Source organism: Natator depressus, chromosome 23 (assembly GCF_965152275.1).
Source record: "Natator depressus isolate rNatDep1 chromosome 23, rNatDep2.hap1, whole genome shotgun sequence".
Classification (NCBI taxonomy): Eukaryota; Metazoa; Chordata; order Testudines; family Cheloniidae; genus Natator; species Natator depressus.
In genome coordinates, this window is record NC_134256.1 from 11,832,967 (window position 1) to 12,118,506 (window position 285,540).

Below are 285,540 nucleotides of genomic sequence, written 5' to 3' on the forward strand. Positions count from 1 at the left end.
AACCTAACAACAAATATACTACCTGTGCAACCTACTTCTCTTTTGACAACCAACCTCCCCCGATTACTCAGGCTCCATAAAAACACACTTCACACTGTCATTTTCAACTGACATTTTATTTAAAGCACTTGGGGTTTTTTTAATTTTATTTTTACAACACTCCCTTTTTTGTTCCCAAACTGTGCTCTAAGTTTTAGTGTTTTTTCTCAGCAGGATTTGTAATTTGCTGAGCAAAGAAGACGTTCAACCTTCCGCATTAAACATTTTCCATAGATTTGATTATTTCATCTAATGCTTTATTTGGGTCCTCTGCCTCTGTCATTTCGTCCACCAGCTCTGCCTCTTGATCTAAATGTTCCTGGTTAAACAGAGGCATTGCAGTGCATATCCCAAGGTAATGAAATTTAACACACTCTCCATACACAAACTAGCACTAAATTTCTTTAATTTTACACTTCACATAATCTGTGGTGAAAGAGCAGGTTAAGGACTATTTAGAAATCCCAAAACCCCCGATTGCGGGAGGTCCTGGATAATTGGAAAAAGGCAAATCATAGAATCATAGAATATCAGGGTTGGAAGGGACCCCAGAAGGTCATCTAGTCCAACCCCCTGCTCAAAACAGGACCAATCCCAATCAAATCATCCCAGCCAGGGCTTTGTCAAGCCTGACCTTAAAAACTTCTAAGGAAGGAGATTCCACCACCTCCCTAGGTAACACATTCCAGTGTTTCACCACCCTCCTAGTGAAAAAGTTTTTCCTAATATCCAACCTAAACCTCCCCCACTGCAACTTGAGGCCATTACTCCTTGTTCTGTCATCTGCTACCACTGAGAACAGTCTAGAGCCATCCTCTTTGGAACCCCCTTTCAGCTAGTTGAAAGCAGCTATCAAATCCCCCCTCATTCTTCTCTTCTGCAGACTAAACAATCCCAGTTCCCTCAGTTTCTCCTCATAAGTCATGTGTTCCAGTCCCCTAATCATTTTTGTTGCCCTCCGCTGGACTCTTTGCAATTTTTCCACATCCTTCTTGTAGTGTGGGGCCCAAACTGGACACAGTACTCCAGATGAGGCCTCACCAATGTCGAATAGAGGGGAACGATCACGTCCCTCGATCTGCTGGCAATGCCCCTACTTATACATCCCAAAATGCCATTGGCCTTCTTGGCAACAAGGGCACACTGTTGACTCATATCCAGCTTCTGGTCCACTGTAACCCCTAGGTCCTTTTCTGCAGAACTTCTGCCTAGCCATTCGGTCCCTAGTCTGTAGCGGTGCATGGGATTCTTCCGTCCTAAGTGCAGGACTCTGCACTTGTCCTTGTTGAATCTCATCAGATTTCTTTTGGCCCAATCCTCCCATTTGTCTAGGTCCCTCTGTATCCTATCCCTACCCTCCAGCGTATCTACCTCTCCTCCCAGTTTAGTGTCGTCTGCAAACTTGCTGAGGGTGCAATCCACACCTTCCTCCAGATCATTTATGAAGATATTGAAAAAAACCGGTCCCAGGACCGACCCTTGGGGCACTCCACTTGATACCGGCTGCCAACTAGACATGGAGCCATTGATTACTACCCGTTGAGACCGACAATCTAGCCCATCTTTAAATATAGTGCCCATCTTTAAAAAGAGAGAAGAAGAGGAACCTAGGGATGTGGATAAATTGGAGAGAGTCCAGCGAAGGGCAACAAAAATGATTAGGGGTCTAGAGCACATGACTTATGAAGAGAGGCTGAGGGAGCTGGGATTGTTTAGTCTGCAGAAGAGAAGAATGAGGGGGGATTTGATAGCTGCTTTCAACTACCTGAAAGGGGATCTACCTGAAAGTTCCAAAGAGGATGGCTCTAGACTGTTCTCAATGGTAGCAGATGACAGAACGAGGAGTAATGGTCTCAAGTTGCAATGGGGGAGGTTTAGATTGGATATTAGGAAAAACTTTTTCACTAAGAGGGTGGTGAAACACTGGAATGCGTTACCTAGGCAGGTGGTAGAATCTCCTTCCTTAGAGGTTTTTAAGGTCAGGCTTGACAAAGCCCTGGCTGGGATGATTTAACTGGGAATTGGTCCTGCTTCGAGCAGGGGGTTGGACTAGATGACCTTCTGGGGTCCCTTCCAACCCTGATATTCTATGATTCTATGATTCTATGATTCTAACTACAGAGCGGTCAAGCTCACCTCAGTCCCTGGAAAAATCATGGAGCAGGTCCTCAAGGAATCCATTTTAAGCACTTGGAGGAAAGGACAGTGATCAGGAACAGTCAACATGGATTCACCAAGGGCAAGTCATGCCTGACCAACCTGATTACCTTCTCTGACGAGATAACTGGCTCTGTGGATATGGGGAAAGCAATGGATGAGATATATCTTGATTTTAGCAATGCTTTTGATACAGTCTCCCACAGTATTCCTGCCAGCAAGTTAAAAAATTGGATGAATGGACTATAAGGTGGATAGAAAGCTGGGTAGATCGTCAGGCTCAATGGATAGTGATCAACAGCTCAATGGCTAGTTGGCAGCCGGTATCAAGCAGAATGCCCCAGGGGTTGGTCCTGGGGATGGTTTTGTTCAACGTCTTCATTAATTATCTGGATGATGGGATGGATTGCACCCTCAGCAAGTTTGCAGCTGACACGAAGCTGGGGGGAGAGGTAGATACACTTGAGGGTAGGGATAGGGTCCAGAGTGACCTAGACAAATTGGAGGATTGGGCTAAAGGAAATCTGATGAGGTTGAACAAGGACAAATGCAGAGTCCTGCACTTAGGACGGAAGAATCCCATGCACTGCTACAGGCTGGGGACCGACTGGCTAAGCAGCAGTTCTGCAGAAAAGGACCTGAGGTTTACAGTGGACGAGAAGCTGGATATGAGTCAACAGTGTGCCCTTGTTGCCAAGAAGGTTAACAGCATATTGGGCTGTATTAGTAGGAGCATTGCCAGCAGATTGAGGGAAGCGATTATTCCCCTCTACTTGGCACTAGTGAGGCCACATCTGGAGTACTGTGTCCAGTTTTGGGCCCCCCACTACAGAAAGGATGTGTACAAATTGGAGAGAGTCCAGCGGAGGGCAATGAAAATGATTAGAGGGCTGGGGTACATGACTTATGAGGAGAGGCTGAGGGAACTGCGTTTATTTAATCTGCAGAAGAGTGAGGTGGGATTTCATAGCAGCCTTCAACTAGCTGAAGGGGGGGGGGGGTTCCAAAAAGGATGGAGCAAGGCTGTCTCAGTGGTGACAGATGACAGAACAAGAAGCAATGGTCTCAAGTTGCAGTGAGGGAGGTCTAGGCTGTATATTAGGAAACACTATTTCACTAGGAGGGTCGTGAAGCACTGGAATGGGTTACCTAGGGAGGTGCTGGAATCTCCATCCTTAGAGGTTTTTAAGGCCCATATCGATAAAGCCCTGGCTGGGATGATTTAGTTGGTGTTGGTCCTGCTTTGAGCAGGGGGTTGGACTAGGTGACCTGCTGAGGTCTCTTCCAACCCTAATCTTCTATGATTCTATGATCTATGGACCAGTTCATGCAGTATTAGTGTATTGCTCAGCGTTTCCACTTCCTTCCTTGTCTCACTGTAACGTCTGATTCTGTGTCTCACAGCGAAGTGAAAGGCCTCTCAGAAGAAATGCTCTAAAAAGGAGGCTCTGTTAGAGCAAGAGACCTACCAAGATTTATCTTTTGCTATATCGTTTGAGATGTGTGAGCTCTGTGACTGCTTGGTATTATCTGTGGGCTCAATGCTATGAAGGGGATGGAGCCAGGAGGTCTCTGCCTAGTGATCCCCCACCATCACGATGTGTAGAAAGAATAGTAAATATGGCAGGCGACTAGCTTGGCTTAACAGTGAAATCCTTGCTGATCTTAAACACAAAAAAGAAGCTTACAAGAAGTGGAAGATTGGACAAATGACCCAGGAGTATAAAAATATTGCTCAGGCATGCAGGAGTGAAATCAGAAAGGCCAAATCACAATTGTAATTGCACCTAACAAGGGATGTTAAGAGTAACAAGAAGGGTTTCTACAGGTATGTTAGCAACAAGAAGGTGGTCAAGGAAAGTGTGGGCCCCTTACTGAATGAGGGAGGCAACCTAGTGACAGAGGATGTGGAAAAAGCTAATGCACTCAATGCTTTTTTTGCCTCTGTCTTCACGAACAAGGTCAGCTCCCAGACTACTGCACTGGGCAGCACAGTATGGGGAGGAGGCGACCAGCCCTCTGTGGAGAATGAAGTGATTCAGGACTATTTAGAAAAGCTGGACGAGCACAAGCCCATGGGGCCAGATGCACTACATCCGAGGGTGCTAAAGGAGTTGGAGGGTGTCAGGGGAGGTCCCAGATGACTGGAAAAAGGCTAATGTAGTGCCCATCTTTAACAAAAGGAAGAAGGAGGATCCAGGGAACTACAGGCCAGTCAGCCTCACCTCAGTCCCTGGAAAAATCATGGAGCAGGTCCTCAAGGAATCAATTCTGAAGCACTTAAAGGAGAAGAAAGTGATCAGGAACGGTCAGCATAGATTCACCAAGGGCCATGCCTGACGAACCTAAATGCCTTCTGTGATGGGATAACTGGCTCTGTGGATGAGGGGAAAGCAGTGGATGTGTTATTCCTTGACTTTAGCAAAGCTTTTGATATGATCTTCCACAGTATTCTTGCCTGCAATTTAAAGAAGTATGGGCTGGATGAATGGACTATAAGGTGGATAGAAAGCTGGCTATATCGTCGGTCTCAACGGGTAGTGACCAATTGCTCCATGTCTAGTTGGCAGCCGGTATCAAGCAGAGTGCCCCAAGGGTCAGTCCTGGGGCCAGTTTTGTTCAATATCTTCATTAATGATCTGGAGGATGGTGTGGATTGCACCCTCAGCAAGTCTGCAGATGACACTAAACTGGGAGGAGTGGTAGATATGCTGGAGAATAGGGATAGGATACAGAGGGACCTAGACAAATGGGAGGATTGGGCCAAAAGAAATCTGATGAGGTTCAACAAGGACAAGTGCAGAGTCCTGCACTTAGGATGGAAGAATCCCATGCACTGCTACAGACTAGGGACTGAGTGGCTAGGCAGCAGTTCTGCAGAAAAGGACCTAGAGGTTACAGTGGATGAGAAGCTGGATATGAATCAACAGTGTGCCCTTGTTGCCAAGAAGGCCAATGGCATATTGGGCTGTATTAGTAGGAGCATTGCCAGCAGATCGAGGGACGTGATTATTCCCCTCTATTTTGCTTTGGTGAGGCCTCATCTGGAGTACTGTATCCGGTTTTGGGTCCCACACTACAAGAAGGATGTGGAGAAATTGCAGAGTCCAGAAGATGGGAATCAAAAATGATTAGGGGGCTGGAGCACATGACTTATGAGGAGAGGCTGAGGGAACTGGGATTATTTAGTCTGCAGAAGAGAAGAATGAGGGGGTATTTTATAGCTGCTTTCAACTACCTGAAAGGGGGTTCCAAAGAAGATGGATCTAGGCTGTTCTCAGTGGTAGCAAATGACAGCACAAGGAGTAGTGGTCTCAAGTTGCAGTGGGGGTGGTTTAGGTTGGATATTAGGAAAAACGTTTTCATTAGGAGGGTGGTGAAGCACTGGAATGGGTTACCTAGGGAGGTGGTGGGATCTTCTTCCTTTGAAGTTTTTAAGGTCAGGCTTGACAAAGCCCTGGCTGGGATGATTTAGTTGGGGATTGGTCCTGCTTTGAGCAGGGGGTTGGACTAGAAGATCTCCTGAGGTCCCCTCCAACCCTGATATTCTATGATTCTATGACCTTCCCACATTCTCAGACACTCTGATGATAACAGTTTGGCAAATGTGTATTTTGCAGCAGATGCCCAAGGCTCGAGCTTGTGAGATTCTCTTCATGTGAGTGCAGCAGGGAGACAGGCTTGCCATGACAAATCTGGGTCAGATTCTGTCTCCCTTACCTGGGGCAATTGTTTGGTGGCTGTGTTCTTAAAGGAAATGACACTGCAAGGTCAATGATGCTCTGTGAGATGATTCCATCCCTGGGACTGTTGAATGCACAGGACACAGAGAGGGGGTTTAACCCCTGGCACAAGCTCCCCAGGGCAGCAGTGAATTCTCCACTCTTGATGGCTTCAGATCCAGACTGGTCACCTTTCTGGAAGATGCTGTAGCCAAGCCCGAGTAACTGGGCTCAGTGCAGGGGGAACCCAGTGAGATTCTCTGGCCTGTGATATTCAGGTCAGAGTAGATGATCTAATGGTCCCTTCTGTCCTGAAACTCTATGAATCTGTGACATTCACTCTCTTGAGATGTCCCAATAGATGCAGCAGCATCTAATTAAGTCCACAGATCTAATTTATTCCACTGTGAATTTTTCAATATTTAAGAACATTATAGATTTGCATTGTGATGGTGCTAAGTGGTGCTGGCCTGTTCTGCTGGGCACTGCACACACATGCAGGGAAATACAGATGAAAGGGAGAGAGAATGGATAAAACATGCCAGCACAGTGACTGGGGTTCTCACAACAGGGACAACCCAAAAAAGCCCTGAGGATCCCCCTCTTTCATCTCTTTTTCCCTCTGCCATGTTCCCTTGTGGTCACCATTCCTCCAGCTGAGGAAGGCTGGATGGGGCTCCCTCAGAAATCAGTGATGTTCTGTAACTAGCCACAGGAGGCACTGTGGAGTAACTGACCCCACCCCATGGTTCTACTAGCCCTGCTGCACCAGCGCAAAGCCTGCTCTACATGCAGCCCTGCCCCAGTTTAACTCAAGGCGTGTTTTGAAACCTAATTAGTTAAACCGGTGCAAGAATGTGTGTAGATGTAAGCAGAGTCAGGATGAGCTCCACCCTGACATCTGGTGGTGAGGTGTGGCAAGTTGTGGAAAAGAACTTCAGGGGCTGATCTCATTTGCATAGGCACACCCACCCCACCTAGAATGAGGCCATAGCTGCCCAAATGGTCACTTTGGCTGCTGTGGGATCCCCAGTGTCTCTGTTATTGGGGCAGGAAGAATAAATTGTTATTACCCTGATTATGGGAATCAAGGACAGTGGAACTGCACTTGGCCTTTTGTTATGATGGAGGGACTCGCCATCAACTAAGTAGCACTCACTAGGCAAGGGACATGGGTTCCAAAACTCTGTGAATTGAGAGAGGTTGGGAACAGGTATTAATACTTGGTGGTATGGGCCCCCTGGTGGGGGCCTTACATGCTAATTGCACTTCCTCCTCTCTCCACTGTGGAATATCAGAGCTAATTTTGATTCCATTAGGAGTCTAGTTACAGGCTGCTGAGCTGAATTCACTTTGGGCTAATGATGCACCAGTACTGAGGCTCCCCTACTACAAGCTGTAATCACTGAGTGTTGTGTTAAGTAGTGGGGGAGCCTGAAGCTATATGGTAGAGCAGTTTGCGGGACGGCGAGCGGAGCAGCTGGCGGAGCAGTTTGCGAGACGGTGAGTGGAGCGGCTGGCAGAGCAGAGCAGTTTGCGGGACGGCGAGCAGAGCGGAACGGCTGGTGGAGCAGAGCGCCATGGAGAGATGGGGCCATCAGTGTTGGACCACGTAAGGTGCCCCTTAACCTCCCCCCCTCAATCTCCACCCAGGTTGGGAGGTAAAACTCTGCAGATAAACTTTTGAACTCTGGGGCTGCCCTGACCAAGGACAGAGACTTTTGGGTCGTTGGACTTTTGGGACTTTGGGTGATTTTGGGTTGCTGGACTCAAGAACCAAAGGGAAAGGGCATGCCCCAATTTGCTTGGGGTGGGTTTTTGCTCATGGGTTGTGTTATGAATCCTGTTGGTGGTGTTTCCCCAACATAATACCACATTGTTTCTCTCTGTTATTAAAAGGCTTTTTGCTACACTCAGACTATGTGCTTGCGAGAGGGGAAGTATTGCCTCTTGGAGGCGCCCAGCGGGGGGTGGTATATATTTGTCCCAGGTCACTGGGTGGGGGCTCGAGCCGGTTTTGCATTGTGTTATTGGAATGGAACCCCTAAATACTGAACCCGGCCCTTGTTGCTGCCAGCTCTGACGGGCAGAAGGGTTACATTATTGGGGGCTCGTCTGGGATCCCTGGGTCAGTACCCCTCGCAAGCACCTGTTGAGTGATCCACTACATTGGGAAACAATTTATATTTTGTTTGTTTGTGCTTATATTTTGAAGAAATTACTGTTTGTATAATGGCTAATATGTCAGGTTTGTTGGGCCCCGGCTCAGCAGCTTCTAGCTCAGAGGCTGCAGCCTCGGTCGATGATTGGACAAAAGCTCTGGGGCGAACATTGGAAAAGGTTGTGCTGTCCCATGCTGCATCAAACTCTTGTCACAAGTTAAGGTTATTTGCTGGGGAGGAGGATTTTGAACCCTGGTTGGAGCATACCACTGAAATGCTGCAAGAGTGGGCCGTACCAGATGCAGAAAAGCAAAGATGCCTCATAGAGAGCCTTGGTGGCCCAGCATTAGATGTGATTCGCACCCTGAAGCTCATTGACCCTGGAGTCAGTGTGAAGGACTGCCTAGAGGCCCTTGAACTTTGGGAGAGTAGAGGGCCCTGAAGAAAGCTACTGTAAGTTCCTTAATTCCCGACAGCAAAAGGGCGAGAAGGCTTCAGCCTACATCCAGAGACTGGAAAGACTGCTTCAGAGAGCTGTCATGAGGGGAGCAGTGACTGCTGAGCAGATGGATCAGACCAGACTGGCTCAAATTGTAAGAGGAACTCCGTATCAGAACCCGATTCTACTTCATCTCCAGATAAGAGAACGACACGAACATCCCCCAAGTTACTCCCAGCTGATAAAAGAGGTCAGAGAGGAGGAAGAAAGGCAGGCTGCCAGTGAGTTTTGGGAAGCCCAAACATCGGAGCCAGCCAGCACAACACCACTGCAAACAGCCAGTGTACTGATGGTGAGCGCCAGAGAGGAACTTGCCCAACAAATGCAGGTCCTGACGGAATGGATAGCTGAGCTGCAAAGCACCGTCGACCGAGTTAAGACTTCCAGGAATAAGGAGCCTCAAACTGTGGTAATTGAGAAGCCCGCACTTAGAGCCACCATCCCACCCAGGTGAAGGGGGAAAGGTCAATTCTTCTGCTACCGATGTGGTCAGGATGGACACAGTGCTGCCAAGTGCCGTAATGAAGAAAACCCCTCCTTAGCGTATGGAAAGCTGAGGATCAGTTGGGAGAGATCCGGTAGCTGCCAGAGGGTCTGGGGGCAGGGACCCCCCAGGTCTGCACAATTTGAAGATTCCCCCAGAAAAGACTGTCCAGCTGGGATCCCCGCAGGACTGATAGGGCCTCGAGCAGAGGTCACGGTGAGGATTGAAGGGGTGGAGTGTAAAGCAGTGCTTGACACTGGATCTCAAGTGACTATTATATTTCAGTCATTCTACCAACAGATGCTGAGGCACCTGCCTATACAGCCACTGACTGGCCTTGGCCTGTGTGGCCTCAGCATGGATGAATACCCCTACCAAGGGTATGTCATAGTGCACCTGGAATTTCCAGAGGAGGTTTCTGGGGTAAGAGAAGAGGTAGATACAGCTGCCTTAATATGCCCTGACCCTAAAGGGACCTCTGATGTGTCTGTGCTGATAGGGACCAACTCCAGTCTCTTCAAGGTACTCGCAGATTATTGCAGAAGGCGGGCTGGGGACCAGTACCTGAATACCCTAATGGTCCATACGCTTTGTGCTGAAGCCTACAGGAAAATTGAGAGCGCTAAAAGGGACACATCTGAGCTACCGCTTGGGGCACTGAAATACGCGGGCATGACCCCCTTAGTAGTGCCTGCAAGGACGGAGCAAGAAGTGCTTGTCAGGAGTACCTGGCTGAAAGGCAGTAAAGGGACGTTAGCAATGATAGAGCAACCGATGGGAGGAGAGCTCCCTGAAGGAGTGCTGGTCCCCAGTGGAGTCATAACCCTACCTGCTGAAGCCCAGGAAAGGGTGACTATATTGATTGCTAATGAAACGAGTTGTGATGTTGTTGAGAAGCAAGGACAAAAGATAGCAGACCTCTTTGAGCCTGAGTCGATTGTAAAACCCCAGTGTGAAACTCAAGTTCCGACAATAGACCCAGCAAAGTTTGACTTTGGAGATTCACCAGTGTCCGAGGAGTGGAAAGATCGCCTGAGGAAGAAACTTTGTGAAAGATCCAAGCTGTTCTCACTTCATGAGTGGGATGTGGGATGTGCAAAAGGAGTAGAGCACAATATCCGACTACATGACTCTCAACCTTTCAGGGAGACATCTAGGAAGATTGATCTCTCTGAGATGGAAGATCATAGAATCATAGAATATCAGGGTTGGAAGGGGCCTCAGGAGGTCATCTAGTCCAACCCCCTGCTCAAAGCAGGACCAATCCCCAATTAAATCATCCCAGCCAGGGCTTTGTCAAGCCTGACCTTAAACTTCTAAGGAAGGAGATTCTACCACCTCCATAGGTAACACATTCCAGTGTTTCACCACCCTCTTGGTGAAAAAGATTTTCCTAATATCCAACCTAAACCTCCCCCACTGCAACTTGAGACCATTACTCCTTGTCCTGTCCTCTTCTACCACTGAGAATAGTCTAGAACCATCCTCTCTGGAACCACCTCTCAGGTAGTTGAAAGTAGCTATCAAATCCCCCCTCATTCTTCTCTTCTGCAGACTAAACAATCCCAGTTCCCTCAGCCTCTCCTCATAAGTCATGTGTTCCAGACCCCTAATCATTTTTGTTGCCCTTCGCTGGACTCTCTCCAATTTATCCACATCCTTCTTGTAGTGTGGGGCCCAAACTGGACACAGTACTCCAGATGAGGCCTCGCCAATGTCGAATAGAGGGGAACGATCACGTCCCTCGATCTGCTCGCTATGCCCCTACTTATACGTCCCAAAATGCCATTGGCCTTCTTGGCAACAAGGGCACACTGCTGACTCATATCCAGCTTCTCGTCCACTGTCCCCCTAGGTCCTTTTCCGCAGAACTGCTGCCTAGCCATTCGGTCCCTAGTCTGTAGCGGTGCATTGGGTTCTTCCGTCCTAAGTGCAGGACCCTGCACTTATCCTTATTGAACCTCATCAGGGTTCTTTTGGCCCAATCCTCCAATTTGTCTACGTCCCTCTGTATCCTATCCGTGCCCTCCAGAGTATCTACCACTCCTCCTAGTTTAGTATCATCCGTAAATTTGCTGAGGGTGCAATCCACACCTTCCTCCAGATCATTTATGAAGATATTGAACAAAACCGGCCCCAGGACCGACCCCTGGGGCACTCCACTTGACACCGGCTGCCAACTAGACATGGAGCCATTGATCACTACCCATTGAGCCCGACAATCTAGCCAACTTTCTACCCACCTTATAGTATATTCATCCAGCCCATACTTCTTTAACTTGCTGACAAGAATACTGTGGGAGACCGTGTCAAAAGCTTTGCTAAAGTCAAGAAACAATACATCCACTGCTTTCCCTTCATCCACAGAACCAGTAATCTCATCATAGAAGGCGATTAGATTAGTCAGGCATGACCTTCCCTTGGTGAATCCATGCTGACTGTTCCTGATCACTTTCCTCTCATGTAAGTGCTTCAGGATTGATTCTTTGAGGACCTGCTCCATGATTTTTCCAGGGACTGAGGTGAGGCTGACTGGCCTGTAGTTCCCAGGATCCTCCTTCTTCCCTATTTTAAAGATTGGCACTACATTAGCCTTTTTCCAGTCTTCCGGGACTTCCCCGGTTCGCCACGAGTTTTCAAAGATAATGGCCAATGGCTCTGCAATCACAGCCGCCCATTCCTTTAGCACTCTCGGATGCAACTCATCCGGCCCCATAGACTTGTGCACATCCAGCTTTTCTAAATAGTCCCTAACCACCTCTTTCTCCACTGAGGGCTGGCCATCTACTCCCCATGTTGTGATGCCCAGTGCAGCAGTCTGGGAGCTGACCTTGTTAGTGAAGACAGAGGCAAAAAAAGCATTGAGTACATTAGCTTTTTCCACATCCTCTGTCACTAGGTTGCCTCCCTCATTCAGTAAGGGGCCCACACTTTCCTTGGCTTTCTTCTTGTTGCCAACATACCTGAAGAAACCCTTAATGTTGTGCGACATCATCTTCAGGAGTTGGCTGCGAATGGCATCATTACAGAGTCCCGTAGCCCATACGCCTCACCCATTGTGGTAGTCCGTAAAAAGAACGGGAAACAGCCATACTGTGGTTGACCAGTACACTATGCCTCGAGTCCAAGATGCCTTAGACTGTTTACTGGGAAGCCAGTGGTTCTCTGTGTTGGATCTTCGAAGTGGATACTACCAGATCCCTCTGGGAGAAGAAGATACGGAGAAGACAGCCTTCATCTGCCCATTAGGGTTTTATCAGTTCAAACGCATGCCCCAAGGGATTTCTGGAGCACCTGGCACCTTTCAACATCTCATGGAGAAAGTTGTGGGAGACATGAATTTACTGCAAGTGTTAGTTTATTTGGATGACCTGATTGTGTTTGGAAGAATCTTAGAGGAGCATGAAGAAAGACTTCTTAAAGTGCTTGATGGGTTGGAGGATTATGGTCTGAAGCTTTCAATTGACAAATGCCAGTTCTGCAGAACCTCAGTGAAGTATGTGGGTCACATCGTGTCCCAAGAGGGTGTGAGTACTGATCCCGATAAAATAGAAGCACTCACTACATGGCCATGTCCAAGTAACTACAGAGAACTCAAGACCTTTCTTGGATTTAGTGGCTACTACCGCAGATTTGTGAAAAACTATGCTATGATTGTAAAGCCTCTGAATGATCTTACCAGGGGACACCAGTCCAGCAAGAACAAATCTAAGACCAAGAATAAGGGGAGGTCCCCAAAGCCTCCTGTGCAGAGACACTATGGCCCCTTCGAACCATTTGGGCCATGGTGGGATGAGAGATGTGAAAGGGCTTTTTGAGAAATCATTACTTGCCTAACTCATGCTGCAGTCCTAGTTTTTGCTGACCCAAGCAAACCATTTATCCTGCATACTGATGCCAGTTTGGAGGGTCTGGGAGCAGTCCTGTACCAGGAAGTGGAAGGCAAACGTAAACCTGTAGCCTTTGCCAGCCGAGGATTGTCTGATAGTGAAACTCGCTATGCCACCCACAAGCTGGAATTCTTGGCCTTGAAATGGGCCATCACTGAGAAATTTCGAGACTACTTGTATGGTGCTCAGTTCCAGGTGTGGACAGACAACAATCCACTGACTTATGTGTTAACAAGTGCTAAGCTGGATGCTACAGGGTAGAGATGGGTGTCCGCCTTGGCTAGCTATGAGTTCAGCATTCAATACCGATCAGGGAGAAGCAATGTAGATGCAGATGCCTTGTCCAGGTGTCTGCAGGCACCAGAAGTTGCTGTGATGGAGTGAGAGCTATTTGCAGTGTGAGTCACCGAGAGCCAGAGGCCCGTGAGAGTCTTCAGGGATGTGTTGCAGAAGCTTTGGGCCTGCCCCCTGAATGCATGCCTTCTGCTTCAGTGAACTATATTGCATTAGACCAATCTCCCTTGCCCATGCTCAATGCAGCTGACTGGCAAGAAGCCCAGCGGCAAGATATTGACATTCGTGATACACTACTTGCCAAAAGGGAGGGGCGAAGCCCAGCTGCGGTTGTCCCACCTAACCCGGAGGGTAAACTACTATTGAGAGAATGGACCAAACTAAAACTGATTCAGGGAGTGCTACACCGAATGACCACCGACCCTTTACAAAAGCAATGAACACAACTAGTACTGCCAAAAGAGTACAGAGCCCTGGCCATGAGGGCCCTGCATGATGACTTTGGACATTTAGGGATGGAGAGGACCCTGGAATTTATTCGAAGTAGGTTCTATTGGCCCCGGATGGCTGAAGATGTTCGCAGGAAATGTGAGACTTGCGCTCAATGTGTTCAAAGGAAAACTCTGCCCACGAGGGCTGCATATCTCAAGAACATCACCAGCACCAAACCTTTGGAACTGGTATGCATTGATTTCTTGTCTGTAGAGGTAGACAAGAGGAATGTTGGGAACATTCTAGTAGTGACTGACCATTTTACATGGTATGCACAGGCATATCCCACACGTGATCAGAGGGCCACCACAGTCGCTTGAGTATTGTGGGACAAATATTTCTCAGTCTATGGATTCCCGGCTCAGATACACTCTGATCAGGGGCGGGATTTTGAGAGTCACCTTCTGAAGGAGGTGCTGAAGATAGCAGGAATTAAAAAGTCTAGGACAAAGCCTTATCACCCCCAAGGTGATCCTCAGCCAGAGAAGTTCAACCAAACCCTACTGGATATGTTGGGAACTTTGCAACCAGAGCAGAAGAAAACCTGGAGCCAGCATGTCACGTTTCTGGTGCATGCCTACAATGCCACAAAGAACGATGCTATGGGAGTCACCCCATATCTCTTGATGTTTGGGAGAGAACCAAGATTACCCATAGACTTGTGCTTTGGTGTATCAGAGGATGGAGATAGCTATGAAACTCATCAGCAATATGTATCCCGACTAAGAGAAAAGCTGCGGGATGCTTATCACTTAGCTACCGCTGCGGCTCCGAAGAACGCAGACCGCAACAAACATCGATATGATGCTAGAGTGCGTTCACAGGAGCTCCAGCCGGGGGACAGAGTCCTGCTGCGAAATTTGGGTATTGCTGGCAAACACAAGATAGCTGACAGATGGAAGGCAATACCTTACCTGGTGATGGAAAAGCTGGGAGACCTGCCGGTCTACAAGATCAAACCTGAAGAGGGTCCAGGGCAAATAAAGACAGTGCATAGAAACCTTTTGCTCCCTGTGGGGGAATTAGTAAGTACCCCTTATCAGATGGGCTGTAACAGGGCAACCGGGCAGGATAAAGGTGCTAGACCAAAGCCACCATCCAACATGGACAGCCGGCCCCCTGCAGCTAACCTACCCCCATGCAGCACATATGAGAATGAGTCTGAGGAGGAAGACACAACCCTGGTATATCCTGGAATGGAGACAAGATTTCAGTCTCGATCAGCTGAACCAAACGAGAGTTCCCCCTTTTCCACCCTAAACCCCATGGCGCAATTATTTAGGCCCATTTATGACACCCCCGTGCTGCTGATTGGACCCCAGTGTGATGACACACACAGGTTATTGGACAGTGGAGACACACAGGTAGAGGATGTCCGAGGCATCTTGGACCCTTCAGTGTTAGAACTAGAAGTGCAGGGGCCTATGCCAGTAGTCGAGGGACCCTCGAAGGAAACCTCTCCGTCCGTCACTCAAGAGGATGTCCCCCCTACCACGGCAACAGAGATTCTCAATAGACGAGACAGGGTGATAAGACCAGTAAAATGGTTAACTTATGATGCATCTGGGGTAACTAGTGAGGAGCCAATACATTTAGCACACAGGATTGTGGAAGCTAAAGTGGGCTTCCTGAGGTCCTTTGGAGGAAACCAATGAGTTGGTATAAAGGGAGTGTGATTTGTCAGGACGACAAATTCTCGGCTGGGGGGAGGATGTAAGCAGAGTCAGGATGAGTTCCACCCTGACATCTGGTGGTGAGGTATGGCAAATTGTGGAAAAGAACTTCAGGGGCTGATCTCATTTGCATAGGCACACCCACCCCACCTAGAATGAGGCCATAGCTGCCCAAATGGTCACTTTGGCTGCTGTGGGATCCCCAGTGTCTCTGTTATTGGGGCAGGAAGAATAAATTGTTATTACCCTGATTATGGGAATCAAGGACAGTGGAACTGCACTTGGCCTTTTGTTATGATGGAGGGACTCGCCATCAACTAAGTAGCACTCGCTAGGCAAAGGACATGGGTTCCAAAACTCTGTGAATTGAGAGAGGCTGGGAACAGGTATTAATACTTGGTGGTATGGGCCCCCTGGTGGGGGCCTTACATGCTAATTGCACTTCCTCCTCTCTCCACTGTGGAATATCAGAGCTAATTTTGATTCCATTAGGAGTCTAGTTACAGGCTGCTGAGCTGAATTCACTTTGGGCTAATGATGCACCAGTACTGAGGCTCCCCTACTACAAGCTGAAATCACAAAAGAGCTGAAATCACTGAGTGTTGTATTAAGTAGTGGGGGAGCCTGAAGCTATATGGTAGAGCAGTTTGTGGGACGGCGAGCGGAGCGGCTGGCAGAGCAGTTTGTGGGACGGCAAGCGGAGCGGCTGGCGGAGCAGAGCAGTTTGCGGGATGGCGAGCGGAGCGGAGCGGCTGGTGGAACGGAGCGCCATGGAGAGGTGGGGCCATCAGTGTTGGACCATGTAAGGTGCCCCTTAACCCCCCCCCCCCCAATCTCGACCCAGGTTGGGAGGTAAAACTCTGCAGATAAACTTTTGAACTCTGGGGCTGCCCTGACCAAGGACAGAGACTTTTGGGTCTTTGGACTTTTGGGTCTTTGGGTGATTTTGGGTTGCTGGACTCAAGAACCAAAGAGAAAGGACGTGCCCCAATTTGCTTGGGGTGGGTTTTGCTCATGGGTTGTGTTATGAATATGTGTAATGAAGTTTTGTTTCATGGTCTCTGTGTGTATATAATGTCTTCTGCAGTTTCCACGATATGCTATGCATCCGATGAAGTGAGCTGTAGCTCACGAAAGCTCATGCTCAAATAAATTGGTTAGTCTCTAAGGTGCCACAAGTACTTCTTTTCTTTTTTCTTTTTACGAATACAGACTAACACGGCTGTTACTCTGAAACCTGTTATGAATCCTGTTGGTGGTGTTTCCCCAACATAATGCCACATTGCTTCTCTCTGTTATTAAAAGGCTTTTTGCTACACTCAGACTATGTGCTTGCGAGAGGGGAAGTATTGCCTCTTGGAGGCGCCCAGCGGGGGGTGGTATATATTTGTCCCAGGTCACTGGGTGGGGGCTCGAGCCAGTTTTGCATTGTGTTATTGGAATGGAACCCCTAAATACTGAACCTGGCCCTTGTTGCTGCCAACTCTGACATGCAGAAGGGTTACATAGACAAGGACTAAGGAGTGAGAAACTCCTCCAGGTCCCCTGTGTATTTCACACAAAGAAAAAACAATGAGAATTTCTTCAATTAACAAAGAGGAATAAATTTAAAATGGTAGTGGCATTCAGTTTTGTTGGCAAAACTAAGCCTAAGACTCTGATGTGTCATGGCACTTTTGACCAAACTGAACCAAAGTAACAGAATGCATTACAGGCAGAAGAAAGATGATCTGGAACAACATTGCATCTGAAATTTTGGTTACATACATTGCTAATGCTACAGAGGTGGCTCCCCATATAAGGAATGGAACTTTACTGGAATCCATAAAACTGAGCTCTCACAAACAGAGCTATTAACTAGGAATGTTTTTGTTTTTTCACTTCTAACTACTAATTTATCTGTATAAAAGGTATATTAGCAGCTAAGAGTAAGCAAATAATATACTATATTATACCAAACTTTCTGTACTAAATTGCATAACCAATCTTCAAGTCAGGTATAAATACAGGTGGAGCGTGCACACAATCTTGAGAAAATTTGACCAGCTACACTGCTGTCTTCAGGATGGGCTGACAACAAATTGACTTTTCCTGTCTCTGTTATGCTGTGTTAATATTTGCTTAATATTTTTATTAATAAAAGTTAATTAAGCCTAGTTATTTGATATCTCATATTATGCATTTATATGAAACCTGGAACAATTGGTACAGATGTATGTTTAGGGGGGAAAAAGAAGATTTTAGCTGTGTTCTATATGTGGTGACATCTTATCTGTATATTTTCCATAAAAAAAGTTTTCAGCCTCTTGGTGATTACTGATATCTGTGTAGCCTTTTAAGGACATGAAGTTTCTGATGCACAATGTGAGGATTTTACTGAGGAAAACACAGCACTGTTTCATAACGTTATTGGTTGGCATCGGCCTTGGAAACAAAATAACACCAAGCTTATTACTAATTTAATTTCATCATATTTCTGTACAATAAATGGACCAGATTGATGTCTGACTAATAACTGTAATCTGGGTCTATATTCAACTGAATTAGTCTCTTTGTGTATGCCCATCCCCCTGCCATCAGGGATCACTGGAGCTCAGCTACTGCCAGCACCAGCCAGGAGCCTTTAAAAGCACTTTCACCCTTCACAGGTAAATGTAGTATAGAGGAGATGGGTAGCCATCCTGTTCCCATCTGATATAGAAGATTTCCCACCTATGGATGCGTCTACACCACACCCTTCTTTCCACAGCATGTAGTGTACATACACATGTGGTCCCCTTAGGACGGCTATAAATAGCAGTGTAGATAGTGAGGCACAGCTTAGGCAAGTGGAATAATGACACACTTGAAGGATGCAGGTATAAATCCGAGTACATACCCTACACAGCTCTCTACTTGCCCAAGCCATGCCGGAGCCTTTGATTGAGACGTGTAGCTACCCACCACAGTGTGGACGTGGTGATCTTTTCACTGCAATGCGTAGCTACACGTCCACTCTATGCTGCTGCTAGCAGTGTGTAGTGTAATGTAGCCTAAGAAAGAAACATGGGAAGGTAACCACAGGATCGATGGGGTAAAGGTAACGAGACTCGTAGTCGTGTATAGACCTCCAAAAGGAAACACTGTCAACCCTGCAGCAACTCACAGGGCTGCATAACACTGGAATCCCCCATATTCCTTCTCTTCAGAGACATCCAGCATTTTCACAATTCAAATGGTATCATAGTATGTGATCTCATGGTCCACATGGGACTCTCCCAGACAGTATCTAGACCTACACATTCCAACGGACGTATGTTCAATCCTATCTTCAGTCTAGGACTGGAAATGTGAGTTGTCCCCAATATACCACACTCCTGATTGATCACCTTCGCATCAAGGCAGAGGTAAGAGCCTTTCCTTTTTCCCACCTGGGTAGCTGTCAGGGTTCCCCCACAACTCTGAACTATGGGGTACAGATGTGGGGACCCCCATGAAAGACCCCCTAAGCTTATATTCTACCAGCTTAGGTTAAAAACTTCCCCAAGGCACAAATTCCTTTCCTTCTCCTTGGACGTATTGCTGCTACCACCAAGTGATTTAAACAAAAATTCAGGGGAGGGTCACTTGGAATCCCTATCCCCCCAAAATATCCCGCCAAGCCCCTTCACCCCCTTTCCTGGGGAGGCTTGAGAATAATATTCCAACTAATTGCCTTAGCAATGTGAGTACAGACCAGACCCTTTATCTTTAGGACACTAAATTCAATCAGGTTCTTAAAAGAAGAACTTTATTATAAAGAAAAAAGTAAAAGAATCACACTTGCAAAATCAGGATGGAAGGTAACTTTACAGGGTAATAAAAAGATTTAAAACACAGGACTCCCCTCTGGACTCAGCTTCACAGTTAGAAAAACAGGAATAAAACTACCTTTGTAGTATAGCAAAATTCACAAGCCAAAACAAAATATAACCTAATGCATTTCCTTGTCTTACTTACAATTTCTGTAATTTATATGGATCATTCTAGGTATGTTTTCAAGAGATGTTGTACCTGCTTGGTCTCTCCCTCCGTCCAGAGAGGGAACAAACAAAGAGAGCCCCAAACAAATCCCCCACTCCCAGATTTGAAAGTATCTTCTTTCCTCATTGGTCCTTCTGGTCAGGTGCCAACTAGGTGATTTGAGCTACTTAACCCCTTACAGGTAAAGTGATTCAGTACAGCTGCCAAGGAGGGATTTCATGCTACTCTTTCCTTCATATTTATGACAGTCGCAAACAATCAAAGCAGGCCAGCGCGGAAGACTTCTGAGCTCTCTAGGTTTTCAACTCACCCTAAGGGGAAAAGCCCCATAATTACAAAGCCAAGGCACTTATGACTTAGTACAATCATCTGATGACCACTACTAGATGCCTTGGTCACAAGCTGCCCACTCCCCTCACACCAACCAGTAAGACCACCATGATTCACAGATGAACTGCAGCAGATGAAGGGCACAGACAGAAAGTTAGAACTCGGTGCAAAAAAACATTCCAGCCCAAATAACACGTACAGAACTAGGCTTCTGCAGCAAAGGAGGAGAAATAACCCTTCTACTCCCTTGCAGTGAAGTCAGGAGGTGAACGGCAAGCAGATCTATTCTGCCAAGAAACTTGGCTAATGAAACCAGAATGCATAGCCTAGACACCTGATTCAGGCATCAAAAACTATGAAAAGCTGTTAGCTTCCTTCACTGATGAGATGAACTGAATCTGTGAAGTGCTTCCAATTCAATGTGCAGGGCTAGAAAGACAGAATGAACTGCAGGGTCTCAATGTGTGGATGGGATGTTGGTGTTGGGAGCAAGAATTTAGGTTTATTAGGAACTGGGAAACCCTTGGGGAAAGGAGGAGCCTATACAGGAAGGATGGGCTCCACCTAATCCAAAATTGAACCAGATGGCTGGCCATAAAATTAAAAAAGGTTTGTAGAAGAATTTTTAAACTAAGGGCTGGGGGAAAGTTGATAGATGTGGAAGAGCACACAGTTCAGACAGAGACATCCCTTAGGAGAGGTTTTTTTAAAGCTGATACTCTATATCCCAGAGAAGAGGAGAGAATAGAAGTTGATAAAGTACATGTAGGAACTGAACTGAAACAGACTAATGAAAAAGAGTCCAATTCAATTGCATCATGTGAAGGCAGATTACTAAATATTAATACATTTTATAAGTACTTGTATACAAATGTTAGAAGTTTAAATACTGTATTAAGATGGGTGAACTGGAGTGCCTGGTATTAAATGAGGCTATTGATATAAAGGAGAATCACATAAATTTGGTGGAATTATTATAATTAATGGGACACAGTAGTACCAGGGTACCAAGTATACAGGAATCAAAGAGTAGGTCATGCGGGTGTGGGTGTAGCACTATATGTGAAAGAAAGCATACAGTCAAATATAATACAAATCTTAAATAAATCAAGCTGTACCATAGGATCTCTGTGGATAGAAATTCCATGCTTGAATAATAAGACTATAGCATCATCAGACCAGGGCATCAATATGGATTGTGAAATGCTCAGGGGGATTAGAGAGGCTACAAAAACAAAAACCCCAATAATAATGAAGGATTTCAACTATTTCTGTATTGACTGGGAACATGTCATCTCAGGCTGGGAAAAGGAGATGAAATTTCTTAACACTTCTAATGACTGCTTCTTGGAGCAGTTTGTCCTGGAACTCACAAGAGGAGAGGCAATTATTCACTTAGTCCTAAGGGGAACTCATGATCTGGTCCAAGAGATGACTATAGGTGAACCACTCATTTAAAGCCACCATAATGTAATTTAACATAATTGTAGGGGGCAAAATGCCAAAGAAACCCACCATGGTAGCATTTATCTTGAAGAATGGGAACTACATGAAAATGAGGAAGCTACTTAAATGGAAATTAAAGGAAGAGTCACAAATGTGAAATGACTGCATGCTGCATGAAAACTATTTAAAATCACCATAATAGAGTCTAAAAATAAACTATTACCCCAAATTAAAAAAAGAGTAAGAGGACCAAAAGAAAGTCACTATGGCTAAACAAAAGAGTAGAAGAAGCAGTGTGACACAAAAAAAGCATGCTTTAAGAATTGGAAGTCAAATCCTACTGAGGAAAATAGAAAGGTGCATAAATGCTAACAAGTCAAATGTACAACCATAATTAGGTGGGCCAAAAAAGAATTTAAAGAGAAACTAGCAAAAGACAGAAAAACTAAAAACACATTTATTTGTAAGTACATCTGAAGCAGAAAGACTGGCAAACAATCAGTGGGCCTGTCATAAATATAAAGGGAAGGGTACACACCTTTAAAATCCCTCCTGGCCAGAGGAAAAATCCTTTCACCTGTAAAGGGTTAAGAAGCTAGAATAACCTCACTGGCACCTGACCAAAATGACCAATGAGGAGACAAGATACTTTCAAAAGCTGGAAAGAGGGAGAACATCAAAGGGGTCTGTGTCTGTCTGGGTGAGGCTTTTGCCGGGGACAGACCAGGAATGGAGTCTTAGAACTTAGTAAGTAATCTAGCTAGCTATGCGTTAGATTATGATTTCTTTAAATGGCTGAGAAAATAAGTTGTGCTGAATAGAATGAATATTCCTGTCTGTGTGTCTTTTTGTAACCTAAGGTTTTGCCTAGAGGGATTCTCTATGTTTTGAATCTAATTACCCTGTAAGGTATTTACCATCCTGATCTTACAGAGGTGATCCTGGTCTTTTTACTGTTTCTTCGATTAAAATGTTTCTTTTCAAGAACTGAATGCTTTTTTCATTGTTTTGAGATCCAAGGGCTTGGGTCTGTGGTCACCTATGCAAACTGATGAGGATTTTTACCAAACCTTTCCCAGGAAGTGGGGTGCAAGGGTTGGGAGGATTTTGGGGGGGAAAGAAGTTTCCAAACCACGTTTTCCCAGTAAGCCCAGATAAACATTTGGTGGTGGCAGTGGAAGTCCAAGGGCAAAGGGTAAAATGTTTGTACCTTGGGGAAGTTTTAACGTAAGCTGGTAAAAGTAAGCTTAGGAGGGTTTCATGCAGGTCCCCACATCTGTACCTAGAGTTCAAAGTGGGGAAGGAACCTTGACATGGTGGCAGAGCGGTGGGATGAATTTGAAACCATTTTGAGATCAATTTGAGATTTTTTTTTGAACCAGAAACACAGATTTTAAAAGGAAATATTTGTTTTCCTTTGGGCTGCTAGAAAGCAGATTTCCAATTGGAAATAGTTGGAGGCTTTTTGCTTTGCTTTGGGGCCAGAGCAGAGACAAAAGAGGATTATCTTTGTGAATGGCAGGTTTTCTTTGCCTGGAAGGAGAGTAGTTAACCTCCTGCAGGGAAATTCAAAGTCTTCACAAACCTGAGGTTTTTTTTTTCCCCCTAAAAGTAAATAGGGGGGTGTTCTACCCATTTGCCTGGAGACAAAAGTGGTAGGTTTTTGGGTTTTTTTAGGATTTTGATTTTTTTTTTTTTTTAAGGAGCACAGATTTGAAAAGGAAATTTTTTTCCTTTGGGCTGCTGGAAAGCAGGTTTCCAAGTAGTTGGAGGTTTTTAGCTTTGATTTGGGGCCAGAGAAGAGACAAAAGGGAATTGTCTTTTTCTGTAGGCTGACAATCACTATCAGAGAATAGGTATCCTATTCCAGCACAACAAAATTTTACAAGCCAAGTTTTGTTTGTTTTATTTCTAAACCTCGGGTGTAAAGTTAGTTAAAAACAGAGAGGTTAGGATGACAGACTCCACAGCTCAACAAAAGCTGGAATTAGCCAGATTTGAGGCTGATGAAAAACAAAAGGAACATGAAAGACAGATAGAACTCATGCGGATGGAGAAGGATGTACAGGAGGCTGCCCACAGGAGGGAAATGGAGACAAGGAAGCATGTGGAGGAGGAGAAGGAAAAAGAGAGGAAGCATGTGGAGGAGGAGAAGGAAAAAGAGAGGAAGCATGCCCTGGAAATGGAGAAGGTAAAGGCTCAGCAGAATATACCAACAAACCCTGCAATCCTTCTCCAGGTACCACTTCCCATCCCAGAAAGTTCCCCACCTACAAGGCAGGCGATGATACTGAGGCCTTCTTAGAAAACTTCAAAAGGGCCTGCCTTAGGTAGAGCATCCCTACCGACCAATACATGGTAGAGCTGAGGCCGCAGCTCAGTGGACCCTTAGCTGAGGTGGCAGCTGAAATGCCTAAAGAACACATGAACAAGTATGAACTGTTTAAATCCAAGGCGAGAATCAGAATGGGGATAACACGCGAGCAGTCTCGTCGGAGGTTCAGAGCCCTAAGGTGGAAACCAGATGTGTCATTTACCCGACATGCCTACCACATTGTGAAACATTGGGATGCCTGGATATCAGGAGCAAGTGTTGAATCTCCAGTAAATTTGCCCTTCCTAATGCAAATGGAACAATTCTTAGAGGGTGTTCCTGAGGAAATAGAAAGATACATCCTAGATGGGAAGCCCAAAACTGTAATCGAGGCAGGAGAGATTGGAGCCAGATGGGTGGAGATGGCAGAGAAGAAGAAAACTGGTTGCAGTTGGAGCGGAAACCAGAAGGGACAACCCCAGACCACACCCTATTACCAGGGGCCGCCCAAGGCCCCACCTACCCCCCAAAGAACCCTCCAGACACCTTATCATCCCGCCACACCATTCTCCAGCAACCCACCTCATCCCAGTGACCCGTCAGCTGGACGATGTTTTAAATGTAATGAGCTGGGGCATGTAAAGGCCAACTGTCCCAAGAACCGCAACAGATTACAGTTCATTGCACCAGAATCACACCAGAGGTCCGCAGGCCCAGATACCTCCCAGATACCCTTGGAGCGGAGGGAAACTGTGAGTGTCAGCAGGCAGAAGGTCACCGCGTGGAGGGACACTGGAGCACAGGTGTCGGCTATCCATCCTTCCTTAGTGGACCCCAATTTAATCAACCCAGAGATCCAAGTGACGATTCAACCCTTCAAGTCCAACTCTTTCAATTTGCCTTCAGCCAAGTTGCCTGTCCATTACAAGGGCTGGTCAGAAACATGGACTTTTGCAGTCTATGATGATTATCGCATCCCCATGCTGTTGGGGGAAGACTTGGCCAATCATGTGAAGCGGGCCAAGAGGGTGGGAATGGTCACCCGCAGCCAGGCTAAACAAGCCGCGAGGCCTAGCTCTGTTCCGGAAACTTCTATCAGGACCCGGTCAGAGGTGATGGACCCGGACCCCAGGCCAATGTCTGCAACAGCAGTGGTGGATCCAGTCCCAGAGACCCAGACTGAACCAGCCCCGAAACCGGCGGAACAACCAGCACCAGACCCATTGCCAGCACTGAATCCAGTACTTGCAACCCCAACACCAGAGGGCCCCACTGAACCTGAACCGGCAGTAGTCCATAACCCTACACAAGAAGCTCAGCCAGAGCTTGAACGCCAACATAGTGCACCAGCGGAGAGCGGTTCACAGTCAACGAAAACAGCCCCATCCCCTACATCGCTCCCAGAGGGACCAAGCCTAGGTCCACAATCCAATGAGGAACTGATGTCTCCAGCATCAAGGGAACAGTTCCAGATCGAACAGGAAGCAGATGAAAGCCTCCAGAGAGCTTGGACGGCGGCACGGAGCAACCCACCGTCTCTCAGCTCTTCTAATTGATCCAAGTTTGTTGTAGAAAGAGGACTTCTATACAAGGAAACTCTTTCTGGTGGAGACCAGGAAGACTGGCATCCTCAGAGACAGTTGGTAGTTCCAACTAAATACCGGGCCAAGCTCTTGAGCTTAGCCCACGATCATCCTAGTGGCCATGCTGGGGTAAACAGGACCAACGACCATTTGGGGGGGTCATTCCACTGGGAGGGAATGGGCAAGGATGTTTCTACCTATGTCCGGTCTTGTGAAGTATGCCAAAGACTGGGAAAACCCCAAGACGAGGTCAAAGCCCATCTCCAGCCACTCCCCATCATTGAAGTTCCTTTTCACCGAGTAGCTGTGGATATTCTGGGTCCTTTTCCGAAAAAGACACCCAGAAGAAAGCAGTACATACTGACTTTCATGGATTTTGCCACCCGATGGCCAGAAGCAGTAGCTCTAAGCAACACCAGGGCTAAGAGTGTGTGCCAAGCACTAGCAGATATTTTTGCCAGGGTAGGTTGGCCCTCCGACATCCTCACAGATGCAGGAACTAATTTTCTGGCAGGAACTATGAAAAACCTTTGGGAAGCTCATGGGGTAAATCACTTGGTTGCCACTCCTTACCACCATCAAACAAATGGCATGGTGGAGAAGTTTAATGGGACTTTGGGGGCCATGATATGTAAATTCATAAATGAGCACTCCAATGATTGGGACCTAGTGTTGCAGCAGTTGCTCTTTGCCTACAGAGCTGTACCACACCCCAGTTTAGGGTTTTCCCCATTTGAACTTGTATATGGCTGTGAGGTTAAGGGGCCATTGCAGTTGGTGAAGCAGCAATGGGAGGGATTTACACCTTCGCCAGGAACTAACCTTCTGGACTTTGTAACCAACCTACAAAACACCCTCCGAACCTCTTTAGCCCTTGCTAAAGAAAACCTACAGGATGCTCAAAAGGCGCAAAAAGCCTGGTATGATAAACATGCCAGAGAGCGCTCCTTCAAAGTAGGGGACCAGGTCATGGTCTTAAAGGTGCTCCAGGCCCGTAAAATGGAAGCATTGTGGGAAGGACCATTCACGGTCCAGGAGCGCCTGGGAGCTGTTAATTATCTCATAGCATTCCCCACCTCCAACCAAAAGCCTAAGGTGTACCATATTAATTCTCTCAAGCACTTTTATTCCAGAGAATTAAAGGTTTGTCAGTTTACAGCCCAGGGAGGAGACGACTCTGAGTGGCCTGAAGGTGTCTACTATGAAGGGGAAAGTGCTGGTGGTGTGGAAGAGGTGAACGTCTCCATGACCCTTGGGCGTATGCAGCGACAGCAGATCAAGGAGCTGTGCACTAGCTATGCACCAACGTTCTCAGCCACCCCAGGACTGACTGAACGGGCATACCACTCCATTGACACAGGTAATGCTCACCCAATTAAAGTCCAACCTTACCGGGTGTCTCCTCAAGCTAAAACTGCTATAGAACGGGAGATCCAGGATATGATACAGATGGGGGTAATCTGCCCCTCTGGCAGTGCATGGGCATCTCCAGTAGTTCTAGTTCCCAAACCAGATGGGGAGATACTTTTTTGCGTGGACTACCGTAAGCTAAATGCTGTAACTCGCCCAGACAACTATCCAGTGCCATGCACAGATGAACTATTAGAGAAACTGGGACGGGCCCAGTTCATCTCTACCTTGGACTTAACCAAGGGGTACTGGCAGGTACCGCTAGATGAATCCGCCAAGGAAAAGGGAGCCTTCACCACACATGTCGGGCTGTATGAATTTAATGTACTCCCTTTCGGGCTGCGAAATGCACCCGCCACCTTCCAAAGACTTGTAGATGGTCTCCTAGCGGGATTAGGAGAATATGCAGTCGCCTACCTGGACGATGTAGCCATCTTTTCGGATTCCTGGGCAGAACACCTGGAACATCTACAAAAAGTCTTCGAGTGCATAAGGGAGGCAGGACTAACTGTTAAGGCTAAGAAGTGTCAAATAGGCCTAAACAGAGTGACTTACCTTGGACACCAGGTGGGTCAAGGAACTATCAACCCCCTACAGGCCAAAGTGGATGCTATCCAAAAGTGGCCTGTCCCAAAGTCAAAGAAACAGGTTCAATCCTTCTTAGGCTTGGCCAGTTATTACAAATGATTTGTACCGCAATACAGCCAAATCACCGCCTCACTGACAGACCTAACCAAAAAGAAACAGCCAAATGCCGTTCAGTGGACGGAAGAGTGTCAGAAGGCCTTTAACAAGCTTAAAGCGACACTCATGTCTGACCCTGTACTAAGGGCCCCAGACTTTGACAAACCGTTCCTAGTAACCACAGATGTGTCCGAGTGTGGTGTGGGAGCAGTTTTAATGCAGAAAGGACCTGATCAAGAATTCCACCCTGTAGTGTTTCTCAGCAAAAAACTGTCTGAGAGGGAAAGCAACTGGTCAGTCAGCGAAAAAGAATGTTACGCCATTTTCTATGCCCTGGAAAAGCTACGCCCATACGTTTGGGGACGGCGTTTCTGTTAGGATATAGATATTCAGGCCGGTCTGCAAAGGCCTGTACTTTAAGAATTTAGGTGTATTCTTATCACTTGGCTAGTTCTAGAGGTATAAAAGAGAGAATCAAAATCACTGTCTGCTGGTGTAAGGGTCTTCTCTTACTGTGACAGTCTGAGGCCCTGTGCTTAGGCTAAGGCCTTTGGCTAAGCAGCAGAGGCAGCCATAAGCTAGGAAGCGACAGGTCACATCCTCACATTCCAAATTAGTCACATTGAAAGAAGGTGCTATTGGGCTGTTAGGAATACAATCCTGTCCTGATAATTCCTATCACCTCCAGAGAAAGGGAAGTGCCTAGAAAATGTAAAAGGAAACAGCATCCTGTCTGGCAAGAACTCACTTATCAATACTGGGATGTGAAATCCTCACTTCTGTATTGTTTTGTCATTCTAGTTCCCACTTTGCTATTGTTTGTCTGTATAATCTCTGTCTGGTTCTGTGATTGTTCCTGTCTGCTGTATAATTAATTTTGCTGGGTGTAAACTAATTAAGGTGGTGGAATATAATTGGTTACATAATCATGTTACAATATGTTAGGATTGGTTAGTTAAATTTCAGGAAAGTGATTGGTTAAGGTATAGCTAAGCAGAACTCAAATTTTACTATATAATCTGTAGTCAATGAGGAAGTGAGTGGGTGTGGGTGGGAGGGGGTGTGTGGGCGTGGGGGAGATGGGAACAGGGAATGGGGGTAAGGAAATTGGAATAATGTTTTGCTAAAGGGGGAGATGGGAACAGGGAATGGGAGTAAGGAAATTGGAATCATGTTTGGCTAAGGGCAGGAATGGGATCAGGGACACAGGTGTAAGGCTCTGTGCTGTCAGAGCTGGGAAGGAGGATACTAAGGAAGGAAACTGGAATCATGCTTGCTGGAAGTTCACCCCAATAAACATCGAATTGTTTGCACCTTTGGACTTCGGGTATTGTTGCTCTCTGTTCATGCGAGAAGGACCAGGGAAGTAAGTGGGTGAAGGAATAAGCCCCCTAACAGTTTCCACCTGCAAACCGACCATGCTGCGCTACAGTGGCTTCATACCGCCACGGAAAGTAACAAAAAACTTATTCGATGGAGTTTAGCTCTCCAAGATTTTGATTTCGACATCCAACACATCTCAGGAGCTTCTAACAAAGTGGCTGATGCACTCTCCCGTGAAAGTTTCCCAGAATCAACTGGTTAAAATCGTCCTTGAGATGTGGAAAATATTGTTAGTCTTTATGTACTTGGTAGTATATTTAGAGGTGCATGTGTCTTATTAACTCTGTTTTCCTAGAGCTCCAGGAAGAAATCCCAGCCAGCGTTTCACCCTAGCTGAGATTTGGGGGGCGTGTCATAAATATAAAGAAAGGGTACACACCTTTAAAATCCCTCCTGGTCAGAGGAAAAATCCTTTTACCTGTAAAGGGTTAAGAAGCTAGGATAACCTCACTGGCACCTGACCAAATGTTTATCTGGCTTACTGGGAAAACATGGTTTGGAAACCTCTTTCCCCCCAAAATCCTCCCAACCCTTGCACCCCACTTCCTGGGAAAGGTTTGGTAAAAATCCTCAACAATTTGCATAGGTGACCACAGACCCAAGCCCTTGGATCTTAGAACAATGAAAAAAGCATTCAGTTCTTGAAAAGAAACATTTCAATCGAAGAAACAGTAAAAAGAACAGAATCACCTCTGTAAGATCAGGATGGTAAATACCTTACAGGGTAATTAGATTCAAAACATAGAGAATCCCTCTAGGCAAAACCTTAGGTTACAAAAAGACACACGGACAGGAATATTCATTCTATTTATCACAACTTATTTTCTCAGCCATTTAAAGAAATCATAATCTAACGCATATCTAGCTAGATTACTTACTAAGTTCTAAGACTCCATTCCTGGTCTGTCCCCGGCAAAAGCCTCACCCAGACAGACACAAACCCCTTTGATGTTCTCCCTCTTTCCAGCTTTTGAAAGTATCTTGTCTCCTCATTGGTCATTTTGGTCAGGTGCCAGTGAGGTTATTCTAGCTTCTTAACCCTTTACAGGTGAAAGGATTTTTCCTCTGGCCAGGAGGGATTTTAAAGGTGTGTACCCTTCCCTTTATATTTATGAGAGGCCTACTGTATGATCCAGGTGTTAAAAGAGAACTCAAAGAAGACAGGGTAGTTGCAGTGAAGCAAAAGGGATTCTTAGCATCGGTGTGGGAGATTCCCCAGCTGAGCCATACTTTTTAGGTAAAAAATCTGAGGAACTGTCCCAGTCTGATGTGTCAGTGCAGGAGGTTTTGGAACAAACTGATAAATTTAACAGTAATAAGTCACCAGGACTGGATGGTATTCTCCCAAATGTTCTGAAGGAACTCAGCTATGAAATTTCAGAACTACTAAGTATGGTATGTAACCTACTGCTTAAATCCTCCTCTGTACCATATGATTGGAGGATGGCTAATGTAACGTCAATTTTAAAAAAATGGCTCCTGATATGATCTTGGCTATTACAGGCTGGCAAGATTAACTTCAGTACCAGGCAAACTGGTTGAAACTATAGTAAAGAATAGAATTATCAGACACATAGATGAACATGACAAGTTGGGGAAGAGTCAGCATGCCTTTTGTAATAGTAAATCATGTCTCACCAATTTATTAGAATTTGTTGATGGAGTCAGCAAGCACGTGGATAAGGGTGATCCAGTTGATGTCATATACTGAGGCTTTCAGAAAGCTTTTGACAAGGTCCCACAGTAAAGGCTCTTAAGCAAAGTAAGCAGTCATGGGATAAGAGGAAAAGTCCTTTCATGAATCATAGAATCATAGAATATCAGGGTTGGAAGGGACCTCAGGAGGTCATCTAGTCCAACCCCCTGCTCAAAGCAGGACCAATCCCCAATCAAATCATCCCAGCCAAGGCTTTGTCAAGCCTGACCTTAAAAACTTCTAAGGAAGGAGATTCTACCACCTCCCTAGGTAACGCATTCCAATGTTTCACCACCCTCCTAGTGAAAAAGTTTTTCCTAATATCCAACCTAAACCTCCCCCACTGCAACTTGAGACCATTACTCCTTGTCCTGTCCTCTTCTACCACTGAGAATAGCCTAGAACCATCCTCTCTGGAACCACCTCTCAGGTAGTTGAAAGCAGCTATCAAATCCCCCCTCATTCTTCTCTTCTGCAGACTAAACAATCCCAGTTCCCTCAGCCTCTCCTCATAAGTCATGTGTTCCAGACCCCTAACCATTTTTGTTGCCCTTCGCTGGACTCTCTCCAATTTATCCACATCCTTCTTGTAGTGTGGGGCCCAAAACTGGACACAGTACTCCAGATGAGGCCTCACCAATGTCGAATAGAGGGGAACGATCACGTCCCTCGATCTGCTGGCAATGCTCCTACTTATACACCCCAAAATGCCATTGGCCTTCTTGGCAACAAGAGCACACTATTGACTCATATCCAGCTTCTTGTCCACTATAACCCCTAGGTCCTTTTCTGCAGAACTGCTGCCTTGCCACTCGGTCCCTAGTCTGTAGCAGTGCATGGGATTCTTCCATCCTAAGTGCAGGACTCTGCACTTGTCCTTGTTGAACCTCATCAGATTTCTTTTGGCCCAGTCCTCTAATTTGTCTAGGTCCCTCTGTATCCTATCCCTACCCGCCAGCTTATCTACCACTCCTCCCAGTGTAGTGTCATCTTCAAACTTGCTGAGGGTGCAATCCACACCATCCTCCAGATCATTCATGAAGATATTGAACAAAACCGGCCCCAGGACCGACCCCTGGGGCACTCCACTTGACACCGGCTGCCAACTAGACATGGAGCCATTGATCACTACCCATTGAGCCCGACAATCTAGCCAACTTTCTACGCACCTTATAGTACATTCATCCAGCCCATACTTCTTTAACTTGCTGACAAGAATACTGTGGGAGACCGTGTCAAAAGCTTTGCTAAAGTCAAGAAACAATACATCCACTGCTTTCCCTTCATCCACAGAATCAGTAATCTCATCATAGAAGGCGATTAGATTAGTCAGGCATGACCTTCCCTTGGTGAATCCATGCTGACTGTTCCTGATCACTTTCCTCTCGTTTAAGTGCTTCAGGATTGATTCCTTGAGGACCTGCTCCATGATTTTTCCAGGGACTGAGGTGAGGCTGACTGGCCTGTAGTTCCCAGGATCCTCCTCCTTCCCTTTTTTAAAGATTGGCACTACATTAGCCTTTTTCCAGTCATCCGGGACTTCCCCCGTTCGCCACGAGTTTTCAAAGATAATGGCCAATGGCTCTGCAATCACAGCCGCCAATTCCTTTAGCACTCTCGGATGCAACTCGTCCGGCCCCATGGACTTGTGCACATCCAGCTTTTCTAAATAGTCCCTAACCACCTCTTTCTCCACAGAGGGCTGGCCATCTACTGCCCATCTTGCGATGCCCAGCGCAGCAGTCTGGGAGCTGTCCTTGTTAGTGAAGACAGAGGCAAAAAAAGCATTGAGCACATTAGCTTTTTCCACATCCTCTGTCACTAGGTTGCCTCCCTCATTCAGTAAGGGGCCCACACTTTCCTTGGCTTTCTTCTTGTTGCCAACATACCTGAAGAAACCCTTCTTGTTACTCTTGACATCTCTTGCTAGCTGCAGCTCCAGGTGCGGTTTGGCCCTCCTGATTTCATTCCTACATGCCTGAGCAATATTTTTATACTCTTCCCTGGTCATATGTCCAACCTTCCACTTCTTGTAAGCTTCTTTTTTATGTTTAAGATCCGCTAGGATTTCACCATTAAGCCAAGCTGGTCGCCTGCCATATTTACTATTCTTTCGACTCATCGGGATGGTTTGTCCCTGTAACCTCAACAGGGATTCCTTGAAATACAGCCAGCTCTCCTGGACTCCTTTCCCCTTCATGTTAGTCCCCCAGGGGATGCTACCCATCCGCTCCCTGAAGGAGTCGAAGTCCGCTTTCCTGAAGTCCAGGGTCCGTATCCTGCTGCTTACCTTTCTTCCCTGTGTCAGGATCCTGAACTCGACCATCTCATGGTCACTGCCTCCCAGGTTCCCATCCACTTTTGCTTCCCCCACTAATTCTTCCCTGTTTGTGAGCAGCAGGTCAAGAAAAGCTCCCCCCCTAGTTGGCTCCTCTAGCACTTGCACCAGGAAATTGTCCCCTACGCTTTCCAAAAACTTCCTGGATTGTCTATGCACCGCTGTATTGCTCTCCCAGCAAATATCAGGAAAATTAAAGTCACCCATGAGAACCAGGGTGTGCGATCTAGTAGCTTCTGCGAGTTGCCGGAAGAAAGCCTCATCCACCTCATCCCCCTGGTCCGGTGGTCTATAGCAGACTCCCACCACTACATCACTCTTATTACTCACACTTCTAAACTTAATCCAGAGACACTCAGGTTTTTCTGCAGTTTCGTACCGGAGCTCTGAGCAGTCATACTGCTCCCTTACATACAGTGCTACTCCCCCACCTTTTCTGCCCTGCGTGTCCTTCCTGAACAGTTTATAACCATCCATGACAGTACTCCAGTCATGTGAGTTATCCCACCAAGTCTCTGTTATTCCAATCACGTCATAATTCCCTGACATCACCAGGACCTCCAGTTCTCCCTGCTTGTTTCCAAGGCTTTGTGCATTCGAATATAAGCACTTGAGAGAACCTGCTGATCGCCCCTCATTCTCAGTATGAGGCAGGAGCCCTCCCATCACAGACGTTCCTGCCTGTGCTTCCTCCCGGTATCCCGTTTTCCCACTTACCATCTAGCCAGGTATCCTGTCTTCTGATAGTGACCAATGCCAGATGCTTCAGAGGGAATGAACAGAACAGGCAATCATCGAATGATCCATCCCATGTCGTCCACTCCCAGTTTCTGGCAAACAGAGATTTAGGGACACTGAGAGCATAGGGTTATGTGTCTGACCATCTTGACTAATAGCCACTGATGGACCTATCCAATTCTTTTTTGAAACCGGTTTATCCTTTTGACCTTCACAACATCCCCTGGCAATGAATTCCACAGATTGACTGGGCATTGTGTGAAGAATTTGTTTTAAATTTTCTGCCTATTAATTTCATTGGGTGACCTCTGGTGTGATGTGAATGGGTAAATAACACTTCCCTATTCACTTTCTCCACACCTTTCATGATTTTATAGCCCTCTATGATATTCCCCCTGAATTGTCTCTTTTCTTAGATGAACAGTACCAGTCTTTTAAATCTCTCCTCGTACAGAGGATGTTCCATATTACTAATAATTCTTGTTGCACTTTTCGGTACCTTTTCCAACTCTAATATATCATTTTTGAGATGGGGCAATCAGAACTGCACACAATATTCTAATTGTGGGTGTACCATGGATATATATAGTAGCATTATAATATTTTCTGTCTTAATATCTATCCCTTTCCTAATGGTTTAGAACATTCTGTTAGATTTTTTGACTGCTGCTTCACATTGAGCAGATGTTTTCAGAGAACTAGCCACAATGACTCCAAGATTTCTTTCCTGAGTGGTAGCTGCTAATTTAGACTCCATCATTCTGTATGTGTATTTGGGATTATATTTTGCAATGTGCATTACTTTGCATTAATCAACATTGAATTTCATTTGCCATTTTGTTGCCAAATAATTCAGTGTAGTGAGATTCCTTTATAATTCTTTGCAGTCAGCTTTGGTCTTAACTATCTTGAGTAATTTAGTAGGGCCTGCAAATTTTGCCACCTCACTGTTCACCCCTGTTCCAGATAATTTATGAATATGTAGAATTGCACAGGTCACAGTAAAGATCCTTAGGGGTCTCTGCTATTTACGTCTTTCCATTGTGAAAACTGACCATTTATTCCTAGTGTTTTTTAACCCATTATTGATCCATGAGAGGACCTTCACTGTTATCCCAATACCACTTAGTTGGCTTAACAGCCTTTGGTGTGGGACCTTGTCAAAGGTTTTCTGAAAGTTTCAATATATGACAGCAACTGGATCACCCTTAATCATGTTTTCAGACCCCGCCAATAGATTCTAATAGATTTGTAAAAGGAAATCATGCCTCACTAAAGCCATGTTGACTCTTCCCCAACATGCCATGTTCATCTATGTGTCTGAAAATTCTCTTCTGTACTACAGTTTCAATCAGTTTCCCTGGTGCTGAAGTTAGGCTTCCTGGACTGTAACTGACAAAGTTGCCTCTGAAGTCTTTATTTATTTATTTTTAAAATCAGTGTTACATTAGCCCTCCTCCAATCACCTGGTACAGAGGCTGATTTAAGCAATAGGTTACATACCACAGTTCATAGTTCTGCAATTTCAGATTTGAGGTTCTTTGAAACTCTTGGGTGAATACTTTCTGATCCTGGTGACTTATTACTGTTTAATTTATCAGTTTGTTCCAAAACCTCCTCTACTGACACCTTAGTCTGGGACAGTTACTCAGATTTGTCACCACAAAAGAATGGCTAAGGTCTGGGAATCTCCGTCATATCCTCTGCAGTGAAGACTGATGCAAAGAATTCATTTAGCTTCTCTGCAACAGTCTTGTCTTCCTTGAGTTCTCTGTTAACAGATGGATCATGTAGTGGCCTCACTGATTGTTTGGCAGGCTTCCTGCTTCTGATGTACTTAAAATAAATTTGCTGTTATTTTTTCTGTCTTTTGCTAGTGACTCTTCAAATTCCTTTTTGATCTACTGATTGATATTTTTACACTTGACTTGCCATCGTTTATTCTCCTTTCTATTTTCCTCAGTAGGATTTGACTTCCAAATTTTAAAGGCTGCTTTTTTGCCTCAAACCATCTCTTTTACTCTGTTATCTAACCATAAAGGCTTTTTCCCCCCCTTTGGTCCTCCCACTGTTTGTTTATTTGTGGTAATAATTTAGCGTGGCACTCCATTATGGTGTTTTTAAATAGTTTCCATGCAGAGTGAAGGTATGTCACTCTTGTGACTCTTCCTTTAATTTCCATTTAAATAGCTTCCTCGTATTTGTGTAGTTCCTGCTCTTGAAGTTAAAAACTACTGTGGTGAATTTCTTTGGTATTTTATGGAAAATATACTGATAGGATAGCACCACAAACAGTACATAACTAACCATCTTTTTTTCCTCAAAGATAGATCACTACATATTGTTATGGGTTTGATGTAAATTAATAATAGATATCAAATAACAAGGGTCCACCAAGTTTTATTAATCAAAAATGATCAATCAAAGCATAATACAGAAGGGAAAAGTCATGTGTTACCCACCCATCCTGAAGACAGCAGTGCAGCTGGTCAAACTTTCTCAAGATTATGTTTATACTCCACCTGTGTTTATACCTGACTTGAAGATTGGTAATGCAATTTAGCACAGAAAGCATGGTATAATATAGGATACTATTTGCTTACTGTTAACTGCTAATAAAACTTATTGAGATAAACTAGTAGTCAGCAATGATAAAATACATTCCTAATAAATAGATCTCTGAGAGAGCTCAGCTTTATGGATTTCAATAAAGTTCCATTCCTTATATGGGGAGCCACCTCTGCAACATTAGCAATGCATGTAATTATAATTTCACAGGCAATGCTGTTCCACTTTGCCTTCCTTCTAACTGCAAAGAATTCTGTTACTTTGGTTCAGTTTCGTCAGTGTCACGATGCATCAGGGAGCTTTGGCTTAGTTTGGTCAACAAAACTGAGCATCACAGCCATTTTCAATTTATTCTTTTTGTTTAAATGAACAAATGCTCATGGTTGTTTCTTTGTGTGAATTTTTAAAGAATGGATAAACCTCTCCTGAGAATGAACAATCATTAAATGTGAACAACACAGACATGTCAGTTACACTGAAAAAGGTCACCCGCCTCTCTTGGTAACTAAGGTAAACTCCAATTTTCTTGGTCTTTTTCTGCACCATGACCCGGGTCCATGGATCTGTTTTTGCCCAATAATCTCTGCCATTCAGACCCAGAGCCCAGAATCCCTCTTTAGGGGATAAGGAAAGTTTTCCTTTTCTCTTTGTGGATTTTCTGGCCACTCCCAGGTCCCAGTCACTGCTCTTCTCAACATCCACCTCCCAGTAGTGCTTTCCAGAGGAGAAGCCTTGAGAGCCCAACACACAGACAGTCGAATCAAACCTCTCTGGATTTGATGGAACTTTTTGAGGTTGAGCTTCATGTTTAAAACTCTTCTCATCCTCATCAATGCAGAGGTTGGGGTGGGCGGTGTTTGCATCGAGAGTGATGTTATCTGCAAAGAGACATTGGGTTGTCAAAAGCACTGGTCTAATGTCAGTCTGAGCTGGGATAAGGGGAAGTTTACATGGTGGGCCCCATCTTGCAGTCCCTTCTCAGCTGGGAGTTTTACCTGATTGAAGCCTGCTTGACAATGTTTTTGTTGTATTGAATTACTTCAGATAAGAGTTGTCTGAGGTTCACATAGAACTGAAAGTGATTCTGAATAATTTGGGTGGCATTCACAAGAGGGACGCAGCCAAATAAAATCAACATTTAAGGTGCCATTGTATTCACAAAATGCTGCCTTTCTCTGCAGGCACATAAATTCCCTAGGCACCCTGGTGTCCACCATTAAATTTCCCAAGGTGCCTAAACTGTGACAGCTTGGAACGCACACTGCCACCTGAGTCCTGACATTGTCCAGCAGCGTGGCACGTAACTCATGCCTAAGCCCCAGCAGGATTCAGAAACTAGGTGCTCCCCTGCCTAGCCTGTCTTAGGGGCCTGATCCAGTTGACGTGAGAGACACGTGGGTGAGGTAATATCTTTTACTGAACCAACTTCTGTTGGTGAGAGAAACAAGCTTTGAAGCTACACAGAGCTCTTCTTCTCACCAACAATTTGGTCCAATAAAAGATATTTCCTCACCCACATTCTCTCTAATATCCTGGAATTGACATGAGTGCAGCACTACTGTATACATCAGTAGATGTGCTCAGATGAGGAGGTGTCACCCAAAAAACCATCAATCTCCAACCAGCCTGTCAAGGTTCCATCCCCACTCTGAATTCTAGGGTACCGATGTGGGGACCTGCATGAAAACCTCCTAAGCTTACTTTTACCAGCTTAGGTTAAAACTTCCCCAAGGTACAAACTATTTTACCCTTTGCCCTTGGACTTCCACTGCCACCACCAAACGTTTATCTGGGTTACCGGGAAAGTGTTGTTTTGAAACGTCTTTCCCCCCAAAATCCTCCCAACCCTTGCACCCCACTTTCTGGGGAAGGTTTGGTAAAAGTCCTCAACAATTTGCATAGGTGACCACAGACCCAAACCCTTGGATCTTAGAACAATGAAAAAAGCATTCAGTTCTTGAAAAGACGAATTTTAATAGAAGAAACAGTAAAAAAAGAATCACCTCTGTAAAATCAGGATAGTGAATACCTTACAGGGTAATTAGATTCAAAACATAGAGAATCCCTCTAGGCAAAACCTTAAGTTACAAAAAAGACACACAGACAGGAATATCCATTCTATTCAGCACAGAATATTTTCTCAGCCATTTAAAGAAATCATAATCTAACGCATATCTAGCTAGATTACTTACTAAGTTCTAAGACTCCATGCCTGGTCAGTCCCTGGCAAAAGCATCACACAGAGAGACAGCTTTGTTTTCTCCCTCCCCCCAGCTTTTGAAAGTATCTTGTCTCCTCATTGGTCATTTTGGTCAGGTGCCAGCGAGGTTATCCTAGCTTTTTAACCCTTTACAGGTGAAAGGATTTTTCCTCTGGCCAGGAAGGATTTTAAAGGTGTTTACCCTTCCCTTTATATTTATGACACAGCCAATCAGATTGTTAAGAAAATTATTGCACTTATTACGTTGGATTGCAGAACTTCCCTATTTCCTTCATTATTGCACTATGAATGTTATAATGGGCTATCTTAGTAATGAAAATAATGTTTTGTCTAGAAGTTAGAGGTGGGGACTGAGAATCAGTTCTTCTCCCTTCTTTGACACTGACTCATTGTGATCTTGTTCAAATATCCTAAGCAGTATCTGTGAACTGCATATAATACCAACTTCTCTGAGGAACAGATCCAGCTGGACTAATATTTGCAAAGAGATTAGAAGAAAATTGCAATACAATGCAATTACTGTCACAACTTTCACATCCATATGTGCCATAAATCACCATGATTACAGCTGTCTTCCATTATCCCCTTAATGATCATCACTTAGTATCATTCATTTAACACTATCACCATAACCAGCATCAATCTCTAATCAACACCACCACTGCCAGAGCTAACTTTTCACCACTTTCTTCATCGGTATTAAATGCCATCACGATCCCACACATTTTACTCTTGGACACAACTACACAGCATCATAACCCCTGTCATCATTACTCATATTACTATGAGTAATTGTATCACCATCACCGCCACCACCTCATCTGTGATTTTACCCTGCTCCAAATACAGAGTCCCTGATTCTGTGTTTCCTCAGATAAAACTCTTATTTAGAGCTAATTCTGATCTCACATCAATGTAAATAAGGAGTGACCGCACATAAATCCAAGAAATTACACTGGTGTGAAATTGTATTAAGTCAGAATCAGATCCTGATATAAATGTGATTTTTGCATAAGGAAACACTGTGGAAAAACAGAACATGGCTCTCAGGATTTGTTCTCAGGATAACATTTTATGGTATGTTCCTAGTTTGGTTGCTGTATTCACATCAGGGGTGTAGCCACTGGTGTGCCTCCTGGGCTGCCGCCCACGCACTTAGCATCCAGGCCCATCCCCCCCATCCCTGGCTCTGCTCCGACCCCAGCGCTTGCCCCACTCCATCTGCCCTCGCCACGCTCTAGCCGGGGAGCGGGGTCCAGGCATGGGCGTTTCCACTCCCGCAGGCCCCTGCGCCTCGACCCCGCTCCCCAGGTGCATGCCACAGTGTCAATCGGCCCCCACAAGGCCAGCTGGAGGGGGTGGGGAGAGAGAGCGCTATCCTTCCTGCCCCACCCCCTGTCATTGCCCACCCACCCTAAATTGGGGCCCTCTCAAGTGTCCCCTCCTGGCTACGCCACTGATTCACATAATTATTTCTTAATCCTAGAAGAAATGTGTTTTCTGTTACCTGTTTCATCATGAGCCCTTCTCCAGTCTGAAATCAGAGTGAGAAATAACAAACATTGAATTTAAAAAGGCCCATACTAAAGATTTTCCTGCTTCTGGCAATGGTATGTTCTAGACTGAGGCAGCATGGAAGGACTATTTAATTGTTCAGCAGAAAAGGGTGTAGATATTAATATGCACAAAAATATTCCTAGACTGCAAACACAGACATATGTAGTACACCTTACCTACATATGGGCTCCTCTAAACTCCAATCATTAGAACCTGAGCAGGGTCATCATCTGCCTAAGAACTGCTTTGTCTGTCTTGACCTCAAGCCAATGCCTCATTTCATCATGTAACCTGTTTTTTGGGGGGCATGGTATGTTTTCTGCTTTTTCTTATGTAAACCAAACTCCCTCATGTTTCCCCCTCATCCATAAACGCTCTGTCAGACTACTGGAGACTCTGTTAACCACAATTCAGAACCCACTATTAGTATTTACTTTGGTAGTTTGGCTGTAGCATTACACCCCAAATGAGATAGAAAATAGTGTCCAAAGCCACAAAGGAACTTGGGTATTGCAATAAGCAGCAGGTCCACATCTTTTAGGCACCTAGCCACTCAGTGGAATTCACAAGGCCTGAGTTAGGTGCCCGGGCTCCCTATTCACTGCATGGCATAGCTTGTAATTAATAAATGAATATATTATAAGAGCTGGATATAACAGGCTATTATCTGATGGGTAGTAGGTTAAAAAAATAGCTTAAAGGTTAAAGCTGAAATGCCAGAAACCAACAGGTTTAGGCCTGTAAAATATTTATTTTAGCCAAATTAGGATTTAGGATAAATTGACCATATTATAAAGATTGCTTACTTGTGCTAACTTAATAATAAATCTCCTGAGTTTGTGTCTGTTTGTATGCCGATATTTTGAAAAATAAATGCTGAGATTGGATATTGTCTATAGAAGGTAGAAACTACAAGATGACGATTGCTGAACAGGGTGAAACATTAGATACTTCCTTAAGATAACTGTATGTTACTATGGTGATAAAGTGATGCAAATATTAATAAGTTAAAAGAAGAACTATTAGGTGAAGAGTCTCAAGTGGGTTATCAGGTGAAGAGTCCCCCGATAATTCTGGGTGCTCGCAAATGGACATGTGCATTAATGAGGTTTGCAAGCATATGCATAACTTATTATAAATTGAGTCTAACAGATGGCTGGAGATCACTGCTCCCTGGAGGTCATTGTTTCTTTACCCTCAACAGGAGCTGGACACCTTCACTCTCCTTCAGGATTCCATATATATGAGTATGAAAGAATTGGAAATACTGGTGCAGGACATTTTTTTTTCTAACCCTGTGATTTGTGAGTTATGTTAATTGGGGTTTTCTATGTGAGAACTTTTAGAAAAGGCACAGCTGATTAAATGTGATAATTGTTTCTTGCATGCGCTTCAAGTCTCCAACAATGACACTAGCCCACATGGTGGAGAGACAAGCGCCTAGCAATAGGCTCCACAAAAGCCACAGCATGGGGCAGGGTGCCATCTAATTTAGCCAATGGGAGCTGCTAACCTCTACCCCCATGGGAGTTCAGCATCTAAATCTGGGCTGGAGGGAAGTCTCTATCTCTGCTTGGGATTCTCAGCCATGAACTGTCTCCTGGGGTCAGGTGCCTTAGCCATATCTTACAAGAAAAGCAGCCGTGTGTGCCTATCTCCACACAAAATGGCTGGAGAGGAGGACAACCTCCCTTTTAACCTTTAGCTCAGTGGTTACAGCAACCACCCATGATGTGGAAGACCCATATCATCCTGTACCTGAGGTGGAGCTGGGATTTGAACTTGGGTTTCCCACCTCAGTGCCCTAATAACTGGGCTGAAGGTTATATGGGAGGCCTGGAGCTATAGATAAAGAATATACAAATGACAGTTGGGGTGGGTGGTGAGAAGAGGAATAATGAAAGGTTATGTTTGCATCCTACCCTCCAAATCTGTACTGTCTTTGCAGTGTGTTGTTCCCATTGCGCAGGATACTGCTGCTTGAAAGATGCTCTAGAAAGTTCTGGTTACTTACAGATCCCATGGCGAATGCACAAGGCAGGCAGTATGGATGCAGAGCCATGCCCCCTTTCTGTGGGCCACATCCTTGCACTAGGCTAGAAGGAGGTGATATAGAAGTATATATAGTGGCTGTAGAACGTACAAAGTTTGCCACCTAGTGCAAGGGGAAACCACTAGAGCTCAGATTAATTGTATTCTGGGGAAGTTTGTGCAGTAAGAACAGCATGAAGAAGCTGCAATATGGCTGAGAATCAGAAAACTTTTTTTTTCATTCCAACAGCTAATATTCCACAGCAGTGTACAACATCAACTCAAAATGATTTTCCCACTTACTAATACACCTACCATAAAAAAAAATTACATCATGAAAAAATTAACCCCATAGTAATTTTATGCCAGCCTCCTACACACACTCAAAGATTAAATGAACAAAGGGGGGGCTCAGAATTATGTAATGTTCATACTGTGAAGAAATTCTGAAAATTAGTCCTTCAGTTTTAAACCAGAGAGAAAATAAATACAAATATTCTAGGTGATGAATCAACTTTGTGTGAGAGAAAGTTATCACAGTTCTGTTATGAGGTTAAAAAGAAATCTGCTGAGTAATTTGTTCTCCTTGGTTTGAGAAAGGCAATGAAATGAAGAAATATCTGTTTTCTTTTAAAAACATTCTTCTCAAGGATAGTCGCAGTTGAGAAACCTAAGAGAACTTACCAAGTTCATTGTGGAGTAGGTCTGCAAAAGAATGGTGTGTTTTCAATTAGAAATTGGGTGAACAGGTATTACCTTACCTCGCTGATGAAGCTGCCCTGCAAACTTCGCCAGTCATCAGCTGCCAGTTCTCATTCATCCCCTTTTTTATACACTACACCTGACACATCACCCAGATTCCATAACAGCTCATAGAATCATAGAATCATAGACTTTAAGGTCAGAAGGGACCATTACGATTGTCTAGTCCGATCTCCTGCACAACGCAGGCCACAGAATCTCACACACCCACTGCTGTAACAAACCCCTAACCTATGTCTGAGCTATTGAAGACCTCAAATCATGGTTTAAAGACTTCAAGGTGCAGAGAATCCTCCAGCAAGTAACCTGTGCCCCATGCTGCAGAGGAAGGCGAAAACCCCCCAGGGCCTCTGCCAATCTGCCCTGGAGGAAAATTCCTTCCTGACCCCAAATATAGTGATCAGCTAAACCCTGAGCATGTGGGCACGACTCACCAGCCAGATAACCAGGAAAGAATTCTCTGTAGTAAATCAGATCCCACCCCATCTAACATCCCATCACAGGCCATTGGGCATATTTACTGCTAATAGTCAAAGATCAATTAATTGCCAAAATTAAGCTATCCCATCATACCATCCCCTCCATAAACTTGTCAAGCTTAGTCTTGAAGCCAGATATGTCTTTTGCCCCCACTGCTCCCCTTGGAAGGCTGTTCCAGAACTTCACTCCTCTGATGGTTAGAAACCTTCATTTAATTTCAAGTCTAAACTTCCCGATGGCCAGTTTATATCCATTTGTTCTTGTGTCCACATTGGTACTAAGCTTAAATAATTCCTCTCCCTCCCATAATCTTGCATTCCAAGGAAAAGGAGCTGTGCTCTCACAAAACTGGAGACCCAGATCACACCCTTCCTGTTTACAAATCCCCTTCCCCCAGCCACCCATTATCACAGACACCTTATTGACAATGGCTTGAACCCTCAGCCTGTTGAATGAACTATAGTGATAGCCACAATCTACAAATATGCTCAATCTGATTCAAACTAAAAATTCAAAGTAACCGTAATGTTCTGTTTTTCAAGTTTGCATAAAAAAATAAACATAACATTTGGTTTAAAATAATGCAATCTTTCAATATGTGCTGTAGAACCCTAATTTAAAGCTATCAGTCCAAGTACATACCCAAGGAGTTGGGCAGCATTGTACTTAGGTGGCTAGCCCGACCCATCGTCTCTGCCACTGTGTCCACACTGCTATTTTTAGCACGCTAACTCAAGCAAGGAAAATAACTAGATACATGAATTCCCTTCCTGTGAGTTTGTGAGTTTTTATTCCACAAATATAAAGAGAGAGAGACACCCTAAGCAAAGATTATTTTTTTTAAGGACAGTGAGATGAATACATTCATGCTTTCAGCACATCTGTGTGAGCGAAATTGTTCACAAGACAAGTCCAACTTACTCAATTTCTCCTGAAGATCACCTATAGGGCAAGAACAAATGTTAGAGTCAAAGCAGCCATTATTTCAAAATTAATCTGAAAGTAACTAAACACAACTTTTCGGTGGACCATGAATATGGTTACTGAGAAGCTGAAACTGAAGTTTGAGAAGCTCAACCCAAATTTATCATGATGTAACTTGCTCTGTAGCAGTGAAATCTAACATTAAGGCCTGGTCTACCCCCAAAAAATTAGTCCTGCATAACTACTTCGTTCAGGGGTGTGAAAAATTGAGGTCCCTAAGTGACGTACAGTAACTCCTCGCTTAATGTTCTAATTATGTTCCTGAAAAATGCTACTTTAAGCAAAATGATGTTAAACGAACCCAATTTCCCCATAAGAATTAATGTAAATGGGGGGGTTAGGTTCCAGGGGAAAAAAAATTAACCAGATAAAAGACTATATATATATATATATATATATATATATATATATATATATATATATACACACACACAGAGTATAAGTTTTAAACAAACGATTTAATATTGTACACAGCAGTGTTGATTGTGAAGCTTGGTTGAGGTGGTGAAGGCAGAGGGTGGAAGAGGGTGGGATATTTCCCAGGGAATGCCTTACTGCTAAATGATGAACTAGCACATGGCTGAGCCCTCAAGGGTTAACACATTGTTGTTAATATAGCCTCACACTCTACAAGGCAGCAGGAATGGAGGGAGGGGAGACGGCATGGCAGAGAGAGACAGAGACACACAGTGTGTGTGAGAGAGAGATGCGCACTGCCCCTTTAAGTATGCTGACCCCATTCTAGGTACACTTGGCTAGATCAGCAAGTTGAGACAGCAGCTGCTGCCAGCAAGCTCCCTCTGTCCTGAGCCCTGTTGTTACTGAGCAGTTAAAAGTGAGGTGTCAGAAGATAAAAGCCCAAATTTAACTTGATGTAACTTGCTCTGCAGAACTATGAAATCCAACATGAAGGCAAGTGTTTGAGGTATGAGACAGGACAGGCTAAACTAATGTTCTGACATGGTATGAGCAGGTGATGAATAGATATATCTTAAAAATGAAAAGATAGAATCTGTTTTCAAGGCTATCTAGATTATTACACTACACTCACCACTATATGATGAGAAATGGGAGGACAAAAACAGCGATGGGAGAGTGAGAACATGGCACAAAGCAAGATTAAAGGGGAAAATTGCAGAGAATGTTAGAATGTGAGAAAAAGTTGAAACATGTTCTGTGGGAAAAAAAACAAATATTAAAACTAAGTAAAATGGTCTATTCAAAGTCTAAGCTCAGTTCCCTTTTGCTGTTGCACATCTTGCAGTTGAATTTGGAATAGTGGCCACTGATTTGCAGAGGTAGTTTTGAGACCACATGTGTCCACAGAACATGTATTTCCTATTGACTTAATTTGGAGTTCTGCATGCTCAACAACTCTGAAAATAAGGCCAACACTGTGTGAAGTTGGAAATGCAACTTTGATTTCTTTGATTTTTTTGGGGGGGAGGGGGGGAGCAGGGGCAGGCAAACCACTAGACAATCACATAAATACTTAAGATTATTTTTCTGCAGTTTTCCTGAAACAGAAAATCAGTATTTAAGCATTCACAAAAGGGTTATATGCTGCCTTGGATATGTACATATTGGTCATATGAAAATCAGTGGAGATACACACAGGATTTGTAGTAACAGAATTGTTCTTGTCTTCAAAAATGGACAAATGATGTAACTGCTGTTCTGAGCTCAACATCATCCTACAAAGACACAGAAGCCATCTCTAACCAGGGCCAGTGGTTACAGCGCTCATTCGAGGTGTGAGACACCAAGTTCTCTCCCTCTGCCTGAGGTGGATCAAGGATTTGAATTTGGGTTTCGCACCTGTAAAGCGAGTGCCCTAATCACTGGGCTGAAGGTTATTAAAGATGCCCAGAGCTGTAGCTAAAGAACACTCAATGAAACTTTGTGGGTTCTGTTTGAATCCTATCCTCTAATTCTGAACTGGCTCAGGAGTGGGATGTTCCCCCCTGTGCAGAATACAGCAGCTTGAAGGATGCTATAAACAGTTATCATTACCAACAGATACTGTCCATATTGCAGAAGGCAGGTAGTGTGAACAGTGAGCTGTGCCCCTTACAATAATGAACTAACTTGCTGTGAGAAAGTCATCCCCAGTTCTGTTACTGGGGATAAAAATAAACCTGCTGGGTAATGAACTCTCCTTGGATTGAGGAAAGACTATGAAATGAAGAAATATTTGTTTTTATTTAAGAACATTCTTCTGAAGTATAGCAGCAGTTGAACAGTCAAAGAGAATTTATATTTTTCCTTCTTGAGTTGGTCTGCAAAAAACAGTGTGATTTCAATTAGAAATTGGGTGAAAAGGTATTACCTTACCTCACTAAAGGAGCTTTCCCTGAAGACATCCCCAATCATCAGCTGCCAGTTTACTTATTCACCCTTTTCCTACACACCACACATGATCCATCATCCAGATTCAGTAATCTTGCTCACAATCTTGCATTCCATAACTAAATAAAATCAAGTCCCTGTGCTCTCACAAAATTGGAGACCCAGCCCACACCCCACTGACTCTTGTTCACAAGTGCCCTTCTCTCAGCCACACATCACAGACACATTATTGACAATCGCTTGAACCCTCATTCTCTTGTAGGAACTATAGTGACAATCACAATCTACAAATAATTTGTGCTCAGTTTGATTAACATTAACTCCAAAATTAAAGAAAACCTACCATTCTCTTTCTCAAGTTTGTCTGAAAAATAATTTTTTAGAAATAAATTTAGAAATATGAAAATATGAAAATAAAATTTATTGCAAAATAATAGAAGTGTTTCAATATGTAGGGTAGTATCCTAGTTTAAAGAAATTGACAGATTCCCTGCTTTGCTGCACTTCCTTTGTGACACTGAGGGTATGTCTACTCAGCAGTTGGGAGGTATGATTCCCAGCTTGGACACATGTACACGTGAAAGCCCTATTTCAGCCAGCGCTTAAAAACAGCAGTATGACCCCAGTGGCTGAAGCGGAGACTTTGGCTAGCTGCCCAACTATATACCCAGATGGTCAGGCAGTATTGTACTTGGATGCGTAGCCTGAACTGACATCTTTGCCACTATCTACGCACTACTGTTTTCACTGTGCCCGCCTTGCTATTTTTAGTTTCAGCACAGAGCCTGCTTCTATATGAGTGAAGTTGTTCACAAACAAATCCAAACTTACTTATTTTCTGCTGGAGATCATCTATGGGACAAGAAAAAAGATTAGAATCAAGGAAGTCTTTTTTTCAGAATTCAACTGAAAGTGACTAACACCACTATTATGTTGAGTGTGGATATAGTTACCAAGCTGTTAATAATGAGGTGTAAGAAGCTCAAAGCCCAAATTTAGCTTGATCTATCTTGCTCTGCAGCACTATGAAATCCAATACTTAAGCAAGTGTTTGAGACATGACACAGGACAAAGCACACCAGTGATATGCCATGGGGCAGGAGGCAGATATGTATATAATCTCTTAATAAAGAAAATATGAGATTGAAAAGATATTATATTTTTATACTGCCTTCATTGTTTTATTGTATCATAGGCTGAGAAATGAGAGAACTAAAAGAGAAGAAGAGAGAGAACATGGCACGTAGCTAGGAGGATTAAAGGGGAATGATAGGAATAGGCAACATAGTGACAGATGATGTGGAAAAAGCTGAAGTACTCAATGCATTTTTCGCCTCGGTCTTCAGAGACAAGGTCAGCTCCCAGATTGCTGCACTGGGCAACACCTTATGGGGAGGAGGTGAGCAGCCCTCAGTGGTGAAAGTACAGGTTAAGGACTATTTAGAAAAGCTGGACATGCACAAGTCCATGGGTCCAGATGTAATGCATCCAAGGATGCTGAGGGAGTTGGCTGATGTGATTGCAGAGCCATTGGCCATTATCTTTGAAAATTCGTGGCTATCAGGGGAGGTCCTGGGCTATTGGAAAAAGGCAAATATAGTGCCCATATTTTAAAAAGGGAAGAGAGAGAACCCAGGGAACTACAGACCGGTCAGGCTCACTTCAGTCCCTGGCAAAATCATAGAGCAGCCCCTCAAGGACTCCATTTTGAAGCACTTGGAGGAGAGGAAGGTGATCAGGAACAGTCAACATGGATTCACCAAGGGCAAGTCATGCCTGACCAACCTGATTGCCTTCTATGATGAGATAACTGGCTTTGTGGATTTGGGGAAAATAGTGGATGTGATATATCTTGACTTTAGCAAAGCTTTTGATACAGTCTCCCACAATATTCTTGCCAGCAAATTAAAGAAGTATGGATTGGAAGAATGGACTATAAGGTGTATAGAAAGCTGGCTAGATTGTCGGGTTCAATGGGTAGTGATCAACAACTCGATGTCTAGTTGGTAGCCAGTATCAAGTGGAGTGCCCCAGGGGTCAGTCCTGGGGCCAGTTTTGTTCGACATCTTTATTAATGATCTGGATGATGGGATGAATTGCACCCTCAGCAAGTTTGCAGATGACACTAAGCTGGGGGGAGAGGTAGATATGCTTGAGGGTAGGGATGGGGTCCAGAGTGACCTAGACAAATTGGAGGATTGGGCCATAAGAAATTGGATGAGGTTCAACAAGGACAAGTGCAGAGTCCTGCACTTAGGACAGAAGAATCCTGTGCACCGCTACAGCCTGGGGACCAATTGGCTAAGCAGCAGTTCTGCAGAAAAGGACCTGGGGATTACAGTGGACGAGAAGCTGGATATGAGTCAGCAGTGTGCCCGTGTTGCCAAGAAGGCCAATGGCATATTGAGCAGGGGGTTGGACTAAATGACCTCCTGAGGTCCCTTCAAACCCTGATATTCTATGATTCTATGACACAGTATCTCAGGAGATGGAGCCTTAAAATGTATCTTCCCTGAGCAGAGGTTTTGTCTTGATCAGACACATTGTAACAAACAATAAAGACTGAAAATATTTCCCAAGGAACGGCAACATCAATATCCCTCTGGTTGTAGAGCTGTTCTCAGATTTTTCAGAAGCAAACACACTTACCATTTTCCCCCAGGAGTGGTCCTGCAAAACAAATAAACAAACCAACCAACCAGTTAAAATCACCTAGAGATGATGTTACAAAATTCTCTGATACAAAAGCATGAAACAGATTACAGATTTGATTCTGGGACGGTGCCTTGGGAGATGCAGAACTAGATACAGCCACTAGACATGACCCAGAGCCAGTTGGCTTGTGACCCCGTGGGACCAAGAAAACGTGTCAGGAATCAGGGCCCAAGTGAAGCTGGCCTGTAGTGGGCTGTCTGATTCGCTACACTGCCTGAATGGTTGCAAGGGTCAGCAGACCAGCTCTTAAACATTGGCAGCACTTCAGAGTCTGCTCAAATCATTCACCCATAACTGTGATAGCTCCTGCACCTACTTGTTCCATGCCCTGCTCTGGCCTTGCCTTGCTCTAGGTAACCTGATTCTGACTCCAGCTCCCATTGAAATCAAGGGGATTTAGGCACCTAAATACTTTTGTGAATCTGTGCCTTAGTCTTTACATGGCCTGCCTGCTTTTCCATGCAGTGGAACAGCAGCAATTCCACTGCTTCTTATGACTTATGGTCGTGCATGTATAAGGTTTTCAAAAGATTTTTATTTCAAAACAAGTGAATCTTCCATTTAAACCTCTGTGCTGGGGGAGGGTAAGTAATCAGAATTCAACGGTAACTTACTGTTTTCCTCAGTGTTTTGGCCTGCAAAATAAAAAATATATTTTATACATATTACTTTTTTTAATTTGGAAAACTAATAATAGAAATTGATTAGCTAAATATATTACTCAGGAATTCCCTATATAATTAAAAACTTCTCTCAAAGTTCAGAAACTTAGGTCAGGTTATGTTTTTAGTTACACAAGTTTAAACACACAGTAAGTCCACTGGCTTCCACAGAATTATCTTCACAATGATTTTTCTGAAATAAACATTAACACTTGGGCCCTTTATTTAATCTAACTGGGTCATGTTTTCGATAGAGGCAAAAGGACAGAATCTTCTCTCAATTGGAATTGTGTGAATCCAGAAAAAAAGACTTGCAGTCAGTGGAATAACTCTCAGAGGGGTAACCGCGTTAGTCTGTATCCACAAAAGCAATGAGGAGTCCTCGTTGTTTTTGTGGAATAACTCTGTATCTGAATTTATGTAACTGAGCTCAGAGGCTGGTCCAAGATTTTGGATTCTGAGTGATTTATTTCTGGTTATATATATGAAATAGTCCATGGGAGTTTTCCTTGTGTGAGTATAGCAGAGTCAGCCTCTTACTGCAGAAGTAAATATTACTCCTATTCCATTATTATTATTGGGATTTTAGTGTCAAAAATTAGGGAAAACTTCAGAGTAGAGGTTTTCACAGAAAGTATACCTCTACACCTTGTTCATATACATTAGAAAATATTATTATAGAGGGAGCTGGCAGGAACCCTTATATTTAGGTTGCCTAAATCTATTATAAAATATGTTGTGATCTTTTTCAAGATGCTCTCACAACTCAGTTATTTGCATTAGCCCTTAATATTCAGTGGGGGAAAACCCTTAGGCTGTGGCTGTACCTTTTCTTTCTCCCACGAAATTCTTTAAGATATTGTTGAGATATAAACTGTGAGTAGATACTAAACCCCTACAATTCATAGATAGATAGATGGATATAGATAAACAAAAATCCTTTTTATGTATAACCCAAAGTGGTGGTATATCTAGAGATCTAGTACTCTGTACCTATCAGACTAAACAATTTTTTTTAGTTAAAGCTTTGTGAATAACCAAAAGTCGGAATATATAAAATCAATATTGGACTGTGTGCAATTCCTTGCTCTGATGATCTGTAGTAATTAGGTCTGATGGGGCTACTGATAATTGACAAGGGATATTTGTTATCAGAGTTGTGTTCTATGACTGAGACACTAGTAATTGAGAAGGGATGTCTGTTATGTATTCTGTGATTAATGAAATAATAAACCATTTGTTCGGAGATATTTTGACAAACAAGTAAATTGCCTAAGCGATTCTTGCTTATTGCTAAAAGTAGCCAAGTCAGCAGGTCGTAAATTGGTCATGCAGTGGCCTCAGCGTAACCAAGACAGGAGGGGAGGGGGTTTTGGGTGCCACAGACAGGGCAGCTTGACCCTGCCCCCTTCCTGCCAAGGGTGTTGAAATTGCTGATGCATGTATTTTAGGAAAACAAGAAGTCTGTTTATACGTGCCCCGAGAATGTTTGTCAGAGCTCACAGGCATGGACACTCTAAAAAAAAAAATATGTCTGGTTAATTGATGATCATAAAGTGTTTAACCTTTTAACCCTGCTTGCTTTGCAAGTTTTCTTTAAGGGATATGTTAATGTATAAATAAGGGGGGAAAGTTTGAGGGGATTGGACTTCTCAGGAGGGGCTCTTCAGAGACGCTCCCTCTGGATGCATCTTCAGGTCTCCAATGGCAGATGGAAGCCTGGCCAGCTGAAGCCTGTCACGGTGCCACTCAAAAGCCACGCTCAGCTTCGGTAATTATCAAGGGTTGGGGGTGTTTTACTAACCTATTGCAGACGTGTGTAGTGCTTGAGACTCAGTAAAGTTTAGCTTTAAATGAAAGCACTCTTGTGTTGTCCTGTTTGTGCCAGCCATGTATTGGACGGCCGTGTCTCCCTTGATTTATTTCCAGACACCACCTTGCACAGAGTAAAAGTTACGGAGACCTTTGGGTTGAAAGAACCCCGGGTAACACATTGATTGTTGCTCAGATCAATAAGAATTAGGTCAATAAGAATTACTCATTGTCATAGATGGTTTCTGTAATAATGTCTCAATGGCTGAGGCTTTAGCTTATTGTTTAGATAAATTGGGGTCTCTGGGACAGAACTCACAGGAAATCATATGTACAAAACCTCTGCATTTAAATACTGTTATTTAAGTGCCAAAGTTAAACAGCTGAAAGATGGAAAATGCCAGATTTTCAGCTGCCTGTGCATACATAAATGCATCAATTCCAAGACTAGAAGGGACTATTGTGATAATCTAGTCTGACCTCTTATATAATACAGGCCAGAGAGCTGTCGTAAGTAATTCATAGAGCAGACCATTTTTTGAAAATAATCCAATCTTTATTTTAAAATGATCAGTGATGGAGGATCCACCAAGACCCTTGGTAACTGTTCCAATGGTTAATTACAATGTTTTTATTCTGTTTTATTATTGGTTAATTATCCTCACTGGTAAAAATATACACCTTAATTCCAGTCTGAATTTCTCTAGCTTCAACTTCCAGCCATTGGACTGTGTTATAGTTTCTTTGCTACATTGAAGAGCCCAGTCTTAAATATTTATTCCCCATATTGTCATAAATATAAAGGGAAGGGTAACCACCTTTCTGTATACAGTGCTATAAAATCCCTCTTGGTCAGAGGCAAAGTCCTTTTACCTGTAAAGGGTTAATAAGCTCAGGTAACTTGGCTGGCACCTGACCCAAAATGACCAATGAGGGGACAAGGTACTTTCAAATCTGGATGGGGGGGGAAAGGTTTTTGTCTGTCTGTGTGATACCTTTGCTGGGAACAGATCAAGGATGCAAGCCCTCCAACTCCTGTAAAGTTAGTAAGTAATCTAGCTAGAAAATGCATTAGGTTTTCTTTGTTTTGGCTTGTGAAATTTGCTGTGCTGGAGGAAATGTGTATTCCTGTTTCTGTGTCTTTTTGTAACTTAAGGTTTTGCCTAGAGGGATTCTCTATGTTTTGAATCTGACTGCCTGTAAGGTTATCTTCCATCCTGATCTTACAGAGTTGTTCTCTTATCTTTTTTTTTTAAAGAAAAGGAGTACTTGTGGCACCTTAGAGACTAACAAATTTATTTGAGCATAAGCTTTCGTGAGCTATAGCTCACTTCATCGGATGCATTCGATGCATCCGATGAAGTGAGCTGTAGCTCACGAAAGCTTATGCTCAAACAAATTTGTTAGTCTCTAAGGTGCCACATGTACTCCTTTTCTTTTTGCGAATACAGACTAACACGGCTGCTACTCTGAAACCTATCTTTTTTTGTTCTTCTAATAAAGTTCTGTTTAAGAATCTGATTGGGTTTTTTGGGTGTTAAAAATCCAAGGCTGGTCTGTGTGCATCTTGTTTATTCTCAAGCCTCCCCAGGAAAGGGGGTGTATGTGCTTGGGGGGATATTTTAGGGAAATGGGAACTCCAAGTCGTCCTTTCCCTGTTCTTTGTCTAAATCACTTGGTGGTGGCAGCATACTGTTAAAAGACAAGGTGAAGTTTGTGCCTTGGGAAAGTTTTTAACCTAAGTTGGGAAAAAGAAGCTTAGGGGGTCTTTCATGTGGGTCCCCACTTCTGCACCCTAGAGTTCAGAGTGGGGAAGGAACCCTGACAAATATAGATATCTATAGACTGTGATGAAGTCATCCCTTAGTCTTCTCTTTGTAAAGCTAAATAGATTGTGCTCTTTGAGTCTATCACTTTCATGTATTATGATACAGTCTTTAACTTTATGATCACATACTAATTTTTCCACAGGACTCCTGTTTCATTCAGAGCACAGGATGGATACACAAATGGATAGAATTTATGTTTCCCTAGTAACTGTATATCTGGCATTGTCTAACTTTCAAGGGCTTGATGTTGCAACCTAAACAACTTTGTTTAACATAGCCTTTTATATGTACTTTCCAGTATTGTTTAAATACATTTAATACCTTTGCATCACCTGTCCAACCAAAGTTCAAGGGTGTTTAGACTGAGGACCCCAATTTCAGCAAGGTATTTAAGCACAGGCCAAACATTAAGGATATGAATAGTCCCATTGACTTCAATGTTTATGTATAAATTCTCCCCTGACTTACTCCCTGTGCAAACCAATTGATCTCAATATATATAAATTCAGTTATATTGCAGGGGATGTGAATCTAGGCAGACTTCGGATAATGTATGGCACTAACACTGTGTGATCAAACAAAAATATTTCACATAGAATTATAGTTAAAATTTGCTACTATTTTAGCTTAGTCTACAATATTTCTTACCTGTTCCAAGATCACATAGTTCCCCACAATTTCCTGAAATAAAAAACAGATATAAGGTATTTAATCTAGGTGTGCAGATAATTTTCCAGTTACTGATCGCATATGAACCATATAGGATCTTTTTATCCAATTTATGACACACAAGATGCAAGGAAAAAGAATAATCTGCCAGTCAGTCAAGGTAACCTTTTTTCTTCAGCCTAAAATAATTTCTACAGTCCTTAACAAGAATCCACCACATTTTATGGCAATGCAATCCTGCTCTTAAAAAAGGAACTTTGTTACTGCCAAATTGATAGTTTCGGTGTTCTTTGGAATGTCATGCAGGTCAATAAGAACTCAATTTTTCAAGACACTGAGCACTAGAAGCTGGGAATGAGCGACAGGGGATGGATCACTTGATGATTGCCTGTTCTGTTCATTCCCTCTGGGGCACCTGGCATTGGCCACTGCCTGAAGACAGGATACTAGCCTAGATAGCTTCAGAGGGGTAGCCGTGTTAGTCTGGATCTGTAAAAGCAGCAAAGAGTCCTGTGGCACCTGATAGACTAACAGACGTATTGGAGCATAAGCTTTCGTGGGTGAATACCCACTTCGTCGGATGCATGGAGTGGAGATTTCCAGAGGCAGGTATAAATATGAAAGCAAGAATCAGGCTAGGGATAATTAGGTTAATTCAATCAGGGGTGATGACACCCTCTTCTGGCAGTTGGGGTGTGAACACCAAGGGAGGAGAGACTGCTTTTGTCCTTGGTGAGCCAGTCACAGTCTTTGTTAAATCCTGAGCTGATGGTGTCAAATTTGCAAATGAACTGAAGCTCAGCAGTTTCTCTTTGAAGTCTGGTCCTGAAGTTTTTTTGCTGCAGGATGGCTATCTTTAAATCTGCTATTGTGTGTCCATCATCCAAACTGGACAGTCCCTACGTAAAAGGATAAATGGACACAAATCAGATATTAGGAATGGCAATATACAAAAACCTGTAGGAGAACACTTCAATCTCGCTGGACACACAATAGCAGATTTAAAGGTAGCCATCCTGCAGCAAAAAAACTTCAGGACCAGACTTCAAAGAGAAACTGCTGAGCTTCAGTTCATTTGCAAATTTGACACCATCAACTCAGGATTAAACAAAGACTGTGAATGGCTGGCCAACTACAAAAGCAGTTTCCGTGCAACCGACGAAGTGGGTATTCACCCACGAAAGCTCATGCTCCAATACGTCTCTTAGTCTATAAGGTGCCACAGGACTCTTTGCCGCTTAGGCTAGATAGATCATTGGTCTGACCCAGTATGGTTGTTGTAACAGAAACTTGGTGGGGCAGTTCACATGACTGGAGCACTGTCATGGATGGGTATAAGCTGTTCAGAAAGGACAGGCATGGGAGAAAAGGTGGGGGAGTTGCATTGTATGTAAGAGAGCAGTATGATTGCTCAGAGCTCCAGTATGAAACTGGAAAAAAGCCTGTTGAGAGTCTTTGGGTTAAGTTTAGAGGCAAGAGCAACAAGGGTGATGTTGGTGGGTGTCTGCTACAGACCACCGGACCAGAAGGATGAGGTAGACGAGGCTTTCTTCAGACAACTAACTGAAGTTTCCAGATCACAGGCCCTGATTCTAATGGGGGACTTCAATCACCCTAGCATCTGCTGGGAGAGCAATACAGCAATACAAAGACAATCCAGAAAGTTTTTGGAGAGTGTTGGGGACAACTTCCTGGTACAAGTGTTGGAGGAACAAACTAGGGGGCGTGCTCCTCTTGACCTGCTGCTTACAAACAGGGAAGAATTGGTAGGGGAAGTAGAAGTGGGTGGCAACCTAGGCAGCAGTGACCATGAGATGGTTCAGTTCAGGATCCTCACAAAAGGAAGAAAGGAGAGTAGCAAAATATGGATCCTGGACTTCAGAAAAGCAGACTCCATCCTTCAAGGTTTTTAAGGCCAGGCTTGACAAAGCCCTGGCTGGAATGATTTATTTGGCGTTGGTCCTGCTTTGAGAAGGGGATTGGGCTAGATGATCTCCTGAAGTCTCTTCCAACCCTAATCTTCTATGACTCTATGATTCTTATGTTCTATTATCTTGCCTCAATAAACCACTTTGGGCCAAGTAGAGTGGGACAATTGCATCACATGTTTTACATCTGACATATTATAGGTATGCATATGCAGTCCAATACTTTCTACTTGTCTTTAATGAATATACATCCTTCTTTACTCAGCATTTTGCCCACTTTTCCCAAAGTGAAACTGACAATATCTGGCAAGATGTCTCCTCCTCCCTTTTCCTTTAATCTCCAAACCCACCTTCACGCTGTCCCACCCATCCACTCCAATGAAACAGAATAAAGGCCACATTGTGCCTCACCCTTATGTGCTCATAGAGGGTGCAACAAACAATCTCCCTCTTCTGGCACTCCCCATGTAAGCACTGGACACATCTTCAGGCTCTGGGCGATCTCCCCTCCTACCTGACCCCTCACCAGCCTGTGAATGGAACTGGGGGAGTGTACTGAACCCCACGGACTGGTGTTGCATTCTTCCTGCAGCCCAAGGACTGCAAAGAGCAATGTAGCAAAGTTGCACTGTTTAATCATCACTCAAGTTGTTAAACCGGAGTACATTGAAATGAGCCACTGCATATTCACACTCATGAAGGCATGCGCATCACATGACCTCCTCATTAACAAACTAAGGAAGTACAACCTAGATGGAGCTACTATAAGGTGGGTGCATAACTGGTTGGACAACAGTTCCCAAAGAGTAGTTATCAATGGTTCACAGTCATGCTGGAAGGGGATATCAAGTGGAGTTCCAGAGGGATCAGTTCTGGGTCCAGTTCTGTTTAAATCTCCATCAGTGATTTAGATAATGGCATAGAGAGTAAACTTATAAAGTTTGTGGATGATACCAAGCTGGGAGGGGTTGCAAGTGCTTTGCAGGATAGGATGAAAATTCAAAATGATCTGGACAAACTTGAGAAATGGTCTGAGGTAAATAGGATGAAATTCAATAAGGACAAATGCAAAGTACTCCACGTAGGAAGGAGCAATCACTTGCACACATACAAAATGGGAAATGACTGCCTACAAAGGAGTACTACGGAAAGGGATCTAGGGGTCATAGTGGACCACAAGCTAAATATGAGTCAACAGTGTAACACTGTTGCAAAAAAATCAAACATCATTCTGGGATGTATTAGCAGGAATGTTGTAAGCAAGACACGAGAAGTAATTCTTCCATTTTACTCCGCACTGATTAGGCCTCAACTGAAGTATTGCGTTTAGTTCTAGGTGCCGCATTTCAGGAAAGATGTGGACAAATTTGAAAAAGTCAAGAGAAGAGCAACAAAAAGGATTAAATGTCTAGAAAACATGACCTATGAGGGAAGATTGAAAGAACTGGGTTTGTTTAGTCTGGAAAAGAGAAGACTGAGAGGGGACATGATAACAGTTTCCAAGTACCTAAAAGGTTGTTACAAGGAAGAGGGAGGGAAAAATATTCTCTTTAACCTCTGACGATAGGACAAGAAGCAATGGGCTTAAATTGCAGCAAGGGAGGTTTAGGTTGAACATTAGGAAAAAATTCCTAACTGTCAGGGTGGTTAAGCACTGGAATAAATTGCCTAGTGAGGTTGTGGAATCTCCATCATTTGAGATTTTTAAAAGCAGGTGAGACAAATACCTGTCAGGGATGGTCTAGATGGTGCTTGGTCCTGCCATGAGTGCAGGGGACTGGACTAGATGACCTCTCGAGGTTCCTTCCAGTTCTACGATTCTATGATCATGAGCCACCAGGATGTTCTAGGGAGCAGTGTCCAGTGGAGCTCCTCACCCTCATCTCTTCCTCCCATCCTGGAAGGTTCTCAGGGTATCAAAAAGCAAGTGGCCCCAACCACCTCTCAGCTCCTTCCCCTAATTTGAGAATTCATAACATGAGACTCCAAAGAAGTAGGGAAGTTGGGTGGGGAGTGTGACTATGCAGAGGCTTTTCTTGGAGAACAACAGTTATGGGTAAGTAATCTGTATTTCCTCTTCAAGGGACTAAATGAGGGTATACTTATGGTGGAGGTCTCCAGTCTGGGATTCCAGTCAGAGGTGTGTACAGAGAGGCAGATCTATATATGAAAACCATTGCTTTTCAAGATGGCCTCATTGTACTTGCTGCTTGTAGTTTTGAGGCACCCATGGCACAGAAAGGAAAGCACCTCAGGAACACTTCTGAAAATGAAAAAGCTCTGGACCCCAGAGCTGAACAGAACATCCCTCGGGCTGTTAGCCCAACCACACAGCCTTTTGTCCCATGCCAGCTAGCCCTATTGCCCACTCTGGCAAACCTAATTTGTACGTAGCCAGGAAGCAAACCTCACACACCAGTAAATGTAGGTGATGGATATCTCAACCCTTAAGTGTGGCTGCAAAAGCTCCAGCTTAGTTAGTTATTTTTGAAAGACTTGATACAGGCCTCTCATTCCCTTGTAAGATGGGAGGAATTGAAGCTGGGTTCAAGGCACTGTCAGATGCTGGGCCTGACTGTTCCACTGGACCAGATTATCCAGGTTTGGTAAAGCAAAGGATGGTTTTCCCTAGATGTTTCTACCACCCTTTATGTGCAGCACTGATCTAAAGCAGACCTACAGCACTCAGTTTCTTCTCTGCAGATACATGGTCATGCACCTTTCATTTCTTGTAGAAGAAGATGGTTCCAGGCACCTCTTGTTTTCCTTGCAAAGAGGTTTTGAAACCACTAAGCAGTCCTTTTGGGGGCCATCAGTCACATCCTCTGACATCAGAATGGGCCTGCTTCTCCTACAGACACTGTGGAGCTGGAAAAAACTATGGATTCATGAGACATCTTGGAATCAATAGGACTGAGTGAGGGAAAGAGATGACAGCAACCTCACACTCTAAAAGAGCTTTTGAAGAAGGCATCAATTCTTAGCTTGTCAGATCTTCAGCAGCTGCATTCTTGTAAACCCGACTCTGGGCAACTGAATTTCTGCTGAAAATATTAGGGACAGATTTTCAAAAGGTTTAGATGCCTAAAGATGCATATAAGCACTTCTTGGGATTTTCAAAAATGTTTGTGCCCCATATTCCAGGAGTTAGGTTCATGGGCACTTCTGAAAGTCCCACTAGGTGCTTATCTGCATTGTTAGGCACCTAAACCTTTGAAAATCTGGTCCTAAGTCCTGAGGGATAGGCTGGATAACCTTCTAGAATCCAGGGAACTGAAAGATCTAGAAATGAATAAATGGTCTGGGAAGATGCTGAGAAGAAGAGAATCTAAGAATGGATTTGTCTCTCTCCTTTCACTTTCAGGATGAGGGTCTGTTGGGTGGAACATCAGAAGTTAAACCATCTGCTTAGCAAGCAAGACACCTACAAGTGTATGTATCTGGAAATGGCCAGACAGGAAGCACCAGGTAAAGACACCATCTTATAACTGAGTGATCCCCTAGCCACATCTGATCTGAAGCTTGTAATGCATTCCCCCCTTCCAGTGTTGTGAGGACCTGCACACTAGACTGTTTGTTCACACCACTAAAGAGTGGAGACTGCGGTATCAGAGTCCGATCACCTGGGAAGATTCAGGGGCTTCACTGTTCCAGAGCCACTGGACAAGGGACTTGCCCATATCCAGGTTGTTGGATCATCATGCTGGCTGAATCCCAGGCCACTGGATACCTCCTTGGGAGTCATGCACTAGCAGTCCCTCATGCCTGGCTGCCTGATCAAAGCTTTGCGGCTGCAGCTCCATGGTCTGCTGCAGGATTTGGGTTTTGTGGCCCCAGATCCAGATCTAGCTGCCAGATCCAAGTTTTGCAGCCCTGCATCCTCTGGGAAAGGGATCCAAAGGCCAGAGCAAATTCAGACACATGGCCAGGCCTGCTAGGTCAACCTGGACCAATTCAGGGACCTTGATAGTGAATGGATACTTAAATGGATGCTGGCCTTACAGATGACCAAATTTAAATGGACTGGATCTGAGGGGTGTGTGAGGTAGCCCTCCCACTTTCAAGAGTCCAGACAAAGCCCGCGCTGTGTGGGCATCTGCTTTTCTTTTCTTTCTCTATAGGAAATCAGACTAAGTGACAATCTATCTACTATAAACAGCATTTGACTCTGAATGGCAGAGAGAAAGAACAACAATGAAAGCAGCACGGAGGGTTCTGTGTGAGATCGATCAGAGCTCTCTGCACTTTCCATGGTAGGAAGGAGCTCAAGGGCAGCTGGGGCTGCTCCCCTTTTACACCCTCTGAACACTCTGGGGTGTGGGAGGGAAGAGAAGGGTGAGTGACCCCTGCAGACACTGCCTTCCAGAACTTTACGGTAGCTTCCAGCACTGGTGATTTGATCCTACAGTGGGAATATGCAGGGGCCATTCAAAGAATGACTGATAAAGTGATGTCTTTGACATTTAATACACCAATTCCATTTGCCATCACAGGAAGGTGTGAACTCAGCAATAGTAACAATTATAGAACAAAATTGCTGCTAGTTTCCCAAATATATTCAAAATATATTATAACAATCAATAGTGTTTAAGGTGCGTACTCTTACCACAAAGTTCCCGCCTACATTTGTTCAACAGGATGGTGATAGCGATGATGAAAGCAAGGCCAACTACTACCAAAATTGGTATATCCATCCAAACTGTGGCAAAGAATTATATAAGAATTATTACAAATTTCAGTTACTGTATTATATTGTCAGAAATATATTTCCCTTTCAGATATATATAAAAAAATGCTCAAAGAGTTCCCATTAGTTTTATTTCTGTGATTTTATTTGCTGCAAAATAGAAAAACAATATGGATAGATTTTGTTCTTTTTTGGAGAAAAAGGAAATAATTCCTAGTGAACACCAAGGCTTAGTCCTGATTCACAGAAGACCAGAAGCTGTAACATCACCTTATACAGCAGCACAAACCTTTTAAGAAACTATTTCATCTGTCTAAGAGCCCAATCCTGCAAACACTTATGTGTGTGCTTAACTTCACTTTATTACCAGTAGTCCCACTGAAATTAATTAAAACACGTGCTTGCAGAACTGGGAGCTTGACTTAGGTGCCTAAGTCCCATTTTAGATGACACTGCGACCCACGAAGCTCCTGTTTGGCTGCTGCCAAACCATGAAGGCACCTAAATTTGCTCAGCATCCACATTATTGCAGTAAAAGTTCCCTAACTGCTTATGTTTGTGGCCTGGGCATGCGCAAGGCTGCCTCACCTAAAGCACCCAGATGCCCTCCTCCTGCCTAAACCCCAGAGCCATCCACAAGCCTGGCGTTCCTCTGCCTGATGTGCTGTGGGGCCTGATGGAGTAGGTGCGCTCAAAGGCTGCCTAATTCCACACAAAATAGGGGAGGAAGATGACCTGCCCTGTACTAACTGGCTGTTCATTCTAAGCCCTCCTGTTCCCTCCCTCACAAACTCTGCCCCTCACTGAACCCCTTTACCCTCCTCAATTCTGCTGGTCTCCCTCGCCCATCTCCTTTCAACATCCCCCATCCCTTTACTTTTTGCTTATCCCCTCCTAACAAGAAAGAAAGAAAGAAAGAAAGAAAGAAAGAAAGAAAGAAAGAAAGAAAGAAAGAAAGAAAGAAAGAAAGAAAGAAAGAAAGAAAGAAAGAAAGAAAGATAACAGTGGCACTAACATGCCATTTTCTGCCATCCCACTGTTTCACTATGTTGGTTGTAATATTCCTTCCCCCACCATGTCTCTGTCTGGACTAGTTAGATTGTAGGCTCTTTGGGGCAGAGACCATCTGTTACTCTGTGTTTGTGTAGTTCCAAGCACAGAGAGGCCCCACTCTTGGCTGGCCCTTAGGCATGACGACAATAAACATGATTAATGTTAAATAATGATAATGTCAACTCTGGTCTCCCTGGTGTTGCTAATGGATTTGCTGGGGTCTCGGAGGATGCATTTTATGCCCTTCTAAACCTTTTAACTAAGGTTTCTTTTTTCCAAAATATTACCCAGTCCCTGAAGTTAAACAGGTGTTAAAAGACAACAACAACACAATTTTAAACATTCTAAATAAAAAAATGTCTTTCCCTCTCAACAGTCCATTTTCTCTCTTAGCTCTTGTGATGTACCTATTCCACTAGTTCTCTATACACCACTGAGTCTTCCAGCCAAGACAGAACATAGTTTGAATGTAAAAAACATAAGCAGAAGAAAGGAAAAGAAAGAAAAGTTTGTTTTAAACCTACTTTCTCCATCATGAAAAAGCTAAAAAGGGAACAAGCTTTGTCCCTTTGCAGGTCATTTTTAACAGGCAGTCCTTTTTCTATGATACTGACACTACAAAGAATCCCACATGTGGCAAGGCCAGATTTGGAACAGATGGAGAGAGTTCTCAGCAGGCTGAGGACAGGAATAAAAAAACTTCTCTCTGTCCTTAAGCACACCCTCTTCTTCCTCCAGGGCCCATCCATACCCCTAGAGGGCATCTTCCTCGCTCTCATCACACAGCTGTGGGTGCATGGCAGAGAATACATGCTCCCGAAGAGATCTCTGCTGGACACACCCCCCTGCCTCTGCTTCTCCTGGGGGAGGTGCTGATGTTTGCCATCTCCACCCCAATACAGAGCCTGTCATTGCTCCTTCTTCAGCAGAGGACGGCCTCTCTCCCCTACTTAGGCAGGGTGTTCAGGGTGTTATTATATCATGTGGTAGCTGCACATTGCATATAATCCATCATCAGAACCTCTGCAGATCTCCATATGGAAAAGGTTTCAGGTAAGGAAACAATTGCATATGCCACCTCCATGAATTGGAGTAAAGCAATGCAGTAACATCTCCTTTTCTTCCTTCTTCTTACATCCTCCCCCTTTTCATCCTCCTCCAAATACTAACCCACCTTCTCCCTGTCCCTTCCTGAGATGCTATTTCCCCTTGCCTCAGTAGGCCACCTCTCCCCCACTCCAATCTCTACCACCATCAGAATTTTAAAATACCTTGCTCTATGTTCCTGTTTCCATTCCAGAATATAATTTGCTCATTCTGGAATGGAAAATCAATTCTAATTGTGGGGGGAGGGGATGAAAAATGAGACACTAGACAGGTATGAACAATAAAGACTTCCAGTTTTTCCAAATATTTCAGTAGTCGTTTTTCCGTGTGTCTACAGTGTATTAATTTATATGGATTCTAATAGGAAATGTATTAATTATATCTATCTAGACCATCCAAGTTCTAATATTGGTGGCACAAACCACAGATTATAGTTTTACTTACAAGTAATACTGCAATTTTCATTTATAGGATTTGGAACAGGATCTGGAAAACAAATGGAGAAGAAGGTTGGCAAAATATAGATGAAGTGCACATATTTTCACTGGTATAGTACAGTTGATGGTAATGATGGATTCTCCTGTCACTTTGATGGGTGAGTGATATTACTGTTGATAAATTATAATCTACTGTGATATAAATTTAAATAGAGAGTGTATGGGTTTACAATACAAATTTCACATCAATATCTAGCATTCACATGAATGGATATCACAGATGCACAGAATTTACAACATATCTAGAGGAGAGTTCTCTCTTTTCCAGGGCTGCTGTCATGCCAGTAGCACCACACTGTTGTCATACATTGTGTCTGGTACAGCTGAGGACCACAAACCAGAAATGAGGTCTAGGCCTACCTCCATCATGCCACATTGGTTACAGCTCTGTCGTAGAAATGCATGTTCAGTGCATAGGCCCTTACTTCATCTGGGACTTTGCTGCATTCAGTGCACATCCAGGCCCCGCAAATTTATTTTATTCCTGCTTCCTTTTTATTTTAGTAATATCAGATTAACAGGAATATCAACTCTGGGTCTCCTTAGTTGTCGAGAATAGCGGTTCTCAAAGCCGGTCCGCCGTTTGTTCAGGGAAAGCCCCTGCCGGGTCAGACCGGTTTGTTTACCTGCTGCTTCCGCAGTTTTGGCCGATCGCGGCTCCCACTGGCCACAATTCACCGCTCCAGGCCAATGGGGGCTGCGGGAAGGGCAGCCAGCACGTCCCTTGGCCGCACCGCTTCCTGCAGCCCCCATTGGCCTGGAGCGGTGAACCGCAGCCAGTGGGAGCCGCGATCGGCCGAATCTGCGGATGCGGCAGGTAAACAAACCGGCCCGGCCCGCCAGGGGCTTTCCCTGAACAAGCAGCGGACCAGCTTTGAGAACCGTTGGTCTAGAAGATATGTTAAGGCTCTAAGATGATGCATGTGATTAACTGCACATGCTATAATCAAGGGAATTAGGGTACTAACTCTTTAAAAGAGTCCTTTCTCCAAAATGTTAGTCATTGAAGTTAAATAAGTATCAAAACCAATTTTTTTTAAACTGAATAAAAAAATCCCTTTCTTTTTGAATTGCTGACATTCACAATATTGGCTCTTTTCATTTAATAACTATTCTACTTCATCAGTTACCATACAATCTTCCAGACTAAACAGCATTGGAATTTGTCATGTAAAAAAAAAAGCATAAGATTAAATAAATAAAAATGCTGGCCTACTTAATTCATCATACAGATGCTAAAAGGGGCAGAAAAGCCAGTCCACCCCACCATTTTTAGATCACTTTTAAGAAGACGTCTCTTTCCTAGGATATTAAAACCACAAAATATCCTGCATGTGGTAAGGCCGGAGTTGGAACAAAGAAACACAGGTAACAGGAGGCTCTGACAAAGAAATACAAAATCTCTTTCCTTGAGAACCCATCTCCAGGGCTTTCTGTCCCCCAAGAGGGCATCCCACTCTCCTCCATCACTCAGATTTGGATAGAGGCATAGACCCTGTGGTTCTGTATGGCAGAAAATAGGTGCTAGTCAAGAGGTCACTACTGCCTCTGCTTCTTCTGTGGGAGTCACTGCATCTCTGAATGCTAGTATTTCCCTTACTATTATTTGTTTGTGTTATTACAGTAGATAGGAACCCTGCTCACAGAGTAGGACCCCATTTTGCTAGGTGCTGTTCAATCCAGCCCATTCCAGAACTTGCCATTGCCCCTGCTCTGGTAGAGGATGGCCTCTCTCTCCCCCAAGCAGGTGCACTGCTCGTGGTGTTGCTGTATCACGTGGCAGCCGCATATTGCATAGGGTCCATTCATCACTACATCTGCAGACCTCAACATCAAAGAGGAGTCAGGATAGGAATCACTTGCACCTGCAACCTCCCTCATCTGGAGTCAGGCAATACAATGACATCTTCTTTCCCTGCAGTGCCAGCGATTCCTCATATTCCCTGATCTCCCCGACCCTCCATTTATTAGTGGATGAACATTCCTCTTTTTTTTTTTGGTCCATTTCTAATCAGTGGTTGTCAGCACTTGCCCTCCCATTTTAGAAATGACGACCTGAATACTCAAGTGGATAGGACTTCCGTGTACATGCTGTTGATTATACTTGGGGTGTATTGGTTTGTTAGAATATGTTGCATTTACACTATATTTACTCCAACATTACACTTTTTGATTCATTTTGGATAGGTGTGTATATTTCAAAATAACACTACAAAGTAACTATAGTGTGATTTTTTTTAAAGACCTGGAAATCTAAATGAAATTTATGAATTACTGCCTTGATTCTGACCCTCCAGGATCTGATATTTGTCCCACAAACCATGATATAGTCACAGATTAAAGTTTCACCTACCAATAACATTGGAATTTGCAGTTGTAGGATTTAGAATGGGATCTGGAAAACAAAGGGATAAGAAGGTGGGCAAAATGTACATGAAGTGCACAGATTTTTCACGAATGTAGTACAGTTGATGGTGATGATGGATTTTACTGTCACCTTGACAGATGAGTGATATTAAAGTTGAGAATTTACCATACAAATTTCACATCAATATCTAGAATGCACAGGGATGGACACCACAGATTCACAGAATTTAAAATGTATCTAGAGGAGGGTTGTCTCTTTTCACCAGGGTGCTGCAATGCCAGCAGTAGCTCACTGTTGCAACACAAGCCTGGATTGTGTCTGGCCCACCTCAGGATCACAAAGCAGAAGTGTGGAACAGCCCTACGTCTGTCATGCCCTATTGGCTCCAGCTCTGTGAATAAATGCAAGTTCCACACAAAGGCCTTTACGCCATTTGGGACTTTATTGCATGCAGTGCTGCATGCCCCTCAGAACACAGAAATGGAGGAAGCCACACGCTCCATAGCCAATGAGGTGGAAGAGGCATTAGGCACAGACAGGGCCAGCAACACATATGGACTTGGAGAAATCCCCTAACATCAGCCCAAGGAGGAGAGGGCTGGAGAAAGCGATGCTGCGTGTGTTGTGTGACAGCTCCTGTAAATGCAGCACTCTCAGGCTCCCCAACTAACCAGGGACAAAACATAGGTAGGGACACACAGGGCTGGACCCTGCACATTGCCCCAAGAAGCCATCTTAACTTGTATTTTTATTATTCTTTTAAAGAGAGCAGATTCAGGAGGGGAAAAGGGCAGCCTTAACTCCCTTTTCTGCCTGAAGAAGGGAGATGAGATGTTAGGTCCTTCTCCTGCTGGGTCATCTCACCCTCCCTCTCCTCTAGGACGACACATTGATCACTAGAGGACCTTCTAACCTCCTTGCCCTTCTCAGCTCCTCTGATGTCCACACTCACAGAGAACTCCAGCACTAGCAGCATTTGGTCTTGTTCTTTGGAAAAGGAGCCAGGGTTCGTTGGTGGCAATTGCAGCTTCTGCTGTTCCTATTTTCCTGCTGCTGCATTGGCCTGAGATCGATGTCCCTACCCCAAACACCTTGGAAGCTGAGGCTGCTGGTGTACCCAACCCACAACTACAGCACGGGCCACATCCTTGGCCATTAACTTGTGCATCCGTTGCTTCTAAGAGGCCGAAGTGCCTGCTTAGGCTTCCTGCCAACTCCCCAGGTACCACCACATGCCAAACCAACTCCTGAGTGCATATTACTTCCTCCCTTCAGACAGTGGGAGAAACTTGTGTTCCCTGCCTTCCACCTCTTTCCTTACTTCCTTTGGAGCTCCCTGCAGAAGCTGTCCTCCTTCGAGGGGACCAACCCTCCTCTGACAAAGCAGCCGTGATACACCCTTCATTATTTACTTTCTTCTCTTCCCCACCTTACAAAATGGCTGAAAACTTGTTTCCTATTCCTGATATTTTTAGAAATGAACATTTATCCAAAACCCAAAAAGTGTTCAGAAAAAATGTGAACATTTTGGAGGAAAATGCTCATTTTTCTAAACCAGTGGTATGAAAATGATTGCAACCGTTTTTGAAAATATTCATGACTTTTTTTTGCCATCTCTAATCTATTATATATTTCAAATATCAGTTTAATAAATGTTTGGTATTTTTAAGAACTGAATTAAAAGGTATTCAAATAAAATAACTGACTACAAACCAATACACTTCTATCAAAGTTTAAAGCTTTATAAAATACTATACCTACAGAGAGCTACTGGGGAGAGAAATGACGAAACTTACAGGTGACCTTGAAATGACTTTGGAAAAGAAACACCCTCCCATCCCCCCGCCCAACACACACACATTCATGCTGAATATACAGGGCCTCAAATTTTATTTTATTTTATTTTATTTGGCTTGCTTTTTATCTTAGAAATATCAAGTTAACAGGAATATCAACTCCAATGTTCTTAGTTTTCTAGAAGATTTGTCTTAAAAGATGCACATGGTTAGGGTGACCAGACAGCAAGTGGGGACTGGGGGGGGTAATAGTAGCCTATATAAGACAAAGCCCCAAATATTGGGACTGTCCCTATAAAATCTGGACATCTGGTCACCCTATAACTACACATGTTGTAATCAAGGGGATTAGCATAGTGGCTCTTTGAGAAAGTGAGTCTTTTCTCCCAAAATGTTAGTCACTGAAGTTAAATAGGTATCAACAATTACAAACAAAACCCAGTGTATTTTAAACTGTCTGAATAAAAATCCCTTTCTTTCACAACTGCTTGACGTTCACAATCTTGGCTTATTTGTCATAATTATTCTACTTCATCAATTACCATAGAATCTTCCAGCTTAGACAGCACTGGAATTTGTCATGTAAAAAAACAAGCATAAACAAAAAAAAGGCCTACTTAATTTATCATACAGATGCTAAAAAGGGCAGAAAAGTTAGTCCCCCACCCTTTCAGGTCATCTTTAAGTCCCTTTCCTAGATATTAAAACCACAAAATAAACTGCATGTGGCAAGGTCAGAGCTGAAACAGAGAGAGAGACAGCTAACAAGGGATTCTGATCAAGAAATACAAAATCTTTTTTCCTTGAGAAACCCCTCTCCCCTACCCAAAGCCTTCTGTTCCCTGCCTCTCTCTCCTGCATCACTCAGCTTTGGACAAAGGCATAGACCATGTGGTTCTGTATGGCAGAAAATAGGTGCCTGTCTAAAGGGATGGGATCTCTGGGAGTCATGCTCACTCCTGCCTCTGATTCTCCTCAGGAAGATTCTGAGTCTCTGAATGCTCTTATTTCCCTTATTATTTGTTTGTGTTATTACAATAGATAGGAACCCTGCTCACAGAGTAGGACCCCATTTTGCTAGGTGCTGTTCAATCCAGCCCATTCCAGAACTTGCCATTGCCCCTGCTCTGGTAGAGGACGGCCTCTCTCTCCCCCAAGCAGGTGCACTGCTCACGGTGTTGCTGCATCACGTGGTAGCTGCATGTTGCAGAGGGTCCATCATCAGAACCTCTACAGACCTCCACATCAAAGAGGAGTCAGGAGAGAAATCACTTTCATCTGACACCTCCTCTAACTGGAGTCAAGCAATGCAGTGACATCTTCTTTCCCTGCAGAGCCAGCCCTTCCCCTTCTTCCCTTCTCTCAGCTATCCTCCATTTTGTAATGGATGAATATTCTTTTTGGGAGGGGACGGTGGGATTTCTAATTAGCGGTTCTCATCACGCCCCCTCCCATTTTAGAAACTGTGGGGGCCTGACTCTATCAGACATCAGCTCTGTCTGGTGAACTGCTGGCAGAAAGTGCATAACAGGAAACCCCAAAACCCTGAGCTTGCAAGTGTTTCACTGACAGAAAATTGCCAAGTACTTAAAAACAACCCCTTTAAGACAGCAGTAGGTCATGGCAGTGATAAACAATAAGCAAGGGTGGAGAATTTAGCAGGATAATTAGAGGATAATTATTGGGCCAAGACCAAGGACCAGAACTGCCCATCTGAGTAGGGGAGGGCTAATGCTTACAGTAAAGAGGAATTGCAAACAAACATCTGGGCTCACTCCTCAGGGTTAGGGAGGAGGGGAACATGTGGTACAGTAACTTGCAAGCTTGTAAACACTCTGATGCAATAAATGGTGATCTAGACTGAACAATCCAGCCTCTGGAGTCGATCCTTCCCTCTCTCTCAATTTCTACCCCCAACAGAAACAACGCCCTGAACACTGAGGTGGATACGACTTCCATATACATGCTGTTGATTAGACTTGGGGTGTTTTGGTTTGTTAGAATCCAAATAAATGAATTATATTGCGTTTGCACTATATTTATTCCAACATGACACTTTTTGATTCATTTTGTGGTAGGTGTGTATTTTTCAAAATAACACTACAAAGTAACTATGGTGTGAAAATTTTTTTAAAGACCTTGAAATCCAAAATGAAATGTATGAATTAGTGTCTTGATTCTGACCCTCCAGGATCTGATATTTGTCCCACAAACCATGATATATTCACAAATTAAAGTTTTACCTACCAATAACACTGGAATTTGCATTTGTAGCATTTGGAACAGGATCTGGAAAACAAATGAATAAGAAGGTGGCAAAATGTAGATGAAGTGCAGAGACTGCAATTGATGGTGATGATGGATTTTACTGTCGCCTTGACGGGTGAGTGTTATTAAAGTTGAGAATTTTTATCACAGAAGATTACACATCTGTTAAGATAATAAGGATTTAGAACACAAATTTTACATCAATATATAGAATTTACATAGTTGGATACCACAGATGCACAGAATTTACAATGTATCTAAAATAGGACTGCTTCCATGCCAGTAGAAGTTCACAAGTCTGGATTGTGTCTGGCCCAGCTCAGGACCACAAAGCAGAAGTGAGGATCAGGCCTACCTCTGGCATGCCCTTTTGGCTCTAGCTCTGACTTATAAATGAATGTTCCACACAAAGGCTTGTACTTAATTTGGGACTTTGCTGCATGCCCCTCAGAACACAGAAATGGAGGAAGCCACACGCTCCATGGCCAATGAGGTGGAAGAGGCATTTGGCACAGACAGGGCCAGTAACACAGGTGGACTTGGAGAAAGCCCCCCAACAGCAGCCCAAGGAGGAGAGGGCTGGTGAAAGTGTCGCTGTGTGTGAGTTGTGTGAGAATGCCCATAAATGCAGCGCTCTCAGGCTCCCCAACTAACCATGGACATAACATGGGCAGGGAGACACAGGGTTGGACAGATCCCTCCCCCTGCACCCTGCCCCGAGAACTGATCAACTTAATTTTTTATTATATTTTAAACAGAACAGGTTCGGGGTGGAAGGGGCAGCCTTAACTCCCTTTATCCAGCTGAAGAAGTCCTGCTCATGAGAAGTTAGGTCCTTCTCCAGCTGGGTCACCTCCCTCTCTCACTCCCCAAGGGCCACACGTTGATCTCAAGAGGCCCTTCTCTCCTCCTTGCTGTTCTCAGCTCCTCAGTTGTCCACACTCACAGAAAACTCCAGCACTAGCAGCACTTGATCTTGTTCTTTGGAAAAGGAGCCAAAGGTCATTGGTGGTGATTCCTGCTTCTGCTCTTTCTTCATTTTCTGTTGCTGGGTTGGCCTGAGGCTGAGGTCCCCATCTCCAAAATCTTGGATGCTAGGGCTGCTGGTGTAACCAGCTCACAACTGCAGCATGAGCCACATCCTTGGCCATTAACTTGTGCATCCATTGCTTCTAAGAGGCCAAAGTGCCTGCTTAGGTTTCCACCCAACTCCCCACTATCACCACATGTCAAACCTGCTCCTGAGTGCATCTTACTCCCTCCCTTCAGACAGTGGAAAAAACCTCTGTTCCCCACCCCTCTACCTCCTTGCTCAAATCCTCTGCAGCTCCCTGCAGAAGCTGCCCTCTCTCCAGGGGACCTACCTCCTCTGACTTTGCAGCCATGATGCACCTAAATTTCTTCACCATCTACTCTTCACCACCTCACAAAATGGCTGAAAACTTGTTTCCTACTCCTGCCATTTTTAGAAATGAATATTTATCCAAAACATGAAAAGTGTTCAGAAAAAAAAATGTGAAAATTTTGAAAAAAAGCCTTATTTTTCTAAAGCTGTGTGATGAAAAAAGTAATGACTAATTTCAAAAATGGTTGCATTCGTATTTTTTTTACCATTTTTAATAAATATATTATATATTTCAAATAGCAGGTTAATAAACGTTTAGTATTTTTATAATCTAAATTTAAAGACATTCAAATAAAATAACTGTCAATGATCAAGTGAAATTCTATAGAAGTTTAAAGCGTCAGAAAGTTCTTTAGCTATAGAGAGCTACTGCAGTGCAAAATGACAGAACTTAGGGGTGACTTTGAAAGTACTTTGGAAAGAAAATTGTTTTCCCCCACACAAATTTATGCTGTATATACAGGGCCTAAAATTTTATTTATTTCATTTTATTTTATTCCTGCTTACTTTTTATCTTAGAAATATCAGGCTAAGAGGAATATCTCTTCCAGTCTCCATAGTTTTTTAGAAAATTTGTTAAGGGTATTAAAAGAAGCAAATGGTTAACTACACATGCTGTAATCAAGGGAATTAGAGTATTGGCTCTCTGAGAAAGAAAGTCTTTCCCCCAAAATTTTAGTCATAAAAGTTAAATAGGTATCAACGATAACCAAATACCACCACCGCAAAGAAAACAAAACCAATGTATTTTAAACTGTCGGAATAAAAATTCCTTTCTTTCTCAGCTGCTTGACATTCACAGTCTTGGCTCTTTTGATGTCATAATTACACGACTTCATTAGTTACCACAGAATCTTTCAGCCTAGATAGCACTAGAATTTGTCATGGAAAAAAAGCAAGCATAAGAATAAATAAATAAAAAGCAGACCTACTTAACTGATCCTACAGATGCAAAAAACGGGGCAGAAAAAGCCCCCTCTCCTCCTTTTAAGGTCACCTTTAAGACGACATCCCGTTCCTAGGATATTGAAATATCCTGCATATGGCAAGACCAGAGTTGTAACAGAGAGAGACAGCTAACAGGGGGATCTGATGAAGAAATATAGAATATTTGTCATTGAGTAATCCCTCTCCCCTCTCCAGCACTGTCTATTCCCCGAGAGGGCACGCCTCTCTCGTCCATATCTCAGCTTTGGACAGAGGCACACAGCCTGTGGTTCTGTATGGCAGAAAGTAGGGCAACAAAAATGATTAGGGGTCTGGAACACATGACTTATGAGGAGAGGCTGAGGGAACTGGGATTGTTTAGTCTGCAGAAGAGAAGAGTGAGGGGGGATTTGATAGCTGCTTTCAACTACCTGAGAGGTGGTTCCAAAGAGGATGGTTCTAGACTATTCTCAGTGGTAGAAGATGACAGGACAAGGAGTAATGGTCTCAAGTTGCAGTGGGGGAGGTTTAGGTTGGATATTAGGAAAAACTTTTTCACTAGGAGGGTGGTGAAACACTGGAATGCATTACCTAGGGAAGTGGTAGAATCTCCTTCTTTAGAAGTTTTTAAGGTCAGGCTTGACAAAGCCCTGGCTGGGATGATTTAATTGGGGATTGGTCCTGCTTTGAGTAGGGGGTTGGACTAGATGACCTCCTGAGGTCCTTTCCAACCCTGATATTCTATGATTCTATGAAAATAGGTGCCAGTCAAAAGACAAGGGATCTCTCTGGATCACGCTCACTCCTTCCTCTGCTTCTCCTCAGGAAGATTCTGCGTCTCTGAATGTCAGTATTTTCATTATTAATTATTATTATTATTATTTGGTTTATGTACTATAGTAGATAGGAGCTCTAGTCACAGACAAGGACCCCATTGTGCTAAGTGGACTAGGGACCGAATGGCTAGGCAGCAGTTCTGCGGAAAAGGACCTAGGGGTGACAGTGGACGAGAAGCTGGATATGAGTCAGCAGTGTGCCCTTGTTGCCAAGAAGGCCAATGGCATTTTGGGATGTATAAGTAGGGGCATAGCGAGCAGATCGAGGGACGTGATCGTTCCCCTCTATTCGACACTGGTGAGGCCTCATCTGGAGTACTGTGTCCAGTTTTGGGCCCCACACTACAAGAAGGATGTGGATAAATTGGAGAGAGTCCAGCGAAGGGCAACAAAAATGATTAGGGTGCTGTTCAATCCAGCCCATTCCAGAGCCAGCCGTTGCCCCTGCTCTGTTAGAGGATGGCCTCTCTTTCCCCAAAGCAGGTGCAGTGCTCAGGGTGATGCTGCATCATGTGGTAATTGTATTTTGCAAAGGGACCATTCTCACAACAGACCTCCATATCAAAGAAGTATCAGGTGAGGAATCACTTGCACCTGCCACCTCCTTGAACTGGAGTCATGCAGTGCGGTGACATCTCCTTTCCCTGCAGAGCCAGCCCTTCCCCTTCTTCCCTCCTATCCCCTGCCCTCTATTTATTAGTGGATGAACGTTCCTCTTTTTTCTCTGGTCCATTTCTAATCAGTGGTTGTCATCACAGCCCCACCCATTTTGGAAATGGCACCCTGAGGACTCAAGGTGCATAGGACTTACACGTGAAAGCTGTTGATTAGACTGGGGTGTGTTTTGGTTTGTTAGAATCCAGATTAATTATGTTGCATTTACACAACATTTCCTCCAACGTTACACTTTGATACATTTTGTGGTAGGTGTGTATATTTCAAAACAACATTACAAAGTAATTATTGTTGTCATAAATATAAAGGGAAGGGTAAACCCCTTTAAAATCCTTTTTGGCCAGAGGAAAAATCCTCTCATCGGTAAAGGGTTAAGAAGCTAAAGGTAACCTCGCTGGCACCTGACCAAAATGACCAATGAGGAGACAAGATACTTTCAAAAGCTGGGAGGAGGGAGAAAAACAAAGGGTCTGTGTCTGTCTGTGTGATGCTTTTGCCAGGGACAGAACAGGAATGGAGTCTTAGAACTTAGTAAGTAATCTAGCTAGGTATGTGTTAGATTAGGATTTCTTTAAATGGCTGAGAAAATAGCTGTGCTGAATAGAATGAATATTCCTGTCTGTGTGTCTTTTTTGTAACTTAAGGTTTCGCCTAGAGGGATTTTCTATGTTTTGAATCTAATTACCCTGTAAGGTATCTACCATCCTGATTTTACAGAGGTGATTCCTTTTTTACTTCTATTAAAAGTCTTCTTGTAAGAAAACTGAATGCTTTTTCATTGTTCTAAGATCAAGGGTTTGGGTCTGTGGTCACCTATGCAAATTGGTGAGGATTTTTACCAAACCTTCCCCAGAAAGTGGGGTGCAAGGGTTGGGAGGATTTGGGGGGGGAAAGATGTGTCCAAACTACATTTTTTCAGGAACCCAGATAAAGTTTGGTGGTGGCAGTGGAAGTCCAGGGGCAAAGGGTAAAATAGTTTGTACCTTGGGGAAGTTTTAACCTAAGCTGGTAAAAGTAAGCTTAGGAGGTTTTCATGCAGGTCCCCACATCTGTACCCTAGAGTTCAGAGTGGGTGTGACGGGTTCAGTCGGTCCTCCGAGCCCCTAGGGGCAATGGAGAGCTATGGTCCCACTGGCATGCCTTAGTCACACCTTTCGGGCACTGGGGAATTAGCAGGGAAGGTGTGCCGGCTGGAGTCTGCAGCGCACCCCTCAGGCAGGGGAGCGCTGGCACGCGTCTGCGGCGCACAGTTCTGCTACCCAAGGCAGGTTGGCCGGGTTAGGGGAACGCAGGCCCTCCCAACTCCACTGCGTTCCAGCCCAGGGCCCCGACAGTGGCGGGAGGCAAAGGTCCCACCGCTAGGTCAGCGGGGGGCCATCCGCGCCCACTGACCAAACACATCCTCCCCACAGTGCAGTTCTGCCCCTGGGCTACTTCCTACCCAGTCTCTCAATCAGGTCTCTCCGGTCCCTCCAGCTCGTCCGGGTATTCCGCTGCTGGCAGCTCCAGCTCCCCCTCTGTGTCGGGCCCACGCTGGCCCGGACTACAGCCGGGCCCCTCCAGGTCCTCCGGGTACTCAGTGGCTGGCAGTCCTGGTCGCCACAGGCCTTCCTCCCGGTCAGGTTCCTCCTGGCCCCGGGCCTCCCCTGGGTCGGTAGCAGGATCGCAAGGGAGCAGCCTGTGTCCATCTCCCTCCCTGGTGCTCTCCTCACTGGGCAAAGGGCCTCGCCCTTTGTACTTCCTGTCCCACCCTTCCCCTTCCGGTGATTGGCGTAAACTTGGTCTGGCCCCGCCCACTCAGGCTGAGAGGGTGGCTCTTTAGGTCTGGCCCCGCCCACTCAGGTGGTCTGGCCCCGCCCACTCAGGTGGTCTGGCCCCGCCCACTCAGGCTCTGAGAGGGTGGTTCGGAGGGAAGCCACCCTGGCTCCCTACAGTGGGGAAGGAACCTTGACAATTGTGTGGAAAATACAATAGATTTAAAGTACTTGGACTCTAAAATGAAATGTATGAATTATTGTCTTTGTTCTGACACTCCAGCTTCTGATATTTGTCCCACAAACCATGATATAGTCCCAGATAAAAGTTTCATTTACCAGTAACATTGGAACTAGCGCTTATAGGATTTGGAACAGGATGTGGAATTCAGATTCATAACAATGAGGGCAAAATGTAGATGAAGTACGTAGATTTTCCATGAATGTCGTATAGTTGATGGTGATGATGGATTTTACTGTCACCTTGACAGATGAGTGATATTAAAGTTGATAATATACATCACAGTAGATTATAAATGTATACAGATTTACCATACAAATTTCACATCAATATCTAGAACCTACAGGGACGGAAACCACAGATGGCCAGAATTTACAATGTATCTTGAGGAGGGTTGTCTCTTTCCACTGGGGTACTGGAATGCCAGCAGCAGCTCACTGTTGCAACACAAGCCTGGGTTGTGTCTGGCCCAGCAGAAGGGAGGATCAGGCCTACCTCTGGCATGCCCTTTTGGCTCCAGCTCTGACTAATAAATGCAAGTTCCGCACAAAGGCCATTACTCCATTTGGAACTTTGTTTGCATTTGGTGCTGTGTGCCCCTCAGAACACAGAAATGGAGGAAGCCACATGCTCCATGGCCAATGAGGTGGAAGAGGCATTTGGCACAGACAGGTCCAGCGACACAGATGGACTTGGAAAAAGCCCCCCAACAGCAGCCCAAGGAGGAGAGGGCCTGGGAAAGTGTAGCTGTGTGTTTGTTGTGTGAGAGCGCCCATAAATGCGGTGCTCTCAGGTTCCCCAGCTAACCACGTACAAAACATGGATAGGAACACACAGAGTTGGACAAATCCCTCCCCTTCACATTGCCCCAAGAACCGATCTAAACTTATATTTTTATTATTCTTTTAAAGAGAGCAGGTTCATGATGGGGAAAGTGCAGCCTTAACTACCTTTATCTGCCTGAAGAAGGCCTGCTTATGAGACTTTAGGTCGTTCTCCGGCTGGGTCATCTCACCCTCCCTCTCCTCTAGGACCACTCGTTGATCTCTAGAGGTCCTTCTCTCCTCCTTGCCCTTCTCAGCTCCTCTGGTGTCCACATTCACAGAAAACTCCAGCACTAGCAGCACTTGGTCTTGTTCTTTGGAAAAGGAGCCAAGGCTTATTGGTGGCAATTGCAGCTTCTGCTGTTCCTTTTTTCCTGCGGCTAGGTTGCCCTGGGGCTGAGATCGCCACCCCAAACCCCTTGGAAGCTGGGGCTGCTGGTGTACCCAACTCACAACTGCAACACAGGCTGCATCCTTAGCCATTAACTTATGTATCAGTTGGTCCCAAGAGGCTGAAATGCCTGCTTATGCTTCCTCCCAACTCCTCAGCTGCCACCACATGTCAAACCAGCTTCTGAGTGCATATTATGCCCTCCCTTCACAGAATGGGACAAACCTCTGTACCCCACCTCCACCTCCTTCCTCACTTCCTCTGCAGCTCCCTGCAGAACCTGCCCTCCCCTCCATGGGACACACCTCCTCTGAAAAAGCACCCACCCTTCTTCATCTTCTGCTCTTCCCCACCTCAGAAAATGGTTCATAAATTGTTTCCTATTCTTGCCATTTTTAGAAATCAACATTTATCCCAAAACAGAACAAATGTTCAGAAAAAAATGTGAAATTTTTGAAAAAAAAAACAACCCCACAAACCCACCCTTATTTTTCTAAACCAGTGGGATGGAAATGAAGGCAACCATTCTTGAAATTAATCATGACTTTTTTTTTCTTTTTTTGCCATCACAAATATATATTTGAAATATCAGTTTAAAATTAATTCCTAAAATATTACTGTTTAGTAAAGTCATTAAAATAAAGTAACTGACAACAATCCAATACTATTTTTTTGAAGTTTAAAGCACCATAAAATACTTTAGCTATAGAGAGCTACTGGTGTGACAAATGAAAGAACTTACAGGTGACCTTGAAAGGAGATTGCAAAAAAAACCTCATCTTTTTCCCCCCACATTTCATTCCTTGTATACAGGGCTGGAAATTTTATTTTATTTTATTTTATTTTATTCCTGCTTGGTTTTTTATCTTAGAATTATCAGGCTGACAGGAATATCAATTCTGGTTTCCTTAGTTTTCTAAAAGATTTGTTAAATGTCTTAGAAGATTCACATTGTTAACAAAACATGCTGTAATCCTGGGAAAAAGGGATTGGATTTTAGAGAAATAGAGTCTTTTCTCCAAAATGTTAGTCACTGAAGTTAAAAAAATACAACAGTGTATTTTAAACTGTCTGAATAAAAATCCCTTTATTTCACAACTGCTTGACATTCACAATCTTGATTCTTTTAATGTCATAACTACACTACTTCATTAGTTACCACAGAATCTTCCAGGGTAGACAGCACTGGAATTTCTCATGTAAAAAAGCAAGCATAAGAATAAATAAATAAAAAGACAGGCTTACTTAATTCATCATACAGATGCTAAAAGGGGCAGAAAGGGCTAGTCCCCCCACTCCCCGCCACACCCTATAGGTCACCTTTAAAAAACCCCGACCCTTTCCTAGGGTATTAAAACCACAAACTATCCCGCATGTGGAACGGTCAGAGTTGTAACAGAGAGAGACAGCTAACAGTGAGTATGATCAAGAAATACAAAATCTCTTTCCTTCAGAAACCACTCTCCCCAAACCAGGGCCTTTCTGTCCCCCAAGAGGCCATCCCGCTCTCCTCAATCATTCAGCTTTAGACAGAGGCATAGACCCCCGTGGTTCTCTATGGCAGAAAATAGGTGCTAGTCAAAAGAGATGGGATCTTTTTGGGTCCCGCTCACTCCTGCCTCTGCATCTTCTTGGGGAGACACTGCATCTCTGAATGCTAGTATTTCATTTATTATTATTTATTTCTGTTATTACAGTAGATAGGAGCCCTAGTTACAGACCAGTATCCCATTTTGCTAGGTGCTGGTAGAGGATGGCCTCTTTCGCCTCCAAGCAGGTGCACTGCTCAGGGTATGGCTGCATCATATGGTAGCTGCATGTTGCGTAGGATCCATCATCACAACCTCTGCAGGCCTCCACATCAAAGAAGTGTCAGGTGAGGAATGACTTGCACCTGCCATCTCCTTGAACTGGGGTCATGCAGTGCTGTAATACCTTTCCCTGCAGAGCCAGCCCTTCCCCTTCTTCCCTCCTCTCCCCGACCCTCCATGTATTAGTGGATGAAAGTTCGTCTTTTTTTGGTCTATTTCTAATCAGTGGTTGTCATCACAGCCCCACCCATTTTCGAAATGAAGCCCTGAATACTCAGCTGGATAGGACTTCCGTCTGCATGCTGTTGATTAGACTGGGGGTGTTTTGGTTTGTTAGAATCCAAATAAATTAATTATGTTGCATTTACACTATATTTATTCCAAAATTATATTTTTAATATGTTTTGTGGTAGGTGGGTATATTTCAAAATAACAGTATTAAGTAGCTATGGTGTAAAAAACAATAGATTTAATGTACGTTGACTCTAAAATGATATGTCTGAATTACTGTCTTGGCTCTGATACTCCAGCTTCTGATATTTGTCCCACAAACCATGATATATTCACACATTAAAATTTCACTTACCAGGAGCCCTGGAACTTGCATTTGTAGGATTTGGAACAGGATCTGGAAAGTAAATGGATAAGAAGCTGGGCAAAATGTTGATGAAGTGCATAATTTTTTCATGAATATCACTGATTATCTCTCTTGTTTATTTTAGGGGAGATTATCAAACACACTAACAACATTTACACTCACAATTCCCATTGGAAGTCAATAACATTTGGGTGCTTAACTCCCATTTGTGTTTTTTGAATTTCCCTGCAATATGTATGCTGTTGATTAGACTGGGGATAGTTTGGGTTTGTTACAATCCAAATAAATTAATTATGTTGCATTTACACTATATTTACTCCAACATTACACTTTTTGATACATTTTGTGGTGGGTGTGCATATTTCAAAATAACACTACGAAGTAACTATGATGGAAAAAAACCACCAATAGATTTAAATTACTTGGACTTTAAAATGAAATATATGAATTACTGTCTTGATTCTGACTCTCCAGCTTCTGATATATGTCCCATTAACCATGATATACTTCACAGATTAAAGTTTCATTTACCAGGAATTATCAAGTTTGTAGTTACACTGTTCTCTGTGGGTGAAATTCAATCCAGAGCAGATTTAATTCTCCAACGTAAATGTGTCTGTGTGTGATAATAAAGTGCACATAATACACCTTTTGCACACCGGAAATTGTGAGATTACTTACCAGAGTAATCCCTGATCCCAGTTGGAGCAGCCCGAGCTTAAAAATATAACCAGAAGGTAGATTATGTACATTTTAGTAATTTTTCAGGTTCACAAGTTAATTACACTGCGTTCCTGAAATATTAAGGTAATTAGAATGGAGCCGCATAGTGTTAAATTCTGGCTCACTCTCACAGAGGTACACACTGAGGAGAGAGTGCTAAGAAACTTCCCTCTGCCTGGTAAAGGGCTTAGAAGGATTAAAATCTTCATGTTCACACCATAGTCCTTGCACTCTTCTGTCTACTACCCAGGGGTGAATAGTGCCCAAGAGGGTTGGGGAGAGACAGGGAGTGAGCAAAGCTCTGATTCCACCCATGTGCCGGTGGGTGGAGGAGAAAGAGAGACTATGTGTCATTCCTTAAAGGGATGTTGCAGTGTCTGTACTTAATCCATTCATCTGAGGATTCTGTGAGGTTATGCACCTGGGCGGTCACTGCCCTTTCCCACAGGCTACATCCTATGGGTTACAGCTGATAGTGTGGAGAAAAGTTATTTGCCACCTGTGACTTCTGTCACACAAGCCTTAGAGATTTTTTTTCTGCAGATTCATTGTTTCCTTTCTTGTTAGAGTCTGACTCCCCATCCCAATATTACTTTGTGTAGTCATATGGCTGCATTGGGACAGATCACTAATTAAGGAGTCTGAGCATATGCAGCCATTATGTTTCTGCAGCTGGAGTTATCATTTATGGTCCTGTCTATCTGCCTAATTTGGTGTCACTTATTTTCCACATAGATTTTTCACTTGAGAGGACTTTTCTGAAGTTTTCCATTTTCACAGCACTCTAAAGTGCTATAGTATGTTTGTGTAAAGAGACTATAAGAAGTTATATTGTAACTTTCATAAACATCTTTTGTTAATTTTAAAATTTACTTCTTCTAATTATGATAAAAATAAACAGTAAAAAAGCTAACCTGGAAGAAAACATAAGACCAAAAATAAAACCTGGAAAGGTACAGTTAATTTAAAACAGAGTCCTATTTTAACAGGATACACAGAACGCATGTTATTCTCCTTCTGTTTTGTGCAATTTATATTTCTCATCCATGTATGACCTGAAAAATAAAGAGTAAGATACAGTAAGTAATTTTAAAAATATAAAATAATGTTAACTGATTCAGGGTCAGAACTTGCTCAGGGCTCTTGTGAACTTTTAAATCCTTTTTATTTACTGCTTTTTTGTAGTTTCTAAAACCCTTTTCTCACAGGTTCTGACTCCCCCATCCAAGTCCCACCCCCGCCCCCACCATCCACATAAACACTATCTTTATCTTGTGTTTTTATGGCATCTGAACCATTCTGCCCTTTTACCTGGTGAATTTCTAGTTTTCCTCACACAAGATGCCAAGCACTATGCTCCAGCAAAGCATTTAAATACAAGATTAGCCTGAAGCACATGAGTAGCCCCAAGGAAGTCAGTTAACCTAATTAAATTTAAGCATGCACTGAAATACTGTGCAGTATTAGGGAACTTTGCAGGATCATTACTATTATTTTTATTATCATAGAGCCTAGGAGCCTATAGTATGGACCAGGATTCCATTGTGCAAGGCGCTGTACAAAAATAGAGCAAAAAAGACAGTCCTTGCCCCAAAGAGTTTACAATCTAAATATAAGACAGAAGACAGAGACAGACAGATGAGGAAATACAAGGAAACAAGACAAGCCCTTAATCACCATTGCACTGGCTATCACTGAACAATCCTAAAACACCTTAATGTTTAGAATTAAACATTCTGAACTAACTCACACACTTAGTCCCTTTAAAGTCAGGGAGCAGGCCTGGATCTACAGAAGCAATAATTAATGCTAAGGTTTGTTATTTATTAGTATGACATTCTGTACCTCGTGGGAACACCCTATACCCCATGTTCATCCTTATAAAATGATTGCGTGGTATCCAATGCAAAGTTTGTCATGGTGGGTGTCTTCGGAAGGATCATGATGCACTGAGTATTGTTGTTATAGTGATGTTATAGGTTATAATTTCATATATATAATTATGAGGCTGAAAATGTATCCTCATGGCTTAAAATAAGACCAGGCGAAAAGTCTCCAAGAGCAGAGAGGCTGTTCACACCTCATCAGGGCATGTATGGGACAAACACAGCCCAGCCTCCCAGGAACAAAGGACACTGGCCTAGGCAGCAACAAAGGGATCTGTTGGACTCTCGAGTGAGTCACTCCCTTTCCTTTGATCAGTTTGGGACTGCGATGAGGTAATGGTCACCTGACTCTGAAGGGTGGGGGGGAGACAAAGCCAAGAGGGAGGAAAGGACATGATAAAAGGGAGAGATGTTTGCCCTGCTCTTCCTCTTTCTTCCACCTCCATCTACAGACATCACCACCAAGTGACTGCATTGCTGATCAAAAGGGAGAGCCTGACTGAAGGGCAACCACCCAGCCTGTGGTGCGAAGCATCTCAGTTTGTAAGGGCATTGAAAATGTTAAGATCAGCTTGGAATGTGTTTTGCTTTTATTTCATTTGACCAAATCTGACTTGTTATGCTTTCACTTACAATCACTTAAAATTTATCTTTGTAGTTAATAAGTCTATTTGTTTATCCTACCTGAAGCAGTGCATTTGGTTTGAAGCATGTCAGAGACTCCCTTTGGGACAGCAAGCCTGGTACATATCAATTTCTTTGTGAAATTGATGAACTCATATCAGCTTGCAGCATCCAGCGGGCATAACTGGACACTGCAAGACAGAGGTTCCTAGGGTTGTGACTGGGACTGGAGATATTGGCTTGTGTCATTCGGTTGCACAATCCAAGGAGGAGCTTACATGCCAGAGGCTGTGCGTGAACAGCCCAGAAATGCAGGTTCTCACAGCAGAGCAGGGTAAGGCTGGCTCCCAGAGTCAAGGATTGGAGTGTCCTGGCAGATCACCAGTCCAGATAATACCAGAGGGGAACATCACAATTAATATCTCAGGCCCAGGCCTACAAAGGGACTTAGGTATTGCTGACTGTTTCATTTTTCTGTGGGTGAAACTGGAAAGTTGTTTTTGACTTTTTGTAACTTGTCTCAAAAAGGTCACCATTGGTTCTGTTACCACAGGTAAAATCTTTTGCAATATCTGGTTAGCCTTAAAGAGCCAGGATAAAAGAAAGTGTCCTTTCGCTTCCCCACTACTCCCAAAAGGAGTGATTGCAAAAGGGCTTTTAGCACAGTAGAACCTCAGAGTTACGAACACCTCGAGAATGGAGGTTGTTTGTAACTCTGAAATGTTCGTAACTCTGAACAAAATGTTATGGTTCTTTCAAAAGTTTACAGCTGAACATTGACTTAATATAGCTTTGAAACTTTACTATGCAGAAGAAAAATGCTGCTTTTAACCATCTGAATTTAAATTAAACAAGCACAGTAACCATTTCCTTCCCTTGTCAAATCTTTTTTAATCTTTCCCTTTATATTTTTTAACAGTTTACATTTAATACGGTACTGTGCTGCATTTGCTTTTTTATTCTATTTTATTTTATTTTATTTTATTTGTCTCTGCTGCTTCCTGATTGTGTACTTCCAGTTCCAAATGAGGTGTGTGGTTGACCGGTCAGTTTGTGACACTGTTGTTCATAGCACTGAGGTTCCACAGTATATCAAAGATCTATATTCCTGCTTCTAACTTCCCATCCCATGGGTCTCTCCCTAGGAATGAATTATCTGGGCCAAAGATACTAAGTTTAGGAAGTTAGCCACTAATTAATATCTTCTAAAGCCATCTATTGACAAAAAGCAATTGAGAGAATAACCAGATAGATTGAATGGCTGGTTCAGGAAACTGACTTTCATTTTTGAAAAACTGGAGAGGTCCCAGTAAATTGACAAAAGGAAAAGATGATACGTCTGAGGGAAGGGAGCAGAAGGAGACTCCGCCGATTGGAAGGTATGGGATGCACTGTCCTGGGGTTGGGGGTTCCACGACCACCGCTCCCAAGAGAAGGAGGCGGGTGGTGGTGGTCGGGGACTCTCTCCTCAGGGGGACTGAGTCATCTATCTGCCGCCCCGACCGGGAAAACCGAGAAGGCTGCTGCTTGCCAGGAGCTAAGATTCGCGATGTGACGGAGAGACTGCCGAGACTCATCAAGCCCTCAGATCGCTACCCCTTCCTGCTTCTTCACGTGGGCACGAATGATACTGCCAAGAATGACCTTGAGGGGATCACTGCGGACTACGTGGCTCTGGGAAGAAGGATAAAGGAGTTTGAGGTGCAAGTGGTGTTCTCATCCATCCTCCCCGTGGAAGGAAAAGGCCTAGGTAGAGACCGTCGAATCGTGGAAGTCAATGAATGGCTACGCAGGTGGTGTCGGAGAGAAGGCTTTGGATTCTTTGACCATGGGATGGTGTTCCAAGAAGGAGTGCTAGGCAGAGTGGGGCTCCACCTAACGAAGAGAGGGAAGAGCATCTTCGCAAGCAGGCTGGCTAACCTAGTGAGGAGGGCTTTAAACTAGGTTCACCAGGGCAAGAAGACCAAAGCCCTGAGGTAAGTGGGGAAGTGGGATACCGGGAGGAGGCACGAGCAGGAGCGCGTGAGAGGGGAGGGCTCCTGCCTCATACTGAGAAAGAGGGGCGATCAGCAGGTTACCTCAAGTGCCTATACACAAATGCACGAAGCCTGGGAAACAAGCAGGGAGAACTGGAAGTCCTGGCACAGTCAAGGAATTATGATGTGATTGGAATAACAGAGACTTGGTGGGATAACTCACATGACTGGAGTACTGTCATTGATGGATATAAGCTGTTCAGGAAGGACAGGAAGGGCAGAAAATGTGGGGGAGTTGCACTGTATGTAAGAGAGCAGTATGACTGCTCAGAGCTCAAGTATGAAACTGCAGAAAAACCTGAGAGTCTCTGGATTAAGTTTAGAAGCGTGAGCAACAAGGGTGATGTCGTGGTGGGAGTCTACTATAGACCACCAGAGCAGGGGGATGAAGTGGACGAGGCTTTCTTCCGGCAACTCGCAGAAGTTTCTAGATCGCAGGCCCTGGTTCTCATGGGAGACTTCAATCACCCTGATATCTGCTGGGAGAGCAATACAGTGGAGCACAGGCAATCCAGGAAGTTTTTGAAAAATGTAGGGGACAATTTCCTTGTGCAAGTGCTGGAGGAACCAACAAGGGGCAGAGTTCTTCTTGACCTGCTGCTCACAAACCGGGAAGAATTAGTAAGGGAAGCAAAAGTGGATGGGTTCCTGGGAGGCAGTGACCATGAAATGGTCGAGTTCAGGATCCTGACACAAGGAAGAAAGGAGAGCAGCATAATACAGACCCTGGACTTCAGAAAAGCAGACTTTGACTCCCTTTGGGAACTGATGGCCAAGATCCCCTGGGAGAATAACATGAGGGGGAAAGGAGTCCAGGAGAGCTGGCTGTATTTTATAGAATCCTTACTGAGGTTACAGGGACAAACCATCCCGATGTGTAGAAAGAATAGTAAATATGGCAGGCGATCACCTTGGCTTAACAGTGAAATCATTGCTGCTCTTAAATACAAAAAAGAAGCTTACAAGAAGTGGAAGATTGGACAAATGACCAAGGATGAGTATAAAAATATTGCTTGGGCTTGCAGGAGTGAAATCAGGAAGGCCAAATCACACCTGGAGTTGCAGCTAGCAAGAGATGTTAAGAGTAACAAGAAGGGTTTCTTCAGGTATGTTTGCAACAAGAAGAAAGTCAAGGAAAGTGTGGGCCCCTTACTGAATGAGGGAGGCAACCTAGTGACAGAGGATGTGGAAAAAGCTAATGTACTCAATGCTTTTTTTGCCTCTGACTTCACGAACAAGGTCAGCTCCCAGACTACTGCACGGGGCAGCACAGCATGGGGAGGAGGTGACCAGCCCTCTGTGGAGAAAGAAGTGCTTCGGGACTATTTAGAAAAGCTGGACGACCACAAGTCCATGGGGCCGGATGCGCTGCATCCGAGAGTGCTAAAGGAGTTGGCAGATGTGATTGCAGAGCCATTGGCCATTATCTTTGAAAACTCATGGCGATCGGAGGAGGTCCCAGATGACTGGAAAAAGGCTAATGTAGTGCCCATCTTTAAAAAAGGGTAGAAGGAGGATCCTGGGAACTACAGGCCAGTCAGCCTCAGCTCAGTCCCTGGAAAAATCATGGAACAGGTCCTCAAGGAATCAATTCTGAAGCATTTAGAGGAGAGGAAAGTGATCAGGAACAGTCAGCATGGATTCACCAAGGGGAAGTCATGCCTGACTAATCTAATTGCCTTCTATGATGAGATAACTGGCTCTGTGGATGAGGGGAAAGCAGTGGACGTGTTGTTCCTTGACTTTACAAAGCTTTTGACACGGTCTCCCACAGTATTCTTCCAGCAAGTTAAAGAAGTATGGGCTGGATGAATGGACTATAAGGTGGATAGAAAGCTGGCTAGATTGTCCGGCTCAACGGATAGTTATCAATGGCTCCATGTCTAGTTGGCAGCCGGTGTCAAGTGGAGTGCCCCAGGGGTCGGTCCTGGGGCCGGTTTTGTTCAATATCTTCATAAATGATCTGGAGGATGGTGTGGATTGCACCCTCAGCAAGTTCGCAGAGGACACTAAACTGGGAGGAGTGGTAGATATACGCTGGAGGGTAGGGATAGGATACAGAGGGACCTAGACAAATTGGAGGATTGGGCCAAAAGAAATCTGATGAGGTTCAACAAGGACAAGTGCAGAGTCCTGCACTTAGGACGGAAGAATCCAATGCACATCTACAGACTAGGGACCGAATGGCTCGGCAGCAGTTCTGCAGAAAAGGACCTAGGGGTTACAGTGGACGAGAAGCTGGATATGAGTCAACAGTGTGCCCTGGTTGCCAAGAAGGCCAATGGCATTTTGGGATGTATAAGTAGGGGCATTGCCAGCAGATCGAGGGACGTGATCGTTCCCCTCTATTCGACATTGGTGAGGCCTCATCTGGAGTACTGTGTCCAGTTTTGGGCCCCACACTACAAGAAGGATGTGGAAAAATTGGAAAGAGTCCAGTGGAGGGCAACAGAAGTGATTAGGGGACTGGAACACATGACTTATGAGGAGAGGCTGAGGGAACTGGGGACGTTTAGTCAGCGGAAGAGAAGAATGAGGGGGGATTTGATAGCTGCTTTCAACTACCTGAAAGGGGGTTCCAAAGAGGATGGCTCTAGACTGTTCTCAGTGGTAGCAGATGACAGAACAAGGAGTGATGGTCTCAAGTTGCAGTGGGGGAGATTTAGGTTGGATATTAGGAAAAACTTTTTCACTAGGAGGGTGGTGAAACACTGGAATGTGTTACCTAGGGAGGTGGTGGAATCTCCTTCCCTAGAAGTTTTTAAGGTCAGGCTTGACAAAGCCCTGGCTGGGATGATTTAGTCGGGGATCGGTCCTGCTTTGAGCAGGGGGTTGGACTAGATGACCTCCTGAGGTCCCTTCCAACCCTGATATTCTATGATTCTATGATTTTAATACTGTATTTAGGCTCAGAAAGTTTAGATTTTTTTCTGTAAATGTTGGTAAACATAGATTTCAGCAGACACACAGAAACCAATGAAAAAATAATTTCTTTCATAATAATAAAAATGTACAGATAGGCCAGGTAAGAAAAATGCTATTAGACTTTGACAATTCATTGGACTTTGATTTAAGGATACTTACTTTGTATTTTTTGACATGTTGTCAAGGTTCCTCCCCCACTCTGAACTCTAGGGTACAGATGTGGGGACCTGCATGAAAACCTCCTAAGCTTACTTTTAACAGCTTAGGTTAAAACTTCCCCAAGGTACATATTAATTTTACCCTTTGTCCTTGGAATTTCCACTGCTACCACCAAACTTTAACTGGGTTTACTGGGAAATGTAGTTTGGACACGTCTTTCCCACCAAAATCCTCCCAACCCTTGCACCCCACTTCCTGGGGAAGGTTTGGTAAAAATCCTCACCAATTTGCATAGGTGACCACAGACCCAAACCTTTGAATCTTCGAACAATGAAAAAGCATTCAGTTTTCTTACAAGAAGACTTTTAATAGAAGTAAAGGAATCACCTCTGTAAAATCAGGATGGTAGATACCTTACAGGGGAATTAGATTCAAAACATACAGAATCCCTCTAGGCAAAACCTTAAGTTACAAAAAAGACACACACACAGGGATAGTCATTCTATTCAGCACAGTTCTTTTCTCAGCCATTTAAAGAAATCATAATCTAACACATACCTAGCTAGATTACTTACTAAAAGTTCTAAGACTCCATTCCTGTTCTGTCCCTGGCAAAAGCAGCATACAGACAGACACAGACCCTTTGTTTCTCTCCCTCCTCCCAGCTTTTGAAAGTATCTTGTCTCCTCATTGGTCATTTTGGTCAGGTGCCAGCGAGGTTACCTTTAGCTTCTTAACCCTTTACAGGTGAGAGGATTTTTCCTCTGGCCAGGAGGGATTTTAAAGGGGTTTACCCTTCCCTTTATATTTATGACACATGTGATGTGGACAATTTGTGTTTTAATGGTTATAAAGCATTAATGTTTTGAATCTCAGTGTCTACTGTCATTAAATAATTATTGTCTACCCCCTACTATTGTCTGACCCCCCCATTATCTCCCACAACTCTGAAAATTTAAATTGGAAAAATAAAAAATGCTTAAAAATAATTAAAATCATAAATAAATAAAATTCAAATTGTGTCAAGCCTAACCATACTTACTTTTAATAATAGGAACATATGCTAGAAATGAGGTGTTAAATATAATGGCGCTTTTGAACCTTAATTATAAAACATTCCTGCTGATGATGCTATAAAGTAAACAAAACTGTAGTCCTAGCTATCTGTCTAAGGATTTTTTACTGGCAGACATCACTTGAATATCTGAGTGGCCCTTGCATATAAAATCAGTAACAATAGCGAACTCCTTAGTGGATTTCATTGAGACTCTGGTACTTTTCCCTTTCTGTGATAAAGACTATCTAGCAAGGAGGAGATGGAATAAGGAATTTGTATATATTGATGCTACCTGGTCATCCAAGTTTAATGAGAAATAAAACAAGACGCCAATGTTATGTACCACTTTGATGAATGGGGGCTGCACCCAGGAAGGTGGAAACTAAGTCCAAGCTATTTCTTCCTCTTTCCGAGCAGTATTGCTTCAGGCTTCTCCAGCTGTTCTTCTTCCCAGAATTGATCTCTCATAGATGTTCTGACTTCTTAGCAGTGGCAGTGGTTGCATCAGTTGAGAAATGAGATGTATAGATGAGAGCCATCAGCATACCATTGGCAGCTAAGACCATGGTGTCCGACTTTCTCTCCCATTGGTCTCATGTAGACATTGGAGAGAAGAGGAGATAGTTTGGATCATGAGGGACCCTGTAGGTGAGGGCCTTCCGATAAGAGGAGCAGTTCCCTTTCCCACTCTCTGATGTTCTGCTGGAGAGGAACGACTGGAGCCATTGTAGTGTTTGGCCATCTATCCCTGCTATGTCATGTAGGCAGGTTAGCATTATGCTTTGGTCTGCTGTGTCAAAAAACTGCAGAGATGCCCTGCAGTTTGAGCAGACAGATTTTGCCTCTGACATAAGAAGATCAGTCTTTTTGAGCCACCAGAGCTGTCTGTGCTGCACCCCAGTCTGAACTGTAACAGTGAGACATCCGGAGTGTTGGCTGATATCACGTGTTGTTGGAGCTTGGTGTTTAATTCTCTCTCATTATTGGGGAGACAGGACTATGTTTGCAGAGGTTGAATAGTGACTTCTTGAAGACTGAGCAAACTACTGTGTTTTTTTTAACAAGTTAGGGGAGAATTGCATTCCTATTTCCTATTTGGATATATTAGTCAGGATCAGGTCCATTATATTAACTACAGTAGGTTGTTCTTTCCAAGTTAATCAAACAAGACACCTGATACTATTATGACAACAGGAAATATTTAGAATGTAATGCACCTCAGTCGCAGCCAACTCTCAACCTGGTTTCCAAAACTGAAGGAGAAATTTTATTTCCATCATCAAATGAGTGTTCAAAAACACCCAGAATTCAGGTAGTCTGGCACCCTGATTGGTGTAATTTCCAGGGCAAACAACTATTGACCCAATTTCACACCTGAGATTATATAATGTGGCTGGTCTATAGAAGATTACAACCTATTCCTTCTGCTACCTATTACAGTTAATCCTCTAGCTAAATTTCTAGAGGTCTGTGCTGAAATTCTGAAGACCCAGGGTTCAAAGGCTGATGATGTAGACGTGAGGGGATTACAGTTGCTCAGAACATATTTTACTTTTTAAAAAAAAGTTTGAAAAATATACTAAAAACTCTGTTAAAATATTCTTGTTACATCTCAATAGTTAAGCACTCAAAAAGTAGGAAAAGCCAGAATTCAAGTTGCCTGTGTATTTTGAATATGTTGGTTGTAACAATCAATATTATTTTATGTTGAAATTCTTAGTGAACCATTTCCCTCTACGTCAGATGAAAATGACGATGATGGAAGTAAGAACTAGCATAAAATACAACAATGGCATCCATTCTGCAACAGAAAAATTATTTATGTATTCTTGAAAATTCCATTTACTGTACTGTGTATTATCGTTAGATATATATTTCCATTTTAAAAATGAAATAAAAAAGTGAAATCTTGCTTGAAAATAGTTAATATTATTTGTTATTATAATATATCTATGTTATCATAGCACCTTGTCGTTGGTTGATTTGATTTTATATGATGAGTAAAGAAACACCACAGAGAATCTTTAGTTGTTCTGGGAGTTTATGAAACTCCCATCTTTATTCTCTAGTTCACTCCATATCTGAGCTGTTAGATGGATATTTTTAAAAGAACCCTCAGGGAGTTAACATGGACATCAAATTCCCTTTGGCTCATTGAAGAAATGGCTGCAGTGGTTAAACAGTCTTATGGAGCACAGACAATTTCAAGCAGGAAACCATTTCACCTGTCCAAGAATTACACCCATAAACTGTGAATTTGATTAATAAATAATAGGGCTGTCAAACTATTAAAAATTAATTGTGATTAATTGTGTGATTAATTGCACTAACAATAGAATACCATTTATTTAAACATTTTTGTATGTTTCCTACATTTTCAAATACATTGATTTCAATTACAACACAGAATACAAAGTGTACACTGCTCACTTCATATTTATTTTGGTTACGAATATTTGCACTGTAAAAAAACAAAAAAAATAGTATTTTTCAATTCACTTCATACAAGTACTGTAGTGCAATCTCTTTGTCATGAAAGTTGAACTTACAAATGTAGAAGTATGTACAAAAAAAACGAGCATTCAAAAATAAAACAATGTAAAACTTTAGAGCCTACAAGTCCATTCAGTCGTACCTCTTGTTCAGCCAATCGCTCAGACAAACAAGTTTGTTTACGCTTACAGGAGAAAATGCTGCCCACTTCCTGTTCACAATGACACCTGAAAGTGAAAACAGGCGTTCACATGGCACTGCTGTAGCTGGCGTTGCAAGATATTTACATGCCAGATGCGCTACAGATTCATATGTCCCTTGATGCTTCAACCACCATTCCAGAAGACATGCATCCATGCTGATGACAGTTTCTGCTCAATAACAATCCAAAGCAGTGCGGATTGACAAATGTTCATTTTCATCGTATTAGTCAGATCCCACCAGCAGAAGGTTGATTTTCTTTTTTGGTGGTTCAGGTTCTGTAGTTTCCACATTGGAGTCTTGCTCTTTTAATACTTCTGAAAGCATGTTCCACACCTCGTCCCTCTCAAACTTTGGAAGGAACTTCAGATTCTTAAACCTTGGTCAAGTGCTGTAGCTATCTTTAGAAATCTTACATTGGTACCTTCTCTGCGTTTTGTCAAATCTGCAGCAAAAGTGTTCTTAAAATGAGCAACAGGTTGAATCGTCATCTGAGACTACTGTAACATGAAATATATGGCAGAATGCAGGTAAAACAGAGCCGGAAACATACAATTCTCCCCCAAAGAGATCAGTCAAAAAGTTAATGAATGCATTTTTTTCAGTGAGCATCATCAGCATGGAAGCATGTCCTCTGGAAGGGTGGCCAAAGCATGAAGGGGCATATGAATGTTTAGCGTATCTGCAATGCAATGCAATGCTTGCAATGCCAGCTACAAAAGTCCCATGTGAACGCCTGTTATCACTTTCTGGTGACATTGTAAATAAGAAGTGGGCAGCATTATCTCCTGTAAATTTAAACAAACTTGTTTGTCTTAGTGATTGGCTGAACAAGAAGTAGGACTGAGTGGACTTGTAGGCGCTACAGTTTTGCATTGTTTTGTTTTTGAGTGCAGCTATGTAACAAACAAAAATCTACATTTGTAAGTTGCACTTTCACCATAAAGAGTTTGCACTACTGTACTTGTATGAGGAATTGAAAAATACGATTCCTTTTGTTTATCATTTTTACAGTACAAATATTTGTATTAAAATAATAATAGAAAGTGAGCAGTGTACACTTTGTATTCTGTATTGTAATTGAAATCAATATATTTGAAAAAGTAGAAAAACTTCCAAAAATATTTAATACATTACAATTGGTATTCTATTGTTTAACTGTGATTAAAACTGTGATTAATCGTGATTAATTTTTTTGATTTAATCACATGAGTTAACTGTGATTAACTGACAGCCCTAATAAATAATAGTCAAGAAATGTGATATTAAAGGAGATTGCACAGAACCCTGATACAGTAAATTACAAAAATGTAGCTGTGTAGTTTCCATTAGGTTCTAAAAAACAAAAAAAGAGAAGAAGAAAAAATAGGAGAGAACCCATTTCATTGTTTTTCATTAGAATTGCTTGGACAATGGTAATTTTTTTTCTGGTGGAATTTTCCAGTGGGAAAAAATCCTTTCAAAATTTCTCTGTTGATTTTTTAAAAATTTCCTATGAGAGTTTCCAAAATGTTCATTTTTATCATGAATTTTATTTTTCACGGTTCTCTCACCCCTTTTCCCCCCCTTCCCCTTTTGTATAGACTCATCGGCTTTCAGGCAAGAACAGACCATTAAGATAGCCTAGTCTGACCTACATAAGAGCAGCCAGAGAATTTCATCAACTGATTCCTCCATAAAGCCCATAACTTCTGGGTGAACTAGAGCACGTCATTCAGAAAGACATACAATCTTGATTTAAAAACCTCAAGTGATGGAGAACACATCACATCCCAAGCTAAGCTGTTGCAATCATTAGTTACCTTCACTGTACTTTTTGTTTTATTTCTATTCTGAATTTGTCTAACTTCAGTTTCCAGTTATTGACTCTTGTTATAATTTTGCATTGTTATAATGAAAGTGCTGCTCTTATTTAATATGTTCATTAATGACCTTGGCACAAAAAGTGGACAAGAGCTAATGAAATTTGCTGATGCTACAAAGTTCGGAGGCACCATGAGTACAGAGGAGGATCAGACCATTGTACAAGAAGAAATGGGTGACCTTGAGAACTGGAGTAATAGAAATGGGATGAAATTTAATTATACAAAGTGCAAGATCATGCACTTAGGGACTAACAACAAGAATTTCTGCCATAAGCTGAAAGAAAAGGAGTACTTGTGGCACCTTAGAGACTAACCAATTTATTTGAGCATAAGCTTTCGTGAGCTACAGCTCACTTCATCGGATGCATTCAGTGGAAAATAGAGTGGGGAGATTTATATACACACAGAACATGAAAAAATGGATGTTATCATACACACTGTAAGGAGAGTGATCACTTAAGATGAGCTATTACCAGCAGGAGAGTGTGGGGGGGGGAGAGAAAACCTTTTGTAGTGATAATCAAGGTGGGCCATTTCCAGCAGTTAACAAGAACGTCTGAGGAACAGTGGGGGTGGGGGGTGGGGGAATAAACATGGGGAAATAGTTTTACTTTGTGTAATGACCCATCCACTCCCAGTCTCTATTCAAGCCTAAGTTAATTGTATCCAGTTTGCAAATTAATTCCAATTCAGCAGTCTCTCGTTGGAGTCTGTTTTTGAAGTCTTTTTGTTGTAATATTGCGACTTTTAGGTTTGTAATCGAGTGATCAGAGAGATTGAAGTGTTCTCCGACTGGTTTATGAATGTTATAATTCTTGACATCTGATTTGTGTCCATTTATTCTTTTACGTAGAGACTGTCCAGTTTGACCTATGTACATGGCAGAAGGGCATTGCTGGCACATGATGGCATATATCACATTGGTAGATGTGCAGGTGAACGAGCCTCTGATAGTGTGGCTGATGTGATTAGGCCCTATGATGGTGTCCCCTGAATAGATATGTGGACACAGTTGGCAACGGGCTTTGTTGCAAGGATAGGTTCCTGGGTTAGTGGTTCTGTTGTGTGGTGTGTGGTTGCTGGTGAGTATTTGCTTCAGGTTGGGGGGCTGTCTGTAGGCAAGGACTGGCCTGTCTCCCAAGATTTGTGAGAGTGATGGGTCGTCCTTCAGGATAGGTTGTAGATCCTTGATGATGCGTTGGAGAGGTTTTAGTTGGGGGCTGAAGGTGATGGCTAGTGGCGTCCAGCTTTCCAAGGGTTAGCTATAGGCAAAGGAATTGTAAGGACCTCTTTAATGTGCCAAGGGGGTCCTGCACCAAATGGCCTTCTTGAAAACTGCCTTAGCATATTGTATACATTTTGAGCAATAAAAAATTATCCCATAAATGCTAAGAAGAATATAATGCAGAAATTTATCATGTGTTAATTTCCCATTAAAATTACATCAGCTCAAATTACCATAATATTCTGATATCAATCCAGTCCTTAAACCTTATAGAAAGAGCAATTAAGCCTGTGAGTTAACCTTTCTTCTCTAATTAATTTTCACACCCAACACTGTGGGCTCCAAATACCTCTTTTCTACCTAGAACAGTCTGGGTATGTGGGGGAATCAATCAAGGTCCCAATAATATGGAATATAAAATTTGGTGAAAATATTTTAAATCAATGAATACTTACTTAATGGCATCTTGGTTTTTTTCTGAAAGAGAAAAAATCAATACCCATTGTCAAATTCATGACTAGAAAGTGTATCTTAGCAACAATAAGATATGATAATGTATTACAGGAAGAGTGGCCATACTACATACACCTTAATGTGCTTCTTTTTTTTTTAATTTGGAGGTTAGAGGCATGCATAAATCTCAAACATGCTTGACTGTTAGATGAATATATTATGTATTGAAAATACGTTAAAAATGTTAAGGTACCAAACCCAAACACTCAAAAGTTAGGAAATGTATGAATTAAGGTTGCCCATACAACCTTAACACACACACACTCCTTATGAATTGTGATATCATCTTTTGTTACATGATCTCATACTATTTTTTGCCCACAGAACCCCTGCCTCATTCAGTGCACAGAATGGACCATGCTCTGGCTATGAATCAGGCTTGTGTAGTAAAGAAGGCTGTTGTCTATACGGCCCTACTTCATTTGTTGCAGAAGTTAGAGGACATATAGTGAATGAGGGAGGGGATTTCCAGAAAATAAAGGAAGGTCATAGAGTCATAGAAGATTAGGTTTGGAAGAGACCTCAGGAGGTCATCTAGTCCAACCCCCTGCTCAAAGAATGACCAACACCAACTAAATCATCTCATGGTGTCTTCATCTTTAGCTCATCTTTAGGTTTCATGCTTAGGGCAGCTGATTGCTGCCCGGGAGAACTGAATTCTATCTCTGTCTCTGCCACGGAGTTCCTATTTGATGCTGGGCAAACTTTTCACCATGAACTAACCAACTGGTCTGGTTTTCTGCTCAGCAGGTTGCTTCTATTTTCAGGGCTGCTACCAAGGCTCCTTCAGGGATTTGAGTCCCCTCAGGTTCACCTGCCCCTACAGATTGGAATCATTTAGCCCATCCACAAACTGCTGCAGCACCCTCTCCTCGAACATTTCCCCAGAAGCCATAAATAAGCCACTCACACCAGCTGCTGCAACCCCCCAGGAACACTTCGGAGCTTCTCTGCTGTGTCCCTCCATCATAACCAGACTTGGATGTGGACATGTCCGTCTGCTTCTCCACCCCAAACCGGACAGCAAGGGACTCCTGTGGGGCCTGGTAATTGTCACATTCCTCCATTCCTAAAGACCTAAGAACTGGTAGGTCTTCTCCAGTCAGGCCTGTGGCCAAATAGATTCTTTTCTCCTTCTCTGACCAGCAGTTTAGCTTACTTGTGAGTTTAAAGTGCATCAGCTATGCTTCCCAGCTCATTTTGCTATCAGATTTGTGTGCTTTCTGCTCCTGGTGTTCCCCATCATCTTATCTGAAGAAGGCAGTATCCCTGTCCCTGTTTTTCCCTGGCCCTGTCAGTTGGTTGGAGATCTCTGGAACTTCTCCATCCATCTGTGTCTCATCTTCTTTGATTTACAGCCCGCCTGTGGCCCAGCCTGCTCCATCTTGGCTCCTCCTGATCATACCTGTTGCAGTGGCTTGGTATGGCCTGCTTCTGTTTGCCAGCATGGGTTCATTTCATCACCATCCCACAGTTTTAATACCAATATGACATCATGGGAAACCAAAGAAACGAGGCGAGAAAATGTCTAAAATCCAATAAATGTTAATGCAGCCACAGCCTAGCACAGTAGGCTGATACAGGCTGCTCCGTCCAGGGCTTTGTAAAGGAAAGTTAAACAATGTTAATTAAAGTGCCATTGCCAGCTCTTCCTGTACTTAAGACTAAGTAGGTACATTGCAAAATTTGCTCCATTACACATATTCTCATGTGATAAGGAGATGAGAAGCTTTAAATTAACACTGACTGCAGGTTAGGGTATAAAGTTTCAGCATACCCTTTCCCCTAACAGCTTATACAGTTGAGAAACAAGGTAGGTGAGATCTGATCTGTCAGTCCTCATCCTCCAAGGAAACCTGCATAACATTTTCAAAAGATGTGCTGGGAAGCTTAAATTCATAACATTGCTAGACACTAAAAAACATGAACTGACTAGAGACACTGGATCTATGGCTTATTACAACAATCTGTAACCCACTGACACCCCCTACCCCACCTCCAGCTGCCTTTCCCACCTGTTCCTTCCTTTCCCCCTTGTATTTAGCAGTGACACTCTGAGTTACTTTCCCAGAACTGAAGAAGAGCTCTCTGTAATATCGAAAGCTTGTCTCTCTCACCAACAGAAGTTGGTCTAACAAAAGATATTACCTCACCCAATTTCGCTTGCTAATTTCCTGGGACACACAAGGGTCCATAGCTAATACAGTTGTCACACAACACTGTAGAAAAATTAAGCTGGGATTTTCAAAGGGCCTAACTGAAAATCGGTGGAACATGGGTGCCCAACTCCCTTAGCCTCATTTGAAAAATCCTGGATGTAAAACAGGATGATTCTGTAGTTAAACATTAAACACTGCCACACAGCATTTCTGGATGATAAGAGCACAGTGCAGGTGGAATTAAAAAGCCAGTGTTCACAGGATAAGTGACAAATCATCCAGGCATGGCAGTGGTCCCTCAGGGATAAAACCTGTCTGATCTCCTTTGGGAATGGAAACTGGTCCCTGCAGAAGCACTTGTTGGGTTCCACTGTGTTAGGCAGAGGTGGCCAAAACTCAGGATTTCTGGTTCATTCAGTTTCACTCTCCAGCTTATGGGACTCCCAAGGGCTGCACCTCCAGCTCACCCAGAAGCCCTGGGTCTCCAGCCCCAGGTCAGCCCGCATGGCTGGCTGTCCCAGAGTTGCAGACCTTGGGAGCCTATCCCAGGACCTCGAGACTCCCAGACTTGCAGCAATGAACTTGGAAAACTTGAGAGCCCCCTGTATTTCCAGGCTCCCTGCTGCAGAGTTGGGAGCCTAGACTCTGAGAGTCCTAGAGTTTCTGCTATTTCCAGAGCAGCTCAATCTATAAATATGAACTTTTCCTCTTAAATTTAAAGGCAACATGTCAGAACACAGAGCAACACCAAGTGGGAGGGCAAGATCTATCTCTGTGATGCTGTCATTGAACAGAGGGAGAGCTTTCTCACGCTAAAGCCTATTCCCCTACAAATAACCATGATTCCACTAACATGCTGTAGGTATCAGCAGGGAGAAATGTGGTAGAAACCAACTTAAGAACATAGGAATAACCAAAGATTTTTTTTCAAAATAATATTTTTCATGGAAATATTGATTTAGTTGAAACTATTTTGTTGTTTAAATATTGCTTTGATCAAAAAGATTCAACTTGTCTTAAAAGAAAAGGAGTACTTGTGGCACCTTAGAGACTAACCAATTCATTTGGGTATAAGCTTTCATGAGCTACAGTTCACTTCATCTTGCGCTATATTGATGACATCTTCATCATCTGGACCCATGGAAAAGAAGCCCTTGAGGAATTCCACCATGATTTCAACAATTTCCATCCCACCATCAACCTCAGCCTGGTCCAGTCCACACAAGAGATCCACTTCCTAGACACTATAGTGCTAATAAACAATGGTCACATAAACACCACCCTATACCGGAAACCTACTGACCGCTATTCCTACCTACATGCCTCCAGATTTCACCCTGACCACACCACGCGATCCATTGTCTACAGCCAAGCTCTGCGATACAACCGCATTTGCTCCAACCCCTGAGACAGAGACAAACACCTACAAGATCTCTATCAAGCATTCTTGGCAAATTTAAGGTCAGGCTTGACAAAGCCCTGGCTGGGATGATTTAACTGGGAATTGGTCCTGCTTCGAGCAGGGGGTTGGACTAGATGACCTTCTGGGGTCCCTTCCAACCCTGATATTCTATGATTCTATGATTCTATGATTCTTACAACTACAATACCCACCTGCGGAAGTGAAGAAACAGATTGATAGAGCCAGAAGAGTACCCAGAAGTCACCTACTACAGGACAGGCCCAACAAAGAAAATAACAGAACGCCACTAGCCGTCACCTTCAGCCCCCAACTAAAACCCCTCCAACGCATTATCAAGGATCTACAACCTATCCTGAAGGACGACCCATCAATCTCATAAATCTTGGGAGACAGGCCAGTCCTTGCCTACAGACAGCCCCCCAACCTGAAGCGAATACTCACCAGCAACCACATACCGCACAACAGAACCACTAACCCAGGAACCTATCCTTGCAACAAAGCCCGTTGCCAACTGTGCCCACAAATCTATTCAGGGGACACCATCACAGGGCCTAATAACATCAGCCACACTATTAGAGGCTCGTTCACCTGCACATCTACCAATGTGATATATGCCATCATGTGCCAGTAATGCCCCTCTGCCATGTACATTGGGCAAACTGGACAGTCTCTACGTAAAAGAATAAATGGACACAAATCAGATGTCAAGAATTATAACATTCATAAACCAGTCGGAGAACACTTCAATCTCTCTGGTCACTCGATTTCTGATCTCAAAGTGACTATCCTTCAACAAAAAAAAACTTCGAAAACAGACTCCAACGAGAGACTGCTGAATTGGAATTAATTTGCAAATTGGATACAATTAACTTAGGCTTGAATAGAGACTGGGAATGGTTGATTCATTATTAAAAGTAACCTATTTCCCCTTGTTTATTCCTTTCCCCCCCCCAGTGTTCCTCAGATGTTCTTGTTAAACCCTGGATTTGTGCTGGAAATGGCCCACCTTGATTATCATACACATTGTAAGGAGAGTGATCACTTTAGATAAGCTATTACCAACAGGAGAGTGGGGTGGGGGGAGAGAAAACCTTTTGTAGTGATAAACACCCATTTTTTTCATGGTCTGTGTGTATAAAAACATCTTCTGTATTTTCCACAGTATGCAGCCGATGAAGTGAGCTGTAGCTCACGAAAGCTTATGCTCAAATAAATTGGTTAGTCGCTAAGGTGCCACAAGTACTCCTTTTCTTTTTGCGAATACAGACTAACACGGCTGTTACTCTGAAACCTGTCAACTTGTCCTGTTACTCAGCAGGAACACTGTGATGCAAAAATCATGAGTCAAGGCACTAATATATTAATTATAGTGTATTATAATCCCAAGTATCAAATACTGAAAGACTCTGGAACATCCCCTTATCAGTGACCATCTATAATTCCACAACTGCAGGCACAGACAATAGTGCTTCAGATGCACCGAGTGTGCCTCTGGACAGGACAGACAGAAACTAGACAAACAACAGGAAAACTGAGAGGAAGCTGCTACTGAAAATACATCGTAACAGCTCCTGCTAGTCTCAAATAGAGCAGAAACAGATTAATAATATGAAGAGTATCGCTAATATTCAGACTCACATTTGTCTGGAATTTCAGTCTGCCTATTGGCCTTATAGAATCTCCGTGAGTGTAACAGACCCAAGCAAATCTCTCTATTCTGTCTGATTCTATCTCATAGAAAATGGTTTTCAGTTTTATTGCAATATTTGGTTGATGAATAACTATAGTCTGGATGATGAATCGCTCTGCAAAGGTGCCCAAGGGCTTAAGGTTTATAAGCCTCCCCTTCCGCATATGCTCCTGCAAACCCTCCTGAACTTTGGATCTGGGTGTGCAGGTTTAAGCTGCTGCTGTACACCTGCTATTCCTGTCTGAGGGGGAGTGGGCAGACCTTTGGCACTGACAAGCGCATCTGAGCCAGTAACAAGATTAGGGTAGTACTTTGCTATTGGTAAAAGACCAATCACCAGTTATTAGTGTTATGTTCATAGCACACACACACACAGAGAAAGTAGATAAAAACATAAAATATTATTGTTGGAAAGTTGCAACATAACACTGTTTATTGCTCAGAATCCAGAACACTACCATACAAGAACCGCAAAACAGAGAGAGACAGAGCAGGCTGCTCTGTAAAAGAGAGAGGCAGAACTCACCCCACCTTGCTCTAGGTTGGCTCTCTGTAGACTGCATGCTGAAAGACCCAGATTGCACAACTTTCTGCAGAACCACCTAGCAAACAATCAGGAACAGGAAACACTTTGCAAACTGAAAGTGATAGCTTGTAATTTAAACACAGTTTTCAACACACTACAATTAATCCCTGGAGGAAGTGGGGCAGGGATAATGTTGCTCCTTTGTCACGATTTCTTCCATACGCTGATTCCATGGAGCAGATCGTTAAACCACAAACTCACACTAGATAAATACAGAAGAGTAAAGAACAAAGTTCAATAGGCATAAAAGGTATCTGTAACAGGAGAAAGCTTCGTCTCAGCCCTAATCCCTGTACAGTTTGTAATGGCTGCCCCGGATTCTGCTATTGAGGTAAGAAATGACATTTTAGCTAAAACAGAAATAAAACTCATTATGTTTACAGGGATATTCAGATGGATGTTGGCCTCGTGATCTGGTGAAAACAAGCCTCACTGGCTGATTGAATTTGAGAATTAAAATTAGATTCTTCCAGGTCTGAAACTGCATGACAGAGAAACATTACTGTCATTTGCAGGTAAGAAGAAATTTGCTCAGAATAGTATGTTTCATTTTATTTCAGGCATTAATCTCAGGAATAAAATGAACTAGCAAACAGACGTGAAGAAAGATGAGGAATTTGAGGTTGTTTCTGTATGGGAGAGTTTTCTGACAGCTCCTTATATTAATAGCGGGGTGTGATCATTGTGCTTTTTTTATAAACCAGTAACGATGCTTAAAAGAGCTGTGTTGTCAAATCAGCCAAGACAAAGAAGATTGTGTTCTCCCCTGCAATGCATTGGTTTTGCCACAAGCGCACACAAAAAGATTGTCTATAAACGCTGTCCTTTTGTATTGAAAAATTAAATATGTCCGGTGTTTTCCAGGCAGTTTATACATAACATTATGGATGTCCAGCCTTTTTGTGTATGTATCTGTATCAGTCTGTGGATGCAATTTTAAATAAGGTCTACGGGTGCTAAGCACCCAAATGCCATTGAAAGTTAATAAGCATTTATTTTTTAGCATTTTGTCTGTGTGTGAGTAATCCCCTTTCTGGTTTATGTGGCAAAGGGGACCTGGAGATAATAATAGTTTCTGATTTCTTTTTTAAAAGGGAATAAAATATTTTGAAAGTTAAGACAGAAACATTTGACCCTCTTTTAAAACATATTGGATTCTGCTTTCACACAGGTGTAAATCTGGAGTAACTATGGATTATGTGAACAGAGAATCAGGCCTATCTATTCCCTCCCCCTCTTTTAAATCTTTTTTCCCTTTACTTCCTTCCAAACCTAGTGAAAAGCACACTCTGATCTTAACTTCTCTGTGCCTAGACAGTGTATAGACCAATCGACAGAAAGATGCATCGATAGGATTGAGAAGTACAGTAATGGGAGTGGATATGTAGTTCCATTTTGTTCTGCAGGAGAGCTGGCCTCCATTTGAGCTCTGATCTTTCATTTTCCTTTGTTGGGAGAACTCTGGAGTGCATATACTCACCCTTACAGAGGACTCAGTGCCTAGCGTGCTTTGCAGGGTGCCCTTGTGTCTATCCAGGAGCATTGCTGGACTCCAAAGAGAATCCAGTCCCATTCCAACCTGTGTGTGTGTGTGTTGTGATCACTTCATAGGTGGTATAGAGATGTTACTTTTCTCACGTTAAGTACCTGTCTAGTTAGCTCAAGCAGTAACAGTTTATGATTTCAGTTCTGTAAATCCTCACTTCAGTTCCCAATGTCAGTCAAGATGGCGGTTGTTCCACAATAATCTTTTAGTGCCAAGAACTTGCATACAGGTTTTTAATTATATATATATATATATGACAAAATCCCTTTTTTTAACCCCCGGGGCATTTCCCAAGGGCCCTGGTCAGCACTACCTATTCCTTCCTTCCTGTGCGAAAATTATCAATAAAGATAATAAAAGTTCTGCACACATTAGAAAGTCTAAGTAGGGTCTGTAAGGAGTATATTCCTTCAGCACAGCTCAGCGTACATAGCAACATTGGTCCCAGTCCTGCTTCAATTAATAGCAGGATCAGGTCCTTTGTCTATAAGTTTCTTTTCATTTTTCCTACAATATTGAGCTATTTCTACCCTCACTGCTGTCGTTTTGTGTTCTGCATCTGAAGAGACTGGAAGACTCATAAGGATTTCCCTTGGATGTTTCATCACTGTCCTATTGATGTCTTGAAAGCCTGCACAGCGATGGGGTCTGTATTTCACTGGGTGACAGTTGTTCACATACTGTCTTTTCTACAGATGCCACATGTGATTACAGGTAAATAGGGTTCTGTGTTAAACATATGCAAAGAAACAATTAATCATTTCCATTACTATGGAAAACCATAGATTCCAAAAATGATGTATTCATGTGTCATCCTTTACTTTAAAAGGTATAAGGTTTCATTTAAAAAACCTGTCTAGTATTTTTATTTTCCAGGTACATTCCCATAAAACCAGTCCCCTCTGTCCTGTTCAACCTCACATGCGGAGACCTGACTCAAATGAAAGCCAATCACATTATGTACTATTCTAATACAGCTTATCCATACAGACAAATGTATTCCCTTTGGGAGAGCAATTCACTTCTCTGCATCACTTAAGTCATACTCAATCCCTCACCATAGAGTTAATGTAGGATTTACTTTGTTCTTTGGCCTACGATAATTTACCAGGCAGGTTCTCATATAAATTTCCAGGGCTATTCTTCGGGTTCCTTTCATGATCACTAAAATTCACAGAGCAGATTATATGGGCCCACATCATTGAAGCCCCCAGTTATAGAAGAGCCATGCAAAACATATAAGGACAAAATCCAGTGGGCACACCTTTCGATATGCAAAGTGAGATACTTACTGATGTTAGGTAGTACCTATTTCCAGTGATAGCTCCACTTGAAGTCAGTGCTACAAGTCACAGAGTTAGTCATTGTGAAAAAGGACAGCAGAATATGGCATCTGTGACTAAAATACTAAATGTGTGATAGTATTTCAGACTGTTCAGATATAAATGTTTAATGGTGAGAGTAACTAATCAATTTTCCAAGGGCCATGGTGAATTCTCTATCACTGATAATTTCTAAATTAAGATTGGAGGTTTTTTTCTAAAAGATCTGATCTAGGAATTATTTTAGGGAACTTCTTTGTTCTGTGTGATACAGGTCAGGCTGGGTGACCACAATGGTCCCTTCTGGCCTCAGAATTTATGGATCTATGTATATGCATAAGTGTGCCCATGCATTGTTGTGCAATTACCATCCCAGCTGGTGGTTCTTCCCATGTAGGAGGCTTTGTTGCTTTGGCTATTCATTACCAGTTCCATTTTTTCCTGTATAAAAGTGCAGCTAGAGTCTGCTGAAATATTTCAGCCAAATAGTTTATTCAATGAAAATTGCAGTTTCAGTTGACCCAAAACTATTTGCCAATTTGACTAATAGTTTTGGTGATCGACAAAACAGCAGGAGAATGTGGTGGTGGTACTGCCGTAGCCCTTTTCTTCTTATAACATGGCTCCTTTCTTCTTACAACATTTATCCTCCTGGTTAGGGCTCTCCCCGGGGATATGAAGGATCCAGGTTTGAATGACCGCTCTGGAACAAAGCCCAAAGTGACTTTACTGAGTCACCAAAAATTCAAAAAACTTTAGATTCACTTTGACCCAAATCAAATTCTTTCTTCAATTTTTCCAAATTGCTACTAAACCAGAAAATTTGTTATTTTCCCAGCTCTGTGAAACATGGAGAGCTGTAGAAGCTTTTATGAAATCAAGCAAGCTTTTCCTCTCTGCCTGCAGTGATCACTGTAAACAGTAATTCCATTTACCAGATAATAAATGGTGGAAAAAGCATTGGTAGCCTGTGAATATCTGTCCCTGTTCAATACTGTTAAATGAGAGATCAAAGTCTCTTTGCCCCCCTTGGGAGGGTGGGGGAATCTCTATTGCATGCAGTGTGATATGTGAAGAGCAGGCCCTTCCTGGAATGGTGGGAAATTAACTGGAGCCATTTTTGCACCTTCTGATTTAAATTTCATATCTGTCTCTTAAGTGGAAGTGGAAACTGATCATCCTGGGCCAGATTCTGACATGGGTTGTGTGCCTCTGCAGGAGAGTAAGGGAAAGTGACAACCCACTTATACCTCTGTGCAGGCCACCCAGACCTTGGGACCTGGCATAGTGGCATAAGCAGGAGCTACACTCATGCAGCCAACTCCCAGAGCAGCTGGATCATGAGTGACGGGGCCTTAGCTCCTCCCCCTATACATCCGTCAGCACAGCTGAATCAGCACAGGTATTTTAATTTGCTGCTAGTATAACATATCGGCAAGTGGCTACCCCCTCTGCTCCAGAGCAACCAGGAAGCAAGGAGGGAATTGTGTTTCCTCTCTGTGATGTTCCAAGGATAACACAGCTACACACAGCTTCATCCACAGGGCTTGAGGCAGATCCACACTCTAGCCTCACATAGTTTCCTATAGAATCCACAAATGAGGGCATCTGCAATGGATACAACCTCTGTTTCTGTCCACACACAGGTCAGTTTAAAATCATCCCTCCTCAGAATCCTGTCATTGCTATCGTTGGAGAATCGGTTGTCCTGCCTTGCCAGCTGACAGGTCAGAATAACCCTGAGACAATTACTGTCCAGTGGATACTTTCTAGACACTCGGAAAAAGTAGATGTGAGCTCCTATGATGGAGTAACAAAAGAGGAGAGACAGGATGAGAGATACCACGGCAGAATGCAGTTCTTCCACACTGAATTTCAAGCAGGAAACGTGTCTCTAAACCTGAAGGATGTCATTGTCTCCGACAAAGGGAAATACACCTGCAGTGTCTCTTTGGAGACCTGGTACGATGAGGTGGTGGTTGAATTGGATGTGACAGGTAAGTGGAATGGCTCTCTGTCTTCACTCTAAGGTAATATAGTATCTAACCAGGTGGGAGAACAAAGAGTGAAGGGACGTGGGGGAGGGAGCTTCCTGGGCTTCCAGGTCCAATGTCCTTCCTTTACCCCTTCTTCTCACCTAGTCAACAGTATTCAGGGGAATCTGTCAGCTACTGCTCGCAGGCCAGGGTTTGATCCCTTGTTCCTCCCTCCCCTTTGCAAGAGGGGGAAGATTTGGCTGGAACAAGGACCAGTTTCTCAGGCAGCCCCTAAGAGGATCATCTCTAAGGGCTCAGTCTCACAAAGACTGTTGCCCCTTTATGTGGTTTACTTTCCACCCCTCTTCCTGGGGTGTATTGATTTGCCCTCGATCAGGGTGGTTTGGGGGCAGTGTGTCCTGTAGCTGTATCCTCCTTGGCTGGATTCCCTCTGCTGCCAGCAGTCCCTGGGTGGAGCAACCTTCTTCCTGTTCACTGCCCCTTCCTGTGGTAAGCTTGCACTTTTAAGCTCCTTCCCCTCCATAGAACATTAGGGTTGGAAGAGACATCAGGAGGTCATCTAGTCCAACCTCCTGCTCAAAGCAGGACCAACACCAACTAAATCATCTCAGCCAGGGCTTTGTCAAGCGGGCCTTAAAAACCTCTAAAGATGGAGATTCCGCCACCTCCCGAGGTAACACATTCCACTGCTTCACCAACCTGCTAGTGAAATAGTTTTTCCTAATATCCAACCTAGATCTCCCCAACTGCAACTTGAGACCATTGCTCCTTGTTCTGTCATCTGCCACCACTGAGAATAGCCTAGTTTCATCCTCTTTGGAACCTACCTTCAGGTAATTGAAGGCTGCTATCAAATCCTCCCTCACTCTTCTCTTCTGCAGACTAAATAAGCCCAGTTCCCTCAGCTTCTCCTCATAAGTCATGTGCCTCAGCCCCCTAATCATTTCCGTTGGCCTGTGCTGGACTTTCTCCAATTCATCCGCATCCTTTCTGAAGTGGGGGGCCCCAAACGGGATGCAATACTCCAGATAGAAAAGGAGTACTTGTGGCACCTTCGAGACTAACAAATTTATTTGAGCATAAGCTTTTGTGAGCTACAGCTCACTTCATCGGATGCACGAAAGCTTATGCTCAAATAAATTTGTTAGTCTCGAAGGTGCCACAAGTACTCCTTTTCTTTTTGCGAATACAGACTAACATGCCTGCTACTCTGAATACTGCAGATGTGACCTCACCAGTGCCAAATAGAGGGGAATAATCACTTCCCTCAATCTGCTGGCAATGCTCCTACTAATGCAGCCCAATATGCTATTAGCCTTTTTGGCAATAAGGGCGCACTGTTGACTCATATCCAGCTTCTTGTCCACTGTAATCCCCAGGTCCTTTTCTACAGAACTGCTGCTTAGCTAGTTGGTCCCCAGCCTGTAGCAGTGCATGGGATTCTTCCATCCTAAGTGCAGGACTCTGCACTTGTCCTTGTTGAACCTCATCAGATTTCTTTTGGCCCAATCCTGCCATTTGTCTAGGTCACTCTGGACCCTATCCCTACCCTCCAGCATATCTATCTACTTCTCCCTGCAGCTTAGTGTCATCCACAAACTTGCTGAGGGTGCAATCCATCTCATCATCCAGATCATTAATAAAGATGTTGAATAAAACTGGCCCCAGGACAGACCCCTGGAGCACTCCACTTGATACCGGCTGCCAATTAGACATCAAGCCATTGATCACTACCCGTTGAGTCCAACGATCTAACCAGCTTTCTATCCACCTTATAGTCCATTCATCCAGTCCATACTGTCGGAGATCATATCAAAAGCTTTGATAAAGTCAAGATATATCACGTCAACCACTTTTCACATATCCCCAGAGCCAGTTATCTCACCATAGAAGGCAATCAGGTTGGTCAGGTATGACAGGTCCCGCCAACTCCCTCAGCACCCTCGGATACATTAGATCTGGTCTCATGGGGTTGTGCATGTCCAGCTTTTCTAAATAGTCCTTAACTTGTTCTTTCACCACTGAGGGCTGCTCACTTCCTCCTCATACTGTGCTGCTCAGTGCAGTAGTCTGGGAGCTAACCTGTGAAGACTGAGGCAAAACAAGCATTAAGTACTTCAGCTTTTTCCACATCCTCTGTCACTAGGTTGCCTCCCCCATTCATTAAGACTCCCACACTTTCCCTGACCTTCTTCTTCTTGCTAACATACTGGTAGTAACCCTTCTAGTTACCCTTCACATCCCTTGGTAGCTGCAACTCCAATTGTACTTTGGTCTTCCTGATTACACCCTCGAGCAATATTTTTATAGTCCTCCCTTGTCATCTGTCCAAGTTTCCACTTCTTGTAAGCTTCCTTTTTGTGTTTAAGCTCACTGAAGATTTCTCTGTTAAGCCAAGTTAGTCACCTGACATATTTGTTATTCTTTCTGCACATCAGGATGGTTTGATCCTGCACCCTCAGGAAGGCTTCTTTGAAATACAGTCAGCTCTTCTGGACTCCTTTTCCCATATTAGCCTGCCAGAGGACCCTGCCCATCAGATCCCTGAGGGAGTCAAAGTTTGCTTTTCTGAAGTCCAGGGTCCGTGTTCTGCTGCTCTCCTTTTTTCCTATTGTCGGGTCCTGAACTAGACCATCTCATGGTCACTGCTGCCCAGGTTGCCACCGACTTCTACTTGCCCTACTTCTGAGGTGAGCAAATCCACAAATAAGTGCAGGACCCACCAAGGTAGAGGAGGAACTTTGTCACAACTGTCATCAGGCTTTTCTCCAGTTTCATATTGTAGATCTGAACAATCATAGTGCTCCCTTTTATACAATGCAATTCCTCCACCTTTTCTCCCCTGCCTGTCCTTGAACAGTTTATACCAATCCATGACAGTGCTCCAGTCATGTGAGTTACCACACCAAGTCCAGGCTGAGCAAACCTTGCAGGTGTTTCTTGTCAGCATGGAAAAGGCTAAGAGGAGCTCTTTAGTTTCCCTCATACCAGGGTAAGAGGGTATCCCTTCACAGGACTTAATGTAATTCTGTTGAACTCAATTAAATTCTATGGAGGATGAGTTTTATATAGGGAGGGCAGGTGTTTATGTTAGAAGATTTCTCTACAGCACTAAGCCCCTATGTAAAATGTTACCTGACACATCTAGGTCATACCATGGTGCAGTCCACTTAACTTCCAAATATTGTGTTCATGGCATACAAACACAGAAGTTAGACAAAAGCCATAAAATGCTCTTTCAGGGAGGTTGCAATATAACATTACCTAATTTCTTAGAATCGAAAACCCTAACACAAAATAACCAAAAAACAGAGAGAGAAAAAGCAGGCTCCTTATACCAGAGAGGCCCAATTTACCCCACATTGCTCTAGGCTTCCTCTTTGCAGACTGACTGCTGCTAAACCCAGATTCACACTTCTCTACAGAGCACAGCAAAAGGGACCAGAAAAAACCCTGAAATGTAAAGTGACAGCTTACAATTTGAACTGAGTTTTCACCACATCTGCACACCAAGATATCTGAATTAATAGGAGTATGTCCATAGAGGCTTTTTGACAGATTCTGAACTGCTATGGGCAAAGAGAAACAGCTCCAATGTATAAGTTTCTTAAGATACAATGTCACTATTTTAACTTAACATGGGAGGGGTTCTTGCCCTGTAATTTCATATGAAAGGAGTCACAAATTCTGTCAGAATTCTCAGGCAGCATGTGTACAAGGCCGTGGGAAATCCCCCAAACGCTGCACTGTTTGGAGAGGAGACGGTAATAACAACTTTTCTTCTTTCTTTGTAGCTAGAGGTGGCGAGTCTTCCATTTTCATGGAGGACTATGCAGACCAGGGGATCGGCCTCACCTGCAGGTCGGAGGGATGGTTCCCTGAGCCCCAGGTGCTCTGGTTAGACAGTAAGGGACAAAAACGAACAGAAAACCCTACGACTAGTAACACAAAGACACCTGCTGGAATCTACAATATTGAAAGTGCCATTAACATAGAACCCGGCTCGGACAATGAAGTCTCCTGCAAAATAATCAACAACATACTAAAGACAGCGAGCGAGTCCAGAGTCCTAATTTCAGGTGAGTGCACATGGGGATCAATGACTGTAAGAATCAATAAAGAGGCTGCTTGGTTAATGAGATGTGTCCCGTTTTTCTCTCCCCCTTTGTTGTTAGAAATAGATGCCCAGAGTTTGTCTGGTCTAGCAGATGGAGCACTGGGTTAAGATTTAGGAGGCCTGAGTGCTATTCCTGAATATGTTGCTGACCTGATGAGTGACACTGGGCAAACCACTTCCCCTCTCTGTGCCTCAGTTTGCCCAAAACTGGGGATAATAATATTGACCTCCTTTGTAAAATGCTTTGAGATCTACTGTTGAAATGCCCAATATAAGAGCTAGGTCTTATTATCTTTTAAATACGTGCCTGTCAGTTTCCATCAAAAAACCCATTTTGATTAGGCTGAGTTAAAAAATGTTTAAAAATCATAATTTGCACAAGTACATTATTAATTGTTTTCTTTCTACATCATGATCCAGCTTTCATTGCACATGAATATGTAACAAAGTTGCATGGCATTTTCAATATTACTAAAAGATATGGAAAATTCTGTCTCATTCAATGTACTGGTGCATCATTGAAAAAGAGGGTAAAGTTAAGGTGGTGTGTATGACCTTCATTTTGGCCTCTCCTGATTCTTGTGTGCTTAATTTTTCAGCATTAACATTACTTTAAGTTTTCATTATTATTGAGTGGTTATTGGGCAGATTCCATAGCCCTTACTCGTACTTTCAAGTACTCACCCCTGTGAGTTGTCCCGTTTATATCTGTTGAGTACAGAGATCCTGTATTGAGTTCAAACCTTGCTACTGACTTGCCTTATGGCCTCAGAGAAGTTGCTTAACTTCTCTCACTTTCCCCACCTCAGTAGGGAGGGAATGATATTTATCCCACTTACATCATAGCATGTTGACAGGGTTAATTAATTTTAGTGCATACAGAGAAATGGTTTCTATCATTAACCTGAGTAACTCCGCCAAAGATACTACTTTTAGATTCTCTACCTCCCTTCCTCAGTAGAGGATCTTTCTGCCTTTCTTTTTATTTTATACTATTTCTGGTGGGAATGCTCTGGCAAAGAGAGGCATCTTGCATTTTGCCCAGTAAGCAGCAGGGGTTATGCCCATGAGGTATCTTGGATATGACTTTCACCATTTCATGGACTGATGGAGAACAAGTTATAATTTATATATGTGCAGATGAAAACCTTTTATTAAATATGCATACAACTTCTGTATGAATAGTAGCGTTGAAAGGGTATTTGAGGTAAATCCTGCAAACCCTACTCATGTGAGATATGCCAATGTCTGAGGTGTTTCTATCTGCATGAGTAAGGTGAGCTGGGTGTGGCTGAAGGTGTGTGCTTTTCCAGAATGCACTGGAGGAGCCCACAGCTCTGTTCGCCATGATATCCTTGAAGATGTGTAGAATCTTTAAATCTAAATTCATCTAGACTTTGTTCTGCCAGAAGGAAACAGCAGACTTTAAATTCAAGTGAAATCTGAATTCACCAAGTTCTCAGATAGACTCCATTTGGTTGGCCTTATAATTTTCATGATGTTCCTTAAGAATTATTGGACTGTAACTGACATTTTCTCATATTTTTCAGATGTTTTCTTCCCAACCACCTCCCCTTGGATGACTGCTTTCCTCATCATTTTATTTCTTAGCATAGCCCTTATTGCTGCTGTAGGGTATAAACTGAAAAGTAAGTATTTCTTTGTATGTTTTTTTCAATAACTATATGAAAATGTTTAAACAAATGATATGGAATTCTTTACCTATACTAAAACCAAACAAAAACTGAAATGCGTTTTCTAGGGGCAGATTCAGAAAATGAAATATAAGGGTCTGTAAATTATAATTCCTTACCAGATAAGTCCCTTGTTCTGACAAGACAATTTTTTAATTCCTCACCTATAAATATATTCAAGACCAGAATAGACACCAATGGATGGTTCGGGATTACAGACTTCGCATTCATGCCAGTGACTGTTTCCATCAAAACTATTGTAGGATGCTATGAAAAGTGTCTCATTTTCAAAAGGCATTTTAATTTTTTTCAGATAATAATGACACAACATCTCGCTCAGGTAAGTAAGCAGGCAGGTGAATGCAAATTAATATGAACATATTTTATATTTTGATTTTGACACAGTCCCAGGGAGCCTGTGGAATCTGCATCACTGGAGAGTTTTCGGAACAGGTTCGACAAACACTTGTCAGAGATGGTCTAGTAGGGTGACCAGATGTCCCGATTTTGTAGGGACAGTCCCAGTATTTGGGGCTTGTTTTGATATGGGCTCCTAATACCCCCCACCCCCTGTCCTGATTTTTTCACACTTGCTATCTGGTCACCCTATGGTCTAGGTTTAGTTGGTCCTGCCTCAGCACAGAGAGTCCGACTGGATGACTTCTCGAGGTCCCTTTCAGACCCTACATTTCTCTGATTTTAGAACAAAAGCTTAACGTAGCAGTTGCTGTTCTGATCTGAGAAGTTGTTTATAAGTTACAGGAGATGGGTGGATTTATTCTGTCTTAATTGTGGTCAACAGCTGTGTGCTTTTAACGTTTGCAGTTTGCATCCAATGATTTCATAGGAGACGGGGTCTATGTTCAGGCATTGAGCAACAGGGAGTATTGCCATTGGTGACTCATCAGGAAAGTTTGTTTCCTTCTGTTATAAACAGAGCTTGTCATTAAAATAGATCACATTCAGGCTAGCCTTCTGCCATTCATTGTTAGGTGAGCTTGACATTGTTCCAGAATCATTAACAGTTGTAGAAAGGGGTTGCTTATGTACATGAAGAATCACTTATATCCTCCAATATAGACTGGGTAAAGTATAAAATTTGAGGCCTTTTATAACATAGGCACTGGAAACAGAAGTGATTGTCTCCTGCTGGTTGCCTGCCTGGGAATTATGTTTGCCCATAGTGGATTTGCTCTTGGTCCACAAGATTCATTCAGGACTAGGGCAAGACCTGGCCTTTTTTAACTAGCTGGGTGAGAATCTAGCTCCTCTGATCACTCATTTCCCTTGTGGGTGTTCATGGGGTATCCTAGAAATTTCAGCATCCCATAATATTTCTCTGGTAAAAAAATCTTCTTCCTCCATTAAAGTTTCAATTTAGTCTTCTTCAGCAGATTGTAGGGCTCATGATCAGTCCCATTTATTTCACTTCACCTACACTTAATTGTTTTGGACTCCTTCCTTTATTTTTCAGCTCTTCCAAAACTTCTGTCTGATGCCCCTCTTTTCCCACCCCAATCATTGTACCAGTTGGTATCTGATCCTGTTCACTGATGGTTTTATCTGGCTCACTCAGAAGCTTCCCTGCCAAGTCAGAGGATGTGGGTGGGGGGGATGTGCTGAGGCAAGGGGCCTCCAGAAGCATCCTAACATTTTCCCAGATGACAGACCATCCGCTGCTTTATGTGGGCAGAATCTCTGCATAATCAGTGAACTGGCAGAAACCATCTTCCAATATAGTGAATGAGGAGATTATCTTCAAGTGAAACAATCCATTTCCGGTCTCCTAAAGCAGGTTTTTCCGACATGGAGAGAATCTCGTCCAGTATTTTAAAGTTGTTTTGTGGTTGAAATAAGGCTTTGGGAAACTTATAAGAGTAATTAACGATGCAATGTGATTCCATGTATTTGCAGTAAATGAGAAGAAAACAATGGAAGAAGGTAAATATATATTTTGATGTGATATAAGCTGCTAGGAGTATTTCCATGAGTCAGATTCATGGAGACAGTATTACATTGCATGCTGAAATTTTCCAAGACAGTAACCACAGAGGTATCAGTCTTTACCCAGGTAAAAGAATCACTGAGGACTGGGACTTTTGTTAATATAAGAATCTCTGAATCTATCTGTCAACAAGGGATTACACCAGGGCTATTCACCACGAAAGAACCACAGATGCCCTCGAAACAAGGCTTAAATGAGATTTAGGCTATGTACACACTACAGCTTAGGTAGGTAAGTTATCATAGAATCATAGAATATCAGGGTTGGAAGAGACTTTGGAGGTCATCTAGTCCAACCGCCTGCTCAAAGCAGGACCAACCCCAACTAAACCAAAAGTTATGTCACTCAGGGGGTTGAATAAGCCCCCCTCCCTCCAAGTAACGTAAGTTACACCGACCAAAGTGCTGGTGTGGACAGCGCTATGTCAGTGGGAGAGCTTCTCCTGCTGACAAAGTTACGGCCACTTGTACGAAGATTAATTAAATGAACTGGAGAGCTCTCTCCCATCAGCTTAGAATGGCTACACTAGAGAACGTACAGTGGCGCAGCTGAACCGATACAGCTGCACCACTGTAAGCTCTCTAGTGTAGCCAGAGCCTTATAGAGACAACACTAGTTTTGTGCACAAGTTACGTCTCTCTTAAGTCTTAGTCTGAGGTCTGAAATAGGAATTAAGGTATTCACTCTGCACCAGGGGGAATTTTGCTGTGAGTGAGGTTTGCTATCAAGCATGCGAACTACTCTCCATAGGGAATGTAGCGCACATAATAATTAGAAAGCCAGTAAGTATGGGTAATTATGAGTAAATCTAGACCTGGTGCTGATCTGTCTTTCAGAAGGTAAGAACATTTAAAATAAAATTTCATATTGGGGGTGGAAAAAAAGGAAAGGAAAGGAAAGAAGAAATTACAGTAAAGTCATTTCCCAATCTAATGAGCTTCCATATTTCAGTCCCCCCAGTACTCTCAAAAGAAACGTAAAACTACAGGACCATTAATTAGATCACTGATGCATTTAAGTGAAACAAGCCTAGGCTGAAATCCAACATAATCCTTAACCATTTGCTCAATTTTAAACACACAAGTAGTCTCACTGAACTCTAAACTCAGGTGCTAATCTCCTATCAAATCAAAACTAACATCGGCTTCTGTATGTCACCACAAACAACCAAAGTAAAATCAATCAAAAGTGGATATGAACTACTACGAAAAACTTAAAAAGTGAATCTTAATCCACTACAAAAAATAAGAAAGAAATGAACCAACAGAGTAAATCACACTAAGTGTAATTTAAAAGAAGTACAATTTATGTAATGACTGAATAACTGTATATGATAGATTAAACAAGACTAATCTTTAGACTGTCATATAACATCAGAAAACCTTCATATGGAAATACAATCTAAGCATGAAAATGTATTATATAATTTACTCCAAAAAAGTACTTATAGATTTTGATTCATGAATGCGGGGGATCTCTTTGATACTGGTTGGTTATATAGTTTCATTGGGATGTAGATAGGCAGGTAAGGCTATTCATCATAGACTCTTCCTGTTCCTGGAAGCTGTAAAGATTGATTTAAAATATATTGTGTTAATATATTATGTTGGCCGAGATAAACCTTTTGTGCTCTGTCAGTGAAATATATTCTAATGTCTAAGACTGTTTGTAAGTGATAGATCAAAAGCACAGGAATACTGCATTTTTCAACAAGGTCCAAAGGTTGGCCTGGTCAAAATTTTCGGGGGGGGGGTTCACTATTTTTTTGTCCAGAAAGTGTTTATGTTCTGTGGAAAACCTACAGTATTCGTACAAATACTGAGTATTTCTAAAACAAAAATGTTTGGTTTTTGCCTGAATATTTTAAAATTTTGACTTTTTGACAAACAAGGCCCATTTTCAGTTACTCCTAAAATGTATTGAACTATACAAATATTCAAATAAAGTAAAAAACATTGTGATATGCTCATGGGTTAAATCAGTGAGTTTACATTGGATTTGCACCAGTGTAACTGAGAGCAGAATTTGACCCATATAGTATGAATCATTGTATTTTAAAATAAATTATGGTTATAGGTGTAAAGTGTAAAGCATATTTCATAAATGCCATAAAATATACTAAACAACATTTCCCTTCTATCTTACAATGATATTTAAATATAATTTCTTTCAGACAAAGAACGTCTGAGCTCCCAACTAGGTGAGAATACAAATGCTCGTATGGTTCACCATTTTTCTTGTGTGTGTTTGTGGGCAAGTACAGAAGAAAGGCCAACATCCACAAGTATTTTTGTCTGGTTGATAGGCCCAATCAAGTTCTTATATGAGTTTAGATTTTCAAGATAAAATATGGAAAATCGAATGCAGATCATTTCCAAGTGAAATGCTCTTTCTTGGATGTGTGTGGGGACATTTAGATTCTTTTTTTTTTTTTTTTAGTTTTATGGGTTATTTATTATTTTAGAAATTGTTTTCATATCCATTTTGCAAAGACTTGATTCCAGCTTAACAATGGAATAATAAGGAATAAAGTGTCACAGGCCACCTCACAGCTTTTCACCCAGCACCCCAGGAATTATTTGGGAGCAGTTTTCTGGCTTATGTTAAAAAGGAGGTCAGGCTAGACGATCACAATGGCCCTTTCTGCCCTTAGAATCTAGGAACTCTCTCAATTAAAGCCAATCACTACCTCAGTAACATGCATTTGTTCTTGTTTTTCATTCATTTACTCTTTTAGAGACAAACAAAAGCACAAATCACATAGGTAAGTCTCATTTTATTAAAATGCTCAGTGTAGACAGACAGAACTTTGCCATAAATGAAAAGAAGCTGCTTTATAAAAATGAACAGCAGCACATTCGTTATTTGAATGACTATTATATGTATTTTATTTTCAATAGATGATCAGAGATTATTAATAAATGTGGCTGAACATTAGAAAAGGCGATCATATATAGCTGCCTACTTAACGACATCATAATCATTTCTCCCATACTAGGGACTGGATAGAGATTGCCACTGGTGTCTCTATGCCTTTGACCCTCTCCTATGCTCTCTCTCCCTGTGGGACATCATTTGGACATACAGCTTCCACTAGCTCTTCTAAAACAAAGACTTATAGATCATCTTCTTCACCTCTTATCTCTTCCCTCCATTCAGTCACACATCTCTGATTGCAGAGCCCTTGGCCATTATCTTTGAAAACTCGTGGCGAACGGGGGAAGTCCCGGATGACTGGAAAAAGGCTAATGTAGTGCCAATCTTTAAAAAAGGGAAGAAGGAGGATCTTGGGAACTACAGGCCAGTCAGCCTCACCTCAGTCCCTGGAAAAATCATGGAGCAGGTCCTCAAAGAATCAATCCTGAAGCACTTACATGAGAGGAAAGTGATCAGGAACAGTCAGCATGGATTCACCAAGGGAAGGTCATGCCTGACTAATCTAATCGCCTTTTATGATGAGATTACTGGTTCTGTGGATGAAGGGAAAGCAGTGGGTGTATTGTTTCTTGACTTTAGCAAAGCTTTTGACACGGTCTCCCACAGTATTCTTGTCAGCAAGTTAAGGAAGTATGGGCTGGATGAATGCACTATAAGGTGGGTAGAAAGCTGGCTAGATTGTCGGGCTCAACGGGTAGTGGTCAATGGCTCCATGTCTAGTTGGCAGCCGGTGTCAAGTGGAGTGCCCCAGGGGTCGGTCCTGGGGCCGGTTTTGTTCAATATCTTCATAAATGATCTGGAGGATGGTGTGGATTGCACTCTCAGCAAATTTGCAGATGATACTAAACTGGGAGGAGTGGTAGATACGCTGGAGGGGAGGGATAGGATACAGAAGGACCTAGACAAATTGGAGGATTGGGCCAAAAGAAATCTGATGAGGTTCAATAAGGATAAGTGCAGGGTCCTGCACTTAGGATGGAAGAATCCAATGCACCGCTACAGACTAGGGACCGAATGGCTAGGCAGCAGTTCTGCGGAAAAGGACCTAGGGGTGACAGTGGACGAGAAGCTGGATATGAGTCAACAGTGTGCCCTTGTTGCCAAGAAGGCCAATGGCATTTTGGGATGTATAAGTAGGGGCATAGCGAGCAGATCGAGGGACGTGATCGTTCCCCTCTATTCGACACTGGTGAGGCCTCATCTGGAGTACTGTGTCCAGTTTTGGGCCCCACACTACAAGAAGGATGTGGATAAATTGGAGAGAGTGCAGCGAAGGGTAACAAAAATGATTAGGGGTCTAGAGCACATGACTTATGAAGAGAGGCTGAGGGAGCTGGGATTGTTTAGTCTGCAGAAGAGAAGAATGAGGGGGGATTTGATAGCTGCTTTCAACTACCTGAAAGGGGGTTCCAAAGAGGATGGCTCTAGACTGTTCTCAATGGTAGCAGATGACAGAACGAGGAGTAATGGTCTCAAGTTGCAATAGGGGAGGTTTAGATTGGATATTAGGAAAAACTTTTTCACTAAGAGGGTGGTGAAACACTGGAATGCGTTACCTAGGGAGGTGGTAGAATCTCCTTCCTTAGAGGTTTTTAAGGTCAGGCTTGACAAAGCCCTGGCTGGGATGATTTAACTGGGAATTGGTCCTGCTTCAAGCAGGGGGTTGGACTAGATGACCTTCTGGGGTCCCTTCCAACCCTGATATTCTATGATTCTATGATTCTATGACTGCCTTTCAGATACCACTCCCAGGCTCTCTTGCCACTAGCAACTGCAAAATGAATTTATTTTCCTCAAAATCTCTGCTCTCTTCTTCCCTTCTCTATCACCCTTGACATGCAGATTTGTCATCATTTCCCTCTCCTCTCTCTCCATTTTCCCACAGGTTGATGGAGTGGGCAGGATTTGACTATTTTGTGTTCTTCCACAATGACATTGGCTCATTCTACTTTATTTCCATCACCAAAAGCCTGCTCCAGCTTTCAGCTTGACCACCGCAACATCCACCTTTACAAACTGTTAGACCCTCACCGCATCCCCTCCCACTTCCATTGACCCAAATTCTGCTTGAAAAGTCACCTAATTTCTCCCCTCATCTAAGTCCACCCTTCTCTTAATATTCTTTCACTGGTTTTCCCTTGCGATCTACAACAATGTTGGGGTGGTTGTCCCAGCCTTCATCTCCTGTCTGACCCCTCCAGCAGAGATTCTCTTCTCTCCTCCAGCACCTTCTTTGCTCCACCGGCAACTGCAACTTTTATGTCCACTTTTCATCCATGATTTCCTCCCGTGTGTCCCCTGTGCTTTAAACTTCACAGACCAGTCATGACCCAAAGTGCCTCTACACTACATAACTGCAAGTCTCTTATTAAAACACATTTCACTTCTAATGCCTATAAACCCGAGCTCCACAAAGTAGAGCTGCTTGGAAAAATGGAAACAATTTTCACAAACATTTTTTTCAATTTTCCCCTTTTTCGATTCATAATTTCTTCACAGTTCTGAAATAAACAAAAAAAATCTGATCTGCTCCATCATATAATGAGATACAATAAATATTAAACAAACATACCAGCATTTAAAGAATAATTGTGGAACTAACTAAGAGGAAGCTGCTAAACAGCTCGGCCAATCACTCTTTTTGCATAGCATCCTTCCTCTCTACAGGAAATTGTCAGCGTATATTGCCTGCTCTTAGTGGCAGGAGCCTCATTGAGTTAAATGTCTTAAAGCACGTAGCATGCTATTGGCACGCTACAAATAATAAAAATAATGTTTTGCACTCTATTGTTTGAAATAAATGGGCCACAGACTGAGTCGTAAGAACAGATGGCTATTAAATATGGAGTGAGAATTTAGCAGCATCCCTGCCATGCATGTGTAATAGCAGAATTCTCTATGAATAGTTTTCACAATGTTCTCCACGGATCACTATCTCTTTGCTCACACTCTCAGTTCTTATTCTCTCTCTCTGCTGTTCATTGCACTAATTGTAATTACTATTTTGCAGCAATTCAAGAGATACAAGAAAATATTGGTAAGAAAACTTGTCTATGTTGTTACTTGTCTTAGAATAAAAGAGGTGAGTGTTCTGGTGAGTCTGTCTATGGCACCTTGAAGGTGAAGCCCAATAAATGTGGTCAAATACCAGCCTGAGAGACTCTGCTTCTACTTCAGGAACATAAGATCTGCCATACTGGGTCATAGCAAAGGTTCATCTAGCCCACGATCCTGTCTCCTACAGTGGCCAGTACCTGAGCTTCGGGGGCAGTGTACAGAGCAGCCAGTTCTGAGGAGATCCATCCGAACCTTCCCCTCCTGGCTTCTGGCTGTCCGAGATTTAGGGTCACCTCCAGCACGAGGTTGCATCCCCAACCATCTTGGCTAATAGCCGTTGATAGACCTATCCTCCGTAAACATATCTAGTCCTTTTTGAACCCATTTATACAATTGGCCACCACAACATACCGGGTTGACTGGGTGTTGGGTGAAAACAGTGCTTCCTTCTGTTTGTATTGAACCTGCCTATTAGTTTCATGGTGTGACCCCCTGCTTTTTGTATTTTGAAAGCAAAGCATGTGGCCCATTGTCACTGCTCTTTTGGGATTGAGAAATATTCTCCTTCAATCATGAGTCTATCTTGCTTAATACATTGTAACAAATCTGTGGGCGCAAATTAATTATTATTATTATTATTATTTTATTTATTATTACCATAACACCTAGCCAAACTCCACTGTGCTAGGAGCTGTACAACATGTATTGGATGAATTACAGTAGCATCTAGGATCCCAGTCACGGCACTTGCTAGGTGGTGTATATTATTTATTAGGTGAGTTACAGTAGCACCTAGTATCCGCAGGCATAACCCAAGACCACATAGTGTTAGGTGCTGTACATTATTTATTAGGTGTAATATGGTAGTGCCTATGAACCCCAGTCATGGAGCAGGACCCCGTTGGTATAGGTGCTGTACAAACACAGAACAAAAAGACAGCCCTTGCCTCAAGGGGATTACAGTCCAAGTAGGACTACAGATGTTAATATTCTACACATCCTGGCCACTTGGGCCTCCATGACAACAGCACAGATAGAACCCAGATCTCTCCTATTTCTATAACACAAGCCCCTATTGCTTCAGCTAAACAAATGTCTCCAATAGCTGAAAGATGTATAGGGTTTGTGAAAGGCAATTGAACAGATATGATTCCATCCAGCTGACGGCACTGGTGATACACACACTTGCAAAATCATTAAAATATTCTGTCTCTGTCTCCCTTAGGATTATAGCCTAGACGCTAAGGGTAATGAGATCTTTATACTTGCACAGATTCAGGTATATAGTGATTGTATGTGCACTAACCATAGTGCTGAGATTACCAACATTAGTGCTCATGAGTTTTATTTTTTTTAAAGAAATTATCTTTGTTTGAACTCTACGGCAGTCGTTGAAACTGCAACAGGGATGAATTTGGCTCATTTAGTTTTTGCAACAGTGCTAGGAGGGAGACAACAATGATATAAGCTAACACATTCTACACTGTACTTCAGTATCACACAAAAATTGTGAGGCAGGACTCAATAGTGCTAGACAATAGCACTGGCAAATGATGGTGTTTCAGATAAGAACTCAAACCATTGATTTCTGGTGCCTGTTTGTATGATACAGGTACAATAATTTACGTAAGAGTTATGAGGTTACAACTACAAAAACAGCCCCCGGTAATCACTTTTGGTTAGAGGCACTTTGAACGGCTGAGTTAATGGGGGCCTGCACTGCAGACCGTTGAATATAAAGATGTTGGGGAAGTATTTATATAATGGAATGAACCAATATTACTCTCTGCTTTGTGTCTCTGATAGTCACGGTACAGAGATTGTAATATAGCATTGCCGATAACATTTATGTCTAGCATTTTCAAAGGAGCTTAAGGAAAAAGGTGACTAGCTCTCATAAATCTCAGCCTCAGTGGTCATGTTATTCCCACTCTTCCTGTAAACAAGCCCGGAAACTAAGAGCCCAGCTCTTACTTAGGTGAGTAGTTCCATTAACTGTAATAGGACTGTTAGCGTGGTTAAAGAACTACGAGCACAAATAAGAATTGCATGACTGAGCCCCATTGTCTGAGCATTGTTTGTACACAGTTCTCAGAATTTTAAAAACATTCGCAGAAAAGAACTAGTTAGGGTCAGTGACTGGAGTATCCTTTCATTTCAGATCGACTCTCAGCAGAGCTGGGTAAGTTGAGTTGTTTTAATTATCCGTTTATTCTTTAAATGAAAATTATAATTATCACTCTAGTATTAACTAGATTAAAACAGCATGGAAATGAGTGTGCTATAAACACATGGGTAGGCAGATAGAAGACATTTTAAACTCCACTGTATTTCACTATTCACTATGCCATAGATTGTCAAGGCAGTAATTGTTTTTTCCCTCTGCAGAATTCAGAAGAGCTCAGAGCTATGCAGGTAAGTTGCAGTGCATACAGTAAACCTGTTATCTAGAAATTATGAGATATTTTCTTTCACAGATTAATAGTTGAATTGAAAATCATTCCTTGTGCATTGACTGCATATATACAGATGATATAAAGATAGGTTATATGTCTCAATCCATCTGTACCTTAAATTCTATTGTATTTACCAGTTTTCCAATAGCAATAATTATTTGTTAAGCACTAACTACGAGCTCAGTGCTGTACAGGTTGCAGAAACAAACCATCCTGATGCATAGAAAGAATAGTAAATATGGCAGGCAACCAGCTTGGCTTAACAGTGAAATCCTTACTGATCTTCAACACAAAAAAGAAGCTTAGACGAAGTGGAAGCTTGGACAAATGACCAGGGAGGAGTATCAAAATATTGCTCAGGCATGCAGGAGTAAAATCAGGAAGGCCAAATCACACTTGGAGTTGCAGCTAGCAAGGGAAGTTAAGAGTAACAAGAAGGGTTTCTTCAGGTATGTGAGCAACAACAAGAAGGTCAGGGAAAGTGTGGGCCCCTTACTGAATGGAGGAGGCAACCTAGTGACAGAGGATGTGGAAAAAGCTAGTGTACTCAATACCTTTTTTACCTCTGTCTTCACAAACAAAGTCAGGTCCCAGAGTAGACAGAGACAGAGCAGATGAGGATCCTGACTTGACCTGTTGTGGCTTAAATGAAAGTTGGGATGTGAGGTGCAAGCTGGGGAGGTGAGACAGGAGGAAGCTGTGGGAGATGTGGAAGCATGAGATGACCAAGGACTTTAGGATCATTTTAGTCATAGGGATAGGCAGGGAGAGGTGGATTATTGAGACCTTGTGGAGAAAGAACAGACAAGGTTTCTCAGCAGGGAGACAAGGTGAAGATAACACCAGGGTTGTGAGTCTGTGCACCAGGGTTAAGACAGAGCTGTCACCAGCAGTGGAGAAAGGCAGGAGAGTGAAGGTCTTGGGAAGAAGACTGAGTTCAGTGTTAGCCATATGGCGTTTAAGCTGACAGCAGGACAGACAGGGGCTGATGTGAGCATTCCCAGAGCTCTCCAGGCAGAGTAGGGGACCGACTGCACCATCTTAAGTGACTGTGCTGCTTGACGCTCCCCTTCATGCTGGGAGCCTCTGGAAGATCAAGCCTGAAATTAGCCTCCTATTTAAAGACAAATAAAGCAATTCCAGAATAGAGCTTCACTCCAGGATGAATTCACCCATTGAGCCCAGTTTTTAAAGCACTTGTGGTTTGTAACATAACTCTAGAATTTCACATCCTTTTCGTCAGTTGTGGTGGCCTTACGATGTGGGAGACCGTTGTGTGATTCTTGCCTTTAGAGGTGTGTGTGTGCGCGCGTGTGTGTGTGTTATACAGCACATAAGGTTTGGTCCTGCAAGGTGCTGAGGACTCTGACATGATCCAATGAAGCAGTGGCAGTCATTTGAGCTACTCATGTTCTGATGAGCTTTGCTGGGCTAGAGAGCTCAGCCCATTTCAGGATCAGACCCCTAGTACTTTTCATAATGATTTTTCCCTAGCAACACATAGGAAGAATCCTGCTTCTCTTCACTAAAGGGGTGGGAGCATCTGAGTAGCACATCCAGGAGCCATCCAGCCACAGCAGGACAGGATGGGTCAGAGTGAACTGTATGCAAGATGGGATTGCTCCTTACTGCTGCTCACAAAGGAGCAGCTTGTATCTCACCTCCAGAAATCTAACCTCTAACCTTTGTCCTGGCCCCAGGCCAGCAGATGTCCCTCCTTTGGAGCAAAGTCACAGCGGAGGGACCTTAGCCAGCTCCCCTGCTGCCATACTGGAGTGTAAGAACGGGAAGAGCTCCCTATGCCCTCTCCCTGCCCCAGGGATGGACTTTGCCTGCAGAGTGTGTAAATTACTGCCATACAGTACCCGTTATGTTCATGTTTATATGAATTTGTCATTTTAAAATGCATTTCTCCCCTGGTTTATTCCCTGTCTCTTCTCCTTACACTGAGTGTCTCTGATTCACTCCTTACTAACCAGGGGACTATTCCGGTTTCTCTCCCCAGTTCCCATCACTCTGGATCCGGATTGCAAACACCCAGAACTCAAACTGTCAGAGGATCAGAAAAGAGTCTGGAAAGATCCTTCATCTCCTGAGCTGGATGCAGCCTCCTGGGCCCTGCTCGTGGTGGGGAAGGAGGGGTTTGTGATTGGGAGGCAGTACTGGGAGGTGGAAGTGGGGGAGAAACTGGACTGGGAGTTAGGGGTCCTTAGTCAGTCGGTGAGGGACAGAGTGAAAAGGGAGAAAGCAGAGACACTCCCTGAGGAGGGATATTGGTCTCTGAAGAGATCCCAGGGAGACTTTTTTTCAAGCATAGAAAATGCTAAGATTGAAAAGACGGATTGCCAGTATCAAGTAATTGGTGTATTTCTGGATCGGGAAGAGAAAAAAATCTCATTTTATGATGCAGAGATGATGTTCCTCATCACAACTATCCCTGCAGACTTTACTGAGAAATTTTTGTATTACCCATTCCTGAGTCCTAGGAACAACACAGGAGAGCAGAAACCACTAGCAATCCACCCCATCAGAGTCCCTGTTCCTTTAAAGCCTCTGAGAAAGGAAAAATGAGATCTAGTTACTTTGGCAAAGTAAAACTCAAAAACAGAGGGGAGAAGGGAATGTAAACATGTGAAACATCAGAAACGGTAAAATAAGCAAAGTAGAAATGGAAGATTAAATAAAGCACATAAAACAGAAGAAAAAGAGACAAAAACACTCGTCATAGGCTTGTTGACTCTCAAGCTGAAATCAATAAATTCTGAAAGGATTGAGATTTGTTTTTATAGAAATATTTTTATTTAACTGTCTGTTGCATTTTTTAAAAATAGGAAAATATTTTAATGACAAAATCTTGGGGGGCTGTGTTGAGATGAAGGGGAAATGAAAGTGTGCTATTGCCAAGCAAGATAGCAATAGTCAGAAAAGATACCATTATGGATGGCTACCCACAGAGAAGAGGATAAAATCTTGCAATTATTCAGTTGCTGGTTAAGAGTCATACAGGAATGGTTATGAAGAAAAATGAAATTTCTTATACAAACCCTGTATCCCAAAAAGCATATTAGATGTCCCCGTGACATCTAAAGCAATAATATGAAGAGAGAGTTTGATTATGCAATATAGAAAATTGAAAAAATAAGATTATGAATAGAGACTAACTTTATGCCCTCTGGAAGTCCTCAGATGTTTTCTGCTGCCTTTTTTTGTGTTTAGACCTCAAAGAGTGGTGTTGTCATTCTGATGTATTTTTTATTAAACTGTCCATATTTCAGTAAACATTGAGCCTGCCTCTGGGTGTATTTCCGTGATGGGAATAATTCCCTAATTTTGGCTCTATTGATCCCAGTACATATAGTAGCTTTGTTAATACATTATATAAATCTGTAGGTACTCCTGAGTCACGAATGTAGCTTAAGCAACGCAAAATTCATTATATTCATCCGAAACCTTGAAGTAGTTACTTTATACATGACTCCTGGGCTTCATATTTTACTTTTCCCACACTAGCTCAAGCTGTTTAGGAATGAAGATAAGTCACGAAGTGTGAGGAACTTTCTCAAGAAGCAAAGCCCCCTTGTGTCTCTGGAACACCTGCCCAGTTCTTCTTAAATGTTCTTAAATAAACAAAAACAAAACTATTCTACAGCTGGAGGACAAAAGAGAGTAGATTATAATACTTCTCCTTATAATTGGAATTATATATATTATAGAAACCAGATACCAAGAGGGAGGCAGTATTCCCTAGTGAATCGATCTCTGGAGTGGGATTCAGGAGATCTAGTTTCTTTTCTCAGTTCTGCTGCTCTTCTGGGTGTCCTTGGCCCAGTCACAGTCTCTCTGTGCCTCAGTTTCCTCATGTCTACAATGGGGATAAGGAAACTGACCTCCTTTGTAGAACACCTTGAGATCTACTGATGAAAAGTGCTGTATAAAAGCTGGGCATTCTTATTACTCTAAACTCCAAATAAATGTTCTTTTCCTTTTTTATTCTACTTATGTTGTGTGGTTTTATTTTCATGCATTATTCTTCCTCTAAGAGGAATCCAAAGCTGCTTATTTCAACGCAACTGAAACAATTCAAAAATACCTGGTGCTTTAAAATCAATTTGAACATCACCTGTCCAACAAATACAACCTGAAATCATCCATTTGAATAATACATCCTCCTAGCTGTATACGTTTACCATTTAAATTCCTGCACCCTGGCTTTTCAATTTTACCAAATTCCTTCCATTTTTTGGTGTATCCAAATCAACTGTCCTAAGTAAAATCCATCTTGAAGGATATTTGGTGCTCTTGTATTCAGACTGGGGGGTCAATGGGCAGAGGTATTTTGAGGAGGCAGTTTTACTGAGGTGCAGTTGTGTCAGGAACTAATTCAATTATGGGGACATTCAACTAGGAACACATTATGAAGTGTAATTCCTGCCTGGGGAGAGATTATGGGGTACAAATCACCCAGGGTGAAAGATTGGGGGGGGCGGTTCCTCTTGAGGGTAGATAATGTTATTAGGCCCCTCTTCTTTGGTACATCTTTTGGGGGTTCTGGCCAGGCCTATCGCCCCTGCTGCCAGCAGCTGGCTGGACTAAGCCACAAGTGGGGTGATATGGGACCCTCATTGTTGGGTGGCCCACGCTGGGAAGGAGCTGCTCGCCCTCTGAGCCAGGCCCTTGCAGAGCCTGGAGCTGCCTAAGAAGCCAGTTGCCAGGGCAATGCATTGATAGAGCAAAAGCCCAGCCTGAGCAGAGCGATATCTGAACCCCCTGAGGGATGCAGAGTGAGCAGGATGGGGAGGGGGGCACAGTATCATTAATATGGGTTCCTAGGGCCTGCCCTTATTGAGGAGTCATCCCTTAAATATGATGGTCAATCTCCTTAGTGTCCATATGAGGGATCACCCACTCCCACAGCCTCAGCCCCATCACCTGCAAGTCAGGGCTCTCATGAAATCACTAGCACCACCACAGCTTGGCAGGAAACAGACTTCCCTTCCTGCAAAATATTGGAGATTTCAAAACAATGTCCTGACCCACATTGGGATGAAATTGAGATCTGTCAATTTTTTCCCAAAAGCCAGAGACAAAGAGAGATATCAGAGGAAGAAACCCAGCCACCCTTAAATAGTGCACTCACCTGGGATGTACAAAACCCACATTCAAGCCTCTTCTCTAGCTCATTTAGAGGAGCAATTTGAACCTGCATCATTCACATCATCGAGTAGTTCCCCAGGTATGGGGATGCTGGCAGATAAGGTCATGTCAGAGTGAATTCAAGTCAATATACTTGTATATTAGTATAGATCAAAATGAGTGCAAATGTAAGATTGTATTCAGATGTTTAAACTTCATGAAAATTAGTGGAATGTTACCCATATTGTTTTTACTTGTCTGTTGCTGTTATAATGTAATAGCAAACACTTACATTGTGTATACTCCTCTGACTAAATAATCCATCAAAGAAATCTTGGGAAATGCTAATGAAGGACTTCCGTCCAGTTTTGAGCCCCCCATTACAGAAAGGATGTGGACAAACTGGAGATAGTCCAGCAGAGGGCAACAAAAATGATTAGGGGGCTGGGGCACATGACTTATGAGGAGAAGCTGAGGGAACTGGGCTTATTTAGTTTGCCGAAGAGTGAGGGGGGATTTGATAGCAGCCTTCAACTACCTGAAGGAGGGTTCCAAAGAGGATGAAGCTTAGCTGTTCTCAGTGGTGGCAGATGACAGAACAAGGAGCAATGTTCACAAGTTGCAGTGTGGGAGGTCTCGGTTGGATATTAGGAAAAGCTATTTCATTAGGAGGGTGGTGAAGCAGGGGAATGGGTTACCTAGGGAGGTAGTAGAATCTCCATCCTTAGAGGTTTTTAAGGCCCGACTTGACAAAGCCCTGGCTGGGATGATTTAATTGGGGATTGGTCCTGCTTTGAGCAGGGGATTGGACTAGATGACCTCCTGAGGTCTCTTCCAACCCTAATCTTCTATGATTCTATGAGTTACGGTCTTTAACAGAAAATGCTAATTTCAAAGCAAGTGGCCATTATGCATGGTGGTCAGAGGTCAAAAGGCTAAGTGTATTCCTCACACATTGTCATCAAAGGAAAAACCCAGGTGGGTAGACAGACCGTCAGGTTGTCTTCTATAAATATGGAATCAAAGAAACATCCTTTCTCTGGACTGTTTGGACACTTACAGGGAAGTGTACCAGATGCAAAGCAGAGATCCCCAGAGACAATCTGGGTACTGTGAAAAGACTTTTGGGAAACTGGCAGCTTACTACATCTCTCCTTCGAACTGGAATTATAGACTGTGACTCACCTGTTATTATATTTGATCTGCTTTAACTTCTCAATAACTCTCACTTCCTTTTTTTATCTAATAAAATGTTAGTTAGTTTACTATAGAATTGGCTACCAGCATTGTCCTTGGTGTAAGAGCTGGAGTACCAATTGGTCTGGCGTTGGTCTCTTGGGACTGAGCGAAATCTGATGTGGTGTGATTTTAGGTTTAAGAAACCTTTTATCACAAAGTTCAGATTGTCTAGGTGGCAAGATAGACTGGAGACGCTAAGGGGACTGTCTCCATTGTAAGACTGGTACTGTGATCCAGGAGTTCACATTTGTTAATGGCTTGGTGAAAACTAATTTTAGAACCTACCATCAGTTTGGGGTATGTGCATCAGTTTGGAGTATGTGCCTTTGTTTTCTGACTGTCTGCCCTGAGATCGGCACTCACAGTTTTGAGCCGCTCCAGAGAGCGTGACATGGGGCTAGTACCTAATTTGTGATGGGTATTTATCATTCATTCGTTGTTAACAGAAATTACATCCTGGACTTCAGCAACATACCCAGAAAAAGTTTAATCACAATCCAGTCTGTCCTATACACAGTTTCATTTTTGAGAAAATAGCATTTTTTCAACAAGCACAAAAAACATTTTGTCCATAAATTCCTAGCCAGCTCAAATCACCAACCCTCAATACTGGGGTTTGCAGAGGGGTTTTTAAGATTCCCAAGATGTGTGAACAAACAGGAGGTTTTCTCTTTCTACTCAGTGGAATGACTCTCTGTGTGGCTGAGTTTCAGGAAGGAGGCGTTTGGATGGAGAGCTGCTCCCTGAGCTGTGTTATCATAGGGAAAAGTGAAGAAGTAGAGGGGATGTCAGGAGGGGACTCCAAAAGTGGAGTTTTACAAATCAGTCAGAGCAGTTGAAAAAGGGACTTATTGCTGCTAATAAATGAACAGTCTCTAGCACTGAGAGCCACATTTTCACTAAGAAGTGGATCCCAGTTTCTGTATTTGCTGCTTAAACATCCCAGTGAGTGAGGCCTGAATGCCCAAAAGGAGTTAGGTGATGTGATGTTCAGCATCACACCACCTAACTTGTAGGCACCCTGGAAAATCACTCGGATACACAGACTTGGAGCTCAGCACCTAATCTCCTGTACACTGAATGAAGAGTGATAGGAGCCTTACACTGAGATTCAGTTAAACTGATGAGCCAGGTTTAGGTCCCCCTCCTTCTGAGATGTAGAAATGATTTGAATAGTGCTCTGCTACCTTTCAGGGAGTGCTCTAATCATCGGGCTCCAGGATAGTCAAGCTCCCCTGTTGAAGCTGTTGCACTGTAGATAAATAACGAGTCACTGGAGCAGGACAGCTGGTTCCTGGGTCCCCACATCCTGCCAGCGTGAGCTAACCAGCAGACTATCGAGTTACTATCAATCTTCCATGCTTTCTTTTTCTCTCTCTCCATCATTCAGTCTTAAAGAGCCTTTTGGGCCATAGAGAGACAAAGAGCAAGCATAAGAATGACTCTGTAGCCCGGTGATTAAACCACTCATGTGATCTGTGAGAGATGCAGGATCCAGCCTCCCTGCTCCAATTACTCTATAATTACTGACCATCAGTGGAACAGCTTCAAAAGGAGAGACTGAGGGAGTCTCACACCAGATTGTCCCATACCACATTGGGTACAGCACTTACTTGAGAAATGGTAGATCCCAGCTCAAATCCCTGCTGCCCTGCAGGTGAAGGGGGTCCTCAACCAGTGGTTTCCTATAACCCAACTGGGTACCCGAACCACTGGGATAAAAGTTATCCTCCTTCTATCCCAGCAGCTATTTTGTGTGAGTGGCCCAATCTAATAGGCAGCCTCTCAGCACACCTACTCAATTGGGCCCTGCACACAACACAGGTGGTCAGCTGCCTATCTTCCCCAGGTTTGTGATCACTCTCAGGTTTATGCTAGAGATCAGCACCTGGAGGCCTAGAAGGAAGGAACTTAGATGCAGAGGGAACTTTTCCTGTTGAAACTTAAGAGCCGAGTGAGTTTAGGCACCTGCATGATTTGGTGGTGGGGAGGGAAAGGGGCGCAGTACATCACAGTGGTGCTGATACCAGGACTTATATGTCTAAAATAGGGATTTAGGCGATTAACTTTTTTTTGTGCAGTCAAGGCTAACACAATCAGATCGCATTTGAGCTTGGCTGCCTGCTTCTTTCTGAAGGAAAATTGCTTTCATTTTTATGATTGTATTTGGTTAATAAATAACTACAGAAATGTGTAAACTGAAAGTACAAACTTCAACTGTAAGGAAAAATATCCATGAAGACTGAAAAATTCCTCAAAGCCACAGTTCATGTACAGCATGTGGCAGTACATAGGACCCTGCTATGCAGGTAAGCAATCAGTTTAGCAAAAAATGATCATAGATAGATAATTGCAAGTCTAGCCGCCTAATTTAATTGGGAAATTACAGTCAGGTTCTTGATCTGAAAGAACATGGAGGATAATTGACTACCATTTTCAGGTATTTTTGAATGTACTTAGTACAGTTTTAGATTACACACCACAGAATTTAAGATATTCCTCTCTACTAGAGAGGTTTAAGCAGGGTGGTTAGAAGGAATTTGTTTCAATACAAGGGAGATTTTGATAATCTTTTACACTTAATGGAATGGGCTTATTAATTTAATTGTGATTTTGATGTTCAAACATCCAGCCTCTCTATCCTTTTGGGGAAGTGGATTTAAAGGATGAGACAGAGATGTTCTACCTTCTTTACAATTTGAGGCCAGATCCTCAGTTTTTGTAAACTGATGTAGCCCCATTGATCCAAGTTAAGGATCTGACCCATGTAACATTACTATATTTTCTTAACTATTTTTTTGCTTAGTTCAGCACCTGGGGAGAATTCTGCACCTCTGTAACAAACTTGATTTGGACGTGTTTTCTGAGTAACGATCAGAAAAGTCAGTCAATAGCAATAATGATTGCAGCATTGCTCGCTAATGTATTGCTCTTTCTTGTACAGCAATAACACTGAAACGTATTGTGCTTGCCTTTCAAGGGCCCGGGAGAACCTTATTATACCTGCCCCAGCATGTTGCCTTTTGAGAAGTTTGTTGACGTATTGGTTATTTGAATGTCTGCCCAGCAATGGATTCCTTATTCCCGTGGATAACAGCTATTCAGATACTGACATTTCTACAGACACCCTACTTATAAGAGGTAAACAAAGTTCTTTGTTGAATTTATTTTAATGAAGTAATTAATCATTAAAATCACAGGCATCAACAATCTAAGTTTCCTTATTTTTAATAGTGTCTAACATTTTCATTTGTCAGTGCAATGCAGTTCACTTCTTTGTTCACCCCAATGTGCAGAGAAATGGCTTAACTCTAATGCCATATGCAATACCAACACAGAATATTCACTGAACAACATCATTCATGGGATGCTTCCAATCCCCCATCACACTATGGAACTCCTAAGTCTATTCAGAGGCAAATAATTTTATTTGCCATCAGACAAGCACCAGGCTGCCCAATAAAAATGTAAGATTCATCTCTATCTATCATACACTGGTCCACATGAGTTTTGTGGTGAAATATCTGTTCACCGATCAATGAGAAATTATTTCAGAGGTTATTTCAGACGGCTGTAAGTCCCATTTCTGATTAATCTGGTTTATTAGTTAAGGCACAGTATTGACTGTTAGAAGACCTGAGTTCTATTCTTGACTTGCCTATTGACTCCCTTTATAACTTTGGGCAGGTCTCTTCATCTTTCTCTGCCTTGGATTCCTTAGCTGTATAATTGGGATACTAATATTAACTCAGCTTTCTAAAGATTTTGTGCCTGAGAAAATGCAGCCCACGCACAAACATCTACACTGCAGTTAAACCGCCCCTTAGCCTGTGCCCCGCAAGCCCGAGTCAGCTGGTACAGACCAGCCACGGGTGTCTAACTGCAGCGTAGATGTGCCTGTTAGAGGGCTTTCCCTTTACCCTCTCCCGTGGTTCCTGCCACGCAGACAGAAAGCAGAAGACCAGCAGTCCGAAGTGAAGGCAATGCAATGTTTATTGGTGTTAGTTTCCAGCAAGCATGTATATTATAACTCTGATGCCGCAGAGCGTTGTTTCCTAGTGTCCCGACTCCCCCCTCCTACGCAGTCATCATTATACCTGAAATGCATGCCCACAGTCCCACCCCTTGCAATTTATGGTCATGTTCCATTTTGGGAGGTTGTGGGCCTGGGCTCTTCGTCCCACCTTTTTTGTACCCCATGGGAGGGCTAAGGAGTGAGGTTGTGCTACGGTCAGGGGCAGGCATTTCTCTGGCCTTTTAGTGTTTTACCTCCCCCCATCTCCCTTTACCCCTCCCGACCGGTTACTTGACCTTGCCTTGAGACAGGAGTTGAGGCAGTCTTCAAGTGTGCGCTCATATATCATACTCCCACCATGCCCAGTAACACTTTAACTTCTCTTATCTGTTCCCATTATACTAACAAACCCATCTGGCTAGGCAGCCTTGACTCCCTTAGTGACTAAGGGAGTCCCTGAGCAACATACACAGTGTCTTTGTCCTTTGTTCACACATATTAGTAAGAATGTATGTGTATCAAAAAACCAAACAGGCAAGCAAAACTCAAAATACAGGCAAAAATACAGGCCAGGATCCTACACTATCACCAGCACTCCTAACAGTGCCCTTAGGAAGCTCTCAGCCACAGGAGTGCTTTAGGGGCCTTGTCAGCAACTCACATGGCTAGGAATGTGCATCACCCTAGGAGTGCCTGAAGAGGCTGTTTCACCTCTGGGGCACTTTGCAAGGATTGCTGACTCCTGCACAGCAGGAGGGAGGCCCATTCCTGCATATGGGAATGTGGGATCATGGGCGCTGGGCAGAACTGTAGCTGATCCAGCTGAACTGTGTAAAGCTCCTCGGGACTTTAGTGAACTTCGCAGGGATAATCAGAGTCCACACAGTGCCTAAAATCACAGCCTGAAGCACTAATTTCATTATCCCATTCAACATTTAAAAACTGAAAATACAACTGTAAAATTCAGTGCAGGAACTTTATCATTATCTCATTTCATCTGCGGCTGCTTCTACATCATAAAGTTCATTCACTGATTAATGTTCTGAAACAGAGAAAATGTCTATCTGAATCTATCTACAGGTGAATATAAAATCACTCACCCTGAATCGCCTGTATTGGATTCCTTGGAGAAGACGTTACCCTCCCTTGCCAGGTGATAGCCACGAGTATCCCTGGGGACATCACTCTCCACTGGAGACTTGTTTGACCCCAGGAAAATATAGATGTGAGTTCTTATAACAGAGGAAACAAAGAAGAAAAACAGGATCAGAGACATCAGGGTTGAATGGAGTTCTTTCAACATGAAATGAACACAGGGAACATGTCTCTAAAGCTGAAGAATGTCCAGACTTCTGATACAGGGAATTACATGTGCTGAGTGGTTTCTGAGAACTGGTATGACGAGGTGGTGATTGAACTGGATATGACAGGTAAGTGAAGGTAATATTGAATAATTTATTACCAGATATTTTGTTATTGAAAGAAAGAGAGAAGGAGCTCAATTAAGCCTTTCTGCACCTCTTTTTTAGTCTCCAGAATTACACCACAAATGAGAAGAGCTGTGAGAATAATTTGTGGTTTCAGAGAACAGACACAAAAATATTGAAGCCCTAGAAAGCCGGCCTCACGGTGAGAGACTAAAGAAGCTCAATCCTTTTAGTTTAACAAAAAGGTGTTTAAGAGGTGGTTTGATCACAGTTTATAATTACTTTCATGGGGAAGAGATTTCAGATATTAGAAGGCTTTTTCATCACACAGATGAACAAAGGCAAAACAAGATCCAGTGCCTTAAATTTAAGGTCAGCAAAGTTCAAATTGGAAATATGGTTCAATTTCTTTTAAATAAGGGTAATTAACCTTTGGAACAGACTACAAAGGTATTTGGTCAATTCTCCATCCCTTTTACATCAAGATTGGATATCTTTCCAAAAGATACCACCACAAGCCACTGGTCTCAACCCAGAAACAATCAGGTTAAATCTATGTCCTGCATTGTAAAAGAATGGTCCATTCTAGCCTTAAAAACTATAGACTTGGCCTCAAATGCTTATTAGCAAGATGGTTGAATGAACCAACTCACTTAGCAACTCGGCTCTCTTAACCCCTTAGCCACAAGTGAGTAAGAGAGAGAGAGTTTGTCCACACAGGATTTCACTCCTCTTATAGATTCTGAAATGATATCAAGGAAAATAAGATACTACTGACTGCAGTGAACATTGAGGCACAACATCTTTGTATGAACTTGATGATGATGAAAGTGCTTCAGATTTACATGAGGGGAGAAACCCGTACCAAAGCTCAGTGGGAAAGAGAGCCTGGAAATTTCCCTCTAATGAAAAGATCAGCTCCCAAATTGTGATGGACCTTAAAAGCTGCTTTTGTACACAAGGTGCCGTCTGTGGGGGAATTCCCTTGACTCTGCTCTGTTTGCGCAAGGCACGACAAGTTTTTTAAAAAAAAAAAACTTTTTTTGTAGCTAGGTGTGGTGAGTCTTCCATTTTCCTGGATGATTATGCGGGTCAGGGGATCGTCCTCACCTGCAGGTCAGAGGGATGGTTCCCTGAGCCCCAAGTGCTCTGGCTAGGCAGTAAAGGACAAAACCGAACAGAAAAGCCAACCACCATCAGCACAAAGACACCTGCTGGAACCTACACTATTGAAAGTTCCATTAACACAGAACCAGGATCAGACAATGAAATTTCCTGCAAAATAATCAACAGCATGCTAAAGACAGAGAGCAAGTCCAGAGTCCTGATTTCAGGTGAGTGCACATTTGGGGTAAGTGACTGTAAGCAGGAATAAAGAGGCTGCTTGGTTAATGAGATGGGTCCTGTTTTTCTCTCTCCTCTGTGGTAAGAAATAAATGCCCATGTTGTCCGACCTAGCAGATGGAGTACTAGGAGAGGATTTAGGAAGCCTGAGTTCTATTAATAGAATCATAGAATATCAGGGTTGGAAGGGACCTCAGGAGGTTGTCTAGTCCAACCCCCTGCTCAAAGCAGGACCAATCCCCAATTAAATCATCCCAGCCAGGGCTTTGTCAAGCCTGACCTTAAAAACTTCTAAGGAAGGAGATTCTACCACCTCCCTAGGTAACGCATTCCAGTGTTTCACCACCCTCCTAGTGAAAAAGTTTTTCCTAATATCCAACCTAAACCTCCCCCACTGCAACTTGAGACCATTACTCCTTGTCCTGTCATCTTCCACCACTGAGAATAGTCTAGAACCATCCTCTTCAGAACCACCTCTCAGGTAGTTGAAAGCACCTATCAAATCCCCCCTCATTCTTCTCTTCTGCAGACTAAACAATCCCAGTTCCCTCAGCCTGTTCTCATAAGTCATGTGTTCCAGACCCCTAATCATTTTTGTTGCCCTTCGCTGGACTCTCTCCAATTTTTCCACATCCTTCTTGTAGTGTGGGGCCCAAAACTGGACACAGTACTCCAGATGAGGCCTCACCAATGTCGAATAGAGGGGAACGATCATGTCCCTCGATCTGCTGGCTATGCCCCTACTTATACATCCCAAAATGCCATTGGCCTTCTTGGCAACAAGGGCACACTGTTGACTCATATCCAGCTTCTCGTCCACTGTCACCTCTAGATCCTTTTCCGCAGAACTGCTGCCTAGCCATTCGGTCCCTAGTCTGTAGCAGTGCATTGGATTCTTCCGTCCTAAGTGCAGGACTCTGCACTTACCTTGTTGAACCTCATTAGTTTTATTTTGGCCCAATCCTCCAATTTGTCTAGGTCCCTCTGTATCCTATCCCTACCTGCCACCATATCTACCACTCCTCCTAGTTAAGTATCATCCGCAAATTTGCTGAGAGTGCAATCCACACCATCCTCCAGATCATTTATGAAGATATTGAACAAAACCAGCCCCAGGACCGACCCCTGGGGCACTCCACTTGATACTGGCTGCCATCTAGACATGGAGCCATTGATCACTACCCGTTGAGCCCGACAATCTAGCCAACTTTCTACCCACCTTATAGTGCATTCATCCAGCCCATACTTCTTTAACTTGCTGACAAGAATACTGTGGGAGACCGTGTCAAAAGCTTTGCTAAAGTCAAGAAACAATACATCTACTGCTTTCCCTTCATCCACAGAACCAGTAATCTCATCATAGAAGGCGATTAGATTAGTCAGGCATGACCTTCCCTTGGTGAATCCATGCTGACTGTTCCTGATCACTTTCCTCTCGTGTAAGTGCTTCAGGATTGATTCCTTGAGGACCTGCTCCATGATTTTTCCGGGGACTGAGGTAGGCTGACTGGCCTGTAGTTCCCAGGATCCTCCTTCTTCCCTTTTTTAAAGATGGGCACTACATTAACCTTTTTCCAGTCATCTGGGACTTCCCCCGATCACCATGAGTTTTCAAAGATAATGGGCAATGGCTCTGCAATCACAGCCGCCAACTCCTTTAGTACTCTCGGATGCAATGCATCCGGCCCCATGGACTTGTGCACGTCCAGCTTTTCTAAATAGTCCCTAACCACTTCTTTCTCCAGAGAGGGCTGGCTACCTACTCCCCATGCTGTGCTGCCCGGTGCAGTAGTCTGGGAGCTGACCTTGTTCGTGAAGTCAGAGGCAAAAAAAGCATTGAGTACATTAGCTTTTTCCACATCCTCTGTCACTAGGTTGCCTCCCTCATTCAGTAAGGGGCCCACACTTTCCTTGGCTTTCTTCTTGTTGCCAACATACCTGAAGAAACCCTTCTTGTTACTCTTAACATCTCTTGCTAGCTGCAGCTCCAGGTGCGATTTGGCCCTCCTGATTTCATTCCTACATGCCCGAGCAACATTTTTATAGTCTTTCCTGGTCATTTGTCCAATCTTCCACTTCTTGTAAGCTTCTTTTTTATGTTTAAGATCCGCAAGGATTTCACTGTTAAGCCAAGCTGGTCGCCTGCCATATTTACTATTCTTACGACACATCATACATTCCTCAATGTGCTGTTCACCTGTTCAGTGACGCTGGATGTTAGGATATAGATATTCAGGCCTGTCTGTAAAAGCCTGTACTTTAAGAATTTAGGGGTATTCTTATTACTTGGCTAGTTAGAGGTATAAAAGAAAGAATCAAAATCACTGTCTGCTGGTGTAAGGGCCTTCTCTTACTGTGACAGTTTGAGGCCCTGTTCTTAGGCTAAGGCCTTTGGCTAAGCAGCAGAGGCAGCCATAAGCTAGGAAGCGACCGGTCACATCCTCACATTCCAAACTAGTCACATTGAAATAAGGTGCTATTGGGCTGTCAGGCACTATCAGGACAGGATTGTATTCCTATCACCTCCAGAGAAAGGGAAGTGCCTAGAAAATGTAAAAGGAAACTTAGTTTGATAGCATCCTGTCTGGCAAGAACTCACTTATCAATAGCTGGGATGTGAAATCCTCACTTCTGTATTGTTTTGTCATTATAGTTCCCACTTTGCTATTGTTTGTCCGTATAATCTCTGTCTGGTTCTGTGATTGTTTCTGTCTGCTGTATAATTAATTTTGCTGGGTGTAATCTAATTATTGTGGTGGGATATAATTGGTTAGCTAATCATGTTACAATATGTTAGGATTGGTTAGTTAAATTTCAATAGAATGATTGGTTAAGGTATAGCTAAGAATATTACTATATAAATTAGGGGCAAACAGGAAGTAAGTTGGGATTCGAAAATAAGGAAAAAGGAACTTGTATTTAAGCTTGCTGGAAGTTCACCCCAATAAACATCGAATTGTTTGCACCTTCGGACTTCGGGTATTGTTGCTCTCTGTTCATGTGAGAAGGACCAGGGAAGTGGGAGAGTGAAGGAATAAGCTCTCTAACACTGGATATATTCATTCCCTGTTCTGTGCCTCAGTTTTCCCACAAATGGGGATAATGATACCGACCTCCTTTGTAAAATATTTTGAGATCTACCATTGAAATGCCTGCTATATGAACTAGTAGTTATCTTCTTTTAAATATTTGCCTGTCAGTTTCCAGCAAAACCCATTTTGATAAAGCTGTGTTAAAACTTTTAAAAAAATCATAATTTGCACAAGTAGATTATTAAGAATTTTATTTCTGCACAATGATCCCAGGTTCTAATGACTTTCATTGCACATGAATACGTAACAAAGTTGCATGGCATTTTCAATCTTACTAAAGATATGGAAAATTCTGTCTCATTCAATGTACTAATGCATCCTGGGAAAAGGGCAGAGTTAAGGTGCTATATATAACTTTCATTTTGGCCTTTCCTGATTCTTGTGTGCTTAATTTTCCAACATTAACGTTCCTTTAATTTTTCCTTGTTATTTAGTGGTTATTGGGCAGATTTTACAGCCCTTACTCATGCTTTATAGTCCTCACCCAGGTGAGTTGTCCTGTTTATATCTGTTGAGCACAGGGATTCTGTACTGAGTTCAAACCTTGCTACTGACTTCCATTATCACCTCCGAGAATTTACTCAACTTCTCTCATTTTCCACACCTCGAGGGGTGGGGGTAACAATACTTATCCCACCAACTTCATATTGTTGTTGAAAGGGTTAATTAATGTCAGTACGTACATATAAATGACGCATATAAATTAACCTGAGTAACTCCATTTGGTTGGCCTTATAATTTTCAAGATGTTTCTTAAGAATTAGGGGAACGTTACTGATATTTTCACATATTTTTCAGATGTTTTCTTCCTGACTGCCTCCCCTTGGATGGCTGCTTTCCTGGTCATTTTATTTCTTAGCATAGCCCTTCTTGCTGCTGTACCTTATAAATTGAAAAGTATGTATTTCTGTGTATGTTATTTTAACAAATAGGTGAAAATGTTAAAACATGATATGGAAGTCTTTAAGTATAATAAAAAGAAACAAAAACTGAAATTAGAACAGGTTGGACAAAACCCTGTCAGGGATGGTGTAGGTTTACGTGGTAATATGGCCACATTCAGAAAATGATATATAAGGGTCTGTAAATTATACTTGCTTACCAGACAGGTCCCTTGTTCTGACAAGAGAATTTGTAAGTTCCTCACATTTAAATATATTCAAGGCCAAAACAGACACCAATGAATGGTTCAGGATTACAGATTTAGCATTCATGCCAGTGACTGTTTCCATCAAAATTATTCTAAGATGAAAGTGTCTCATTTTCAAAAAGCATTTTACTTTTTTTCAGATAATAATGACACAACATCTCACTCGAGTAAGTGACTGGGCAAGCAAAAGCAAATTTATATGAACATATTCCATATCTTGATTTTGACACAGTCCCAGGAAGCCTGTGAAATCCCCATCGCTGGAGGTTTTTTTAGAACAGGTTGGACAAAACCCTGTCAGGGATGGTCTAGGATTACTTGATCCTGCCCCTATGCAGGTGCTGGGACTTGATGACCTCTCAAAGTCCCTTTCAGCCGTACATTTCTATGATTCTATCATTTTAGAAGAAAAGTTTAACATAGTAGTTGCTGTGCTGATTTGAGAAGCTGCTTAAAAATTACAGGAGATGGGTGGGTTTGTTCTGTGCTTATGTTATGTTATGGCTGTGTGCTTTTAAGTTTGCAGTAGGCATCCAGGTGATATAAAGGGAATTAGGATTTATTTTGGGGTATTGACCAACAGTGACTATTGCTATTGCTGGCTCATCAGAAAAGTTTGTTTCCTTCTGTCATAAACAGATCTTGTCATCAAAATACATAATATGCAGGCTAGCATTCTGCCCTACATTACTCTATGGGCATCCCTTGACATTGTTCCAGAATCATTAACAGTTTTAAAATGGGGTTGCTCGTGTACATGGAGAAATCACTTACATTTCCCAATATGCACTGGGTAAAGGATAAAATGCAAGGCCTTTTATAACACAGGCACTGAAAACAGGAGTAATTGCCTCCTGCTGGTTGTCTGCTTGGGAATTATGTTTGGTCATAGTGGATTTGCTCTTGGTCCACAAGGTTCACTCAGGACTAGGGCAAGACCTGGAATTTCTCAATAAGCCAGGTGAGAATCTCAGTCCTCTGATCACTCATTTCCCTTGTGTGTATTCATGGGACCTCCTAGAAATTTCAGCAACTCAAAATATTTCTCTGGTAAAAAATCTTCTTCCTCAGTTAAAGCTTCACTTCAGTCTTCTTCAGCAGATTTTAGGTCTCATGATCAGTCCCCTTTATTTCAGTTCATCTACACTTAATTGTTCTGGACCCCTTTCTTTATTTGTCAGCTCTCCCTAAACTTCAGTCTGATACCCCTCTTTTCCCACCCCAATCATTCTGCCAGTTAGTATCTGTTCCTGTTCACTCATGGTTTTGTCTGACTCACTCAGAAACTGTCCTGCTAAGTCAGGTGATATGTGTGGGGTTGATGTGCAGAGGAAAGGGGCCTCCAGAAGCATCCTGACATTTCACAGATGACGGGCCATCTGCTGCTTTATGTGGTCAGATTCTCTGCATAATCAGAGAATTGGCAGAAAGAATGAATGAGGAGATAATTTGCAAGTAAAACTATCTGTTTCCTGTCTCCTAAGGCAAATTTATCCTACACGGAGAGAATCTGGCCAAATTTTTTAAAGCTGTTTTTTTGCTGAAATAAGGCTTTGGGAAACTTATAAGAGCAATTAATGTTGAAATGACAGGTTTCAGAGTAGCAGTCGTGTTAGTCTGTATCCGCAAAAAGAAAAGGAGTACTTGTCCCCTCCCTGCCCCCCACTGTTCCTCAGATGTTCTTGTCAACTGCTGGAAATGGCCCACCTTGATTATCACTACAAAAGTCCCCCTCCCCCCTTGCTGGTAATAGCTCAGCTTACCTGATAACTCTCCTTACAGTGTATATGGTGACACCCTTTGTTTCATGTTCTCTGTGTATATAAATCTCCCCACTGTATGTTCCACTGAATGCATCCGATGAAGTGAGCTGTAGCTCATGAAAGCTTATGCTCAAATAAATTTGTTAGTCTCTAAGGTGCCACAAGTACTCCTTTTCTTAATGTTGAAATGTGATTCCCTGTGTTTGCAGTAAATGAAAAGGAAACAATGAAAGAAGGTAAATATATTTATGATGTGTTATAACATAAGGTGTTAGGAATATTTCCATATGAGTCAGATCAGGGCCGGATTAAGACCTTTATAGGCCCTAAGTACTGAAAAGATTATGGTGTCCCCCCTCATATGTAATTCAATATAAAAAAAAATACTATACCGTAAAAAAAAAATTATTTTTCGAAATGACACAAAACTTACATGTATGCTGAAATTAAAATAGCTTCTTTCTAGATTTTCTGATTGCAAAATTCTGGATAAGTTCCTCGAAGCTGACTTGACGAAGCATGTCCCCTTCCATACACAATAGGGAAAGTGAATCAAGTCTGCCCTGACACATTGTTGTTCTCTGAGGGTTTTTTATTCTTTTCAGCTGAGAAAAAGAGCGTTTTGCAGAGCAGTTAGTAATCATCAATGTTAGAAAAATACATAGTGCAATCTCTACATTTGGAAATACACATTGTATTCCATCTTTCAATATTGTGTCATGAAGATCAATGTGACTGAATTTCATTTTTCCTGTTTCATTAAACTTTGTGCGCATATAACAGTGGAACTGCTATACTTCTCCACAGAGCTTCATATTCAGGTAAACAGGGTATGAGTCAACTAGCTTTTGGGAACCTTGTGAATATTGTTCGTCAGTATCATAAATATAAAGGGAAGGGTAAACACCTTTAAAATTCCTCCTGGCCAGAGGAAAAACCCTTTCACCTGTAAAGGGTTAAGAAGCTAGGATAACCTCGCTGGCACCTGACCAAAATGACCAATGAGGAGTGAAGATACTTTCAAAAGCTGGGGGGAGGAAGAAACAAAGCCTCTCTCTCTCTGTCTGTGTGATGCTTTTCCCAGGGACAGGACAGGAATGGAGTCTTAGAACTTAGTAAGTAATCTAGCTAGATATGCGTTAGATTCTGATTTCTTTTAAATGGCTGAGAAAAATAAGCTGTGCTGAATGGAATGGATATTCCTGTTTTTGTGTCTTTTTGTAACTTAAGGTTTTGCCTAGAGGGATTCTCTATGTTTTGAATCTAATTACCCTGTAAGGTATTTACCATCCTGATTTTACAGAAGTGATTCTTTTTACCTTTTCTTCTATTAAAATTCTTCTTTTAAGAAACTGAATGCTTTTTCATTGTTCTTAAGATCCAAGGGTTTGGGTCTGTGGTCACCTATGCAAATTGGTGAGGATTTTTATCAAGCCTTCCCCAGGAAAGGGGGGTGTAACGTTTGGGAGGATTCTGGGGGGAAAGATGTTTCCAAACGGACTCTTTCCTAATAATACCGGTTAGACGTTTGGTGGCGGCAGTGGAAGTCCAATGGCAAAAGGTAAAATAGTTTGTATCTTGGGGAAGTTTTAACCTAAGCTGGTAAAAGTAAGCTTAGGAGGTTTTCATGCAGGTCCCCACATCTGTACTCTAGAGTTCAGAGTGGGGAAGGAACCTTGACAGTCAGATAAGTCCATATTGTTTAGAAAAGAAAATCTACTTGATACTTCTTTGTACACCTCACCTCTCCTCTTCATATGAGCTTCAAGTGTATCAATTATAGCGTAGTAAGTAGAAATGTGAAATTTGTCTCTAGGATTAAATGCTGTTTCTGTTGCACTGCTATCATTTGCTTGTTTTTTCCTGATTCGCTTGCGGGACTGGGCTTCTTTGTAGTTAGTATCAGGCAAGATATCTTTTGATATGTCTTCAAATCTTTCGAAATCATTCCTCAAAGTGTGTAAGTGGTCTGCTAATGATTGACAGAGGTCTGCACAAGTTTTCAAATCCAATACTTTTTCTTGGAGAGCTTGACCTGTGTGGTAAAAGTGTTGTAAAATTTCATTCCACATGGTCAACATGAATATAAACTCTAGTTCTTGCATCTTGTTTGCAATGTTTTCTGTCTCTCGTATAGTTTTTCCCTTTTGTGATTGGTCTTCAGCTATACTTTCTAATGCATCCACAATCTTTGAGTAGGACTCCAGAATTGCACTTGTTGCCACTGCATGTACCTCACAGCGAGTATTAGAAAGAGATTTTAACACACGATCATTGCCCAAATATGTTTTAAGAACTGCCCATGGGTGTGTTGAGGCAGAGAAAAATGTATAAAGTAACTGGACTGTTGAGAAAAAACTTACTGCCACCAGACAACAATCAACAGCACTGCGGCCAACAAGATTGAGAGAGTGTGCATGAATGAATATGGATATATATGGCATATTTGTTCTGTTCTAAAAGCTTCTTCTGCATTCCTTGATAACGCCCTGACATGTTGGCAGTGTTGTCATAAGATTGACCTCTGCACTTGGAGACATCTATTTTGCAAACTTGGCACAGATAATGCAGTACTTGATTTGCCATTTCTTCACCAGTGTGGCTTTTCAAATTGAGGAATGTTATAAATTGTTCAACTGGTTTTCTATCTGTGGGAGACACATATCTTAGTACTCAATTGAACAATATGTGAAAGATCAGGTGTAGAGTCGACAGATAAACTGAAGTACCCGGCAGAACTTATTTCATCCACAATAGCTGAACGAACTTTGTCACTCATTAGAACAATGAGTTCATCACATCTTTTCTTGGACAAGTATGATGGGTTACCTTTGCCAGCATTCCCATATTTTGAGATATGGCCTGCTAAAAATGGGTCAAACTGAGCCACAAGCTCCAACAATCCCAAGAAATTTCCATTCTTGCAATGATCCAAATGTGTCATTTGATCCCCAGAAAGGCAGACCACATTCAGCTAATGTTTGAATAACAGCTATAACACGCTGCAAGACATGTTGCCAGTATTCATGCTCCCCTTTAATGTGTTCTTCCAATTTTTGTGTCAATCCAAAGCCCTGTCTTCGATTTAAATATATCAACATTGAATCTCTGTAAGTAGTGCTATTTTCATGTTGTTCAATTAAAACAGTATTCTGCCAGTCACTAAATCCATCTGCAGCAAACCAGGATGTTGAAGGTTTATATGCAAAAAGTTTGCAAACAAAACAGTACACAGACCCTGTTGATGGTGAATACAGTAGCCATTCTCGAGTGTATTTCTCACCATTCACTTTCATGCCGAAAAATATTTTTTGTGGGCAATATCTTGCTTGTTTGCCATTGGTAAAAGTCCGATGTGATTTCTCAAATGGCCCAGTGTGGTGTTCACAGTCATTTGGTCCACGATCTATCCATTAAGCTACATCATCGGCACTGAAATCAACCCACATACCAGGATCTTTTCTTCTATTATTTACAGCATGATCAGGTTCAGTCTGACACATCCACAGCTTCTAGAACAATGTCTGTTTTACCACCAGGAGTAGGATGATCAGTTACAGTCTCTGACACGTCCTCATGTTCTGGAATGGTGTTTGTTTCACCAATAGAAGAAGGGTCAGTCTCTGAAACACCTACAGGTTTTGGAACGATGTCTGTGCTACTGAGAGAAGATGTTGCTTCTGATGGATTTGCTTTCAAAAATGATGTCAGCTTTGGAAGATTTTGGAAAATTTCACTAGTTTTTTGTTTCTTTTCTTCCTCCAGTTTACGTTTCTGTGCTCCACTCAGTTGGTTACGATTCATCCTGCCCCTTATCTCAGTTATCTGAACTTAAAACAAAATTAAACAATGTACACTATTTTTATGTGTGTATATATATATCCATTGCAATACATGACAGGATCTGATTTCCTCGCATTATTTCGATCTATGTTAGTAGGACGCCCCCCTGGTTTAGGTGGGGATAAGTAATAAAAAGAGAACCGAAAAATAGGGGAAGAGTGTGTAGTGGAGTGTAAGGAACTCTAACAAAGTTCTGATTTTTCCCATGATGACTACTTCAAAGCTTTTTTTGAAATATCAAATATCAATTTTTTCCAAAAAAAATCTCATTTTTTTTGGTGCCCCCTGCTTTGCTGGTGCCCTAAGCATGTGCTTAGTCTGCCTATTGGGTAATCCAGCCCTGAGTCAGATTCATGAAGACAATAGCATGCTGAAATTTTCCAAGACATGAATCACAGAGGTATCAGTCCTTACCAAGGTAAAGGAATCACTGAAGACTAGGACCTTTGTTAATATTAGAAACTATGAATCTATCTGTCACTAAGGGATTACACCAGGGCTATTCACCGCAAAGACTCACTTATGCCCTCAAAATAAGGATTAAGTGAGATTTCGGCTATATACACACACATTTTGGCTATATATAGGTCGGTATAAGTTATGTCACTCAGGGGTGTGAATAAGCCCTTCCCTCTCCCCCCACCCCCCGAGGAATGTAAGTTACACTGATCTGAGTGCCAGTGTGGAAAGCTCTATATCAGTGGGAGAGCTTCTCCTGCTGACATAGTTATGGCTGCTTGTTGGGGGTAGATTAATTAAATCAACTGGAGAGCTGTCTCCCATCAGAACGGCTACACTGGAGAACTTACAGTGGTGCAGTTGTACTGATCCAGCTGCGCCACTGTAAACTCTCTCATGCACCCTACCGGGGCACCCAACCACTCCACCCCAGAGGACCGTCCAAGCAACAGAAGGCTGGCATTCAATAAGTTTTAAAGTGCAGTGTGACCTTGTCCTTCCCTCCTCCCCTCATCCACCACCCCACCCGGTGCTTCCCTCCTCCCCCACCCCTCCCTGGCTACCTTGACAGTTATCCCCCTATTTGTGTGATGAATTAATAAAGAATGCATGATTTTAAAATAAGAATGACTTTATTGCCTCTGCAAGTGGTGATCGAAGGGGGTATGGGAGGGCTGTTGGCTTACAGGGAAGTAGAGTGAACCAAGGGGGTGGTTTTCCTCAAGGAGAAACATACAGGACTGTCATACCGTAGCCTGGTCAGCCATGAAACTGGTTTTCAAAGCTTCTCTGATGTGCACCGCACCCTGCTGTGCTCTTCTAACCGCCCTGGTGTCTGGCTGTGCGTAATCAGTGGCCAGGCGATTTGACTCAACTTCCCACCCCGCCATAAACGTCTCCCCCTTACTCTCACAAATATTGTGGACCACACAACAAGCAGTAATAACAATGGGAATATTGGTTTCACTGAGGTCTAACTGAGTCAGTAAACTGCGCCAGCATGCTTTTAAACATCCAAATGCACATTCTACCACCATTCTGCACTTGCTCAGCCTATAGTTGAACAGCTCCTGACTACTGTCCAGGGTGCCTGTGTATGGCTTCATGAGCCATGGCATTAAGGGGTAGGCTGGATCCCAAAGGATAACTATAGGCATTTCAACATCCCCAACAGTTATTTTCTGGTCTGGAAAGTAAGTCTCTTGCTGCAGCTGTTCATACAGACCAGAGTTCCTGAAGATGCAAGCATCGTGGACCTTTTCCAGCCATTCCACGTTGATGTTGGTGAAACGTCCCTTGTGATACACCAGTGCTTACAGCACCATTGAAAAGTACCCCTTGTGGTTTATGTACTGGCTGCCAAGGTGGTCCAGTCCCAAGGGTTCCGTCTATCGCCCCACCACAGTTAGGGAATCCCTTTGCACCAGAGCCATCCACTATGACCTGCACATTTCCCAGAGTCACTACCCTTGATAGCAGCAACTCAGTGATTGCTTTGGCTACTTGGATCACTGCAGCCCCCACAGTAGATTTGCCCACTCCAAATTGATTCCCGACTGACCGGTAGCTGTCTGGCATTGCAAGCTTCCACAGGGCTATTGCCACTCGCTTGTGAACTGTGAGGGCTGCTCTCATCTTGGTATTCATGCGCTTCAGGGCAGGGGAAAGCAAGTCACAAAGTTCCATGAAAGTGTCCTTACGCATGTGAAAGTTTTGCAGCCACTGGGAATCATCCAATACCTGCAACACTATGTGGTCCCACCAGCCTGTGCTTCTTTCCCAGGCCCAGAATCAGTGTTCCATGGCATGAGCCTGCCCCATTGCCACCAGAATGGTCAAATTGCCCGGGCCCATGCTTTGAGAGAAGTCTGTGTCCATGTCCTCATCACCGCGCTGCCATTGCCTCCTCGCCTGCTTTTGCAGGTTCTGGTTCTGCATGATAATGCACGAGGTGTTTACAATGCTCATAACCGCCGCAGTGATCTGACCAGGCTCCATGCTTGCTGTAGTATGGCATCTACAGGACAGCAGAGTTGCAGTGGAAGTGGCCCTGCGAGACCACCAGGAGACGACGAAAGGACCTGCGAGGTGGATTCATGGCACCAGGAGAGCAGAGTGGCAGCGGAAGTGGTGCATGATGAAGACGGTTTGCAGACCTTCTACACCGTCTGCTGAAAGCAGTATGGCACCTGCACGGAAAAAAGGCACCAAACGATTGTCTGCCATTGCTTTCACGGAGGGAAGGGCGACTGATGACATGTACCCAAAACCACCCACGACAATGTTTTTGCCCCATCAGGCATTGGGAGCTTAACCCAGAATTCTAAAGGGTGGCAGAGACTGCGGGAACTGTGGGATAGCTACCCACAGTGCACCGCTCCAAATGTCGATGCTAGCGTTGGTACTGTGGACACTAGTGGGGACAACACACATTCGACTGTATAAAATCGCTTTCTAAAAATCGACTTCTATAAAATCTACCTAATTTTCTAGTGTAAACAAAACCCAGAAGTGCACACATTATTCCAGCAATAGAGCCAAATACAGAGCTAATAAAACCCCTATGGTCCTCATTAAGATCATCATCATGCACTCTGGCCTGGGGCCCAGTGAAAACTTTCCTACTGAAGGGCTTGTGTGAGCTCCAGTGAAAGGGGTAGAGCTTTGCTGAGATAGAAATTGCACTCACCAGCAGGCCCTGCCATTCAGCTCCTTGCCCTCCACCACAACGCCTACTGCCCATCACTGATTGGTTCTTCTGCAGAGGGCAGGAGGCGATGGTGGGGAGGAGCCAGGGAAGAAAGAGGCAGAACGAGTGTGGGGTGCTCTTGGGAGAGGGGGTGTAATGGGGCAGGAAGAGGCGGAGTGGGAGCGGGAAGAGGTGGGGCAGGAGTGGTGTCTTGGGGAAAGGTGTATAGTAGGGGCAGTGCCTGGGGCAGAGAGGTGGTCAAGCGCCCCCGAGGAAATCAAAACATTGGCACCTGTGCCTACACTGCCCCCACATGACTGGGTAACTGAATCGAACCTTAACAATGGCTCCTTCATTTTTAAGTGAAAAATCAGAATGTTCCTTTTTAATACGGAGGAAATAGAAACTTTTGGTTCCACTGAGATGCTTTTGCTTCTTTCTTCTTCTTTTTTTTATCCAAAAAGTTTTTTTCCACCTGAAATAGACACATTCCCTTCGAAAGTTTCCTCCAACACCTTGCTCTCACAGCAAATACACCGGACTGGAAGACAGAATAACTAGGTTCTATTTCCTGGTCTAGCGAACATTCCTGTGTGACTGTCAGCCCTTCCTTTGCAGGGGGAATGTCAAAGAGCCGACACTGGGGGCTCTGCACAGGATGTGGGTTTCCAGTTTGGGGGCAGCTCTTTGGGGAAGACATTTCTCCCTGCATCCCTGAGGCACAGGGTGGAGTGCCCGCATGGCCTCAGCTACTACAAGGTCAGGCATAGTACTAGCAACTCGGTCCTCCCACACTCCCCATCCAGAGCTGTTTCACTCAATGGATCTGTTAAGTTCCTGTAGCATGTGGATGTTTTTTCCTCACATGCCTGACTGCCCTTGAACCCCTACGTCTCTGACTTTCTTTGCGAAGTGCTGGTGAGGTCTCATCTCCATAACATACCACAATTCCAGAGTCTCCTACACAGACCTTCCACTTCCCAGATCCACAGGGCATGAAATGATAGCATCCCTTCTGCAGCTGAAGTTGTTGCAACAAATACAGGGCACATGAAGTTTGGTCAGTGGACTGTAAGTATTGAGTAAAGTAGGCAAACTCACCCATTTACTCCTGGGGTTCTCTGCAAAAGAAAAATGTGGAGGAGAAGAAAATAGTTCAGTGTATGTCCATTGACATATGAACTGAAGAGGGTGAATGAGATCCTTTCTTTGTTGATTAACATAAATATTGGCCATGCGTAGTGAGCTAGCTATTCAATCTGTGGGCTAGCCCCATTCCTATCCTACCACATAGTAGATAGAGAAGATTATATTCTTCCTTTAATCAATTTAAGAAAAAGCTTCATGGCCACAACTAATTAGAAAAGGTGAATATGACACACTACGATCCTCTGCTAATATGGGTTCTGCTATGAAAGGAGCAGTAACATTATTTACATCATGAGCTGCATTCCATTTGCTGTTTCAATGCAGAGTCCTTCCAATGTGTACATGGCCTTTCATACTGCCTCTCTGCAAGAGTGTTATGGTTCTTGGAGAATACAAACCAGGAGTAGTGAGTCTATTTAAATTTCAACAATGTATGAGCAGCACTGCTCAGAACCAGCAAGTGCTCACATATGTTATTGACAAAATTAGCCAAGTATTCTGCTTTATCAAAAACAGGAAAGTGTGGTGAGGTCTAATAAATCAACAATTTTCTTTTCATTCTACAAGACTTCTACACAACACTAGAGCACACTGAAGAAAAAGGACACAGACTTACTTATTCTCTTTTCCAAGACTCCTAAAAAAGAAAAAATATATTTCAAGCTAACAATAGCACCTTTTGTAATAATATAGCCAAGAGCAAAGGTAACTAATGGTTAAAATATCAAAAGCTGTATTTATTGAAGAATAGCTGTGAGGGAGCAAGTGACACAATGAACATCATACTGTCTAGGGTTGGAAGGAAGCACTCTCATCATCTATAACATGGGCCAGAGAACTTCCCCCCAGACAATTCAGGTTTGCATTAGAGCAGATCCTTTAGAAAAAAACATACAATCTTGATTTGAAAAATTACAAGTGCTGGAAGATCCACCACAACCCTTGCTAAATTGTTACAATGGCTAATCACCCTCACTCTTAAACATTTACACCTTATTTCTAGTCTGACTTTCCTAGTTTCAATTTCTAGCCATTGGATTTTGCTAGACCATTCTCTGGTAGACTGAAGAGCCTATTATCACATGTTTGTTCTCTATCTACATACATATAGAGTGTAATCAAGTCACCCCTTCACTTTGGTAAGCTAAATAGATTGAGCTCTTTGAGTCTATCACAATACCACATGTTATCTAATCCTTTAACCATTCTGGTGCTCTTCTCTGAACCCTCTCCAGTTTGACAACTTCTTTCTTCAGTTGGGGTCACCAGAACTGCACACAGTATTCCAGCGACAGAGCCAAGCACAGAGCTAATATATTCCCTATAGTCCGAATTAAGATCATCCCCATGCCCTCTAGTCTGGGGCCTAGTGAACACTTTCCTACTGAAGGGCTTGTGTGAGCTCTAGTGAAAGAGGTACAGTTTTTCCAAGACAGAAATTGCACTCCCCAGCAGGCCCCACCAATCAGCTCCTCCCCCTCCAACTCAGCCCCTCCTGCCTGCCACTGATCAGCTGTTCTGCAGAGGGCAGGAGGCACTGGGGGGGAGGAGTGGGGGAAGGAAGAGGTGGAACGAGGGTTGGGTGCTCTTAGGAGAGGGGGTGGAACAGAGCAGAAAGAGGGAGACTGAGACCGGAAAGAGGCGGGGTAGGGGTGGGGCCTTGGGGGAAGGGGTATAGTAGGGGCAACATGTTGTGAAGACCAAAAATATAATTTTTTTTTTAAAAAGAATAAGATAAGTTCATGGAGGATAACTCCTTCAATGGTTATTAACCAAGATGGTCACGGATGCAACCCAGTGCTCTGGGTTTCCCTAAGCCTCTGACTATGGGACTGGATGAAAGGGAATGGATCATTAGATAAATTGCCCTGTTCTGTTCATTCCCTCTGATACATCAGGCACCGGCCACTGTCAGAAGACAGGATACTGGGCTGGGTGGATCATCGGACTGACACAGTATGGTTGTTCTTATGCTGCTTCCCTACAGACTTTGTTCCCTGTCCCCAGTAAAGTTTCCTTTGTGATACTGTTATTTTTTAATGTGGCCTTTCATTTGTTGGGGCTTGTATTAGTGTATTGTGCTGGGTTATATTTCTTGTAAATAGATAAGTAGCATTCGTTATTTTCCCAAGAGATGTTAAACCCTGTGTCCTAAGCACAGACAGGAGTCACCTTGGGTGGAGGCACCAGGAGCTGAAAGAAAGAACCCAGACCCAGTGCATCCCAGGAGGGGAGAGAAGCCACTCTGATTAGCAAGCAGCAGGGAGGAGGCTTAAGCCACATGGGGGGTGGGGGGAAAAGTGGGCTACATGAAATACAACATTGGCATTTCCCTCAGAAAGCTGTCTCTGCAGCAAGGAGGGCTGGAGGAGCCTCTGACTCCTGTGAGTCACAACACTGGCAGGGAGTCAGGGACTGCAGAAGATGAGGAATTCCACTGCTGCCAGTGACAGACAGGTTTGATTCTGAACCCAGGTTGCACTCAGGCAGAGGTCTCCCTCCCTTTTAAGGGAGCTGGGAGCCCTAGCAAAATGAAGAAACACCATTTATTCAGACTTTTATCAAAAATGGAAGAAAAGTTTTTGTTTAAACTTTCCAGAAGAAAAACAAAATCATTGCATTTGAGGAAAGGCAGTGTCATAAATATAAAGGGAAGGGTAACCATCTTTCTGTATACAGTGCTATAAAATCCCTACTGGCCAGAGGCAAAATCCTTTCACCTGTAAAGGGTTAAGAACCTAAGGTAACCTCGCTGGCACCTGACCCAAAATGACCAATGAGGGGACAAGATACTTTCAAATCTGGAGGGGGGAAAGGGTTTTGTCTGGCTGTGTGATATCTTTACCGGGAACAGATCAAGGATGCAAGCCTCCAACTCCTGTAAAGTTAGTAAGTAATCTAGCTAGAAAATGCGTTAGGTTTTTCTTTGTTTTGGCTTGTAAATTCGCTGTGCTGGAGGAAATGCGTATTCCTATTTTTGTGCCTTTTTGTAACTTAAGGTTTTGCCTAGAGGGATCCTCTCTGTTTTGAATCTGACTGCCTGTAAGATTATCTTCCATTCTGATCTTACAGAGTTGTTCTCTTATCTTTTTTGTTGTTGTTGTTGTTCTTCTAATAAAGTTCTGATTTTTAAGAATCTGATTGGGTTTTTTGGGTCTTAAAAATCCAAGGGGTTTGTGCTCATCTTGTTTATTCTCAAGCCTCCCCAGAAAAGGGGGTGTAAGGGATTGGGGGATATTTTGGGGAAATAGGAACTCCACGTGGTCCTTTCCCTGTTCTTTGTCTAAAACACTTGGTGGTGGCAGCATTTTACCTAATCCAAGGGCAAAGACTTTGTGCCTTGGGGAAGTTTTAACTGAAGCTGGTAGAAATAAGCTTAGGGGGTTTTCATGCAGGTCCCCACTTCTGTACCCTAGAGTTCAGAGTGGGGAGGGAACCCTGACAGGCAGGGACTGAGCACTTGCAACTCCAACTGTGGTTATTTCACTAAATTATGAGGAACTGATTATAATAGAGTTTTATAATGGAAAATCCATATCCTCTTTCTCTAGAAGGGTGACTGCCATATGAGCTGTGATGTCCAATAGGTTTATGTTGAGTAAATGACTATATTCACTAGAAATATATGGAAATACACCTCTCTTATCTAATCTAGCTCTCAGTGTTCATAGCACTGAATGAAAGGCAGGCAGAAGGTCAAGATAGTCTAATTCAGCCCAGTCTAATTCCCACTTAAATCAATGAAAGCAATCATACCCTTTATCCAGTTAACTGCTGTTGGAAGATCAAAAGACATTTAAAGCTTCATACTCCCCTGCAGTGGCTCTTGGCACATGAAATAACCAATCATATTTTCATGTGTGCTCTATCTTTGTGACCAGGTGAAATGTGCCCCTTGCTGATGGATTAAGAGGTATATAGGAAATCTTATGTTCTTCAGAATGCTCTTGTTTCTTCCCTAGAGGACAAGAAGCAAACAAACTCAAAGAAGTTCAACTTTAAGGAGATTTTTGATATGTAAACAAGATATGACAGAATACACTTGTCTACCTTACAGCAAGATCTCTCTTGAGGGCTCCCACATGAACCATGAAATGGTCAATCACGCTTTTGAACTTGTGAGAGGAGCAGATGAGGCTCCTAGCAGCTGTAAAAAGATCAAGTAGCTGCCTCTGAAGCAGGCAAGAAGGCCTCAGATCTCACTGGTTCCAGAGCAATTGTAGCTTTCCCAGCCACACCACAGAGAAAGAAGAGACAAGGAGAAAAATATGTGCAAAAAATATTTTTGCAAAAAAGAAAAAGTTAGATTAGGTAGTAGCTTATGTCAATAGCTTTGTGTGTTACTTCCTGCTTCTGTGAAGTACTGAGCATCCTCAGTCATCCTCAGATGGCTGCTACTCTGAAACCTGTCAATAGAATAAATATTAGCCATGTTGGTGATCTCCTCTTCCTGCTGAGTGTCTCTTACATGCTCCAGTGAGCCTCAGCCAAACTAAATCCCTCCACACCAAATTTTTCTCCCACACAAAAGAGGAGGGCTCAGCTGATTACCGTGCTGTCTCCCTTCACCCAGATGTCACAAAGCCTTTTAGCTGGTCCTTGGATACATACAACTGCAAAGGCTGGAGGGACTGGTGTGGGGGAAGTGGGGATAATGCACATTGCTCCACTTCCTACCCCCTCTAATTGCACAGAAGGGACAATACCGCACATCTTTAACCTTTAACAGGTAGCTACCTTCCTGCCTGGCCCTTACACAATGGAAGTTTCAGTCATTATCATGGAACATTTGTTTCATTTTCAGAAAACTTAGAGAAGACAATAGATAAGTCTGTGTCTTATTTCTCTTATATATAGTCTGGTCAATATACACAAATCTTGTAGAGTGGAAAGTGGAAGAATTTATTTTTAAACTTCTCTGCTCTCTCCTGACTTTCATGATCCCTTTTTCCTGGCTTCACAAGAGCATCTCTGAATATTTGCTAGATCTGAGGAGAGTTGCTTTTCTATTCTGGCTTTTTTAAATGAACACCCCCATCCTGTTCAATATCCTCTAGAAATGTAACTCTCCAGAAAACAAATATTGTGTGAAAGAAAATGTACATATGAAAAGGACTGCACATGGAAACAGAAAATGGAACATAATTCATTACATAAATAATATCATGACACTTTTAATAGCTGATGCCCATATTAGGAGACTTGGATTGTGTCCTATTGAGTTTTTTTCTATTTAATAGTGACTATGAATGTTCTTGCCAAAATTGTTCAAAAAAGGTTGTGCTCTAATCTCTCTTTTAATCGTCTATATGGGGGTGGGCATATGACTAGGCTCATATACTGAATAGCTGGTGAAGCCTCTTTGCTGAAAACTTTTCATTCAAGACATGGCACCTATTTCCACTATCAAACATTTCTGCGTGATAGGCCCAGACCTGTACTGCGGAAGGGGAGTGAGTTGCAGAACCACATTGCCCAGGGGAGACCACCAGTGGGGATTGTGATTTAAGGGGTGAACAGTTCCTCCTTGAGATCCCAGGCATGGAGAGGGACAAAGCACTTTTAGCACCTGGTTGCCAAAGACGAGGGAGCCCAGGAAACTGCTCTGGAAAAGAGCATCCTTGTACACAAAGCCCAAGAGACCTAATTTCCCATCAATCTTGGGTCTGTGGCCGCTTTACTCTCTGCTTTGTGAGGTGAGAACTCTCCAGACACCAAGGAAACATCCCTGGGAGAGACTCCTGGAGCTCCCAGCAGAAGTTTCCCATAAGAGGGGATGCTCTGGCCCTTCAGTAGACATTATTCTCCTTGGCAGAAAGAAGGTATTTATCCTACAGTTATTATATAAATTTGTGTCATGGAAGGCAGAGCTCACTGCTAAACATTTCCATAATGAAACTTCACTCTGTGCGATTGGCTCTCAGTCAAAGCAATTCCACCTTTGCCTTCCTGCCATTGTTTTGCAAAGGCAGAAACTTCTCAGTTTGTCACCCCTTTTGTTGTTTTTCTTCAAATTGGGTTAACAAACACATCTTTCCTCTGAGAAGTCCTGTTCTGAAACCCTCACCCCGACCAAGCAGAGACACAACCTGCCAGTGAAAAATATCCAAACTGTCTCGAGTCCCAACAGCAAATATGTACCTTCCTCCCCCTCACTGCAAAAGTGCAAAGGTCCAGATCCCCCCACTCAACTGAAGGGACCCTGCCTACCACATATCCCTCACTGGGGAAATGCCAGGCTATTCCCCCTTCAAACTGCAGCCATCGGAGAAAACTTACATTTGTCCTCCCTTGGTTGATCTGGGGAAAAAAAAAACCACAAACACTTTTCATTATATTCACTGTATGGTCCGATGAGGAGCCTAATCCTGCTACTTCTCATGTAAATATTTTTATTGATTTCATTGGGAGAAGAACTGGGCCCTTGATTATGTAATTATAATTCTCTGGCAAGAGCAAAACCTGATACACCCTCAAATGTGTGATTGTAAAGTTCACGTTTTCCCCTTGGTTTTGTCCTATGAAAAAGACACAAGGGTTCGCACATGTGATTCTGTCCCAGAAGAGAGAGGCCGCAAGGAAGAGAGAGGAAACCTCTCCCTTATACATGGGTCAGTGATATAAAATCAGTGCAGGCCTAGGGCCAGATCTAAATTCGTTGAAGTCAAGGGGAGACTTTCCATTCACTTCAGTGGATTCTGTATCAGTCACTTGTCACCAGATTCACAGAAGAACGTAGCCATCTCAGTGCCTCTTCAGGTGCCTATATCCAGCATTGAGGCATCACTGACATTCTCAAACCCAAATCTCAACTACCAATTAACCACATAGGTGACAGAAATCCGCATGGTATCTACGTTTCTCTGGTCAGCAGTCACAAAGCCAACTAAATCCTGATGGAGCTCCACAGCTAATGAGCAGCTCGGAGCCCTCACTCACATGTAACCCCCAGCGGCCGCAAAGTGGTATTCACAAAATAGGCTTCTCCCTGCCTATCCTGCCCGGGAGTCTGCACAAAAGAGGGGGGGTGCTTGTCCCAAAATACCCAATAGCCCAGTTACAAAGGGATCTGACAAAGCTGGGTGACTAGGAAATAAATTGGCAGATGAAATTCAAGATTGATAAATGAAAAGCAATGAACACTGGAAAACATAATCCCAAATACACATACAAAACGGTGAGGTTTAAATTAGCTTTTTCTACTCAAGAAAGAGGTCTTGGTGTCATTGTGGATAGTTCTCAGAAACCATCCACTCAATGGACAGTGGCAGTCAAAACAGCTAACAGAATGTTAGGAATCATTAGGCGAGGAATACATAATAATAAGAAAATATCATAATACCACTATATAAATCTATGGTACTTCCACACAGTTTCCGTATGAGGAGAGATTAAAAAGACTGGGACTGTTCAGCCTGGAAAAGAGATGACTGAGGGGGAATACGACAGACATCTATACAATCATGAATTGCTGAAGAAAGTGAACAAGGAAGCATTATTTACCTCTTCACATAACACAATAAACAGGGGTCACCCAGTGAAATTAATAGGCAGTAGGTTTAAAACAAACAAAAGGAAGTACTGCTTTACAGAACACACAGTCAACCTGTGGAACTCATTGCCAAAGTATGTTGTAAAGGCCAGAAGTATAATGGGGTTCAAAAAAAAAAAAGAATGAGATAAGTTCATGTAGTGTAGACTTAACCTAAGTTTCCTGGAAAGTTAATGGAACTTAGTCTCCAAAGTATCTAAGGACTTATCTGGATTGGGACATTCAGGAAAGTTAATTTGGATCAATTTTTAAAATGTATTAATTAAACCACAGTAAACACATGTGGATATTCTTATTCAGAATTAAAGTGGCCTTAATTTGAATAAGGATATCCCCTCAGGGGGTTAATGAAATTTAACTAATCCACTTTACATTCAAATTTAAGTTAATTCAAATTAATTTTCCAGAGTTTTTCTGTGTAGACAACAACTCAGTAACTTTTGAAAATGGGACTCAAGATCCTAACTTGTTTTACACTTTTGAAAATGTTATCCTCATGGAATAAAATGTATTTTTTTCAACCTGAGTATGGAAAGAAAAACATCTGTTCTCTGTTGTAAACAAATTGTTGCCATAATAATTCTCACAAAGTTCTTGAGGTCCCTTGCAGCCCCACATTCCTTTGATTCTCTGTCGTTATGGCTGAAGGTTCTCCTCTTCTTAGCATGCTAACAAACTCTGTTGTAAAATTAACAGTGGTTCAAAGGGGCTTATTAAAAAGTAGTTTAAATTACATTCTAACATCACTTTAATTTTTAGAAGGTAGATTTAATAATACATATCCAAGAATTGGTATTTTAAAGGCAAATAAAGGGGAGAGTGATTATTATTGGTATCTCTTCTAACAGCAGACAGTCTGAAATCACTTCTGAAATCAGGAAACTGATCTCACAGTGAGATGCATTAGACCATCTAATAGCTACCCAATGGAAGAAGTGTAAACTCCATTATTTAGGAGTTTTAAAACAATAATAAAACACAAAGCAATAAAATGTGCTGTGGAGAAGGGACAAGCCTGTGCTGGCTCCTGGGGAGACAGAATAATAAAGTTTGATAAATCTGCTTTCTCCAATTCTAGGCTTTTCTTACCTATAACCAAGACTTCGATGATGATCTCTCTGTGAAATGAGTTGGCTGTGGCAGAACATACATATTTCCCTTCATCTTCCACCTGAATATTGTTCAGTTTCAGAGAAATATTTCCTTTCCCAAACTCCTTTCCTTTAAAAACTTCTGTCTTTTTTCATATTCCTTCCTGAGCCATTCTCAGCTGTTGACTCCTTTAGGAGACAAATAACCCATTGCGCATTTGTCATCATGTGGATAAGAATTAACCAGGGGGCTGCTTTCATCATACAGGTAGAAACAGATTGTCTTATCCTCCCCAAGTCCAACTTGGAGGCGCAGAGGTTTTGTAATCAGCCGGCAGGGAAGAATGGTATTTTCTCCAATTGCAGTGGTAATGATGTCATGTTCTGCCTCCACATCAAAGAAACCTGAAAAATGTTCAGGGGGTTATATTTGCACCTGCAGCACATAATGCCTCATATTAATATGACAGGTTTCAGAGTAGCAGCCGTGTTAGTCTGTATCTGCAAAAAGAAAAGGAGTACTTCTGGTACCTTAGAGACTAATAAATTTGTTAGTCTCTAAGGTGCCACAAGTACTCCTTTTCTTTTTTCATATTAATATGTAAGAGAGTGAAAAAGAGGACAGCCCTAATTCTCCTCTTATTTATACTCTTTTTATAATAGTGTAAATTCAATCGCTTCTGGGGATTCACTCCTAATATACACACAGATAAGTAAAAAAAGAATCAGAGCAATACTATCTTTTACATCTGTGGTGATCTCAAAAATAGAATTTGAAAAGAATCGCTGAGTTGTACAGGTCTTCACTATGCTGCACCAAAGGCTTGTCTAATCAGTGGGGTAATGTGCAGTACGGGAGAGTGATTAATAAAATGCACCAACGTGTTGTGCATTAATTGGTCTGTGTAGACCTTGATGATGGACACAAAGAGTTCCCTAGTGTGCTTTCCTGAATTACTGTTAACATAAGAACATAAGAATGGCCATACTGGATCAGACCAAAGGTCCATCAAGCCCAGTATACTATCTTCTGACAGTGGCCAATGCCAGGTGCCCCAGAGGGAATGAACAGAACAGGTAATCATCAAATGGTCCATACCCTTTCACCTAATCCCAGCTTCTGGCAAACAGAATCTAGGACACCATTCCTGCCCATCCTGGCTAATAGCCATTGATGGACCTATCTTCCGTGAATCTATCTAGCTCCCTTTTAAACCCAGGTGTAGGACTGGTCTTCACAACACCCTCTGTCAAGGAGTTCCAAAGGTTCACAGTGAGTTGCATGAAAAAATACTTTCTTGTGTTTGTTTTAAACATGCTACATATTAATTTCATTTGGTGGCCCCTTGTTTTTGTATTATGACAAGGAGTAAAGAATACTTCCTTATTTACTTTCTCTATACCAGTCATGATTTTATAGACCTCTATCATATCCCCCCTTAGTTGCCTCTTTTTCAAGCTGAAAAGTCCCAGTCTTATTAATCTCTCTTCATATGGAAGCCGTTCTATACCCCTAATCATTTTTGTTGCCCTTTTCTGAACCTTTTCCAATTCCAGCATATCTTCTTTGAGATGGGGCGAGCACATCTGCATGCAGTATTCAAGATGTGGGCATACCATGGATTTATATAGAGGCAATATGATATTTTCAGTCTTGTTAGCTATCCCTTTCTTGTTGATTCCCTACATTCTGTTCACTTTTTTGACTGACACTGCACATTGAGTGGATGATTTCATAGAACTATTCACAATGACTCCAAGATCTCTTTCTTGAGTGGTAACAGCTAATTTAGCCACCATCATTGTATATGTATAGTTGGGATTATGTTTTCCAATGTGCATTACTTTGCATTTATCAACATTAAATTTCATCTGTCATTTTGTTGCCCAGTCACCCAGTTTTGAGAGATCCTTTTGTAGGTCTTCGCAGTCTGCCCGGGACTTAACTGTCTTGAGTAGTTTTGTATCATCTTCAAATTTTGCCACCTCACTGTTTACTCCTTTTTCCAGATCGTTTATGAATATGTTAAATAGGACTGGGCCCAGTACAGATACCTGGGAGACACCACTATTTACCTCTCTCCATTCTGAAAACTGACTATTTATTCCTACCCTTTGTTTCCTATCTTTTAACCAGTTACCAGTCGATGAGAGAACCTTCCCTCTTATCCCATGACTGCTTATTTTGCTTAAGAGCCTTTGATGAGGGATCTTGTCAAAGGCTTTCTGAAAATCTAAATACACTACATCCACTGGATCCCCCTTGCCCACATGTTTGTTGACCCCCTCAAAGAATTCCAGTAGATTGTTGAGGCATGATTTCCCTTTACAAACACCATATTGACTATACATATTCCCAACAAATTATGTTCATCTATGTGTCTGACAATTTTGTTCTTTATGATAGTTTCAACCAATTTGCCCAGTACTGAAGTGAGGCTTACTGGCTTGTAGTTGCCAGAGTCAGCTCTGGAGTCCTTTTTAAAAATTGGCATCACATTAGCTATCCTCCAGTCATTTGGTACAGAAGCTGATTTAAATGATAGGTAACAAATCACAGTTAGTAGTCCTGAAATTTCACATTTGAGTTCCTTCAGAACTCTAGGGTGAATACCATCAGGTCCTGGAGACTTATTACTGTTTAGTTTATCAATTTGTTCCAAAACCTCCTCTAATGACACCTCAGTCTGGGACAGTTCCTCAAATCTGTCACCGAAAAAGCATGGCTCAGGTTTGGGAATCTCCCTCACATCCTGAACCGTGAAGACCGATGCAAAGAATTCATTTTGTTTCTCCGCAATGGCCTTATCGTGCTTGAGTGCTCCTTTAGCACCTCGATCGTCCATTGGCCCCATTGGTTGTTTAGCAGGCTTTCTGCTTCTGATGTATTTAAATATTTTTTGTTATTACTTTTGGAGTCTTTGGCTAGCTGTTCTTCAAATTCTTTTTTGGTCTTCCTAATTATATTTTTACACTTCATTTGCCAGAGTTTATGCTCCTTTCTAGTTTCCTCATTAGGATTTATCTTCCACTTTTTAAAGGATGCCTTTTTGCCTCTCAAAACTGCTTCTTTTACTTTGTTGTTTAGCCATGGTGGCTTGTTTTTGGTTCTCTATGTTTTTTTTTAAATTACGGTATACATTTAAGTTGAGCCTCTATTATGGTGTCTTTAAAAAGTTTCCATGCAGCTTGCAGGGATTTTATTTTTGGTACTGTACCTTTTAATTTCTGTTTCACTAACCTCCTCATTTTTGTGTAGTTCCCCTTTCTGAAATTAAATGCTACAGTGTTGGGCCACTGTGGAGTTTTCCCCATCACAGGGATGTTAAATTTAATTATATTATGGTCACTATTACAAAGGGGTCCAGCTATATTCACCTCTTGAACGTGATCCTGTGCTCCACTTCAGACTAAATCAAGAATTGCCTCTCCTCTTGTGGGTTCCAGGACTAGCTGCTCCAAGAAGCAGTCATTTAAGATGTCAAGAAACTTTATCTCAGTATCCCTTCCTGAGGTGATATGTACCCAGTCACTGTGGGGATAGTTGAAATCCCCCATTATTATTATTGAGTTTTTTATTTTAATAGCCTCTCTAATCTCCCTGAGCATTTCAGAGTCAATAACACCATCCTGGTCAGGTGGTCTGTAATATAGCTCTACTGCTATATTCTTATTTTTCAAGGATGGAATTACTATCCATAGAAATTCTATAGTACAATTTTGTTCATTTAAGATTGTTACTCCATTTGATTCTATGCTTTCTTTCACATACAGTGCCATTCCCCCACCAGCATGACCTGTTCTGTCCTTCCAATATATTTTATATCCTGGTATTACTGTGTCCCATTGATTTTCCTCATTGCACCAGATTTCTGTGATGCCTATTATATCAATATTCTCATTTAATACTAGGAACTCCAGTTCACCCATCTTATTATTTAGACTTCTAGCATTGGTATGTAAGCATTTTAAAAACTTGTCACTTTTTAGGTGTCCCCTATTGCATGACGTAATTGAATGGGACTTTTTTCATTTGACTCTTTCTCATCAGATCCTCCCTGTATTTTATTATTTTCCCTCTTCTCCTCCTTATTAGGACACAGGGAATCTCCATTTATATATCCTCCCCTAAGGGATGTCCGAACCACATGCTCCTCCGCATGTGTTGGCTTTCCCCCAACCCTTAGTTTAAAAACTGTTCTACGACCTTTTTAATTTTAAGCACCAGCAATCTGGTTCCATTTTGATTTAGGTTCTGGTCTGGTTTTGGTTTACCATATTATTGTTTCAAACAATAATATGGTAAAGGACAACTGGGAAACTTTAGTGAGCACCAGCTGGGGTCTACATGGACTAATTAATGTGCAACCCTTTAATGAGCTTTAGAAATCACACCCCACTAATGCGTGTTGGTGCTCCGTGTAGGCAAGCTTGAATGGCATGGCTGGCCACAAGGCAGATGCATTTAGCCCTATTTTGTAAGAGCAGGAATATTTGCTTTGAGAGTACTACATCTCTTACCTGAAATTGCAATAACTTTTTTGCGGTGCCTCTTCTGCAAGGGGTTTATTATAGTGCATGAGAAGTGTCAGAAGGAATATCTGCTACCCTGAGTGTACTGTGGATTTGATACAGCTCTGTCACATCTTTTTGGATTCTTATTTCAGCCATAGCAGTTATGTTTTGTCCTGTGCTATCAGTCCAGCCTACTTCCGGTTGTGGGTACCACCCTTGGGACGTACACCTCAGAGTGGTTGAATTATTCTGCTGATGTTCTATAGTTAGGCGAGGTGCTGATCCAAAATCGAGACTGAAAACCAATTTCAAAAAATGTTTAACAGGCTGAATAGCTAGCTTACACACCAAACAAAAAGTGCTAATGATGAATTATCACCACTATCATTACAGTCACCATGTCCTACTGAATCTACACTGAACTATAATCTTGCATTTCCAAGTATCTTAAATTCATAGAGAGAAATTTCCACTTCTAGAGATCACCAAACACTTCACCAGCTGATCCCATGTGTAGACATGACTTCGTCATATGTATGTGGCAGCTTCACTTTTGGGATGGCAGCAAGTTAGTCAGGAAAGAGTATTTTCAGAAAAGGAGAGATTCACCTTTGTGCTGTCCATATTTTGGGCACATTCAGGGACCCCACTAGATCCCAATATAAGTCAGAGCAGCCTTACGGCTATTCTAACTTACACTTTGCTTCCCATGGTCCCCTATGATCGCTGGGAAGCAGAGCATAGCCAAAGCACAGTGTGCTCCAGCCATACCCCTACCAGCATTTATCCTCTCTCCCACAACCCTGACATGCCCCTTACACCACGTCAGGAAGCAAGGCCACTACAGAGCCCTTACATCAGCTCTACACTGGCCAAGAAGAACCTTCTCTGTACAAGGGGTAATTGCAGCAGTTCACTTCCATGTAAAGGGCCTTAGTGTAACTGAGAATCAGGCGTAGTGCATACAAACCACAGATTGACAATGACCTCACATCCCCACAGGACTCTGTAATTTATTGCCTGAATGCATATGTGTGTGTGACGGGAGGTAATGGCCCAGCTTTGCCCCTGCGCTTTATTCATTTTATTGCTCTTGTGCAACAGCAGCACACACAAGGCAGGTGGATGAGAATTGCACATGCCACTAGCAAAAAGCCAGAGAAAGATGTACATGATGTGTTCATGTTGTGTACCTACACTGGGTAAAATTTGCATATCCTGTGCGAGATGGACACCAAACTGCTGAAGCTTCTCTGACTCCCAGTCCAGCACTTCTTTCCTTGTCCTTCCCAGTCCAGCACTTCCTCTGCCCACTTCCCATAACATTGCACACACGTGGGTGTTTCTCCTTCCCCTGCCAGCTGACGAACGCTCCCTGTTGGGAGGAAAGGACTGAATGAAAATACAGCTGCTACACACAGGGCAAGGCAATGGAGAATCAGCGCCACTGTGATCAGTGCAGCATTGTTCCCTGCCAGCAACACTTTTGTATCAACATCTCCATGCTTACCTGGAACAGTCACCTGGGTGATAGCTTCTTGATAGACACCATCGCTTGTCACCGCACACACATACTGCCGACTATCTTCTACTTGCACTGGAAAGAGCTTCACCCTAATCACTCCATTCCCATATCATCTTTGGTCCTGTGCTGGTCCCCAGCCCGGCCCAGCTCAGTCCCTTTTTCTGTGCTATTGTAAAAATATAATGTTGTATTTTTGTTACTGTCCCATTTGTACCAATGCACTTGAATGTTAGTGGGGACCTGGCCTATGAGCTGACAGGACAACATCACAGCCTGTCCAGCCAAGACAACCGTAGGATTAACATGCACAGTGACAGTAAAATCACCTGCAAGAAAGGAAATAAATCATGATCACTGATTTTCTTCAAATGTTTGACATTGGTGTAAAAAGAACAAAAGAAAAACTAGATACAATTATTGAGACACAACAGCAGTGCTATGTTCCCTGGGAGAAACTCACCCCATCTAATCTAATTACCCCCTTTCAGAATGGCGAGAGTGTTTGAGGTCCTCACTGGTAGCTCAGCTATGCACAGATTTGAGCACGAGTGGTGCAGACTGAACTTCTGAGGGGTAGGTGCAGGATGCATAGTCCCTCCTGAAACTCCAGGCAGAGCAGGAGCCTGTGCCATCATTAAAGATGTTACAGTGTGTTCTCCTCTCTGTGGCCGGCCAGCATGGGGAGGTGGACAGCAGAGCTAGGGTTAGATTTGGCTGAATTCAATTTTAAAAAAATAATTTTGATGGATGATATCAATGTTTATTTTTAATCATTTTTTCTATTTTTAATCTACTGAAATTTTCAAGAGTTTTGCAGACTTACGGGTTTTAAGAATTTTTTTATTTGTATCAATTTAAATGTTCACAGATACAGGAAATTATGGAGGGGCACACAATGGGGGTGGGTCAGACAATTAAATTGATAAGCATTAAAACACAAACTGTCAACCGCATATATAAACATTTTAGCGTTAAGTCAAACTAATTTCTTACTTTGCATCTCTGAATATTTTAATTATCAGTGATGGAAATATTTTTCAACAGTTTGTGTGCGTACAGTGAAATTGACACTTTATTGACATTTACTGATAAAAATCTAAGCCTAGTTATGATCCTGCTTTCTGCCCAACCCTTTTGGGTGGCTTATGCCTCTGTAAGAAGTAGGAGGGAGCAGTCCCTGAGCATAGGAAAAGCAATTGTAGTCTTCAAGGTGACGCCCAGCCTGTAGAGTTTTGTCAGAAAAACTTCCCCATCCAGCCAGGCTGAGTTAACCTTTCAGCTCCCTAGGGAAACTCAGCCCTTTTCGAATGCTCTAAGTCAACCTAAGTTACGCTAGTTAAGTTACATATTTTATGTAACTTATGTAACTTACATCCACGTGACTTACATCGACTTAACATGGTCTCCCATTGATATCGTTTCTGCTTCTCATTCAGGTGGAGAGTGCTCGCCTATTGACTTATCACGTCTTCACCAGACCCATTAAATCAACGCCACTGCACAGATCGCAGAGGTGCCAATTCAGCCCATAGTGAAGACAAGGCCTCAGTCACCACATGGCACCACTGCTCTGGCCATTGGTTCAGGGCTGCCTCCTGCTGTCAGTGTGTCTGAGCCCTAGGGTGGGAGACTACAGTTAGGATTTTAGTAGAGTTGTTGTAATCTGCACCTTGAGCCCTGCCCAACCCCCTTTGTGGTGAGGGGAAATCTTGGGACCAGAAACAGCCTCACTCCTGCCAGCAGCAATCATCTGCAGTGACTGAGGAAGCCAGATCCATCTCTGAACCTGAAGATCATTCACGGAGTGCACCATCTTTAGTTAGATAGTCAGGGAGATTGTTTGCGAGACCCCCCTACTGCCTGAACTGTGTCCTCAAGCCAAGGCGTAAGGGTGTGGAGATTTCACTACCTGCTGCCCATTAAACCTGTGGAGGGACTTACTGCCTTGTCCTACATATGAGTTGTTTGGGTGGCACTGAGCCCAGTTAGCCAAGCTGCTAACTGCTGCTGCACAGAAGATATTGTGGTCACAGATCGTCAAGGGCTCCTACAAAGTACACATACTAGCAGGACGCTAAATTTTATGTTTGCTATATTGGGTCATGTGATTGGGGAAATTCATTGGCATTATCTGTGTGTGCACCGGTGACCCTAAGAGTGGGGTTTTACCCCGTTATGTAATTTGTATTATTTCTTGGGAGTCTCCAATTATCTGCCAGGCAGGTGAGGGTTATGCTGTGGTTAGAATGTCCATTTGGCAAATAATTCCAAATGATTAATATATTTGAGAATTTAACTTTCTACTTGGTCCTGCTTTGAGCAGGGGGTTAGACAAGATGATCTCCTGAGGTCCCTGATATTCTATGCCTATTTGGTTGGTATATTATTCTCAAGCCTCCCCAGGAAAGGGGGTGAAGGGGCTTGGGAGAATATTTTAGGGAACAGGAACTCCAAGTGGTCCTTTTCCTGAATCTTTGTCTAACTCACTTGGTGGTGGCAGCAGTACCCATCCAAGGACAAGGAAGGATTTGTGCCTTGAGGAAGCTTTTAACCTAAGCTGGTAGAAATAAGCTTAGTGGGTCTTTCATGTGGGTACCCACGTCTGTACCCTAGAGTTCAGAGTGGGGAGGGAACCCTGACAGCATTGTTAAGTGATCGCAATATAATTCATCCAACTCTCTGCCAATGGAAATAGAAAACATCACAAACTGTAGCATGAGGTTTACACACAACTAGAGCTGGTCAGGAATTCTTCTACAATGTGACTGCATCCGAAAATGCTTATTCATCAAAACCAAACAGCACACCTGGCCAGGGGAATCTGGACTTCTGTATCAGAGGACTCCCCAAACTTTGGGGGACTCCCCATACAGCCAAGGGAGTCTCGAGAACTGGGGGCAGCCAGCTGCTCTATTTCATTTTGGGAAAACTGAATCAAAACCATTTGATTTAAAAAATATATATATATTTTCAGAATTTCCTTTATGTGAGAAATTTCAAACTTTCCAATATTTCTTCCCAATCAAAATTAAAACTTTCAAAATTTCAGAATTTACAACAGAATGGAAATTTTGAAATTTGACCAGCTCTATACAAAACTGCATTCATTTTACATGGCAACTTCTACTTTCCTGAAAAACAAAACACCAAGAAAAAAATATCCTTTATAGATGTAGACTGAGGGAAGACAAGGTAATTTATGTGATATTTAGTTAACCCTAGACACTTTCACCTGTCAGTGGCTGCATGGATAAAATGCAGACCAAGCTGTAGGTGACGTAAACTGAGCACCTTCAGTGATTGTATTCTGGGCTATGTGTAATGTGCTGATTTTTCCAGCCAAGTTTCTAATAGCAAAATGTTCTCATTAAAAAGTGAAACAAAACACTCACAAAACAAACAAATTAGTACTAATCTCCTCCTTTGCTGGATGGGGCTTGTGTAGAGTAGACATGACATGGCATTCACCATTGTAGTCTGTAGAACAAGACTGGGGAATTTGTGCTTCTTTTTTTTATTATTTCTGCTGCAGATGTCATGAAGGAATGTATTCTTTGCTGATCTCAAATGAGAACTTTTCACTAACACAAAAATTATTTAAAAGAAAAAAATTCAAATTCAAACTCAGGATATATTGGCTTGTAAATTCACTGTATTTCTGTTTCCACAATGCTGATTCAACTGCTACTCAGATGACAGTCACACACCTTCTAAAGTAGAGACCAACATAGGAGAAGTAAGTACTTAACATCTCTGTGAGTGACCCTGGAAGAATCAGGCCATGTAGTAACAATTTATGTACAGCTACTGCAGTATTTTTCTTCCCAAAGGGCTTCATAAACATAACAAACTCAAATATAAATTACTTCCTTGTACAAAGTACAAAGTACAATGCTGCTAGAACAGGAATTTAACACTTCATTCACCTGAGACTGCAAAGAGAATTTATGTAGACAAGCCCTGGTTAACAAAATTGTAAGTTATCCAAGACACCATGGTTAATTCAGTGACCAACACAAGAACATACCACAACATATATCATATCATGTCCAGAGCCTCAAGCACCAACCCCCATTGTTGGAGGAGCCTGAACTGGCCTGAGCCCCATGCCTACCCGAGTCACCCAGGCCCAACCTTAGCTGTCATGGACTGCTGGCCAGACCGAGTACCGGCCCAAGCCACCTCTGGCTCCCCTAGCCCCTGGCCCGAGCCCTGAGCTCCAGGCCACTGGCTGGAGCTGAGTCCCCACCGACTTCAGGGGAGAGGGGGTGCAGGGGCATCGTCTCAGGGTGGAGTGCAGGTGGGTTCATGGCCTGGGTTAGGGGAGGCTTAGCCTCCCCGGCCTTCAGTAACTTCCACCCATGCTTCCTGGAGATCCAGATCCAGTAACCTTGAGTAGCTGGTGGGGCTGGTTATGGCTGCTTGCTACCTTTAAACTCTGGCACTGCGTCATTGCTGATAGTGAAGCTGGAGCAGTCATTTCCCAAAGTTATTTGTTAAGTGAGGAGTGAAAAATGAAAGCAGCTTTCTCAGTGGGGGGATGGGCAGTAAGGGAGCAGGTAGGGCTGTGGATTTATTGCTCTGCAAAACTCAAGTAAACAGCCCTTAGGTTCCTTTATAAATACCAGCCCAAATCCCATGTACTGCTTTGAAGACATCTCTGAATGGAATTAGCAGAGCTGGGTGAAAATTTTCAAACTTTTTTCAATGGAAAACAGGGACAAGTTTGTGATAAGGAAGCACTGGACGTGGATCACCTGCTAGGGCAGCTGGGTGGATGTCACCTAATCCATTCTCTCCGACTGCAGGGACAGCAGGTGTGGAGACGTGTTTGTGCAAGATTATTATTTTGAGAGGCTCCCTCATAAAGGGCTATAGGAATTCTGAACTGTGCCCTGAAAACAGAGAGTGAAAACACAATATAGCTGTCTACAGCAGTTCACCACAGATACTCACTGGTTTGTTCTTTAATGAATTCCAAGATCATTCCATGGTGTCAGAAGTGCTGAATGAGAAAGAGACTGCAGTCATTATGAGGTTAACTCCTGTGTTTGAAACTGAAAGCAGAATCACCAGGACCAGATGGTATTCACCCAACAGTAATGCATCTTGGAAAACATAATCCCAAATATATGTATAAAATGATGGGGTCTAAATTAGCAGTTACCACTCAAGAAAGAGCCCTTCGAGTCACGATAGGTCTCTGAAAACATCCACGGCCTCACATGACCTTCTCATAAACAAACTAGGGAAATGCAACCTAGACGGAGCTACTATAAGATGGGTGCAAAACAGGTTGGAAAACCGTTCCAAGAGAATAGTTATTTGTGGTTCACAGCCATGACAGAAGGGCATAGTGAGTGGGGTCCCACAGTGATCAGTTCTGAGTATGGTTCTCTTCAATATATTCATCAATAATTTAGATAATGGCATAGAGAGTAGACTTATAAAGTTTGCAGACGATACCAAGCTGTGTGGGGTTACAAGTCCTTTGGAGGAGAGGCTTAAAATTCAAAATTATCTGGACAAACTGGAGAGATAGTCTGAAGTAAGTAGAACATAAGAACATAAGAATGGCCATACTCGGTCAGACCAAAGGTCCATCTAGCTCAGTATCTTGTATTCTGACAGTGGCCAATGCCAGGTGCCCCAGAGGGAATGAACAGAACAGGTAATCATCAAGTGATCCATCCCGTCGCTCATTATCAGCTTCTGGCAAACAGAGGCTAGGGACACCATCCCTGCCTGTCCTGCCTAATAGCCATTGGTGGACCTATCCTCCCGGATTTGTGCTGGAAATGGCCCACCTTGATTATCATACACATTGTAAGGAGAGTGATCACTTTAGATAAGCTATTACCAGCAGGAGAGTGGGGTGGGAGGAGGTATTTTTTCATGCTTTGTGTGTATATAAAAAGATCTTCTACACTTTCCACAGTATGCATCCAATGAAGTGAGCTGTAGCTCACGAAAGCTTATGCTCAAATAAATTGGTTAGTCTCTAAGGTGCCACAAGTACTCCTTTTCTTTTTGCGCATACAGACTAACACGGCTGTTACTCTGAAACTTATCTAGTTGGTTTTTTTTAACCCTGTTATAGTCTTGGCCTTCACAACATCCTCTGGCAAGGAGTTCCACAGGTTGACTGTGTGTTGGGTGAGGAAATACTTCCTTTTATTTGTTTTAAACCTGCTGCCTACTAATTTCATTTGGTCACCCCGAGTTCTTCTGTTATGAGAAGTAGTAAACAATACTTCCTTATCTACTTTTTCCATACCAGTCATGATTGCATAGACCTCAATCATATCTCCCTTTAGCCATCTTTTTTTCAAGCTGAAAAGTCTCAGTCTTATTAATCTCTCCTCATATGGAAGCCATTCCATTGCCCTAATACTTTTTGTTGCCCTTTTCTGAACCTTTTCCAATTCCAATATATCTTTTTTGAGAGGAGGCGACCAAATCTGCATACAGTATTCAAAATGTGGGCATACCATGGATTTATATAGAGGAAGATGATATTTTTTGTCCTATTAGCTATTCCTTTCTTAATTATTCCCAGCATTCTGTGCACTTTTTTGAATGCCACTGCACATTGAGTGGATGTTTTCAGAGAACTTGCTAGGATTGCTAGGCAGAGACGGGCTCCACCTATCAAAGAGAGGGAAGAGCATCTTCTCAAGCAGGCTGGCTAACCTAGTGAGGAGGGCTTTAAACTAGGTTCACCTGGGGAAGGAGAACAAAGCCCTGAGGTAAGCGAGGAAGTAGGATACCGGGAGGAATCATGTGCAGGAGAGTGCAAGAGGGGAGGACTCCTGCCCCATACTGAAAAAGCAGGACAATCAGCAAGTTATCTTGAGTGCCTATACAGAAATGCAAGAAGCTTTGGAAACAAGCAGGGAGAACTTGAAGTCCTGGCACAGACATGGAATTATGATGTGATTGGAATAACAGAGACTTGGTGGGATAACTCACATGACTGGAGTACTGACATGGATGGATATAAACTGTTCAGGAAGGACAGGCAGGGCAGAAAAGGTGGGGGAGTTGCATTGTATGTAAGGGAGCAATATGACTGCTCAGAGCTCAAGTATGAAACTGCAGAAAAACCTGAGTGTCTCTGGATTAAGTTTAGAAGTGTGAGCAACAAGGTGATGTCGTGGTGGGAGTCTGCTATAGACCACCAGACCAGGGGGATGAGGTGGACGAGGGTTTCTTCAGGCAACTAACAGAAGTTACTAGATCACAAGCCCTGGTTCTAATGGGTGACTTCAGTCACCCCGATATCTGCTGGAAGAGCAATACAGAGGTGCAGAAACAATCCAGGAAGTTTTTGGAAAGTGAAGGAACCAACTAGGGGCAGAGCTCTTCTTGACCTGCTGCTCACAAGCCAGGAAGAATTAGTAGGGGAAGCTGAAGGGTTCATGTTTAGTTCATCCACCTGGAAACAGTCAGGGCACACCCTGACTGTTGTGTAGGAGCAATGCACACATTGCTCCGTCCAAGGACGAGGACCAGATATGAACCATGGGAAGTTAATTAAAGGACAGTAATCGTGGGAAGCTTCCTTGGCCTGGCCTCAAGGCCTGAGAATTAGGATTGTAGTAGATAGAGGCTGGTAAATAAGAATATTAATCAAAGTCATGTATTCCTTTGTTGTGTCTTTTTGCGGTGGAAGTAGGTAATGCGCAGGGGGGAGAAATATAATAAAAGGGAAGGTGGAAAGCTGACAGGCAGCAGCCCATTTCAGCTGACCAGCTTGCTTGCTTGGATAAATTTGTGTTCTGTCTCATCATTGAACCGCCACAACTGGCGCCCAAATGTGGGGCCTTCAGCACTCACCTCGCCTGGCAAGGGTTTCAGACGCGTCACTCATCCGCTTCGTGGATCCCGGTGAGTATTCTTCGCTGTGGTAAGTATGGGAAGCTCCCTCTCTGCTTTGCAAGTGCAACACCGCAATGAGCTACAGTATTTGCTGCATAAGGCTCAGCATGACTGCCCTGCTCGAGCACTCACTCTCCTGTTACAGGAGGTACGTGCCCAGTGCCCATGGTACCCTGAAGCAGGAACCCTTAAGCTAGCGGACTGGGAGCGATTGGGCCAGACATTGCATGAAGAGCCTCGGGCGCCCGTGCAGGCTTTACATGCCTGGCACCTCTGTCGCGATGCGATACTGCGTGTCACCTCGGATAGACCCTCCCACGCGAGGCTCGTAATCTCGCCGCGCCCGTCGGCTCCTGCCGCTCCCCTGGCAGCTCTCCCCCCTCCTACCGATGCAACACTGTGTGTCGCCTCGGAAAGACCCTCTCCCGCGGCAATAGAGGGGCTGCTGATTTCGCCACCACCCCCGTCCGCTCCTGCAGCCATCCCTCTCCCTGCTTCGCCCCCAGTGCCTTTATTACCACCGCCTCCCTTACCTTCCCCGCCGGAGCCGGTGTGTGATTACCATCCCCCCCGGGGCCCCATGCTTCGGGGCCCCCCGCGGGGTCGTCTGCATCTGCTCAGAGGCTTTCGCTGGTGCAACAAATGGTTCACGCAGCAAAGGCTTGCTCAGATCTTACAGCAGAGGAGCTGGCTGAGCTGGTCTCGGTTTGTCCGGTGACCTGGCACAATGATGACCAGGGCAACCAGGTTGCAGACTGGGTCAGTTTGCCTTACTCGGTGATCAGAGAGGTAAAGAAAGCAATTCGCGAGTTCGGTCTGACTAGCACGTTTGTGCGTGGTCTCATTGAAGGGCTAGGTAGTGGGTACTCCCTGATCCCTGAAGATTGGAAGGTGCTGTTGCGCATGATGTTGTCACCCAGTCAGTATGTTATTTGGATTAGTGAGTATCGGCAGGAGGCGGAACGCCAAGCCCAGATTCATAGAGGGATAGGTGTTATTTATGAGAACTTGGCAGGGGAGGGACAGTTTGCTACTGTTGAGTTGCAGTCTCAGCTCCCTCAGAACTTCTACACCATTATTTCCACCTGCGCCCAGCATGCTTTCCGGAAGGTCCCAGATTCGGGCAGGCCTACTAAAAGCTTTGTCAGTGTCCGTCAGGGTGCATCAGAGTCCTGTATGGATTTTACCAACAGATTGCAGGAGGCTATCCTCCGACAGGTGGATAACACTGAGGCAGCTCAGGAGATCCTGTTAAAATTGGCCGTTGAAAATGCAAATGAGGATTGCCGCCGTGCTCTCCAGACGGCGCAAGCCTCTGGCGTTTTAGAGCTCTCAGACATGCTGCGGGAGTGCCAGAACATCGGCACACAAACCCATAAAGCTGGAGTTCTGGCTGCCGCCCTGAGAAAAACCGGGAAGGAGGGGAAGCGTTGTTACCGCTGTGGTAAGGAGGGTCACTTTCAGCGGGAGTGCCGCTCATCAAAGGCACCCGCCCGACCCTCAAAGAAGTGCCCCAAGTGTCAGAAGGGCTCTCACTGGGCTAATCAGTGTCGTAGCGGGTCGGGAAACCGCGCGACGGGTCTCCCCTGAACCCAGGGCCAAACGGGGGTGTTTCCCACTCAGACAACCGTTCCTCTGCCTTAAAATCCATAGACTCTATGAGGGCGGCGACTGCTGGAAGTGCAGGGCTTGATTTGATCATGCAGGAGGACACTGATTTTCGGCTGCCAGGCGAGGTCTGTGCCATACCTACCCAGGTGACGGGCCCTCTCCCTGCCGGCTTTGTGGGTCTCGTTCTCCCTCGCTCTCATGCTGGGAAACAGGGCTTTTTTGTTATCCCCGGGGTCATTGATGCCGATTACACTGGCATTATTAAGGTTCAGGTGTGGACTCATCTTCCACAGTCGCTCCCACGTGGACGATCAATTGCACAATTGATTTTAGTCCCCTATCAGGTGCCAGCTGCCGAGGATCGAACTCGGGGCGGAGGCGGCTTTGGATCAACGTTGTCTCACTCGCCGTCTCACAGCACGTCCTCTCCACTTGTTGCTCTGACAATGTCAGTCCGCCCCTCGAAACCTCAGTTAACACTTCTCTTAAATGATGTTCCTTTCACAGGGCTGGTGGACACTGGAGCTAACGTTACGGTGATTCGTGATCCGGAGTGGCCGGTTAGTTGGCCTACGGTTCCTTCTAAAGAGTTGTGGGGGATCGGGGGTAGTAAACCCGGGCGACAGAGTTTGTCTTGGGTCACAGTCTCTAAACCAGGAGGCCGTACCCTTGCTACTATTCGCCCTTTTGTGCTCCCTGTCCACCTCAATATTTGGGGCCGTGATTTACTTACAAAGCTGGACACCACCCTCGATATTAATATCTGATGGCCCAAAACCCTCCCTCACCCACATTGCCCTCCGCATTACCCTTGGTATGGCAATCCTTAGAGCCCGTCTGGATTGACCAGTGGCCCCTCCCTCTAGAAAAGCTAAAAGCGCTTCATTCGCTTGTGCAGCAGCATTTGCAGGCACAGTGTTTGGAGAGCTCTACTAGTCCCTGGAACACCCTGGTGTTCGTTATTAAGAAAAAATCTGGTGCGTGGCAGCTATTACATGATTTAAGGGAAATAAATAAACGCATCCAACCTATGGGCCCCTTGCAATATGGATTACCGAACCCAAATTTAATTCCTCAAACCGATCAGCTCTGTGTGTTAGATTTAAAAGATTGTTTTTTCACCATCCCCCTTTGCCCACAAGATCGCGAAAAATTCGCGTTTACGGTGCCACAATATAATAATCAGCAACCCTCTCAATGGTATCAGTGGAAGGTCTTACCCCAGGGAATGCAAAATAGTCCTACCTTGTGTCAGCTTTTTGAGGATCGGGCCCTCACCCCTTTTCGTGCCCGGTACCCTACGCTAAAGGTCTACCATTATATGGATGACATTTTGCTTAGTGGTCCCCAGGTCACGGAACAACAGATTGAATCTTTGTCTCAGATTCTCGGCCAAAATGGCCTGTTGGTGGCACCAGAAAAAATCCAACGCTCTTATCCCTACCACTACCTCGGACATAAGGTTTTACAAACCTATGCTGCTCCGGTTCGTCCGGCACTAACTCTACCTCAACCCCTAACCCTTGTTAAATTACAACAGATTTTGGGTCATTTAAATTGGATTCGGCCCTATTTTCGTCTCCCCACCTCAATGCTGCAGCCGTTGTTCGAGCTCCTACGTGGAGCCCGAGCACTGGGTGCAGTTATTGCCATCACTGAAGAGCACATTGCCTGCATTCGACAAATTAATGCAGCATTGAGTCAGCAGTTTGTGGACAGACCCCCTGAGGTCCGTCCCCTACGGTTGATTCTTCTTGCCACCCCTCATACACCCACTGCGGCTCTGTTTGTACCCCGTACGAATACAGCCGTCTCTATCATAGAGTGGCTGTACCTCTCCTCCACTCCTCCTCGGAATATTTATCCATATTTAGATGCCCTGTCTGATCTTGTTCGTAAAGCCCGCCACCGTGCAGTGCAACTCACTGGCACTGATTTAGTTGATATTGTGTTCCCCTTGTCCCGTAGTGAATTTGATTCCTTGTGCCACACCTCTTTGGCTTGGCAGGTTGCTCTTTGTGATTATGTGGGAGAAATTTCTTATAATCCCCCGAAAGATCCTCGGTTGGTAATTACCCAAAAGGTGCCTCTAATTGTTCATCGTTTTAGCCGCTCTCAACCCATTGTTTCTGCTGTTACTCTTTTTACTGATGGCTCTCCACATCGAGGTGTAGTCACCTATCAATCCGGTGACCCCCCTCATTGGCATTCTCGTTTTACACTGCCTCAGCATTCCGCACAGCGTTCAGAACTGGCTGCTGTTATTTTGGCCTTTCAACTTTTTGCTGATTGTCCCTTTAATTTAATTGTGGACACCCATTATGTTTATCAAGTGATTGATCATTTACCCCTTGCCCTCATTACCCCTCAGGTCGATGCGGACCTCCTTCGCCTATTTTTGTCCTTGCAATATCTTATCTCCACTCATAATTTCCCTTATTTTGTTGCTCATATTCACAGTCATACCCCTTTGCCTGGGTCACTCACTGAGGGCAATGCGCGCGCCGATCACGCATTACGTGGTCAGGTAAACTCCCTTTTTTCTGACCCCATTGAAAGCCATGCCTTTTTTCATCAGTCTGCCTCTGTTTTGGCCCGGCAGTTTCACATTCCTACTGATCATGCACGTTCTATTGTTCGTTCCTGCCCCCACTGTGCCGCTGCTGCTCCTACTTTCTCTTATGCTGTTAACCCCAGAGGTACCGCTGCAAATCAGCTATGGCAAATAGATGTCACTCACGTGCCACAATTCCGCCCCTACTCGTTTTTACATGTTTCCGTTGATACTTATTCGGGATTCCTTTGGGCAACCCCACAGCGTGGGGAAGCCACTGCCAAAGTAATTCACCATTTGCTAGCCTGTTTTTCTGTTATGGGTCGCCCAAGCCAGATTAAAACAGATAACGCCCCAGCCTACTGCTCCACAGCCCTCTCCACCTTTTGTGCCCGATGGGACGTCCGTCTTAAACACGGGATCCCTTATAATTCCACGGGCCAAGCCATTGTCGAACGTGCCAATTGCACGCTCAAAACCTTGCTTGCTAAACAATTAAAACAAGGGGAGCTGCGTCTCCGAACCTTAGGAGACATTCAACAACAAATGCATATCCTTTTGTTTACTTTAAATAATTTAACGCTGAACGCAGATCAACAGACCCCCGCGGATGGCCATTTTCACAAATCTGAGGTACTGGAAAGACCACGTGTCTTTTACCGTCAGCTGCCTGATCCGCAGTGGCTGGGCCCAGTACCTCTAATCACTTGGGGTCGGGGATATGCTGCTGTGTCTCTCCCTGCAGGACCGTTGTGGGTTCCAGCCCGGTGTGTGCGACCGGCACTGAAACAGCATGGCATGGTACCAGGGGCTGTCGAACCCCATACCGGAGTTTCAGCTGACCTTGGAGGAGAACGTGGTGCCTCCCGGGTCGACAACGGCGGGACGGAAACGGAAGAGGCGTAGCGTCCCAAGCCAGCCCGTGACATGGGGAGCAGTAAAAGCATTGGTCGCCGCGGCTCAACGAAGACTGGCGGCAAATCAACAGCCAGAGACTCCTGAGACTTTGTTTGTGGCGATTCTCTCCCAAATCACTGCTAATTCTGTACTGATTGTATGCCTTTTGTGCCTGCTATTTCCTGTAGGGGTTGGCTCGGGAGCACTTCCCCTGTTACGGGCCCGAATGACATATAACATATGGGAAAGATTGGCTTCAATAGCAAATGTTACCCACTTTTTTTTATCTGATTCTGTAGCAGCCGGAGAATTGTTAGGTACATGCCTTATACCAGTATGTCATCACCCTGAGGAGATAGGGAATGAGACGATGCTCGCTGCTTACGCGAATCTCTCTTCCCAGTACTCTGGCATGGCTAATTGGGGCCCGGCCAACTATACCTTGCCTCACACGGCTATATCCCTCCACACACCGTACCCGGCCGGGGCCAACAATGTCACCTGTGCGCGTGTGGTTAACTGCACTAGTACAAAGGTGCCCGTGGGCTGTCGGCAAATTTCTCAACCGCTTTTAAATTGTTCCCATGCTGTGAATGTTTCATACAATTATGGCCATATCATTCTACCATCGGGGTGGTTTTTTACCTGCGGCTCACGCACCTTTAGTTATATTCCCGCAAATTTAAGCGATGGTACCCTTTGCTGCCTTAGTAGAATGACACTTATTTTGCTTTTTGCCGGCCAAAAACTCAGTAAAAGAAATACACCCCTCTCAGAAGATTGTGTCGCAGATGTCAATCTTCTCAGCCGCTCTGAGTATACCGCCTTAGCGGCCTCTATTGTTGGGGTCCCCGGGCTTGCCACTTATACAGCCAGAACCTTAAATTCCCTGGCGTGCTTTGCAGCAAAGGAAATTAATACAACATCCAAGGCAATTGCCCTACTCAACGCAGAGCAACACGAATTAAGGGATACAATTTTAGATAACAGAGCAGCCATTGATTTTCTGCTCTTGAAACATCACCTAGGCTGTTCCACGTTTTGGCATATGTGTTGTTTTAATTTAACTGATAATAGTGGTTCTATAGAAACTAGACTGGCTGAATTGGCCAATCTTACGGCACACATACGCCAAGATCTGGGATTTGAGGGCTTTTGGAATTGGCTTACAGGTTGGCTGCCCTCTCTAGGATGGCTGCGACAGCTTTTCGGTTATGCTGTGTTTGTGATTATTGGGCTTGTTTTTTGCTGCTGCTGTGTACAATGTATTCCCTCTTTGCTAAGGCTTTGTAGAGATTCGCCCTGGCAGGCTCCCCGAGTTATGTCCTTGTCTGTCCGGGAGTTAAATTGCTTGCAAAAGCAAATTGACGGCTACCATGAGATGGCCGAGTATAATTAAACAAAAAACGGGGGGATGAAGGGTTCATGTTTAGTTCATCCACCTGGAAACAGTCAGGGCACACCCTGACTGTTGTGTAGGAGCAATGCACACATTGCTCCGTCCAAGGACGAGGACCAGATATGAACCATGGGAAGTTAATTAAAGGACAGTAATCGTGGGAAGCTTCCTTGGCCTGGCCTCAAGGCCTGAGAATTAGGATTGTAGTAGATAGAGGCTGGTAAATAAGAATATTAATCAAAGTCATGTATTCCTTTGTTGTGTCTTTTTGCGGTGGAAGTAGGTAATGCGCAGGGGGGAGAAATATAATAAAAGGGAAGGTGGAAAGCTGACAGGCAGCAGCCCATTTCAGCTGACCAGCTTGCTTGCTTGGATAAATTTGTGTTCTGTCTCATCATTGAACCGCCATAGGAAGCAAAAGTGGATGGAAACCTAGGAGGCAGTGACCATGAGATGGTCAAGTTCAGGATCCAAGAAAAAAAGGAGAGCAGCAGAATACGGACCCTGGACTTCAGAAAAGCAGACTTTGAGTCCCTCAGGGAACTAATGGGCAGGATCCCCTGGGAGAATAACATGAGGGGGAAAGGAGTCCAGGAGAGCTGGCAGTATTTTAAAGAATCCTTATTGAGGTTACAGGGACAAGCCATCCCAATGTGTAGAAAGAATAGTAAATATGGCAGGCGACCAGCTTCACTAAACAGGGAAATCCTTGCTGATCTTAAACACAAAAAAGAAGCTAACAAGAAGTGGAAGACTGGACAAATGTCCAGGAACGAGTGTAAAAATATTGCTCGGGCATGCAGGAGTGAAATCAGGAAGGCCAAATCACACTTGGAGTTGCAGCTAGCAAGGAATGTGAAGGAGAACAAGAAGGGTTACTACAGGTATGTTAGCAAGAAGAAGGTCAGGGAAAGTGTGGGCCCCTTACTGAATGACGGAGGCAACCTAGTGACAGAGGATGTGGAAAAGCTAATGTACTCAATGCTTTTTTCACCTCTGTCTTCACAAACAAGGTCAGCTACCAAACTACTGCACTGGACAGCACAGTATGGGGAGGAGGTGACCAGCCCTCCGTGGAGAAAGAAGTGTTTCAGGACTATTTAGAAAAGCTGGACGAACACAAGTCCATGGGGCTGGATGCTCTGCATCCGAGGATGCTAAAGGAGTTGGCAGGTGATTGAAGAGCCATTGGACATTATTTTTGAAAATCCCCCATGCTGATCTCGGGAGGTCCCAAATGACTGGAAAAAGGCTAATGTAGTGCCAATCTTTAAAAAAGGGAAGAAGGAGGATCCAGGGAACTACAGGCCAGTCAGCCTCACCTGAGCCCCTGGAAAAATCACGGAGCAGGTCCTCAAGGAATCAATTCTGAAGCACTTGGAGGAGAGGAAAGTGATCAGGAACAGTCAGCATGGATTCACCAAGGGCAAGGCATGCCTGACTAATCTAACTGCCTTCTATGATCAGATAACTGGCCCTGTGGATGAAGGGAAAGCAGTGGATGTGTTATTCCTTGACTTTAGCAAAGCTTTTGATACGGTCTCCCACAGTATTCTTGCCGGCAAGTTAAAGAAGTATGCGCTGGATGAATGGACTATAAGGTGAATAGAAAGATGGCTAGATTGTTGGGCTGAACGGGTAGTGATCAATGGCTCCATGTCTAGCTGGCAGCCGGTATCAAGCGGAGTGCCCCAAGGGTCGGTCCTGGGGCCGGTTTTGTTTAATATCTTCATTAATGATCTGGAGGATGGCGTGGACTGCACCCTCAGCAAGTTTGCAGATGACACTAAACTGGGAGGAGTGGTAGATATGCTGGATGGTAGGGATAGGATACAGAGGGACCTAGACAAATTGGAGGATTGAACCAAAAGAAATCTGATGAGGTTCAACAAGGACAAGTGCAGAGCTCTGCATTTAAGATAGAAGAAGCCCATGCACTGCTACAGACTGGGGACCGAGTGCCTAGGCAGCAGTTCTGCACAAAAGGACCTAGGGGTTACAGTGGAGGAGAAGCTGGATATGAGTCAACAGTGTGCCCTTGCTGCCAAGAAGGCTAACAGCATTTTTGGCTGTATAAGTAGGAGCACTGCCAGTAGATCGAGGGACGTGATTATTCCCCTCTATTCGGCATTTGTGAGGCCTCATCTGGAGTACTGTGTCCAGTTTTGGCCCCTCACTGCAAGAAGGATGTGACAAAATTGGAAAGAGTCCAGTGGAGGGCAACAAAAATGATCAGAGGGCTGGAGCACATGATTTATGAGGAAAGGTTGATGGAACGGGGATTGTTTAGTCTGCAGAAGAGAAGAATGAGGGGTGATATCAACTGCTTTCAACTACCTGAAAGGGGATTCCAAAGAGGATGGATCTCAACTGTTCTCAGTGGTAGCAGATGACAGAACAAGAAGTAATGGTCTCAAGTTGCAGTGGGGGAGATTTAGGTTGGATATTAGGAAAAACTTTTTCTCTAGGAGGGTGGTGAAGCACTGGAATGGGTTACCTAGGGAGGTGGTGGACTCTTCTTCCTTGGAGGTTTTTAAGGTCAGGCTTGATAAAGCCCTGGCTGCGATGATTTAGTTGGGAATTGGTCCTGTTTTGAGCAGGGGTTGGACTAGATGACCTCCTGAGGTCCCTTCCAACCCTGATATTCTATGATTCTATGAACTATCCACAATAACGCCAAGATCTTTTTCTTGAGTGGTAACTTAGACCCCATCATTGTGTATATATAATTGGGATTATGTTTTCCAATGTGCAATACTTTGCATTTATCAACATTAAATTTCAAATAGGAGGAAATTCAATAAAGACATTGTAGGGAGCCAGGGTGGCTCCCCTCCGAACCAGAGGGTAAAGAGCCACTCTCTGGGCCTGAGTGAGCGGTGCCAGGCCAAGCTTCCGCCAATCCCCGGAAGGGGAAGGGTGGGACAGGAAGTACAAAGGGCGGGGCCCTCTGCCCAGTGAGGAGAGCACCAGGGAGGGAGACAGATACAGGCTGCCGGCTGCTCCCTCGCGATCCTGCTGCTGACCCAGGCGAAGCCCTGGGCAAGGAGGGGCCTTACCGGGGGGAAGGCCTGTGGCAACCAGGGCTGCCGGCCGCTGAATATCCGGAGGAACCGGGGCTGCCTGCAGCGGATTATCCGGAGGAACCGGGGCTGCCCGCAGTGGATTATCCAGAGGAACCGGAGCTGCCCGCAGCGGATTACCCGGAGGGACCGGAGCTGCCCGCAGTGGATTACCCGGAGGGACCGGAGCTGCCCGCAGTGGATTACCCGGAGGAACCGGAGCTGCCCGCAGTGGATTACCCGGAGGAGATGGAGGTTCCGGAGCTGCCCGCAGCGGACTACCCGAGGAGATGGAGGGACCGGAGCGACCCGCCTGAGAGAGACCGGGTAGGAAGTAGCCCAGGGGCCCAACTACACCATGGGGTGGGTGTGTTTTGTCAGTGGGTGCGGATTGCCCCGCTGACCCAGCGGCGGGACCTTCGCCTCCCGCCACTGTCAGGGCCCTGGGCTGGAATGCAGTGGAGTTGGGTGGGCCTGCGTTCCCCTACCCCGGCGCTCCCCTGCCCGAGGGGCGCGCTACTGACTCGTGCCGGCGCTCCCCCGCCCGAGGGGCGCGCTACTGACTCGTGCCGGCGCTCCCCTGCCCGAGGGGCGCGCTACTGACTCGTGCCGGCGCTCCCCTGCCCGAGGGGCGCGCTACTGACTCGTGCCGGCGCTCCCCTGCCCGAGGGGCGCGCTACTGACTCGTGCCGGCGCTCCCCTGCCCGAGGGGCGCGCTACTGACTCCGGCTGGCGCACCTCCCAGCTAATTCCCCAACGCCCGGGAGGTGGGGCCGAGGCCTGCCACGGAGACCATTGCTCTCCATCGCCCCTAGGGGCTCGGAGGACCGACCGACGCCTGTCACAGACATGTACAAAGTACTCCATTTAGGAAGGAACAATCAGTTGCACACGTACAAAATGAGAAATGACTGCCTAGGAAGGAGTACTGCGGAAAGGGATTGGGGGGCCATAGCAGACAAAAAGCTATGAGTGTAACACTTTTACACTCTTCTGGGATGTATTAGCAGGAATGTTGTAAGCAAGACACGAGACATAATTCTTCCTCTCTACTCCATGCTGATTAGGCCCCAACTGGAGTGTTGTGTCTAGTTTTGGGAGCCACATTTCAGGAAAGATGTAGACAAATTATAGAAAGTCCAGAGAAGAGCAACAAAAATGACTAGAAAACTTGACTGATGAGGGAAGATTTTAAAAATTGGGTTTGTTTAATCTGGAAAAGAAAATACTGAGAGGAGACAGGATAATCGTTTTCAAGTATGTAAAAGCTTGTTACAAGGAGGAGGAAGAAAAATTTTTTTTCTTAACCTCTGAGTTTAGGACAATAAGCAATGGGCCTAAATTGCAGCAAATTTGGTTTAGGTTGGACATTAGGAAAAACTTCCTAACTGTCAGGGTGGTTAAGCCCTGGAACAGGTTAGACAAACACCTGTCAGGAATGGTCTAGATAATGCTGAGTCCTGCCATGAGTGAGGGGGCTTGATGACTTGTCAAGGTCTCTTCCAGTTCTATAATTCTATTATTAGATTTTTTGATGTTTTCCTGTATCTTGTTTGAAGTTTATAAATGTGAGCTAATTAGCTTGTAGATGCCTTAATTCTGCTCCTGTCTCACGATGCTTCCTTACTGCATTCTATAGATTTTCCACTCCTGTTATACACTTACTCAGGAGTTCTTGGGATAAGTCTGCATTCTATTGATTGTGGAAAGGATTGAAGAGATATGCATTCCATCTGATAAGGAAGTCATCCCCCAGAGATGGGTGACCCAGGCTTGCTCTTGAACAGAATTGTGGGCACTTCTTGTTTCCTGGTGTGGGAAAAAAGATCTATATTCAGGAATCCACAACTGCTGAATAGTTTCCGTAGGATTGCAGTATCTTACACCCACTCCTTTTTGTGTGAGAATTTTCTGCTCAGTGTGTCTGCTGTGGTGTTCTGATGACCCAGTAAGTATGTGCCCGAATGTTGATGCCATGTTGTATGCACCAGTTCCACAATTTTATTACTTCAGTGCACAGGGATTGTGGACTCACTCCCCTTTTCCAGTTGATGTAAAACATGAAGGTGATGTTGTCCTCCATTATTCTTATGTTTTTGTTCCTGAGTAGTGTTAAAAAGTGTGAGCATGCGTTCCCGACTGCACATAGTTCCAGCAGATTATGTAACATTGTCTCTAATGAGGACCACTTGACTTGAATGGTGTAGTCCTGTAGGTGTGCTCCCCAACCCAGTAAGTAGGTGTCTCTTGTCAGTATTAGTGATGGTGGTGGTTGGAGGAAGGGAACTCCAGTGCAAACTTTGTGGGGCTTCATGAACCAGTCCAATGAATCCTTGATGCTGATCGGAATTGAGAAAGGTTTGATCAGGCTGTGTCTGTGCGGGACATATACTGTCAAGAGTCAGCCCTGAAGGAAGCACAAATGTTGTCTGGAATGTTTTACCACGAAGGTGGTTGCTGCCATATATCCTAGTAGTTGTAAACAAGTTAAGTTGTAAACAACCTGCTGACTGGTTTGCACAGTAGATATCAAGTTGACTAGGGTTACAGATTTTTGTGTAAGTAAAAAGGCTTTTGGTCATCACCATGTTGAGGTAGGCCCCTATTAATTCTAGGTGTTGTGCCAGTGTCAATATTGAAATTCCAGTGTTTATTTATAGGCCTAGTTGTGAGAAAAATTCCACAGCCTTCTGTTTAGAAACTAGCATGTCATCTCGAGAAGGGCCTTTGATTAGACAAGTATGGAAATATCATAATTCTTTGTTTGAAGAGGTGCACTGCCACCATCACCAGGACTTTGGAGAATACTCTAGGTGCTGTAGAGAGGCTAAAGCATAGTATATTATTCTTGTAGTGATCCATCCACAGAACGAATGTGAGGAATCTCCTGTGAGAAGGATGTATGATAATGTGAAAATATGTATCTTGGAGGTTGAGGGACGAGAATCAATCCCCCTGGTCCAGCGCTGGGATAACTGGTGTTAGCATGACCATTCTGAATAATTGTAGTTTGAGAGACCTATTGAGTTTTCTTAAGTCTAGAATAGGTCTCCAACCCCAGGTCCTTGTCTGAATTAAGAAGTAGCTGAAATTAAAACCATTCCCTCTATGTTGAAACAGAACTCATTCTACAGCACCTAAGTGGAGAAAGTGGTTTATTTCTTCCCGTAGAAGGCATTTTTGAGAAAGGTCCTGAAGAAGGACAGGTGAAGGGATAGAAGGGATCGAAATGGAATCAAGTATCCATTGCTGATGATTTCCAATACCCACTTATCTGAGGTTATTTTCTACTATGCTGGGTAGAATGGGATCAGATGGTCACCAAACTGGTGGATAATTTTTGATTGTTGCATCACATGGTCTAGGTGGAGGTGTCTCAGGAACTCAACCAAGTTCTCAAAACTTCCATATTGGGGTAGGTGGGAGAGATGTAGACCATTGTGATAGATTGGATAATGCTAGGGGTTTTTTCTCCTGAAACACCTATGCTGCCCCCACATGATTAGGTAACTGAATGGAACCTTAACAATGTCTCCTGGGATATGTTTTGTGAAAGCAGATTAGGCTTATTGTCAGAAAAATAAATAAAGGAAAAGTCATTTTGAAGGGAAAAAGCAGAATGTTCCTTTTTAATATGGAAGAAATAGAAATTTTTGACCGCTGAGATGCTTTCATTTCATTCTTTTTTTTTATCCTTTTTTTTTTCAAAATACACACATTCCAATGGAAATTTTCTGCCATCACCTTGCTCTCATAGTGAATACATTGGAGCAGAAGCCAGAGTATTTAGATGCTATTTCCTGCTGTAGCAAACATTCCTGTTTCACTATTACCACTTCCCTTTTAGGGGGATCGTCAAACAGCCTCCTGTGGGTGCTCTACAAAGGGTGTGGATTCCCAGTCTAGGGGAAGTTCTTTGGATAAGACTATTCTCTTCCCATCCCTGAGGCACAGGGTGGAGTGTCTGCATGGCCTCAGCTACTACAAGCTCAGGGACAGCACTAGCAACTCAGCCCTGCTGCACTCCCCATCCAGAGCTTCTTCATACAGTGGATATGTTCAGCTCCTGTAGCATGTGGATGTTTTTACTCACAGGCTGATTCCCCTTGAACCTCTTCCCCTCTGACTTTCTTTGCAAAGTGAAGGTGAGGTCTCAGCTCCATGACATATCACGATTCCTAAGTAACCTACACAGACCCTTCCCTTCCCAGATCCATGGGCCATGCAATGATAGATCCCTTCTGAAGTTGAAGCTGTTGGAACCCATACAGGGGACACAAACTTTGGTCAGTGGACTGTAAGTATTGAGTAAAGTAGTCAAACTCACACATTTTCTTCTGCTGCTGCAAAAGAAAAATGGGGAGAAAAAAACGGTTCAGGGTCTATTGAGTTACAAATAGAAGATGGTAAATTAGATCCTTTCTTTCTTGATTAGCATAAATATTGGTCATGGGAGGCAAGCAATGCAATCCATGAGCTAGTCCCATTCCTATCCCCCTAGAGAGGAGAAAGAAGATTCTATTCTTGCTTTAATAAATTTAAGAAGAAGCTTCATGCCACAACTAATTAGCAAAAGAGGCAAACATGACACACGATGATTCTCTGCTAATATGGGATATGCTACGAAAGGAGCAATAACACCATTTACCTTTGCCTTTGATACTGTGTCTCTTTGGAGGAGTGTTATAGTTCTTGGAAAATACAAAACAGTACTGGGCTAGTCTATTTAAATTTCAACAATGAATGAGTCGCACTGCTCAGAATCAACAGCTGCTCATATGTATTATTGGCAAAACTAGCCAAGTAACTTGCTCTATCAAAAGCAGGAAGGAGGGGTGATATCTAATTTTTTTTCATCCAACAAGACTCCTACACAATAATAGAGCACACAGAAGAAAAAGGAAACAGAGTTACTTCTTTTCTTCTCCATGTCTCCTAAGAAAGAAACAAATGTTTAATGATAATGACAGCAGCTATTGCCATTATATGATCAAAGAGGAAGGTAACTACTAACAGTTAAATATTGAAAGCTGTATTGTATTTATTGGAGAATAGCTGTGAGGGAGCAGGCAACACTATGAGTATTACAGTGTCCAAGGCCAGAAGGAATCATTCTCATCATCTATAATATGGGCCAGAGAACTTCCCCAAAATGATTCATGTTTGTATGAGAGCAGACCTTTTAGAAAAAAATGTACAATCGTAATTTCAAAAATTTCTAGTGATGGAGGATCCACCACAACCCTTAATAAATTGTCACAATGGCTAATGACCCTCACTCTTTAAAATGTACACCTTATTTCTAGTCTCTCTCTAGTTTCATCTTCCAGCCATTGGATTTTATTAGACCATTTTCTGCTGGACTGAAGAGCCCATTATCAAATGTTTGTTCCCTGTGTACATACCTGTAGAGTGTAATCAAGTCACCCCTTCTCTTTGTTAAACTAAAAAGATTGAGCTCTTTGAGTCTATCACTATAATACATATTATCTAATCCTTTAGTCATTCTGGTTCTATTCTCTGAACCCTCTCCAGTTTGTCAACTTCCTTCTTCAGTTGGGAACATGAGAACCGCACACAGTATTTTAGCATCAGAGCAAAATACAGAGCAATATAACTTCTGTAGTCCTAGTTAAGACTATCCCCATGCCCTCTGGCCTGGTGCCTAGCCAACACTTTCATACAGAAGGGGTTTTGTGAGGTCCAGCAAAAGGGGTACAGTCCTGCTGAGACTGAAATTGCACCTCTCCTCATCACAGAGCATGTGTTTGGGATAGGCCCAGCCATGAGTCAGGCAAGATGAGTGGGTTGCTAAACTGCACCGCCCTGGGGAGCGCTGGTTGGGATTGTGCCTCAAGAGATTAACAGCTCCTCCTGGAGATTCCAGGCATGGAAGTGGACAGCACCCTCAGCACCCGGCTGCCAGGGGCAGAAGAAACCAGGACACTTCTCTCAGAAAGAAACAGGACTTCTGAGCACAAGACCTGGCTTCCAGTAGACTTTTTGGCTTTGCTGTGATTCCAAGGTGCTCTGCGCTCTGCTGTGTGATGGGACAACCTTCATCACCAGTGGAGGATACAGTGAAAGGCCCCTCAAGTACCTAGCAGAGGTTTCCCGTCAAAGGGCATGCTCTGGCCCTTCACTATGAAGCATTCCCCGTTGTGGCAGGGTATTAAAGCCCACCACGTGGTTTAAGATTTACAGAGAGTTTCTTGGTGCAATCTAGAACTCACTGCTAAACATTTTCCTGATAAAACCCCTCTCTCTGTGATCATCTCAGAAATCAAAGCAAGATCACCCTTGTCATACAGCTACTGCTTTACCAAATGACAAACACCTCCATGTGTCATATTTGTTTTTGCTTAACATTGGGTTAATGAACATGTATTTTCTCAGTCTGACACCCCAAACCTGAACAAAAAGAGACAACTTGCTAGTGAAAAATACCCATATTCTCCTCAGTCCCAATTGCAAAACTCACTCACCTCCCGCTCACTGAAAAAGGTGAAAGGCCCTGACCTCCACTTCTCTGAATGGGGAAATGACTGACCCGGACCCTTCCTCATCTGGAATATTGTGTGCAGTTCTGGTCTCCCATGTGTAAGAAGGATGAATTCAAACTGGAACAGGTACAGAGAAGGGCTACTAAGATGATCCGAGGAATGGAAAACCTGTCTTATGGGGGGAGGGATAGCTCAGTGGTTTGAGCATTGGCTTGCTAAACCCAGGGTTGTGAGTTCAATCCTTGAGGGGGCCATTTAGGGATCTGGGGCAAAAATTGGGGATTGGTCCTGCTTTGAGCAGGGGGTTGGACTAGATGACCTCCTAAGGTCCCTTCTAACCCTGATATTCTATGATTCTATGAGACTCAAGGAGCTTGGCTTGTTTAGCCTAACTAAAAGAAGGCTGAGGGGAGATATGATTGTTCTCTATAAATATATCAGAGGGATAAATACCACAGAGAGAGAAGAATTATTTGAGCTCAGTACCAATGTGGACACAAGAACAAATGGATATAAACTGGCCATCGGGAAGTTCAAACTTGAAATTAGATGAAGGTTTCTAACCATCAGAGGAGTGAAGTTCTGGAACAGCCTTCCAAGGGAATCAGTGGGGGAAAAAGACATATCTGGCTTCAAGACAAAGCTTGATAAGTTTATGGAGGAGATGATATGATGGGATAACATGATTTTGGCCATTAACTGATCTTCAATTATTAGCGATAGATGTGCCCAATGGCCTGTGATGGGATGTTAGATGGGGTGGGATCTAAGTTACTACAGAGAATTATTTCCTGGGTGTCTGGCTGGTGAGTCTTGTCCACATGCTCAGGGTTTAGCTGATCGCCATGTTTGGGGTCAGGAAGGAATTTTCCTCCAGGGCAGATTGGCAGAGACCCTGAGGTTTTTTCACCTTCCTCTGCAGCATGGAGCAGGGGTCACTTGCTAGAGGATTCTCTGCACCTTGAAGTCTTTAAACCATGATTTGAGGAGGACTTCAATAGCTCAGACATAAGTCAAGGTATTGTTACAGGAGTGGGTGGGTGAGATTCAGTGGCCTGCGTTGTGCAGGAGGTCAGACTAGAAGATCATAATGGTCCCTTCTGACCTTAAAGTCTATGATTCTATGATTCAAACTGCAGAAGTCAAAGCCAACTTACCCTTGTCCTCCTTGATTTGGGCTTCAAAAGAAAATATATATAAAAAAAGACCTTTTCAATATATGGACTTTATTGTTATCAAATTAGGGACCCAGTCCAGATCCCAGTGTAGCCCTTTGAAGTCTTGCCACTGAATGCAGTGAAGAATGGCTCAAGTCTTGGACTCCACATTCAGAGCTCTGTCCTAGATATGATATAAATCATTGCAGAGTGAACCCTCCTCTTCCCAGACCTAAGAACCATGCAATGAGAACATCCCTGCTGCAGTTAGGGCTGTTGGAACCCATACAGGGGACGAAAAGTTTGGTCTGTGGACTGTAAGTGTTCAATAAAATAGGCAAACTCACTATTTCCTTCTGGAGTTCCTCTGCAAAGAAAAATAGGGAGGGGGAAAAAACAGTTCAGTGTATATCCATGGAGTTACAAATTTAACAGGGTGAATGAGATCTTTTCGTTCTTGAGTAACATAAAGAAAGGCCATAGCTAGTGAAGACTGCTCATAGATTAGTCAATCTGTGGGCTAGTCCCATGCCTTTGCCCCGAGATAGTAGAAAGACAAGATTCTATTCTTGTTTGAATCCATTTAACAAGAAGGCTCATGGCCAAAACTAATTAGCAAAAAAGGCACATATGACACTCAATGCTCCTATTTTGGCCTCTTTCATGATTGTCAAATTGTCTTTTGGTCCCTTTTATAGCTCTTCTGAAAGAACTCCCAATTTTCATTCACAGTTTCCAGTTTAACTTTTTATTTTCAGGAAATATTGCTTATATTTTCCCTTATCTTTGGGAAATTAGCCCTTCTGAAGTCTAAACTATATGTATAATTGTCTGGGAATGCACTCTGTTTCCCCATCCTCAATGTGATCAGGTGTTAATCACAGGTGCCTACAGAACCAGTTCAGTGATTAATTCATCATTTCGCATCCTACTGTATATTTTAGAAATGTTAATGGTGTTTATGAGTCTGCACAGGACTTCCAGCAGTGGAGTGTAACTGGCAAGAAGTCAAACAGATTTACTGAGGAATCAAAGTAAATACCATTGCTCTGTGAAAAAAGACAATTTTTGCTAATGGATAAGGAGGGAGAGGGGAAATCTAACCTACTTGAGAATGTTTCAGAGTAACAGCCGTATTAGTCTGTATTTGCAAAAAGAAAAGGAGTACTTGTGGCACCTTAGAGACTAACCAATTTATTTGAGCATAAGCTTTCGTGAGCTACAGCTCACTTCATCGGATGCATACTGTGGAAAGTGTAGAAGATCTTTTTATATACACACAAAGCATGAAAAAATACCTCCTCCCACCCCACTCTCCTGCTGGTAATAGCTTATCTAAAGTGATCACTCTCCATACAATGTGTATGATAATCAAGTTGGGTCATTTCCAGCACAAATCCAGGTTTTCTCACTCCCCCCGCCCCCCGCCCACACACACACACAAACTCACTCTCCTGCTGGTAATAGCTTATCCAAAGTGACCACTCTCCTTACATTGTGTATGATAATCAAGGTGGGCCATTTCCAGCACAAATCCAGGAGGATATGCCATCATGTGCCAGCAATGCCCCTCTGCCATGTACATTGGTCAAACTGGACAGTCTCTACGTAAAAGAGTAAATGGACACAAATCAGATGTCAATTATAACTTTCATAAACCAGTCGGAGAACACTTCAATCTCTCTGGCCATGCGATTACAGACATGAAAGTCACTATTTTACAACAAAAAAACTTCAAAACCAGACTCCAGCGAGAAACTGCTGAATTGGAATTCATTTGCAAATTGGATACAATTAACTTAGGCTTGAATAGAGACTGGGAGTGGCTAAGTCATTATGCAAGGTAGCCTATTTCCCCTTGTTTTTTCCTACCCCCCCCCCGACGTTCTTGTTAAACCCCGGATTTGTGCTGGAAATGGCCCAACTTGATTATCATACACATTGTAAGGAGAGTGGTCTCTTTAGATAAGCTATTACCAGCAGGAGAGTGGGGTGGGAGGAGATATTTTTTCATGCTTTGTGTGTATATAAAAAGATCTTCTACACTTTCCACAGTATGCATCCGATGAAGTGAGCTGTAGCTCACGAAAGCTTATGCTCAAATAAATTGTTTAGTCTCTAAGGTGCCACAAGTACTCCTTTTCTTTCTACTTGAGAATGATCTTCTTTCATTTCTGAGTGTGGAGAAGAAAACAACATTTTTCATTGACTAATCATATTTGTATTTCTCATGTCTACACACATACACACACACATGCACACGCACAAACACATCTTCCCATTGCCCAATCCCGCAACCATTGATGCTAATGGAAAACATCTTTTAACTTTAATGGGAGCAAGACTGAGACTAGAGTGTCTGACTGTTGAAAACACCACTCTGCAGCTTACCATCTTCAGACTGAAATGTAAGTATCATTTCTCTGAACTGCGTGTTTCCTTAGTTAAAAGAGGAGAATTAAACCAACCAACCACAAATGAAAACCAAACTATACAAGGTGTCATAGATATGGAGAAAGACAGAGCAATTTTGATAAGATTAGCATTAGAAATTTCAGTGTGTCCAGAACTTAATAAATGACTCAAAAGAGAACAGAGTAAGTAGAAATATGATCTAACACAGTTTCATAAATGAGCAATTATTGAATCAGATTCCATTCTCAAGAACTCATGATGGTTCACTTAACATTTATATTGATTTCAATGGGAAGTTAGAGTGTGGAAAAAGACATCTCAGAGTAAGATACATGGTCTACTTACAGAGGAACCAGAATTTGCATTTTGTGGGAATTTCCAGGATTTTAAAATTACTTTTTGTTTTAAAAGAGAACACACACAGAATTTTGCAATTCTCTGAAACATTTTTAGGTCAATCAAAACATTCTGTTTTTATAAAATTAAAACATTTTGTTCCAGTTTTGAAAATTTCATTACAAATGTAATGTCATTGTGAAATAAAAAAATCAAAAGGTTCCATTTCAATATAGTCAAAAGGAAAGTTAGAATATGACTGAAATAATTTCTTGCTTGCTTGCCCCCAAACAGTTCTTTTTAGAAATGGACATGTTCCCAAGGAAAGTTTTTGACCAGCCCTCAGTCTAGTTGTGAATACACTGGACCAGAAGGGACAATATCTGGGTTCTATTTCCTGCTCTTCCAAACATTTCTGTGTGACTATCAGCACTTCATTTGTAAGGGAATTGTGAAAGAGCCTCTTCTGGGTCCTCTGCACTGGATGTGGGTTCCCCGTTTGGGGGAAGCTCTTTGGGGAAGACATTTCTCCCTCCATCCCTGATGTACAAGCTGGAGTGTCCGCATGGCCTCAGCTACTACAAGGTCAGGCACAGCACTAGCAACTCGGTCCTGCCACACTCTCCATTCAGAGCTTTTCCATTCAATGGATATGTTCAGTTCCTGTAGCACATGGGTGTTTTTTCTCACATTCCTGACTTCCCTTGAACCCCGACCCCTCTGACTTTCTTTGCAAAGTGCTGGTGAGGTCTCAGGTTGATGAGATACCACGATTCCAGAATAAGCTACACAGACCCTCCACTTCCCAGATGCACGGGGCATGCAATGAGAGCATCCCTTCTGCAGCTGAAATTGTTGGAACTAATACAGGGTGCATGAAGTTTGGTCAGTGGACTGTAAGTATTAAGTAAAGTAGGCAAACTCACCCATTTGCTCCCGGAGTTCCTCTGCAAAAGAAAAATGGGGAGAAGAAGAAAACAGTTCAGGGTTTGTCCATTGACTTATGAATTGAAGAGGGTGAATGAGATCCTTTCTTTATTGATTAGCATGAATATTGGCCCATGAAGCCACATGCACGAAGTCACCTACTACAGGACAGGCCTAACAAAGAAAATAACAGAACGCCACTAGCCATCACCTTCAGCCCCCAACTAAAACTCCTCCAACACATTATTAAGGATCTACAACCTATCCTGAAGGATGACCCAACACTCTCACAAATCTTGGGAGACAGGCCAGTCCTTACCTACAGACAGCCCCCCAACCTGAAGCGAATACTCACCAGCAACCACATACCACACAACAGAACCACTAACCCAGGAACCTATCCTTGCAACAAAGCCCGTTGCCAACTGTGCCCACATATCTATTCAGGGGACACCATCACAGGGCCTAATAACATCAGCCACACTATCAGAGGCTCGTTCACCTGCACATCCACCAATGTGATATATGCCATCATGTGCTAGCAATGCCCCTCTGCCGTGTACATTGGTCAAACTGGACAGTCTCTACGTAAAAGAATAAATGTACACAAATCAGATGTCAAGAATTATAACATTCATAAACCAGTCAGAGAACACTTCAATCTCTCTGGTCATGCGATTACAGACATGAAAGTTGCGATATTACAACAGAAAAACTTCAAAACCAGATTCCAGCGAGAGACTGTTGAATTGGAATTCATTTGCAAATTGGATACAATTAACTTAAGCTTGAATAGAGACTGGGAGTGGCTAAGTCATTATGCAAGGTAACCTATTTCCCCTTGTTTTTTCCTCCCCCCCCCCCCCAGACGTTCTTGTTAAACCCTGGATTTGTGCTGGAAATGGCACACCTTGATTATCATACATTGTAAGGAGAGTGATCACTTTAGATAAGCTATTACCAGCAGGAGAGTGGAGTGGGGGGAGAGAAAACCTTTTGTAGTGGTAAACACCCATTTTTTCATGGTTTGTGTGTATAAAAATATCTTCTGTACTTTCCACAGTATGCATCCGACGCAGTGAGCTGTAGCTCACGAAAGCTTATGCTCAAATAAATTGGTTAGTCTCTAAGGTGCCACAAGTACTCCTTTTCTTTTTGTGCTACCCCAGCAACTCTACTTTTTCAACCATCCTCGCCAGATAAGAGCTAGCGCGAGTATGTCTACATGACCTGGGAATCACTCATCTAGCTCCAAAAGTAGATGTGGCCACTGTGGCAGAGATTTGATCCTTGCTGATGGAAGCAGAAAGGAACCTTACCTGCTTCAGGAAACTTTTCTTTTCTTTCTAAACGAGGACAAGAAACACACAATAATTTTCATTAATTAAATGTGGAGTTCCTTTTTGTCTTTAAGACACACCAAAGACACACACAAATATTGGACTAAAATTCTCCCCAAGAAGTTCATGACAAACTTCTATTGATGCCAATGAAAAAGGAATCGAATTTACGGTTTCTTTTTATTCCTGTCATACTCTATGGCTCTGCTTCCTCTAAGAGTTCAGACTCCCATCCCCTTGGCCACGGGATGCAGAGGAAACACCCAACTGAGAAATTGCTGGAACTCCCAGAAGCTGATTTCCCCCCATGGTACAGGATGATTTGGCTCAGAGATGCCAAGAGTCCACATGGGACAGAGGAGGATGCTAATAAAACCCTACAGAGTTACCACCTAGCTGTAGGGGATAGGTGAAGGAATCTAGAAATATTCAAGACCAGGTTTTACAAAGAGCTTCATACCATAATTTTAGGGACTCAGAAACAACAACTGAGGCCCATTTTCTAAAGTGTCAGCACCCAGCAGCAGCCACAGGGACACATGGCCACAGTCTGAAAAGGGCTCAGCACCCAACATTCTGAGCTCCATTGAAAACCCAGGCATTGAGACACTGAAAAGAAGTTTCCAAGGATCTCCTCTGGTTTTCCTGCAGAGATTGTATGTGCCCAGATTTGGGGGAAACTATTACAGCCCAGGCACAGCTCCAGCAGCATTGTCTGGCTGCATTCCTCATCCAGAGCCGATATGCTCCATTCTTGGAGCTTGTAGACGAGATCATGCTCGTTGCACACTGGCCTTTAGTCTCTCCCCTCTGCACTGGTTTGCAGACAGCTGGTAAGGTCTCAGCTCTGTGATGCACAAGGGATCCCTTGGCATGGTCCCTCCACTTCCCAGACTGCCTAGGAAGTGCTAATATAATATCCTGGCTGCATGTGGGACTGTCAGAGGCCATACACAGGCTGAAGGGTTTGGCCCTTTGACTGGATAGTTATTCAGTAAACTCACCCCTTTGCTCTTGGAGTTGCTCTGAAAAGGAATCATGGAGAAAAGAAATGGAGAAAAATAATTAATGTACATAATTAAAGTATGTGTTAGCAAAATATAGAGTGTGAATGGAATCCTTTATTTTTTTAATACCTTTTGTACTGTGTCCAGTGATTTATTCATTTTTACTAGTCAGGATGAGGTCCAAAATAGAATTATCCTGTGTTGGGTACAACACGTTTTGATTTAGAAAATCATCAGTTGTATAGTTTAGAAATACCAAAGATGTTTTATTATGGTCTGCACAGGACTTCAAGCAGGGGAATGAAACTCGCAAGAAATCAAAGCAGATTTACTGAGAAAACAATGTAAATACAAAGTTATTCTATGAAAAAAGAAAACTCTTGCAAATGGATTAGGAGGGACAGGGGAAATCTTACCGCCTGAGAATGATCTGCTTTTCTTTCTGAATGTGGGAAAGAAAACATTTCTCATTGACTAGACTTATGTGTATTTCTCAGATCTGTACACACAAATCTTCCCATCGCCCAATCCCACAACCACCAAAGCAAATGGCAAACATCTTTTGACTTAACTGGAGCAGATCTTTGAAAAAAATCTCCAATCTTGATTTTAAAATTATCGCTGATATACTATCTATCATGAACCTTTGTAAAATGTTCCAATGGCTAATGACTCTCACTGATAAAAATGTATACCTTATTTCAACTAGCTTCACTTCCAGCCATTGGATCTTGTTAAACCTTCCTCTGCTACACTGAGGATCCAGCTACCAAATATTAGTCCCCCATCTACCTACTTACAGAAGTTGATCAAGTCACCCTGTGTTTTTGTTAAGATAAATAGATTGAGCTCCAGGACGCTTTCTTTCTTCAATTGTCATATGGGATTGATTTAGCATGGTGCTGTCTGCCACATTCATGTACAGCTTTGAGCACAAAAGAGTTAGGTGCAGGGAGTGAAAGCAAAACCTTAGAATCTTTAGTTGGTGTCATAAAAATAAAGGGGAGGGTAAAACCCCTTTAAAATCTCTCCTGGCCAGAGGAAAAATCCTCTTACCTGTAAAGGTTAAGAAGCTAAAGGTAACCTCGCTGGCACCTGACCAAAATGACCAATGAGGAGACAAGATACTTTCAAAAGCTGGGAGGAGGGAGAAAAACAAAGGGTCTGTGTCTGTCTGTGTGATGCTTTTGCTGGAGACAGAACAGGAATGGAGACTTAGAACTTAGTAAGTAATCTAGCTAGGTATGTGTTAGATTAGGATTTCTTTAAATGGCTGAGAAAAGAACTGTGCTGAATAGAATGACTATTCCTGTCTGTGTGTCTTTTTTGTAACTTAAGGTTTTGCCTAGAGGGATTCTCTATGTTTTGAATCTAATTCCCCTGTAAGGTATCTACCATCCTGATTTTACAGAGGTGATTCCTTTACTTCTATTAAAAGTCTTCTTGTAAGAAAACTGAATGCTTTTTCATTGTTCTAAGATCCAAAGGTTTGGGTCTGTGGTCACCTATGCAAATTGGTGAGGATTTTTACCAAACCTTCCCTAGGAAGTGGGGTGCAAGGGTTGGAAGAATTTTGGGGGGAAAGACGTGTCCAAACTCCATTTTTTCAGGAACCCAGATAAAGTTTGGTGGTGGCAGTGGAAACCCAAGGGTAAAATAATTTGTACCTTGGGGAAGTTTTAACCTAAGCTGGTGAAAGTAAGCTTAGGAGGTTTTCATGCAGGTCCCCACATCTGTACCCTAGAGTTCAGAGTGGGGAAGGAACCTTGACAGTTGGAATCCAGAAATTTTTATCAGCCCTTTTGAATAACAGTGGCACCATTGCTGGAGTCTGCTGGATGATTTTGATAGGAACATAAAAAAGAACATAATGGTTGGGTATCTCATTTACTAACATCATGAACAGCATGAATTAGCCGGATTCAATATGGCTTATTCCGTCAGCTAAATATTTACTCCAATATTTATCTAATTGTGTATTTCATCACATCCTGCTGTCTCTGCTGCTCTTAGCCCCACACCACAGATTTTCTCCAATTTATTACATACCATCTGTCATAACCATAGGGGTAGCCTACATTCCTCCTTACCTGTAAGGGGTTAAGAAGCTCAAGTAACCTGGTTGGCACCTGACCAAAGGAACCAATGGGGACAAAAGATACTTTCAAATCTGGGGGGAGAGGCTTTTGGGGGGGAGTTCTTTGTTTCTGTGACTGTTCGCTCTTGGGACTAAGAGGGACCAGACATCAATCCATGTTCTCCAAATCTTTCTAAACAAGTCTCTCCTATTTCAAACTTGTAAGTAACAGCCAGGCAAGGCGTATTAGTTTATCTTTGTTTTCTCAACTTGTGAATTTTCCCTTTGCTAGAGGGAGGTTTTATCCCTGTTTTGTTGTAACTTTGAAACTAAGGCTAGAGGGGGTTCCTCTGTGCTCTTTGAATTTTCTGATACTCTGTAAGGGTAACTACCAGCCTAAGTTTACAGAGGTGATTCTTTTATCTTTTTCTCTTTAAATAAAATCCTTCTTTTTAAGAACCTGACTGATTTTTCCATTGTTCTAAAACCCAGGGGTTTGGGTCTGTAGTCCCTTTGTAACCAGCTGGTGAGGATATATGCTCAAGCCTTCCCCAGGAAAGGGGCTGTAGGCTTGGGGGAATATTTTGGGGGAATGGGACTCCAAGAGGTCCTTTCCCTGATTGTTTGTTGAATCACTTGGTGGTGGCAGCGATCCCAAGGCAAGAAAGAAATCTATGCCTTGGGGAAGTTTTAACCTAAGCTGGTAAGAATAAGTTTAGGGGGTCTTTCATGTGGTTCCCCACATCTGTACCCTAGAGTTCAGAGTGGAGAAGGAACCCTGACACCATCTAATCTACACATGTGTGCAATATAACATGAGTAGAGCCACTCACACAGGGGGTGACGTACAGATTGCCCAAACAGTTTATGTCTGGATTCCTGGAGCTCCTCTAGTGGAATCTGCAGTTAATCTCCAACCTGATTCATCAGTCCTGGATCTACCGAAAATGGTGAACAAGGGAAGGTGGAGGAGGCATCACAGCTCACCTGGGGGAGATGAGGAGATGGCAACATGTGCAGCAGTCTCCTCATGTGTTCATGCCTAAATCTGTGATCTTTGCTTCCAAAGATTATACCCCTGAAAAGAGGCCCAGATGGATACAATATCTCCATGTAGCCAGATAAGCAGATCCTGTTGGTGCTTTCTACCGCTGAGCAGAATTTGTTGAATCGAGATAAGTTCTCTCTTTTTGGTCTATCCAGTCAGAAGCCAGGATGAACGATGACATCTGTCCATGTCAGGATGCTGAATTTGGACATTCTGCTATGAAAGCAAATCCAGGACTAAAGACAGGCAGTGAGGACAATGAAGTGTGAGACTGAGGAGATGAAAAACCCATCAATTTCTGGGCCTTCAGGGGGCTATAAGGATCAATATGCCATGACCTCAGTTCAACTTGTTAATAAACTTCCAAAGGAGAGGCTTTGGGGGGAACATATTTATTACTCCTCGGGTCCATTTCAATCTCAAGGCTTTGGTAATAAAACCTGCACAGCACCCTGCTCAGAAACAAAACTGGTGACATTTTCTGTTCTTTTTCCCTGCAATAGATCAACAAAAGGATTAGCCCACCTCCGAAAGATGTGTCTCAGCACACTGTCCTTGAGAGACCAATTGGGATTGAGCTAGATCCTCCTGCTGAAGAAGTTGGCCATTTGATTGTGGACTCCAGCTATGTGCGTAGCTACATTAATTTTTTTTTGCAATGCAAAATTCTGAAAATTTTAGTACCACTTCTCACAGCAGGATGGACTGAAAGTGTACTCCCCTCCCTGCCCCCCCAAGACCTCTACTTCTTTAGATAAAACACTGCTGTAACATTTTCAGTGAGAATCTGCACTGATAATCCCTTGACAGAAAGGAGACTTGTATCCTAATGGATCCAAACTTTTTCTACTTTTTTGGAGAAGGATGGCTTTTGACCCCCCGTCCCCCATGTCAAGACCTTTCATTGACAGCTGTGACTATTAAAGGGTTAGTCGATGGATATGAATAAAAACATTCAAATCCCTGAGCAGGTAAAAGATAATGCTTATACATATAGTTAGTTATTGGGATGAGCAAAGCAGGGGTTTACCATAAAGCCTTCACAGGTTGTAATAAAGCATCGTTAATCTGGAGGACATCCCTGCCTGGACTTGTTGCCAGCAAAATGTCCAGTAATTTGTGGGTTTTTTCCTAGACTACTTCAGCCTGTAAAGCCAGGCTTTAAAATTTAAAATCCTCAGGGAGGGGAGATGAGGAATCTGGGATGACTGAAGCTTCCTGAGGTGTCAGGGAGGGAGCTGGTATAGCTGAGATCTTCTGGAAAGGAATAGGTTCTTGTTCTGGCAAAGGCTGCTCCAGGGGTTATGGCTCAAGAAGTGGATGCACTCCTGTAACCTTGAGAGGGGCTGGTCTATAAACTGATCCGAATGAGGGTACAGAGAGATCTGCTCCCAGAGTGGGGTGGAATTTAGATCTGTGAAAGTGGGAAGCAGTCTGAGTCCCAGAAAGGCCACTGTGAGAAGGAGTATGGCATCAGAAGGCTGAGATGGTCTATCCTTTCTGTAAGAAAGGGGACACTCTAGGCACCAATGTTTTCCCTCTGCAGGGAACTTAGGAGATGTACAAGATTTCTTCTGCTGCAGTGGAGGAAGACTCTGTATTGGAATCCAAGGATCCCATGTATAATCTCTGGGCATGGAGGGAACCCACACATCTGGGGCTGCAGCTTATATTGATTAGTCAAGAAACTAACAAGAAAAGAGCAAAATCAGCCCGGAGGATGGGAGCATTGTCTGTTTCAGAGAAATTGGAAAAAAAAATCCAAGAAATCATCTTTTATCAATGTTGAGGATAAAGACAGAGTCAGTGCTGGCTCAGAGGGGAGTCAGATACCAAGATCCCTGATGGTGAGGTGACAGATATAGAGACTCAAAGGAGGAGTGCACTGGTACCAAACCCAGAGTCACCTGCTCTGAATATTATCCCTGGTACCAAGTATGTGGATGGCATCGATCTCGGCCCTGATGCTAAAGAAGCTGAAGGCCCTGGAATAGCAGGTGGTATTGACAGTCCCACTGAGTCCTTAGTTAGCAACGAGGACGGCATGGACAAACAGGGGGAGGGATAGCTCAGTGGTTTGAGCAGTGGCCTGCTAAACCCAAGGTTGAGAGTTCAATCCTTAAGGGGGCCATCTGGGGCAAAAATTGGGGATTGAATCATAGAATATCAGGGTTGGAAGGGACCTCAGGAGGTCATTTAGTCCAACCCCCTGCTCAAAGCAGGACCAATCCCCAATTAAATCATCCCAGCCAGGGCTTTGTCAAGCCTGACCTTAAAAACTTCTAAGGAAGGAGATTCTACCACCTCCCTAGGTAACGCATTCCAGTGTTTCACCACCCTCCTAGTGAAAAAGTTTTTCCTAATACCCAAACTGGTCCTGCTTTGAGCAGGGGGTTGGACTAGATGACCTCCTGAGGTCCCTTCCAACCCCGGTATTCTATGATTCTATGAAACAGAGCTAGTCTATGATGCCACAGAGCCCTGTGGGCTTGAAAGCACCAAAAGTGGCAGTGCCGCAACTACATCCATAGGTACCAGAGTCGACAGCCATCCACCAGATGTAGTCAATAGTACAGGAAAACTCCCACTCCAGTACCAGGAAGATGATGGCTGACTACCCTCTACTACCCTGGGTAACATGCTCTTGTGAACATCTCAAGGAGGAAGATGATAAATCACTTCTTTCCCCAATCTGTCTTGTCAGTCCTATTTTGAAGAGGTGGTTCCCAAAATATACTATGACCTCATTCCCTTTTTAAAGGAGAATTAGGGCCCCAGGCTCTGTACCCCACCACTTCAGCAACTGAAGGCAGATGAAGTGGATTAGTTGCAAAGACTTTGGAGGGTCCTGATGCCTATCCAGGACTCATGGCTTGTTCCATCAACGGCTCCTTCAGATAAAGATTCCTGGCCATTCGTGTTCTCTTTTTCACAGATGCTACAACTTTCTATAATGTGACCCATTCCTGGGTAGAACAAACAGTTTCTGAGTGGGGGAGAGAGGTCACTGTTGGGGATAGAGACGCCATATGACAGGCAAAATTTGAAACCTGGAGAGCACTGCATAAATGTTGTTGTCAGGCACCACAAAACATTAAAATCACCTAACTAACTATAAAAACTACTCTAAAACCTAACCAGACTACAGGTAATACCACACACAACCATTAAAAACTATTTACAAAGTAAAAATCTTGGCGATACAGTGTGACGGAAGGAGGGGCTCCCCGGAAGCCTGGCTGTTGGATCCTTAGAACCATCTTAACTTTGGTAAATATAAAGGTTTAGGATACACTGAACTTACTGCTATAGCATATGTGTGTTTGTGTGCATGTGTGTGTGTGTACATGCGTTTGAGACCTAACAAAAAGGTACTTTTAGGCAAAAGCACTCTGGTTTGTGCCAATTATTCATCACATGGAGGAATTGTGTCCCCATTGATTTATTCCTGACACTGCCTAGAGAGAAACAGTTAATGTACCACTGCTTTGGGTTCTGAAAACCCTGTGTGAGGTTATATAATTAAAATATGATCATGTAGATCATTGTTGCTACCACTATTATATAATTGCAACAAATCTTGTACAAAGTATGCCATGTAAGGTGTCAATGGAAAAGTTATGATTTGCTGAATATGATTATCATATTTGTATGCATGTATCTTTTTTGTGTCTGAAGTTATGAATATTGACTATGTACCTGTATTTCAAATGTGTTTGCTCCTGAGTAACACCCACAAGATGTTTTACATCCAGTCTAGCCGGCACATTGTGGATGGACTATTCAAGTTGATAGTCCATTGACGAATACAATGGGCCATGGAAGAAGCTTATCTCCGCCTGATGGACTTTCCTGTGGACATTCCAGCCAGGATACAGGTAATAGCCTCTGCTATGACTCATCAAAGCATGCAAGGACATGTGACTAGATCATGTGGCACTGAACTCCATCTTCTGCCTGTACTTTTCCACAAACTGTGCTGAGGGCTTTATCTGGGACAATAAATCCATGGTACTCCCACATCTTGAATACTGTATGCAAATGTGGTTGCCTTGTCTCAGAAAAGATATATTGGAATTGGAAAAGGTTCAGAAAAGGGAAACAAAAATTATTAGGGGTATGGAACGGCGGCTATATGAGAAGAGATTAATAAAACTGGGACTTTTCAGCTTGGAAAAGAGACAATTAGGGTGGGATATGATAGAGGTCTATAAAATCATGACTGGTGTGGAGAAAGTAGATAAGGAAGTGTTATTTACTCCTTCTCATAACAGAAGAACCAAGGGGTCACCAAATGAAATTATTAGGCAGCAGTTTAAAACAAAGAAAAGAAAGTATTTTTTTTCACACAGTGCACAGTCAACCTGTGGAACTGTTTGCCAGAGGACGTTGTGAAGGCCAAGATTATAAAGGGGTTCAAAAAGGAACTAGATAAGTTCAGGAAGCATAGGTCCATCAATAGTGTGACAGGGTCAGGCCAGATGGCTACAGGAGAGTGCTAAAAGGTAGATACATTACCCCCAGATTAAGCAGGTCCCTTTTCCCTGAGTAAGAGAATGGGCTTTTCCAGAACAATCAGTAAGTTGCTGGAACAATTAAGGCAGGCAGGCTAATTAGTACACCTGGAGCCAATTAAGAAGCTTCTAGAGTCAATTAGGACAGGCAGACTAATCAGGGCACCTGGTTTAAAAAGGACCTCACTTCAGTTAGTGAGAGGCACGCAAGGAGATGAGAGTTAGAAGGCGTACTGCTGGAGGACTGAGGAGTACAAGCGTTATCAGGCATCAGGAGGAAGGTCCTGTGGTGAGGATAAAGAAGGTGTTGGGATGAGGCCATGGGGAAGTGGCCCAGGAAGTTGTAGCTGTCACACAGGTGTTACACAAAATACTGTAGACAGCTGTGATCCACAGGGCCCTGGGCTGGAACCCAGAGTAGAGGGTGAACCCGCGTTCCCCCCATCCCCCCAACTCCCTATTTGATACAAGAGCAGTAGACCTGGACTGTGGGTCCCACCAGGGGGGAAGGTCTCTGGCCTGTCCCCTGACCCACTAGGTGGGTCAACAGAGACTGTGGGGATTATTCTCCTCCCTTTCCCCATGCTGGCCAGTGATGAGGCTAGCTGAGTGAATGGCAGGTTTGAGCCACTAGCAAAAGTGGCCAAACTGAGGGCTGCCGTGAATCTCTGAAGCAAGCAAATCCATAAATAAGTGCTGGACCCAGCAAGGCAGAGGAGGAACTTTGTCACAATAGCTATTAGCCAGGATGGGCAGGGATGGTGTCCCTAGCCTCTGTTTGCCAGAAGCTGGGAATGTGTGACAGGGATGGATCTCTTGATAATTACCTGCTCTGTTCATTCCCTCTGAGGCACCTGGCATTGGCCACTGTCAGAAGACAGGATACTGGGCTAGATGGACCTTGGTCTGACCCAGTATGGCCATTCTTATGTAAATTCCCTCCACATGGCAGAAGCTATAAAAGGCCCTGGAAACGTCTCCATTTTAACTCTTTCCACTTCTGATCTCCGGACTATGGACTTATAGCCAAGGGATTGAGGACCTTACAATCATTTGGAAGCAACCAGAGATGTAAGTAGCCAGCAGTTTATGCTATCACTGCTTCAAACCTGATCCAAGAACTTTGTATCTGATTCCTTTAACCACTTTTAACTCTCACCTTTTTCTTTCTTTTTATAAATAAACCTTTAGATATTGGATACAAAAGGATTGGCAACAGTATGAACACTGGATAAGATCTGAGTTATATGTTGATCTGGGTATGTCGCTGGTCCTTTGGGATAAGAAGCACCCTTTGGTTGATTAAACTGGTTTTAAATAACTACTCATCATTAAGTCTAGTGTCTGGGTGTTGAATCCAGGACTGGCATACTAAGGAGGCTGCATTTCTGACTTGTTAGCCAACATGGGGAGATAGAAGTTTACTTCTGTTGCTGGTTTGGTATATCTTATGGAAGAAAAACCACCAATTCTGGAGTTTGTCTGCCCTATTTCTCAGCAGTTTTTCCTGAATTTGGTATTCTCAGTTGTGACCCACTGCGGCATGGTGACACCCTAGGTAACAAAGTAAGTTTAAAAGTTTCATAAATGTTAGACCCAATTCTTGATTTCAGGGAGAGGTTGAGGAGCTGGGGACACTGACAGGGCGGATTCCTAGGTATTACTTTTCACAGCCGGGATTGAAGAATGAGTACAGTTTCCCGTTAAACTCTTGACTGATGAATCCAACTGGGCACGTTAGCTCTATATTATACCATGAGATCATTCCCTCTGTCCAGTGCAGAAGAACGCCAGCCACTGGGTATTTCTATCCTTGGAGGTGATTGTGTCACTTTTCCCACTACAATGATGTTGACCTCTGTCAAGGTTCCTTCACCGCTCTGAACTCTAGGGTACAGATGTGGGGACCTGCATGAAAAACCCCCTAAGCTTATTTTTACCAGCTTAGGTAAAAACTTACCCAAGGTACAAACTATTTTACCTTTTGTCCCTGGACTTTATTGCTGCCACCACCAAGCGTCTAACAAATATAACAGGGAAAGAGCCTGCTTGGAAACATCTTTCTCCCCCCAAAATCCCCCCAAACCTTACACCCCCTTTCCTGGGGAAGGCTTGATAAAAATCCTCACTAATTTGCATAGGGGAACACAGACCCAAATCCTTGGAACTTAAGAACAAGGAAAAAGCAATCCGGTTCTTAAAAGAAGACTTTTAATTAAAGAAAAAAAGTAAAAGAATCACCTCTGTAAAATCAAGATGGTAAATACCTTACAGGGTAATCAGATTCAAAACATAGAATCATACAATATCAGGGTTGGAAGGGACCTCAGGAGGTCATCTAGTCCAACCCCCTGCTCAAAGCAGGACCAATCCCAATTAAATCATCCCAGTCAGGGCTTTGTCAAGCCTGACCTTAAAAACTTCTAAGGAAGAAGATTCCACCACCTCCCTAGGTAACGCATTCCAGTGTTTCATCACCCTCCTAGTGAAAAAGTTTTCCTAATATCCAACCTAAACCTCCCCCACTGTAACTTGAGACCATTACTCCTTGTTCTGTCATCAGCTACCACTGAGAACAGTCTAGAACCATCCTCTTCGGAACCCTCTTTCAGGTAGTTGAAAGCAGCTATCAAATCCCCCCTCATTCTTCTCTTCCGCAGACTAAACAATCCCAGTTCCCTCAGCCTCTCCTCATAAGTCATGTGTTCCAGTCCCCTAATCATTTTTGTTGCCCTTCGCTGGACTCTTTCCAATTTTTCCACATCCTTCTTGTAGTGTGGGGTCCAAAACTGGACACAATACTCCAGATGAGGCCTCACCAATGACGAATAGAGGAGAACGATCATGTCCCTTGATCTGCTGGCAATGCCCCTACGTATACATCCCCAAATGCCATTGGCCTTCTTGGCAACAAGAGCACATTGTTGACTCATATCCAGCTTCTCGTCCACTGTTACCTTAGGTCCTTTTCTGCAGAACTGCTGCTGAGCCATTCGATCCCTAGTCTATAGCTGTGCATGGGATTCTTCTGTCCTAAGTGCAGGACTCTGCACTTGTCCTTGTTGAAACTCATCAGGTTTCTTTTGGCCCAATCCTCCAATTTGTCTAGGTCCCTCTGTATCCTATCCCTACCCTTCAGTGTATCTACCTCTCCTCCCAGTTTAGTGTTATCTGAAAACTTGCTGAGGGTGCAATCCACACCATCCTCCAGATCATTTATGAAGATATTGAACAAAACCGGCCTGAGGACTGACCCTTGGGGCACTCCACTTGATACCGGCTGCCATCTAGACATGGAGCCATTGATCACTACCCATTGAGCCCAACAATCTAGACAACTTTCTACCCACCTTATAGTCCATTCATCCAGCCCATACTTCTTTAACTTGCTGGCAAGAATACTGTGGGAGACAGTGTCAAAAGCTTTGCTAAAGTCAAGGAATAACACGTCCACTGCCCTCCCTTCATCCACAGAACCAGTTATCTCATCATAGAAGGCAATCAGATTAGTCAGGCATGACTTGCCCTTGGTGAATCCATGCTGACTGTTCCTGATCACTTTCCTCTCCTCTAAGTGCTTCAGAATTGATTCCTTGAGGACCTGCTCCATGATTTTTCCAGGAATTACAGACATGAAAGTTGCGATATTACAACAGAAAAACTTCAGAAACAGACTCCAATGAGAAACTGCTGAATTGGAATTAATTTGCAAATTGGATACAATTAACTTAGGCTTGGAATAAAGACTGGGAGTGGTTGAATCATTATAAGTAACCTATTTCCCCTTGTTTATTCCTTTCCCCCCAACCCCCACTGTTCCTCAGACGTTCTTGTTAAACCCTGGATTTGTGCTGGAAATGGCCCACCTTGATTATCATACACATTGTTAGGAGAGTGATCACTTCAGATAAGCTATTACCAGCAGGAGAGTGGGGTGGGGGGAGAGAAAACCTTTTGAAGTGATAAATACCCATTTTTTCATGGTCTGTGTGTATAAAAACATCCTCACTGTACTTTCCACTTTATGCATCCGATGAAGTGAGCTGTAGCTCACAAAAGCTTATGCTCAAATAAACTGGTTAGTCTCTAAGGTGCCACAAGTACTCCTTGACTTTTTACAGGAGTTCTGACCTGCATTCCAGCTCTGGTCCTGGCAAAAACAACACACAGACAGAGAGAACCCTTTGTTCCCCGCCCCCCAACTTTGAAAGTATCTTGTCTCCTCATTGGTCATTTTGGTCAGGTGCCAGCGAGGTTGTCTTAGCTTCTTAACCCTTTACAGGTGAGAGGGTTTTTCCTCTGGCCAGGAGGGATGTAAAGGTGGTTAGCCTTCCCTTTATATTTATGATAACCTCAAACAAGTGCAAATTCCAGTATCCCTCTTTGGGAGGTGTGAAAAATGAAGGGAAGGAGGGTAGCTCCCTTTTGTGGACACCCAGCCAGCCAGTAGCTATAAAATCCCTCTTAGTGGCTGTTCTCTCATTGCTCTACCTCTAAAGGGTTAATCCTTGGAATTTCTGTTTTTAAATCTAGAAATAGCCTGAATTCCCAGATGCATTTTCTTTCCTTATTTTATTAATAAAATTTACCTTTTTTAAAGAACAGAATTGGATTTTTGTGTCTTAAGAGGTTTGTGCACATGTTGTTTAATCAGTTGTGGGCAACAGCTGATTTCTTTGTTTTTTTTCTTTCTCAGCTCTTCCCCCGGGGCGGGTGAAAGGGCTTGAGGGTACCCCACAGGAAGGAATTCCCAAGTGCTCCTTCCTGGGCTCTCAAACGGGTGCTGCACTTGGGTGGCAGCATCTACCAAGCCAAGGTCAGAGAGAAGCTGTAACTCTGGGAGTTTAATACAAGCCTGGAGTGGCCAGTATTAATTTTTAGAATCCTTGTGGGCCCCCACCTTCTGCACTCGAAGTGCCAGAGTGGGGAATTAGCCTTGACCTGGTGGCAGAGCAGTGGGATCATTTTGAACTAGGAGAATAGACCTCAGGATTTTAAAAGGGCACAATATTCCTTTTAAAGAAAAGAAGTACGTGTGGCACCTTAGAGACTAACCAATTTATTTGAGCATGAGCTTTCGTGAGCTACAGCTCACGTCATTGGATCCTTTTGGCAGCCTGCAAAGCCAGGGAGGGTTTTTTTCTTTGCTGTCTGAGGGGGAACAGGGATGCAAAGGGTTCAGCCTGCAAAGCCAGGGAGTCCAACAAGCAGTTTTTTTTTTTCTAGCTTCGAAGTACCAGAGTGGGGAATTAGCCTTGACAGGAGGTTTCTCCATCTTCTCTTTTTTCAGTTTCACCTTCTCATCCTGAGTTAGCACCCCAGCTGCCACTTTAGTTTGTCCCACCTCCACCTCCCAGTGTTGTTTCTTTTCTGGAAATCCTTCATTTGCCACCACTATCAAATCTTTGCAGGGTTGTGATGCTGTATGAAACGGAAGATGACCAGTTATATCTTTGTTACTACCACTGTTATACGATTGCAACAAATCATGTACAAAGTATGTCATGTAAGATATCATTTGAAAAGTTATCCTCTTCAAAGTATGATTATCATGTTTATATGCATGCATCCTCTTTGTACATGAAATTATGCAACTTTGATATTTCTCTATATCTCAAACATGTTCGATTCTTTGCTAACTCCCACCAGACAAATTTACATTCAGAGTAGCCAACACCAGTTGATGGGCCATATATGTGATGATGGGCCACTAAGGGGAATTAACTCTTCAATGAGCCCTTCCCAAGGATGCATCAGACAGCATGGAGACAAAGGCTGCCCCTATGATTCAGTAAAGCACGTAAGGACTGTTAGAAGAAGAAGAAGGAGCAAGTTGACCCAGAGGCTGATTTGATTATGGGCTTCTTTATTGCCATACTTGTTCCCCTCGACCCAATTGTCGAGTAAGCACTGGATTAGTTACAACACACTCTTTTTATTTAAGTTAGTATGTAAACGCCTACATCCAGTACAACACCCCAAAAACCCTTATTAAATTATAGAAACACCCATACAATTAGTATACCCACCCCGATGTATTGTTCACAGCATTACACATGTTATACAGGCATTTTTACCTTGAAAATACATGTCTTTGCAGTAATTTGTTGCTACAAATTCCCTGAATTAGCAGTTCTCATGGGAGGGAGGAAGGGGCCATGACCCAGGGATTGTTTATGTAGCTGGGAAAGGAAGGGAGGGGGAAATATCACTTCTTTTACACAAAGGGTATTCATTAGACAACTACATTTCTTATGCATCTGCAGGCCTTATCAATTCTTACAAGCAACAGGGAAGGGGAAAACCTGACAACTTATTTATCAAACAAAGAAATACTGCCTTCTTATGCCTTTATCCCCTAATGTCATGTCAGCACATCAGCAGCTTCCAGGTCTTTACTGAACTCTAACATATCCCAACAAGGACATGAGATGAGGACCTGTAATCTCAGTCTCCATGTTTTGCCAGTGATTTTCCATACATAGGAATTGAACTATAAATTGCAAGCTGCAACATCACTTCTTTGTCTTTTTTCCTGCTTCTCATCTATAGACTGTGATTTTCTATGGGAGCTTTGAACAAAGGATTGAATGACCCCCCCCAACCTGCTTGGGTGAACCAGAGAAGACTTTTACAAACTAACAGATTTAACATCATTGCTATTATCCTGACCTGCAAATTCTGAAAATCAATTGTAATGTATATGATTCCTTGACTATTTACTAATTCTCTTCTTTTCTTTTTATATAAATAAACCTTTAGGTTTTAGTTACTAAAAGCTTGCTACAAGTGTGGTCTTTGGGTAAGATCTGAATTTTATATTAACCTGGGGAATTGGCTGATTCTTTGGGATTGGAAGAACTTTATATATGATGAATCTGGTTTTCAGTAACTTCTCATCATAAAGACCAGATATCTGGGTGGTGATAAGGGCTGGATTGCCTAAGGGGATTGTGTTTTAAGCCTCTTGTTGACCAGTGTGATTATACAGGGGTTTATTTTGTTACTGACTGGGTGAGTTCTAATGTTAGAATAACCACCAGTTTGCAGTGTGTCTGTCCTGTTTTTTATCAGTCTTTCCTGAATGTGGTATGATCAACTGTGACTCACACCAGGCACCAGTCCACAAGGGTTTCTTTTCTATCGTAGTCATGACTGTATATTTATCCTTGAATGAGAGTTTGGGTTATTTACAATCAGAATCCAGAGTGATGTTAACTGGAGGGAGGAATACAAATGTTCATTTAATCAGTAACAAGAGACTCATTAACTTTCTCTGAAATAAACAAATAAATATCAAAGCAGGAAAAGAAAAGGAAGAATATAGTAAAGAGAGAAACAAAATATTAAATATCTCAGCTGCTCAGAACAAGAGCAGGTCAATTAATATATGCAAGAGCAAGGGCACATACAGCCCTGGCCAGTTATAGCCTGTATTAACACTCCTGGCCCAAATAATCTCCTCTCATAGTAAAAGCCATGGGAGCAAGAGTTTTTGTGAGGGAATCTCTGATCTGGGGTCCCCTTTGCTTTTATACAATGTATGGACTATAGCCATACTAAAATCCACCTCTGAGATAGAATCCTTGAAGTGTAGGACTGAAAGGGACAGGTGTTTGTCTAACCTGTCTTAAAAAGCTCCAATGACAGAGATTCCACAACTTCCCAATGCTTAACTATCCTGACAGCTAGGAAGTTTTTCCTAATGTCCAACCTAAACCTCCCTTGCTGCAATGTAAACCGATTTTTCTTGTCCTAACCTCAGAGGCTAACAAGAATAATTTTTCTCCATCCTCCTTGTAACAAACTTTTATGTATTTGAGAACTGTTATCAAGTCCCCCCTCCGTCTTCTCTTCTCCATACAAAACAAACCCATGAAGGAGGAATATAGGTGAAGTTGCCCTGAACTCTGACATACAGCACTTAGAGTTTTTACATAAGAGATTTTGAAAAATGAGTTAAATAAATAATGTTAATGTGAGCTGAGCCCTCATACTAAGAGAAAAACAGATGTGTGTTAAAGGGCTGGAGACCATTTCAAAAGAATCCCCAGGAAAATGGATTTAGTCATGAAATATCCTTTGAAGTTTGTGGGAGCCAAGACATGAAGGGCCCTATCCTGCTGTCATTACTCACCAGATCCTTGGATACCAATAGAGTTACTCAAATGTGTAATGCAGGTAGCACTGGGCCCTAAAAACATTTGTCATAGTGGCAATTCATAGTCACTCATGATAACAATGGATAGTCAATGGGACAGGGACAGAGGGTGGGAATGGGGCCAATTTACACCAGCTGGGGATCTGATCACTTCACTGCAATGGGGAGTTGATCAGAGGGAGGGATGTCTGGAAAGGAGATACTGTTTGAGACATCGAGATCACAGAAGGAATCACCCTATCAAGGGCGGGGGTAGCGGGGGTACTTATAGCCTATAGGGCTACCTTGCCTTTATTATATTTACTGGCTTGCCTTCCTTATACTCTTCCTTTATTATACCCAGTAGTAATGCAAGGAACCTACAGGTAGCCTGTAACACACTGGCTTCAGCAGTCAGCATAAGGTTTGAGGCCTAAGAACTTTGTCACAGGTAAATGACCTAACGGTCTCCCTTAAGTTTTGGGGAACTGGGAATAGAGTGTGAGAGGGAATTTTGTCCATAATGACATGAGCTAATATCCACAGATATATGACCACAAGCGCTCCATGGCAACAAATTGATGTGTATGATAATAAATTAGGATCATTTATATACTAACCTATAGGAGAAGGGCACCCCAACATAAGTGGGGTGCGGAAATGCAAATAGAGAAGAGGGAAGAGACCTCTACTGATTAAGCATTATACACAGTGGCAACAGCATAACGTATTATAAAAGCTGTATCTCAGCTTGTGTGCGGGAGAAGAGAGAGATGTAGCCCCTGGTAGATGCCAGGATGATAGCCACTGGTGATGATGAGGAAGGTGGTGGTGATGAGGGAGATAGCAACTAACATTCCAGGTTGTTCTGCAAAGGATAGTGTGATGTGTTATCTTGATCCACCGTACTGAGTTAGAGTGTTTTTGACTTTGCTAACTGTATTAACAAATTATTGTAAATATAGAAGGGTTCCTACAGTGTGAGTGTTGCAACTGTGCACATTGGGGTTCCCAACTATATAGCAATTTTAGTAATATTGGGCGTGATCTAGGGAAAAGAAGCTGCCAACCCTCAAAGCGATGACTCAGAATTCGTAATTAATTCATAATACACCGGACCCTTGCTAGAATGCAGGATTTGGGATCCATGTGTGGTGCCACGTTAACGCAGGGACCACGTTATAGCAGGGACCGCGTTAAAATGAATTGCAATTAAAGTCATTAAATTTGGGATCCATGGACGCGACCATGTTATATGCGAATTCTAGCATTCTTGCAAGGGGCCGGTGTATATAGATTAGACTACAGTCCACACTGTTGTGTGTAGCCACACATGGCAGTGAAAGGCTCCAATAGCAGGGATTCCTGGAGCCTTTTCCTGCTGCCTCCCCTGTCAGAGACTTTCCACACAACCAGAGCTGTTCCCTGTGGCAGGGAGACAGCAGGACACTACACTCTAAAAATAGCAGGGTAGATGTGCAATGCAGTGCTTTGGCATGTAGAGAGCCATGTAAGGTATATACCATAAGGGTCTGTTTTTACTCATCTAAGGAGTGCCTAATGTCTACACTGCTATTTACACCCTTGCTGGAGAGTAGCTGTTTAGTGTATGTACTCTAAACACGTCCGAACATGTAGACTTAGCCTTAAATGGGCACAATATTTCCTCTTCTGACTGAAAATCAGTGCTGCTGCCACTGCAAACCCCTGACAGGGTTATAGTCTATGTAGTTAGGCAGGACACATGTGTTATCCCTAGGGCTACAGGGGAACATGCCAAATCTGAAGGCCCTTTTCTGTAGATGAAGTAACAGTCAGGTTAGACCTCACATGCGGGGGCCATGACCAGAGAAGGGAGAGACTGGGGCTGTCTTATGCTCTGGCAATCCCCAATTACTGATATAGCTTCTTTGAGCTAATAGCAGTCAGCACAACTTACGGCAGTCCCCACACTGCTCTAAATTGCATCGAGATGACCCCAGGATTGGGGGGGGTCACATAGATGGCTTAACACCCCCTTGGCATGTGCCTTTCCCAAGTCACAAACATCACTCCTTGCCCCCGGCTCAGGATCTGGGTCTATCACTCTTAAAATTATGGGTCTGAGTCTGATCTGGCATACATTGGTGTAAATCAGGAAAAACACAATTAAAATGAAGGAGTTATGGCTGCTTTGCTTTACCACAGCTGCTGCGACATACTGACCCACAGCTTTTACAAGCAAATGAATTCATACTGATTGTTATAATTCACTCTGCAGAGGAAGCAGGTAAAGTGTAATAGGCGAATCAGCATTTTGTTAGCACATCACTGGTGTCTAATTAGGAATCTAATTCACCTAACCTCTAAGCATAGAAAAAATGTTTAAAAATGCCTAAACAATTCATATGTTCAAAATAAGTGGGGAAATGCGTTCATAAATTTTTATCTTATTTTTATCTTGGAAACAATTTTTCACAGTAGAAAGATCAGTTGCATGATTAAAAAAATTAATTTTAAAAATAAAATGGATGGGCCAAACTCCACTAAGAATAACCCAGGACCTGAGGGTGAATTCACTGGCTCCTGGTCAGGAATTTTGTGACCAAACATATTTTTTTCATCAGAAAATTCTGATTAATCAAAATAAAAACTTTTTTATGGGAAAGGGCTGATTCTGAAGAAGAAAAAAAAAGAAAAGAAAAAAAATCACTGGAAAATATGTTCAGGGTGTCGTCCGCAGGGTGTCGTCCCCCCCGCAGAATAACCACCTTGTTGTTGCAGTTGCCTGGACACCCAGACCCAAAACTGCCAGAGCAAGCTCTCGAACCCCACCAAGAGGGTATTGGCTATTCTGGAGTGTGTCTGTCTCATTTTTCATGAAACATTTTGATAAGTCTCAGATTTATCCCATTGTGACACAAATGCCAAAACCCCACAATTTTCTGTGGGATGGAAATCCATTTTCCAGCCAGCTCGGCTCCTGGCGCACTGCTTGGGTATTTGTGGGCATGCAACGTTCATTTGCAGATCACACCCAGGTCATACACTAATAGTTTGTGGGAACGATTTTAACGCTCTGAGAATGAATAATAAAAACATCCATTTAAGCACAAACAGAGGCTGAGAGGAGTTAATGCAACACTGACTTGGATTTGTTTGTAGAAATCATCATATATCTATATTACAACATCCTTCTGCTGTTCAAACTAAGGTTAGACATGACAAAGCAGAGGCAGAGCATTCATCCAGCAGAGACAGGCGCTGCAATTTTGCAACATCTTTTGTGAAGTGATGAAGAGTTTATGGATGAGGAAGCTCATAACTAGCTCCAAGGCTGCAGCCACTAACTCTGCCCATCAAAGGAAAACAATACACCCTGTGAATCTGGGAGCCAATCCTATGTGGATGGGATTAAGTCTAGAATAAAGAGGAGAATATGGAAGCAAATTGGAGCAAATGCAAAGAAATCCCCAGGAGTCTATGACCAAATAATGGGGAAAAATGAAGATGTCCCTAGTCCTGCTTTAAATTGGGCCAGAATTCCTAGTACACTCTGGCTGCTTCACACTGCACCAGTGTCCCAAAGCAGCCATAATTAACTCACCAGTTAAACTGGTTGCACAGTTGTTCATCATCACAGAATTGTGCAAAGCAACCGAACAGTACTGGTGAATCTGGCCCATGGCACTGCAGAAAAAACATGACATGATGGTGGCTTTTCCCTAGTTTTGGAAGGTGTCTTATTGGAGCTCTTTACACTGTTGAGCTGTGGTTGGGCTCTTTTAAGAAGTTAAAAGAACGAGGAGTAGTCTCTAAGGTGCCACAAGTACTCCTCGTTCTTTTTGCTGATACAGACTAACACGGCTACCACTCTGAAACCTTTGAAACGTTAGTTTCTTTGTACCTTGCTTGTGAAAAGAAACAAGCCCGCTGCCTTAGGCCAGCTTATTTCATGTGTGTCACCCCATTAAACCCAATGGGTTTGTTAAAGAGGCATTAAGGACTGGTCTACACTGGGAATTTACATTGGCATAGCTGTGTCTCTCAAGGGGTGTGAAAATCCACACTCCCTGGGAGATGTGGCTATACTGACCTTACCGCCCTCAGTGTAGACAGAGCTACATCAGTGGAAGAATTCTTCTGTCAAACTAGCTACCGCCTCTTGGGGAGGTGCATTATCTACTATGCCAATGGCAGCACCCCTCCTGTCAGCAAGGTAGAGTCTACATTGTAGCTCCAGCCCTGCAGCTGCACTGTTTCAAAATGTAGGGCTCCTGCCCTACAGATGTGAATTAAAAGTGGATTAGCTAAACTGCATTAAAGCCCTATGTGGACACTCTCATTAAGGGTAGGTCTACATTTAAAATACTGACAGGTGGGAGCTATGTCAGTGGGAGAAGCTCTCTCATCGACATAGCACTGTCTACAAAGGGATGTTAAGATCATTATAACTACATGGCTCCAGGGTATTGAATTTTCACAGCCATGCAACACAGTTAGACAGACATAGGTCTGTTGTGTAGACCAGACTTCAGAATTAAATCAGTTTAGCTTAATTCACTTTGAATGAATTCCCAGAAGAATTCTATCTTGGTGGGAAGTGTCAGGAAGATTGGATAACTTTATGGGGGAGGTGGGTGTGTAAAAATTGGGTTTATAGTGGAAATCTATCTTCAGTCTAAATTTTGTTCCAGCCACTGCAACTTCATAATATAGTATAATACCGTCCCCAAATATCAGGGAGTCCCGATGTGGATACAGACTAACATGGCTACCCTTCTGATACTTTGTCCCAAAATATGGTTATTAGTGAGATATCCATGTTATCTATCTTTTATTATAGAGGAAAATGCTGAAATTAGCAATGAGATTCTAGTTATTTTGCTTCCGAGGTGAAGCTGCCAATAAGGACAGTGTGAGAGAGGATGGTGTTTTCTTCTTTTTAACATCTGCATCAAATGCCCCTGTCAAGGTTCCTTCCCCACTCTGAACTCTAGGTTACAGATGTGGGGACCTGCATGAAAACCTACTAAGCTTACTTTCACCAGCTTAGGTTAAAACTTCCCCAAGGTACAAATTAATTTTACCCTTTGCCCTTGGAATTTCCACTGCCACCACCAAACTTTAACTGGGTTTACTGGGAAACGTAGTTTGGACACGTCTTTCCCCCCAAAATCCTCCCAACCCTTGCACCCCACTTCCTGGGGAAGGTTTGGTAAAAATCCTCACCAATTTGCATAGGTGACCACAGACCCAAACCTTTGGATCTTAGAACAATGAAAAAGCATTCAGTTTTCTTACAAGAAGACTTTTAATAGAAGTAAAGGAATCACCTCTGTAAAATCAGGATGGTAGATACCTTACAGGGGAATTAGATTCAAAACATAGAGAATCCCTCTAGGCAAAACCTTAAGTTACAAAAAAGACACACAGACAGGAATAGTCATTCTATTCAGCACAGTTCTTTTCTCAGCCATTTAAAGAAATCATAATCTAACACATACCTAGCTAGATTACTTACTAAAAGTTCTAAGACTCCATTCCTGTTCTGTCCCCGGCACAAGCAGCATACAGACAGACCCAGACCCTTTGTTTTTCTCCCTCCTCCCAGCTTTTGAAAGTATCTTGTCTCCTCATTGGTCATTTTGGTCAGGTGCCAGCGAGGTTACCTTTAGCTTCTTAACCCTTTACAGGTAAGAGGATTTTTCCTCTGGCCAGGAGGAATTTTAAAGGGGTTTACCCTTCCCTTTATATTTATGACAGCCCCAGAAACACTGTGATTTTAATGGGCTAGTCAAATATTGTATTGGACAAAAGTCACAAGCAAAAAACCAATAGGAAATGAAAACATTTTATTGCAAAACATGTAATGAAGACAGCATGACAAGGTACATAAAAAAACCAAAACATTTTTTACATCAAAATACATTCATAAAAACCTTGATTTCAGTTACTTCAGTATAAAATCAGCATCAGTTATGTTATGTTTATTCCTCTTTAATTGAACAAATTCTCATTGTTGTTTCTTTGTGTGAATTTTTAAAGAGTGGATAAACATCTCCTGAGAATGAACAATTGTTAAATGTGAACAACACAGACATATCAGTTACATTGAAAAAAGTCACCAACATGTCTTTGTAACTGAGGTAAACTCCAATTTTCTTGGGCTTTTTTCGCACCATGACCCGGGTCCATGGGTCTGTTTTTGCCCAGTAATCTCTCCCACTCAGACCAAGTGCCCAGAACCCCTCTTTAGGGGACAGGGAAAGTTTTCCTTTTCTCTGTATGGATTTTCTAGCCACTCCCAGGTCCCAGTCAGTGCTGCTCCCGACATCCACCTCCCAGTAGTGCTTTCCAGAGGAGAATCCTTCAGAGCCCAACACACAGACGGTTGAATCAAACCTCTCTGGATTTGGTGGAACTTTTTGAGGTTGGGCTTCATGTTTCACACTCTTATTGTCAGCAATGGACAGGTTGGGGTGGGCAGTTCCTGCATCAGGTGTGATGTCATCTACAGGAAGAGAGTTTTCTTTTTGAAAACCACTCCTATAATGCCAGTATAAACTGGAATAGGAAGGAAATATATGTGCATTCTCCTGCCACCTCTCCTCATGCAAAGCTCCTGCCACCATGTGCATTCTCCTGCCACCTCTCCTCATGCAAAGCTCCCACTGATTTCAATGGGAGTTTTGCCTGAGTAAGGACTGCAGGACTTGACCAGTGCTGCACACTTGACAATTCAATGTTGTATTGAACTACTTTGGAAATGAGACTTGCTTGGTATTTACACAAAAATAAAAGTGACCCTGAACTGTTTATCACATTAGTACTCAAACTGGGCAAGATTCTGAGCTCAGTTACACAAGTGTGAATCCAGAGGAACTTCACTTAATAATGGCCAGCAAAGTACACTATCACCAATATAATTGAGAGCTGAATCGGGCCCACTATGTGTCTAGCATTATGGGATGTTTTGTGTGTGAAGAATGGCAAAAATATGTTTCCTATGACAGCTAACTATGATGAGAAGTTCATCATGAAACACAGAACTGGATTGGTAAGAACTCAAACACTGGTCATGTCAACATACCCCTATTACTATCATTGTAAATAAATAAGATGCACAAACATAATAACACATTATAATTACTCATTAAAATATTTTTTTACCTAGCAATTAGACCTGGAATCAGGACCCCTAGGTTCTGTTCCCAGCTCTGCTGCTGTGTGACATTGATCAGGTTACATAAGCTCTCTGATAGCTGGTTTACTCCACAAAAAGAAAAGGAGTACTTGTGGCACCTTAGAGACTAACAAATTTATTTGAGCATAAGCTTTTGTGAGCTACAGCTCACTTCATTGGATGCAACTCCACAGTAAGCTCAATATGGTGCCAACCTCATCAGGTGCTAGAAGGTGTTTTATCATTGTTTGTAAAGAGTTCTGAGATGGTCAGCAGAAAACTGCTGTAACATGCAAATTATTATCTGCACTATCTTCATTGTCAGATCACCATCACTGTGTCCTTCATCATCCCTGCATCATTTTAATGTTCTCTAATTATAATTATTGTAATCAGCACCATCAACATCAGTCTCCTTTATCACCAGAGTAACGGTCCCACCACTGTCTTTATCACTAGCAAATGCCTCATAAACCTCGTTGACTCTCTCCTGACCAGGCCTTTCACCACTGCAGTCCCCATCGTGGTCTCACCACCACTGCATTATGATTCTCATCACAGTCACCGTCCCTGCCACTACATCATCTCTGCTTTCACTGTGGCCCAAATTACGATGGCCTCCTTGGGAACTTCTGAATACCCCACTCCAAGTAATCACTAAGGCCCAGCTCCTCAAAGGTAACTCCCATTGGCATCATTACTTTGAAGGAGCTGGGCTGAAGTGACTTAGGATTACAGGTCTGTCAGAGGGTAGCTGGCCCAGCCTTCCCCTGACAAGCTCCACAAGGGGGCATAAGGCAGCTTAAGTTCACCTGGGAGTAGTTGTCTTACTGAGTTACTGGGGGAGTTAATTAGGTAGGGTAGCACCAGGGATTATTTAAGGTTACAGAGCTCAGTGAGAGGGGGAGCTCCTGGGGGAAAAGGCAGCAGCCAGACATGCAGAAGAACTGCAGAGAAAGGACCCCTCCAGCACACTGGGGAGAAGCTGCCTAAGAAGCCAACACGCCGAAGAGAGAGAAGCAGAGCAAGAAGTGGGGGAAGCCTCCAGAGCAGGAGAGGTAGGTGGCAGCTCAGGAAGCCACAAGAGACAGAGAAGGACTGGTTCTGGCTGTTCCTGACAAGGGAACCCAGTGGAGTGAGTGGGTCCAGGTCCCCCTACCGACTGCAGGCAAGAAATGTGGAGAAGGTGGGTCTAAAACATGGAGATTTAGGGCTATCTAGCCTCACTAGAGCCAAGGAACTTCCAACTCCCCATTATCCTGAAGGGGACTGAGACTATTAAGGGCCCAGCCAAAGGTCTAGAAAATGAACTGGATCAATACAGAATTGAGGGTGGAGGCATAAAGTGGATGGAGTCAGGTGGTGTATCTCTCCATCCTGCCACAGTGGGGTGCTAATAGATATAGGCCCATATTAGAAGGCCCCATTGAGTGGCAATGTGATCTGTGCTCTGAAATCACCCAGATGTTTTTGAAAATCACACTGTCAGGCTGAGTCTGATCTCACTGTTGTAATTCAGGGGTAATTCCATACAAGTCAATAGAGTTGTTGTGAAATTGGTGTAAATCAGGTGAGGATCAGGCCTTGAAATCAGTTTGGGAGCTAGAAAGTAAAGCCCTTAGGAGCTGTGTTTCCAATAAGAACAGTTTGTGTTTCTAGTTTGATTATAGTATCAAACAAAATGATTTATTTCATATTGGGATAGATTCTAATGCATTGAGGTTCTTATGCTGCATCTAGTACCATAGTATTAGCACCTCTATCCATGTTACCTGAATTGTTCCGAGCCCTTCTCCATTCTGAAATGAAAGTAAGAAAACAACAGACATTGAATTAAGAGAGGCATTGACTGTGGATTTCCTCCCTCCAGCAGCAGGGAAGTTCCAGACTGAGGGCAAGTGATGATGCCAGACACAGTAGGGGGTGATTCCTTTTGCAGGAGTTCATATATAAAGAAATGGCACTTGAATGGTCATTCTCTCGCTCTCTCTCTCACTCTCTCTCTCTCTCTGTCACACACACGTGGGCTGTTCTGAGCTAAGATTAGAAACCAGGGCAGGAGTCCTGCTCTGGCTGAGATCTGCTCTCTCTGTCTTGCACCTCCAGCCAATGAGTCACCTCACCATGTTACCTGCTCTTCTTGGCTTTGATCTGTTTCTAACTCCCTCTTACACATCCCCCCTCACTCAAACAGAAAATGAACCTTCCCATCCACACATACAATGTTTCCAACCACCAGAGGCTGTATTCACAGCAGTCCAGCTCCTACTAGGCAGGACATAGAAGGACAATTCCCTCCAATGTGTGTCTACATTGCAGCTGGGAGGTGGAATACCCAGCATGGGTAGACATATATGTGCCAGCTCTGTTTGAGCTAGTGCACTAAAAATAAGAGAGTGACCACGCTGGCTTAGGTTAACCACGTGAATACAATTCCACCTGGCCCCTGGGTACATATTCAGGCAGCTAGTCTGAGCTACTATTTGTCTCACTGAACTTACACTGCTATTTTTAGCATGCTAGCTCGAGCAGAGTTGGCAGGTTTCTGTCTACTTGCACTGGGAATTACACACCCTAGCTGCTGTGCAGACATATTCTAAATCAGTGACACTCCAGCGGTGGCTACTAAGGTGTTTTGGACCCTGTATGTGGCTGTCAAGTAGTCAGGGGGTCAGTCCCACCCCACAGGTTCAGACAGACCACATCTCCCATACTGCCTGGTATTGTGAGAAGTGTCGGGAGCTGCAATATGTCTGCCTGGAGCTGCTGTACTCCATGGGGAAGAACATGGACTGTCAGGATTCCCTTCTCCAACAAAAGCAGCCAGGGAGATGGAGGAGAGACAGGAGAAATGGCCCCTCTCTCCAAATATCCAAGCAACAGGACTGGGGACACCAGCAAGGGTGTACATAGGTCTTCACTCACCTAATTCCTTCTTCATTTTGTCTGGAAAAAATAACAATTATTACAGCCTTTTAAACTCTTGTTCACTGTTTTCCTTGGTACCATGCATCAAAGATTACCCAGTAAATTAATTAAATTGTGCAAAATCCATGATGACTTAAATTAAAAAAGAGCTAGAGAAATTGATAGCCAGATAGCTGGAAGAATTTATTGTGATGATGGTTTATGGTTTGGATGATTAATTTTACAGATATTTACGTGGAATGGGGAAAAGTGTGGAGTTCAAGGGGCTTTGAGACCTAGGTAAGGGACTGCAGCTATGAAGAGCTGGTTGAGCCCTTCTTCCACAAAGAGGGAGAGGAATCTTGGATGCTCTGCAGAGGATATGGGTGCCCCATTTTGGGGGGGGGGGGGGGCTCTGTCCTCTCCATATCTCTGTGCTGAAGATAGTGTCTGTTTAATCACCAGTATCAAGGATATTGGTGGCATCCACGTTGGGCTCAATTGAAGAAGCTGAAGGGCCTGGAATAGCAGATGATATCGATAGTCCCGCTGACTCCTGAGGTAGTGGTGAGGTTGGCATGGACAAACAAAACAAGTCCATTGCTACCATGTAGACCTGCAGGGTTGAAGGCACCAAAAGAGGCATTACCACACCTGTGTCTGTAGGTACTGGATTCGACAGCCATTCCCCAGATGGATCCAGAGTCAACAGTATGATACCGTAAAACTTACACCCCAGTACCAGGGTGACAGGCCAATTGCCTGGTACAACCCCGGGTACCTGGGTACAACCCTGGGTACCATGCAAACATCTCAAGGCCGTCTTTGAGGACGAAGATGATGAATCCCCCCTTTCCTCCAATCTTAAGAATCCCCTTTCCAGGTGGTTCCTGAGACAGAACAACCTCCCTTTTCAAGGGAAAATCAGAGTCCCAGGGTCTGTCATCTGCCACTTCAGAGGTGGAAGGCAGCTGAGGGTGGTTAGACCCAGAGGCTGTGGAGGGTCCTGATGCCAGCGCAGGCCTCATGGCTCGCTCCACCAACTGCTGCTCCAGATAAGGTCTTCTTGTGATCTGTGTTCTCTTTTTAAAAGAGTAACTCTCTGTAATGTGACTCACTCCTGGGCAGAGCAAACAGTGAGTGTGTGTGTCACGACTGCGGATAGAGACCCCACATGACAGGCAATGCTGAAGCCCAGAGGACAGTGCATAACCCTTGTTGGGCACCACAAACCACTAAAAACAGCTAACTATAAAAATGACACTAAATCTAAATTAGATTGAAAGTTCTACCTCGGACAACTATTAAACACTATTTACAAAGTGAAAAGCTCAGCAACACAGCGTGATGCAGAGAAACAGTGTGAAGAGAAAATGCGCATAAGGAGCTCCAACAAAGGCCACTGGCGTTAGGAAGGAACTGAGGGGGGTCAGGGCACTGCTGCCCTTATATAGGCTCTGAACAGGCCAAAAGGAGGTGTTGAGCACATGTGCTGCCCTGACAGATACTGCTAGGGGGAAAATCTTCAGCCCAGTGTGCTTGGCACAAACACACCTGAGTGGAATACATGTCTGTAACCACCCCAAACAGAACTAATAGTTAAAAAACTAAAGATTCTCTGACCAGGATTGTGTTTTATGTGGACTCTTTCTTGGGGTGAAGGGGAGAATGGCACATAATCCTCACACATACCCAGCCCAGCCCCCGGCTCTTTCTTTCTGTATATACAGATCCGTGGATCTGAAGAAGGAGTTTTGAGTACCAAGAAAAGGGGCAACAGAACAGAAAACATGCTTATACCTCCTACCATATGCGGGAAGAGGACACAATTCCCCCCCCCCCACACACGCACACTTTGGTTCTGGAACAGCAGACCCTATAAAACACTCTTAGGAGCGAGAGGGTCTTAAAACGTTTCACAAAATAAATTGCACCAGTTTCCAAGCTATAGTGTTTGAGAGGACACCTACCAGTGGAAAATACTGTACAGCTCTGAATATCAACAGCAAAACTTACCCACCTGTCTCCCATTGCAAAAGCAGAAAGATCCTGATTAGAGCTGGTTGGAGAGACCTGGAGCCATGGATCCTGGGCTTCCCATGGCTTAGTCCCACAAGCATTGAAGCTCATGGCAAGCACCTTTTGACTTCAGTGGGATCAAGGCTGAGTCCAGAGTGTCTGTTTATCGAAAACACCACTCTGGAGCTCATCATCTTCAGACTGAAACATATGAACCATTGCTCTGACCTGTGTATTTCCTCAGTTAAAAAAGGAAAACCAAACGATCTATTCAAAACTAATAGCCAAATAGGCAAGATGTCACAGCTAGGGAGAAAGACAAAGCAACTTTGATATGTTTACTATTAGTTTGATATGTTTACTATTAGTTTGATATGTTAGTTTGATATGATATTACTATTAGTTTGATATATTTACTATTAGAAATTCAGAATGCATGGAGATGAGCACAGAATAAATGGGAGAGAAATCAGAGTAATTAGAAAAATATTCTGACTCAGCTTCATCTAATACAAATGAACCAGATTTCATTCACAAGGCTTCGTAATGACAGTTCACTTAAAATTCATATTGATTTCAATGGAAAGTTAGAGTTATGGAAACAGACACCACTCACTGAGGTATAGATATAAAAACTGTCCCTATAAGAGACAGAGACTGAGAACATGGTTTAGTTAGAGCTCGGCAGAAATCAGAATTTCCATGATTGTAAAATTAGTTTTTTACATCTGAAAAGAATGAAAACAAAGAATTTTAAAATGTCCTCCAAAATGTTCAGGTCAACCAAACATTCTGTTTAGATGAAATTGAAACATTTTGTTCTGATTTTGAAATTTTCAATATAAACAAAATGTTGAAATGAAAAAAAATCAAAAATTTCCATTTCAATGCTGTCAAAAAAAGGAAAGTTTTGAAATGCTTCATTTTTATTTCCCCACAAATATTTTTTAAACAGACATGTAAGATGTAGACAATTGTGATAGGAGCTATCTATGTGTAGAAGGAGGTCTCTGTCATCTCCATTGCAGGTCATAGTGTCGTTGAGGTGGGAGGAAAGCCAGAGGTCAAGATCTCGGGGTAGGGTGGTATCTAGCTGGTTTCTCTCTGTGCTATATATAAATGCTGAGTCATTTCAACGTTGCTTTTGAATCGTTTAGGGAATGGAGGGATTCATCAGTCTGCTTGGCGACTAGTTTGGCGCTTTGAATGGGAGATCCACTACTGTGGCTTGCACTTCCTTCAGGAATCCCAACAGGTGTAGCCATGAAGCCCATCTCATGACCACTGATGTTGCTATGGACAAAGCAGCTGTGTCAGACACATCCAAGGATGACCATAGTGCCATCCATGCCAGTAGTTGACGCTCTGCTATGATTGCCTGGAACTGTTCCTTTTTGTCCTCCAGAATGTATTCAATAAATTTGATTAACTTAGAGGATTGTGAGACTGTACTTTGACATAAGCACCTCATAATATGAAATTCTGAATTGTAGAGTTGTCTATGAGTACACCTTATATCCAAACAGATCTATCCTCTTCCAGTCTTTATCACAGGGGGTCATCTTGGAGTGATATTGTCACCCCCTTTCATTCACCGCATTGACCACCAGAGAGTTTGGTGTGGGATGTGAAAGAAGTCCATGTCCTTTGAGGGGACATAATACTTTTTTCTCAATCCTTTTACATATGGGAGGTATAATGGATGCCAAACCACTTTGGCTGGATTTAATAGGGCCTCATTGATAGGAACTGTGATCTTGGCAGATGTAGAGGTCTGCAATATGTCTAGTAACTTGTGTTGTGATTCTCCCACTTCCTCCAATTTGATCTGGAGAGAATCTGCTATCCGTCTGAACAGTTCTTAAAATTGTTTGAAGTCATCAGCAGATGTTGGGAGTGGAGGGGGCTGGCATGACTGCCTCATCCATGAAGATTATTGAAGTTTTTAAGGTCAGGCTTGACAAAGCCCTGCCTGGAATGATTTAGTTGTGGATTGGTCCTGCTTTGAGCAGGGGGTTGGATTAGATGACCTCCTGAGGTCCCTTCCAACCCTGATATTCTTCTATGATTCTATGATTATGGGATGTTGGTTAGAGGAGAAGCTTCCTCCTCTAGTCTCTCTTCCTGCTCCTCAAATGGTTCTCCTTCAGGAAGTCTGGATGCAGAGGAAGATGGGGAGTGTCTGGGTCTCTCCCTCTGACTATCCAGACTGCCAATCTCCCTATCTCATGCCTTTGTTGGCACCTATCTAATGCCACATGACCAGACCCTCTCAGTTCCTTCTTACCACCTGGTCCATAGATTGAACTCTGAGGTAGAGAGGAGGAGGATGGGTAGTGGAGAACTCACAGGGACACCATTTCAAAGACCCTCAGTTACTGCACAGAATGAGTAAACTTCTCTTCTTCTTTGTGGAGTGTCCCTGTCGGTTCTCCACTTCAGGTGACTGTCAAGCAGTGTTGCTCTGTGGACAGAAGGGGCTTCAGAGTTGTGTGCGTAATTGACGATAATACAGTCCGTCCTACCAATGCATCAAATCTTGAGTTGTATCTATCATATGGTGTTTTGTAAACATGTGTGCAGATGCCCAGGTGGCTACTTTACCTGTCCTTGATTGGTACCTTGTTGAGAAAAGCTACTGAGGTGGATAATAGCCTAGTGGAGTGGGATCCGATCCCCAGTGGAGGTTGTATATCATCCTGTTGATAGCAAAACATGGATGCATCCAGAAATCCATTTACACAGTCTCTGCTTGGAAACTGAGGAACGTTTAGATCATTCTGAAGTTGAAATAAAAAGTGTTGGTGACTATGTGAAGGTCTTGGTTCTCTCAAGGAAGCACACTAATGCTCATCTGATGTCCAGAGTGTTTAGTGTTTAGTCTTGTTTGCTCCCATGAGGTTTAGGGAAGAACGAGGGAAGATGGATTGGTTGGCTCAAGAGGAACGAAGAGGATATTTTGGGTAAAACTTTAGGTTGAGGCCAAATATTTGCTCCTTATGTGCTTACTTATAGAGTATATTTTCTAATCCTTTCATCATTTTACTGCTTCTTCACTGAAACCTCTCCAATTTATCAACTTCCTTCTTCAGCTGGGGACATCAGACCTGGACACAGTATTCCAGCAGCACAGCCAAATACAGAGCTAATATAACCTTCATAGTCCTACTTAAGATCATCCCCATACCCTCTGGCCCAGTGTCTAGCCAACCCATTACTACTGAAGGGGTTTTGTGAGGTCTGAGGAAAAGGGTACAGCACTGCTGATACAGAAACTCACCAATTTCCTCTTGCAGTTTGTCTGCAAAAGAAAAAGGAGGAGAAGAAAACAGTTCAGTGTATGTCCATGGAGTTACAAATAGAAGATAATGAATGAGATTCTTTGTTTCTTGATTAGCATAAGTATTGGCTACAGGTAGTGAGTTAGCTATTCAATCCGTGGGCTAGTCCCATTCCCATCCCCCTAGAGAGTAGATAGACAAGATTCTATTCTTGCTTTAATAAATTAAAGATGAAGCTTCATGGCAACAACTAATTAGCAAAAGAGGTGAATACGACACATGATGCTGCTCTGCTAATATGGGATCTGCTATGAAATGAGCATTAACACCATTTATATTATGAGCTACATTCCATTTCCATTTTAATGCAGAGCCCTTTCAATTTGTACATTGCCTTTCATACTGTGTCTCTTTGTAGGAGTATCATGGTTCTTGGAGAATACAAAACAATAGTGGGTGAGTCTATTTAAATGTCAACCATGTATGAGCAGCACTGCTCACAACCAACAAATGCTGTTGACAAAACAAGCCAAGTAATCTGCTCTATCCAAAACAGGAAAAAGGGAGGAGATCTAATAATAAATCAATGATTTTTGTTTCATTTTACAGTACACCTACACAACAGTAGAGCAGCACACAGAAGAAAAAGGACACAGACTTACTTATTCTCTTTTCCAAGTCTCCTAAGAAAGAAACAAATGTTTAATGATAATGACAGCAGCTTTTGCCATAATATGACCAAACAGTTAAAATATTGAAAGCTATATTGTCTTTATTGGAGAATAGCTGTGAGGGAGCAGGTGACACAATAAGCAACATAGTGTCTAAGGCCAGAAGGAAGCACTGTCATCATCTATAACATGGGGCAGAGAACTTCTCCCAAATAATTTATGTTTGCATTACAGCAGATCTTTTAGAAAAAAAGCATACCATCTTGATTTCAAAAATTTCTAGTGATGGAGGGAAGCAACTCCCAGTTAACAGCGCAGATGCTACGGGAAGCTTTGAATGTTAGAGCGTTCAGTTGGACTCCATGTTCAATGGGAAGCAAGTCTTTATTATGTTCCTACTTTGACTTTAGGGAGGTATAAGCCTTTGAGTCCAAGGCTACAGATTGAATAAACTATTGTGACGGACTCAGACCAGAAGGCAATAAAAGAGTAGTGGAAGGCAAAATATATAAGCCTTAGGATGAGCATGTCCCTGTTCCCTGGGTAGCCAAACAAAGGCTGCTCCAGGCCAATCAAAACATCTCATGCCAATTAAACCAGTTAAGGTTGTTAGGCTAATGCAGGCACCTGACTCCAATTAATCGGCAAAGGGTCAGTTAAGGCTGTTAGGCTAATGGAGACAGCTGGAACTAATCAAGGTCCTACTCATACTGCTTAAAAGCTCTCCTTCCAGTTCTCTCAAGAGAGCTCAGGTGAAAGGAGCCAGAGGAGAGGAAGCATTGCTGAATCCTGAGGTAAGGGTGAAGCTAGGAAAAGGGGACCATGGGGAAGTGGCCCAGGGAATCAAAACAGCTCCAGTGGTGAAGGGGAAGCCACCAACAGCTGCTACCATTAGGGTCCCTGGGTTGGAACCTGGAGTAGGGTGGGTCTGGGTCCCCCCCCCACACACACTCTACAGAGATCCCCTTGAGAGGGGAAGCAGACCTCGATCCAGGCAGGAGGCTGAACTGCGCCTACTGAGCTCTAAGGAGCAACAGAGACTGTGGGTATTCCACCTTCCCACCTCCCATACTGGCCTGTGATGAAAGTAGCTCAATAAGCTGTGACCTTTGCCACTACACTAAGAAAGAGAGGTCATATCGAGGGCCTTAGCAAGCTTCTGAAGCCACTGAATCCACCCGGAAGCGTGGGACCCACCAATGTAGGCTCGGAGCTTTGTCACACTATGTATTTGGCACATCAGTTTCAATGGGATTATGTAAGCAAACAAAGGTACTGCACATAACTGACAGTTTGGAGCCTGCTGATGTAGAATGCATAATTTCGGGAGCGGTACTGAGGTTTACAAATACAGGATATACTTCATACTTCTGGGAAATAAAAACAGGATGATACTGCTTAGAAATCCATGTTAACTCACCAATTTCTCTCTGCAGTTGCTCTGCAAAAGAATAAAATTTATCAGTCACCACTTGCAGTTTTTCTCTTTAGAATGTGAAAATGGACTTTACAGTTGGGTACCTGACTTACTAAGATCATGAATAGCATGACTTAGCTGTATTCATTATGGTTCATATTCAGTGAGCCAAATATTTTAGTCTAAATATTTATCTAACTGTGTAATTGATCATAGCCTGCTGTCTCTGCTGCTGTCAGCTCTACTTCATAGATTACCTCCCACTTCTTACAGTCCCTATAATCCATGCATGTGTGCAGTGTAACACTTCAAAATCTTCTGACAAAAACTTGACAGCACAGGCTACATTTCTGAATACCTGAAGATTAACTGAGCTGACCGAGTAAAACACAATTTAAGTTTCACATTTCCCTGCAGTGGCAGCTTTTTGCAGCTTGCACAAGAACCAGCCATCCACATCTTCAGATGAGCTACATCCATTCCTGAAGCTTTGGATATAGCTGAAGTAGCATGGGCAGCAATGAGGGTGGCATGGGTTAGACACCGTGAATATGTACCCAGAGGGTCCAGGTGGGTGTGTACTTGTGGAGACTAGACTATGCAGCCGCACCCATTGCCTGTGCTACTCCAGCTACAGAACTTTTTTGAGCATCCCAGATGGATAGGAGCTAGCATGAGTATGTCTACATGTCCTGGGAATCACCCAACTATCTCCAAGAGCAGGCACAGCCACTCTGTCAGAGATTTGACTATGGTTGATGGAAGAAGACAAGAAATCTTACCTGCTTCAGGAAACCCTTCTTTCCTTTCTAAATGAGGACAAGAAAGAGAGAATAATTTTCACTGATGAAATATGTAGTTCATTTTTGTCTTTAAGACACACACAAATATTGGACTAAGATCCTGCTTCCCAAGAAGTTCATGACAAACGTCTGTTGATGCCAATGAAAGCAGGACCCAATCCACAGGCTCTTTCTATTTCTGACATACTCTAGGGCTCTGCAGTGAGTCCATGCTGGTCCCCATTTCCTCTCAGAGTTCAGACACCCTCCCCTTGGCCACAGGATGCAGAGGAAACACCCAACTGAGAGGAAGCTGGAACTCCGAGAAGCTGTTTTTCCTCCATGGTAGGGGATGATCTGGCCCAGTGTTGCCAAAAATTCACATGGGAGAGAGGAGGATGTTAATAAAACCTAACAGAATTACAGCCTAGCTGTGGGGGATGGTGGTGGGATACAGAAATATTCAAGGCCAGGTTTTCTGTAGAATTCAGCATAAGATTTTTAGATGCTCAGCACCAACAACTGAGGCCTATTTTCTAAAATGTCTGAACCCAGCAGCAGCCACAGGGACACATGGCCAAAATTGAAAAGGGCTCAGCACCCAACAATCCTTTGTAAACCCAGGTACTGAGGAGAACTTTCCAAGGATCTCCTCTGGGTGCTCTATTTTCCAAGGATCTCCTATTTTTCCCTGTCTCTGAGGTGTGGTGTGGAGTGTTTGGATGGCATCAGCTATTACAGCCCAGGCACAGCGCTAGCAGCCCTGTCCTGCTGCACTCCCCATCCAGAGTGTTGTGATGGAGCAGATATTCTCTGTTCATAGATGAACTCAGGCTTATCCCACACAGCCCTTGAATCTCTCCCTACTCCACTGACTTAAAGATAGTTGGCAAGATCTCAGCTCTGTGATGCAAAGGAATTCCCCTGGCATGCTCCCTCTGCTTCCCAGACTGCCTGCGAAGTGCTAATAATAACATTACTGCTGCACATGGTAGTGTCAGAGCCCATAAAGGGGCTGCAGGGCTTGGCCTTTGACTGGATAGTTATTCAGTAAACTCACCCTTTTGCTCTTGGATTTTGTCTGAAAAAGAATCATGGGGGGGAAAAAGAGGGAGAAAAATAATTTAAGTATTTCTATGTATTAGAAGCTGTGGGATGTGAATGGGATCCTTTATCTCTTGAATAGCACAAATATTAGTCATGTTGGTGAGCAGCAAAAATCCTTCACCAGCTATTCATTCTATAGAGCTAGTCACATGCCCATCCCCCTGCGTAGAAGACTAGAAGAGATTAGATCCCAACCTTTTTCTAAACTATTTTGGCAAGAAATTTCATAGTCACTATTAAATAGCAAAAAGCTTAATAGGAAATAGAGTCCCACTCTCCTAACATGGGCTATTAAAAGAGTCATGATAATATTTTTTTAATGAATCACATTCCGTTTTCAATCTCAATGCACAATCCTCTTCATACACACATTTTCTTTCACACAATATCTGTTTTCTGGAGAGTAACATTTCCTGGAGGATACCGTATAGCACTGGGGGAGTTCATTTAAAAAATGCCAGAACATTAAAGCAACTGTCCTCAGATCTAGCAAATATTCAGAGATGCTCTTCTCAAGCTAGGAAAGGGGGATGATGAAAGGCAGGAGAGAGCAGAAAAGTTCAACAATAAATTCTTTCACTTTCCACTAAACAAGATTTATGTGTATTGACCACACTATACATAAAAGAAATAAGACACAGACTTACCTATTGTCTTCTCTAGGTTTTCTGAAAAATAAACAAATATTCAGTGATTGAGATGGAGACTTTCATCATTAAAGGGCAGGGCAAGAATGTAACTAATAGTTAAAGTTTAACTATTAAACTTAGTTTAAGTTTAATCTTATAGTTTAATAGATTAAACTAAAATAGTTTAATCTTAAACTATTAATAGTTTAAGATTCCACTGAGCTGTAATGTCCTGTGTGTGTAATCAGTGGTGATTGGAAGGGGAGCAATGTGAATTATCCCCACTTCCCGCACACGAGTCCCTCCAGTATTTCCAGCTGTATTGATCCCAGGACCAGCTAAAGGGCTTTGAGACATCCTGGTAAAAGGCCACAGCATGGTAGTCAGCTGAACTCCCATCTTTTATGGGGGAGAAAAACCTAGTGTGGAGGGGTTAATTTGACTGAGGCTCACTGGATCACGTAAAAGACATGATTGGCCCAGACCTGTACTGTGGAAGGGGAGTGAGTTGCAGAACCACACTGCCCGGGGTGGGGTGGAGGAGGAGGGAGTGTTCTCAGCTGGGATTGTGACTTTAGTGGTGAACGCTTCCTCCTTGAGATCCCAAGCATGGAGAAGGACCAGTAGGCTCAGCACCCAGCTGTCAGTGGACAGGGGAGGCCAGGAAAGATCTCTGAAGAACAGCATCCTTCTACAGAAATCCCAAGACTCCTGAATACACACAAACTGCTACAGTGGGTCTGACCAATGGTCCTTCTAGCCCAGTATCCTGTCATTGACAATAGGCAGTACCAGAGCCTCTGGGGGAATGTACAGAACAGGGCAATTTTGGACAGATCCACCAGTATCCTCCCCTTCTGGCTTCTGGCAGCCAGAAGTTTAGGATCACCCAAGCATGGGGCTGTGTCTCTGGCAATCTTGGATAATAGCCATTGATGGACCTATCCTCCATGAATTTATCAAGTTCTTTTTTTAACCCAGTCAGACTTTTGTCCTTCACAACATCCCCTGGCAATGAGTCCCACAGGTTAATTGTGTGTTTTGTGAAAATAGTACTTCCTCTTATTTATACTAAACCTGCTGCCTTTAATTTCATTAGGTAATCACAGGGATTTCAGTTATGTGAAAAGGTAAATATTACATCTCTATTGAATTTTTCCATACCATTCATGATTTTATAGACCTATTTGGTATTCCCCCATAACCACCTATTTTCTAAGGTGAACACCACTACTTTTTCAGTCTCTCCACATATGGAAGCTGTTCCAAATTCTTGACCATATATGCTGCACTTTTCTGTATTTATTCCACCTCTAATATATCTTTGTTGAGATGAGGCTAGCATAACTGGAAATGGTATTCAAGGTATGGGTGTTCCATGGATTCAGATAGTGGCTTTATGACACTTTTTGTCTTATTTTCTATACCTTTCCCAATCGGTACTAACCTATTGTTAGCCTTTTTGACCACTGCTGCACATTTGCTGAAGTTTTCAGATAACCATCCACAGTGACTGCAAAATCTCTCTCTTGAGTTGTAATAGCTAATTTAGAACCCATCATTATATATGTACAGCTGGGATTATTTTTCCAATGTACATTAGTTTCCATTTACCAACCATGAATTTCATCTGCCATTTTGTTGCCTAGTCCCCCATTCTGTGAGATTTCTTTGTAACTCTTAATAATTTTGAATAATTTTGTATCTCCAAATTTTGCCACCTAAGTGTTCATTCTCATTTCCAGATCATTAGCAGGTCCCTTGGTAAACCCCATTATTTACCTCTCTCCATTGTGAAAATTGACTATAAGCATTCATTATGCAGCAGAGTCTTTGACTCTGCAGAACTTTCAGGGTGTTTCACACTCTGTGAAGCAATAAACTCCACAGAGGAGGGGAGGTTTCTGAGAAAACATCCAAGACAGAGCATCCTGGAGTTCCCAGCAGAGGGAGTTCTCCTTGGGAGGAGGTATTAAACCTCACAGAGTTTTTTTAAGATTCACAGAGGGTTGCTTGGTGCAATCTAGAACTAGCTACTGAACATGTCCCTCTCTGTGCTATTGTCTCAGAAATCACTCACCTTTGCTTTCCTGCCATTGTTTTGCATAAGCAGACCCATCACAATGCACCCCCTCTTCTATCTTTGTTTTTGCTCCATACTGAGTCAACAAACATTTCTTTCCTCTGAACAGCCCCAATCTGACACCCCCACCACAACCCTGTAAAACAGAGAAACAACCTGCAAGGGAAAAATGCCCAAATTCCCCTGAGCCCCAACTGCAATATTCATCCACCTCCCACTCACCATAAAAACAGAAAGATCCTGACTCCTCAACAGTTAAAAAAAATGGCCTCTTCCACGTCCCTCAATGGGGAAATGACTGACCTGTCCCCCTCCAAACTGCACAAGTCAGAGCAAACTTATCCTTTTCCTCCTTGAGTTTGTCTGCAAAGAAAAACAAACAGGACATTTTTTCAATATATGTCCAGTCCTGCTTGTAGGGTAGTCAATACATGTCTTGCCACTGAATTTGAAGCATCAAATGTTGGATTAAAGACTGCTAGATTTTTTCTGACACTTCTAAGCTGCCCCCAAAATGGTTGTGTGGTTGTGTGGAACCTTAACAATGTCTCGTTGGATGTGCTCAGTGAAAAAGACAGGTGCCTCTTTCACTGAACACATCCAATGAGACATTGTTAAGGTTCCACACAACCATGTGGGGGCACTCTGCACTCTGTTGTAGGAGGGGAGAACCCCCCCTTGTCAGTGGAAGTTCCAATGAAAGGTCCCTGAAGTTCCCAGCAGAAGTTTCCCATACAAGGGGATGCTCAGGACTTTCACTATCAAGAGTTCACCCTTAGGACAGGGTATTAAACCCCACAGAGTTGTATAAGACTTACAGAGGTTTGCTTGGTGCAATCTAGAACTAGCTGCTAAATATTTCCCTGATAAAACCCCACTCTGTGTGATCATCTCAGAAATCAAAGCAAACTCGCCTTCGTCGTCCAGCCATTGTTTGCAAAAGGAGACACATCTCCATGTGTCACCTGTTTTGCCTTTGTTTTTGTTGAAAATTAGATGATGAACATTTCTTTCCTCTCAACAGCCCCAAACTGACATTTCAACCCTGACCAAGCAGAGAGACAACTCGCCAGTGAAAAATATCCACATTTTCCCCAGTCTGAATTCCCAAAGCATACCTGCACATGCAAAAGTAGAAAGGTCCTTACCCATCAGTAGTTAATAAACTGCCTCCTCCACTTCCCTCAATGGGGAAATGACTGACCCTTCACCCTCTAAACTGCAGAACTCAAAGTCTATTTACCATTTTCCTCCTTGAGTTTCTCTGCCAAGAAAAACAAAAAGGACACTTTTTGTACTCTATTGCTGTCAAATTGGGGGCCCAGTCCTACTCCCAGTGTAATCAATGGAAGTGTTTCCACTGAATCCATTGAAGGAAAGGTTAAGACTTGGACTAAGTGATGCTAGTGTTTTTCTGACCCCCCTACATTGCTCCCACATGATATTGTGATTGAATGGAACCTTAACAATGTCTCCTTGGATTTGTTCTGTGAAAGAGGCACAGAGACTGCACATGTTACATGAATAAGGAACATTTCCCTCATGTATCTGGGTGTAACTAACACAAAGTCAGTGCCGAATTACTGATGTCTTTTGGCTGGGCTTCTGAACAAGAAATGTTGCAATGCCATTTAAGGGGACGGATAGCTCAGTGGTTTGAGCTTTGGCCTGCTAAACCCAGGGTTGTGAGTTCAATCCTTAAGGGGGCCATTTAGGGATATGGGGCAAAAATTGGGGATTGGTCCTGCTTTGAGCAGGGGTTGGACTAGATGACCTCCTGAGGTCCCTTCCAACCCTGATATTCTAAAACATAAATATGGTTATTTTTCAAGCCAGCTAAAAAATATACTATATTTTCTCTGCAAAAGCCTCTATGACATTATCAGATAAATCACCCTAAATTTGCAGGTCTTGGGAGTGACTGGGAAAAGCAGAATCAAAGAGGTGGGTTTTGCATGGAACTGGGAATCCTGAGAGGTTGAGGTCATTCTGATTTTGTGCAGTGTTGTGTTCTGTAATCCGAGTCCAGCTCCCATGCAGATTCATGTTCTCTCTCACAAATCTTCCCCTTTTAACTGACTTTGTCTGGACTCTGGTGGAGCATAGGCATCAGTGGGGGTCATGGTCACAAAAAATAAAAAGTCATTTTGAAAAAAAAAATCAGAATGTTCCATTTTAATACAGTTGAAATAATATGTTTTGACTTTACTGAAATGTTTTCTTTTTTCCCCCCACCCCCAATATTTTTACATAGACACATTCCCATGGAAAGTTTCTGAGAATCCCTTGGCCTACTACTGAATATACCGGACCGGAAGCTGGCATATCTCGGTTCTGTTTTGTGCTCTAGCAACATTCCTGTGTGATTATCACCACTTGCCTTCCAGGGAGATTGTCAAAGATCCTCCTCTGGGCGCTTTGATGTGATTTCCCAGTTTGAGCAAAACTGTTTTGGGAAGTCTATTCCAGCCCCATCCCTGAGGCAGGAAGTGGAGTGTCTGCATGGTCTCAGCTACTACAGATTTAGCAACTCTGTCCTGCTGCATTTCCATCCAGAGCTTTGTTCTACAGGTTCAGTTCCTGGAGCTCATGGAAGTGTTCACTCTCATCCCTGACTGCCCTTGAGCCTCTCTCCCTCTTCTGTGCAAAGAGTTCATAAGTTGTCAGCTCTGGGAAGGTCCAGGCCTCTGGAGACCCATATATGGCCCCTTGTCTTCCCCCACCCATGACCATGCATGTAATAAGATTCCTGCTGCTGTTGGAGCCATTGGAACTCATGCAGAGGCCACTGGTTTTGGTCTTTGGACTGTAACAATTCAGTTAACTAGGCAAACTAACCTGTTTCCTCTTGGTGTTGCTCTGCAAAGGAAAAATGGTGAGAAAAAGAAAAGAGTTTAGTCCATGTCCATTTAGCTACTAATTGAAGAGGGGGAATAAGATCCTTTCTTTCCTGAGTAGCATAAATACTGGCCACAGCTAGTGAGGGGCACAGAGCCTTCATGCCACAACTAATTAGCAAAAGAGGGGAATATGACACAAGATGCTGCTCCACTAACATGGCATCTGCTACCAAAAGAGGCAGTGACACCATTTACATCGTGGCCTGCAATTCAGTTTCAGTTTCAAAGTCCTTTCAGTGTGTACGTCTCCTTTGATACTCTGTGTCTCTGCAGTAGGGTTATGGTTCTTGGAGAATACAAAACACCACTGGGGGAGTCTATTTATAAATTCAACAAAACAACCCAAATAAAGAGCTCCATCAATGGCAGAAGAGAGGGATGAGGTCTAATAATAAATCATTCTTGTCCCCATTCCTGAATATTGATAAAACACATGGGAAGAAAATGATATCAACTTACTTATTCTCTGCTCCAAGTGTTCTGAAAAACAAGTGTTTAATGAAAATGACATAAGCTTTAGTCATGATAGGTCCAAGAAGAAGTGAGTTAATAGCTAAAATACTGAAGACTATATTGTCTTTGGTGGGGGATATCTCTGGCTGTGAAGGGGAGACAATGTGCATGATAGGTTCATAGATTCTAAGTCCAGAAGGGATCACTGTGATAATCTAGACTGACCTCCTGTATAACACAGGCCATAGAGCATCCCCCAAAGAGGAGGTTACTCCCCTTGTGCAGTAGTGTGTGTCCCTATGGGAGCTCCACTTTTAGTGTGCTTGAGTATCGTGTCTAGGATCAGAGATTTTTGGTAGCCATGACCATTGGAGTGCACGTACACTCCCTGTGTCTTGCACCATAAGTGGCAGCTAATATAGTGCTATGTGGTCCAACTGCCTTCAGTTCCTTCTCTACAGCAGAGTCCATGTCTGAACTCCTAAACAGAAGGGAGGAGGGTAGGAAGTGGAGCACCCATAGGTACACAAATCTCGAGGAACCTCAGTTAATGCACAGGGTGAGTAACCTTCTCTTCTTCTTCTTCTTCTTTTTCTTCTAGTAGTGTCTCATAATGTTTTCCCCTTGGCTCTCTCCTGTGAAAAAGGTACAAGCATTTGCACATGTGACTCTGTCCCAGAAGAAAGAGGCCTCAAGGAACAAAGGAAACCTCCCCCTCATACATGTGACAGTGACACAAAGTCAATGCAGGCCTAGGGCCAGATCCAAACCCACTGAAGTCAATGGGAGACTTTCCTTGCACTTCAGTGGATTCTGAATCAAGTACCTGGCACCAGATTCACAGAAGTACTTAGGAATCTCAGTGCCTATTTAGGTGACTAAGTCCAGCTCTGAGGCATCACTGATATTCTCAAACCCAAACCTTAACTGCCACCTAACCCTTTAAGCGACTAAAGTTCCCATGGTGTCTAAGTTTCTCCGGTAAGCAGGCACAAAGCCAACTAAATCCTGTTGTGGTCCACAGCTAATGAGCAGGTTGGAGCCCTCACTGATGTGTAAGTCCCAGTGGCTGCAAAGTGGTATTCACAAGTTAGGCATCTCCCTGCCTGTCTTGCCAGAAAGCCTGATCTCATAGTCTTGGTTAGAGCTGTCCAACAGGCTCAGGTCTGTGTAAAGAGATGGGGTGTGCTTGTCCCAGAATACCCAATATACCCAGTGGTTAGGGCATTCAGCTGGGAAGCAAAACACCTGGAGTCAAGTCCCTGCTCCAAATCACATAGAGCTGGGGATTGAAACCTGATTGCCCCACACCCCTAAACACTGGGCTGTTGGTATCATAAGGCATGCAGGGGTTTCTCTCTCAGGATTGCAATGCCTAAGTACATTTGTGACTCTAATCCTCATTATTTCATTCTGAAGTGCAATGGAAAAGGCACAAAAATGTTTTTTTCTTCAACCATGCAAAATATGTCACTTCTTTTCTGTAGCAGAGCTTTCACTACATTATCAGATAGATAACAGAAAAAGGGAAGTTACTTACCTGGACAGAGATGTTCTGTCCATATGCACATTCCACGGATGGTGCTATTCCACCCCATACACTACACGTTGGAATCATTTGGCTGGCAGTTCCTGTATGGCTGAGCATGTGGCTTGAGCCTCTTCATGCCCCATGTCAAGTGCATAAAAAAGCTGGAGTTTGCTAATTCCCATTCAGTTTCCTCTCTACTGTGGAATCCTGGCAGGTAAAAGGCCTCCAGGGTAAAGGAGATGGAAGGTGGGTTGTGGAATGTGCACAAGGACAGCACATCTCAGCAAACTCCAGGTGCTGTACGGGTAAGTAACTTCCCTTTCTCCTTTCAGTGACTGTCCATATGCACATTCCACTGAAGGTGACACTCAAGCAGTGGACCAGTGTAATGGCCTAAGTCCAGCTCCTGTGAAGGTTCATGTTCTTCTCCTGCTCTCATATGCCTCACTGTATTCTGTAACATTTTCTTTGTTACAGTGGAGTAGAGCTGTTGGTTGAGGTTACAGTACAGAGGGAGAAGCATTTCTCATATAAGCAAGTCAGATACCACCAAAAGCTTTGACTTAAAGCAGAGACCTTGAACTGGACTTCACTTTCAGTGTAAAACTGGTCCTTACTCTGTTCCTGCTTAGCTTTTACACAGGTATATTTCTCAGATTCCAAGGAATTTTACCTTACTAGACTGAATAATTCTATATTTGGACTACAGAAGGGAATAAAGACACTGCTCAGAACTGACAGTTTGCAGCCTACTGGTGTTGGGTCTTACAAACACAGGACATACACTACTGTTGAGTGCTACTGCTTAGAAGTCAGTGTAAACTCACCATTTTGTCTCTGCAGCTCATCTGTGAAAATCAAACATTATCAATCAACACCTGTATTTTTGCCCTTTAGAATGTGAAAAGTATTTCAATATGATTAATCAATGTATTAACTTCATAAATAGCACATACGACACTTAGGGGGTTCACCCAGACGAAAACCAGGTTGTGCCTCTGCCTGCCCTGCAACCCTGGGTGCTTCTGTTCTGTGAAGCTTTGGCTCTGAGTCCTGACAGGCTGATCACAGCATAATGATGTCACCCTGGCTTCCACCAGCCTGGTTATTCCTGGCCGAGTGACCCCCAACAGCCCTTCCAGTTCCGAGTCTCCCCAGACCCATCTCCCTTGCAGTGTCCAGTCCTTCTCACTGGCCCCTCATACAAGTTCTCTAGTTCACTGCCTCTGTAGCAACAGAACACACACCAGCCTGATAGATTAGCTAAGGATTTTACCCTTTGGTTTAATGTACAGCACTGAGCTGGTTTTCTAAAAGTAAAACAAGTTTATTACCAATAGAACCTAGACATAAGTGATACCAAGTTGAAGGAATGGGGATAGAAATGGTTACAAACAAAAGTAAAAATATGCTTCTAAGACTGAAACTTAATTTTAGCCAGTTACAATGTTTGCCTAGGCAGGTTTCTCATTGACAGCTCCCAGATACTTCAACCCCCATGGCTGAAGGACCCATCATTCTGTGATTTCAAAAGTGCTGGCCCCTTTAGTCCCCCAAATAATGGATAACCCTAATGTCTTTTTTCAGTTTCTGATATTACCCTAAATTTAATTTTCTCGGTTTCAAGAGTCAGGAAGGCTTCCTGCTGGTCTTCCCTTCCTGTGGACTTTGCAGCCTCCTGCTGATTCGTACATAAATCAGGGCTTCCATTGTTTTGATTCCATACTTCTTAAATTCACTGGAGACTGGTAGAGAGCTGCCTTCTCTCCTGTCTGGGAGAAAACCTATTTCTCCCTTTGTTTGCTCACAGATTTCAGAGTAAAATATCAGTGAGTATCCATAATTCTTCACCTAGTGTTAATACAAACATTTCACTATGATAGTAATCATCAGTGTGTCACCTATATTCCTAAAAGAGCTCGCTCAACACACTTTTAGAGTACAGTAATATTGTATACAATCAGTTAATTCAATTGCTTATTCGTTAAGGATTCAGACCCCCTGTTTTCTCCCCGGGGTCTCTGGTTGCTGATTGTCACAGCCTGGCTCAGCCATATTAAGTGAGTGAGCCTAATATTTTCATTCAGTGCTTGTGCTCGCTATGTGTTTGGCCATACCCAGCTCTCTCTGCTTCTCTCAGACTTTCATCACTCGTTCTCACAAGCCCTCTGCAGCTTCCTTGACAGTTTGGGGGCTTGAGAAAATCAGCTTCCAGCAGTTCCCCGGGCAGCAGAACAGATGTTGCGGGAGCTGAGACTGTCTGCCTACTCTGTGCTTGAGAGACACAATCAACCTGTGGGGACTGGACAGGAGCAGGAACATGACTTATAAACATGGCAACCAGCTGCAGGTCCCAGATAGCCTGCACTGGCTGCAACCACCAGGACATGTGCACTGGACATGGCATGAACCGGGACAGAGATATGTTTGTGGGAGAGCTGGCTGCAGTGAGTTGTGTTACACAGGCCAGAGAGGAAGCAGTCTTGGAGTTGATCCCAGCACAGAAGGGAAAAGAATATTGTGCTTCTCTCAGCCAAGTCCTTGAGTCCAACCTGGAGCACCCAGATCTACAAGGAGACACTGAGCGCCAAGACTCCGTGTACCTCTGAGGACAGTGCCAGCCAAGCCCAGTAGGAGACAGCAGCCTCACGCCGTGGCCAGCAGCCCACTCCGCCCAGAAGGGAGAACTATGAGTTTCCCATAAAGGACCCCAGCCCTTCCTATCACTCTGCCACACCACCAGCCAGACTGTGGGGAGAGATGGGAGGGGGCATTCCTGTTATTATTGCTTTGTTTGTACTTAAGGGAAGGAGTGTTCAGCTTTTGCTGTATGATTGGTTGGGCAGTCATTTATTGTTATCCCTGATTCCACTGCCTTTCCCTTTTGTTCCTGATTCCTGTCCTTTCCCCATCTTTGATTTTACATCTATCTCTGCCTGCAATAAAATGTTGTCTTTATTATCTGTGGATGCTGGATTCCCTGTAACTGGTTGCCATGCTCATCAATCAGACTCCTGATCTGGCCCTATCTGTATCCCTAGGTACCTAAATCCCTTTAAAAATTTGGCCCCAAGAGTTTTCTCTTGGTCCCACTGAGGTCACTCTCAAAACTCACATTGGTTCTAGCTGTACGGGGTCAGGCACCGCGAGACAAAGTCCTAGAGCATGTCTGACACATGTCGAGACTTCATCAGCTGTGTTTCACTGGAGAGAATTACAGGAAATGTCATATGGAATGCGAAGACACATCTGACTTAGTTTCTGTCTGTGTCTCTGTTAATCTCTGGGCCCACTTCTGCTTAGAATGGGTCTTTGCTAGCAACTGATACTTGACTTTGATGTACAAAATGCTTAACAATAATTATGGATTATACTACTTGAATTTATTGTATTTATTAAATATATGAAAAATGATATTCATACCTAATTGAGAGCTGTACTTTTTCATTTCTGAAAGAAAGGCAGTGAAAGAATGAGTAAAGAATAATATATGTGAACTCTCTGGTTTCCTAATGCATCACTCACCTTGGGCCTTTCTCAATCACAATCTAATAACCTCAATCTTTTCTTCACAGCACATTGAGCCTGAAATATTGCTGGATCTTAAAACAGAAAGGGAACCATTTTATAGGGGATAAAACAGAGCCACACTGGAGATTCTCACCTGGGCCATACAAGGGTTACCAATGACAAACTTAGGCTGTGTTATATAGCCCGCAACAGGCCAAATTCTGTCTGATTACTCCATTTAGACCCTCACTGGAATAAACAAGATTATAGGGATGTATGTGAGAGCAGAATTTAACCCTATGGCCCCAATTCTGCACAGATTTTCATATGTGCCTAATTCTATGCACTTTGAGTAGTGACACTAACTTCTGTAGGACTCCTCTCATAGGAGAGGGGCCTGCATTAGTGTGAAGTTTTATGTCCCAATCCAGCAAGGCATTTAAGCACATGCTTAACTTTATCGTGTGCTTGGGTCGCATTAAAGGTAATGGCACTTATGCATGTGCTTAAGGGTGCTTTGCCAAAATTGGGGCTTTAGCCATGATGATCTATGGATGAAGAAACTGCAGGAAAGAAGGGTGAACAGAATGTTATACAAAACCTGCCCAATCCCGCCAACTCTCAACACAGACTGGAATTTCCCCATGGCCATCAGAATACTCTGTTCCACAGGAGACCATGTTAATGCCCTGCAATGTTTTGGTTATGCTAACAAAGACATCTAACCCTTCTGTGTGCAGTTACCAACATAAAACTGCAAAATCATTTGAAAACTGACAACACAGGCAGCATTCCTGATGCCATTAGCATTAACTTTGTGAGAAGTGCAACACACATTTAGAACTTCCTATTCTCTTGCAGTAGCAGCTCTATGCAACTGGTTCATGAAATAGACAAACAATTTCATGTCTTTGGTGTCAGTGCAACCAAGTGAGACTTGACCCTGAATGAAGGGTAAAGTAAGGACACTGGAAATCTTACCTGCTTCAAACAATTTTTCTTTATTTTCTGAATGAAGGGAAGAAAACAGATGATGTTTCTTATTTATACCTCTTACTTTGAAATACACACACACCTCTACATGTACACACACAGCCCAAACCTATTCCTGCTGAAGTTCACTGAAATCTCCAAAGGAGTGCCATGGGAGCAGAAAGAAGTCCACAAACTCTTTTCCAAGAGTAATGACAAATCATACCACCTTCAGATCAAAATGTAAAATTAAGTTGTAAATCCTCTGACCTTGACCTCTAACTATAGCAAATTCAAACAATGGAACCCACCTAAAACAAATAACAACAAATATGTGCTTAACTTGGCTGCTTTCCATGACAATTGCTGTGCCCATGGGATTTTTATTTTACTCTCTACTTGTGACTTTCATACAAATAATATTTCTTTAGAGAGAGTGTTGGGGGCAAGGAAGAGCATGCTATTCCTGGCAGTGCAAGACTGAATAGAATAATAGAGAGACAAGGTGGGTGAGGTAATATCCTTTATTGGACTAATTTATTGGACTGTATTGAACAATAATAATGCATCTAATGGAGCATCCGGGCTCTGACAATGCCCATTCCCAGCTGCTTCAGAGGAAGAGGAAAGAAACCCATAATGCACTAACAGTCTAAATGACAGTAACATGTCCATGACGGACTATTCTGACAAGCTCAGGCCATATTTGATTGATGGCTCAAGCAGGAGGGTTGTTATGTCTTTTACATATTTATCCTTTGCCAGTGTAAGCTGAGGCTGCAGGACACCTAGCTATTTCCCTATTTTCTAAGAGAACTGTTATTTTATTTTTACTTAGGTTTTTTATGACAATGAGGCAGCTGTCAGAAGAAAAGTACAGTATGCAATGAAATTTACTGGTGACCTGATCAAGTCCTGATCATTCCTTCCTCCTTATTGCAGCAGGAATTCAACAAAATCCTCCCACCTCCTGCCCCTGGGTGGATTGGGCTAAGGAATTTTTTTGGTGGGAAAAGCAGCAGGGGAGGGAAGATAGCCCCTGTCACCAGATCCTGAGTTTCCCAGGGCTGGAAGTCATTCTGGTGATCTGGTATTTCACTCAGTCAGCTACACACCCATGTGCAGTGCACCACTCACTAAGTGTTCCTTTGGCAAGCGGAAAAGAATAATCTATTGCTATTGCCAAGTATGGGCTCAGTTCTGGTACCCTTATCTCCACTGGTAGCAACTTACTCCATGAGTATTCCCACTCCCATAGCTTGGGAGGGCTATTTCCGTACCCTGTTGCAATTTTCAAGCCTGTGCTATTTTGGCCTTGTGGCTGTTCAAAGAAGAGTCATGAGAATTTGTTATAATGGAAATGCACTAGTTTGGTGCTAAAGCCAGCCTTCCCAATCCTGCCTGGCTCCTACCAATCACAGGGATGTGGAGGTCCCACCTGATCTGGGTATGATGGAGTAACTTCAGTCTGCCCATAGAACCAGCCAAGCTCCCAAACAAGACACTTGACAAGAGAGTGAAGCAGGACACAGAGACCTTTCTGTTTGCCACTGGCTTTTCCCAGCCTCGCTCACTGCCTGAAGCCTACTACAGCAAACACCCCAGAAGAACAAGTGGAGCTGAGAGAGAACAGTCCCCAAATATAGCCATGGGACTCAGCTGGGAATTAGATACCAAATTATTGAGCTGAGATACACATTTGAATATAGTCCCCACCCCTTTGGACTTTGCTAGTTCCTGGACACTGAACTGAGGCTCTAGGGGTCCTACTCTCTGGCCTACAGAACACTGGCTGCAGACCCGCTGGATGCCATTTCCCAGGCAGCTTCAAGCCTAGGGCAGGGTAGCCTGGAAATGCTTTAAAAAAGCCAGTGGGGAGCTTTGGCTGGAATGATTGATATAGGCAGTTTTGCTGGGCCAGGGAGGAGCCAGAATTCCTCAGTGCCTCAGTGGGAGGGAACAGGCTGACTGAAGGACAAAGGGACCAATTTGGGTTTCATATTTGATTGTTTGAGTTTGGAGCTGGGAGACGAGCAGCACCGCCCGAAGAATCTGTACTCAACTCCCTTTCTCCAACCAAAGGGAGGCTTTGAACTATTGGGGGATTTAGTGTGTGACTTAGGAATGCCAGCCCTGCAGAGACCAGAGATCAGAGGGGAAGAGAACAAACCCAGTGCCAGCTATCTAGAGCCAGCTGGAACCTCCCAAGACTCCAGACCAGGGAGCCAGGAGAGGGCCTAATCTCACCTGGGGGTGAAGACACCTTAAGGGAACCCCTTTCTTTTTGTTTAAGCCATCCAACATTCACAGAACTTGTCTCAGGACTTATCCCCAGCACACCATCTGCCTGGAAAGGTGCTAGGGAGGGAGCTGGGGGGTTTAGTACAGTGGTGAATATAGGGCGATGGGGCATTTGTTAGATTGTTGATGTTTTAATACTTTAGTTAATCTTAAGCCTTTCCTTAGTTGATTTTAACCTCTTTCCAGTTGAGAGTGGAGTCCCCTAAGGATCTGTACTGGGACCAGTGCTGTTCAACACATTCATAAATTATCTGGGAAAAGGGGTAAACTTGGTAAAAAGTGAGGTGGTAAAGTTTGCATATGATACTAAATTAGTCAGAATAGTTAAGTCCAAAGCAGACTGTGAAGAGTTACAAAGAGATCTCACAAAACTGGGTGATTAGGCAACAAAATGGCAGATGAAATTCAAGGTTGATCAATGCAAAGTAATGAACATTAGCAAACATAATCCCAAATATACATACAAAATGATGGGGTCTAAATTAGCAGTTACCACTCAAGAAAGATCTTGGAGTCATCGTGGATAGTTTTCTGAAAACATCCACTCAATGTCCAGTCAAAACAGCTCACAGAATGTAAGGAATCATTAGATAAGTGATAGATAATAATAAGAAAATATCATAATGCCACTATATAAATCAATAGTCCTACCACACTTTGAATACTGAATGCAGTTCTGGTCACCCCATCTCAAAAAGATATATTAGATTTGGAAAAAGCACAGAGAAGGGCAACAAAAATGATTCGGGGTATGTAACAGCTTCTGTATGAGAAGCGATTAAAAAGACTGGGACTGTTCAGCTTAGAAAAGATACAACTAAAGTGGGATATGATAGATGTCTATAAAATCATGACTGGTCTGGAGAAAATAAGTATTATTAACTCTTTCACGTAACACAAGAAACAGGGGTCACCCAATGAAATTAATAGACAGTAGGTTTAAAACAAACAAAAGGAAGTACTGCTTCCCAGAACACACAGTCAATCTGTGGAACTCATTGCCAAAGGATGTTGTGAAGGCCAAAAATATAATGGAGTTCAAAAAAATAATGAGATAAGTTCATGGAGGATAGTTCCTTCAATGGCTATTAGCCAAGATGGTCAGGGATACAAGCCAGTGCTCTGGGTGTCCCTAAATCTCTGACTATCAGAAGCTGGGACTGGATGACAGAGAATGAATCATTAGATAAATTGCCCTGTTCTGTTCATTCATTCTGGTGTGTCAGGCACCAGTCACTGTCAGAAGACGGGATACTGGGCTGAATGGATTATTGGTCTAACACAGTATAGCTGTTCTTATGTTGCTTCCCTAGAGCCTTTGTTTCCTGTCCCCAGTAAAGTTCCCTGTGTCATACCGTTATTTTTGAGTGTGGCCTTTCGTTGCTGGGACTTGTATTAGTGTATTGTGTTGTTCATGTACTAGGTTATATTCATTGTAAATAGATAAATAGCATTAGTCATTTTCCCAAGGGACAGCACCCCTGTGTCCCAAGCACAGACAGGAGTCACCTTGGGTGGAGGCACCAGGTGCTGAAATAGAGAACCCAGGACTCAGTGCACGCCAGGAGGAGAGATAAGCCACTCTGATTATCAAGCAGCAGGGAAGAGGCTTAAGTCACACAAGGGAAAGGGGGACTACATGAAATACAGTGTTGACATTTCCCTCAGAGACCTGTTTCTGCAGCAGGGAGGGCTGAAGGAGCCTCTGACTCCTGTGAGGCAGAACAAAGCTATCAGGGAGTCACGGACTGCAGGGGATGGGGAATTCCCTTGCAGCCAGTGAAAGACAGGTTTGATTCTGAACCCAGGCTTCAATCAGGCAGAGGTACCCTTCCTTTCTAAGGGAGCTGGAAGTCCTAGCACAATGAAGAAACACCCATTATTCATACTTTTATCAAAAATGGATGAAACATTTTTGTTTAAACTTTCCAGAAGAAAGAAAACAACATCACTGCATTTGAGGAAAGGCAGTGACTGAGCACTTGCAACTCCAACTGTGGTTATTTCACTAAATTGTGAGCAACTGATAATAGTAGAGTTTTATAATGGAAAGTCCATATCCTCTTTCTCTAGAAGGGTGACTGCCATATGAGCTGTGATGTACAGGTTTATGATGAGTGAATGACTGTATTCACTAGAAATATATGGAAATACACTCCTCTTACCTAATCTAGCGCTCAGTGTTCGTAGCACTGAAAGAAAGGCAGACAGAAGGTCAAGATAGTCTAATTCAGACCAATCTAATTCACACTGAAGTCAATGGAAGCAATCATACCCTTTATCCAATTAACTACTCCTGGAAGAGCAAAAGAAATTTAAAACTTCATACTCCCCTACAGTGGATCTTGGCACATGAAATAACCAATCATATTTTCATGTGTGCACTGTCATTGTGACTGGGTGAAATGTGCCCCTTGCTGATGGATTATCAGGTATACAGGAAATCTTACCTTCTTCAGAATGCTCTTGTTTCTTTCCTAGAGGAGGAGAAGCAAACAAAGGACAATTTTCATTTGACTAAATGTTTCCTTTTTATCATTACCATGCACACACACTACTCCCACTGAAATTCATGAGCAATTCCTGTTGACTGCAATGGGAGCAGGAATAAGTCTATGGTCTCCATTTATTCCTGTCACACTCTAGGATTCTCTTTAATGTCAAGCTGCTCCGCCACCCCTGCATCTCCTCTTCAAGATTAGGAACCCCTCCCTATTTTGAAGAGGAAACACTCCAGTGAGAGGGTCCTGGAGTTCCCAGTAGTTCCACACCCCCACTACGCTAGAGGATGATCTGGCCCTTAGTTCCCATAAGGTCCACTTGGGAAGAGGGATAGAAACATTGTTTAAATCCTGCAGAATTACAGACTAGTTGTAGGGTGGCTGGGTGGTAGGGTCAAGGAATATTTAGACGCAAATCCACCCAGTGGTTAGGGTACTCAAATGGGATATCCTTAAATTCCCCTCTCTGTCTGCTGAAGGGAAGGGATTTGGAGACATATTTCCTACCTTTCAACTGACTGGCCTAACTACTGGACTATGAGTCTTTCTCAATCTCTCTCACTGAAGCTGTTCCTCTTTAATTAAATACATATTAAGTGTGCGTATGCGCATCACCTTATAAGTTGGAGACCCAAGTTCACGGCCCACCTTTTCCTGAGGGGGAGTAGGGATTTGAACCTACAGCACACACTTTTCAGGAGGCTGTGCTCACCGTTCACTTATGGGACATCCCGATGTGAGGTACTTTGAGTCTCTCCTGTTGAGCCTCTTCTACTTAGTATAAATAATTGAAGAGTCATTACAGCAGGAGGACTGGACACTGTTTTCAGCCATTAACAGACAAGATTGCCGGAGTGTCCATACTGGAATATCCCATAGCCCAGTGGTTAGCACACTAGGAGGAGTGGAAAACCCATGTTCAAATCCTTTCTTCTCCTCAGAGAGTGGGGGGAATTGAACCTATGGTCTGTTACATCCCAGGTGAATGCTGTAACCACAGGGCTAATAGTTCTGAGGTGGCAATTACCACCCACAGATTCTTAATGGGACCCAATCCAGTAGGCCATCTGTGATTACACCTAATGGAATAGCCCCTCCCATGATATAGGCAGAGGAATGCCTATCTGCTTCTGGTTCATGGACCACTCCGGGGCTTAGAGTGAGGCAGCAATATACGTGCCCACAAAGTAGAAAAATCAGTACCAAGGGAACTTTTACAGTTAAAGCTTATGTGTTCAGTGAGTTTAGGTGACTACAGTTAGGTGGCAACTGATTGAGAGTGTTTTGAATAGCATCGGACGCTAAGACTGAGGATTAGACACCTGAGCCCTATCAGTATCCGCCAACTAGGCGTTCCCTTGCCCCCGCCTTTGTGGATCTGGATGTAAATGCCTACATCACTTTTGAAAATTTTACTCTCTCCCTTCTCAAAAATTGAAGACATTTTGAAAGGTTACAGAGTGGCTGGGTTGCAATTTCATTTATCCCTAGACAGGCCATACATTTTTCAAAGCTGGAGGAATTTTGAAAACTTGCAGACTGGAAAAATGAAAAAAAATAAAAAAAGACAAAACAAAAAACCTAAACAGCTTGCATTCTATTTCATTCAGTGTGGGAAAAGGGAAATAAAGGGAGAAAGAGAGGGAAAAATCATTTAAAAAATGGAAAACCAAAATTTAGCAAAACAATTGTTTTTTTTATTTCAAAACTTTCCTCTGAAAAATTTTAAAAAATGAATTATTTTTTTTATTGTGTAATAGAAAAAAATGGATTTTTTTTACCAGCTGCAATCATGGCATTCTCAGCCAATATGCAAGGTGGGTTAACAAATTTTTGCTTCCTGTGAACAGCCTCAACCCTGATGCTCCAAACCAAGCCTAGATAAAGAATATTCCCAACAATACACTAGTGAAAAATAATCCCAGTTATGTCTAGCTATTTTAGGTTTTATATGGCCCTCATCACCAATCATTGATGGAGAAGCTACAGCAAACTTCCAATTCTGCCTCTTGCTGATCAGTGCTTCTCTTTGTTTCTTCAGCAAATATACAAGTACACACAATTCCACCACATGCTCCATCTCTCCTCAGTTTGAGAAGGCTGCATAAATGAAAACTTACCCCTTCCCATCCGTAGTTCATCTGCAACAGAATGACATACATTTGAGTAACTACATATTTTTGCCTTTTTCTGTAAACATTTGGTCATTGATTTTGGATTGGTGCCAGTTAAGTCTGAGCCATGGAGGATGTGGATGTTTAAGGAATTAGCTCCTCGTCCACCTCACAGCCACGAAAGTCAAACAAGATCAGCATTTCAGTTTTTAAAGTCCATTATTTTCCCCCTCCTATTATTAAGAATGAAGTGGGATTGAAATCCACCATTAGAGTTGCTTATCTGATTCCTGGACTTCTCACTGTTGCTGAACACACCAGTACAGGCCACTCACCAGGTGGCAACTCCACCCTATCTTATCCCTCCCTCCTCTGACTGAGTGCAAGGCTACAGACATTAATGCAAACTTACCTCTTTCCAACTGTAATTGTTCTGCAAAGGAATGACACACATTTCACAAACAACATCATTTTTGCCCTGTTTTCTAAATCAGTTTTTATGGGGTAGGAAATGGGGTATGTGGCTGCAAGGTGTGAGCTACAGGGATGATTATGGATTACGGAAATGATTATGGATGCAGATTGATGAGGAGGTAAGGAACAAGTTCCTCCCACATGCCCCATTCACATAAGTCAACCCTAATCAGCATTTCACAGTTTCCAAAGTTTGTAATATTGCCCTCTTATTATTCAAAATGAAGTAAGATGGATGAATTGAAGCCCAGCATTGGAATCAATTATCAAGTCAGTTTGCAGCCTCTGACTGTTTTTGGACTCATTCTGGATGAACACTACAGTATGCACAGCTGCTACAAACTCCTCTTTAAGTCTGTGGCTGCCTGGGAGGCTGCACTACATTCTCTCAGAAGATGACTTTGCTACAAGGAGCCAAGCCCACATGCACTCTAGGCTGGAATACTCAGTATAGGAAGTAGGAATAATTTCATTGACCTTCAGAATAAAATCATATGGTCCAGAACAGATCAGCCAGTCTCCCCAGTGACACTCGTGCATCAATGGGGTGCTTCACACATTACATTGGCTCTCCCAAGAATCCTAAATCAGTTTGGTGGCCCAGATACACAAAACAGTGTAGGTCCTTAATTCCCACCTAGTCAGATAAGTCCAAAATTTAAGTTGACTTACTCTGGAGATGCCTAAAACCCCACTGCATCTATTTTCCCTGTAAAAGTGCCATTAAGCTTCTTCACAGCCACCTCATTCTGAGCATCTGGGCACAGCTCCCATGTCTAAGACTCAGAGGGATCCTCAAACCAGGTGAAACCAGACATTGTGCCAACCACCTGGTCTGGAGGGGCTGATCTGGTAGATGTCCTCAAAGCTCAACTAACTCCACACAATGCCAGTGAAAGCAGGACTGAGCTCAATGGATAGAGACTTCATCTTGATTTAGTTGGTGATTGGTCCTGCTTTGAGAAGGGGGTTGGACTAGATGACCTCCTGAGGTCCCTTCCAACCCTTATATTCTATGATCTGGGATGTGGGAGACCCTGGTTCAAGTCTCCCATCTGCCTGAGGAAGAAATGGGATCTGAACTTGAGTTTCTTACCCCTGAGGTGAGTGCCCTAACCACTAGTCTATACAGCACTTCTTATACTCTCTTTGCCCACTGCTTAATGTATATGTAATGGAACAGCTTCAACAGGAGAGATTGTGAGGCTCATATAATATCCCATAGTCCTATTGTTAGCGCATTCACCTGAGAGGTGGAAGACCCAAGTTCAAATCTCCTCTCCACATCCAGATGAAGGGTGGGGGGATTGAACTGGAGTCTCCCACATTCTGGGTGAGTGCTACAGCCATTGGGGCAAGGGTGGAAACTGCTGTTTTCTCCTCCTTCTCCCCCCGCCCCCCGCCAATTTCACATGGAGTTAGATGTGCCCCATGCCATTCTTACAAGAAATGGATTAGGTGCCTGACTCCAGGAGAGGAATCCAGGCCGTGGATCCCAAGTAGAGATTGGTGCCTACCTCCCGGAGAAGGCTGGGGCTTAGGATACATCCCTCACCTCGGCCTCTGCTATCAACAAGTTAGGCACCTCCCCGCCTATTATGCTGTCCTGTGTGGATCCCATACTGAAGAGCATTTCTCTCCCCATGCATTATATAGGCAGCCTAGGCTTTGTGGATTCTATTTGGTGGCCAGGAACCTATAAGTTAGGTGCTGCAATCTCCAGCACTGCAATGCTCAAGTCCCTTTGTGGATCTGGGCTTTAGTTCCTCCTCCATCTCACAGCCATGCAAGTCAACCATGATCAGCACTCTACCCTCCTATTATTAAGAATGAAGTAGGATCGATGGATTGAGTATCAAGTCGGTTCACAGCCTCCGATTCCTTCTGGACTCCTCATTGTTGTGAGCACTCCATTACAGGCAGCTCACTAGGTGACGACTCCATCCCTGCCTGCTGACTCTCCCCTGCTTGAGTAGAAGGCTACGTAACTGAATGCAAACTTACTCCTGTCCCACCGTACTTGCTCTGCAAAGGAATAACACACAACTGAGTAACAACATCGCTTTAGCCCTTTTCTCTAAACAAATGTGTTTATGGCATACAATATGGAGTAGGTGACTGCAGGGTATGAGCTACAGGGATGATGCAGTGAATTGATTATGGATGCAGACTCCTGAGGAGGTAAGGACAAATTCCATCCATATGTCCCATTCACACAAGTCAGCTCTGATCAGCATTTCACTGTTTTCAAAGCGTGCTACTTAGCCCTCTTATTACTCAGAATGAAGTAGGATGGATGGACTAAAGCCCAGCATTGGAATCAATTATCAAGTCAGTTTGCAGCCTCTGGCTCTTTCTGAACTCATTCTCAATGAACACTCCAGTATGCACAGCTGCTAAAAACTCCTCCTAACCTCTGTGACTGTCTAGGAGGCTGAACCATATTCTATCAGAAGATGACTTTGATCCAAGGATCAACGACCACATCAACCTTAAAAAAACATCATGTGGTCCAGAACACATCAGCCTGTCTCCTCAGCAACACTAGTCCCCCAAAGGTCATGAATGTGGTGTTTCACTCATGACGCTCACTCTCCACAGGATCCTAGGTCAGATTTTGGCCCTCATATATAAGGCCTTGCTTGCTATGGTATCTAATGGCTCTGTCTGTCTGACAGTACAATTTCCCTCAGGAACCACTTTCCAAGGGAACTATGAAAGGATCAGCTAGAACCACTGGCAACTGGCTTTAGAGCTGCTTTCTGAAGGAGCTGAGAATAGCATCAAATCTCACCACTTCCAGAGCAAGTCTGATAGCCACTTGCTTAACTTGGTTTTGCCATAGCCCCAACACAGAGAATGAAGAGAGAATAATAGATTACAAGGCCAGAAGGGACCTATTTGATAATCTAGTCTGACCTCCTGTATAACACAGGCCACCCTCAAAAATAATTCCTAGAGCAGATCTTTCAGAAAAACATCCAATCTTCATTTAAATCTTGCCACTGTCGGAGAATACACCATGGCCCTTGCTAAATTTCACCACAAACCTTGGTAAATTTTCCCAGTATTTAATCACCCTCACTGTTTCAACTTCCAGCCATTGGCTCATGTTATACCTTTCTCTGCGAGACTAAAGAGGCAGTTATTCCTGTTCTCCATGTATGGTACTTATTATTTGTAAATTAAGTAAAGATTAAAATGTATGAATCTATAAATAAAAGTAGATTAAATATTAAACAGATTTGTATTTCATCCTTTAAGTCTTTTTCAGGTCTGACTCAGGTAGAAGTTGAGATGTGAATGGATGTTTTGCATGAATAAATACCGAGAGATTTTTGCATTTTGACAATTCTCCTCAATGGGACTATTTATGTGCGGAAGGATCTCTCATGCAACTCAGAGATTGTGGAATCGGACACCTACAGTGAAGCATCTTTTCTTAAAGTCTGCTGTATAATGGATTATTTAGGGGCTTTGTGATGGGGTGTCCACATTACACAAGGATCGAATGGGTAAATTAGGTCAATTAACATTAGGCTGCACCTGAAAGAAACCTAGGGCGTGCTAGGGCCAAATTGCACATGAAGTCCAGTTGGGGGGAGGGGAGGGAGGACCCAGGCAGGATCTATAAAGAGAGTAAGTTGGCATGCTAGGGGAGGAAAACTGCAGTTGCACTCCCTGATACAAAGGGGAAGAGCAGGAATCTGTAAGGGGAGAGTAGGAAGCTATACAGGGAAAGAGCAGTGAGGGCTGGAAGAGTAAAGCCAGAACTGCTGGGTTGAGGGTTCCTGGATTGGAACCCGGTGTAAAGAGTGGGCCCAGGTTCCCCTACCAGCCACTGGCGGAGTGGCACAGATCAGGCAGTGGGGAGTGGACTGCCATGGACAGTTTGCCCCATAGGACTTTCAATACCCCAGAAGGGGGGAAATATTTAATGTGATTTAGCAGGAGGGGTGAGCTATGGGGAGGACAGTGCTTCCACTCCTGGAACATGAGGGGCAATGGAGTAACTGAGGGGAACAACTGACTGAGTAACTGCAGGAAGGAGTGCCAGACCAGGTGGCAGAGCTAATTCCCCAGATGAGCCACAAGGAGTGAGTGGACGAGTCCCTGTCACAAGCTTATATTTAGACATAGAAATACAGGATGTACATTTGAGTTAAAAAAAATCAGTGAAGCTGCTTAGAAATCTGAGCAAACTTACCATTTTCAATCTGGAGTTGTTCTGAAAAAGAATAAACTTGATCAAGATTTGCAATTTCCTTGTGGTTGAAATTTAGATTTTCATGACCACTGATGACACAGACACAGACTTTAAGGTCAGAAGGGACCATTGTGATCATCTAGTCTGACCTCCTGCACATTGCAGACCACAGACCTTCACCCATCCACTACTGTAATATACCCCTAACCTCTGGCTGAGTTACTGAAGTCCTCAAGTCATGGCTTAAAGAGTTCAAGTTGCAAAGAAGCCATCATTTACATTAAATGAAACATGCTAGTGTTCCCCATAATGCAGAGGAAGGCAAAATCCCCCCAGGGTCTCTGCCAAATATGACGATCAATTAGACCCTGAGCATGTGGGCAAGACCCACCAGACAGACACCTGGGAAACATGGTAGACCAGAATGGCACACAACATTCCAGATGATGTCTCACCACTGCCTTGTATAAATAATGGTTGGACCACGTCCCTGGCTCTACTGGAAATACCTCACCTGCAGCATTCTAGGACTGCATTAGCCTTTTTCACAGTCACATCATATTGGCAACTCACAGTCATCCTGTGATCAACAAAAACATCCAGATCTTTCTCCTCTGTCACTTCCAATGGATACGTCCCCAATTTATATCAAATATTCTTGTTGTTAGTCCCTAAATGAATGACCTTGCACTTTTCACTCTTAAATTTCATCTCATTTCTATTACTCCAGTTAACAAGGTCATCCAGATCTTCTTGTATGATATTCCAGCCCTCCTCCATATTGGCAATACCTCCCAATTTTGTGTCATCTTCAGATTTTATTAGCACACTCCCACTTTTTGTGCCAAGGTCAGAAAGTAAGAATATTAAATAAGATTAGTCCCAAGACTGATCCCTGAGGAACTCCAATACTAACTTCAGTTCACCTTTCAGTGTGACCTGTTGTAGTCTCTCCTTTAACCACTTTCTTATCCACCTTTCAATTCTCACATTAATCCCCATTTTAGCCAATTTAACTAATAATTTCCCATGTGGAAATGCCGTACTGAAATCCAAATAGATTATATCTACTGCAATTCCCTTGTCTAATTTATCAGTTATCTTCTCAAAGAAGATCAGGTTGGTCTGTCATGATCTACATTTTTGTAAAACCATGTATTTGTATTTTATCCCAATTACCCTTAACGTTTATGTCCTTAACTACTTTCTTTCAAAATTTGTTCCAAGACATTGCCTACAAATGAGGTCAAACTAAGGCTTGTATTTTCCCACAGCACTTCCCCCCTTTATTAAAAATAGAAACTATATTAGCAGCTCTCCAGTCACAGGTTCTGACCCCCAAGTTTACAGATTCATTAAATATCCTTGCTACTGGTCCTGCAATTTCATGTGCCAGTTCCTTTAATATTCTTGGATGGAGATTATCCGGGCTCCCTGATTTAGTCCCATTAAACTGTTTGAGTTTGACTTCAACTTCAGATGTGGTAATCTCTACCTCCATATCTTTGTTCCCATTAGCCATGCTGCAACGACCCCTAAACTCTTCATTAGCCTCATTAAAAGCTGAGGCAAAGTATTTGTTTAGGTGTTGTGCCATGCCTAGATTTTCTTTAATCTCCACCCCATACTCAGTATGTAGCAGTCCCTCTTCTTCTTTCTTTGTTTTCTTCTTAACACAAATAGTTAACTTCTGGAATAGCAAGAATTAGCCACGTTCAGGGCTTGATCTAACGCGAAGTAAAATCAATGTGATTCTTTTCATTGGCTTTGATGGGCTTTGAGTCAACCCTGAATTTCCTCATAAAATGTATGTACATTTACATATTGTGGAAAGATCATTTTTGCTATTGAGATTGGAAGAAAAAATGAGTAGAATTTTTTGAGAAGTTACAGTACAGAAGCAGCCTTACTCAGAACCATTCATATGCTGAATTAAGATGTTGTACAGCCAAGCCAATGATACTTTGATGACCGGTGGGAGGAAGGCCAATATTTACAAAACAGATGAAAAAACTTCCTCAGAGGCTACATATTTGAGTGAAAGTGCTTAAAAGTCAGCTTTGACTTACGGATTTTCTGATGGAATATGTCTGAAAAAGAAATGTTGAAATAACACATTCAGAGGTTTTCTCCAAACTGAGTCAGAGAATGTAACTTTTTTTTTTTTAACTAAAGAATCTATTAAGTTATCCCATATATCACATCAACAGAGACTTTCTACTTTGATTTCTGCCATACAAAGGAACTAACGGTAAAACCAGATTATATTTGATTCTGTACAATGGGACAAATGGAATTTTGGCCTGCTTAATATCTGTTCAGATCAGTCTCTTCTTGAGCTCTCCTCTGCTTCAAAAGAAGACTACAATCAATCAATGTACACTCTCTCAGTGCCTTCAGTAAATTGGTTGCAAAGGAAGGACACACATTGTGTAACTACATATTTTCCCCTGTTGTGTAAACCAGTCATCTCAATTGTTCCCTAGTAAATAGTGCTCAGTCTGTTCTGTCCCAGATGAGGAACTCTCCTTGACTCTTTCTTCATGAACAAGTGAAAACATTTCTTGTTATCACCTTTTTAAAGAAGCCCTAACGACCGTACTTACCAAGAGGCCAATATTTGACCTTCCCCCTCCAAACCTCAGAAATCAGAGCAAACTTACTCTTTTCCACCTGGAACTGGCCTGCAAAAAAAAGCCAATATTGTCAATAAATGCATTTTCTTTTCATACTGAGGACTCAGTCCTGCCCCATTGACATCAGTAGGACTACTGCCATTGATTTCACTGAGAGCAGGAACAGCCTCCAAGTAAACAATTGTCACATTTTATATTGCCATATGCCCAACCTGACACCATTCCAGCCCCCAACACAGCTACTAAACCCCTTCAACCCTCTTCCATTGATAAACGCCCAATCCCTGCAACTCCCGTCAGAGAATACCCAGATTTCCTAAGGGAGAAATGCTCTCAAACCAACTCAAACACTCAGAATCCCACTTTTGACCATTGATAAATTACTCACCTGGATTTGTCAATCCCAATCATGCTGACAAGCTCCCTGTCCCTGAAGCCACTTCAGAAAGACTCCCTCCCCACGTGCCTGCCCAAATGAATCATTCAGACCATGTCTATACTTGAGCTGTGGGTGTAATTTCCAGCTCAGGTAGACATACCCATACTAACTCCGATTCATAGAATCACAGAAATGTATGCCTGGAAGGGGTCTTAAGAAGTCATCAAGTCCAGCCCCTTATGCTGAGTCAGGACAAAGTAAATCTCGACCATCTGTGAGCTGTGTTTGTCCAACCTGTTTTTAATAATCTCCAATGATGGGATTCCACAGTCACTCTTAGAAGTCTATTCCAGCGCTTAACTACCGTCATGGTTAGAAAGTTTTTCCTAATATATTACTTAAATATCCCTTGCTGCAGATTAAGCCCATTATTTTTGTCCTATTTTCAGTGGACATGGAGAAAATTGATCATAGTCCTCTTTATAACAGTCCTTACATATTTGAAAACAGTTATCAGGTTCCCTCTTGGTCTTCTTTTCTCAAGTCTAAACACATCCAATTGTTTAACCCTTCCTCATAGATCAGGTTTTCTAAGCCTCTTATTATTTTTGTTGCTCTCTTCTGAACTCCCTCCAACCTGTCCACCTCTTTCCTAAAGTGTGGGGCCCAGAATTGGACACAGTATTCCATTCGGGGCCTCACCACTGCCAGGTACAGTGGGTCAATTACCTCCTGTGTCTTTCACACAATACTTCTATTAATAAACCCCAGAATTATATTAATCCTTTTTGTAACTGCATCACATTGTTGATTCATATTCAATTTGTGAGCCACTATAATCCTCAGATCCTTTTCAGTAGTACTACCACCTAGCCAGTCTTTCCCCATTTTGTAGCTGTGTATTTGATTTTTCCCTCCTAAATGAAAACCTTTGCACTTGTTTTTATTGAATTTCATCTTGTTGATTTCAGACCAATTCTCCAATTTGTCAAGGTTGTATTGAATTCTAATCCTGTCCTCCAAAATACTTGCCACCCCTCCCAATTTGGTGTCATCTGAAGATTTTATAAGCATACTCTGCACTCAAGTATCCAAGTCATTAATGGAAATATTGAATAGTACTGAACCCAGGACTGACCTCTTTGGGATGCCACTAGATACATCATCCCAGTTTGACAGCAAACCATTAATAGCTACTTTTTGACTATGGTCTGCAAATGAATGACATACATTTGAATAAAGTACATGTGTCCTCTAGATAATGTGAACTAACATTTTCTATTCAGGATAACTTAGGGTAAGGAGCTCTTTGGCCTGTGTTACAGCAAGTTTTATATGTGTAAGACATTACTGTAAGTAATTAGGCCTACCCCACACCTATTCACACAAGTCAACCATGGTTATCATTCCATAAGTTTCTATGTGTATTGTTTTTTCCTTGTTATTAATCAGAATGTATTTAGACTGATGGACTAAAAGCCTGCACTGGACTTAACTAACCAGTCATGTGACACAGTGTTCCAGATCCTTTATATCAGATGTCATTCTCTTAGGGCATGTTTAAACTAGAGCTAGGAGGTGTAATTCCGAGCTTGGGTAGACATGCTCACATTAGCTCTGATTGAGCTAGCGCACTAGAAATAGAACTGTAAGTGCAGCAGTGTGAGCAGTGAGAGGGGCTAGCCTCCCAAAGTAGTATCCCATCTGAAACTATAGGTATGTCAATTGGGACTTGTCAGTCATAGAATCATAGAATCATAGAATATCAGGGTTGGAAGGGACCTCAGGAGGTCATCTAGTCCAACTCCCTGCTCAAAGCAGGACCAATCCCCAATCAAATCATCCCAGCCAAGGCTTTGTCAAGCCTGACCTTAAAAACTTCCAAGGAAGGAGATTCTACCACATCCCTAGGTAATGCATTCCAGTGTTTCACCACCCTCCTAGTGAAAAAGTTTTTCATAATATCCAACCTAAACCTCCCCCACTGCAACTTGAGACCATTACTCCTTGTCCTGTCATCTTCTACCACTGAGAATAGTCTAGAACCATCCTCTCTGGAACCACCTCTCAGGTAGTTGAAAGCAGCTATCAAATCCCCCCTCATTCTTCTCTTCCGCAGACTAAACAATCCCAGCTCCCTCAGCCTCTCCTCATAAGTCATGTGTTCCAGACCCCTAATCATTTTTGTTGCCCTTCGCTGGACTCTCTCCAATTTATCCACATCCTTCTTGTAGTGTGGGGCCCAAAACTGGACACAGTACTCCAGATGAAGCCTCACCAATGTCGAATAGAGGGGAACGATCAGTTCCCTCGATCTGCTCGCTATGCCCCTACTTATACATCCCAAAATGCCATTGGCCTTCTTGGCAACAAGGGCACACTGCTGACTCATATGCAGCTTCTCGTCCACTGTAACCCCTAGGTCCTTTTCCGCAGAACTGCTGCCTAGCCATTCGGTCCCTAGTCTGTAGCTGTGCATTGGGTTCTTCCGTCCTAAGTGCAGGACCCTGCACTTATCCTTATTGAACCTCATCAGGTTTCTTTTGGCCCAATCCTCCAATTTGTCTAGGTCCCTCTGTATCCTATCTCTGCCCTCCAGCGTATCTACCACTCCTCCCAGTTTAGTATCATCCGCAAATTTGCTGAGAGTGCAATCCACACCATCCTCCAGATCAGTCCCAATCATGCTGCTTAGAAATCTGAGCAAACTTACCATTTTCAATCTGGAGTTGTTCTGAAAAAGAATAAACTTGATCAAGATTTGCAATTTCCTTGTGGTTGAAAATTAGATTTTCATGACCACTGATGACACAGACACATAGACTTTAAGGTCAGAAGGGACCATTGTGATCATCTAGTCTGACCTCCTGCACATTGCAGACCACAGACCTTCACCCATCCACTACTGTAATATACCCCTAACCTCTGGCTGAGTTACTGAAGTCCTCAAGTCATGGCTTAAAGAGTTCAAGTTGCAAAGAATCCATCATTTACATTAAATGAAACATGCTAGTGTTCCCCATAATGCAGAGGAAGACAAAATCCCCCCAGGGTCTCTGCCAAATATGACGATCAATTAGACCCTGAGCATGTGGGCAAGACCCACCAGACAGACACCTGGGAAACATGGTAGACCAGAATGGCACACAACATTCCAGATGATGTCTCACCACTGCCTTGTATAAATAATGGTTGGACCACGTCCCTGGCTCTACTGGAAATACCTCACCTGCAGCATTCTAGGACTGCATTAGCCTTTTTCATAGTCACATCATATTGGCAACTCACAGTCATCCTGTGATCAACAAAAACATCCAGATCTTTCTCCTCTGTCACTTCCAACGGATACGTCCCCAATTTATATCAAATATTCTTGTTGTTAGTCCCTAAATGAATGACCTTGCACTTTTCACTCTTAAATTTCATCCCATTTCTATTACTCCAGTTAACAAGGTCATCCAGATCTTCTTGTATGATATTCCAGCCCTCCTCCATATTGGCAATACCTCCCAATTTTGTGCCATCCTCAGATTTTATTAGCACACTCCCACTTTTTGTGCCAAGGTCAAAAAGTAAGAATATTAAATAAGATTAGTCCCAAGACTGATCCCTGAGGAACTCCACTACTAACCTCAGTTCACCTTTCAGTGTGACCTGTTGTAGTCTCTCCTTTAACCACTTTCTTATCCACCTTTCAATTCTCAAATTAATCCCCATTTTAGCCAATTTAACTAATATATCTACTGCAATTCCCTTGTCTAAAGTATCAGTTATCTTCTCAAAGAAGATCAGGTTGGTCTGTCATGATCTACATTTTTGTAAAACCATGTATTTGTATTTTATCCCAATTACCCTTAACTGTTATGTCCTTAACTACTTTCTTTCAAAACTTGTTCCAAGACATTGCATACAAATGAGGTCAAACTACATTGCTACTTTTGGCATTCTAGCTCAATCAAAGGCAGTGCAGGTATGTCTATCCAAACTGGAAATTACTTCTCCAGTTCCAGTGTAAATGCCCCATTAGTTAAGGTGAAGTTTCTTTGTGGAGAAGAAGGGGGATAATCTTACAATTTTCAGGTCATTGATAAAAACGTTAAATAGCATAGGCACAAGAATGAGAGGTTATCACCCTGTGCAGTAACTGGAGTTCTTCAAGATGTGTCCCCCTGTGGGTTCTCCACTTCAAGTGTGCATGTGACAATGTGCCTTTAATTGGAGATTTTCAGTAGCAGCGCCTGCTAGGCCTGTGCATGTGCTCTACACAACATCATGCCCTGCACCAAGGCTACATAGGGCTGCTCAGGCAAACCACTCTCAGTTCTTCCCCCACTTCAAAGTCCCATAGAGAGGAAGAAGCAGAGAAGAACGGCAGGTGGGGAACACCTATAGGGACACACACCTCAAAGTACTCCAGTGACTCAACAGGTTGCGTAATCTCTTCTTCTTTTTGTTCAAGAAGCGTACCTGTGGATGCTCCACTTCAGGTGACTACAGAGCATTACCCCAACTGGAGTGGGGAGCTTCAGCTCTGAGTCAGGACTGTGGACAAGACTGCATTCCCAAGGGTAGCCTATGATCTGGAAGATCATACAACATAATGTTTGGAAAAGGCATGCACTGAAGTCCAAGTTGCAGCCTTGAAGATGTCAGCAATGGAAATGTTCTTAAGCAGCACCATGAAACTAGAAAGAGCTCTCATTGAAAGGGCCTAGAAGGAGTTTGCATATTGAGAGATTCATAACAGGAAATGATGCATCCAGAAAGCCATCCAGAGAGCCTCTTACTAGAAACTGTGAATCTTTTAGATGAGTCAAAATTGACCCAAACAGCATGGGAGACTTCCTAAATGGCTTGGTCCAGTCCATGTAAAACACTAATGCCCTCCTGGCATCCAGTGTGTGTACTATAGCATACTTGGTGGTGGAGTGTGGTTTAGGGGACAAAAATGGATGAGTTGGTTAATGTGAAACTCTTATGACACCTTAGGTATGAATTTCAGGTGAAGGAATAATGAAACTTTGTCCTTCAAGAAAACCATAAAAGGTGGATCCACCATTAATGCATCTATTTCCCCAACTCTTTGAATAGAAGTGATGGCCCCTAGAAAGGACATCTTCATAGATAGGCTAAACAAGGAACAGGTTGCTATCAGTTTAAAGGAAGTCTCTTGAGACATTTGAGTACCAACTTCAGATCCCAAACAGGAGTGGGTTCTTTCATCCAAGAGAAAAGGTTCCCCAATCTTTTGATAAATCTCACTGTTGTGAGGTAAGAAAACACTGAGAACCCTTCAACAGGGGAGTGAAAGGCCTTATGGCCACCAAGTGGATTCTAACAGAAGTCAGACAATCCTGTCTTTTTCATTTCCAGGAGGTATTTTATAAAATCGGAGAGGGAAGAATGAGCAGGTGGAAGGGAGCAGAAAGAGACTCCGCCAATTGGAAGGCATTAGATGCACTGTCCTAGGGTTGGGGGTTCCACGACCACCACTCCCAAGAGAAGGAGGCGGGTGGTGGTGGTTGGGGATTCTCTCCTAAGGGGGACTGAGTCATCTATCTTCCGCCCTGACCGGGAAAACCGAGAAGTCTGCTGCTTGCCAGGAGCTAAGATTCGCGATGTGACAGAGAGACTGCCGAGACTCATCAAGTCCTCGGATCGCTACCCCTTCCTGCTTCTTCATGTGGGCACCAATGATACCGCCAAGAATGACCTTGAGCAGATCACTGCAGACTACGTGGCTCTGGGAAGAAGGATAAAGGAGTTCGAGGCGCAAGTGGTGTTCTCGTCCATCCTCCCTGTGGAAGGAAAAGGCCGGGATAGAGACTGTCGAATGGTGGAAGTCAATGAATGGCTACGCAGGTGGTGTCGGAGAGAAGGCTTTGGATTCTTTGACCATGGGATGGTGTTCCAAGAAGGAGTGCTAGGCAGAGACGGGCTCCACCTAACGAAGAGAGGGAAGAGCATCTTCGCAAGCAGGCTGGCTAACCTAGTGAGGAGGGCTTTAAACTAGGTTCACCGGGGGAAGGAGACCAAAGCCCTGAGGTAAGTGGGGAAGTGGGATACCGGGAGGAGGCACGAGCAGGAGCGCGTGAGAGGGGAGGGCTCCTGCCTCATACTGAGAAAGAGGGGCGATCAGCAGGTTACCTCAAGTGCCTATACACAAATGCACGAAGCCTGGGAAACAAGCAGGGAGAACTGGAAGTCCTGGCACAGTCAAGGAATTATGATGTGACTGGAATAACAGAGACTTGGTGGGATAACTCACATGACTGGAGTACTGTCATTGATGGATATAAGCTGTTCAGGAAGGACAGGAAGGGCAGAAAAGGTGGGGGAGTTGCACTGTATGCAAGAGATCAGTATGACTGCTCAGAGCTCAAGTATGAAACTGCAGAAAAACCTGAGAGTCTCTGGATTAAGTTTAGAAGTGTGAGCAACAAGGGTGATGTTGTGGCAGGAGTCTACTATAGACCACCAGACCAGGGGGATGAGGTGGACGAGGCTTTCTCCCGGCAACTCACAGAAGTTACTAGATCGCAGGCCCTGGTTCTCATGGGAGACTTCAATCACCCTGATATCTGCTGGGAGAGCAATACAGCAGTGCACAGGCAATCCAGGAAGTTTTTGGAAAATGTAGGGGACAATTTCCTGGTGCAAGTGCTGGAGGAACCAACTAGGGGCGGAGCTCTTCTTGACCTGCTGCTCACAAAGCGGGAAGAATAGGTAGGGGAAGCAAAAGTGGATGGGAACCTGGGAGGCAGTGACCATGAAATGATCGAGTTCAGGATCCTAACACAAGGAAGAAAGGAGAGCAGCCGAATACGGACCCTGGACTTCAGAAAAGCAGACTTTGACTCCCTCCGGGAACTGATGGGCAAGATCCCCTGAGAGAATAACATGAGGGGGAAAGGAGTGCAAGAGAGGTGGCTGTATTTTAAAGAATCCTTATTGAGGTTACAGGGACAAACCATCCCGATGTGTAGAAAGAATAGTAAATATAGCAGGCGACCAGCTTGGCTTAACAGTGAAATCCTTGCTGCTCTTAAATACAAAAAAGAAGCTTACAAGAAGTGGAACATTGGACAAATGACCAGGGAAGAGTATAAAAATATTGCTCAGGCTCAACGAGTAGTGATCAATGGCTCCATGTCTAGTTGGCAGCCGGTATCAAGTGGAGTGCCCCAGGGGTCGGTCCTGGGGCCAGTTTTGTTCAATATCTTCATAAATGATCTGGAGGATGGTGTGGATTGCACCCTCAGCAAATTTGCGAATGATACTAAACTAGGAGGAGTGGTAGATACGCTGGAGGGCAGGGATAGGATACAGAGGGACCTAGACAAATTGGAGGATTGGGCCAAAAGAAATCTGATGAGGTTCAATAAGGATAAGTGCAGGGTCCTGCACTTAGGACGGAAGAATCCAATGCACCGCTACAGACTAGGGACCGAATGGCTAGGCAGCAGTTCTGCGGAAAAGGACCTAGGGGTGACAGTGGACGAGAAGCTGGATATGAGTCAGCAGTGTGCCCTTGTTGCCAAGAAGGCCAATGGCATTTTGGGATGTATAAGTAGGGGCATAGCGAGCAGATCGAGGGACGTGATCGTTCCCCTCTATTCGACAATGGTGAGGCCTCATCTGGAGTACTGTGTCCAGTTTTGGGCCCCACACTACAAGAAGGATGTGGAAAAATTGCAAAGAGTCCAGCGAAGGGCAACAAAAATGATTAGGGGTCTGGAACACATGACTTATGAGGAGAGGCTGAGGGAACTGGGATTGTTTAGTCTGCAGAAGAGAAGAATGAGGGGGGATTTGATAGCTGCTTTCAACTACCTGAGAGGTGGTTCCAGAGAGGATGGTTCTAAACTATTCTCAGTGGTAGAAGAGGACAGGACAAGGAGTAATGGTCTCAAGTTGCAGTGGGGGAGGTTTAGGTTGGATCTTAGGAAAAACTTTTTCACCAAGAGGGTGGTAAAACACTGGAATGTGTTACCTAGGGAGGTGGTAGAATCTCCTTCCTTGGAAGTTTTTAAGGTCAGGCTTGACAAAGCCTTGGCTGGGATGATTTGATTGGGGATTGGTCCTGCTTTGAGCAGGGAGTTGGACTAGATGACCTCCTGAGGTCCCTTCCAACCCTGATATTCTATGATTCTATGATTCTATGATTTCCCTTTACAAAAACCATATTGACTCTTCCTCAACAAATTATGTTCATCTATGTATCTGACAATTTTGTTCTTTACTATAGTTTCAATCAGTTTGCCAGGAACTGAAGTTCGGTTTATCGACCTGTAATTGCCGAGATCACCTCTGGAGCCTTTTTTTAAAATTGGCATCACATTGCTATCCTCCAGTCATCTGGTACAGAAGCTGATTTAAATGATAGGTTACAAACAACAGTTGTTAGTTCTTCAATTTCACATTTGAGTTTCTTTCAGAACTCTTGGGTGAATACCATCTGGTCATGGTGACTTATTACTGTTTAGTTTATCAATTTCTTCCAAAACGTCCTCTAATGACACCTCAATCTGGCACAGTTCCTCAGGTTTGTCACCTAAAAAGAATCGCTCAGGTTTGGGAATCTCCCTCACATCCTCAGCCATGAAGACTGATGCAAAGAATTCATTTAGTTTCTCCACAATAGCCTTATCGTCCTTGAGTGCTCCTTTAGCATCTTGATCAGCCAGTGGCTCCACTGGTTTTTAGCAGGCTTCCTGCTTCTGATGTACTTAAAACAATTTTTGCTATTACTTTTTGAGTCTTTGGAAAGCTGTTCTTCGAATTCTTTTTTGGCCTTCCTAATTATATTTTTACACTTCATTTGCCAGAGTTTATACTCCTTTCTATTTTCCTCACTAGGATTTAACTTCCACTTTTTAAAGGGTGCTTTTTTACATCTCACTGCGTCTTTCACTTTGTTGTTTAGCCAGGGTGGCACTTTTTTGGTTCTCTTACTATGTTTTTTAATTTGGGGTATACATTTAAGTTGAGCCTCTATTATGGTGTCTTTAAAAAGTTTTCATGCAGTTTGCAGGGATTTCTCTTTTGGCACTGTTCCTTTTCATTTCTGTTTAATTAACTTCCTCGTTTTTGTGTAGTCCCCCTTTCTGAAATTAAATTCTATAGTGTTGGGGTGCTGCAGTGTTTTCCCCGCCACAGGGATGTTCAATTTAATTATATTATGGTCACTATTACCAAGCGGTCCAACTGTATTCAGCTCTTGAACCAGATCCTGTGCTCCACTTAGGACCAAATCAAGAATTGTCTCTTCTCTTGTGGGTTCCAGGACTAGCTTCTCCAGGAAGCAGTCACTTAAGATGTCAAGAAACTTTATCTCTGCATCCCGTCCTGAGGTGAGATGTACCCAGTCAGTGTGGGGATAGTGAAATCCCCCATTATTATTGAGTTTTTTATTTTTATAGCCTCTCTGATCTCCTTCACCATTTCACAGTCACTATCACCATCCTGGTCAGGTGGTCGGTAATATAGCCATACAGCTATATTCTTATTATTAGAGCATGGAATTAATATCCATAGAGATTCTATGGTACAATTTGGTTCATTTATGATTTTTACTTCATTTGATTTATGCTTTTTTTCACATATAGTGGCACTCCCCCACCAGCACGGCCTGTTATGTAATTCTGATATATTTTGTACCCTGGTATTACTGTGTCCCATTGATTATCCTCATTGCACCAAGTTTCTGTGATGCCTATTAGATCAATATCCTCATTTAATACGAGAAACACTAGTTCAATCATCTTATTATTTAGACTTCTAGCGTTTGCATATAAGCACTTTAAAATTTTTTCACTTTTTAGCTGTCTGACATTACATGATGTGCTTGAATGGGACTCTTTTTCATTTGACTGTTTCTCATCAGATCCAACCTGTATTTTATCATCTTCCATCCTCTCCACCTTACTAGGATATAGAGGATCTCCAATAATAGATGCTCCCCAAGGAAAGTCTCTGTCCGAACCACATGCTCCTCCGCACCAGTCGGCTTTCACCCAGCCCTTAGTTTCAAAACTGCTCTATGACCTTTTTAATTTTAAGTTCCAGCAATCTGGTTCCATTTTGGTTTAGGTGTAGCCCATCCTTCCTGTATTGGCTCCCCCTTTCCAAAACGTTTCCCCAGTTCCTAATAAATCTAAACCCCTCCTCCCTACACCATCGTCTCATCCACACATTGAGACCCTGCAGTTCTACCTGTCTAACTAGTCCTGTGCATGGAACTGGAAGCATTTCAGGGAATGCTCCCATGGAGGTCCTGGACTTCAATCTCTTACCTAGCAGCCTAAATTTGGCCTCCAGGGCCTCTCTCCTATCCTTCCCTTTGTCATTGGTACCTACATGTACCACGACCACTGGTTCCTCCCCAGCACGACACATAAGTCTATCTAGATGTCTCGAGAGATCTGCAACCTTCGCACCAGGCAGGCAAGTCACCATGCGTTTCTCCTGGTCATCACAAACCCAGCTATCTATGTTTCTAATGATTGAATCCCCCATAAATATTACCTGTCTCTTCTTATAACTGGAGTTCCCTCTCCCGGAGAGGTATCCTCAGTGTGAAAGGATACTGCAACATCATCTGTAAGGAGGGTCCCAACTATCGGATCATTTTCCTCTGTTCTAGTTGGATGTTCTCCTTCCCTGAGACATCCATCCTCCTCAACAGCACAGAGGCTGTCAGACCGGGAGTGGGACCATTCTACTGTGTCCCGGAAAGTCTCATACATGTACCTTTCTGTCTCCCTTAGCTCCTCCAATTCAGCCACGCTAGTCTCCAAAGCCTGTACACTGTCTCTGATGGCCAGGAGCTCCTTACATCGAATGCACACATATGCCACCTGCCCATCAGGCAGGTAATCATATATGCTGCATTGGGTGCAATAAACTGGATAGCCCCCACTCTGTTGCTGGGCTTCTGCCTGCATTCTCTTTTTACTCCTGAAGCTCATTCCTTTGTTGATGTTTTGTTTTTATCAGGGGGTGCTTTTGGTTTTAAGTTTAAAGCAGTTTAAAGAATGTTAAGTGTAACTAGACTCCCTCACACTTCCCCTCTCAACTCCCTCGCAAAAATCCTGTTAGCCGGTCCTGTTCGCCCACTCCTCTGGTCACTTAGGAGTGGGCTTTTTAAAGCCCTGGCCCCCTGGTTAAAGGGTTGATGGGTGCTAAAGGGCTTAGGGGTCAAAGCCTCATTAAGAAGCTCTCAGCCTTGCCTAGCAAGACTACAGCAAAGGATTCATATGTGCAGGACATGTGTCTACCCCACATCCAGTTCCACAAGTCAACCATCAGCATCATTCCACAGATTACTATGAGCATTGTTTTTCTTTCTTATTAATAAAAATGTATTTTGACTGATGGATTAAACCCCAGCACTGGACTTCACTAACAAGTCATGGGACCCAGCATTCGAGATTCTGTACAGTCTATGTAACTCTCTCAGGGTATGTCTGCACTAGAGCCAGGAGGCAGCATTATCTCCTGCAAATTGTAACCAGCCTCATTTGTCTGAGTGATTCAGCTAGTGTACTAGAAATAAAAGTGTAAGCATGGCAGTGACAGCAGTGTGAGGGGCTATCCACTCAAAATACAATCCCTTCTGAAACACTAGGTACGTGCTGGAGACAACTAGCCCATCCTTCTGCCCTTGAAGATGTCACTACACTGCTAATTTTGGTATGATCATTGGTGAAAATGTTAAATAGATTAAGGCCAAAAAACAATCCCTGTGGGACCACACTAGAAACACACCCACTCTATGAGGATTCCATGTTTGCAGTTACATTTGGAGACCTACGAATTAGTCAGCTTTAAATCCATTTAATGTGTGTCACATTAATTTTATAAAAAGAAAAGGAGTACTTGTGGCACCTTAGAGACTAACCAATTTATTTGAGCATAAGCTTTCGTGAGCTACAGCTCACTTCATCGGATGCATACTGTGGAAAATATAGAAGATCTTTTTATACACACAAAGCATGAAAAAATGGGTGTTTACCACTACAAAAGGTTTTCTTGCTTTGTGTGTATAAAAAGATCTTCTGTACTTTCCACAGAATGCATCCGATGAAGTGAGCTGTAGCTCACGAAAGCTTATGCTCAAATAAATTGGTTAGTCTCTAAAGTGCCACAAGTACTCCTTTTCTTTTTGCGAATACAGACTAACACGGCTGTTACTCTGAAACCTGTCATTAATTTTATATTGATCTAGTATTTTAATCCAAATGGCATGTGCTACCAAGTCAAACACCATACAGAAGTCTACTATATCCACACTATTACTTTTATCAAACAAACATCTAGAGAAGAGGATGCAGGGATGTGCCATCCCTTTCCAGGGGTGGAAGGAGAAACCTAGACACCATGAGGGACTTTATATGATACTAGTGATTATTTTTAAGGTGCTTGGATACTGTAAGCATCAGTATGTTATATCTGTAGATAGACAAATTGATATAATATGGCAAATTATTACAGAAAAAGTAAAAAATTAAAATGTATGAATCTATAATTCAAGTACATTAAGTAGGGAAACAGATTTGTGTTGCATCCTTAAAATATTTGTTCAAGTCTTACCCAGGTAGAAGTGTGGATGTGAATGGATGTTCTATATGACTAACGACTTACAAAATTCTGTATTTGACCAATTATCTTCAAAGCAACTATTTATGTGAGAAAGATACCTCACGTAACTCAAAGTTGGCAGAATTGGACACATACTGAGTGGTATCTTTTTTTTTAAAAGCTACATAATGGATGATTTAGGGACTTCTGTTTAGACTGAAAAATATAGGATATACAGTTGAGTTAAAAAGAAAAATCTCAGTGCACCTGCTTAGAAATCAGGGCTAACTTACCATTTTCACGCTGGACTTGGTCTGTAAAAGAATAAACTTGATCAAGATTTGCATTTTGTTTTTGTTATTGAAAATTAGGTTCTCATTACTATTGACCATGTCAATTCTTAACTTCTGGAATAGCAAGAATTGGGATTTGTAAGAACTTCCATTGGATTACATGGGCTTTGAATCAGCCCCAAAGTTTCTCAAAACTGTCCAATGTATTTTGGAAAGACCTTTTTTGCTATTGAGACTGGTAGAACGAATCAGTACAATTTTTTAAAATGTCAAAGGATAGAAGCAGCCTTACTCAGAGCTTATCACATGCTGCAAAAAGTTGTTTCATGGTCAAGCCAATGGCACACTTTTGTGACTGGCAGGAGGAAGGGAATTATTCAGGAAATGGATGGAAGAACTTTCTCACAGACAGTGGTCAATTTGAGTGGAAGTGCTGAAAAGGCAACTTTGACTTACAGATTATCTGATGGAGAGTGGTTGAAAAAGAAAAGTTGAAATAACACAGAGTTTTTCTCTAAATGAGGCAGAGAACTTTTTTTTTTTAATTTAAGGCTCTCCCAAATTATCAGACACATCACAGCAATAGAAAAATTTCTGCTTTATTTCTTGCCAGAAAAACAAACTGAGGGTTAAACCCAATTGCATTTAATATTGTACAATGGGATTCAGATCTGAAGATTTGTCTGCTCAATCTCAGTTCTATGCAGTCTCATCGTAAGCTGTCTCTCTCCTCTGCCTGGTAAGAAGATTACAATAAATCATTTTTCACTTTCCCAGTGCCTTCCATAGCTTGGTTGCAAAGGAATGAAACACATTTGAAGTCACTACAGATTTTCCCTATTGTGTAAACCAGTCATGTCAATAGACCCCCAGTAAATAATGATCAATCTCTCCTGTTCCAGGTGAGGGAACCTCCTGGACTTCCCTTTATGCACAAATGATCAGGTCTCTCATTATCACCCTCTTAAAGAAATTCTCCAAGAAAGCATTACTTGACCATCCTCCTCCAAACCCTAGAAATCAGAGCAAACTTACTGTTTTCCACCTGGAGCCGGTATGAAAAAAACACAATATTTTCAATAAATGCACTTTTTTTCATATTGGGGATCCAGTCCTGTTCCCCTGACATCAATGGGACTCCTACCATTGATTTCCCTGAGAGCAGGAACAGGCTCAAAGTAAACAAGTATTCTCACTTTTTATATTGTCATATGGCCAACCTGACACCATTCCAGCATCCAACACAGCTACCAAACTTCTTTGGCCTTCCCCCAGTGATAAATGCCCAATCCACACTGATACCGATAAGCGGAAGAATCCAGATTAACATGGGAGAAATGCACTCAAACCCATTCAGAATCCCACTTTTGCCCAGTACTAAGTGACTCACATGTGAAAGTCTCTCCCAAACACTGCAAAAAGTTCCTTGTCCCAAAGCAATTTAAGAAAATCTCCCCTGTGCCACCAAAATAAATCATTAATGGTATACCTACCATTAAGGCAAATTATTAAAGAAAAAGTTAAGTACAAATCAACATGTATATATATATATCAAGTATATTAAGTACAAGACCGCTTTGGGTTGCATCCTTAAAATATTTATTCAGTTCTTACTAAGGTAGAAGTGTGGATACGAACACGTTTTATGTTACAAAAAACTGAGAAAATTCTATATTTGCCCAACTATCTTCAAAGGGACTATTTATGCAGGGAAGGATACCTCATGCTACTCAATGTTTGCAGATTCACACATCAACAGAACAGCATCTTTTCTTAAATTCTGCTTTCACAATGGGTCATTTAGGGGCTTTTATTTAGACTTAGAAATATAGGATATACAGATGAGTTAACAAGAAAAATCTCAGTGCGTCTGCTTAGAAATTGGAAAAACTCACCGTTTTCACGCTGGAGTTGCTCTGCAAAAGAAAAACATTAATCAAGATTTGCATTTTTTTAAATTGAAAATTAGGTTCTTGATACCATTGAGTATGTCAATACCTAACTTCTGGAATAGCAAGAATTACCTACATTCAGTGAACAAATTAGGCCCCGTGAGACTTTTCATTGATTTGATGGGCTTTGATTGTATTACATTATTAAAACTGATATCCTATCCCTCCCTCTTTTGCTGCTTTCAATACCTCTTTCTTTCTCCTCTCCTTCAAGCAAAATTTAGAAACATAGGATATACGTTTCTATTAAAAATGCATATAGAAAGATTAAAAATTGGAGGGAGTCTTAAAAATGCAAATTTACCAATTTCACTCTCAAATTCTTTGGCAAAAAAAATATATTTGATCGACATTTATGTCTTTGTTTTTGGAACCCGTGGTTAACATTGCAGTTGGCTACTTGATTTATTAACTTTATTCATGAGCAGTAGTATGAATGAGCCATATTCATACAAACTCATATACAGTGAGATAAATATTTTGGTCCATGAATTGTGCTATCTGTATATTCAACCACTCTCCCATTCTATATTTGGCCTGTCATTACTGTTTTACTGCTAGAAGAATTATCCTCATTCTTTTGCAATGTAAGTTGACTACTGAATACACAGGTTCTCACATGAGATTCAGGGTGTATTTGAAATCTATTCTCAATTATATCAAGTTCTACATATGATTAGGATAAATCTAATCTGGACAGTAATCCACTCCATGGGAATTAAACAAATCAATATTGTTTTAATTGGAGTTTTCATCAAAGTCCAGTTTTTCCCTCGTGTAACTCAGCTGACTTCACTGGGGTTACAGACAGGATGTATCTGGCCTCTGATAGGTAGTATATTATTTTGAGAGGATGTATGGTCAAGACAACTATATAGCAGATGCAATTCCATGAGATGCTCTATCCCTTCCCTGCTTCACAATAAAGTTATACAGATCAGTACAAACTTTACCACATTTCTCTCGCAGTTCCTCTGCAAATGAAAGACATACATTTGAATAAAATACATGTGCTCTCTAGATAATGTAAACTATGCTTTCTATGCAGGTTTCAGAGTAACAGCCATGTTAGTCTGTATTCGCAATTAGAAAAGGAGTACTTGTGGCACCTTAGAGACTAACCAATTTATTTGAGCATAAGCTTTCGTGAGCTACAGCTCACTTCATCAGATGCATCCGATGAAGTGAGCTGTAGCTCACGAAAGCTTATGCTCAAATAAATTGGTTAGTCTCTAAGGTGCCACAAGTACTCCTTTTCTTTTTTCTATGCAGGGTAACTTAGGATAAGGAGCTGTTTAACCTGTTATAGCAAAACTGCAACAAAGGATGCATGCATGCAGGACACTAGAGCATAAGGAACTATGTCTACCACACACCCAGTCCCACAAGTCAACCATCATCATTATTCCATAAGTTACTATGAGCATTATTTTCCTTCTTATTAATAAGAATGATTTAACTGATGGACTTCCAGCACTGGACTTCACTAACCAGTCATATGATCTAGTGTTCTAGATCCTGTACATTCTACGTAACTCTGTCATAGTATGTATACACTAGATTTGGAGGTGTAAATCACAGCTCAGGTGGACATGACTCTGCTAGCTCTGATTGTGTTAGTGTACTAGAAATAAAGGTGTAAGAGTGGCAGTGACAGCAGTGTGAGGGGCTAGCTGCCAACAGTATAATCTCATCTGAAAAATTATCTATGTACTTGGGGCAGCTAGCCCATCCTGCTGCCCATGCAGACATGACTACACTGCTAATTTTGGCATGCTAGCTCAATCAGAACTAGTGCAGTTATGTCTATCCAAGCTGGAAATTACACCTCGAGCTCCAATGTAGATGTACCGTTAGTGAAGGTGAAGCTTCTTTGTGGATAGGAAGGGTAATAATCTTCCCATCTTCCAGGCCATTGATGAAAATGTTAAATAGAGTAATGCCAAGAACTGATGTCTGTAGGACCTCACTGAAAAACACCCACTCTCTAAGGATTTTGTGTTACGTTTTGAAACCTATCAGTTAGTCATCTTGATTGTATATCATTTTAATTTTATATTCATCTAGCTATTTAATCCAAATGTCATGTGGCATCAAGTCAAATGCCTTATAGACATCTATTACAACAACATTATTACCTTTATCAATCAAATTTGTAAAGAGGAAAAGGAAGGGATGTATCAGATCCCTGGAGGAGTGAAAGGAGAAATCTAGACAACATGATGGGCTTTATACAATAAAAGTGATGATTTTAAGGTGCTTGGATACTTTAAGCATCAGTATTTTATATATTTCTCAACAAACAAATTGATACAATAAGGCATTATTAAAGAAAATGGAGAAAAATCTGTATTTGACAAAGGGGCTATTTAAATGGGGAAGGATACCTCACATAACTCAGAGTGCAGTAACAGTGCAGTATCTGTTCTTAAACTCTGCTACACAATGGAATATTTACAGGATTTTATTTAGATTCAGAAATAGAGGATGTACAATGGACTAATAAAGAAAAAAATTCAGTGCAGCTGCTTAGAAATCAGAGCAAACTTACCATTGTCACGCTGGAGTTGTTCTGCAAAAGAATAAAAATTATCACAATTTGTATTTCTTTTTTGTTATTGAAAATTAGGTTCTCAATACCATTGACTACGTCAATACTTAATTTATGGAATAGCAAGAATTACCTACATACAGTGAATAAATTAGGTCCTGTGAGACTTTTCATTGGATTTGATGGGCTTTAAATCAGCCCCAAAGTTTCTCAGAACAGTCCCTTGTATTTTGGAAAGACCATTTTTGATATTGAAACTGGAAGAACAAATGAATAGAGGTTTTTTTTAAAAAAAAATCACAGAATAGAAGCAGCCTTACTCAGAGCCTACCATATGCTGAATTAAGATTTTGTACAGACAAGACAACGACGCACTTTTGTGGCCAGCAGGATGAAGGACATCATTAAGGAAAGACTGAAAAACTTTCTCACAGACACTTGTTGATTTGAGTGGAAGTACTGAAAAGGCAACTTTGACTTACGGATTATCGGCTGGAGAGTTGCTGAAAAAGAAATGATGCAGAGAATGTCACTAATTTTCTAAGTAAAGGATCTTCTAAATTATCTGATATATCATAGCAGCAAAAAACTTTATACTTTGTTTCCTGCCAGAAAAACAATTTGAGGATTAAATGAGATTGTATTTGATATTGTACAATGGGAGTCACATGTGAAGTTTTGTCTGCTTAATCTCAGATTCAATGCAGTCTCATTGTAAACTGCCTCTCACCTCTGGTTGATGAGAAGACTGCAAAAAATCAATCTACACTTTCCTAGTGCCTTCTGCAGCTTGGTTGCAAAGGAATGACATGCATTCTAGTAACTACACATTTTGCCTTGATCTAGTTATGTACTAGTTATCTCAATGGTCGCCAAGGAAATGAAGCTCAATTTGTTCTGTCTCAGGTGAGGGAACCTCCTTGAGTCCCTTTCATGCACAACTGAGAAGATCTCTCATTATCACCCTCTTAAAGAAATTCACCAATATGGAAATATTTGACCTTCCGCCTCCAAATCCTAGAAATCAGAACAAACTTACTGTTTTCCACCTGGAGCTGGCCTGCAAAAAAAAATATTGCCAATAAATGCACTGTCTTTTCATATTCGGGACCCATTCCTGCCCCATTCACATCAATGGGACTCCTGCCACTGATTTCACTGACAGCAGGAACAAGCTCCAAGTTGACAACTATTCTCACTTTTTATATTGACATATGGCCAACCTGACAGCATTTCAGTTACCAACACAGTTACCAAACCCCTTCGACCCTTTCCCACTGATAAATGCCCAACCCCCATGGATACCCAGCAGCAGAAATTACCCAGATTAACCAGGGAGAAATGCCCTCAAGCCAACTGAGAAACACTCAGAATCCTATGTTTGCACAATACTGAGTTACTCACATGTGCCAGTCTGTCCCAATCACAGTGAAAAGCTCCCTGTTCCTAAGCAATTGCAGAAACTGCCCTCTCCCTATGTCTCCCTAAATGAATCATTCATGGTATGTCTACAGTTGAGCTTTGTGTGTTCTCTGACTGAAATGGAGCAGAAACCACACAGAAAGACTACATTTCAACTTGAGCGTTATTGAAAAAGAAATAAATGCTGCAACATCAACTCTGTAGATTCACTTCCACATCAGGCAAACACTGTTTTATCAATTTAAGATTTTATTAAATTACTAAAACTGGTATCCTGTCCTTCCCTCTTTTGCTATTTTCAAAACCTCTTTCTGTCTTCTCTCCTGCAAGCAAAATTTTGAAATATAGGATATACACTTTTATTAAAAATGCATATAGAAAGATAAAAAATCTGAGAGATTGCTTAAAATGCAGATTTACCAATTTCATTTTGAAATTGGCAAAAAATGTATTTGATTAACATTTATGTCTTTGTTTTTGGAATTTGTGGTTAACATTGCAATTGGCTACTTGATTTATTAACTTCATTCATGAGCAGCAGTATGATTCAGTCGTATTCATACAGGCTCATATTCAGTGAGATAGGTATTTTGGTCCTACCTAATAAAATGTTAAAGTATTTCTAACATCCAGATTATGTAATTTAACCTCTCCATGCTGAGTATGATGTTTGGGAAAGAAAACCAGTGAAATTATAGATTGGTTTATATGAAATTCTGAGACCACTTTTGGTAAAATCTTTGGGGGTATATGAAGAACCACCTTCTTCTCCTGAAAAAGCAGTCAATGGGGGATCAGCCATTAATGCATGCAGTTCACTTACATGCCTTGCAGCATTACTGGCTATTAAAAACACTGCCTTAGCATACAAATAAAATAAATTACAGAGTCCTAAATGCTCAAATGGATGTTTCATCAATTGTGAGAGCACTATGTTTAAATTTCAAGATGGCATAGGGTGTTTTATTGGAGGATATAAATTATTAAGGCCTTTTAAGAACCTTTTAACAATATTATTAGTAAAAAAATGTTTTCCCCTCCACAGTTATGTGATATGCTGGTTATGGTGAAAATATTAAACTTTACTGAGGACAGAGAGAGCTTTGCTTTCTGGGGTACAATAAATACTGTAAAACATAACTAATGGGCGCTGTATATGGATATATACCATACATGGCAATCCACAGTAAAAATCTTTTACGTTTATGACTGTAACATTTTCGTGTGGACTGTTCTGGAATACAACAGTACATTTTTCATCTCTAAAGAATAGCTTTTCTCTAGCACTCCCAGAGTCCTACTCCCCAAACTGTTAGATGGACAGACTTTGAAGATCCAGGTGATAAACCATATCATGTTGTTGTGACACCACATCAGTGGCAGAAGCTCCATTAGTCCTCTTGACAGGTGAATTAAATCTGGATACCATTGTTGTCTGGGCCATGCAGGCACTATTATAATTACCCTGGCCTTGCCCTGTCTTATCTTGTTTATCACTCTCTGAATGAGGGGAAATGGGGGGAAGTATTAAGCCCTGACCAGAGTGTATTAGAAAGGCATCCAGTATTGATTCCCTGTCTCTGTGTGCTCTTGAGCAAAATCTCTGATACTTTCTGTTGCTGCTGGATGCAAAGAGGTCTATTGTCAGATTGCCTCATAAAATGAAGAGATGTTTTGCTATTTCATCTTTCAGAGACCATTTGTGCTTCTGACATGTTGACCTGCTCAGGCAATCTGCAGGAGTGATCTGCTTCCCTGCTACATGAATTGCTATTGGACAAACCTCGGGACTTTCCAAAAGGTCATTGCCGCCCTGCATAATGTCAGGAATGCGTCTCCTCTTGCTTATTCAGATAATATAACACCATTACCACTTGAACAACCTTGCATTAGACTTGAAGTAGAAATTACTTTAAAGCCAGTCTGATTGAGCTCAACTCTAACATGTTGATATGAAGAATCTTTTCTGGAGGGGAGACCAATTAGCTCTGGCTAACAATTTGTTGTTCAAATGTGTGGATGCTTTGGAGGTAAGTATTAATGACGGAAGAGGGGAATTGAAAAGCATACTTTTCACAAATTTTGAACATTTGTCCACACTTTAATGATGCCAACACCTGCTGTGGAATTACTAATTTGTGACACATATTGTCTAAAACTGGTCTGTAATGTATTGCTAACCAGTGCTGCATATCTCTCACATGAAGATGAGCATATAGTTGCCACCAATAGACCCAACAAGCACAGAAAACAATTATTAGTTGTTGAGGAATTGAAATCGGAGATTTATAGACTTTTTATCTTTATAAATTTCTCCTCTGGAAGGAAAGCTTTTGCCATAGTTGAATCTAGTATTGCCCCCGATAAAGATGATCTTTTTAGATGGGATTATATTTTATTTCTCCCAATTTATTTGTAACCCCAACCTGGCAAAAAAGGAAACACATTTGTTTTACATGCAGTAAAGGTCTTCCCTGGATGACGCTCTTACTAGTCAATCATCTAGGTATGGATACACGAACATACCTGGCTTCCTAGGTATACTTCTATGACAGAGAGGGATTTTATAAATATTCTGGGTTCAAAAGGGAGAACCTTATGCTACAAATGGTCCTTTCCCACCATAAAATGTAGCTATTTCCAATTACAAGGTTTTATTGATGTGGAAGGTTGGACATATGACCAGGGAAGAGTATAAAAATATTGCTCGGGCATGTAGGAAAGATATCAGGAGGGCCAAATCGCACCTGGAGCTGCAGCTAGCAAGAGATGTCAAGAGTAACAAGAAGGGTTTCTTCAGGTATGTTGGCAACAGGAAGAAAGCCAAGGAAAGTGTGGGCCCCTTACTGAATGAGGGAGGCAACCTAGTGACAGAGGATGTGGAAAAAGCTAATGTACTCAATGCTTTTTTTGCCTCTGTTTTCACTAACAAGGTCAGCTCCCAGACTGCTGCGCTGGGCATCACAGAATGGGGAAGAGATGGCCAGCCCTCTGTGGAGATAGAGGTGGTTAGGGACTATTTAGAAAAGCTGGACGTGCACAAGTCCATGGGGCCGGACGAGTTGCATCCGAGAGTGCTGAAGGAATTGGCGGCTGTGATTGCAGAGCCCTTGGCCATTATCTTTGAAAACTCGTGGCGAACGGGGGAAGTCCCGGATGACTGGAAAAAGGCTAATGTAGTGCCAATCTTTAAAAAAGGGAAGAAGGAGGATCCTGGGAACTACAGGCCAGTCAGCCTCACCTCAGTCCCTGGAAAAATCATGGAGCAGGTCCTCAAAGAATCAATCCTGAAGCACTTACATGAGAGGAAAGTGATCAGGAACAGTCAGCATGGGTTCACCAAGGGAAGGTCATGCCTGACTAATCTAATCGCCTTTTATGATGAGATTACTGGTTCTGTGGATGAAGGGAAAGCAGTGGATGTATTGTTTCTTCACTTTAGCAAAGCTTTTGACACGATCTCCCACAGTATTCTTGTCAGCAAGTTAAGGAAGTATGGGCTGGATGAATGCACCATAAGGTGGGTAGAAAGCTGGCTAGATTGTCGGGCTCAACAGGTAGTGATCAATGGCTCCATGTCTAGTTGGCAGCCGGTGTCAAGTGGTGTGCCCCAGGGGTCGGTCCTGGGGCCGGTTTTGTTCAATATCTTCATAAATGATCTGGAGGATGGTGTGGATTGCACTCTCAGAAAATTTGCGGATGATACTAAACTGGGAGGAGTGGTAGATACGCTGGAGGGGAGGGATAGGATACAGAAGGACCTAGACAAATTGGAGGATTGGGCCAAAAGAAATCTGATGAGGTTCAATAAGGATAAGTGCAGGGTCCTGCACTTAGGATGGAAGAATCCAATGCACCGCTACAGACTAGGGACCGAATGGCTAGGCAGCAGTTCTGCGGAAAAGGACCTAGGGGTGACAGTGGACGAGAAGCTGGATATGAGTCAACAGTGTGCCCTTGTTGCCAAGAAGGCCAATGGCATTTTGGGATGTATAAGTAGGGGCATAGCGAGCAGATCGAGGGACGTGATCGTTCCCCTCTATTCGACACTGGTGAGGCCTCATCTGGAGTACTGTGTCCAGTTTTGGGCCCCACACTACAAGAAGGATGTGGAAAAATTGGAGAGAGTCCAGCGAAGGGCAACAAAAATGATTAGGGGTCTAGAGCACATGACTTATGAAGAGAGGCTGAGGGAGCTGGGATTGTTTAGTCTGCGGAAGAGAAGAATGAGGGGGGATTTGATAGCTGCTTTCAACTACCTGAAAGGGGGTTCCAAAGAGGATGGCTCTAGACTGTTCTCAATGGTAGCAGATGACAGAACGAGGAGTAATGGTCTCAAGTTGCAATGGGGGAGGTTTAGATTGGATATTAGGAAAAACTTTTTCACTAAGAGGGTGGTGAAACACTGGAATGCGTTACCTAGGGAGGTGGTAGAATCTCCTTCCTTAGAGGTTTTTAAGGTCAGGCTTGACAAAGCCCTGGCTGGGATGATTTAATTGGGAATTGGTCCTGCTTCGAGCAGGGGGTTGGACTAGATGACCTTCTGGGGTCCCTTCCAACCCTGATATTCTATGATTCTATGATACATGGAAATATCTATCTTTTAAATCCAGAGCAGCAATCCCAAACTGAGGATAAACTATGTTGGTTTGCAACTCCAAGTCCTCATGTTAAATCTGAGACCTTTTAGGAATCACATATGACAAAGCTCCAGCCCTCTGTGGAGAAAGAAGTGGTTCAGGACTATCTAGAAAAGCTGGACAAACACAAGTGCATGGGGCCGGATTTGTTGCATCCGAGGGTACTAAAGGAGTTGGCGGATGTGATTGCAGAGCCATTGGCCATTATCTTTGAAAACTCATGGTGATCCTGGGAGGTCCCGGATGACTGCAAAAAGACTAATGTAGTGCCCATCTTTAAAAAAGGGAAGAAGGAGGATCCTGGGAACTACAGGGCAGTCAGCCTCACCTCAGTCCCTGGAAAAATCATGCAGCAGGTCCTCAAGGAATCAATTTTGAAGCACTGAGAGTAGAGGAAAGTGATCAGGAACAGTCAGCATGGATTCACCAAGGGCAAGTCATGCCTGACTAACCTAATTGCCTTCTATGATGACATAAATGGCTCTGTGGATGAGGGGAAAACAGTGCACATGATATATCTTGACTTTAGCAAAGCTTTTGACACGGTCTCCCACAGTATTCTTGCCAGCAAGTTAAAGAAGTATGGGCTGGATGAATGCACTATAAGGTGGATAGAAAGCTGGCTAGATTGTCGGGCTCAACGAGTAGTGATCAATGGCTCCATGTCTATTTGGCAGCCAGTACCAAGTGGAGTGCCCCAAGGGTTGGTCCTGGGGCCGGTTTTGTACAATATCTTCATTAATGATCTGGAGGATGGTGTGGATTGCACCCTCAGCAAGTTTGCAGATGACACTAAACTGGGAGGAGTGGTAGATATGCTGAAGGGTAAGGATAAGATACAGAGGGACCTAGACAAATTGGAGGATTGGGCCAAAAGAAATCTGATGAGGTTCAACAAGGACAAGTGCAGAGTTTTGCACTTAGGATGGAAGAATCCCATGCACTGTGTGACAAAGTTCCTGCTCTACCTTGGTGGGTCTTGCTCTTATTGGTGGATTTGCTTCCCTTGGAGCTTCACGGCAGCCCACACTTGGCCATTTTTCCTCCTGTGTCTGACCAAGAGTTGGGAGGATTTGGGGGGAAACCGGGCCCACCCTCTACTCCGGGTTCCAGCCCAGGGCCCTGTGGAATGCAGCTGTCTAGAGTGCCTCCTGGAATATCTGTGTGACAGCTACAACTCCCTGGGCTATTTCCCCATGGCCTCCTCCCAACACCTTCTTTATCCTCCCCTTAGGACCTTCCTCCTGGTGTCCGATAATTCTTGAACACCTCAGTCCTCCACCAGTCCGCGTTCTCACTCTCAGGTCCTAGTGCCTCTTGCTCCCAACTCCTCACACACACACCACAAACTGAAGTGAGCTCCTTTTTAAAACTCAGGTGCCCTGATTAGCCTGCCTTAATTCACAGAATCATACAATCATAGAATATCAGGGTTGGAAGGGACCTCAGGAGGTCATCTAGTCCAACCCCCTGCTCAAAGCAGGACCGATCCCCGACTAAATCATCCCAGCCAGGGTTTTGTCAAGCCTGACCTTAAAAACTTCTAAGGAAGGAGATTCCACCACCTCCCTAGGTAACGCATTCCAGTGTTTCACCACCCTCATTGTGAAAAAGTTTTTCCTAATATCCAACCTAAACCTCCCCACTGCAACTTCAGACCATTACTCCTTGTTCTGTCATCGGCTACCACTGAGAACAGTCTAGAGCCATCCTCTTTGGAACCCCCTTTCAGGTAGTTGAAGGCAGCTATCAAATCCCCCCTCATTCTTCTCTTCTGAAGACTAAACATTCCCAGTTCCCTCAGCTTCTCCTCATAAGTCATGTGTTCCAGTCCCCTAATCATTTTTGTTGCCCTCCGCTGGACTCTTTGCAATTTTTCCACATCCTTCTTGTAGTGTGGGGCCCAAAACTGGACACAGTACTCCAGATGAGGCCTCACCACTGTCGAATAGAGGGGAACGATCACGTCCCTCGATCTGCTGGCAATGCCCCTACTTATACATCCCAAAATGCCATTGGTCTTCTTGGCAACAAGGGCACACTGTTGACTCATATCCAACTTCTCGTCCACTGTAACCCCTAGGTCCTTTTCTGCAGAACTGCTGCCGAGCCACTCGGTCCCTAGTCTGCAGTGGTGCATTGGATTCTTCCATCCTAAGTGCAGGACTCTGCACTTGTCCTTGTTGAACCTCATCGGATTTCTTTTGGCCCAATCCTCTAATTTGTCTAGGTCCCTCTGTATCCTATCCCTACCCTCCACCGTATCTACCACTCCTCCCAGTTTAGTGTCATCTGCAAACTTGCTGAGGGTGCAATCCACACCATCCTCCAGATCATTTATGAAGATATTGAATAAAACCAGCCCCAGGACCGACCCCTGGGGCACTCCACTTGATATCGGCTGCCAACTAGACATGGAGCCATTGATCACTACCCGTTGAGCCCGACAATCTAGCCAGCTTTCTATCCACCTTATAGTCCATTCATCCAGCCCATACTTCTTTAACTTGCTGGCAAGAATACTGTGGCTGACCGTGTCAAAAGCTTTGCTAAAGTCAAGGAACAACATGTCCACTGCTTTCCCTTCATCCACAGAGCCAGTTATCTCGTCATAGAAGGCAATCAGGTTAGTCAGGCATGACTTGCCCTTGGTGAATCCATGCTGACTGTTCCTGATCACTTTCCTCTCCGCTAAGTGCTTCAGAATTGATTCCTTGAGGACCTGCTCCAGGATTTTTTCAGGGACTGAGGTGAGGCTGACTGCCCTGTAGTTCCCCGGATCCTCCTTCTTCCCTTTTTTAAAGATGGGCACTACATTAACCTTTTTCCAGTCATCTGGGACCTCCCCCGATCGCCATGAGTTTTCAAAGATAATGGCCAATGGCTCTGCAATCACAGCTGCCAACTCCTTTAGCACTCTCGGATGCAACGCATCCGGCCCCATGGACTTGTGCTCGTCCAGCTTTTCTAAATAGTCCTGAACCACTTCTTTCTCCACAGAGGGCTGGTCACCTTCTCCCAATGCTGTGCCACCCAGTGCAGTAGTCTGGGAGCTGACCTTGTTTGTGAAGACAGAGGCAAAAAAAGCATTGAGTACATTAGCTTTTTCCACATCCTCTGTCACTAGGTTGCCTCCCTCATTCAGTAAGGGGCCCACACTTTCCTTGACTTTCTTTTTGTTGTTAACATACCTGCAGAAACCCTTCTTGTTACCCTTAACATCTCTTGCTAGCTGCAACTCCAGGTGTGATTTGGCCTTCCTGATTTCACTCCTGTAAGCCCGAGCAATATTTTTATACTCTTCCCTGGTCATTTGTCCAATCTTCCACTTCTTGTAAGCTTCTTTTTTGTATTTAAGAGCAGCAAGGATTTCACTGTGAAGCCAAGCTGGTCGCCTGCCATATTTACTATTCTTTCTACACATCGGGATGGTTTGTCCCTGTAACCTCAATAAGGATTCTTTAAAATACAGCCAGCTCTCCTGGACTCCTTTCCCCCTCATGTTATTCTCCCAGGGGATCTTGCCCATCAGTTCCCGGAGGGAGTCAAAGTCTGCTTTTCTGAAGTCCAGGGTCCGTATTCTGCTGCTCTCCTTTCTTCCTTGTGTCAGGATCCTGAACTCGACCATTTCATGGTCACTGCCTCCCAGGTTCCCATCCACTTTTGCTTCCCCTACTAATTCTTCCCGCTTTGTGAGCAGCAGGTCAAGATTGCTGGATTGCCTGTGCACCGCTGTATTGCTCTCCCAGCAGATATTGGGTGATTGAAGTCTCCCATGAGAACCAGGGCCTGCGATCTAGTAACTTCTGTGAATTGCCGGAAGAAAGCCTCGTCCACCTCATCCCCCTGGTCTGGTGGTCTATAGTAGACTCCCGCCACAACATCACCCTTGTTGCTCACACTTCTAAACTTAATCCAGAGACTCAGGTTTTTCTGCAGTTTCATACCTGAGCTGCGAGCAGTCATACTGCTCCCTTACATACAGTGCAACTCCCCCACCTTTTCCGCCCTTCCTGTCCTTCCTGAACAGCTTATATCCATCAATGACAGTACTCCAATCATGTGAGTTATCCCACCAAGTCTCTGTTATTCCAATCACATCATAATTCCTTGACTGTGCCAGGACTTCCAGTTCTCCCTGCTTGTTTCCCAGGCTTCGTGCATTTGTGTATAGGCACTTGAGGTAACCTGCTGATCGCCCCTCTTTCTCAGTATGAGGCAGGAGCCCTCCCCTCTCACGTGCTCCTGTTCGTGCTTCCTCCCGGTATCCCACTTCCCCACTTACCTCAGGGCTTTGGTCTCCTTCCCCCGGTGAACCTAGTTTAAAGCCCTCCTCACTAGGTTAGCCAGCCTGCTTGCGAAGATGCTCTTCCCTCTCTTCATTAGGTGGAGCCCGTCTCTGCCTAGCACTCCTTCTTGGAACACCATCCCATGGTCAAAGAATCCAAAGCCTTCTCTCCGACACCACCTGCGTAGCCATTAGTTGACTTCCACAATTCGACGGTCTCTACCCAGGCCTTTTCCTTCCACGGGGAGGATGGACAAAAACACTACTTGCACCTCAAACTCCTTTATCCTTCTTCCCAGAGCCACATAGTCCGCAGTGATCCGCTCAAGGTCATTCTTGGCAGTATCATTGGTGCCCATGTGAAGAAGCAGGAAGGGGTAGCGATCTGAGGTCTTGATGAGTCTCGGAAGTCTCTCCATCACATCGCGAATCTTAGCTCCTGGCAAGCAGCAGACTTCTCGGTTTTCCCGGTCGGGGTGGCAGATAGATGACTCAGTCCCCCTGAGGAGAGAGTCCCCGACCACCACCACCCGCCTCCTTCTCTTGGGAGCGGTGGTCGTGGAACCCCCAACCCTAGGACAGTGCATCCCATGCCTTCCAATCAGCAGAGTCTCCTTCTGCTCCCTTCCCTCAGACGTATCATCTGGTCCACTCTCCGCATTAGTACCTGTGGAAAGAACATGAAAACGGTTACTCACTTGTATCTGCCCTGCTGGTACATGGACATTCCCCTTTTTTCTTCTGGAGGTTACATGATGCCAGATTTCTTTACCACCCTTCTGTCCCCGATGTGCAGCCTTCTCTGAATCTTCAGAACCTTGTGCCCGTAGAAGCCTATCCTGACATCTGTCCAGGAAATCTTCAGTTTCTCTTATGCAATGCAGGGTCGTTACCTGTTGCTCCAGACCTTGAACCTTCTCTTCCAGTATGGAGACCAGCCTGCACTTTGTACAGACAAAGTCGCATCTGTCCTGTGGAAGAAAGACAAACATAGCACATCCAGTGCAGGTCACAACAGCTGAATGCCCCCATCCATATTACCTTCTATGAGCTTCCTCAGGAGTTGTAGTAATTACTCAGAG

At 43.2% G+C, this 285,540-nt stretch overlaps 3 protein-coding genes, 1 long non-coding RNA gene and 2 pseudogenes across 7 annotated transcripts; 2 read left to right on the forward strand and 4 right to left on the reverse strand.

Moving 5' to 3' along the window:
* Nucleotides 1–35,865: 35,865 nt before the first annotated feature.
* On the reverse strand, nt 35,866–76,824 carry LOC141976807 (uncharacterized). The gene is made up of 11 exons (XM_074937972.1): nt 76,533–76,824; nt 60,510–60,602; nt 53,955–53,987; nt 49,618–49,638; nt 48,938–48,958; nt 47,120–47,140; nt 46,632–46,652; nt 43,877–43,897; nt 42,398–42,418; nt 39,633–39,659; nt 35,866–36,782 (listed from the first exon to the last, which is right to left on the reverse strand). The coding sequence occupies exons 1-11, from the start codon at nt 76,822–76,824 to the stop codon at nt 36,253–36,255; spliced, it is 1,101 nt and encodes a 366-aa protein (XP_074794073.1). The 3' UTR covers nt 35,866–36,252.
* LOC141976341 (butyrophilin subfamily 3 member A1-like) lies at nt 51,244–125,776 on the forward strand. 4 transcript variants are annotated; one of them, XM_074937284.1, is made up of 19 exons: nt 51,244–51,436; nt 59,268–59,371; nt 60,025–60,156; nt 62,382–62,696; nt 63,222–63,345; nt 69,686–69,794; nt 101,090–101,221; nt 102,818–102,966; nt 105,221–105,571; nt 109,366–109,650; nt 111,239–111,337; nt 111,696–111,722; nt 113,297–113,323; nt 115,561–115,587; nt 116,125–116,151; nt 119,335–119,361; nt 121,543–121,563; nt 121,770–121,796; nt 123,843–125,776. In XM_074937284.1, the coding sequence occupies exons 8-19, from the start codon at nt 102,849–102,851 to the stop codon at nt 124,406–124,408; spliced, it is 1,602 nt and encodes a 533-aa protein (XP_074793385.1). In that variant the 5' UTR covers nt 51,244–51,436; nt 59,268–59,371; nt 60,025–60,156; nt 62,382–62,696; nt 63,222–63,345; nt 69,686–69,794; nt 101,090–101,221; nt 102,818–102,848; the 3' UTR covers nt 124,409–125,776. The 4 variants fall into 4 exon arrangements, with proteins under 4 accessions (XP_074793385.1, XP_074793386.1, XP_074793387.1 ...); XM_074937285.1 differs by lacking the exon at nt 62,382–62,696; XM_074937286.1 differs by lacking the exons at nt 59,268–59,371; nt 60,025–60,156; nt 62,382–62,696.
* A 5,417-nt stretch (nt 125,777–131,193) lies between these two features.
* Nucleotides 131,194–153,161, forward strand: LOC141976808 (butyrophilin subfamily 3 member A2-like; annotated as a pseudogene).
* Nucleotides 153,162–157,611: 4,450 nt separating this feature from the next.
* Nucleotides 157,612–165,636, reverse strand: LOC141976809 (butyrophilin-like protein 2; annotated as a pseudogene).
* Nucleotides 165,637–216,660: 51,024 nt separating this feature from the next.
* Nucleotides 216,661–220,830, reverse strand: LOC141976810 (butyrophilin subfamily 1 member A1-like). Its single transcript, XM_074937973.1, has 3 exons — nt 220,782–220,830; nt 219,629–219,655; nt 216,661–217,184 (listed from the first exon to the last, which is right to left on the reverse strand). Exons 1-3 carry the CDS (start codon nt 220,795–220,797, stop codon nt 216,661–216,663), a joined length of 567 nt encoding a protein of 188 aa, XP_074794074.1. The 5' UTR covers nt 220,798–220,830.
* A 12,232-nt stretch (nt 220,831–233,062) lies between these two features.
* On the reverse strand, nt 233,063–237,823 carry LOC141976507 (uncharacterized). The gene is made up of 3 exons (XR_012636110.1): nt 237,646–237,823; nt 235,591–235,611; nt 233,063–233,115 (listed from the first exon to the last, which is right to left on the reverse strand). It is a non-coding gene; the product is annotated as an uncharacterized LOC141976507 (long non-coding RNA).
* Nucleotides 237,824–285,540: the final 47,717 nt, after the last annotated feature.

What these genes read in the sequence shown, in the direction of transcription:
- LOC141976341 (XM_074937284.1), top strand. Translation starts at nt 102,849, where the DNA reads ATGTTTCATCACTGTCCTATTGATGTCTTGAAAGCCTGCACAGCGATG. An exon ending in GGTTGAATTGGATGTGACAG is followed by an intron (nt 105,572 to 109,365) that starts GTAAGTGGAATG and finishes CTTTCTTTGTAG; the next exon opens with CTAGAGGTGGCGAGTCTTCC. An exon ending in TGACACAACATCTCGCTCAG is followed by an intron (nt 111,723 to 113,296) that starts GTAAGTAAGCAG and finishes ATGTATTTGCAG; the next exon opens with TAAATGAGAAGAAAACAATG.
- LOC141976807 (XM_074937972.1), bottom strand. Translation starts at nt 76,824, where the DNA reads ATGGCTAAGGATGCAGCCTGTGTTGCAGTTGTGAGTTGGGTACACCAG. An exon ending in TGATCTCCAGCAGAAAATAA is followed by an intron (nt 46,653 to 47,119) that starts GTAAGTTTGGAT and finishes ATTATTTTTCAG; the next exon opens with ACAAACTTGAGAAAGAGAAT. An exon ending in AAGGGCTCATGATGAAACAG is followed by an intron (nt 36,783 to 39,632) that starts GTAACAGAAAAC and finishes GTCTCTTTGCAG; the next exon opens with ATAACATCACTCTCGATGCA.
- LOC141976810 (XM_074937973.1), bottom strand. An exon ending in AAGGGCTCGGAACAATTCAG is followed by an intron (nt 217,185 to 219,628) that starts GTAACATGGATA and finishes CTCTTCCTGTAG; the next exon opens with ATGACATCACACCTGATGCA.